General features: G+C 45.4%; 5 protein-coding genes across 12 annotated transcripts in view; 2 read left to right on the plus strand and 3 right to left on the minus strand.

The window, feature by feature from the left end:
* Positions 1 to 2126: 2126 nt before the first annotated feature.
* On the plus strand, positions 2127 to 148599 carry PPP6R3 (protein phosphatase 6 regulatory subunit 3). 8 transcript variants are annotated; one of them, XM_053561213.1, is made up of 26 exons: positions 2176 to 2250; positions 37685 to 37780; positions 58091 to 58240; positions 71212 to 71321; positions 73961 to 74193; positions 78677 to 78863; positions 82401 to 82538; positions 84585 to 84650; positions 87092 to 87204; positions 91843 to 91956; positions 94584 to 94713; positions 97600 to 97752; positions 100162 to 100311; positions 101436 to 101500; positions 104858 to 104973; positions 106901 to 106986; positions 113748 to 113834; positions 118709 to 118806; positions 120434 to 120488; positions 121271 to 121401; positions 129309 to 129430; positions 133105 to 133258; positions 135320 to 135426; positions 137175 to 137325; positions 143471 to 143590; positions 147100 to 148599. In XM_053561213.1, the coding sequence occupies exons 5-26, from the start codon at positions 73967 to 73969 to the stop codon at positions 147149 to 147151; spliced, it is 2622 nt and encodes an 873-aa protein (XP_053417188.1). In that variant the 5' UTR covers positions 2176 to 2250; positions 37685 to 37780; positions 58091 to 58240; positions 71212 to 71321; positions 73961 to 73966; the 3' UTR covers positions 147152 to 148599. The 8 variants fall into 8 exon arrangements, with proteins under 8 accessions (XP_053417185.1, XP_053417191.1, XP_053417192.1 ...); XM_053561212.1 differs by lacking the exon at positions 71212 to 71321; XM_053561210.1 differs by lacking the exons at positions 37685 to 37780; positions 71212 to 71321 and having other exon boundaries at positions 2127 to 2250.
* LOC128565027 (protein S100-A10) lies at positions 95231 to 95841 on the minus strand. Its single transcript, XM_053561220.1, has one exon. The coding sequence runs from the start codon at positions 95775 to 95777 to the stop codon at positions 95484 to 95486; it is 294 nt and encodes a 97-aa protein (XP_053417195.1). The 5' UTR covers positions 95778 to 95841; the 3' UTR covers positions 95231 to 95483.
* Positions 148600 to 199494: 50895 nt separating the features above from the next.
* Positions 199495 to 204900, plus strand: GAL (galanin and GMAP prepropeptide). Its single transcript, XM_053562461.1, has 6 exons — positions 199495 to 199578; positions 199827 to 199907; positions 200698 to 200752; positions 202949 to 203035; positions 203485 to 203562; positions 204644 to 204900. Exons 2-6 carry the CDS (start codon positions 199827 to 199829, stop codon positions 204718 to 204720), a joined length of 378 nt encoding a protein of 125 aa, XP_053418436.1. The 5' UTR covers positions 199495 to 199578; the 3' UTR covers positions 204721 to 204900.
* Positions 204901 to 210281: 5381 nt separating this feature from the next.
* Positions 210282 to 248746, minus strand: TESMIN (testis expressed metallothionein like protein). Its single transcript, XM_053561419.1, has 9 exons — positions 248087 to 248746; positions 246269 to 246427; positions 243452 to 243572; positions 239988 to 240064; positions 235484 to 235575; positions 216793 to 216895; positions 215405 to 215542; positions 212843 to 213018; positions 210282 to 210474 (listed from the first exon to the last, which is right to left on the minus strand). Exons 1-9 carry the CDS (start codon positions 248555 to 248557, stop codon positions 210282 to 210284), a joined length of 1530 nt encoding a protein of 509 aa, XP_053417394.1. The 5' UTR covers positions 248558 to 248746.
* Positions 248747 to 252036: 3290 nt separating this feature from the next.
* CPT1A (carnitine palmitoyltransferase 1A) overlaps positions 252037 to 286921 on the minus strand; it is a 62970-nt gene continuing 28085 nt past the window's right edge. Inside the window, exons 3-19 of the mRNA XM_053561331.1 lie at positions 286221 to 286360; positions 282251 to 282422; positions 280467 to 280568; positions 278909 to 279046; positions 277112 to 277189; positions 274866 to 274973; positions 273899 to 273986; positions 271554 to 271749; positions 268606 to 268794; positions 267901 to 268006; positions 263985 to 264101; positions 262371 to 262535; positions 258855 to 258989; positions 257614 to 257766; positions 256062 to 256175; positions 255377 to 255469; positions 252037 to 254277 (exon numbers count right to left, since the gene is read on the minus strand). Coding sequence (XP_053417306.1) covers positions 254191 to 254277; positions 255377 to 255469; positions 256062 to 256175; positions 257614 to 257766; positions 258855 to 258989; positions 262371 to 262535; positions 263985 to 264101; positions 267901 to 268006; positions 268606 to 268794; positions 271554 to 271749; positions 273899 to 273986; positions 274866 to 274973; positions 277112 to 277189; positions 278909 to 279046; positions 280467 to 280568; positions 282251 to 282422; positions 286221 to 286360 — 2181 coding nt within the window. The 3' untranslated portion in view covers positions 252037 to 254190. The remainder of the gene's footprint in view (positions 254278 to 255376; positions 255470 to 256061; positions 256176 to 257613; positions 257767 to 258854; positions 258990 to 262370; positions 262536 to 263984; positions 264102 to 267900; positions 268007 to 268605; positions 268795 to 271553; positions 271750 to 273898; positions 273987 to 274865; positions 274974 to 277111; positions 277190 to 278908; positions 279047 to 280466; positions 280569 to 282250; positions 282423 to 286220; positions 286361 to 286921) is intronic.

The raw sequence follows: 286921 nt of genomic DNA on the forward strand, positions 1-286921 counted from the left end.
CAGCCAAAAACTGCAAAAAAAAAAAATCTTGAAATCAGAAGGCTGCAGGTTTCTAGCCCCGCATGGCCTGCACCTGACATCTGAATGCTTTCTGGGCCTCAGTTAACTAATCTGTAAAATGGGGATGATAATGCTCTTCTGGAATTACTGACCATGAATTCCTTCTAAAGAAGTGGTCCCAACCTTTTTGGCACCATAGCCCATTTTCATGGAAGACAATTTTTTTGGGGGACGGGGGCTCAAGCAGTATTGGGGAGTGGCTGTAAATACAGATGAAACTTCCCTCCCTCGCTGGTCACCTTCTCCTATGCTGCCTGGTTCCTAAGTTTCATGGAAGACAATTTTTCCACCTCCAAGGGCTGGAGATTGGAGGTGGGTTGGAGTTCTGCAGCGGGTTCCTAATAGCCCTGGGATGACTGGGGTTTGGGGATCACAGTTGTAGTCTCCTCCAGTCTCTGCTCAGGGCAGGGGTAGCTTTACATGCCCTGAGACCCAGCTGCCCAGGCTGTCAGTGAGGTGGGGACAGCTCAGGCCAGCTGTGCAAAAGGTAGTGGGTGTGGGTGCAGAGAGATGCTAAGCATCTGGGAAGCAGCCAGGTGTCCACCTTGGAAGGTGCATTTCACACTCCCACCCCAACGGCCAAGCTATGCCACTTTCCCCAGGAGTCTGGAGAAGCCACATAGTAACCAAGCCCTGCCCTATTGGAGCGGGAGTGCCCATCCCGGAGCAAGCCAGCACCACTGCGGAGAGCCTGAGAGTCCACAGAGCTTCCTTGTAAGGCCCCCCCCCCACCCCTCGCCGAGGACCAAGCACCTGGGACTGGCATGGTGACCCTGTCCCTCAAGGCTCTGCATGACTCAGTCACCTCTGCACCTTCTCTCTCAGCATGCCCCAGCCACACCTGCCTCCTGAGTGCCCCAAAGCCCCATCTTAGGGTCTGGGGCCAGTTCCCCCTCGGATGTCTCAACCCAAGAGCTCACAGCTCCATCTTCTCTGTTCTGGGGGATGAGGAGCGAGTAAAAACGACCGTTCCGTTTACTGTCACTCGATGTTCCCAAATGTGTACGGACGGACCCCCAACAGAACCCTGCAGGCTCACAGCGACGGCTCAGTAAAGGGCGGCGCTGGGTCCGCCGACCGCTCCGGCGCAGCCCCCGCGTGCGATTCTGCAGTAGCCTGGACTCCGGCTTCGTGTCATCGTGTCGCCGCAGGCTTGCCAGGGTTTGTCCTTTTCCTCGCCCACTTCTAACTCTGCGCTGGTGTTGATTTTCATGGGACTCTGAGAAGCGCTTCGATTCCCAAATAAAGCAGGTTATCAGCAGGGAAGCATCCAGTGGGCTATCTCGGCGTCCCGGCCGGCTGGGGCGGGGAGGGAGCCCAGGCGCGCATTACGGAGCTGGTGTGTAAATCCTAAGGGCCTAAGACAAAAGGGATGGCCCTCTCCCTCACCGAAGGGCATTTCTACTCCTTTCTCGAGGTGGGTCACTTAGAGACTTCTCACCTTGACCCTACTTCTGGGGCAGTCACCGAGTTGTTCCGGTAAGCGGACCCCTCCTGTAAAACTCAACCGTGGAGAATTCGGGACTCGATCCTTTTACCACTTACATGCTAAGCGAGCGCCCAACCAGTTAAGCTAATTGCTTAGTCCACTTCGGCTTCCGCCGCCGGCACACATTGTGGCACACGTCATCACCGGTTTCCTGGCGGCCCTTCGCCCTGCCTGGTTGGTCGTCCCGCTACCCCATTGGTTCGCTTGCAGCTCCAGCTCCATGGCCATGATTGGTTTGGCTTTATATAGCCGAAAAAGCATAGGCCGCTCGGATTGGTGATCTGAAGCGCCCGTTAAGTAGAGGCCCTGCTGTTGCTACGGCGTAAGGGGACCCAGCTAGGTTTCTCCCGATATCTGATTTGTTTCTCAGGATCTGGGTCCTAGAGGTTCCGGATCCATCAAGTCCCTGGGAAAAGAACGCGCCCCTTGCACTTGACTGATTAGGCCTGTGAGCCAATCGGAGTGAATGCAAAGGAGCCGCTGGGCGATCCAATAGGTTGCAGGGGGTGGACGAGGGAGGCCAATAAGCGTGGAGCTGGGGGCAGGGGCAGGGTCACGATTGGCTGCGAGGCGGCCCGAGGGAGGGTGGGGGAACTCAAGGCCTGCTTGATACGTCCGCCATTTTGGGCGCTTCGCTGATGGTGTCGGTGAGCGAGTTTCCCGCCTGAGCGCAACTAGCGGCGGGTCGTGGGCACCTCCAGGTAATGGGGGGAGGGCGGCGGGGCGGGCTGCAGCGCGGGGCGCGTGGGGCGCGCGGGCAGGCGGGCGGCGGCCAGGCCGCCCCGCCGGGGCCTCGGCGGCACGGGGAGAGAGCGTTCCGGCCCCTCTCCCCTCCCCCCCGGAATTCGCTGCTCCGCGGGCCCGGGAGGCGCGGCGCCGAGTCCTGCCCAGCCGCTCCCCGCTTGCTCCTGTCAGCCGGGGGCCCCTCCGGACTCGGCGCCGGCGGTGGGACGCGGCCCCGGCGGCGAACTTAGCGCCGCGTTGACGGTCAGGGCCTGGCGCGGCGGCGGGGCGGGCGGGAGAGACGCGCCCCTGCCGGGGCTCCGGCTCCAGCCCTGACGCCCCGCCAGCCCCAGCCCGCAGCGTCTCCCACCGCCCGGGCCCCGCTCCCGCCGGGCCTCCTGGCTGCGGGCTGCGGGCTGCGGGACAACTCCCAGGGGCCTCGGGGAGCGTGTCAAGTTGAGGCAGAAACTCGCCGTAGAGATTCGCAAAGGCCATTGTTGGATTCTTCTCCGGGAAACAAGTTTTGTGGGTTTCTGTTAATTCGCTGCAGAGTCATCGGAGTACACACCAACTAGTTCGGAGTCTTTCAGTAGCCTTCCCAGTCATCTCTTAGCCCCAGTGTTGTGGCTCGGACGTAGGCTCGGTCTCAAATGCCTCCCCGGTGTGTTTGAGCCAGAGAGGTGGTCCTTCTTGTGGCTTAAAGTACCTCCCTCTTAAAGAAGCCTTTTCTCTCTTAACTTGGAGGAGTTTCCTCCCGAGGGCTTCATTGCTTTGATCACACATGCTGTGGACCTGTAGTTGTAGGTGGACGAAATAAGTCTCTCAGCCCTGACTTTCAACCTGAGGTTTCAGCCTCATGACTTAATGTCATTTTCCTGGTACTTAGCATTTTCTTTGTAGGGAGGGATGGAGCTTTGTTTATGTTTTGCTTTTACAGGAGAGGGCACTCAGTAGTTGTTTCCTTTCAGCCTCACAACACTTGTTAATGTTCACGTTGTTCCGCTTTCCTAATGTGAAGTTTACTTTGATTTTTGTCTTCAAGGTCATGTTGCAGATAGGCATCCAGTGGGAAAGGGATTCCAGATTTCCAGCCATTGAAATGTGCCTCAGCAAAATGTGTGAGACCCACACCTTAGTGGTGGTGGTGGAGTTTTCTTTACTTTGGAGTTAAGAGCATGTGGGTTCAAATCTTGGTTTGACCACTTTGTAGTTCTGTGACCTTGGCCAAGTTACTCAGTGTCCCTGCTTTCTCAGGAATATGGGAATGATGATAGTGTCCACCCCATAAGTTTGTGGGGACAGATGAGTTAATACATTAAAATAGCTAGAACCGTGCTTGGCACATAGAATCAGCTCAGTATTGGTGGCTATTATTATTCATTTAAATTTGATTTCTAAGTGTTTACATATTGGGAAGTCAAGTGAGTGTTTAAGCTCTGTGTCTTGGTGATTCTTGAGAAAGCTCTGTGTATGTAAGAGTTAGTTGGGCGGAAAAAGTAAACTGGAGGTTAACTTTTTAGGAGAGGGGTTGTTGAAGATTGATTAAATTACACACATTTGCTAGAGTAGTTAATTAGAGGTGGTACCTCAGCATGTTTTGTTTAAAGAACTGGTTAAATACAGAAAAGCCCATCAGGAGTGTAAGTAGGACTCTGTTTCTTATATACTTTTGGATACTGCTTCTTGGGTTTGATTGGCCCCCCAAATCCATAACTTCAGGGTTTCCTAGTGTACTCCTTGTTATTGAAGATTGAAAGGATACTGTGTATTGCTATATACTTGAGCAAAGATTGTTTGGGAAATAGCTGTTGTCCTGGATGAATGCTTTGGAAGCTCTTCCGCACTTTAGTACGTCTGGTCAGGGAGTTCAGCATACTTAACCAAGTACCAACCTCACTCCTACATAAACTCAGTCTCTTAATGCCTTTCCTGTTGTTCGTTACTTGATATTACTCTATTTGCTTGAGACCTGGCTTGCTTTGTTGCTCTGGGAAGTGTATTTTGGTAGAGTTAAGTACAGATGAGCATCTTGCTGGAGGAACTTACTCAAAGATGGGAAGAGAATTGTTTTGTGTTTAGAGAACTTTAATGTAAAGTATAGCAAACCAAACTAAATAAAGCAAAATCTCGCCAGTTTCAATCTATTTAGAATTTGAGAATTAGACCATATTTAAGCAGAAAAGGAATATTAGTAAAATTAAGGTAGGGTGAGGTTGCCTAGTTTTTTCTTTTTTTTTTTTTTCTTTGAGACAGAGTCTCACTATGTCGACCTTGGTAGAGTGCTGTGGCATCACAGCTCATAGCAACCTCAAGCTCTTGGGCTTAAGCAATTCTCTTGCCTCAGCCTCCCCAAGTAGCTGGGACTACAGGTGTCTGCCACGACACCTGGCTAGTTTTTAATGTAGTTGTCGTTGTTGTTTAGCTGGCCCAGGCCGGGCCGGGTTGGAACCCGCCACCCTCGGTGTGTGTGGCTGGCGCCATAGCCACTGTGCTACAGGCACCAAGCCAGTTGCTTAGGTTTTTAAGGTAAGTTTTTGCATCTGATACAAAGATAATGTACTTATTACAAGTAAACATCTCCTCCTTTAAACAGTGTTTGTCAGGATCAGTATTCAGTTTGTTTCTATGATAAACTTGTATCTTGCAGTTTTATGTTTTTGGTATTTGAGAGGCAACCTGTGTGTCTGTGTATATATATATATTTACAGTATGTTATTATACTTAAGAGTAAATAAATGATAGTGAAAATGAGGCTCTTCTATCTGCACAACTGAAGTTCTGCGTAGAGTTTATTATAAAAAGCAGAAGAGGCTGGTTTGGTCCTTATTAAGTCAAGATCTGAGCCCCTTTGGCTGTGCAGCGTTAGCTGCTTTTCCTCAGGATGTACTGAAAAATAGACCTGGCCTCTTGGCTTTAAGCAGCTTTCATATTTCTCCCCCATCTCCCATTTTTTTATTTTTTGCAGTTTTTGGCCAGGGCTGGGTTTGAACCTGCCACCTCCGGCATATGGGACCAGTGCCCTACTCCTTTGAGCCACAGGCGCTGCCCCATCTCCCGTTGTTTAAGTGATACAGTCTCTGTCACCCATGTAGGAGGGCAGTGGGAATCATAGCTTACTGTAGCCTTGAACTCCTGGGATCAGGTGATCCTCCTGCCTCTCTGCCTTACAAGCAGCTGGGACTACAGCTACAGCATGTGCCACCACACCCTGGCTAGTATTTTTTATTTTTCTAGCGATGTAGTTATGCTATCTTGCCTGGGCTAGTCTCGAACTCCCAAGTCTTAAGCAGTCTACCACCTCAATCTCCAGTATTGCTGAGATTACATGCATGAGCCACCACACTTAGGTTCTTTCCTTCAGAACATTTACGATGATTGGATTTTGATTTATTCTAGATCAGGGATTCTTAGCTGGGGGTGAGCCCTCCACCTCAAACATTTAGCAATGTCTACAGACTTTCTTTTGCTTGTCACATGTTTGGGTATGGGCAGTGTGCTTCTAGAGGGAAGAGGCCAAGGACACTGCTCAACGGCTTACATAGTATAAGAGACCCCCTCTGAAACAACAGAATTCTTCATCCCCAGGTACCAACAGTGTTGAGGTTGAGAAACCCTGCTCTAGATGGATGCTAGACTGGCCTGTGTTAGAATCATTCGGATACTTTAAGACATGAATGTTGGACTCCACTTCTGGAAATTTGTGGTAGAATCGAGAACCTGTTTTTAAAAAGCTTCCTAGACAATACTGAAGTGCAGCTGGGTTTTGGGGCCTCTGTTCTAGACCACAGATTTCAGGGATGGTTTGTGAATTAAGGGAACCTCTGGATGATCTATGAACTGTCTTTGCGGTACCTAAATCCTGCCTTGGAAATTATTTGTAGTGGGGGTGTATTTACATCATTTTTCAGGTGCCTGAAGACTGAAGTTTGTTTTGTTTTTGGCCAGGGCCGGGTTTGAACCCGCCACCTCAGGTATTTGGGGCCGGCGCCCTACTCCTTTGAGCTACAGGCACCGCCCTGAAGACTGAAGTTAAAAAAAAAAAATCAATGAATTGATTTAATTAAGTAATTGAGAAACGTTTTCCCTTTAACTCATGGCAGTGCTACCTTATCGTGCAGTCCCAGCTTAGTTTGCTTTCCATGCTGAATAACCTTAAACTAGTGTGATTTTTGGATTTTATATCTTTTGCCCTCATCTTGTCATTCAACTCAGTTCTGCTTTAGATGCCAGCTTCAACTTTTTTAATTTTTTTAAATGAAGACCTACCTATTTCCAGATACTTAGTTCTGGATCAATTTGCTAATCCTGCCCTTTGGGGGCAGGAGAGGCATATTGTGTGCTAAGCCTTTTACCATGGTGACGCTGGCTGCTAGTAAAGGAGACCCTTTTGTGCGCTGGACACTGGATCCCGATAGAGTGTTCTTACCTTTTGGGGATATGAGGTGCAGTAGTAGAGAGGAGGGCAGAGATTTGTTTCTTGCTCATACTTAAAATGTAGATTACCTACTTTATTGAATGGAACAGTGTTGGCATGAAAACTTACACACAAATTTTCAACAACTAAATGGTAGTGTCTGAACGTATAAAAGTCATTTTCTGGGTGGTGCCTGTGGCTCAAAGGAGTAGGGAGCTGACCCCATATGCTGGAGGTGGCAGGTTCAAACCCAGCCCCCACCAAAAACTGCCAAAAAACAATTGAAAAAAAAAAAAAAGTCATTTTCTGATTCTTTACCCTGAAATTCTGTCTGTGGCTATGTTGAGGAGTACAAGAGACCCCATCTACTTCTAATCTTCATTTATTTGATCAGCAAATACATTAATTGAGTCCTTACTCTGCCAGGAACTGTACTGGATATTAGGGATTCACTGATGAAGAGGCCCTTAAGGACTTGTAGTCCAGAGGGAGAGGCAAGCAATTTCAAAAGAGACCAAATAACAGAGCTTATTAGAATTGTACATGGTATAAAAAGTCTCTTAAGAAGCCACAAAAGCTTCTGTTTGCTGGTCGGTTGGCTTATTTGTTTAAAGTTTGGGTGGTGGAGAGATCAGAAGTTTTGCACATGAATAAATAGTTAGACCTTTGTTAATCATTTGTACTAAATGATTACTTTGACTTGCCTCCTTAGTTTCAGATGTCTTAAAAAGCAGTATAATTCTTGCCATGCTAGTGAAACTGTTGTGTTGTGATAGATAAGATAGATGTTTTATTACTCTGTATCCCTTGCTTGCCCATCATTCAGACTTGAAATACTGCCTCTCAGGTTCCAAACCCCTCACAGGCTTGATGTAGGTTCTTTCTAAGTATCTTGAGGCATCCTTGAAATGGATGGTGCTTTGAGTGGGATTTTTTTTCTTCCCTTCCTTGCTGCAGTGTGGATCTAGGTTGATTGGAGGTTTGTTTTGGTGACCTTTTGACTTTTGACTTTGGATTTAGTTGTCATGAAAGCTCCCTTTCTTTTCTTTCTTTTTTTTGAACACAGAGTCTCACTTTATCATCCTCGGTAGAGTGCTGTGGCGTCACACAACTCACAGCAACCTCCAATTCCTGGGTTTAGGCGGTTCTCTTGCCTCAGCCTCCCAAGTAGCTGGGACTACAGGCGCAAAAATAGTCACAATGCCTGGCTATTTTTTTGTTGCAGTTTGGCTGGGGCCAGGTTTGAACCCACCACCCTTGGTATGTGGGGCCCGCGCCCTACCCACTGAACCACAGGCGCCGCCCGAAAGGCCCCTTTCTATTTCAGCTTTCTTTCTTTCTTTTCTTTTCTTTTTCTTTTTTGGAGCTAGAGTCTTACTCTGTTGCCCAGGCTCTAGCTCACAACAACCTCAAACTCCTGGGCTCAAGTGATCTTCCTGTCTCTTAACCTCCTAGGTAGCTGGGACTACATGCCCCCTGCCCCAACACCGGCTTGATTTTTCTATTTTTACTAGAGATGGGGTCTTGCTCTTGCTCAGGCTAGTCTTGAACTCCTGAGCTACAGTAATCCTCCTGCCTCAGCCTCCCAGAATCTTAGGATTACAGGTGGCCACTGTGCCTACCCACAGCTTTTGGAAGATTACAGATTGACATCTGGATACCAAGTAGATTGCTAGATGGTGAAGAAATGAGTAAAAAGTCATCTGGCAGTATGTGAAAATGCCTCTTAACCTCTGGCTAACTAGGATGTTTTCATGTCACAGACTTGACCAAGAGCTGGCTTTGCCTGTGGTAGAGAATGTTTATTATCTGTCACTTACAGCTGGTTAGTGATGACCTGTTTTAGATGTACTAGTGAAGTCTGTACAGTTGACTAAATTTATGCAATTGACGTTGTATAGGTTCTGAACTTTTTTTTTTTTGTAGAGACAGAGTCTCACTTTATGGCCCTCGGTAGAGTGCTGTGGCCTCACACAGCTCACAGCAACCTCCAACTCCTGGGCTTAAGCGATTCTCTTGCCTCAGCCTCCTGAGTAGCTGGGACTACAGGCGCCCGCCACAACGCCCGGCTAGGTTCTGAACTTTTTTTTTTTTTTTTGAGACAGAGTCTCACTCTGTTGCCCTTGGTAGAGTTCTATGGCGTCACAGCTCACAGCAACCTCCAGCTCTTGGGCTTAGGCGATCCTCTTGCCTCAGCCTCCCGAGTAGCTGGGACTACAGGCGCCCACCACAATGCCCGGCTATTTTTTGTTGCAGTTTGGCTGGGGCCGGGTTTGAACCCACCACCCTCGGTATATGGGGCCGGCGCCCTACTCACTGAGCCACAGGCGCCGCCCCCGGTTCTGAACATTTTTTTACACATAGAAGGAGGCTCTGATTTTGTATTTCTCAGCAACCCTGGAGAAAATTAGGGTATTACTGGTTCCAAAATTTTTTACAGTGGGTATATATATTGACTTGAAAATCATTTCTATGCCCCAGAGGTTGACTGCTGTGAAATCTGATGACCCAAAGGAGAGAGGAATGAGATTGTTTTTGAGAGCAGGACTAAAAAGGCTGTGGAAATAGGGGTATGATCGAAGGTTCAGTCAAACTTGGAGAAGGCTGTGTGGCATTGCTAGTTGGAGCCTCCAGTTCCCTCAACCCAGATGTAAATCTGAAGAAGAATACTGGTGGCAGATACCCGTTGAGAAGGGAAAGAATACTTGCCTGTGAGTAACACATTGCACTCTGAGACTTTAATCGGGGCAGGTCACACTGCCCACTAAGGCATGCTCCATGGTTAGGTGGTGAGGTTGGATAGACTCAGTCCCCAGATAGGGGCTGTGGATGGAGGAAAATTGACCTAGAGTATTGACTTAATTTGCCATTTGAGGCTTCCTTTCATTAGAGTCATAGTTTTGAACTGGAAGAGAACTTAGAGGTCATTGATTCTTAGAGAAAAATTTAGGCCATATGGAAGAATGGACCTGGAAGCAGTGGAGAAATGTCAGTTCCTCCTGATTGTTTAGGATTGTAGTAGCCCCACTAGATCACCATTTTAGTGCTATTTGTTTCAGGAATGACATCACAGCTGGATATGGTGGTAGTATGTGCTAGTTTTTTGTCACTGTGTGGTAGGTAAGGGGACAGTGTCTCTTTTTTTTGTTGTTGATACAGAGATACATGAGTTTCCATTGTTTTGGACAATGGGCAGGTCTCCTCTGCCTCTATTGTCTGTAAATGAGACTTTCCCCAATCTGATTTCAACAACACTCTTTGACCCCTCTTCTCTCCGTTTCAGTGTGCCCGTCTTGGTCTCACTTTATTTGGATTTGACAAACTACGCATTTGGCGCCTGTCATAGGTATAATATTTTGTTGTTAAGGGACTTTCCACAGATTAGTGCCTGTTCTTTACAGGGTGGACATAAAGTTCGTGTGCAATTTAAATTAGTTTACTGTTTATATTTGTATATTGTGGTGGTCTAGAGCGCCTGGGGTCTAAAATAGCTGGGTTCTGACTCAGTTTTGCAGCTATACTATCCTGATCTTAGCTGACATCTCTGTTCCATAGTATCCTTATTTGTAAAGTGAATAGTAAATGTATAGCACAGTGCCCAGCACAGATTGATATTTATACTATTATTGTTATTAATCTTTTCAATAATAATAGAATAAGGACAGCAACAACTCTTAAGGTACATTAGTGAATCCCCTGAAGGAGAGAAATGAAACATGAGATTGTAGAGAAGTTGTGAGGGTCAACCAGCTACTCTGGTGAAGTATATTGTGATAGTGGTTGGGGTGGGGGTGATTATAGAGTTAGTATTCTGTGCAAATTTTTTTTCCTCCAAAGTTGGATTGTGTTAGATATGTCTTAAGTACAAAAATATGGTAATATTCTTATCCACATTTATGTAAATAAAATAGATATAACATAATCCTCTTTGGCTAGAGTAGAGAGCATAAATTTGAGATTTGCAGTTTGCTTTCTAAAACAGTCATCTTTAAAATCTGTTTCTTTCTGGCACCCAGGACATTATAAAGGTAGTTTTGTTTGCTATGGATTCTTGCATGTTTTATAGAACCGTATTTTTCCAACATACTGTGGATAATCACTTACGCCTTGAAGGATCAATATATGTGTAACAGATGATTGGATCTTTTTGATTCTGCACTTAATTTCTTTACAAATTCCACATTATAACCAGACATCTCTATTGATGGTCTGCAAACTTTTTCTGTGAAGGGCTAGTTAGTAAATACTTTGACTCTGTAGGGTAAACATCTGTAACTATTCAACTCTGTCTTTGTAGTGTGAAGACAGCCATAGTACGTAAACAAATGAAAGTGTCTGTCTTCCAATAGAACTTTACTTATAAAAACAATCAGAGCGGCTTGGCGCCTGTAGCTCAAGTGGCTAAGGCACCACTCACATACACCAGCGCTGGCTGGTTCGAATCCAGCCTGGGCCTGCCAAACAACAATGACATCTGCAATCAAAAAATAGCCAGGCGTTGTGGTGGGCGCCTGTAGTCCCAGCTACTTGGGAGGCTGAGGCGAGAGAATCGCTTAAGCCCAGGTGTTGGAGGTTGCTGTGAGCTGTGATGTCACAGCACTCCACCTAGGGCAACAACTTGAGGCTCTGTCTCAAAAAAAAGAAAAAAACAATCAGAAGGCTGAATTTGTCCCTGTAGGCCATAGTTTGCCAGTGCCTACTCTAATCTATTTTTTATTTTAACTTTTAATGTGATTTTACATTGTATTGACGTGTACAGATGCTATCCAACATTAAAACAGACACTTGTGCCCCACTAATCAACTTCAGAAATAGAATGTTGCCATTCCTTTGGCTCCCTGTGTCTCCTCCGCTGATCACTTCCCCCTTTCTGACTGCCCCCACCTATCATTTTCCTTCTTTGTGATATTGCTGTCTGTGAATGTATCATTATATAATGTAACTTCAGTTTTGCCTGTCTTTAAGCTATGTAAATTGAATCAATTTAGTCTGTCTTCTCCCCCCTCCCCCCCAACTCACTTTGTTTTTGAGATCCATTTACTCAAATGTTTGAGTAGTTACTATGACTTAGGCACTGCTCTAGTGCCAGGTATGTTATCAGTGAGCAAAGGGGACAAAAGTCCCTGCCCTTGTGGACTTACATTTTGGTGGGACGAAGACTGTTAACAGATAAGTAAAAGATATAGTAGCCAATGGTAATATAAGCAGAGAAAAAAAGCAAAGCAGAAAGCTGGTGTGGAGAGTGGTAGGAGGGTAGGTTGAGATTTTGTTTTTCTTGGTGCATAGGAAGTCATTTTGTATTTTGAGCAGAGGTGTGGCATGATCTGGTTTCTAAAAGTCCCCCTCAAGCTGCGTTAAGAATAGTTGTCCCGGCTGGGCGCCTGTGGCTCAAGTGGCTAAGGCGCCAGCCACATACACCTGAGCTGGCGGGTTTGAATCCAGCCCGGTCTGCCAAACAACAATGATGGCTGCAACCAAAAAATAGTCAGGCGTTGTGGCAAATGCCTATAGTCCCAGCTACTTGGGAGGCGGAGGAGAATCACTTGAGCCCAGGAGTTGGAGGTTACTATCAGTTGTGATGCCACGGCACTCTGCCCAGGGTGACAGCTTAAGGCTCTGTCTCAAAAAAAAAAAAAGACTAGCTGTCCCTACCTGCTGGAAAGAGGCTGGAGGCCATTGCTGATCAGTGATCCAGCAGAGCACTAATGGCAGCTTGGGTTGAAGTGGAGCAAGGCTGGTAGTGAGAAGTGCTTGGATTCTGGACTCTTCTGGAAAAGGGAGAGCAGACAGGATTTGCTGGCAGGTTGGGTATGGGTGTGAGAGTGGAGTGGAGGGTGAAACCAGGGAGTTTTGCTTGTTGTGGGAATCGCCATCCATGAAGAAAGGGAAGACGAGGGGAGGAGCAGGTTGTAGAAGGAAGAACAGGAGTTGGGTTTTAGACACTCACTCTGTGAAGCTTTCAGAGAGCAGACTGGAGAGACAAGATTGGGACATAGAAATGAGGGAGTCTGCAGTGTTTAGATGGCACTTGGCAGCTTGGGGAGTAAGTCCCCCAGTCAGGAAGTCTGGGAGGAGCAGCTTCTGAGGAGGAGGAAAACCATGTGAGGGTGACATCTCAAACCAAGGGAAAGTTGGTGGAAAGCTGTCTTAGAGGAGAGAGTGGCATCCTCTGCCTTGTACTCCTGTTGTAGTGTCAGATGCGATGAGGGCCAAGACTTGTCCTTTGGTAGCATAGAATTTATTAAAGTCCAGTGTGGTGGTGAAAAAAGCCTGGAAGTGAGCAATAATGAAGGACTAAGAGGAAGGTACATAGAGAAAACTCTGTCCTGGGGATTAATGGAGGGAGATTTGGGATCCTGAGGTTTTGTCGACATGGGAGAAATCGCAGCATTTTTGCAGTGTTGGTGGGAAATGAATCTCTAGTAAATGAACAACTTGAAGACACAGGAGTGATGACCCTTCCTTGCCAGAGCCACACGCTGGGGAAGGCAACAGGGAATGGACTGAGTGTCCACATGGAGAATTGGCATCCATGGGCCCTTTGGTGTGAGGAGTGAGAGCAGAGTAGGGAAATGGGATAGGGGGAGCATGTGGACATTTTCTTCTTCTTGGGGTGTGTGTGTGTGTGTGTGTTTCTCCAACGAAATGGAAGAAATTCTCAGCAGTCAAGGAGAATGAGGGGGAGTTGGGGGCTATGGGGTGTGAGGAGAGAGAAGGAAAGAGGAAATGGTCCATGGAAAAGTACTAATGTGTGTGAATACATTAGCAGCATGGCATGGCCTGCCTGGGGAAGCAGTATGCTCTGTTATTTTCCCTGGAAACAGGGTAGGCAGTACTTCATTTAACTGGAGTTGTGGTTTTTTAAAGCAAAAATGGCAAAGCAGGAGAGGGTTGAGAGAGGGATTTCATGGTGGGAAGTGGAGTTAAAACTGGGAAGGGAGGAAAGTGAGGAACGCACCTGGGGAGGTTTGTCCACACTGATGCATGTAGCTGTAGCTTATTGTTTTTCACTTCTGTGTTATATTTCAGACCGTGTCTCATTTTATTCTTTGTCCTGTCATGGAGAATAGGGTTGTTTGCAGTAAGAAAGAATGCTGTTGTAAACAAGTGCAAAAACATTTCTCCAGGGTATGAACTTTGGAGAGAAGTGCAGGGCATAGTAGTAGGGCATGTCCATCTTCCACTTTAGCAGATAGTGCAAATTATTGCCCCAAACGGTTGTGGCTGTTATCCTCCTACCAGCGGTGTATCCTCACTAATTCTTTGTACTGTCAGACTTTTTTTTTTTTTTTTTTTTTTTGTAGAGACAGAGTCTCACTTTATGGCCCTCAGTAGAGTGCCGTGGCCTCACACAGCTCACAGCAACCTCCAACTCCTGGGCTTAAGCGATTCTCTTGCCTCAGCCTCCCGAGTAGCTGGGACCACAGGTGCCCGCCAAAACACCCAGCTATTTTTTGGTTGCAGTTCAGCCGAGGCCGGGTTTGAACCCGCCACCCTCGGTATATGGGGCTGGCGCCTTACTGACTGAGCCACAGGAGCCGCCTTTTTTTTTTTTTTTTTATAATTTGGCCGGGGCTGGTTTTGAACCCGCCACCTCCGGCATATGGGACCGGCCCCTACCCGCTGAGCCACAGGCGCCACCTTTTTTTTTTTTTTTTAATCAGATTTTGGCCCGAGCTGGGTTTGAACCTGCCACCTCTGGCATATGGGGCCAGAGCACTAGCCCTTTGAGCCACAGGCATGGCCCTATGTCAGACTTTTTTTTTTTTTTTTTATATTTGCCAGTTTGGTGGGTATGAATTTACATCTCAGGATTAATTTTTTTCTTTTTTTAGTTTATGGGACATTTTAGCAAGATTTTTTTTTTAATTTTTATTTTTTTTTTTTTACTTTTCACTTCCCCTTCCTTTTACCTTCCCTTCCTTTTTTTTTTTTAATTTTTGAGACAGTCTCGCTCTGTCAGCAACCTTGAGTGCAGTGACATCATCAGCTCACTGCAGTCTCCAACTCCTGGCCTCAGCCTCCCAAATAGATAGGACTCAGTCATGCATCATCACACCAGGCTAATTTTTTTTTTTTTTTTAATTCTTTTGTAGTGATGGAGTCTGGCCCTTTCTCAGGCTGGTCTTGAAATCTTGGGTTCAAATCCCTTTTTTTTTTGGTAGAGACCGAGTCTCACTATACCGCCCTCGGTAGAGTGCCGTGGCGTCACACAGCTCACAGCAACCTCTAACTCTTGGGCTTAAGTGATTCTCTTGCCTCAGCCTCCCAAGCATCTGGGACTACAGGCGCCCGCCACAACGCCCGGCTATTTTTTGGTTGTAGTTTGGCTGGGGCCGGGCTTGAACCCACCACCCTCGGCACATGGGGCTGGCGTCCCACTCACTGAGCCACAGGTGCCGCCCCTCAAATCCCTTTTAAAGTGCCAGGATAATAGGCGTGAGTCACCTGCCCCCCCACCAAGTTTTTTAAAAATAATGTTATTGAGATATAATTCACTTACCACATAATTCATCCATTAAAAGTGTACAGTTGAATGGATTTTAATATATTCCCAGAATTGTGATCATCATCACTGATCTAACTTTAGAACATTTTCACCACCACCCCCCAAAAAAACCCCTTTTATATGCATTTTCTATTTTGGATATTTCATATAAATAGAATCATACAGTCTGTGGTCTTTTGTGACTATCTTCTTTCACTTAGTGTAGGGTTTTCAAGGCTCATCCACGTTTTAGTTTGTATTAGTATCAGTCCTTCATCCTTTTTAATTGCTGTATGATATTCTATCATAGATGTAGTGCATTTTACTTATCTATTTATCAGTTAATGGATATTTGTGTTGTTTCCTGCGGTATAGTGAAATGCAGGGTGTCTGTAAAGTTTGTGTGCAATTTTAAATTGCACACTTTTTAAAATTGTACAGGAATTTTATGGCTGCCCTATATATATATATTCGGTCTTCTGGTTTCCCGGCATACAACTCCTAAAATTCTTGAAATCTCCAAAATGGTGTCTTTCTGTATGTTTTTTTTGTCTTTTGTATGTTAATGAGTTGACTACCTTGCTAATTAGCCCATGCCTAGATAGTTTAAGATTGAGAACTAGTGGGCAGCGCCTGTGGCTCAATGGGCAGGGCGCTGGCCCCATATACCAAGGGTGGAGGGTGTGAACCCGGCCTGGCCAAACTGCAACAAAAAAAATAGCCTGGTGTTCTTGCGGGCTGAGGCAAGAGAATCGCCTAAGCCCAGGAGTTGGAGGTTGCTGTGAGCTGTGACGCCACGGTACTCTACTGAGGGCAATAAAGTGAGACTTTGTCTCTTAAAAAAAAAAAATTGAGAACTTGTCACTGGGAAGACCTAGCCATGATTGGAAGTTTGAACTGATCACCAGTGACCAGTGATATAATTATCCATTGCCTGAGTAATGCAACTTCCATAAGCCCCCTAAAAGACTAAGTTCTTGGAGTTTCTGAATAGTTGAAAATGTGGAGGTTCCTGGAGGTGGCTCGGAAGCTCAGTCCCCTTTTCCCGCTACCTCTCCCAATGCATCTTTTCATCTGCATTCTTTGTAATATTGTTTATAATAAACTCTGGTGTTGCAGGAAGATGAGGCCCAACGGAGAGAAAGAGCACCCAAACACCATATTTATAAGAGGAAGGGCTTTATTCACTGGCTGGGAGCTTACGGCATAGAAGAATTCCAAATGGCCACACTCCAACTGGCTTGTTCTTTCCCTTTTTTATCAGTCAAAAAGTTCCAACCCATACGGCTCAGCACCTGTGGCTGAAGTGGCTAAGGCGCCAGCCACACCTGAGCTGGCGGGGTCGAATTCAGCCTGAGCCCGCCAAACAATGATGGCTACAACCAAAAAATAGCCGGGCATTGTGGTGGGTGCCTGTAGTTCCAGCTACTTGGGAGGCGGAGGTAGGAGAATCACTGAGCCCAGGACTTGGGGGTTGCTGTGAGCTGTGATGCCACAGCACTCTACCCAGGGTGACAGCTTGAGGCTCTGTCTCAAAAAAAAAAAAAAAAAAGTTCGAACACATAGGTATCCTTCTCATTGGCCAGTTTGAATCAAGAGGGAGATGCTATTCCAGCCCCTACAGAACTATAGGATTTCACTGAACTTGGAAATTTTCAAGTTCCAGGAAGTTAAGTTTACTAAGTTTATAAATTCCCAAGAGCTGAGTTACCATGGGGAGGACCCTACAGGTGTATCCTTGTGGTCTCCTTGAGAAGACCTGTTCTCCTGGACCGTACCCTTCTCAGGTATCCTCTCTCACTGGCAAATGTATTTTCTTAAGTTTTGTGAGTAGCTCTAGCAAATTCATTGATCCAAGGTCCTGGTAACCCTGATTTATAGTCTGTTGGTCAGAAGTGGCGGACATTCTTGTGGGATCTGAAACTTTTTCTGGGTGGATACTGTTGGAATTGGAGTGAAGGACACCCAGCTGGTGACTGTTGCAGAATTGATCACTTGTTAGATATGCATGGCTGTAGAGGTATTGCTGAGTAAGAGAATAGGAAAAGCACTTTGGTTTGTTTTTTTCCTCTGTATTACGTATTTCCACTTTTTGGCTATTATTAAACTTCTGTGAACATTTGGGCATAAGTCTTTGGGTAGATGTGTTTTTATTTCTCTTGATACATTTAGGAGTGGAATTGTTGGGTAATGGGGCAATTCTAAGTTTTACTTTCTGAAGAATTGCCAAATTTTTCCTTTTCCAAAGTGGCCAGATTGTATTGCACTTTCAAAACAACACTATATCAGGGTTCTGCTTTCTCCCTGTCCTCACTGACCCTTACTAGTTTTCATTCTTTGGTTTTTACTTAATTGCCAGGCCAGTGGATGTGAAGTGGTACTTCGTTATGAATAATGCTGCTGATACAGCTGGTTGGCTCTTTGTGTGTCTGTTTTAGTCTTTTGCCCATTTTCATTATTTATTTTTACCTGGTTTAAATGTTCTCTTATTCTAGTCTTTTGGATTTCCACTTTTGTGAAATGCTTGATTAAATCTTTTTTTTCTTATTGGTTGTTTGGTTTATGTTTGTAGGAATTCTTACATATTCTAAGAATCTTTTTTTTAATTGGTTATCTGTGTGATAATATCTTTTCCTAGTTTGTGGCTTGTCCTTTTCTGTGTTTATGAGATTTTAAAGTAGATATTTAATGAAAGCACAGAACATAAGAAAATTTTCAGGTCTTTTGGGGGGCATTGTAGCTGGTTGTATTTAGTATAAGTATGGCTTTTCTCCCTACAAGTCTTGTACATCTTTTGTTAGATTTATTCATTGGGTACTGTCTTAAGTCTGTTTTGGGTTGCTATAAAGGAATATCTGAAGGTGAGTATTTTATAAAGAAGAAAGGTTTATTTGGCTCTCTTGGCCAGGCTGTACAAGAAGCATGGTGCCTGGATCTACTTTTGGTGAGATCCTCAGAAAGTATCTCCTCATGGTGGACAGTGAAGGAGAGCAAGTGTCACATGGAGAGTAAGGAAGGAGGTGCCAGGCTATTTTTAACAAGCAGTTCTCACTGAGAACTAATGGAGTGAAACCTTAACAACTGAGAGGGTGGCATCAGAGTGTTCATGAGGGATCTGCCCCCATAACCCAAACACTTCTTACCAGGCTCCACCCCCAACATTGGGGATCAGATTTCAACACAAGATTTGGAGGGGACAAATACTCAAAACTATATCGCATACATTATAGTTTTGTTACCATTGTAAATATTTTTTAAGTTAAATTTTCTGTTTGCTGATAAATGGAAATGCAGTTGGCTCTATATTCAGTAACTTCTCTAACTTAGTAAACTGGACTCTTCTGGGGATTTTTATGTAGATAATCATCTCATCTTTGAATAATGATAGTTCATCTCTTTCCTGTTCTTTTACCTTTTATATCTTACTCTAGTCTTACATTGCTGATTAGTACAGCTGTGGCAATGAAGAATATAAATGCTCTTACTTTTAAGGGAAACGCCTTTAGTTTTCTTTTTTTTTTGAGACAGAATCTCACTATGGCGCCCTTAGTAGAGTGCCTCATAGCTCACAACAACCTCCAACTCTTGGGCTTAAGTGATTCTCTTGCCTCGGCCTCCTGAGTAGCTGGGACTACAGGCGTCCACAACAACAATGCCCAGCTACTTTCTTGTTATTATTGTCGTTTAGTAGCCCCTGGCCAGGTTGCAACCCTCCAGCCCCAGTGCATGTGGCCAGTGCCCTAACCACTGAACTATGGGCACCAAGCCAGAAATGCCTTTAGTTTTCACCATTAAATGTGTGGTTACTACCCCCCTCCTTTTTTTTTCTTTAACAAGTTGGAGAAGGTAAAAATTGGTAAAATTCTAAGTTTTACTTTCTGAAAAAACTTTCCCCCCTTTTTTCTTTAACAAATTTGGGAAGGTAAAAACTTCAATTCCTGGCTTAACCTTTCTGGGATAAACCTACTTTGATAATTACTCTTTCTATTTTTTTTTAAAAAAAGTACGGTAGCCTGTAATCCTACCACTCTGGGAGGCTGAGTTCTAGACCAGCCAGAGCAAGACCTTGACTGTAAAAATAGCGAGGCATTGTGGTGGGCACCTATAGTCCCAGCTATTTGGGTGACTCAAGAGAATCAATCCCTTGAGGCCAAGAGTTTGAGGTTGTTTTATTGCCAAGAGCAATAAAGTGAGACTCTGTCTCCAAAAAAAAGTACTGTATTTTTTCGTTTTTTGTGGCAGGCACCTGAGTCCCAACTACTTGGGAAGCAGTGGCAAGAGAATTGCCTAAGCCCAAAAGCTGGAGGTTGCTGTGAGCTGTGACGCTACGGCACTCTACCAAGGGCAATAAAGTGAGACTCTATCTCAAAAGAAAAAAAAATTATCTTTGTCAAAATTTTCTAATACATTGGCAGGAAATTGTAACATGTTTTGAATCTTTTTTTTTTTTTTTTTGAGACAGAGTCTCAGTGTCACCCTGGGTAGAGTGTCGTGCATCACAGCTCACAGCAACCTCAAACTCTTGGGCTTAAGCCATTCTCTTGCTTCAGCCTCCCAAATAGCTGGGACTACAGGCTCCCACCACAATGCCCGGCTATTTTTAGAGACAAGATCTTACTCTGGCTCAGGCTGGTCTCAAACCTGTGAGCTCAGGCAATCCACCTGCCTCGGCCTCCCAAGTGCTAGGATTACAGGCATGAACTACTATGCCTGACCACCTTGAATTTTTATCATATATGTAATTAGTCACTAATGCTTAATTTCTTAAAACAGTACTTTAGCCTTTGGTTTTTAGCCTTTTTGTATGCTTACATGTGCATACATGTCTAAATAAAGTAGTAATTTCCTTTTACGTACCACTTCAACTACACTTGGTAAGTTTCGCTATATAGAATTTTCATATTCAGGCTTGGTGCCCATAGGACAGTGGTTACAGCCCTAGCCATATCCACCAACGGTGACAGGTTCGAATCCAGCCTAGGTCAGCTACACAACAACGGCAACTTCAACAAAAAATAGGCATTGTGGCGGGCGCCTGTAGTCCCAGCTACTTGGGAGGCTGAGGCAAGAGAATCGCTTGAGCCAAGAGTTTGAGGTTGCTGTGAGCTGCGATGTCACAGCATTCTGCTGAGGGCAACATAGTTAGACTGTCTCAAAAAAAATTTTTTTTTTCATATTCAGATTTTAATTATTTCTTCTTTGACTGACAAGGTTAGAAGGTATATTGAAAAATCTTGGCATATTGTCTTTTAAAAATCTTTGTTATTGATGGCAGACTTAAATTGTATTAATAAAGTGTGGTCTAATGTGATTTTGATTCTTTGAAGTCTGTTGAGACTTGTAATGGTATCTAGGATGTGCAGATTTTTATCACTGTTCCATGTGTGTTTAAAAAGGATTTATGTTTCCAGTGTTAAGGTGAGGCTTTTCCATGTCTATTAGATGAAATAACATTAATTAAATTCACATACTGGTGTCTTTAGTTTTGTCTGTTTCTGTCAATTACTTATTGGGTGGGGGTGAGAAAGTTAAAATACAATACCTGATGTCCCTGACTTTGGGTAGTTTGACTTGGGATTTTTCCGTTTTATGATGGGTTTATTGGGATATGACCCCATTGTAAATTGAGGAGCAGCTATACTTTAATGGGAGATTTGTCAAATTTCTGTAGTTCTCAGTTTTTGCTTTTTACCTGTAAGTTTAAAATTTTAAAATAGCCTGTGACTTGGGCAGTTTGTCATTCTGTAAATCTTTATCTCTAGGAATGTTTTTTTTTCCATTGAAGTAATTTTGTCAGGTGTTTTATTACTATGCCAAGTGACTTTTGGTTAGTACTTGCTATATTTTTTTCTGCCCATTCACTTTCTTTCCTTTTCTTTATTTTTCTTTGTCTTCTTTTTTAAAAATTTTTTTGAGACAGGGTCTCATTCTTTTGCCTGGGTTAGAGTGCAGTGGCCTCACCATAGCTAGCTGCAACCTCAAATTCCTGGGCTTAAGCCATCCGCCTGCCTCAGCCTCCCAAGTAGCTAGGACTGCAGGTGTGCACCACTGTGTCCAGCTAATTTTTCTGGGTTTTTGTAGAGATAGGAGTCCCACTTTTGACCATTCTGGTCTCAAGCTCTTGACCTCAAGCATCCCTTCTACCTTAGCCTCCCAGAGTGCTAGGATTTCAGATGTGAGCTATCACACCTGGCCATATTTTTTTTTTCTTCTTGTGACAGTCTCTGTATTCTGGGTAGGTGCCATGGCGTCATAGCTGACAGCACCCTCAAACTCTTGGGCTCAAGTGACCCTCTTGCCTGAGACTCCTGACTACCTGGGACTACCTAATTTTTAAGTTTTTTTTTTTTTCTTTTTTTTTTTTTGTAGAGACAGAGTCTCACTTTATGGCCCTCGGTAGAGTGCCGTGGCCTCACACAGCTCACAGCAACCTCTAACTCCTGGGCTTAAGCGATTCTCTTGCCTCAGCCTCCCAAGTAGCTGGGACTACAGGCGCCCGCCACAACGCCCGGCTATTATTTTGTTGCAGTTCAGCCGGGGCTGGGTTTGAACCCGCCACCCTCGGTATATGGGGCCGGCACCCTACCGACTGAGCCACAGGTGCCGCCCAATTTTTAAGTTTTTTTACAAAGACTATCTTGCTGTGTTGCTGAGGCTAGTCTTGAACTCCTTGACCTCAAGTGATTCTCCTACCTCAGCTTCCCAAATTGTGTGCTGAGCTGCCTTTTTATTTTCAAACTTTTTGTGGACTTATGTTTTAGATGTGCCTTTTGAAAGAAGCACACAGCTAGACTGTGGTTTATAATCTGAATCTAAACCGATGCACTACTCCATTTAATTGTGATTGAAATACTTGGTTTGTTTCTGCTCTTTGCACTTTTTTTTTTTTTTTTTTGTGGTTTTTGGCCGGGGCTGGGTTTGAACCCGCCACCTCCGGCATATGGGACCGGCGCCCTACTCCTTGAGCCACAGGCGCCACCCTTCTCTTTGCACTTTCTAACTTGGCCTTTTCCCTATTCTTTTTCTTTTTTTGCTTTATGTATTGTAAGATTTTTTTTCTTCAGTCCTGTCTGCTCCTTGTATGTACCCCTAGTGGTACCGAAATTGTACATTTGTTTGTAATCTTAGAAACTTTATATTTAATTTTGAGCCTAAAGTTTATATATTTATCCTTACAAGAACCTTTGAATATTTCCCTTTTATATCTGTTCTTGATTCATAGTCGTCTAGTTTTTATTTTGTTGCTTTTAAAACTCTACAAATTAGACATTATTTTTTTAGGTTAAATATTCCTTATCCAAAATGCTTGAGACCAGAAGTGTTTTGGAGTTTGGATTTTTGTTCTTAATAGAGTTTGAAATATTTGCATATATTTTATGAGATGGGACCCAAGCCTAAACACAAAATTCACTTATGTTTCATATTGTGATTTTGTGCAATAGTTTTAATAGTTTTGTGCATGAAACAAAATTATTGAGTTATCAGAAAGCAAAGATCTCGGCCATCCGTATGAACAGTCTGTGGTTGCTTGGTGTCACCCTCCTTCCTAACTCTGAATTTATAGGCTACATATGTGTATAAGCAGTCATTTTCTTACACTTATTCACACGTAAGTACTTAACAGTAAAAAATATGGCATACCATTATTACAGTAAAAAATTAATGTGTTCAGGGCAACTGAGGACCACAGCATCACAATACCTCTATCAGATGCTCAACAACAGCAGATGACGTGGGGCTGAGAGAGTCTTCTCCCTGCCGATGCTGATTAAACTGTGTTTTAACTGGTCACCTGGTCACAAGGTCAGGTGTAGAATCTTCTACTTGTGCTATTATGTTAGGCTTAGAAAGTTTCCGTTTTTGAACCATTTTTTATTTTGGATTTTTGTATTAGAGGTGCTCAGTCTGTACTTTCTTATATTGTCATTCTGACAGATAGTTTCGTCTAATATTTAATTTGGGGTGATGGTTATTTTTCCCTTAGCACTTTGACAAGACTTCCCATCTTTTTCCTTTGTTGCTATTGAGATTAAATAGAAGTTAGTTGTTAATCAGTTGTACCTGTGTAGGTTATTTCTAGCTTTTAAAACTTTTTTCTCCTTCTTAAAACGTTTCCCCCCTTATTCTTCAATTTCACTAAGAATTATTTATGTGAAGAGTTCTTATTTCTTTCTTTTTTATTGTTTGGAATTCATTGAGTTCTTATTTCTTACCCTTCCTCTAAGGCAGTGGTTCTCAGCCTTCCTAATGCTGCAGTGTATTTTCATTGTTAAAAAGGGGTCGTGATCCACAGGTTGAGAACCCCTGCTCTAAGGATTGGTATATTCAATTTAAAAATTTCCCAGCCATTATTGCTTTGATTCTGTCTCACCTCCTTTTTTGTTTCTCTCTTTCTGGTACTTTTTAGACTTTTCCTAGACCTTTTTAATCCATCTTCCATGCTCTCTTTAATGTTTTTTCATTATTGTCACCTTTCTGTGTTACCTTCCGGTATTTTCTTCAACTCTCTCTCTCTCTTTTTTTTTTTTTTTTTGAGACAGAGCCTCAAGCTGTCACCCTGGGTAGAGTCCCGTGGCATCACAGGTCACAGCAACCTCCAACTCCTGGGCTCAGCGATACTCCTGCTTCCGCCTCCCAAGTAGCTGGGACTAACGGTACCTACCACAACACCTGGCTATTTTTTGGTTGCAGCCATCATTGTTGTTTGGCAGGCCCCAGCTGGATTCGAACCCGCCAGCTCAGGTGTATGTGGCTGGTGCCTTAGCCACGTGAGCCACAGGTGCCAAGCCTCAACTCCCTCTTTTTTTTTTTTTTTTTTTGTAGAGACAGAGTCTCACTTTATGGCCCTCGGTAGAGTGCCGTGGCATCACACAGCTCACAGCAACCTCCAGCTCCTGGGCTTAAGCACTTCTCTTGCCTCAGCCTCCTGAGTAGCTGGGACTACAGGCGCCCGCCACAACGCCCGGCTATCAACTCCCTCTTTTAACAGTTCTCTCTTTAGTTATGTTCAATCCATATTTTATTCATTGATTGAATTTAATTTCACTCTTTGTATTTTTTCATTTCGATACATTCTACTTAGTTTTTTGCCAAGCCTGCTTGTTTTTTGTTGGTAGTCTTGTGTTCTTTATCCTTTCTCTAATGTGTTGTTTCACCTATATTAACTGTATATTTGTAGGTAATAATAGTGTTTGCATGTGTTTTTTCGATCTGATTGGTTTCTGAAAACTTATTTCCTCTTGTGTTTGTTGTTTTTTATTCTGTGGTGGCAGTCTTTGTCTGCCATGCTCTAGTTGGATGAGAATGGCCAGATGCCCTGACTACATGTATAGTCAATGTTCAACAAATATTTATTGAGCTTCTATGTACTAAACACTGTCTGGGCACGTGATATTTATCAAAGACCAAAACGGATACTATTCTGTACCATGGTAGAGCTTAGCTAGGAGTGAAGCCACCTGAGGTGGGAATGGAGGTGGCTGTGAGAATTTTCTCCTCGTTTTTATCAGCCCAGCTTTGCATTTAAAGAAGGGCTTTGATATCTTAGCCAGGATTTCAGTGCCTATAGTGATCCTGTTGGCCTTTGCAGCAGATGTGTTGGGTTTCTTTTTTTTTTTTTTTTTTTTTTGACACAGAGTGTCACTCTGTCGCCCTGGATAGGGTGCCCTGGCATCATACCTCACAGCAATCTTAGATTCCTGGTCTCAAGTGACCCTCTTGCCTCAGCCTCCCAAGTAGCTGGGACTCCAGGTGCCCACCACAGTGCCAGCTATTTTTAGAGATGGGATCTTGCTCTTGCTTAGGCTGGTCTCCAACTCCTACGCTCAAGCAATCCACCTGTCTCAGCCTCCCAGAGTGCTAGGATTACAGGCATGAGCCACCACACCTGGCCTGTTTGGTCTCTTTTTATTTTTAGGCTGCTAGTATTATCTCCTATTTTGGATTATTCTTTTGGTGTCTTGCTACCTCTGAATGACCAAATAACAGATATATGCTTAATTACAATTTTTAATTTTGTTAAGGGTTAGTATTTTTTTTCCTTTAGTAATGAGTGTTCTTATGTCAGTGAGGAATTTCTTAGAGATTTTGAGCTCTTTCACATTAGTTAGTACTTTTTTTTTTTTTTTTTTTGCAGTTTTGTCTGGGGCCAGGCTCGAACCCGCTACCCCCGGTGTATGGGGCCGGCGCCCTACTCCTTTAGCCACAGGTGCTGTCCAGTACGTTTTTTATATCCAGAAATGGGAAAGATTTCAAGGACAATTGCCGTTTTGAAATGGGATCATTTGATTGCTAGAAAACGTTAACATTGAGTCTAGCCAAGTACCAACACCAAAAACAATCTGGAAAAGGGATTTGGATCAAAATAGATCACAAGCCTAGTCTGTCTTAAGAGAAGGAAAAGAGTGGAGTTCAGCATTCATGATATATTACATATCCTGAGGAAGGGGTGGGACACTTTTATACTTTCTTAATACTAAAATTTTTTTTCTCATTCTGACTAATAAATTAAAAAGAGGCAATCAGAAGCAGAAGAGCCATGGAGAGAAATAATGGCCTGTGGGCTGGTGCTAGTATTAAGGCTTATTTTATGATACATCCTGTCCATTCTGGTATCCGTTCTTGAGGAGGGTTAGGGACTTGGGTGCCAGCAGGAGCAGCACTACTGATTCCAGAAGCACAGAGTTAATACCTACCTTTAATCCTGTCTCAGTAATTTTCCATGAAGCCCAGGAGTTTTAAATATATATGTTACTGGACGAAGAGGATTCAATTTCCTGTCACTATCAGCCAGTATGCAGAGACAGGGATAGGTCCACCAAACTTTGTCATAAGGCTGGCGATTCTGGAGAACAGTCAGAGTAGCCTATTGGACTGTTCTGTTCTGTTCTGCCATTTCCAAAATGACCGTTTTATACATGAAAGTTCAAAGTAAAAGCCATGCTGTTAACCCTTATCTTAAACAACAATCAGCATAATTATTTCCCATAATAAACAATAATCAGCATAACCCAGAACCCAAAACAACATTCCAGTTCAAAAGTTAATCTCCTAAATCAGTTGTCCTAAACTACTCAAGATGCATACTTTTAGATTAAAGCTGAATGAGGTGAAAGTCCTGTAGGGCCTACACCGACCTGACCAGCTGTGTCCTCTTCAGCCTTAGCTGAATGATCCCATCTTATTATTACCTGTGCTTTCACATAGGCCGTGTAACTATTATTTTCATCCAGTTTCTAGAAACAAAGCTTGATAATGTTTCAGGGTGTTGAGAAAGGTTTGTATGAGCTAGAGAACTAGTTTAGCTGAATTGTTGTGAGGATTAAAAATTAATGTTATGGGCATGTTTGTATCTGTCCTCAGAAGAAAAGTAGAAAGCGTCCATTCTTGCTGTTTTGTCAATGCTAAAATTTTCCGATTTGTGGCATCAGTTGTTACTCATGTAGCCCTGTTAGTGAAACCTTCAGCAGCCTACCTGCTTACTACCTACCACACTGGGTAGATGTTTCTTCCAGGTTTGTTTGCAGAGCACCTGCTACGAGTTGTCACTAGTACTTGATTCTTGTGGTACGTCTTTATTCTTTCAAGAGGTGTGTGGGATTTTCATCTGAAAGATGAAGAAGCAGCCTGAGGGCAGGGAGGCAGTGGGCAGTCTAGCCTTAATGGTTAAGAGGCAGGTCATTAAGGTGGTCACAACTGGGTTGGGGTCTTGGTACAACCCTTTACTAGCTTTCTGACTTTAGGGCAGCCTTTCTGAGCTTCACTTTCCTCATATGTAAAATAGGAGTGATAGTAAAACACCCCCTCTTTTTTTTTGAGACAGAGTCTCACTTTGTCGCCCTTGGTAGAGTGCTGTGATGTCATAGCTCACAGCAGCTTCAAACTCTTGGGCTTAAGTGATTCTCTTGCCTAAGCCTCCCACGTAGCTGGGACTACAGGTGCCCGCCACAACGCCCGGCTATTTTTTTCTTGTAGTTGTCATTGTTGTTTAGCTGGCCCAGGCCAGGTTCAAACCCTCCAGTCTGCATGTGGCTGGTGCCCTAACCATTGTGCTCTGTGCGCCAAGCCAATTTTCCCCTTTCTATAGAAAATGACTTTGGGGGCTTGGCGCTCGTAGCTCAGTGAGTAGGGTGCTGGCCACATACACCGAAGCTGGCAGGTTCGAGCCTTGCCCAGACCTGCTAAAACAACAATGACAGCTGCAACCAAAAGATAGCCCGGCGTTGTGGCGGGCGCCTGTAGTCCCAGCTACTTGGGAAGCAGAGACAGGAGAATTGCTTAAGCCCAGGAGTTGGAGGTTGCTGTGAGCTGTGATGCCAAGGGCGACATAGTGAGACTGTCTCAAAAAACAAAACAAAACAAAATGACTTTGGGTAATTTGGATTTGTGTATGTGTGTATTTGTGTTTTTTCAATTTTTCTAAAGTAAAAGTCAAACTTCACAGAATAAGTGGTTAATGCCGAATTGACTGTAGTAATGAATAATAATAGCTTATTTTATGGACTCTTTCTGGCTTTGGGTTTGAAATCTTGACTAGAAACAAGATATTGTGAATTTTTCATTTTTATTCTATTGATCCTTTTTAAGGTTTATTGGCATAGAAAGTCTTAGTTTTTAAGTGATATGTGATTTATATTTATTTTGAAAAAAATTATATGAAAGGCTCAAGTTCCTTCTGATGACATTCTCCAACTCCTTTTTCCTCTTCTGCTTATACCAGTTTTGTGTCTACTTTCTTGATTTTCTTCTATATATTTACATACTTCTATATGAAATGTGCAGGAGATATGTAGAATTGGGTATGTGTGTTGTACAAATAGCCTCATAGGCTGGGCCAAATACTGAGTTATAAGCTAAGTACTTTAGCTTATCTTTGCATGTAAGCATTATACAACTGTTCAAGCAGTGGGAAGAAAACTTGTTGAATGCTCTTCTGTTTATCTCTCTTTGAAGTGAGATACAATGTTGCTTTTAATTAAGGCTCCGCTATAAATGACCAGTTATTTAGCACTTTTTTTAAAAAAAATAAGATGAAGTCTTGCTCTTTCTCCCACGCTGGAGTGCTGTGATGTGATCAGAGCTCACTATAGCTTTGAACTCCAGGCTCAAGAGATGCTCCTACATGAGCCTCCCAAAGGGCTAGGATAACAGAGGTGAGCCACCTTACCCCACCTCTATCCATTTCTTTCTTTCTTTCTTTTTTTTTTTTTTTTTTTTGTAGAGACAGAGTTTCACTTTATCACCCTCAGTAGAGTGCTGTGGCGTCACACAGCTCACAGCAACTTCCAACTCCTGGGTTTAAGTTGAGTCTCTTGCCTCAGCCTCTCAAGTATCTGGGACTACAGGCGCCCGCCACAATGCCCAGCTATTTTTCTGTTGCAGTTCGGCGGAGCCGGGTTTGAACCCCCCACCCTCGGTATATGGGGCCGGCGCCCTACTCACTGAACCATAGGTGCCACCCTCCATTTCTTTCTTTTCTTTTTTTTTTTTGGCTTAGCAGGCCCCCAGCTGGATTCAAACCTGCTGGCCCCAGTGCACAATGCTTTGGGTGCCCAGCCACCTCTATCCATTTTTGACTTTTGTGTTTTGTTGCTTTTGCTTTGTCTCTTGGAGTGTTCACATCTTTATCATTATGTAATACCTCTCTTCACCCCAATATCCTGGCTCTGAAATCTGCTCTGTCTGCAATTGTATAGGTATATATGCTTACTTAAAACATATTTTTTAGGCTCAGTGCCTGTAGCACAGTGGTTACGGTACCAGCCACATATACCCAGGGTGGCGGGTTTGAACCCTCCCTGGGCCACATGAATAATGATAACTGCAACAAAAAAAATAGCCGGCGTTGTAGCGGGCACCTGTAGTCCCAGCTACTTGGGAAGCTAAGGCAAGAGAATTGCTTCAGCCCAAGAGTTGGAGGTTGCTGTGAGCTGTGATGTTATGACACTCTATCGAGGGCAAGATAGTGTGACTCTGTCTCAAAAAAAAAGACATTTTTAAAATTTCCTTATGTTAAAATAATTTTTTGATACAGGGTCTTGTTTTATTGCCCAGGCTGAAGTGCAGAGGTACAATCATAGCTCACTGTAACCTTAAACTCCTGGGCTGAAGTGATCTGCCTTCCTTATTTCCCCAGTCTGCTGGGATAATAGGTGTGTGCTACCAAGCTTGAGTAATTTTTTTCCTTTTTTTTTTTTTTTTTTAAAGAGCTGGAATCTTGCGATGTTGCCCAGGCTGGTCTTAAAATCTTGCCCTCAATCCTCTCAAAATGCTGTTCCTGGAGTGGGTGCCTCTGCTTGGTGGTTAGGGTGCCAGCCACATGCTCTGAGGTTTGAATCCGGCCTGGGCCTGCTAAACAAACAAAAAAATGGCTGGGTGCTGAACTGGGCGTCTATAGTCCCAGCTACCCGGGAGGCTGAGGCAAGACAATTGCTTGAGCCCAGGAGTTTGAGGTTGCTGTGAGGTATGACGCCATAGCACTCTACCAAGGATGACAAAGTGAGATTCTGTCTCAATTAAAAAAAAAAAAAAATGCTGGTCCTGCTTACTTTTGATTAGTGTTAGTAGCATAATATATCTTTTTCCATCCCTTTATTTTTAATCTGCATGTCTTTATATTTAAAGTGGGCTTCTTAGAGACAACATAGAGTTGGTTCTTATTTTTTGATCCGTTCTGAAAATCTGTCTTTCAGTTGGTGTATTTAGCCCTTTAATGTGATGGTTGATACAATTGGATTAAAATTGCTGTATTGGTTCCTGTTCCATTTTGTATCCCTATTCTTTGTTTCTATTTTTGTTCACACTTTTTCTATCTTTTGTGATTTTAATCATTTTATGTTAATTCCATCTTACCTCCTGTTCTTAACACATAACTTGTTTATTCATTGATTTATTTCGGCTTTGGGGGGGGCTGCTGTGGCCTTTGCAGTGCACCTTTAGAGCTAATCCAAGTCTACTTGCAAATAACACTACGTAAGTAGTGGATGTATAAGCATACCTTGTTTCATTGCCTTTCACTTTGTTGTACTTTGCAGGTATTACAGTGGGATTTTGGTTTTTATTTATTTAATTTTTACAAACTGAGAGTTAGTGGCAACCTTGCCTTGAGCAAGTTTATCAGAACCTTTTTTGCAATAATATGCTCACTTCATTAGCATTTTTTGGCAATAAAATATTTTAAATTATGGTATGCTCAGTTTTTTTAGACATAATGCTATTGCACACTTTAAAGACTATAGTGTAAAAATAGCTTTTATATGCACTGTGTAATCAAAAAATTCATGTGCCTCCCTTTATTACAGTATGCATTTTATTACTGTAATCTGGAACCCACAATATCTCCGAAGTATGCCTGTACCTAATAATAAAGATTATTTCTAACTCTCCCTTCCTTAGCATTGCTGTCATTTATCTCACTTTTTCCTAAGCATTATACGTAGAAGCGTACATAATTATGTTGTTGCTATTACTGTTTTGAACAAACTGCTGTGTATTAGAGAATTAAGAATAAGAAAAACGAAAGCTTTTATTTTACCTTCTCTTATTCATTCTCCTGTACTCTTCTTTTGTCTGTGTAGCTCTGAGTTTCCTACCTGTATTATTTTCTTTTTCTCTCAAGTATTTTTTCCTTGCAGGTTTACTGGCAACAAAGTCCTTCAATTTTTGCTTGTCTATGAAAGTCTTTTTCCTCTTTCACTTTTGAAGGATAATTTTGCAAGATACAGAATTATAGGGTTTTTTTTCCCCTTGTACTACTTCACTTCATTCTCTTTATTTTTATTTTACTTATTATTTTCTTTTTAACTCCCCACTCTCTTCTTGCTTGCATTTTTTCTGGGAAGTTGGGTATAATTCTTGGCTTTGCTTTTCCCATCATACGTACATTACACCTTTTGTAGTTGTCCCATAGTTCTTGGATATTTTGTTTTGTTATTTTTCCCCTCTTTGGTCTTTTTTTCTCTTTGCAGTTACTGTTTCTCTTGCCATACCTTCAAGTCCACATTCTTTACTTATCTGTGTTTACTCTTCCAGTGAGTCTGTCAAAGGCACTGTTCATTTCTGGTACAGCTTTTTTCCAATAACATTTCTTTTTTTTTTTTTTTTTTGTAGAGACAGAGTCTCACTGTACCGCCCTCGGGTAGAGTGCTGTGGCGGCACACGGCTCACAGCAACCTCTAACTCTTGGGCTTCCGCGATTCTCTTGCCTCAGCCTCCCGAGCAGCTGGGACTACAGGCGCCCGCCACAACGCCCGGCTATTTTTTTGTTGCAGTTTGGCCGGGGCTGGGTTTGAACCCGCCAACCTCGGCATATGGGGCCGGCGCCCTGCTCACTTAGCCACAGGCGCCGCCCAATAACATTTCTTTTTAATTGTTTCTTACAATTTTCATCTCTCTGCTTACATGCTCCTCCTGTTCTTGCATGTTGTCTACCTTTTTCATTGAAGTCCTTCACATATTAATTATGGTTTTTAAAAAATTCCTGGTCTGACAGTTCTCCCATTCCTGAGCCTGGTTCTATTGCTTATTCATTGTTTTTTTGAGACAGAGTTTCACTATGTCGCCCTTCGTAGAGTGCTGTGGTGTCACAGCTCACAGCAACCTCAAAGTCTTGGGCTTAAGTTATTCTCTTGCCTCAGCCTCCCACGTAGCTGGGACTACAGGCGCCCACCACAATACCCGGCTATTTTTTGGTTGTAGTTGTCATTGTTGTTTGGCAGGCCTGGGCTGGATTCGAACCCACCAGCTCCAGTGTATGTGGCTGGCGCCTTAGCCGCTTGAGCTACAGGCGCTGAGCCAAAGTAGTTTCTCTTGACATCAGGTCTTGGTAAGACGAGAATGCGCTGCCATATTCCAGAATGCTTCCTTTTCTTCTCCCTCTGTCAGAAACAAAAGGGGATTTTTATCCAACATTTACTGTGAGGACCCGCTGGAGCTCCTAGAGGTAAAACTCACAAAAGTATGGGGAGCCTGTTTGCCTCCCAAGTTTTTACCTCTCATAGTTGTCCACACTGAGGATCCAGAAATTTGTCAGTTATAGTCCAGGTTTTCCTACCCTGGCACTGGTTCCCATGGAGGTTGCTCTTCTACCAAGTTCTCATTCCCGGTATCTTCCTTACTGTCCCTCCAATGTGGGGATAGCAGTTTGCCCAGTGACCTTACCTTTCAAGTTCTAAGAAGAGTTGTTGATTTTTTAGTTTTTCATCCAGATTTTGACTTGTTGTCAAGAGAGTGATCATTTCTGAGATCCTTACATGCTGGCTGCAAACCAGAAGTTTTGTTTTAACTATTTCGCAGTACAAAGTTCATTCGTCTTAAGTACATTCACGTTGTTGTGCACCAGCACCACTATCCATCTCTAGAACGGTTTTCATCTTCCCTCACTGAAGCACAATACCTGTTAAACACTAACTCCCCAATAACCTTCCCTCTCAGTCCCTGGCAACCACATTCTACTTTCTTTATAAATTTGACTACTCAAATACCTCAGGTGGAATCATATCGTTCTTGTCCCTGTGTGACTGGCTTCAAGTACAGTGTCTTTGAAGACTCCATGTTGTAGCATGTGTCCGGATCTCCTTTGTTTTTAAGGCTGAATTATATTTCATTTTTGTTTATCCATTAATTGATCAATGGCCACTATTTTGCTTCCACCTTTTGCCTATTGTGAATAATGCTGCCATGAACATGAGTGTATAAATGTCTGCGAAAGTCCTGCTTTCATTTCTTTTGGGTATATACCCAGAAGTAGAATTGTTGGATCATGTCGTAGATCTATTTTTACTTTTTTTTTTTTTTTTTTTGAGACAGAGTCTCGATCTGTCATCCTGAGAAGGGTGCTGTGCCGTCACAACTCACAGCAACCTCAAACTCTTGGACTTAAGCAGTTCTCTTGCCTCAGTCTCCCAAGTAGCTGGGACTACAGGTACCTGCCACAACACCTGGCTATTTTTGGTTTTTGTTGCGGTTGCCATTGTTGTTTTAGCTGGCCCAGGCCCTACCCACCAAGCTACGGGTACTGCCTACTTTTACTTTTTTCCCATAATGAATGTACACCATTTTACATTTCTCCAACAGTGTAGTAGGGTTCCAGTTTGTCCACACCAGCACATCTGTGAGCTATATTGTGGTTTCAAAGTGTGGCTGTGACTCATGGTTCAGGTCATACACACACTTTGGAGACTGAGGTGGGATGATTGCTTGAGCCCAGGAGTTTGAGACCAGTCTGGGCAACGTAGACCCTGCCTTTGCAAGAAAACCAAAAATGAAAACAAAGAACAACGAAGTACTGTTTGGTGTTTAAGTCTTTCTGGCAGCAAAATTCAGGGAAGAGTTTCTTTGTAGAATTTACAAGTTCTGTGATACTGTGTTTTCCTGGTTTTCTTCTTACTGTTCTTGGCTCTCTCTTTGAATTTTATTCCAGGCCACTTTCTCATTTTGTTCTTTATCCTTTCTCATTTTCCACAGTTCCTTGGGTAATCTCTGCTTTCATGGTTGAACTTAATCATGTATGTGCTAATGATGCTCATGGCTACCTTTAGCCCTGATTTTCTACTGAGTCCCAGGGCTTACTGGGCATCTCCCCTCACACTCATTCTGCCCTCGAATCAGTTATGACCCTAGTAACATAGAGGCACAAACTCTAGACCGGAGTCCTAATACTGACATACTAGGTATTTAATCTCATATACAATGGGAGGGGTAACAGTTACTATACAGATTAAATGATAGTTCATATAATGTTTATATTACAGCATGCATAGATTGTAGTTAAGGTTTATGGTCATTATTACTATCTTCTGTACAAATAATTTCTCCCATTTTTTTGAAAAATTTCTTTTGTCATAGGATCACCCAATCAAAAGGTGCTGTCATTTATATTAATCTTATATATCATAATACTGTTTAAAAAGCTGGTTCTGGGCGGCGCCTGTGGCTCAAGGAGTAGGGCGCTGGTCCCATATGCCAGAGGTGGCGGGTTCAAACCTAGCCCCGACCAAAAACCAATAAATAAATAAATAAATAAATAAATAAAAAAGAAATAATTGCAAAAAAATAAAAAGCTGGTTCTTACATAGAGAATATCAGCATTATAGATGAACATACCTGTTTCCCCATATTCCTCTCCCAATATTAAATAGTTTTAATTATTTGTGATTTGTTTGCTGCTTCCCTGGATATAAGGGAATACTTTATGGATTCATTAAGAAAATTAATGAAAATTAATTAGTTAATGAAATTAAATTTCTTTAAGAAAATTTATGAAAAATTTATAAAAGGCCGTGCATTTTTCAGATGTTGGCTTGCATTTTGGTGTCTTGGTGACTGAGTGCTCTGTTAGATCATTTGACCATTGGATTAACTGGTATTTTGAGTTTATTCCTCTCCATATGTTGAAAGGACTTTATCTTTTGTTTTAATTCCTATACTTTATATCATTGCTTCTTTTATTGCCTGTTTTATTCTCTCCCAAACTCTATTACTGAGAACTGTCCTTGTAAGAAGCCCCCCCATTTTATATCATATAAATTTGTTACAGTATATTAAATTACCTTCTTAGAGTTAGTGTCATTAACTATAAATGGAGTTATGAGAAATAAATTAAATTTATTCAGGTATTTGAGTGTTTTCCAAGTGCCAGGGTTGAAAATGTTTAAGAACAGACTGGTGCATTTGAGGTCCTTTGCAAATAATAGCGAGTTGTTGTGATACTTCTGCATGTAGTAGTAGCATGGTGGAAAGAGGGTAGCATTTCACTGGCCACTTCTCAACTGTATGTTACCTGGCTCAGTTACTATCTCTGTAATACAGATTATTTGTAAAAAATATTATGACTTATGTAAGACTGTCATGGGGGGAGCAAATGAAAACATGTGAATGAATACATTGGGCATCGTCTGTGGCTTAGTGAATACGGCGCTGGCCCCAGACACGGAGGGTGGCGGGTTTAAACCTGGCCCCGGCCAAACTTCAAAAACAATAAAAATGCAAATACATTTAGTAAAGCAAAGTACAGATGCAAAAGTCCTTAAAAAATAATTTTTTCAGGCTCGGTGCCTGTGGCTCAAGCGGCTAATGCACCAGCCACATACACCTGAGCTGGAGGGTTCTAATCCAGCCTGGGCCTGACAAACAACAATGATGGATGCAACCAAAAAATAGCCAGGTGTTGTGGCAGGTGCCTGTAGTCCCAGCTACTTGGGAGGAAAGGCAGGAGAATTGTTTGAGCCCAGGATTTGGAGGTTGCTGTGAGCTGTAATGCCACCACACTCTACCCAGGGTGACAGCTTGAGGCTCTGTCTCAAAAAAAATAAATAATAATTTTTTCATAGCACCTTCTTTTGCAAATCTCGATTATATTATTCTTTTATAATAGCTTTCTTGAAATATAATTTAAAGCATACAATTTAGTGTTTTTTAGTAATATCCACAGAGATGTACAACTATCACAGTTGCTTAGAATATTTTGATTACCCCCAAAACAAACCTCCTACCCTTTAGCAGTCACTTTTCATTTCTCTCTCACGTATTTTATGTTTCTATGGATTTGTCTATTCTGGGCATTTCATACAAATGGAATTGTACAATATGTCGTCTTATTGTGGCTAGCTTATTTGTCCTAGCCATGTTTTGAAGATTCATTTGTGTTGTAGCATATGTCCATACTTAATTTCTTTTGCCTACTATCTTTTTTTAAGGAGAATACTACTATTTTCTTCACCAGTTGATAGATATTTGGGTATTTCTAACGTTTGGCTTTTAGGAATTATGCTTCTGTGAACATTTGTGTACAAATTTTTCTGTGGGCATACGTTTTTGTTTTTCCTGGATATACATACCCGCATACAACTATTTTAAATTACACACGAACTTTATGGACACCGTGTGTGTGTGTGTGTGTGTGTAATTGTTGGGTCATATGGTACTCCTGTGTTTATTCTCTTGAGAAACCGCCAGATTGTTCTCTAAAGAGGTCATACCATTTTACATTCCTACCAGTAGTGTGTGAGGACTCTAGTGTTTCCACATCCCTGTGAACACTTGTTTTCATGTGTCTCTTTGATTGTAACCATCCTAGTGGTGTGACGTTGTATCCTATTGTGGTTTTGACATGCATTTCATTGATGGCTAAAGACTGGACTTTTTTTTTCCATGTGCTTGCTGGTCATTTCTCTTCTTTTCTTCAAATTATCCCCTGGGCACTCTATGTTGCCCAGGCTGCACTTGAACCATTAGGTTCAAATGATCCTTCCACCTCGGTCTCTCAAGTAGCTCAGGTACATAACATCACATCTGGCTAATTTTTAAAAATTGTTTTTTTTTTTTTTTTTTTTTTAGGGATGGGGTCTTGCTGTGTCCCTGGTCTGGTCTTGAACTCCTGGGCTCATGCAGTCCTCCCACCTTAGCCTCCCAAAGTGCTGGGATTATAGGCATGAGCCACTGTGCCTGGCTTACTTTTTCTTTTTTGGCTCCTCAAAATTCAGCTTAACTGACGTCATTCTTGTCCCGCTTAATTCTCCTATTTCCTACTTCTCTCTTGTGTTACTAGTATTTAAAAGCTATTGATTTGGTTCAGTGCCTGTAGCTCAGGGCACCAGCCACATACACCTGAACTGACAGGTCGAACCCAGCCCAGGCCTGCCAGTGACAACTGCAACCAAAAAATAGTCCTGCATTGTGGTGGGTGCCTATAGTCCCAGCTACTTGGGAGGCTGAGGCAAGAGAATTGCTTAAGTCCAAGAGTTTGAGGTTGCTGTGAGCTGTGACACCATGGCACTCTACCAAGGGTGATATAGTGAGACTCTGTCTCAAAAAAATAAATAAATAAAAGCTATTGATTTAAAGTAGAGAAATACAGAAAGGTACACATATTCTAAATAATTTTTCACTAGCTGAAATCCACCTAGGTAATCAGTCCCTCATATGTCCTTTTGTGTCCCCTTGGCTTTAACTGCTCCCTAGGGGCAACCATTGTTCTTACACCTAATAGCAACTGATTAGTTTTGCCTTGTTTTGATCTAAATTAAGTAGAATCTTACAGTGTATTCTCAGGTCTGCTTTCTCTTGGCATTATCTGTGAGATTATCCATGTTATTGCATGCACCTGTTGATTATTTGTCATTGTTGCTAGATGAAATTTCATTGTATGAAATTATCTTGGTGGAGATACATGTATTTGGATAGATGCTAGTTTTAGGCTATTCCAAATAGTGCTGTTCTGAACTTTCAAAGTTTACATCTTAGTAAACAACATATGTAGGCACTCCTGGGAAATATACCTGGAGCGAAATTGCTGGGTCATAGGGGTATGCATATAGACAGTATTGGAAAACTGGCAGAATCTACTTTGCTAGCAGTGTTTAAGTTCCATTTACTCTGCCCTCTCCAGTATTTCATATTTTATCTTTTTGTTTTCCTGTTTGTGTTACTTCTCTATTTACGATTGCTCAGTAATTTATCCTCAAACTGTGTGGCTTTAAACAGCAATTAACATTTCTTATCTCCTTGTTTCTAGGGATCAGGAACTTGGGCGTGGCATGGCTGGCTGGTTCTGGCATGGGGGAGATTAACTCTCTGAAGGCTCCGTGGAGCTGGGAGGATCTTTTCTAAGGTGGCTTCATATGCTTGGCAAATCAGTTGTGACTGTTGGTGGGAGAACTCAGGTCCTTTTCATCTGAGCCTTTGCCCAGGGTGTCTGAGTGTCAGTCCTAGCTGTCTAATTTTGCCATGTTCTTTCTGTAAGAAGAGAGTCACTCATGGCTCAGTCTTAAGTTCAATGGGAGGGGAGTTGGGTTCCATTTTCTGAAAGGAGTGTCTGGATTTGTGAACTTTTTTTTTTTTTGGTAGAGACAGAGTCTCACTTTACCACCCTCGGTAGAGTGCCATGCCATTACAGGACTCACAGCAACCTCCAGCTCTTGGGCTTTCGCGATTCTCTTGCCTCAGCCTCCCAAGCAGCTGGGACTACAGGTGCCCACCACAACGCCCGGCTATTTTTTGGTTGCAGTTCAGCCGGGGCTGGGTTTGAACCCGCCCCCCTCGGTATATGGGGCAGAGCCCTACTCACTGAGCCACAGGCACCACCCCCAGGATTTGTGAACTTCTTAAGAAGCTTTATCTTGCTTTGAATTGAAATGTATTTTAAAACAGTACTCAGTAGGCTTCCTTTATTGTAGGTAGAAATCTTCTTTTTTTTTTCTTTCCAGACAGAGTCTCACTTTGTTGCCCTTAGTAGAATGCTCACAGCAACCTCCAACTCCTGGGCTTAAGCAGTTGTCTTGCCTCAGACTCCCAAGCATCTGGGTCTACAGGCGCTCACCACAACGCCCAGCTGTTTGTAGAGACGAGGTCTCACTGTGGCTCAGACTGGTCTCAAATCTGTGGCTCAGGCATTCCACCCGCCTTAGCCTCCCAGAGTACGAGGGTTGCAGGCGTGAGCCACTGCCCGGCCCTGGTAGGGATCTTTCATCAGATACATGTGTTGTGAATATCTTCACCTGTGCTGTGGGTTGTCAGCACGGCTTCTGAGGAAGAAGTTCTGTTAATTGTTTTCCTTTATGGTCAGTCATGCTTATATTATTTTGAAGAAAATCTCCACATAATAATTTTGTGTCCTCTATGAATGTGTTGGTGCAAGGTAAAAATCTGTCAAAGATAAGGACTTTTTGTTGTAATCATTAAAACTTTGTCACAGCTTTCTTTTTTTTTTTTGAGACAGTCTCACTGTGTCACCCTCTGTAGAGTACTGGGGTGTCACAGCTCACAGCAACCTCAGACTCCTGGGCTTAAGCGATTCTCTTGCCTCAGCCTCCCAAGTAGCTGGGACTACAGGTGCCTGCCACAATGCCCGGCTATTTTTTTGGTTGTAGTTGTCATTGTTTGGCAGGCCCAGGCTGGGTTTGAACCATCAGCTCCAAGGTATGTGGCTGGCACCCTAGTTGCTGAGCTACAGGCACCAAGCCAGAACATTATCACATCTTAATAAAAACAATACAACAATTGCTTTATGTTATTCAATGCCTAGTCACAGTTAAAATTTCCAGTTGTTTCAATATCGTAAATTTTTTGTATGGTTTTCTAATTTTGGCAAATCCAAAATAAGGCCTACCTATTTCTAAGTCTGTAGGAGTTAGCTATTTGTGGGAGACCTGGATTTCTAGTTTTGTGGTGTTCCCCACAGTATTCTAATAACCTTATTTCTGTATAGCAGTTGAATCTTGAGGATGTTTCTTTTTTGGAGGGGGGTAAAGTTTGTTGTACTCTCATTTTAAAACTTTTCTTTCAAACTGGTGTTGCTCCTTTGGTTGTGTATGGTCTGTTTCTGGAGGTTGAATGTGGAGCCAAACTGAATTTTTTTTTTTTTTTTAAAGAGAGTCTCATTTTATTGCCCTCGGTAGCGCGTGCTATGGCAGCACAGCTCATAGCAACCTCCAACTCCTGGGCTTAGGCGATTCTCCTGCCTCAGCCTCCAAGTAGCGGAGACTACAGGCGCCCGCCACAACACCTGGTTATTTTCTTGGTTGCAGTTTGGCCAGGGCTGGATTCAAACCTGCCATCCTCAGTATGGCACCTTACTCACTGAGCCATAGGCGCCGCCCAGAGAGAAGTAATTTTAAAGCCCATGGAAATGGCTTCATTTATTCAACAAACCCTGGTTTGAGTCTTGGCTTTGTTTCAGTTGCTGGGGAAACAGCATGAATAACAATTGTGAATTTACTCCTAGTAAATGTGGTCAACAGGAGAATGTAATATAGGAATGTCCACAGCCTGTACTCTGTGGAAACCTCACATTATTAGTCCTTTAGAAAAAGAAGGAGAAGGAGGAACCTTCTAGCTAAGGAGACTGAGAAGTGGCCACTGAGAAAGTAAGGAGAGTAAGATGACAAAGAAGCCAGGCAAGGAGAAAGTTCTAATGAGGTGAGCTGTTTTGAATGCTGCTGAGAGTGAGGTTAAGATGAGGACAGAAAAGTTTCATTTGGATTTAGCCCCATCTGGAGGTGATTGGTGACTTGAAAGAGCAGTTTCGGTTGAGTTGTATAGATAGATACCAGATTGGAATGAGTTGAAGAGGGAATGCTATCAGACAAAGGGCCTATTTTCTTTCTTTTAAGTAACCACTGTAAATCACTAAGAAGACCAGCCCAATAGAAAAATAGACAAAAGGGGCGGCTCCTGTGGTTCAGTGGGTAGGGTGCCGGCCCCGTATACAGATGGTAGTGGGTTCAAACCCGGCCCCTGCCAAACTGCAACAAAAAAATAGCTGGGCATTGTGGCAGGCGCCTGTAGTCCCAGCTACTCGGGAGGCTGAGGCAAGAGAATCGCCTAAGCCCAAGAGCTGGAGGTTGCTGTGAGTTGTGATGCCATAGCGCTCTACCGAGGGCGATGGTAAGACTCTGTCTCTTTAAAAAAAGTAAATAAATAAATAAAAAATAGACAAAGGATATAAATAGACAGTTGGCAGAAAAGTGAAGTACAAATGGCTCTTAAACACATGAATGATGCTCAGCCTTCCTCACAAGAGAAAAGCAAATGTATTATGTACAGGGTGTTGGGGAAGCTGGCATCTATACCTTGCTGGTGGGAATGTGGATAGTCCTGACCTCTGTGGAACCGTTTGACACTGTGCATCTAATTAGAAACACACATTCTTTGGTCCAGCAGTTCCACTTCTGGGAACGCTGGCATTTTTTTATAACAGCAAAATTTGAAAACTAAATAGTCGTCAGTATGGCCTGGTTAAATCAGCTGTAAAAATAAAGGAAAATCTATACCAGCTTAAAGCATTATGTTCTTTAGGAAAGTAGATTTTTCTAGGCACGGTGACTATGCCTATAATCCTAGCACTCTGGGAGGGCGAGGTGCGTGGATTGCTTGAGCTCATGAATTCGAGACCAGCCTGAGCAAAAAAGCGAGACCCCGATCTCTACTAAAAATAGAAAAACAACTGAGGCAAGAGGATCACTTGAGCCCAAGTTGGAGGCTACTGTGAGCTATGACGCCACAGCAATCTACCCAGGGTGATAGCTTGAGACTGTCTGAAAAAAAAGAAAGTAGATTTGTTTTTGTTTTTTTTTTTCTTTCTATCATACAGTAAGTCAGATTCTTTGAGAGTGATTTTTTTTTAACTCTAAAATTGCTAAAGATTGAGAAACAAACAAGTGGCTCTGATAGAGGCCATAGAGGGTATGTATTAATAGAACTGTGCCTTTGAAAAGAGCTTATGTTAAGCTTGTCAAACATACTTTTAACATGTTTAGTGTAAGTCATTACTCTACATTTCTTTTCTTTCTTTCCTTTTTTTTTTTGGAAACAGTCTCACTGTCACGCTGGGTAGAGTGCTGTGGTGTCATTATAGCTCACAGCAACCTCAGACTCCTGGGTTCCAGTGATCCTCTTGCCTCAGCCTCCCAAGTATCTGGGACTACAGGTGCCCACCACAACACCCAGATTTTTTTTTTTTTTTTTTTTTTTGTAGAGACAGAGTCTCACTGGCCCTCCGTAGAGTGCCGTGGCGTCACACAGCTCACAACAACCTCCAACTTCTGGGCTTACGCGATTCTCTTGCCTCAGCCTCCCAAGTAGCTGGGACTACAGGCGCCCGCCACAACGCCTGGCTATTTTTTTTTTGGTTGCAGTTTGGCCGGGGCTGGGTTTGAACCCGCCACCCTCGGTATATGGGGCTGGTGCCTTACCGACTGAGCCACAGGCGCCGCCCAACACCCAGCTATTTTTTAGAGATGGGGGTCTTACTCTTGCTCTGGCTGGTCTCAAACTCCTGAGCTCAAGCAGTCCACTTACCTTGGCCTTCTCAAAGTGTTAGGATTACAGGTGTGAGCCACTGTGCCCAGCCTAGTCTACATTTCTTTCTCCAGATGCCTGATAAGATTCTTCTCAGTGGACTTTGTCATGTTTTCTATATGCACTGAGTTATACACCACAGGAAACGTGGGAATGGCATATCTTACAAGCTTTAGGGATGAATTCACACTCAGTTTACCTACTGGACCTAAAATATAACTATTTCAGTTTTTACTTGGTTTGACTTACTAACAAAACAGGCAAGTATCTAATGCTAGCTGACAATGGTGAATGTAGCAATGAGGTTTATTCTGTGTGGAAGACTTTATCTTGGTCAGCTTTTATAGTGGAGAGAGACAGTTCAAACCTTTGTGAGATGTATGTTGTCATACCAGGTACCTACCTGCACATGGCTATAGTGACCTTTGCAGTTTGACCTTCTTTGGAGAAATGGCAACATGTTTACACATGGACTAAAGCAAAAGTGATTATAAAGTAGGCACACTGAAACAGAAAAATCAGTCTCCCAGCAGAGGATGTGGATATTGTACAAATTTAAATTTGCTGTTACTGGGACTTTGTACTTTAAGATCTTGTTTAAATTTCCTTAATTTCTTTATTGTATTTTACTTTTATTTCAAATTAATATGAGGGTACAGATTTTTAGGTTACATTGTTTTCATGTCTAAGGTAAAGTTCAAGTCCTAAATTTCTTAAAAGTTTGAGACTGGCATTTATCATTTTTTCTCTTCCTTCATCTCTTTGAGTATCTTGGTTTCACTTGTTTTATATTTGTTAACTTTTAGATCTATATGAATTAAGAATTTTAGGATTTGAAGAGTCTTAAATAATCATTTAGTCTAAGCCTCTCATTTTACAAATAAAAGAACAAACTTGTGGCAGGGCACAATGGCTCATGCCATAATCCCAGCACTTTGGGAGGCTAAGGTAGGAGGGTCTTTTGGGGCCAGGAATTCAAGACCAGCCTGGGCAACAGTGAGATCCTGTCTCTGCAAAAAATTTAAAAAGTAGCTGAATGTTACAGCACATATCTGTAGTCCCCGCTACTCCAGAGACTGAGGCAGGAGGATCACTTGAGCCTAGGAATTTGAAGTTATACTGAGCTATGATCATGCCACTGCACTCTAGCCAGGGCAACAGAGTGTGACCTATTTCGAAGTAGAATAAAAATTAAATGTTAAAAAAAATAGAGGCCGGGTGCAGTGTCTCACACCTATAATCCCAGGACTTGGGAGGCTGAGACGGTGGATTGCCTGAGCTCACAGGTTTGAGACCAGCCTGAGCCAGAGTGAGACCCCATCTCTAAAAATAGGTGGGCATTGTGGCGGATGTCTGTAGACCCAGCTCTTGGGAGGCTGAGGCAAGAGAATCACTTAAATCCAGGAGTTTGAGGTTGCTGTGAGCTATGACACCACAGCACTCTTACCAAGGGTGACAAAGTGAGACTCTGTCTCAAAAAAAAAAAAAAATCGAAAAAGTAAAACTAGAAGGAAACTCTGAGACCATTTCTTAACATTAAGACCTTGGGACAGTGTTACAAATAGTTGCATCCTAGGCCTTTTTAAAAACGTTTTATTTATTTATTAGGACAGTAATGAGAACCTGTATGAAGGTGTTTTTTGTCTTAGGTATCTCATTTTGCTAGTTTAAAAAAATCCCATCCTCGATCTTGAGGTTTCAGCGAACACATTCATTCAATTTCATGTGCTCAGCATATTTTTCAATATACTGTTTATAAACCTTTTTTTTTTTTTTTGGAGACAGAATCTCACTTTGTCGCCCTTGGTAGAGTGCTGTGGTGTCATAGCTCACAGCAACCTCAAACTCCTGGGCTTAAGTGATTCTCTTGCCTCATCCTCCTAAGTAGCTGGGACTACAGGTGCCCGCCACAATACCCCCGGGTATTTTTGTTGTTGTTGTTGAAGTTGTCATTGTTTTAGCTGGCCTGTGCTGGGCACCCTACCCACTAAGCTATGGGTTCTGCCTTGAAATTTACCCTTAACATTTTTGAACTATGAAAAACATTATTATTTACAATATTCACCATGCTGTGCCTTGTATCTTAAAAGGGAAAAAAAAACCCTTAATCCTCCTGTTTGGGGCTTTGTACTTTTTGATCATCATCTCCCCATTCTCCTTATCCCACAACAGTCTTGTTTTTTTTTTTTTGAGACAATCTCATTCTGTTGCCCTAGGTAGAGTGCCGTGGCATCATCATAGTTCACAGCAACCTCAAACTCTTGGGTTCGGGCAATCCTCTTGCCTCAGCCTCGCCAGTAGCTGGAACTTACAGACAGGCGCCCGCCCCAATGCCTGGCTAGGTTTTGTATTTTTAGTAGAGATATCTCAGTCTTGCTTAGGCTGGCCTCAAACAGTCCACCCACCTCGGCCTCCTAGAGTGCTAGAATTACGGGTGTGAGCATCTGCCCCCACAACAGTCTTGATATGTTTATCTCAGGTATTATTCATTTGATTTCCAGGATTGCCATACAAAAAATTTGGTGTCTTAATTTTGGAGTATGGATTATGGAAGTTTCAGCTTCTGCATGAAATTAAGCTTGATTGTACTTTGGCTGAACCCGCTAAATATAGCTTGGTCATTGGTTTTTTGCACCATTGCTTTGCATCCTTATCTACTGTCATAACAGGCAGAACTGGTTGTTTTCTTTTTCCTTCCTTTCCCTCTCCCCTCCCCCCCGCCCCCGCTTCTTTTGACCTCCTTTCCTCCTCTCCCCCTGTCCCCTACCAGGTTTCACTCTTATCTCCTAGACTGGGGTGCAGTGGCTTGATCAATAGCTCCCTGTAACCTCCAGCTGCGGGGCTCAGGGGCTCAGACGATCCTCCTGCCTCAGCTGCATTACAGGCATGTGCCACCATGGGTGGCTAATTTTTTAAAAAGTTTTTGTAGGAACAGGTTCTTGCCAGGCTTTACCCAGGCTGGTCTTGAACTCCTGGGCTGAAGTGATCCTCACACTTCACATGGGACCTCCCAAAGTGCTGGGTTGACAAGCGTGAGCCAGGGCACAGGGCCTCCATTTTAATAGCAATTTAGATTTAGTTGGCTTTGGTATGCCTGCAGTGATTTGAGTATCCATTAGGGTGCACAGCCAGACAGTGATGTAATCCTATCTTCCTTTACATACATGTTCTTGCTTTTAGAAAGTGGTAGCATAGATTTACCTTGGGTGTTTCGTACTTTACACAATTGTCTTTTTGCAAAAATCACTGTGGCAATTTTTGATTAATGTTCTAGAAGGCTTGGTATTCTTGCCTTGGCTTATTAAAATAATTAGTACATCTGAAATTTAGCTGATAGAGTTAATAAGATACATAATCGTTGGAAGATGCCTCTGAAAACATAGAAGTCATATTATCTGTAGTGCATATTTCTCCTAATTATAGGTTTTTATGCAATTTTTTGGATAATTTTTGTACTCGTAATTTTATATATTTTTTTTCTTCACGATGTGCTAGGCATTGAAGATAGAATGGGAATAAGCCCTCATAGAGGTATACTATCTTCCCAATGCCTTAGACGTGGGTAGTTTGGAGAACAGGTGAGGACACGCGTGGCAGTGGGACTGAGATCCACATTAAGAGGGCACTCAGATGCTACTGGGAAGTAGGCGTTCCTTTTTAGTGTGTGTCCAGGCTTTGGGCTGTAACCTGTCTATAATTGAAAGTACATTTTCAGTTGCGTACAGTGCATGACATAAGGGGAAAATGATTTCTTGCATGTTATATAATAGTGAATGGTTTCCTTTTGTGAGTTTTATATTAGGGATATTATGGTCTTTATATTAAAAATTTATGTAAGAACATAGGGAACAGATTATTGACAACTGGGCTCAAATGATCCTCTTGCCTTTCTTCCAACATAGCTGGGACTGAAGTATGAGCCACCATTCCTAGCTCATTTTTTTTTTTTTTTTTTTTTCCTGAGACAGCCCCTCAAGCTGTCATCCTGGGTAGAATGCCGTGGCGTCACAGCTCACAGCAACCTCCAACTCCTGGGCTTAAGCAATTCTCTTGCCTCAGCCTCCCAAGTAGCTGGGACTACAGGCGCCCATCACAACACCTGGCTATTTTTTGGTTATAGTTGTCATTGTTGTTTGGTAGGCCCGGGCTGGATTCAAACCCACCAGCTCTGGTGTATGTGGCTGGTGCCTTAGCCCCTTGAGCTACAGGCGCTGAGCCCCTAGCTCATTTTTAAATCTTTTGTATGGAAGGCGTCTCACTGTTGCCCAGGCTGGTCTCTAACTCCTGGCCTCAAGCGATCCTCCTACTTCAGCCTCTCAAAGTGCTAGGATTACAGGCATGAGCTGTTGCACTTGGCCTGCTTTGTTTTGTTTTGTTTTTAAATAAATTTAGTGTTCATATGAGTGATTTATGTAAATGCTTTATTATCCGCAGCTATAAAATAGGGCTAAATAATGACAGAATTAAAAAGCACTTGTATAATGCCAACACAAAAGATTTTTAAGGGTAGATTTTCATTCTTGCTATTGTCACGTTTTACGATTAAGCAAGTACATTTGGATGCTATTTAGCTGATACTTTATTCTATTTTAGGCTAAACCAGTCCTTATTCTTAAATTACAGTTTTATAATTGTGTTGCACTTGTATTGTCTTCGTCAGTATTAAAAAGAAGAGAAGCAGATATACCATTTCTTTTTTTTCCTCTTGTCTTGATTTCTCTTCCTCCTCTCCCTCTCCTTTTCTCTTCAACTCTTTTTCTTTTTTGCGACAGTCTGACTTTGTTGCCCTTGGTAGAGTGCCATGGCGTCCTGTCTCACAGCAACCTCAAACTCTTGGGCTCAAGCAATCCTCCTGCCTCAGCCTCCCAAGTAGTTGGGACTGTAGGCACCTGCCACAATGCCCAGCTATTTTTAGAGACAGGGTCTCACTCTAGCTCAGGCTGGTCTGGAACTCTTGAGCTCAGGCAATCCACTCGCCTTGGCCTAGGATTTTAGGTGTGATCCACCTTGCCCAGCCCTGTCTTGATTTCTTTGGGGGGGGAGGAGGCTCTGAGTCCATTTCCTTGGAGAAAATAATCTAATGAGACCAACTGATTAAACTACATATTACTAATTAGCAAATCCATATTTTTCTTCCTTTAGTTTCCATGACACAACACGATTATTCCCACTGTTTTTGAATAGTCTTAACTCTCCTAAGTATGTCCCTTTCTCATTTTGTCTTTTTTTTTTTTTGAGCCAGAGTCTTACATTGTATCCCTGGGTAGAGTCCTGTGGCCGCATAGCTCACAGCAGCCTTATACTCTTGGGCTCAAGATATCCTCTTGCCTCAGCTTCCTGAGTAGTTGGGACTCCTGGCTAGTTCATTTTGTCTTTCAAGTGTGGTGGAATGTACTGTGGTTTCCTAGAAATTAAGTATTTGGGGTGAGCTCTTCTTTTTTTGGCTTTTTTCAGAAGCTTTCAGGAGTATTTTTTAGTATTTTTTCAGGAGAAGCTTTCATTTCTCATGGGTTCCCTTATGATCTATACATGTTTAATTTTCAAAACAAACATTTCTTTTTCACTTAGTTAGCTTTTCTCAGGGGTCTTATATCATACTTTGTCTGGATACAAACACTTAAATTCTTTCCAGGTTAAGATCCTGTGTCTTCATTTCCTGAACAATGATTGTCTAAGGTCTCCTTTACCATCAATACTTTCTCATTCAAAATTCCTAAAGATCATAATCCCAAATGTCTAAAATCCCCAAAACCACAATCCCTAAAGAGCAAACTCCCAAATGTCGAAATAATTCTGGGTAAGTGATTAGTGATTTTTGATTGTTCACATGATAATTATATCAGTTACATCATCTTAGGTAGAACTATTCCTTCATTATTTATTTATTTGAGACAGAGTCTCACTACGTTGCCCTCAGTAGAGTGCCATGGCTTCACAGCTCACAACAACCTCAAACTCTTGAGCTCAAGTGATTCTCTTGCCTCAGCCTCCCAAGTAGCTGGGACTAAAGGTGCCCACCACAGCACCTGGCAGTTTTTAGAGATGGGGTTTTGCTGTAGTTCAGGCTTATCTTGAAGTCCTGATCTCAGGCAATCCACCGGCCTTGGTCTCCCAGAGTGCTAGGATTACAGACATGAGCCACTGTGCCACCTTTTACCTCATTATTATCTCTATTGGAAATGAAATATAGTTTAAGGAGTTGTATGTGGGTGCAAGCAGAGGTAGGCTTGTGGACTTAATTTTAGGTGTTGGCTGGACTGAGGAATACTTAGAAACCTGGTGAAACAGTGAGGGTGTTTCCAGGGGACCTGAGTGGACTAGCTGGGGAACATCTGCTCTTGACTTCAGTGGGAACTATTCAATCAACCAGGGACCCAGAAAGAACAGATACAGAAGAGGAGTTGGTCTCTTTCTGATAGCTGGGGTAGTTCTGCTCTGCTGCCTAGGACAAGAGAAGTTCAGGCTTAAAGCCTTTGGGCTCCAGATGTACATCAGACATCCCTCCTTCCCTCTGGGTCCTGAGGCTTTTATGGAGTGAGAGTTAGACCTTCTGCCTCCCTGCTTCTGAGACCTTCAGACGTGGACTTAGTCACAGTACTGGCATCCCAGAATTTCCAGCTTGCAGATGGCCTGTCATGGGGCTTCTCGGCCTCCATAATTTTGCAGGCCAATTCCCCTGATAATTCCCTCTCACATACCTATACATATTTTATTGGTTCTGTCTCTCTAGATACAGTTTTATTATTTAGGAAGTCAGATATCATTCCTTCTTACAGTGTTTCTCACTACACAGTGGAAGAGATCTGTGAAATTGTTCCCTTGCAAAAAGGCTGTGGTTAAGTTAATTGCATGAGACTACTTAAGGGTGAAAGATAAAAATTTAAAAGCTAATTATTGGCGCTGTGAAAGCAGAATGTTGCTTAATTATGAGAGTAATAACTAGGCTTTCAAATGAACATCATATACTTACGAAATGTAGACCATAACCACTTTACAGATACAAGTACAGCAAGTGTTTAAAAGACAGAGAAGTGAAAACACAAGTGAAAAATACAGTATTCTTCTGCTAAATTATTCAGTCTCATACAACTTCTACCCTTCATACATAGCGCCAATGCATTATGCTGTATATTTCATCGTTGAATCATTTTCATTATTGGAGGTATAAATAGTGTATAGATTCGTAGAGAGTTCTAATTCATTTAACGCATTTCTTTTCGAATTTGATTCCACAAAAGTTCATTATCACAGTGTTGGCTTTGGGTATAAAATATAAAAATGGATGAATATAAAAATGTTAAAGCTTCCTCAGTAAGTGGAAGAGACGTACTTTTTGTACATGTGCATTTATGAAAAATAACATTTCTTGAGATCAAGGCTCTGCAGGCGAGCCATGCACATCCAGTGGTGACCCACTGTGAAGTTTGATAGATCTCTTCAAAAGACGTGAGTTGTCCATCACAGAATGGAAGACGACTGCAGTTATAAAGCTGGGTACATGTAGTTACCAACAGAATGGTCAATGTGTTTATACATTACACTTTTTGACCTCTTTCTTTGATTGTGGTTCATCTGCTCATAACTGTTATTCTTGTGGGACTGTTGTTAGTGTACCTGAGTATTTATAGTTGCAAAAATATGTATGTTGTTACTGCCTATTTTATTGTACGAAGTTGGTCTATAAAGTGTTCTATTATGTTTTTATAAGTTTCTCAAGTAAATCCCCTTTAAAAATGAAAATAAATATTTTTCAATGAATTTTTAAAGTTATTCTTTCCAGAATTATATTTTTGGGATTTTTGCTTTTCAAGATTTCAAGATTTGGGTCAATGACATTCATGATTGTGTATTTTGGGATTGTGGCCCAAACCCCTTTACACGGCCTTTCCTTGGATGTGTGTACACAAAGAGAGAGCAAGCTCTGTGGTGTTCCCTATAAGGACACTAATCTGTCAAATAAAGGCCTCACCCATATGAACACGTTTTAACTTTGATAACTATTTCCGAATACAGCCACACTGAATGGAGAGGTATCACATTCAGTTCATTACATTTTTCTTCAGAATTCTTTAGGCATTGCCTCATTATCATTTTTTCGTGGTGAGACACGCACAAAATTTATTTATTTATTTATTTATTTATTTTTAAGAGACAGAGTCTCACTTTGTCACCCTCAGTAGAGTGCCATAGCGTCACAGCTTGCAGCAACCTCAAACTCCTGGGCTTAGGCAATTCTCTTGCCTCAACCTCCTGAGTACCTGGGACCACAGGTGCGCCCCCCTCCCGCCCAATGCCCAGCTGTTTTTTGTTGCAGTTTGGCTGGGGCCAGTTTGAACCCGCCACCCTCGGTATATGGGGCTGGTGCCGTACTCACTGAGCCACAGGCACTGCCCCCAAATTTATCATTTTAGTCGTTTTTAAGTGTACGTACAGTTCAGAAGTATTGGGCACATTCACAGTGTTGTATAACCATCACCACTATCTGTCTCCAGAACTCCTTTTATCTTATAAAATGGAAACTCTATACCCATTAAATAATAACTCTCCATTCCCTTCTTCCCCACAGACCCTGGCAACCACTAATGTACTTTGTGTCTCTCTGATTTTTGACTATTTTCATTACGTTAAGTGAGATTACACAGTCTTTGTTTTTATCAAAAGACAATTTTGTCTGGTTTTTGTTTTTTTTTTCTTTTTTTTTTTTTTTTTTTGAGATAGTCTCACTATGTTGCCCTCGGTAGAATGCAGTGTCATCACAGCTCACAGCAACCTCAAACTCTTGGGTTTAAGTGATTCTCTTGCCTCAGCCTCCTGAATAGCTGGGACTACAGGCGCCCACCATAAAGCCTGGCTATTTTTTTGTTGCAGTTGTAATTGTTGTTTTAGCTGGTCCAGGCTGGGATTGAACCTGCCAGCCTCAGCGCCAGCCATAATTTTGTCTGTTTTGTGACTAGCGAGTGACTAGTTTTGTAGCATGTGAATTTTCGTCATTTAAAAACTAAATGCTATTCCATTGTATGTGTATACACATTGAATATTCTCAATTTAAAAATCCAAAATGCTCCAGAATTTGGGAGTTTTTGAGCATTGAGTGACACAAGTGGAAATTCCACACCTAAGCTCATGAGATGGGTTGAAGTTTATTAAACTGAAACACATAATTTATTAAATATATTATATAAAACTATCATCAGGCTATGTGTATAAGGTATACACAAAAATGAAACATAAGTGGATTTCATGTTTAGACTTAAGTCCTATCCTCAAGATATCTGTCATGTTTATGCAAATATTCCAAAAATTGGAAAAAATATGAAATCTGAAACACACTTGGTGCCAAGCATTTGACACTCCTAACCTGTAGCATGTTCACTTACCCATTCATCTGTTGATGGACACTGGATTTAGCTTCAAGAATGTTACTGCTACAAGCACGGGGTACACAGCTATCTTTTTGAGACCCCGCTTTTACTTCTTTTGAGTATAGACCTAGAAGTGGAATTTCTGGGTCACATGGTAATTATTTTTAAGGTTTTTGAGGAACCAGCATTTTGTTTTCCACAGTGGTGGATCATTTTACTAGTTCCTACCACTAGTACACAATGGTTCTAATTTCTCTACATCCTCACTGTCTCTTTATTTTCTGGTGTTTTTGGTAGTACTCGTCCTATTATGTGTGAAGTGGTTGCTTCATCTGTTTTCTGTTTTGCTCTTGAGAAACCTCAAGCTGTTAAGATTATTAATCCTTTATAGAAAATCTGGGCCCTTGTTGGTGCCCAGGGTCATGAAATTTTCATAGTGACATTCCCTAGTGTGGGTCTACTTTCAGGGACTTTGGGGAGAATTTATTCTCTGATTTCCTCCCTTCTGTTTTCTGTTCTCTCTCTCTCAAACCCCTGTTACTTGGTTGTTGAATATTCTATTTTTGAAATTCCAATTTTCTTTTCTCTCATTTTCTGATTCCTGCCCAATCTTTCAGCCTTTTATTCAGTTATTAATTTCTGCTATGAAATTTTTAATTTCTAAGAGTTCTTTTTATTCTTTGTCCCCTTTTAAATAGTATTCTTTTTAGTATAGTGATGTATTAGCTTCTCATCATTTTATATCAATTGTTATTTTACTATTTTTTTAAGAGACAGAGTCTCACTTTATCACCCTTGGTCGAGTGCCATGGTGTTACAACTCACAGCAACCTCCAACTCCTGGGCTTAGGCGATTCTCTTGCCTCAGCCTCCCGAGTAGCTGGGGCGCTCACCACAACGCCCGGCTATTTTTTGTTGCAGTTTGGCTGGGGCCGAGTTCGAACCCGCCACCCTCGGTATATGGGGCCGGCGCTCTACTCACTGAGCCACAGCCGTAGCCAGGCGCTGCCCTCAATTATTACTTTCTATCTTCTTTTTCTTTGTATGGTCTTATTCCTCTAACTTGCATTTTTTTGTTTCTTTTGCTCCTTTTTATGATAGGGGCTTTCTGGAGGTGTCCGGTAATCCTTGTTTTTTTTGTTTTTGTTTTTGGAGGGGCAGAGTCTCACTTTGTCACCCTTGGTAAAGTGCTATAGCATCATAGCTCATAGCAACCTCAAGCTCTTGGGCTGAAGTGATCCTCTTGCCTCAGCCTCCCAAGTAGCTGGGACTACAGGTGCCTGTCTCTAATAATAGCCGGACATTTCTACTTCTGGCAGAGACAGGGTCTCGCCCTGGCTCAGGCTGGTCTCGAACCTGTGAGCTCAGGCAATCCACCTGCCCCCTCCCAGAGTGCTAGGATTACAGGCATGAGCTACTGTGCCTGGTCTGATCCATAATTTTTGTTCACATTTAAAAGTCAGGATACACAATACATACATAAGAGTTGTATCACATGAAACTGAATTCTTTCCCGGCTTTTTCCACTATCAAAGGGTAAAGGGAGTGACATCACAGTGTGTGTGACCATACTTACCTCTCAGATCTTCATTCCTAAAGAACATTCCCTACCAAAAGGAACCAGGCCTTCTTGGAGAAACGGCTGATTTCAGAGGTGGGGCAGAAAAGGTACAAGCTGAATCTGGAACATATTATGGGAGGAAATATGTGCTCAAAAATTATGAAAAGCATAAAAGAATGCTCAAAGGGGTTCGCTCCCACTGGGCAAATCTGGGACAATTTGAACATCAGAATGAATGATGATGTAAATTAATAAAACAAAAATCTGTGAGTCTACACTAATAATTATGGAAGGAAAAGGTGAGTAGGGGAAGGAAGCATCCCTTATTGAAGTTAGAATGCTATCTAGTAAGTGCAGAAGGAATAGTAGAGCTACAAAAACTTTGTTATTTTATAGCTGAGTGTCAGTTGATTCAGGGGAGAATTGCCTGTGAACACTAAAACTATATTGGGTAACTATTTTAAGAACACAGTTTCTCTCTCTCTCTCTTTTTTTTTTTTTTTTTGAGACAGAGCCTCAAGCTGTTGCCCTTGGTAGAGTGCTGTGACATCACCGCTTACAGCAACCTTCAACTCCTGGGCTGAAGCGATTCTCCTCTCTCCGCCTCCCAAGTAGCTGGGACTACAGGCGCCCGCCACAACACCCGGCTGCTTTTTTTGGTTGTTGCAGCTGTCGTCGTTTGGTGGGCCGGGGCTGGATTCGAACCTGCCAGCTCAGGTGTATGTGGCTGGTGCCTTAGCCGCTTGAGCCACAGATGCCAAGCCAAAACATAGTCTCTTGAAGTATCTTTCCACACGTTACTTATTAATTACTAGGGAAAAATGATTATTTTATAGTGAAGAAGCCTAGCACATAATATCTTAACCAAATGATCAAAATTATCGCTTGTGAAGGAACAAATTGACATCATCTTGTCTGTTAATGTAATGCTCTAGTAAAAACAAAGCTTTATTTATCCACAAGTGGCAGGAATAATGTTCTTCAAAGATGTCAGTGAAATGAAACAAAAAATGCTGCAGAACTGTTTCAGATGAAAGGAAATTAAGGAGCCATTGACAGTGGATGTAATATATGATCCTGGATTGAAGGAATGGGGGGTGGCCTATAATGCCCTAAAGGACATTATAGAGCACTTGATGGAGTTGGAGTGTGAACTGTGTATGAGTTCTGACAGTTAAGTTCATGAATTCATCCTAGAAAAGATGCTACGTACCTGCATCGCTGAGTAGCACTATGGTCACCTTTGAAGTCTTCCCTTGGGAAGTTATGCACTGGTGCCAGCACCTAGTCCACCCTTTGCAGCAATTTTGGAACTATTCTGGAATGGCCATCGGAGCTGTCATCATATTACACCTGATGTCCTGAATGTCATCAAAATGTCTTCCTTTCAATATTTCCTTTATCTTTGGGTAAAGAGAAAAGTCATTGGGGGCCAGATCAGGTCATCAGTGAGGTTGTTCCAATATGACTATTTGTTTACTGGCTAAAAACTCCCTCATAGGGCTGTGTGATTGGGTGCAGTGTCCCCTGGTGCAGTGTTGTGATGCAAGAGCCATGAGTTGTTGGCCAAGATTTTCAGGTATGATTTTCCTGTTTCTCTGTTGATGTTTATTTGGTCTGCTATGCTTCTCACAGTGAGCTGATGATTTTGTCGTGCAGTTTGATGAATTTTTGCAATGTTTCTGTCAGTTCTGCTTGTTATAGGCAGCTCTGACCTCTCTCATCAGAGGTCCGATGAGTGCTTTCTCTCTCCCCAGAAAAACATTTACTCCATTTGTACACTGCTGTTTTCTTCATGGCATTATCTCCGTAAAGTTGGACTAACATGTCTCTGATTTCACTTCGACTCTTGCCAAGTTTAATAAGAAATTTAATGTTTGTTCATTGTCCTATTTTAAGCTCCAACATTCTCGAGACAGCGCCCAAAAAAAGCATGCAACAATAATGAATGTCACTCAGCAAGATACTGCCATATGTTAATACAAACACAGATGTGCGACACTAATATGCCAAGGTTGTTTCACACTTGTTGTACAAGTGGTTTGCACGATGCTGCCAACATAAATGCGTGGTGGCATAAACTTAATTGTTAGACCTCTTAGTCTTTATTTGGTAATTATATTAGACTTCTGATTCTGACTTATGTACTGTGCTGCTTTTAGGAAACACTGGAACATTTCAGAGTAGAGGGATGTGATGGTCGCTGTCACTTTCCAATGCATAGGTTGGTGGGATGTGCCTGAGAGGGGGCGACAAAGCAGAAATGCCACAGCAGTGCTGGTTCGTGAACCCAGATAGCTCTTGCACTGCTCTTGCAACAGTTCTGTGAGTTTAAAATGAAGCCTTTTGTTAAAGGTTGGAATGGGTGTGACTGATTGGAAGCTCTGGTCTTTTGTGGGTCTCATTGGCTGTGAAAATTACAGCAGATTGACTAGTTGACCTCCTTTGATTGGGGGCCCTTATTGTATTTTCAGATCTTTTTTCTCAAAATCAGCCAACTCACTGAAAAGACACTTTCATTCTGGAGAGTAAAGGTCTTTCCTGCTGACTGGAAATGAAGGAGTCCAATAGGGAGTGGTCCCCATCCTTTTTGGTACCAGGGACTGGTTTCACAGAAGATAATTTTTCTATGGACAAGAAGGCAGGGTGTGGCGGAGGGTTGTGGGATGATCTAAGCACATTATATTTATTGTGCACTTTATTTCTATTGTTATTACCCAGTCTTTCCCCTGGTTGATTTAAAGTAAAAACCTATGGACACTTAAAACAAAGACCCTTTTCCAGTAAGTAGATTTCATATCTCATTGTACTTACTGTAATTTTGGTAAGCAGCTGGATTTACAATACTGTGTTTTCTTTTGGCATTACTGGATGGAAGTGTGAGGCACAGTGTTGGTGAACTCTACTGGGAGCCTGGGATTGAGCCAGCCTGCAAGTGGGTATGGTGGGTGGGGGTGTGAGAAATGATTGCAGATGGGCTTTGAGGATTCTGGGATTACTCAAATCAAAATGCCTGTTTTGTATGTGTGCGTATTTGGGGGAGTATATAACTCTGTCAGATTTTTAAAAGGATTCCTAAAGGGATCTGGAACTCTAATACAGAGTGACTGTGATGGGTGGAGCTGGAGTTACCTGTGATAGTTTAGTAAAGCGGCTTTACATGACTCAGTTAATAAGTTTGTTATGACTAAGGATTTTAGCAGCATGTACTGGCACAGGATCTGTTCTTATGATTTTAAGCAAAAATTTAGGTGGCCAACTATACTTTTTCAAGTATATGTTCAAAAAGCACTTAGTGTGGCTCAGCGCCTGTAGCTCAGTGAGTAGGGCGCCAACCACATACACCGAGGCTGGCATGTTCGAGCTTAGCCCAGACCTGCTACACAGCAATGACAACTGCAACCAAAAAACAGTCGGGCGTTGTGGCAGGTGCCTGTAGTCCCAGCTATTTGGGAGGCTGAGGCAAGAGAATCGCTTAAGCACAAGAGTTTGAGGTTGCTGTGAGCTGTGACACCACGGCACTCTACCAAGGGCAACATAGTAAGACACTGTCTCCCAAAAAAAAAAAAAAGCAGCGCTTAGTGGTCATGTGCAATCCCAGCTACAGGAGGGTCACTGGAGCCCAGGACTTTGAGGCTGCAGTGAGCCATAATTGCATCACTGCACTCCAGTCCAGTTTTAGTGACATAGTGAGACCATCTTTAGAAAATAAAAATAATTTTTTAAAAGCACTTAACTGGTAAAATGTTTCATTTTAGAAATAAGTATGCTCTTTTTCATTTTAGTTTTATTTATTTATTTTTAAGTATAATTTGCATTTTATTTTTTCCCAAAGGATAGTTTTTCCTTCAGTCCTCAAGGACTTAACTCCTTACATGGGCTTTGGCGGAGGATCATGGGGCAGCAGCACCCACAGGTCTAAGTCAAGGTGGAGGTGTTCGGTTCTTTCAGACTTCCTGAGACTCTTTTTCATTTTCACCTAGGTTTGTCATTGTTGTATTTGTTAATTTTATTTGTATTAACAAATGCTTAGTATTGTTTCTGTTATCTTACTAGGAGGAAAATATTGAGATCACGATGTAGTGTGTTCGAAAGGCAGTAGAGGAACGCCATTTTTTTAGATGTCTTATAGACCACATTCTTAGAGGGTTTCTAATTAGTACAGCATCCACAGTTTGAGTCTTTTTCTGCAGTGTTATGTGTCACGTGCTTTGAAGACAATTTTGTATTCCTTTTACGTGCAGTAGTTAGTTGACTTACATTAGAGACTGAATCTGGCTAGAGCTAGAGCTAGATACTAATGCTCTACTCACAGTTCTTGATAAAAGTTATTGTTAAAGGGGCATTTAAAAGAAGGGACTTTTTGAAATTTTAGTATTTTAAAGTATAGTGCCTTTATAGTCAACTGTATGTTGGAAAAGAACATCGTTGATGTTTTCATAAAGTAAAGGTGAGAATTTGTATTCTTCCGGGGGCGGCACCTGTGGCTCAAGGAGTAGGGCGCCGGTCCCATATGCTGGAGGTGGCGGGTTCAAACCCAGCCCTGGCCAAAAACCACAAAAAAAAAAAGAATTTGTATTCTTCCTGACTCATTCATGATGCTGTTGTGGTGTCTGTGTTTATTTCCGAGTTACTTAGTGTAGGATAAAAACTGAGGTACAGAAATGATGGTGCTTTCTGTGTTCTTACAGAAAAATTTCAATTAACCAGTACTTTAAATCAGTGGTTCTCAACCTTCCTAATGCTGCGACCCTTTAATACAGACCCACAGGTTGAGAAGCGCTGCTTTAAATTCTCTGAGGTAGGGCTGCGCCTGTGGCTCAGTCGGTAGGGTGCCGGCCCCATATACCGAGGGTGGCGGGTTCAAACCCGGCCCCAGCCAAACTGCAACCAAAAAATAGCCGGGCGTTGTGGCGGGCGCCTGTAGTCCCAGCTACTCGGGAGGCTGAGGCAAGAGAATCGCTTAAGCCCAGGAGTTGGAGGTTGCTGTGAGCCATGTGAGGCCAGGGCACTCTACCGAGGGCCATAAAGTGAGACTCTGTCTCTACAAAAAAAAAAAAAAAAAATTCTCTAAGGTATAGTTCAGTGAGAATCTAGTCCCTGAATTGTACCTTTTAATGAGAAGTACAATTAACTGTCATGAAACCAAAAACTAAAAAGAGAATTTATGTGATTTTTCTGCCCTTTTTTTTTTTTATAGGAGAGCTTCTGTTTCATATACACATCCCACTTTATTCCTGCTAATCTGCTAATGCAATAAATTAGAAGAAAATTGTTACCAGGATAACCTGTAATGGGCAAGGAGCCACAAAGAAGACATTTCTTTTAATCTTTAAACTTGGTTTGAAAGGTAAGACCATTGTGATTATCAGGAGTTTCCTTCTGTTGAGTTCCTGTCACAACCCAGATGGAGACCAGTCTCTCAGAGTAGGTGCAGTACATTTCTTTGGTCTGCGTTATTTTAAGTAAGTTAAAGTAACAGCCTCTGTAGTCTGCTTTTGTAGAACTCAAAGGATTCCCAAGTGCCAGGGGGTTATTGAGCCTAGGCATCATGAATAGCCAGGCCTAGCAAGCCAAGGGTAGCCTGGGGAGAAAGACTGCTAAGTGGAGACCTGTGACCCAGGCTGCTGCTCCTAGGTCACCTGGCTCTGGGTCTGTGCGTATCTGATCGGTTGGTGTTTGTTTTATACTGACTGGCGGGAGGTACTTGTCTTCTAGGAGCCACCTCTCTCTTTTTGAGTCCTAATTGCTATCACTTTGGAACTTTTTATTAAAGATCAGAGGCTGACTTTACATATTTGCCTTTTGGCTTGGTTGGCACTTAATAGGAAGTGGCAAAATAGAGCCTTTTTGGGACATGTGGACACAATCCAATTTCATTTGTTCCATTATTCTTCTAGAGCAGTGATTTTCAACCTCTTTATTTCACAGCACACTTGAACCTGTAGTTAAACTTCCCTGGCACATTTAAATTATGGTTGATGAAAAAAAAGTAAAGAATGGAGTGTACTTACTGTGCTTTGAACTTCTTTTGAAAATGATTTAACTAATGATCTTTAAAAAATTTCGTGGCACGGCATACCACTTGAAAATCACTGCTCTACAGGGTGAACAAATACTGTTTACTCATCTGTCTTTATGAACTGGTGCTAGTCCCAGGATTTGAAGTTTTAGTCACTTTTTACTATGTTTTCTTTTTATCCGTATGATCAGTTATTTACCAAGGCCTATTGGTTCTACCCTCAATAGTGACTCTTGGCGCTGTTTTTCTTTCAGTTTCCACTGCTATGAAGCTAGGTCAGGTTTTGTCACCTCTGATTGTTTCATCTGTGGTGGGCCTCTGCTTCTAGTCCCCAGGTGTCTCTTTGCTAGACTTTGTATATGACACCCCCCACAGCCAGCCCCTTAGTAATAATCCTTCCCAACCTTTAGCAGTCAAGTGGTAGTCAGGTTGTATAAGTAGTCAGGTTCTTGTAATCTTCTAAATTCTCCAGCTTTATCTCCGGGTTATTCTCCTACATGAATCCTGTGTAGAGAATTCCCTCCAAGTAGTCATTCACCTCTAGGTGAACAAAATACTTGATAGAGTTTTATTATTGTTCTGTGTATTTGATTTGATTTCACATCTTCTGGGGCTCAACTTTCTTCCTACCTTTTTTTTTTTTTTTTTTTTTTTAAGAGACAGTGTCTCACTTTGTCACCCTCAGTAAGAGTCCTGTGGCATCATAGCTCCCAGCAACCTCCAACTCTTGGACTTAGGCGATTGTCTTGCCTCAGTCTCCTGAGTAGCTGGGACTACAGGCGCCTGCCACGATGCCTGGCTATTTTTTTGTTGCAGTTTGGCTGGGGCCAGGTTTGAACCCGCCACCCTTGGTATATGGGGCTGGCGCCCTACTCAGTGAGCCACAGGCGCCACCCTTCTTTGTACTTTTTTTGGTCATACCATTTTGGATTATTCCAGTTTCTTTGTGGCCACTATTTTATGAACTCTTTAAGTATCTTGTTAAATTGTTTTAGGATTTTTTTCTCTTTAACTAGATTGTAAGTATTTTGTGTGTAAATAGTTTCTTTATATTTTTAGTATTTTTTGCATAACATAAGTATCATTAATCGGTGGTATAGGTTGAAATATCAGACATTTCTCAGGATATTTTTGAGACTTTCTCCCTGTCCTTCTTCTTTTTCTTTGCTGACAAAGGTTCTTAACATTAGCAGCTTATAGAACAATCTCTTAACCTTTAACTATTACTCATCTCTTTTACTCATCTCCGGCTCATCAGCACATTGCCCTACATTAGAACAGATGAACTCTTAAGAAGTTACCTAGGGTGGCGCCTGTGGCTCAATGGAGTAGGGCACTGGTCTCATATATCGGAGGTGGCGGGTTCAAACCCGGTCCCGGTCAAAAACTACAGCAACAACAACAACAAAAAGTTACCTAGTAGTCTCTGGGAATCCTGGTTTAGTCAATGCTGAGTGGTTAAGGCAGGTTCCTGGAGAGGAACAATGCTGTCGGTGGCAGGCACTTTGGACTAGGAATCGTCCAACAGAGCCTTTATTGCAAAGGGCTAGACAGTAAATATTTTACGACAGTTTTATGGGACAAGAGGCAAGAAAGGGTATTATGAAGATGCATAACGAGAAAAAACAGATTTTTACAGACTTATTTATTGGTGAGCTTCAAAACAATAATTGAGTTCAATTTTCTGTAATATGTACTAATGTGAAGATTAGAATTCTTTTTTCTAGGTAGATTACATTTTTTCTTTTTTAATCTTTTAAAAAAGATGATTACATTTTTCTTTTTTTAAAAAGATTACATTTTTCTTTTTTTTTAAAGATTACATTGTAATCTTTTTTCTAGATTACATTTCGTCTAATGTTTAAAATTAGAGTTACTCTTTCACCAATATATTGCAAATGTACATCTAACCTAGGAATATTGATCTGCAAAGAGATTTTATATATCTCATCTTTGAAAATGTCCATCTATATAGATAGGTACTTCCATACTCTGTATTCGCCCCCAGATAGATGAGTTTAGTTGAATATATTTATTACCTGGAAGATGTATAGAGAATTCTCTTAGATTCTTTTCTTGGTAGTTGGCTTTTTAGCATGTCATTCCATAGTAAATTAATGACTTCCAGTGGAGGACAACCTTGTTGTACAACTAAATGGATTTTGAAACGGGGAAAATTCCTTTGTTTTTGTATCAATTTCTGAAAAATACAATTTAATTATAGTTTGAGCTTAGAAAATATATCCACTACAAATTTGTATGGGACTGGGGATCTCGTCTCTTGCTTTATAGGAAGCATGTGAAGCAGCTTGACCCTCCTTATAAACAAAACCAAAAGTTGCTGGAATGATGCTACATGTCAGCACTGTTTGCCTTGTGATTTTAGGTCGATGTGTTAACAAACTTTGGGACTTCTGGCAAAGGGAAGTTTCCATAGTCATCTAATGTTCAGTAATTATGGTTGAGGGCTTTTCTTCTTCAGAAAAATTTCAGGCTCAGTGCCTGTAGCTCAAGCAGCTAAGGCATCAGCCACATACACCAGAACTGGCAGGTTCGAATCCAACCAGGGCCTGCCAAACAACAATGACAACTACAGCCAAAAAATAGCCAAGCATTGTGGTGGGCTCCTGTAGTCCCTGCTACTTGGGAGGCTGAGGCTACAGCCAAAAAATAGCCAAGCATTGTGGTGGGCGCCTGTAGTCCCTGCTACTTGGGGGGCTGAGGCAAGAGAATCGCTTAAGCCCAGGAGTTGGAGGTTGCTGTGAGCTGTGACGTCACACCACTCTACCCAGGGTGACAGCTTGAGACTGTCTCAAAAGAAAGAAAGAAAGAAAGAAAAATTTCTGTCTTGGTCCTAAGTTTAAAAAGTCACAATAAAACTTTACTACATCAAGCTGCCATGTGATAGAGTGAGTCAGGTTGGTTTAATTCACAAAAATAAATGAAGTTTACTATTGGTGCTATTGGTTCAATAACACATGGATGGATTAAAAAAGGTCTATCCAAATATCTGCTTATAATTAATAGAATAACCCTTAAGCACCTTAAATTTTTATGGGTTTTGTAAGTTTGTCCAACTATAAGCCTTTTTCTGCTCTATACATAATTTTTCTAGTCAGTTACAGGACGTCATAGTAGATTCTACCTTAGGTTGTTTTTTCTCAACTTTGAAAAATTTTCTGCCTGTTGTTCTTAATATTTAGCAGGTTCCTGCTTCTACTGCTCATAAATAATCTGTACTTTTCACTTGTTCTCATTTTATCCGTGGGTGCTATATAAGCTAGTTTTTATACTGGGTGTATAAAAGAACATCAGGATTTTGGAAGCTATTTACTTTATCCCCAAAGTCTTTCTGCCACTCTGGTCATCTCTGTAGACGCCTTGTGGATGGCAGACTCTTCATTTTCCCTTGGAACGTGTCATCTGACTGCCTGGCATGATGTCACGTCATCCTCAGGATAAGCTGCAGTGGGATGAGTGTCACTCGAGCATGGACATGATCCATCTGTTATTAATTCTATGTTCTGAGTTGACTTTGCTTATTAGTCATATCATATATATCGAACTTCTCAACTCAAATCTTTGGACTTTTTTGTTTCTTCACTTAGTTTTTTATGCCTTGTTTTCTCCCATTTGTTTTTCAGTATTTATGTGTAAAAGACTATATTCATTCATGTGAAATAATTTCTCTTGGATCATCATGTCAAACAGTGCAAAAGCTTTGTTACTTTTCTCTCCTAGCCTTGTGTTTTCTGTGTGTTTGGACAAGCCTATGACATCCCATAATCAACACTGATGGAGCCATGAGAGCTGCACTCCTCCAGGGCTACCACCAAGATTCTTTAGCTGAGCTGCCCCACCCACCTTGTCTGAAGTGATTCTCCACCCTCAGAAGGCATTTGCTTTCTGAGGGTTGTGTATTTTCCAGGCAGCTCAGAATTCCAAAGGCAAGCTATAAATTTGTATCATGTAATACCTAAGTACAGCCCAGGAATGAAGAAAATGTGAAAATTAGGCTTTGAGGGGGCAGAATTCTGGTTAACCTTGGAAAAGGAGTGGCAGTTTTCTCTGACATCTCTTAGGGGATACCTAGGGTTTCAAAGTAGAGGCTGTGGCAGGGCTCTGCCATCTTCTCTTTCATTAGGCCCATCCGTCTCCAGCCCATCTTCCATGTTACATACACTGTAGATCAGTTCTTGTAGACATTTGTATTTGTCTTAGCACGATGGAAGGTGCCTACAATTAAGGTCAAATTCAAACACTTGGCTATACCTGTCATAGAGCAGTGTTCATTGTCTGCTTTCTTCTCTTCACCTTTGTAGGAATAGCAACTCTGCTGAGCATGTCCTTGCCACAGCCTCAGCACCATCTCCTCCGTGGTGCTTCTCCTATCTACTTCTGTTCACAGTTACTTCTCTATGTTACTTATCTCACCATAGATACTTCAGTGTACATTTCTCTGAAAGCTCACTGGTTCTGTTCTTCTGCAACAAGCTTACACTGTACTGTGCCTCATTTTGAGATCTCTCATTTGAGATCTGACCTTGTGTTGCCAACTTAATCCTACTGCCGTCACAAAGGCTTGCTCTTTTGTGAGCAGAACCTCCTCCCTGCCATGAATTTCCTGAAGCTTCTGGGTCTTCTGTCCCCTCTGCTTTCATGCGGGTGTCTTCTGGACTGGGTACACTTTGCGTCTCTGTCAGCCACTAAATCCTACCTATCTCTGAGGCCTCGTTTGGGCTTTGCGTATAATGAAGTCAGGCTGTCCTCCCATGAGGTCCTTTTCTGTAAAACAAGGTTGGAATTTTTATGCTTGCCTCTCTGTTCTCAGTTGTACTGTGTTTTTTGAGGTGGTAGCGACTATCATTACTCCTGTATTCCTTAGTGCTGTGCATATTAATGGTCTCTAATACCTGTTGATTAATACAGCACATAGTGAATGAACCTGATTCCTTTATTTACTACTCTCAAGTAAAAACTGAAATGTCAAAGAAGTTACAGATAAAAATTGAAAAAGATTCTGGAACACCTGAGTGGTAGAAAGCTGACTGCTTTTGACACCTTTGGAAGAAACAGTTGCAGAACAGATACTGTGAAACTGGCTCTAAGTGTGTGTTGCCCTCTTTTCTAAAGAATTATGTTATTTGTAACTGGCACTCTGATATTTGATTTAATTAAGGTGGAGTGTTCCTTTAGGAAATTGAGGCCTTTATTCAATGTAGCTACTGGGTGAACTTTCTTTTGTAATTTTGTGGGCTTTTTCCTTAGTACATAGTGAGAACTGTGTTCAGAGGCCTCTGTTTTTAATTGTTCCATGTTCCTTGTTTTTGCTGCTACTTGGGAAAATTATGTTTCTCTAGGCATTGAGCTTTGCTGGGGGTTAGGGGAGTTTATCATTAACTTACAACACTGAGAAATAACCTCCCATCAGAGTGACTCTGCATTCTGCTATTTATAGATACTTTCTTCCCTGTCTCCTTCTCAGTGGCAAGCAGCTTTCAGCATGCCTGTAAGCAACCACCAAACCCTCCTTGAGCCTAACAATTCTCTGTTTGGGTCTCGTCGGGCACTGCTCAAGTGAGGTCCATACATACATGTATCTGGGCCTAGTAAGAAGTCCTGAGACTCCATGTATCTGGATCTGCATGAGTAGATGAACCAGTAAGAACGGGCTTGTCGCAGTTGGGTTGGTTGAGTATGTCCTGTTCTGGTCTACCTGTATGCTTAGCCAGAGGTTTGGTGTACATGTGTCAGCTGCTATGGGAAAAATAAGTTGTTTTGGGTCTTAAGGGAGGGTGCAAGGACTTGGTTTTCTTTAGGAAGAACAGGGATATTAGGGGATTTTTTTCCCCACATTAATCAAATATCATTGGTTCTTAACATTTTTGAGTGGCTTAGGTAATTTTTCTTCCTTTTAAAATATTTATTTATTTATTTATTTATAGACACAGTCTCACTTTGCAGCCTTCTAGAGTACCTGGTGTCATAGCTCATAGAAATCTCATACTCTTGGGCTCAAGCGATCCTCTTGCCCCAGCCTTCCAAGTAGCTGGGACTACAGGCACCCACAATGCCCAGCTATTTTTAGAGACAGGGTCTCGATCTAGCTTAGGCTGGTCTGGAACTCCTGAGCTCAGGCAATCCACCTGCCTTGGCCTCCCAGAGTGATAAGATTATAAGTGTGAGCCACCACACCTGGCCCTCTTAAAATATTTTTGAAATAGCTTATAAAATGAAATAAATTCTCAGAGATATGCAACAGTGATGACCTACCTGTCCACCACCTGATTCATGATCTATCTCCTCTCCGTTATTGGAAGGGGAAGAATTTGAAAACTTAATATCATTCTAAATATTCCTAGATATTAGAGGCTAAAAAACTAGAATCACAGTTCTAGTTTTCTTGTGATCTACTACTCTTCTGAGTTAAAGACTGGCCACCTGGTTGTATTTTGAGAATATACATCATTTCTCCAGCACATTTATATTTTAAAAGACTGGGAAAAAATGGCCCATAACCTCTTTTCACCCACTCTACCTTAGCCTTTGTGTGAAAATGTTAATGAGTGACTGGCTGGGGAAGGGAGGGGAGGTGCCATTTTAGTACCAAGAGCAACTTCAGATCAGAGTTGTAGAATCATACCATAGTTGTATGGTCGTCCACTTAGCGCTGGCCACATGACTCCTGAGCACTTACATACAGTGTGGCCAGTCCTAATTGAGAGGTGCTGTAAGCAGGAAATACATGCTGGATTTTGAAGACGGACTTAGTACCAAAAGAAATAATATATCCCTATTGAGTTAAATACACTATTAAATTTAATTATACCAGTTTACTTTTTTGATGTGGCTACTAGAAAAGTTAAACTTATGCGTGGCTCACATAGTATTTCTATTAGACAGGTCCGACTTGGATGATAGCTGGAGCTAGCTAGCATAGTCCTTGATAGTTTTAATAGCACTGAGAGAAGGAGCCTCCTGAAGGGAGACTTGGGGTGAATAGGAATATGAACTCAAGTAGTGTATGCTTGCATGCCTTTGTGTAAGATAATGTTGAGTTGGTATTTCAAATGCTTTCTTGTAGCATAGTTTAAAGAAATAGTATTAAAAGTTTTTGTAACATGCTCTGTTTTCTTGAAGTCTTTGGTGCCATGTTTCCTCTTGGGCAGAAGCAGCCGCCTCTCTTATTTTTGTACTGTTTGTGTTCCATATGTTTAGCTAACTGCAACTATTTAAATTAGAAATATTTTTATGCATGTTTATTGCAAGTCTTGCATGTGATATCAAACATTCACTTCAGGTTTGCCATCTAAAGGTTTTCAATGGGACCAGTTATAAAATGGTGCAGGGGTCCTCAAACTTTTTAAACAGGGGGCCAGTTTACTGTCCCTCAGACCATTGGAGGGCTGGACTATAGTTAAAAAAAAAAAAACTATGAACAAATTCCTATGCACACTGCACATATCTTATTTTGAAGTAAAAAAACAAAACAGGAACAAATACAATCACACCACCGCACGTGGCCTGTGGGCTGCAGTTTGAGGACCCCTGGTGTAGACAGACCTGAATGTGTGACCCGGACAGTCTCACCGGGCTCAGAAACAAACACTCTCTGTTGCGGTCTTGAAATTCATCATCATAACCTTTGAATCTTTATTGGAATCTTTGAACGTTTTGCCCTGGGTCGAGCCAATCCCCGGTACAGGTAGCCCTCAGTTGACAGGAGATTGGGGGCTTTGCAGAGTACAGTTTGTCCTACTTTGATAGGAAATTGCTCAGCTTAAGCAGAGCGAGTTCATATCAATAGGACATTTTGGATTCAAAATTCATTTAAGTTCTTGCCATTCCCAAAGTTTACTGCTCATTTGTGGAGTACTACCACAAATGGTAGGACTACCAGGAGTTTTTTTTTAGAGTTGTAATAGTTTATCTTTTAGTGTGTCATGGTGTCTTTGTTTCTGGGCTTCTATTGAAGAGTAGTATGTTATGTTACGTTCTGCCTCTGTTCTGTTGAAAGAAAACCCATTAATATCAGCTTGTCCATAGGAAATTTCTGAAATAAATAATGCATTCACATGTTTGCACTAGTATACTTTTCCTCTGCTTTTCATGACTGTATAATTATTTCTAATATACTTACTACAATTGGAGAAGACAAAGTAAAATGATCCTCTTTGTTCCTTTGTGAATTACAAGTGGGCAGCTGTGGTTTACAATCAGGGCAGCAGCAGCATTCGGGAACTTGTTAGAGAAGCAGAATCTCAGGTCTGAGCCCTGCTTTACCGAAGCAGAATCTGAAACTTTTAACAAGACTGCTAGGTGATATCTGTGCCCGAGGGAAGCACCGCTTTAAAGCACCAGTTCTGTTGTTGGGCCTGTGGGGCTGTCTCTGTGACTCCCTGCATGAGGCTTAGTTAGGCAGGTAAAGCTTTCCTGAGGCTCAGGGCTAGACAGTAGTGAAGCTGTTTGGAATTGAGGTCTGCAAAGATGCTTCACAGCTTTAAAAAGGTTTGGAGGAATTGTTTCTTTGAGAGCAAGTGGCTGTAGGTGGTTTGTCTAAATCATAATTGGACCCTTTTGGATATACTAAGAGTCTACTAGCAGTGCCTTGGAAAATTCTTTGGATGCACTAGTGTTCTCATCATAACCTCTTGCAAACAACTTAACCACTGTATTAATTCCTTTTTCAAAGATAGGATAGCAGCTTTTCTTCCAGACACTGTCACTGTGTGATTGCTTTGAAATAAAATTACCATACCCCAGATTTCACTCCAGGCAGGGCTTTAGTACTATGAAGGTATTTTAATAATTTCAGAAAGTCTTGAATTAAAGCGATTGATCTTAGATGAAGGGTCCTCTGGTCCTATTTTGTACATTAAGATGGCAGTTTTCACTTGTCTTCAGTTACAGGGAAAGTAAAGAACAGCAGAGATGTCCTCTGGCACCAAGTAACAAGTGACTCCACAGTGACCTTCTCCTTTAATCCTTAGCTTAACTCTTAGAGAAAACTCTATTTTGAAACTACTTAATCATCTAACATATAAGAGAACTCTAGGATTTTGAAGAAAAATGTGGAGGGTAGTTTGGTTTTACCAAATTCTTGGTCTCATTGATTGGTTGACTGGAACAAATTGTATTTCCTTTTCCCCTTAAATCCTCTTTAAGCAGTTACATGTCACATGTATGGTAGTGGTCTCGTAAGACCATGGAGCTAAAAACTTCTATCCCTAGTGACTGACAGGGATGGTTAGTTTGGGGGTTTTCAAGGTGATTTTGCTGCTTTAGCTATACTACATCTTGCTGGTAGCACAGTGCTCACCTTCCTGTGTGTAGACGCACGGATGCTTCCCAGGTGGCACCAGCACATGCTACGTGTGTGTCCAGCTGGGAGCAGGAGGCTGTACCTTACAGCCTCGGTGTGCAGCAGGCTGCCATCTAGGTCCGTGTAAGTGCATTCTATCATGTTCATACAAGGACACATTGCTAAGGATGCCCTTTTTGGACTGTGTGCCCTGTTAATCGAACGTGACTGTGTAGTCTAGGATGTGAATTTTAAAGTATATTTATGTTTACTGAAAACAAGTTGTTGAAAGTTCTGACTCTAGGTTTTCTGAGTAGTAATTGCTTTTTCTAGTAGTTAATGTTTTTTAAAAGGACTGCATTTTATCTGCAGGGTCCTGGGCACTTGAACTTTGTAACTGTTATTTCATACCTAGCTTCTTTCTACTTCAAAGAGCACGAATAGAAGCAAAGGCCAGGCCATGGTAACTGATTCACCAGTGCCATTTGGTTCCAGGCACCTTGCTCTTTGACTAAAAGATAAAATAACATGATTTTTGCCTAAGTAATCTAATGTGCTTATATTTTGGTTTTGAGTTTGTGTATACCTAATACAAGGAACATTCACCGTGGAAATGTATATTTCAAAGTGTTCTGATTTGAAAAATGCTATTCTAACTCAGAATAGTGGAGAACAAATGTAATTAGTCATTTTAGTAACAGATAGTTACTGAAGAATTCCTTTTCTTAGGTTTCAAGTAAGTATAATAAAATACAAAGTCCTGGGCTAGAGGATTAGAGGACCTGGATCAGCAGGTAGGCCACACTGCTGAAAGTCACAGGCCAGGTGCACAGCAGCTCTGCCACCAGGAAGATTTCTTCTGACTCCTTGTAACCACTTAGGCACTACCTGTAGGCAGTTATCTTCCTTGTGGGGTTCTGGGACCAGTGTACCTTCCATTTTTTGCTTCCACCATCCCGTAGGGCCTTTGGGCATTAACATCAGCCAGATAGAGGGTGTGGAGGTTTTATGGTTCATGGCACATTGGAGAAAACTCTTGTCGTGTGGCCGAACCTACCTACTGGGTGCCCAGGAAGAGGAGGAAGAAGACAGCCAGCTGTCTGCACTGTGCCAGGACAGGGTGCAAGGGCTACAGGGTAGATGGCTGGAGACAGCAGAAAGCAAAAGGAGTCTTAGTGGAACCTTTATTTCCTCTGAAGCAAGGGATACTATTCTTGTCTGTAAAGGACCAGATGGTAAACATTTTAGGCTTCGTGGGCCACGGATGGTCTCTGTCACATCTTTTCTTCCCCCTCCCCAAAGAGACACTTTAGAAATGTCAAAACCATTCTTTGCTGGCAAGCTGTGAGCTGGATTGGGTCTGTTTGCTTCTGTTCATACCACATGACAATGAATTACTAGTCTATTAAATAAATCTTATATTTAACGAGTTTCCTTTGTAAGGTTAAGATTTTGGAAGTTGGTTTTTACTTGAAGTGGGGAAAATATATATTGATTCATAATTGAGAAGTTTGGGGGCGGCGCCTGTGGCTCAAGGAGTAGGGCACTGGTCCCATATGCCAGAGGTGGCGGGTTCAAACCCAGCCCCGGCCACAAACCAAAAAAAAAAAAGAGAAGTTTGACTGTAATTTGTAGGTATTTATGGTTTCTCACTTGATTGATGAATGTTTATCCTGTTTATAATTAGCTAAGGACAAAGTGCCAGATTGCTTTTTTTGAGATTTATTTCTTAGTGTTTTTCATTATACTTTGCCTTATGTAAGGAATTACATGAAACAGAGACTTGCTACTTTAAATTAGACTTGTTTTTTTTTTTTTAAAACCTCTTGGTTGGGGAGGCACGGTCTCCTGTATTGCCCAGGCTAGAGTGCCGTGGCATCAGCCTAGCTCATGGGAACCTCAAATTCTTGGGTTCAGGAGATCCTTCTGCCTCAACCTCTCAGGGAACTGGGACTTACAGGCACCTGCCATGGCATCTAGCTGGTTTTTTCCCTATTTTTAATAGAGACGAGGGAAGTCTCGCTCTTACTCAGGATGTTCTTGAACTCCTGAACACCAGTGATCCAACCCCCTTGGCCTCACAGAGTGCTAGGATCATAGGCGTGAGCCACTGTGTCCAGCTTAGAAAGCCTTTAGACTAAATTTTTAATTATGTTCTGGTTTTCTGACCCCCAGTGGAAAAAATATTAGATTATCAGAAATTTGACTTACTAAGTACGTTAGACGTGATCCTGAGAAGGTGTTGGAATGTGCATGATAGATTTTTCAGTCCATTGCTTTGCTGAAGTACTTTAAAAAAGTAAAATAAACTATTATACACATGTGTTTTATTCATCTGTAAATAGAGAAAGGTCAAAATAAGAATGGTCAATTTGGGGGGAACTCTATTTCAGCTAAACTAGAGTCATGGTTCATATCCTTAAAGGAACAGTGCAAGTTAATATGTGTCTGGAGGATAAACAAGCCCAGGACCTGTGTGCTCCTGTATGGGGCACTATGCCAGAGGTTGCTATTTCAGTCATCTTAAGCTTTAATACTGAGTATGGAGAAGAGGGGTACAAATACACTTTAAAAAAAATTAGTAGTTTAAAAAATTCACAGATAAATGAGCTGTATTCCTTCAAGGTAAAAGCATTGTGTGTGGCACTGACTTTGTACTTTATGCCCCCAAACAAGGAGTGACTTCTTTATGGGAATGGAAACCAACTTTTACTTTCTTCTACTGGAATTATCCTTTGGTATCCCTTTGTCCTTTTTTTGCCTTGTCAATTTTATTAGTAGAAAATGACGTAATATAGTTATTTTGTTTGGCATTAACCACAAATCTGACAACCAAAAAAAGCAAAAACAAAAAGCTTTTATATCTGATTTAGTTCCCCTGCCCTTTCCCGAAAGTTCTTCCCCTGACACTTCTATGCCATCTTTGCCCTTATTTCCTTAGTCATTAGAAGTTGGTTTCTCTTATTTCCTTCACTAGCAAATGTATTTTGCTCTCCAGGTAGCTCTGCAGGGTGCCTCTCCTCATTTCTCATCCTGAGTGCAGAGGTCACATGTTTGCTGCAACGTGGTGGCTGCTGTCTGTGCTGGGAGTTGTGCTTCTCTAGCAAGGTCTGTGATGTCATCTATACATAATTACCAGGCTAATCATTGAGAGGAAAGTAACAGCTGTGCCTCATACTGTGGCTACTGCTTTGTGTCATCTCACAGAGCAGCGGTTCTCAACCTGTAGGTCACGACCCATAGGAATGGTATTAAAGGGCCGTGGCATTAGGAAGGTTGAGAACCACTGTGGCAGAGCTTCGTGTTGAGCCACGGTTCTCCACATCATTTCTCCTGTAAGGTGCTGTGAGTCTAGGCAAGGCGTGAACCATCAGCATGGGTGTTGATTTTTAGGTCCTGCTCGTACTAATTGATATGAGAATATTGCCATGTTTTTCTTTTAAAGCCTTGCAAGATTTTATAAATAGATGTGATTTTTATCATACACATAATTTTGTTACCTAAAAATGTATTCCTTAAGGGGCTTTTTAAAGCTTCCTTAAAACTCTGAAATACTATGACCGTATACTTAATAGTCAAGTTCAGTGTTCCACAGCTTGTCGCGTGAAGTGAGATCCTTGAGAACTTGCCATAGAGGGTGGTTTGTTTTATCTTTTATTCCTGGATTGATTGTAAGACTAGCAGTGTTTGTAAATCTTTTCCTCTATGGTCTCCCTCTATATATTTTTTGAGACGGAGTTTCACTTTGTCACTCTGAGTAGAGTGCCCTGGCATCATAACTCACAGTAACTTCTGATTCTTGGCCTAAAGCAATTCTCTTGCCTCAGCTTCCCAAGTAGCTGGGACTATAGGCGCCCACCACAATGCCTGGCTATTTTTAGAGATGGGGTCTCCCTCTAGCTCAGGCTGGTCTCAAACTTGTGAGGTCAAGCAATCCACCCGCCTCTGCCTCCCAAAGTGCTGGGATTACAGGTGAGAGCCACTGTGCCCAGCCTGTGGTCTCTATTTTTAAAAAAATTGTACTGAGGGCTGCTTGTCTGTGGCTCAAGCGGCTAAGGCGCCAGCCACATACACCTGAGCTAGCGGGTTCAAATTCAGCCTGGGCCCACCAAACAACAATGATGGCTGCAACAAAAAATAGCCAAGCGTTGTGGCGGGCACCTGTAGTCCCAGCTACTTGGAAGGCGGAGGCAGGAGAAACACTTGAGCCCAGAAGTTGGAGGTTGCTGTAAGCTGTGATGCTGCAGCACTCTACCCAGGGTGACAACTTGAGGCTCTGTCTCAAAAAAAAGAAAAAGAAAAAAAATTATATTGAGGCAGATGTTCATGAGGGCATCAATTCTGGGTATTTTCTTGCTTGATCTCCTAATTTGGGTAGGCCTAACAAAATATATACTTCTAAAAATGTACACTATGGGTAGGGAAGCTCCAGCTGATATATGGGTTTTGACATAGAGTATGTCTTTACCACACTCTGGTTTAGGAATCCTGCAGTGAGCGTCTTTGACAGATACACTCAGCCTTATACATGTTACTTAAAAGAGCCTAGGTAAAAGGAAAGAGGCTGTAAAGGGCCAGAACTTATAAATAGTGTACATTTTTAGAAGTATATATTTTATTAGACGCACCCCTATTAGGAGATCAGGCCCTACTCAGGACTTTTGTTTGATGTCATCATCTTGTCATCTATCTCTAAAGTAGCCTTTGAAATTGTCTCAGCCTTTAGCTTATATAGTAAACCTTTTGTTTTATGTTTCCTTTTTTTTTTTGAGGAGTCTCACTATGTCGCCCTAGGTAGAGTGCCGTGGTGTCACGGCTCATAGCAACCTCAAACTCTTGGGCTTAAGCAATTCTCTTGCCTCAGCCTCCCAAGTAGCTGGGACCAAAGGTGCCTGCCACAACACCCGGCTGTTTTTGTTGTTGTTGTTTAGTGGGCCGGGCCGGGTTCAAACCCATCAGCCACCATGTATGTGGCCAGCACCCTAATCACACAGAGCCTATTGTATGTTTTCATTTATAACAAATAATTACTTTCTTTAACTCTATAATTTGAGGAAACAAACTTTGTGCTCGAATTATTGAGGAAGGATGGGCATGAAATTGAGGACAATATGTATGTGTATTGTGGAGCGAGTGTTCAAAGTTAGGTTGCCCAGTTTTTCCCAGTAAACTGAGGAGAACTGGTTTCTAATTCCTAAAGAATTCCAGTTTCTTAGTTTATTAAGAATGGCACAGATTTTACCACTTTAATTACTTTAGGCTTTTGGTTATGAAAGTGCTGTCAGCGGCTAAAAGTGCTGCTTACCAGTGATTATTTAATTCTTGAGCAATCTGCAGAGTTCTAGCTACTTAAGCCTCTTTCTCATTTGTTGCCAAAGATATATGCTCTGTGTAGGGATGTATTCACCCTTAAGAAAAAGGTTGTTTTCCCCTCTCCTAAGCATTAAATTTTTAACTAAGCCTGGATTAATTACTTTTGCAGGTTAAAATCATCCCCAGTTTTAGCTTTGAGCATTTTCAAGTCAAAATTTTTAACCAATATAAATAAATATTTTCTTTTCTGAGAAGGAAAAAAATCTTGCCATTGTTATTCATTGGAAAGTATTTTGTAGGTTCAGTAGGAAACTTATTGAACTTAAGTAAGCCAGATTGGCATTTTATGTTGTAAAACTGAACTGAAATTTGAATTATGGAAAATTAATATGTGGAGTTGAAATTTTATGAAATGCTCTCTGCATTTTGTTTAGACCAGCATGTTTTGGAAATTTGATCTTCACTCATCATCCCACATAGACACACTTCTAGAAAGAGAAGATGTAACACTGAAGGAATTAATGGATGAGGAAGATGTTTTACAGGAATGTAAAGCTCAGAACCGCAAACTTATAGAATTTCTGTTAAAAGCAGAATGTCTCGAAGATTTAGTCTCATTCATTATAGAAGAACCACCTCAAGACATGGATGAAAAGATCAGATACAAGTAAGAAAATTCAATTTTCTCTTTAGGGTGGGGCTAAAATGAAGTGGGGGTGTTCTTACTGTCTAGGACTTCTTAGTGCTGCTGCCCCATTTACAGAAGATTGAGCTGGTGAGGAAGGAGGGCTCAGCAGAGCAGATAATCCCTTCTAGGACTACGTCCTGTGAACCATGGGTGTTTGAAATTCAGTCAGAAGGTTTTATGGAAAGGCAATGTGCTTCATTAACAGGGATGACAAATTTCTCAAAGTAATACGATGATTAAAGTGAGTATTTTCTCTGCTTTCACAAATATGAAGATAGAGATTGCTTATGTTACCCAAGATTACACAGCAAATGTAAGTCAGAGCTTGGGTTATGAAGAGCATTGCTGATCGAATAAATTCTGACCTTTTATTAACTGAAAATAAAGGCATTAGTGAATGTTAGCTGTGGTGGATTTATCTCCTCATCACCAGTTTAATCTTTGCACAGACCAATGACAATATAGTGAGGATCCTTTATTAACATCACTATGACACTTTTTATGCACACACCCCCGAGATTCTTTGAGTACTCCATAGGTATTTGAAGTATTGGGGGTTCAACTAATTATGTCTTTATATCCAAATCCATTGAAATATTTTGTGCCCCCCCCAATAGAGCAAATTCAGGAACAAAAATTAATTGATAATATAATTTAAAAACTTAGTAGAAGAACTGTGGCTGTTAGTATAGTCTCCTTTGCCCTTTTTCTGCCAGTCTGACCCTCTTTTCAGACATCTCATTTTTCTTGGGGAGTAACATGCTGTCAGGGAAACCGTATTTGTTAATGCTTTCAGGCTGCTATAGATTAGATCTTCAAGGCATTAAGATTGACACCTAGCATTCAGTGAAAGACTTCACTCAGAGATTAAAAAGGAGAAGGAAAAAAATTGGTGGCAGAATTATTAGTGCTCCCAACCCCCAAAGATAGACATTCTGCTACTTTGGAATCCCTCCGTGGTGAAGTACCACTGTGGACTGGGTGGGTGCTGCTTGGCTTGGGGCTAGTCCTTGTGGGAAGGTGTGTGGCATGGTTCAGCGAGCTCAGGTGTAGCCCTCCTATCTTCTGACCTCCGAGAACTCGGGCAGCTGGTTTACTCTTCTTCGGTCTGTTTCTTTACATAGTGAATGAAGCTGAGATACATATATATGTGTATTTTTATATCTAAAATACATATTTTATATACATGTGTAAGATACAAGGTCTCACTAGCATGAGTGGGTATTGTGTGAGAGTGTGCGGCATATGTATGTATGTAGGTGTGGTGTATGTGTGCTGTAGGTATGTGTGGGGTGTGTACATCTGTGGTATGTGTGTACAGTGCAGTGTGCCACTCTAAGCTCCTGGGCTCAAGCAGTCATCCTGCCTCAGCCTCCTGAGTATCTGGGACTATAGGCACAAGCCAAAGCTAATCATTTTTTCACTGAGGAAGAGTAGACATGCCTTATACTAGGGGCTTACTTGACCAAAAAGAAGTAGAGTCTCCTTCGCCCTTACAGCACGGTTTGGCTGTCATATTGTGTTGCTTTGCCAGTGTTTTCGCCTTCAAGGTTGCAAGAGCAGATCCGCCTCCCCTGGACACATAGCCTTCTGCATGGCACCATTTTGAAGGAGCGCAGCTTGGGTCGGATGGAACAATACTCTGCTGTGCATCCAACTCAGGCAGACCTACAGCTGTGTGTAAGGAGCCTGAGGCTGTGTAAACATCTGGATTAGCATAGAGGGGTTTCTGATGGGCCCTGAAAGTGTTCCAGGGTTATAGTCATTTAAGGGAGTTGAGAGTTTTGTGGTTTGGGGTATGATGGAGTGATTGCTATATTGGGGTAAACTGGACTAAAAGGTGCAGGCAGATGTGGAGTCAGGACAGGTGTGAGGCTTTGGTTTTTCTCCTCCGAGGAAGAAATGCTGCTGAGGAGGAAGCTTGCTGTCCAGGGCATGCCATGCTACAGTGGCAGGAGGGACCGCCCTCAAGAGGACATATGAAGGCTGGTCTCAGAGCAAGGATGGCTCCCGTGGGATTGGGGAGGAAGGGCCCTGCTGTAGGCTGGTGGTGCAGAAGGCTGAGTTGTCTGCTGCTTGCCTCTGTGTTCTAAGTACAAAGGAAGAGAAGCCAGAGCACAGGGTGGGGGAAGAGGGGTCTTGCCAGGGGCTAGAGTGAAGGGCATCTTTGTATGTTTTAAAAGTTTGTTGAAAATTAAGGAGGGAGAGGAGAGTAGCCCCTGCCTGGCTGGAACCAGAACTCTTTAAGTTTCTGTATCAAGTCACATTATATAATGCTGAGGCTCATTATGTGCACTTCCTGAACTCTTCCATACCTCTAACCTGTAGAAAGTGAAAAATTTACAAGCTGCTTATGCCCGTGGAGTCTGAACTTCCTTTATCGGAATTTGGGAATATACTTACACATTTGATTCATAGCCAGAATCAGGTCTTCTGCTTTTTACTAATTCTTTGTCAGCAGTTTCCAAATAGTTGAAAGATTATGTCCCCCCAGCCTCTCTTAGCAGCTGTGGAAGTAGAATACATCAATCATTTATTAAACAGTTATTTATTTCATACTAGGCCCTCTCCCAGCCTTGCGTATTTCTCTCCTCCACAAGCTAAGGACTCTTGTCTTCATACTACCAACTTGGAAACTAAGGCCCAGAGAGGTTAAATAACTTGCCCAAAGTTATATAGCTTGTAAGTGGAGGCAGGGTTTGAACCTAGGTAGTGTAACTCCAGTAGCTGCACCTGTAACCACTCTATCGTCCTATTCCCAGGGTAAGGGTTACTTTATAGGGATTTGTATTATATTATGGCATTGTTGAGCCTATATGTTACATAATCTAAGGGAGCCTTTAGCTGTACACCTCAGACTGCTGTTTGATAGTGTGATCATTTGCCCATACATCTGCCAGGTCTATTTTCTTCCTTTCTTTCTTTTTTTAAGAGACAGAGTCTCACTTTGTTACCCTCGGTAGAGTGAGCTTAGGTGATTTCTCTTGCCTCAGCCTCCCGAGTAGCTGGGACTACAGGCACCGCCACAATGCCTGGCTATTTTTTGTTGCAGTTTGGCTGGGGCTGAGTTCGAACCTGCCACCCTCAGTATATGGGGCCGGCACCCTACTCACCGAGCCACAGGTGCTGCCCTATTTTCTTTCTTTTCTATCTTCTTCCTATTAATAAAGGTTCATTTTGGGGTATTGTCATACCATTAAGTCTTCCAACCTCATGCCAGACCCTCTCAAGCGCTATGGCTTTTGGGTGTGTTGCCGTTTGTCTCTTTGAGGCAGGGTGTCAAAACAGCCATTTGCTTGCCTTGGATGCCTACAGATGTGTCTTACTAGTTCTAGCCAACAGTTCTCACCTATCTTTTGTCATACAGCTGCTTTTGGCTGTTTTGTCACCTCCCTGTCCTGGTCAGCATTTGAACTTGCCACCCCTGACTAGTTGGGAGTTCTGGGTCCCTACTGCCCAGCAAGTAGGAATATAAGGAGCAGAAAAGTGAACTGTGGGTTAGATAAGAGTGTCATCTAGATGGGTAGGTGTCTCCATTGTTACTGTTGAAAACAGATAAGGAAAAAAAAAGTAAGAAATTAAAATATTGTCCTCTGGGGGGGGGGGAAAACAGATAAGAAAGAGATTGTGCTAAGAGAAGTGAGTGGAGAAAATGGGTCTCATGCCTGTTTTTCAGAAAGTGAGTGGTGTAGTTGGCAGAGGCAGGCATACTTTAACGGGTGAAAGTATTTGTAAAGCTGTGGCTACATCCAGAGCAGATGTCCTGTTGCTTTCTGTGGGCCTGTAACCTATAGGAGTGAGACATGGTGAAGACTGACCATGACTTTGTTTTTCTACTCACCTCCAGAAGGCACTGGATGGCTGTCGTGAAAAGCACACTGTTTTTTGAATATAGTTTCTCACCTGGATGACCCAGGCTGATGTCCTGTTCCCCTCTTCAGGATATTCTTAAGATGCAATCTACTGACTGAACGCTTGAGAGAGCCGCAAAACAACTTTATAGTACTATTACAACCCATCTAAAAATAAAGGCTAGTCCTGGTACCTGCAGTGCGCCGTAGGTAATCACAAGGATGGCAAGGTGCTATGTGCGGTGCACTTTCCTGTGTCCCTTACAGTTGTCTCGCGAGCTGTGTTGCTTTCCCTGTCATAGGAGGCTGCTGATGGCAGTGGCCTGCCACACCACAGCATGGCCTCTGTTGGCTCCTGGCACCTAGTGGTACTCTCATTTCTTTGGGAGAAATGTATTCTTATTAAAGCTTGGCTTAAAAACAGTTTAGACAAAGTAGAAAATTCATTTTAATCTAGAGGTTGGATAGAATGGGTTGAAATGATTTTCTAATTCCCCAGATGATTTTGTTATTTTCATGAAATTTTAGAAAGCCTCTCTGATTTGTATTTTACTTTACATAATTAAACTGCTGTTAATACAGATGATGATGTAAGTATCCTGTTCTTCTAGGTATCCAAATATATCTTGTGAGTTGCTCACTTCCGATGTCTCCCAGATGAATGATAGACTGGGAGAAGATGAATCCTTGCTAATGAAATTATATAGCTTCCTACTAAATGATTCCCCTTTGAACCCTCTACTTGCCAGTTTCTTCAGCAAGGTGCTAAGTATTCTTATCAGCAGAAAACCAGAACAGGTAAATATTGTTTTCCAAAAGGTAAGTATTAGGGCTGATCATCTCCCTGAGATGATCCCCCACTGGTATTGTTGCTTTAGTGTTTGCCTTAAGTTCAGGTTCTTCCAGAGAATATATTTTAAACCACAAACATCTTTCTTAAGTGCTCACTAACATACACTGACTGATACAATAATCAGTATTCTTTTCTAAGTTCCTCAAATCTCACTAAATTTGTTAGTGTACTTTGGTCTCTTCTTTTGACAAGGAGTTAGAAGCATGAGAATGTTGGTCCTTCATTTATGCAGATAGGACTGTGGCAGAGTAGTGACTCTTTGGCTGCCAAACAATTGCTTTGTTTTGTTCCCCCCCCCCCCCCCCCCCCGCCCATGATAATCACAGATGAAGCTTAAACCAAAGGCCTTTCCCACAAATGTAGTTAATGATTGGTTTATATAAATGGTGATTCTATTTTAATTCTGTTGAAAATTTAAATGTCTGGCTTGAGACACCTGGGTGCCTAAGTCTGTGCATCCTTGTGTACATTGATAGCTGTGCTGTTCCTATGCATTAGTGTTTGACAAAAATTCCTACCTTCCTGTTATAGCATCATCCTCTCCTCCCCACTTTGTTTTGTTCTTAGTGCAGATGTACTTGGGAAATACATTCTCTAAATATCTCTTACACGTGCAGTGGTTTTCCAGGTGTAATCCCTGGACCAGCAGCATGAGTATCACCTGAGAATTTGTTAGAAATGCTAGTTCTTGAGTCCCACCCCAGACCTACTTATCAGAAACTCGGAGGGTGGGACCCAGTAATCTGTGTTTTTAGGAAGCTTTCCAACTGATGCATGCTCAAATTTGAGAACCATTGCTCTATGGGCCATTGATGTGAAAAAGCATCTACTTATACAGAAATTATAATCCTTTATGGCAATTCACATGCAGGGAACAACTGGAGCTTCAGACACTCAAATACAAGCTATAACTGACTCACCAGCATTGCAGCAATCAAGGGTGTGATGGTGTGGGGTGAAGGTCAACAGTCATGCCTGGCACCTTCATGGTAGAAACCAGGCTCTGGGTGACCCATGCTTGGTATCAGCACTCATGAAAGGATTAGAACTATTTTGGGGAAACAGAAAGAGGGAAGGAAGGAGGGAGGTGGGTGGGGCCTTGGTGTGTGTCACACTTTATGGGGGCAAGACATGATTGCAAGAGGGACTTTACCTAACAATTGCAATCAGTGTAACCTGGCTTATTGTACCCTCAATGAATCCCCAACAATAAAAAAAAAGAAAAAAAAAAAAAAAAAGAACTATTTTGGGCCCAATATGCTCTGTCCTATGCCAAAGCAAAATGGATACATGTTTTATTTTGGAAAGAAATGTCATTTTTTCATGTTCTTAATTGAGTAGGATAATCTCCTTGAGTGTACTGGGAATAAGATTTTTTTTCCTTAGATAATATTTCAAAAGTTATGATAATTCTAATGCAGATTGTTTCTTTTTGTTTCTTTTTACTGCTTTTTAATGAGAAATAAATGTGCTGCTGGCCATCTTAGTGTTTCCAGTCAGTTTGCAGCCATTATCATTACGTTTCCTTGTACTTTTCGTCCTCACTTCTGTGCTGTTCGAACCCAAATTTGCTGCCGTGATTTTTGGTGTACATGTGATTCCATGTGATAGCTACTTAACTTTCTGGAGCTCTGAGTACTTGTACTGGACGGCAGAATCAGACATGCCGTCTGTGCAGAGATGGCGGCACGTGCCAGTTGACACTGAGGCTGGTGCTGGCTGCACCTCTCCGTCTGGGACTGAGTGACAGCTGTAGTGCTCAGCAGCCCATCCTCTTTCAGCTATAGGTAAAGGTTGAACTTGGCACCTCTCTCCTTTCAGAATTGTGCATGTGAATAAAAGTTTTCTGTTAGATGACAATAATCAGGATATATGCAACAACAAATAATGAGAAAAATTCAGACCTCAAGCTGTACGGCCTCCTCTTTGTTGCGTGTAGAACACCTAGGCAGTGGCGTCTGTGGCTCAGGTTCTTGCTGTACTTCTCTTCGCAGGACTAGCTGGGGCTTTTGCTTTGGGGCTGCCAGTCTGGTGTTTTTGTCTAGTACTAAATTGTGGAAATTTTTTGGTCATGTGACTTTTCCCTCCTATCACTTTTACTATCCTTTAAAAATCCACTATGGGACTCAGTTGTAATTCGATTAATTATGTGTCCTTTTTTTGAGAGCTTATACCATTATGTTTAACCTCATTGTCTAGAGAAGCAATGTGTGGTGGTTGATCTTGTATTTATACCTAATTGTGAGAAGCAAATTTTGGTTGTTATCTCTGGCTATTGAACGTCTTCATATGGAATAATGGAAGGATTGTGGCTTTTGTGCCATACAAATACAAGTTTAAACCTTAAGGCAGCCACTTTTTAGCCCTGGAAGATACTTAGCCTGTCTGAGCTTTGGTTTCTTCATCTATAACCTTCTGGGGCTTTGGAGAAACTTCGGTAAGATCCTGCTGCAGGAGCTGCCACACTGGCCCCGCTGTCCATAGCTCTCATGAAGGGTCTAGGAATAGATGACACAGGTACACAGAAGGTGGAAGGCACACAAGGACAGAGGAGTCCCCCTTTCCTTCCAGTACAGAAGACATCCAGGGACAGTCCTGAATTCTGTTGCTGTTTACGTACCCCTCAGTGTAGCTATCAGCTCCTCTCCTACCAGCCACCCTTCTGGTGTTGATCTAATCAGGCGAATCGCTGAAAGTGAATTCAAAGGTGGTGTTTGCATAGCCAGGTGAGTTAGTTACTTTGAAGCAGAATTCTTTTTTTTTTTTTTTTTGGTAGAGACAGAGTCTCACTTTATGGCCCTCGGTAGACTGCCGTGGCCTCACACAGCTCACAGCAACCTCCAACTCCTGGGCTTAAGCGATTCTCTTGCCTCAGCCTCCCGAGTAGCTGGGACTACAGGCGCCCGCCACAACGCCCGGCTATTTTTTGGTTGCAGTTTGGCTGGGGCCGGGTTTGAACCCACCACCCTTGGTATATGGGGCCGGCGCCTTACCAACTGAGCCACAGGCGCTGCCTGAAGCAGAATTCTTTGTTTTGAATGTTATTTTCACTCTTACTTGCTAGAGTATAATTAGGATTTTTGAATATTGCGCATTTAGTCCAAAATCTAGTGGATTTTTTTTATGTCTATAAACTATAAAATGGCTTATCCTTTTGCTCTTTACAGGCAAATTAAAATTTTGATCCCTGTTCTTGGAGAATTAACAATGAAAGTAAATAGAGGTTAAAGGTTCTACTACATTCTGTTTGTATTAGGGGACAGGTGTTGATTGGGGAGTTTTCTCCAGCTGGGGTTTTTGAATACTGTGCCTGTGAGCCAGGCTTTCCAGTGTGACATCTCATTGCTAATGCAGCCTTTGCCATTCCTCACCCTGAAGTAGTGGTGGGATATTGGAGGGAAGAGAGGGGCAGGATTAAAACATCCTGAAGTTTATAATTCCCAAATTGCTTGTATTTCAGTTTTTGATTTGTTCTCCTCTAGATTGTGGATTTCTTAAAGAAGAAACGTGATTTTGTAGACCTTATTATAAAGCATATAGGAACTTCGGCTATCATGGATTTGTTGCTCAGGCTTCTGACATGTATTGAACCTCCACAGCCCAGGCAAGATGTGCTGAATGTGAGTAGAATTCTGATCTGTCACTGACTGGGTTGGGGAGCTGGCCTGTGAGCCCCACACTGCTGTGTGCTGGGAGGGGTTCCCTGGGGTTACTGTTGGTAGTAGAGGGTTGTCTGTGGTGATGGGGAAGAAAGGTTGTTCCAAAATAGGAAGTGATTAAGATTTTACAAGAGTAGGATTTCAGCTGTGAACATCCCCAGTTGTGTGGAATGTTTTGTTGTAAGAGGTTTTTTCCCTCTTTGCTGGTTGTTTTTTTGTAGGTATAGTGAGGCAGAATGAATGTGTTGAGGGTTTGTCTTAAAGCTGAGTCTGGTAGAGCAGAAACAAGAAGGCCAGGAGCTCTCAATCTCACCTGAGTATGCTGGGGAAATTTTTTTTCCTGCAGGGATGGCCACACTCTACAATGCTGACTTTGAAAGTCAGGATGGAGAGGTGTCTGCATTTCCAGGGATTTGGGCTTCAGAAGTACCTCTCTTCTCATGGTGCCTAGGAGCTTGGGATAGGGAGGAGAACGGAGTTTACTCTGAAAAGGACATGCTTTAAATTTTAGATAAAAGGTGATTTTTAGGATATGTGCTTCTTGATGTCTTAGGTGGAATTTGGGTGGGAGGAGAGGAGGGTGTATAACCTGATTCTTGAAAATAAGGTTTCTCCTGTGCTCTCATCTGTGCCCTGTGTTCTTCTCTTCTGTCTCCTTTACCTTCTCTGCCTTCTAGAACCATTCTTCAATCCTTTCTATCTTTAATACTCGCTCTGGAACCTTAGAACTTACTCGTTTCTTTGGCAGTGAGTTTTGTTGAAAATGCTAGCTTTAATTAAAGACCTAAAGGAATATAGGGAGGAGAAGGAGGGCCTGTCAGGTGGTGCCTAGGACAGGATGGGGTCTCCTGAGGTGGGCAGGTGTGCTGGGAGTGCCTTCCTGTGCTGGGGATCTGTCAAAATGACCCAGGCACCACAGTCACTGCGTGTAAACCCGCTGAGTTCACCTTCAGCTGTCCTGGAACTTCCCTGTAGTTAGAGCCCTTAAATTGGGGTGCCCAGTTTTTTCTCAGTATGCTGTGGTGGACATGAATCTTCTCAAAAGAGGTTGAGGTTGGATTATTATAAAGAAGTATGTATTCAGGATGGTTTGCTGGAGTGGATTGATTCATTTGGTCACTTGTGAGCTGAATTTTAGAGCATGTTTCCAAAGGAATAGATGTGTTTCTGGAGAGAGATAGTGATAGGTGGATAATAAAGGCATAGGCTGGGGAAGATTAGTTAGAAACTACAAAGTCTCTTATTTTGCTTTGGGGGGCCATAAATGGGGGAATTAATCCAAGCAAGCTTAGAACACGGGTGCTTAGAATAGGCAGTGGGGGCACAGTAGCTGACTGCACAGTCCACCACACGGGGACTAATGCCCCAGCTGATTTTTTGTTTTTATTCTAATGTCCTTTATATTTTTGTTCACTGCAGCATTTCATACATAGGTTAAAAAGATTGCCATAGTCGTGATAAAGCTCTTTGCCAATACATGACAGGGCAGATAAATATACCACCCCACCCCGTGTTTCTTGCAGTGAGTTTGGTTTTGTAATCTAAAAGTCCCTTTTAGTTCATCCTGTGTTTTTTCTTAACCCAGAGGCTTGCTGCTAAATACTGCTCTTCTCAATCTTTCTGAAGCTCAGAGCGAACATGTTTTTTATAGAAATGATATAAATTCCATCCTTAATCCCCATACTCCCCTTCTTAATATTCCAAGTATAAAACCCTTTAGTACTGAATAGCTGGGAATTACTGCATAGCTAAGGAGCTGATGTTTAGAATTTTAGTATGTGGGTATTGTAATTTGGGGAGTTGTTGGTACTGTCGGCCACTGTTAAAATAATATATTCACTGGCATTTTCCTTGGGCGACTTTTAATTTTCTGTAGTGTTCAAAGTCCAGAGAAACCTGTAACATTCTACTTAAAATGTGATGGATATTTCCAAGTATGTTAATCTTCATTGGGGCTTGAACAAGAGCCACTCATTGCTATGATTACTTCTACAATGTGTTTTACAGTGGTTAAATGAGGAGAAAATTATCCAGAGGCTTGTGGAAATAGTTCATCCATCGCAAGAAGAAGATGTAAGTTCTCTTGTGTGACTGTAAAATAAAACTGTTTATTCGGACACAGAGCTTACTGGTATTAGATGTGAAAATGATCAGAGAAGGCAGCAATAATTTGATATTCTTGAAGTTGCTGGTTTTCCAAACAATATTACATTTTGCTAATACTCAGAAGATTTCCAGAAATGTGCAAAAACAGGCCCTTGTTCTATCACCACCTCCTTTCCAGAGCCGGGACTTCATGATGAACTTGCCTGCCTTTGTTATAAACCTCTTTGTTCAGGCTGCTTTTTTCCTTTATGCCTATCTGTAGCCCAGTTGAGGTGGCCACACCTGTATTCACATTATCTTCTCGGGCTAAAGCTTTGCAGGCAACAGGGTGAGATGTTATTCACCATTGAATAACTTGGTGGTTGTATTGCCCAGCTCTGGCTTTTAAGTTCTGACAGGTTTGGCCTTTGTCCTATGTGCTAATGATTGATTTGGCAATAGGATTGAAACTTAATTTGAAATTTTCAGATAGAGCTGTGTGCTGAGATGACATCTGCCAGTACCTGTGGGTGTGTTTTCCTCTAGGGTAGATCTAAAGTCACCACCACCTAAGAATCAGGCCAAGTTGTGTGAAATTGCCAGTAGTCATCATTTTTATCTATGACATGACTTGACAGTTGCATATGATTCAACCTAGTGTCTGCAAAGGAGTTGGTTTAAGGGGAATTCAGAGTGTGTCAAGGGCCCTGGCGAACCTCTCTTGTAGTCCTCCAGGTTGCAGGTTACATGGGGGAGTTAACACCGTGGGTGGAGTAGTACAAAAGAAGAAGCCTAGAGCCAGGACGGGAATTTTCTCTGGTGGTGGATCTAACCCCTTCTACTCTGGCTCATTCAAAAACTTTTGGTACTTCAACTTTATTAAAGGGGTTGTCATTTCCCCCTCATCCCTCCTTGGAACAGTGAAGCAGGTACACCCTTGCAATATTTGTTACTGTTGCCCGATTTGACTTTCTGAATGTGTCCATTGTACACAGTGGATTGGGTGACAGAGAGTAAAGGAAGGAAAGGAAGGATAAGCCCCCTCCTCCTATTGGTGTGAGAATGCATTTCCTCTGTGGTGAAAGTGCGGGTAGTGTAGGCCGTGGTGCTGTGACAGGAGCGTGACTGGCCCTTTATGTGAATGATGCTTACTTCTCATTATGTTCTTGAGCAGAATTTGTTCTATAGATGAAGAGAAGGATTGCTCAGTGGGACCTGTCTGAAGGACCCGTTGCTAAAGGAGAAGTCCAATTCTGCAGCAAGTGTTTTGAGAAGCAGAAAACAGTGTGGGCATCAGCACCATCTGTACTTGAGTTACAAGAAAGTTAAATTTGCCCTTTTGGACAGTCCTATTGATACTTTTGTTTTGCTATAGTTGTGATAATCAAAATTACACTGACTTTATGTTTATGTTTGTTAAGGAGTTGTTAGGCCCCTGATTCTGATCGGTGTGTATTGCCATCTCTGCTGGAATACTATTGACTGGGAGAACAGTGCTCAGTTCCACAGGACACAGGAATATGACGTGTTTGGTGCTGAGATGTTAGAGCTTTCCTGTAAGGTATCCATTGGTATCTCTCAGAAAGCTGTATTCACTTCCCCCTTTTTTTTTTTTTGGTCTCAAGCTATTGCCCTGGGTAGAGTGTCGTGGCGTCACAGCAACCTCCAACTCCTGGGCTTAAGCGATGCTCTTGCCTCAGCCTCCCGAGTAGCTGGGACTACAGGCGCCCGCCACAATGCCCGGCTATTTTTTGGTGGTAGTTGTCGTTGTTTGGCAGGCCCAGGCTGGCTTCAAACCCACCAGCTCTGGTGTATGTGCCTGGCGCCTTCGCTACTTGAGCTACAGGCGCCACCCTTATTTTATTTTATTAAGCCACAGAAACATGTGCATCTTTCTGTGCTGATGAAAGTATATTTTGGAGATATCAGTTAAATATCCCTTATCTGAAATGTTTGGAACCAGAAGTATTTTAGATTTTACCTGTTTTTGGATTTGGGAATGCTTGTTGTATTTGTACTATACCATTCAGTATCCAGATCAAAAAATCTAAACTGCCCCAGTGATCATTTTCATCGATTGTCCTGTTTCAGATGTTGGTGCATTTTGGATTTCAGATGTTTTGTATTTGGGATGTTTAACCTGTGTGTGTGTGTCTATATATATATTTAAGTATGCAAGGGTAGAAATTTCCTTGTCAGAATTTTGAACACATCTCACAACACTAGTGATTTGTACTATGCAGTTTTGTAAAGCTCCTTAGCCGAACGGGATAAAATACGGTGTTGTTTCTTCCAGACTTTACTTTTTGCTCACTGAAGCTTTTGACCAGCATGAATTTGTTATTTCTTAAGCAATTTTCCTTCCATTTTTTAATACAAATTTAATCTCTAATGCATTTTATAGTTAAAATTGTACTTTTTCCCTTTAGCGACATTCAAATGCATCGCAGTCACTTTGTGAGATTGTTCGCCTGAGCAGAGACCAGATGTTACAAATTCAGAACAGTGCAGAACCAGATCCTTTGCTCGCCACTCTAGAAAAGTATGTTTCAGACTGTTTTTGTTCTTTTTCCATATTGCTGCTATTTGGTGTGTTACCATCGTGAGTGATTGGTAAGTGCTCTGTATTGTGGGATTTATATATCCCTGGAAAATAACCTTGGGTGAGTGAGAAGGTAGGAAAAACTCTCCCTATCTCAATGGAGATCAATAGGTTGAGAAGGTAAATGTTGGAACTTAAGTGTAGACTTTGAACTCTCCAGTTTTCTGTAAACTCCATTGTATAGAGCCACTGTAAGCTGTGATCACTGCTTCCAAAGGTCTTTTGATGAAGAACAGTCTTGTGTATGTACTAAATTGACCCATTTTAGTTACCAGTTTTTATCAGAAGATCTTAGGGTTTACTGTATCTTTGGAGTTAATTGGGGGCAACCTGAACAATTATTTCATGAATAGGTAGAAGACAGCTTGTGGATAAGGTGCTATTTTTTCCTAGATTCATACATTTTCAGGAAGAATGTTTATTGTCAACGTGGGCATGCATTTGATCTGCATTCAAACAGCTGAAAATTATTTTAATAGAGAAAAATCAAGTATTTCCCTACTTTGGCTATGTAATGGAAAGAGTACCCATAGCTGGTAAAACACTGTGTGTAGTGTTTCCTTGGTACGTCTGAGACAGGCAAGGAGCAATTTAGAGACAAGTTAGCTCAGAAACTGTCTTCTGAGAAGTACAGTTGTGTTTTCTCAGTATGTATCATAGAATAGGAAGGAGTTGGTGGGTTCTCTGAAGTAGTAAAACTATAAAAGATTACTGGCTTTTGAATAAAATGGCATTTTACCTGCCTTATTTAGTAATTTTTGGCATCATGTCACATGTACTTTTAAACATACGAGACATCTGACATTCAGATACTAATCGTAGTATTAATTAGATTAAGCTTTGTTAACATTGCCATTTGAGAAGGGTAAAGATGTTGAATGTCAGTGGTTTCATATGGATCATTATAGTGATGTCCACTCGGACTGTAATAAAAGCCATGTGTAACTTTAAATGCTTTTATACAAAGTCTTGGAAATCTATATTTTACACTAGTGCTGGGATTACAGGTATGACCCACAGTGCCCAGTCTGGTTGTGTCTTCAGTCAAATCAGATGAGTTAAATTTTGAGCACCCGGTAGCTGGTGCGGTTAATGGCTCCCTCATTTTAACACAGGATCAGCCTGAATGTCAGCTGCTCATTAGTGACCTCTGAACTCTGTAGTGCCATTATAGCCTTCCACACAACTTTATTTAGACCAAACATGTGACCTCATCATTGGGACTGTGTGTGCACACCCCAGCTTTTTTTTTTTTTTTTTTTCTTTCCCCCTAAAAACAGATAGGTTCTCTTCCTCTGTCAGTCATCTAAGCTGGAGTTCAATGGCTTGGTCATACACTCACTGCAGCCTGCAACTCCTGCCTCAGCCCCTCAGCCTCTTGACTAGCTAGGATTACAGGTGTATGCCACTACATTTGGTTAATTTTTAAATTTTTTTGTTGATATGAGATCTTTGGCTTTAAGCAGTCTTCCTGCCTTGGCCTCCCAAAATTTGGGGATTATAGGCATGAGCCACCACCACACCTCGCCTGTACGAGCTTTTATTTTTCATGTGTCTCTGTCTCTGTCTCTCTCTCTCACACAGGGTTTCAGTCTGTTGCCTGGGCTAGAGTACAGTGGTATCACCATAGCTCACTCACTACAACCTCCTACTCCTGGGCTGACGTGGTCCTCCTACCTCAGCCTCCCAAGTAGCTAAGACTGTAGGCACCTGCCACCACACCTGGATAATTTTTCAATTTTTTTTTTGTGGAGATGGGGTCTTGTGTTGCTCAGGCTTATCTCAAACTCCTAGCCTCAAATAGTCCTTCCACCTTGGCCTCCCAAAGTGCTGGGTTTACAGGTGTGACTCACAGTGCCCAGTCTGGTTGTGTCTTCAGTTAGTCCTGAATCTGGCAGCTAATTTCTAGACTGAAGATAGGTATATGCTCAGTATTTACATGATTAAAGTAATTTTTCCAACTAATAGTTGGAGAAAATTTCTCAAATACATGGATCTGTTGAATCAGTGGCCCTGGGATATCACCAAATAATATCTTTTCCTTCACTTAGCAGGAGAGGCTTACTTTGTAGTAAAGCTTCTTACAGTCCTTTTGAGAATGAGAACCAACCCCTGATATATACAATGACAAAAGATTTCTATGAGTTTAATAACTTGTATTAATCATAATAGCATCTGTATATATTTGATAAATAAGTTAAGCTGATACAGTGGTAATGCATAATAATATATAAATAACTGTAGCTATTTGTAATGCCAAACAACCTACAGGTTGTATACTTTTATACAAACAACACATATATAAATACAAATGTAGGTTAATACTTAAGGAAAAGTTTGAAACAAGCTAAGGATAAAGAAAATGGCACGAAGAATTCTAAGAAAGTAGACTAAAGTGTCAGATAATGAATATCTTAGGAAGAAATTTTGGCCTAAATTGAATGCATTTCATTTAGTGGCTTTAAAAACTTTTTTAAGTTCAAAGACCTTAGAACGAGTGGGATTTGATCCTCTTTGAGCCAGTTAGGTTTATAGAAGTGAGTCTTTTCCTGTGGCTGCCCATATTTAAAAGAAATAAAAGTGAGTCATCTCAAAGGTCCATAAAGAATGTGACTGGCTTCACACATAAAACAACTCATATCATGAACTTCCCTGATGTTTATCCAAAAACTCCTGGGTTTTTAAGTGTGAAAGAATATATTTTCTCTTACATATAAATAAATACCTTTTTATTTAAAGAATGTGAGGCATTCTTTTTTATCCCTTTTGATAAGCTCCTATGTTTTGTTTTATTATTTCTACTGTGGTGACATTTGTATGTGTAAGAATCAGAGTATGGCACAGCTACTGCGTTGTTGCATGTTGACCATCAAGTTTTTGCTGGTTGTTATGTTGTTCTTGTCCATTAGCAGAATTCTTTCATGGATGCAGTACACTTCCAGTTAAATGTAGCCATGAAAAGAGGCTCCAGCCTTTCTCTTCAGGTGTCTGCGTTTATAGAAGTGTGCTATCATTCTTTTTTTTTTTTGCAGTTGTTGTCTGGGGCTGGGTTTGAACCTGCCACCTCCAGCATATGGGGCCGGTGCCCTACTCCTTTGAGCCACGGGCGCCATCCTATGTGCTGTCATTCTTTAATGTGGAAGGGTACTAAGAGTGTACACAGAGAATGTGGACATTCACAGTTGGATGCTCTGTTGGGACCCTCAACTGGGCCCAAGCTACTGTTTGAACAGCATATGTATTTACTGTACATATTTACAGCTGTTTACTATGAAAGGTAGCCTATTCTCCAGAGCTCAGTTCCACATATTTAGTCTGTACACTGCTCTGAGTGACTTTTACAGTACTCCTGGTTCAAGGTCTCCTAAGCAATTAATGCTGTGAGTACTTGAAAACTTCTTCCAAGTTTGAAGAAGGGGACTCTCCGAAGTTGGGTAGATACCAGTTTTACTTCCTTTCCCCCAAAAGTAAGAGACTCCCTCCTACTTTCTACACTAGCTTGGCAAGAGGTGGTTAAGGAGCTGGTGTTCACATGAACATAACTGTGCTTTGGAGTGACTGGCATCTTTGCTGGGTGAGCAACCAGGGATAAGCCAACTGCACGTTGCATTGAGAGAAAGATTGCATTTCTTAACTCACATGGGCTTGGGAAGTTACCGAGATCCTAAGAAACAGGTTTTCCTTGAGATGTGCATATAAATTTAACTAACAGATTACCCTTGTGTTTCATGTTAATTGTAATTTTGCATGTGTATGAGAGATGTATAATAGGAAGAGTGTGCTTTTTGGGCAATAGTGCAGTCAAATCCATTTCATTGCTGCCGTGTTATTTTGGTTTATCAAATTTTAACTGTAGAGTAAAATGATGTTCCCTTTTTCTTATTTTAGATCTTTACTTGCACACTAGTGCCTTTGTAGGAAAATATTTGAGTACTAATTAGCCTTTTGAAAGTTCCCTTCTTTTCTGTGGGAGGTGGTGAGGGGTGCTGAGTCTTATTCCCACCTCCACACATCACCAGCACCACACACCTGGTCTGAGTGGGAGGTGATTTTCAGTCTTGAAATATTTATTGGCTCTGGACAAGTAAGGTCCAAAGAGAAGCGATAACAATCTGTGTGTATGGGAGAGTGAGATTTATAAAAAATAGGATCAATTGCCTACCTTAATAAATTTATAAAAATAAAACCAATATGCCCAAAAGCAGTTGAACACTCATCTTACTTGTGCTGTCATCGTTTTCTTAAAAGTTGTTAATGAAGGGCGGCGCCTGTGGCTCAGTCGGTAAGGCGCCTGCCCCATATACCGAGGGTGATGGGTTCAAACCCGGCCCCGGCAGAACTGCAACCAAAAAATAGCCGGGCGTTGTGGCGGGCGCCTGTAGTCCCAGCTACTTGGAAGGCTGAGGCAAGAGAATCGCTTAAGCCCAGGAGTTGGAGGTTGCTGTGAGCTGTGTGATGCCATGGCACTCTACCCAGGGCCATAAAGTGAGACTCTGTCTCTACAAAAAAAAAAAAGGAAAAGTTGTTAATGAAAAATGATTTCATAATTAGCATTTGACTATTGATTTATTTCCCTAGGCAAGAAATTATAGAGCAGCTTCTATCAAATATTTTTCACAAGGAGAAAAACGAATCAGCCATAGTCAGTGCAATCCAGATCCTGCTGACTTTACTTGAGACACGACGACCAACGTAAGCTTTTCTTTTGTCATAAGAAATCAACCATATTAAGTTAAGTTCTTGGTAGATAAGCTACAATAGCATGCCTTTGACTTTCAGATGCTGAATCTTTTATCTACTATATAATCTATAACCTAGTTTTACATAAATACCATAGATAGTGACTCAGCACCTGTGCTCAATGGTTAGGACTCTGGCCACATACACCAGGGCTGGCGGGTTCAGACCCAGCCGGGGCCTGCTAAACAGCAGTGACAACTACAACAACAAAAAAATAGGCAGGCGTTGTGGCGGGCACCTGTAGTCCCAAGCTACTTGGAAGGCCGAGGCAAGAGAATCGCTTAAGCCAAAGAGTTTGAGGTTGCTGTGAGCTGTGACGCCATGGCACTCTACTGAAGGTGACATAGTAAGACTGTCTCAAACAAAATAAATAAATGAATACTATAGATAGGGATACAGTTGAAAAGTGGTTTGGTGAGCACTGTTGGCAGTATTTAGACTCTACTTATATTTGGGCTTTTGTAGTAGTTTGGAAAAGGCTGCTATTACTATAATGAACTATAACAAATCAAAAAACACATACAATGGCTCAAACCCAGAGAAGCTTATTTCTTGCTCATGAAAACTTAAAATAGGTATTCTAATCAGTGAATAGCTATCCTTGAGATTCAGTAACTCTTCCCCATTTCTTCATTCTTTTTTTATAGATACTTAAACCTTCAGGTTTGTGGGTGTTTTTTTGTTTGTTTGTTTTGTTTGTTTTTGGTTTCACTTTTAAGGATGCTATAGTTCATGAGGCTTTTTGAAAACAGATAGCCAGGTGGCTTGAGCCCTTAAGGAGGATCTTCTTCTCACTGCTTAATAATCAGAAATATAGTTTGCTTTTACCCTGTGTGGTCTTTTGCCCCTGGACCAGCCATTAAATATTTTGTCGTGTTATTCTTTTTTAAGAGACAGGATCTCGTTCTGTCACCCATTGGCTAGAGTACAGTGATGCCATCATACCTCAGTAGAACCTGGGACTCCTGAGCTTAAGCAGTTCTCCCTCCTCAGCCTCCTGCGTAGCTGGGATCGGAGGCGTGTGTCACAACACTCAGTTGATATTTCATGATATTCTGAATAATTTATGTCAATGCTAATTTGCTTATTATTAGGGTTTTCCAACTGATCTTGGAGCATGCAGGTTTAAAGAGGAATGTGTAAATAGGTGTTCCAGAATTGCCTGATTAAGAGGTTGGAATTTTTATTTTCTCCTTCAATATTAGATTCATTCATTAAGCCGGGGAACATGAAGAGGAGGATAGGTAGAGTCTGCTGTCATCATATGAAAACTTGAGCTCTCCATTGTTTTTTAGTTTACATTTAGCAGTGTAATTTTGGTTTCCAGAAAAATAGTGAAGGCAACCTTACCAGCCCCTGCTTCTCAAATTCTTGGTCTCTGTTGATGGTGTGCCGAGGCTTTGGCCAACACTAATGGAGGGCATTGTGGCGGCACTGATTCTAGTGCATTCTAATGTGGGGGATTGTTTGCCTCTACCTGTGTCTTCCCAGGAAAATCATATTTTAAATAATAGAAACAATGAACTATTTGTCAAGCATTACAGCATTCTCTTGCTACTCATGCTACAAGGCCATTGTGCCATCTCTTTGATAATCCTGTGAGGTTTATATAGACTACTCTGAGTTGAGAAATAAATGAAGAAAAAGTATGAATTTTTGCATGTGAAAATGAAAAAAGCACGTGGTTATACAACTTAAATAGCAAACAGAGAAGACAATATAAGAATACAAGAAATAATAGAGGGAACTTGCTGACTACAAGGATATTACCCTCAAACCAGAAAGGTTTACCAAATACTAAGCAAGATTAAATTATTAAGAGTTGGATCCTAGCTGTATCTTGATAAGATTTATGAATCCCAGTGATAAAGAGTAAATTTTGAAAGTATCTGGATAAGAAAAAATGGGCTACTGGGCTATGTGAAGCCAGTGAGATTGCCAGAGATGTTATCTGCAAAGCGTAATAAGAGGTTAGAAGGTATAGAATGAGAATGAATCCCCCCGTTTTTTTTGTGTGTGTGTGTGAGATAGGGTCTTGGTCTGTTGCCCTGCCTAGAGTGCAGTGGGGGTCATCGTAGCTCACTGCAGCCTCAAACTCCTGGGCTCAGGCAATCCTCCTTCCTCAGCCTCCTCAGTAGCTGGGACTACAGGCACACACCATCATCATCATGCTCACCTACCTTTTCTGTCTTTTTTTGTTGTTGTTTTTGTTTTGAAGAGAAAGGGGTCTTGTTATGTTGCCCAGGATGGTCTTAAACTTCTGGTCTCATGTAATCCTTTCACCACAGCCTCCCAAAGTGCTAATATTATATGCATGAGCCACCACACCCAGCCCACTTGTGATTTTTTACTGGTCCCTGTAGCCCTTTAGACTTTGGGCTAACTTCCATCAAGGTTTTATTGCACCCTCTTCTGGTTTATTATACTTTCTTCCTATCCCTTCTCCTTGCAGCTGGAAGTATTGGTATAATGATTATTTTTTAATAGGTATATAATCAAGTATAGACATAACATGGTCAATACCTTGAATTATTTGTTCTGAAATTATAGTAACTAAAATTACCTTACTTTATTTCAAGATTTGAAGGCCATATAGAAATCTGCCCACCAGGCATGAGTCATTCAGCTTGTTCAGTCAACAAGAGTGTTCTGGAAGCCATCAGAGGAAGACTTGGGTCTTTCCATGAACTCCTGCTTGAGCCACCCAAGGTAAGGGTGCTATACTGAGCATGCCTGGCCAGCCAGTAATTTGGTGTAAACAATCAATTGAAAGCATATGGACCTAGGGAGTAACGAAACTGGCTGTGATCTGCACGTACAAAATATTTAAAAGACACACTGCCGTCTGTTTTTACTGTTTTTGAACAGAGAGTGAAGTAGGATTAAAATTATTGAACAAATATTTATCTGCTTAAGAAACTCAACTTTTCATTCTTCTATAAATTCTTGGGTACTTATATGCCAATAAAATAAGAAATTCACTTCTCATGGGCTATTCTTTTCTTCTTATCTTTGGGGTAAAGTTAATCTTTCAGAAGTTGATCTTTGAAACTGTTTTCTTAATAGAGACCAGGTTTCATTCTTGCTCAGGCTGGTCTTGGACTCCTGAGCCCAGGCGATCCACCTAACTCGGCCTCCCAGAGTGCTACGATTACAGAAGTGAGCCACTGGGCCCCTTCCCATGTGTTAATTTTATTTTTTTATTTATTATTTTTTTTTTTTTAAATTTGGAACTAAAAAAAGGATTATGTTTATTGAGGGCAAGCGGATGCAAACAATGTAAAAAACAAAAGCTCATCTGGCATTTAATTAACTTTTTCTTCTCTGCTTGACAAATGGGAGTTGGATTTTATTTGTATACATTCTAAGGATCCTGATCTGCTCATGAAATCCTTATATAGGGAGAAGCTGTGGGGCAGATGTTTGAAGCAATGCTTTGAGAGAACACTTTTCAGGGCAGAGTAATTGCTCGGTGCTGCCTACTTCTTTCCCTTCTGCTTCATGTGTACTACAAAATAGTCGTTGCACGCGATGGTGAGGCCCGCAATTAGGGAAAAGAAGCTCTGGAAGCCCACTTTGCCATCTCGGCACTGGTCCAGGTCCTTCATTATTTTGTCTAAGGCCAGAGGGTCTTTTTGATTTTCCAAAAATCCCGGGAACTCCTTCTCCATGAGCACTCTGAGGTCCTCCTTTGTTAAGTAGCCTTTATCCCCGGCAAATTTGTGAAATGTGAACATCATGGTTTCCATGGCGTGCTCCATCTGAGATGGCATTTTGGTGAGATCTACTGGGCCGAGAGGCGCGGCAGACGCTAGCTGGCTGAGGCGCGGGGCGGCGAACACCCCATGTGTTAATTTTAAAATGACCATTTACTCATCGGAAATCTATAAAAGCTTTGTCAACAGTCTATCAATGGTGTTGTGTTTCACCCATACCCCTTGGATTGGTGCGGTTTAGATTAGGTTAAAAGGCACTTGCTTTTGGAATCCAGACTGGAAGGTTCAGTTCTGTGACAATTCTATTCCTGGCACCAGTTCTTTCGCTTTTTTCTTTCTTTTTTGGCCGGAGCTGGGTTCGAACCCGCCACCTCCGGCATATGGGACCAGCGCCCTACTCCTTGAGCCACAGGCGCCGCTTTCACTTTTTTCTTCTGCCCCAATATTGTGTATTATAGGATCCAGTATCCTATATGGTGTGCATCGCTGACTATCTACTGTGTGAGTTATTGGGAGTTTAGAATACTATTTTCTTGTTTCTGGATTATATATTTCTGTTTATTTAACCATCTGGGGGAGAAGGGACTCTAGTCAGCTTCCAGATCATGTTTTCAGGTGCCTGATGCTATCAGTGAGCAAGGAGTGGGTCTGCCCTGTGCTCAGGGTCCTCGTCCTGCTGGTTCCACTCCAGCCATGTCTTCCACTGTGCATTAGCCTGTTGGGCAGGGTGTGGGCCACAGTGTGGGTGCTTACTCTCAGGAAAGGTGCCTCTGTTGGTGTCCAGCAGTTACAGGCAGTAGCATCCTTCCTGCAAACCTAGAAGAATAGGATAGTAAGAAAAGAAAAAATGATTTAGCAGAAGAGAACATCACAGGTGTATGAGGAAGAGCCCGGCCTGTTTCTTAAAGGCCTATCCATCTTCCTTCTGGGTGGAAAAGCAGGCAGCTTCAGATTCAAAATGCAAGGCAGCGTCTGGTTTTGACTTGTCTTCCGCTCCCAGGACTGAGGGGGTTCAGTTTGTACCTATTTGACTGTGATACCGTGTGTGAATAGGTCCATGAAGCTTTTTAAGTATGTCCATTAGAGCTGCCTTACATGGAGTAAAACTGGGAGCCTCAGGATTCCATAAGGATTTGAAAAGATAGAGCAGGAGAGCAGGAGGCGCTGTGTGGGTAGGATGGGCAGGGAGGGTGACCTAACCAGGAGCATGTGATTTGTCACCCTTTTCCTGCCAGACTTCTAGGGTACTGAAAGTTCTGCTTCTGTCTTTTATGATTTCAAACTTTTTAGATACTCTCTTTGTGGAGAGGAGCAGGTTTAGCTTGATCACATTTCAGTGTTGTGATCTAGAAGCAACTTTTGAATTGGTACTTTGATCACAGATTTGGCAAAGACTGAGGACTACATTTCACAACTAGCTGCTTAGATTTATGATCAGGTTTTGAAATATCCCATTGCATGGTCTTTTGTAGCTTTCTGCTTTCTTCCCTTGGCAACTTGTAATACGAGGTTGGGAGAACGCCTTATTTCTTACAATATTTGTTGTCTGTGGAAATTCGCTTGATTCTCCCCCTCCCTTGATTATTATTATTTTTTATTTTTTTATTTTTTGTGGTTTTTGGCCGGGGCTGGGTTTGAACCCGCCACCTCCGGCATATGGTACCGGCGCCCTACTCCTTGAGCCACAGGAGCCGCCCCCCCCTGATTATTTTATCATATCTTAAAGATGCCAATAGCAGCTTTGGATTTTCTTTCAGGTGTAGAATTTAGGCCAAATTATTTGCAGGGTTAGTTAGCCTAGTGTTATGTTTTAGCACATACACCTTTTGCTCATTTGTTGGTTTAACTGGATTTAATTAGAAGCCTTTTTCTTCCTCAGAAGAGTGTGATGAAGACTACCTGGGGTGTGCTGGATCCTCCTGTGGGGAATACCCGGTTAACTGTGATTAGGTTGATATCCAGCCTGCTTCAAACCAATACCAGCAGTATAAATGGGGACCTCGTGGAGCTGAATAGCATTGGAGTCATATTGGTGAGATTACCCCCTCAGACTTTTAAATTTTCTATGAATATTTAATTAAGTTTACAACCTTATGGATTTATAGGATGTGTCAAAGACTTTGCTTGCTCTGAGCATAAACAGTGTTTAATGTAGTTTTTGTCTCAAGTTTATCATACATGTTGAATGCTTACAATTGTTCAGGAGTCATTTATTGTTACTGTGTGTAAAGGACTATCTATAATACAGGATTTCAAAGATGATTAAGAGACATAGGACTTTCCTTGAGCTCAGTCTCACAAGCACAGCGACTGTTGGGTATAGCATTGTTTTCTGTTCCAAATGAGCAAAAGGGCAATCCTTTATCCTTATTCCAGTGGGGTATATCTGAGGCTATGCAGGCTTTTGATTTGAGTCTGGATTCTTTCTTGAGATTGTCATTAATCTGCTAATCAATGAAAGGGACAATGGAACGCCCCAGGAATTATCTGGGTTTCCTTAGCCCCTGACTTTCCCAATTCCATGGTTTGTGTTTGGAATTCACCAACCCCGCTCTGGACCCTCTGCTGCTCTGTCCGTTCCACCACTCACAGCACAGAAGGCACGAGGGTTAACACTCTGTAGGTTTTACAAGACACCTGGTCACATCATACTTATGGGGGGCAACGGGGATTTGGGATTGTCTTCAGAGGAGGTATTAGCTCAGTACTTAGTGGGCATTATAACATTCACCTCATCTATGCTGCTTGTGTGGTCCTCTGTATAAGATCCTTCTGTTTTTCAGATCATGCCTAGAGAGGGGATATGAATTCACTGTATTTCAAGCCTATGCATGCTGTATCAACCACATCACTGTGCTTCCTAATATCACTGAAATATTTTTAGTTTACCTTTGGGTTAAATGACCTATCAGTATAGAGCATAGAAAGCAGCAACAACTTGGTAAAAGAGAGGAAAATTTAAAGGATTATAGTTTCTTTGGTAGCATAATTATTATCAGAGTTTGCCCTACCCTATGGCTAGGATATTAAGTTCTGGGAATATAATCTGCTCCTGCCTCTGGCATTCTCCTTAAAGTTATTGCTTGCTATTCTTTGATTTTTATCAATAAAAAGAATACAACTATTGTCAATTTATTCCATCGTTAGTATTTTTATTTATTCTTTTGTTTAATTTTATTGTTAGTTTGTCACCTGGGCTGGAGTGCAGTGGCACAATCATAGCTCAACTTCGAACTCCCAGGATCAACTGATCCTCCCACATTAGCCTCCCAGGTAGCTAGGACTACAAGTACACACCACCACATTTGGCTAACTTTTACATTTTTTATAGTGGTAGGTCTTGCATTATTCCCCTGGCTTGTCTTGTATTTCTGGGTCAAGCAATCTTCCTGCCTTGGCCTTCCAAAGCGCTGGGATCACACGCATGACTGCAAGAGGGGTCATTAATCATTAACTTTTTCATTTTATGATTAGATAACCAGACTGAGCTATATCCTGAATACATACTTTATGCATTTTGTGCTTTTGTAAGTTGTCTTTCCTTTTTTAAATGCTTTTACCTTTTCAAGTAAATTGGGAAACACTTGTGCTTGGCAGGAGATTCCTGTTAACACCTCTTGCAGCTCATTTGTCTTTGCTGATAGTTCTAGGAGTCTCTGAGGGCCAGAAAGCTAGTCCTCGGTGTGTTGTGAGCACTTCCTCTGGGTTGTCTGCCTCTCTCCCCCATGCTGCACCTAGCACATTGCCCTGGATAAAAGCCACCAGTAAATATGCATTCATGCAAAATGAAATTCTTTAAAAATTATTGAAAACCTACTAAGTTTTTGTTAGTTGTTTTGAAAACAAAATTTTCAGGAAACTAAATTATTGTCTTCATAGGTTTATTTATTGTTCTACTAGATTTTGTGCAAACTCTGGCTTGTTGAATGAGTAAATACCATGTCATTTAGGCTTCCAAGTGGTATTTTAAACCTTCTTTAAAATACAGTAGTTGCCCCCTTCCCTGAAGGGGATGCCTTCCAAGACCCCCACTGGATCCCTGACACCCCCAGATAGGAAGTCTGTCTATACACTATGTTCTTTCCAATACATACCTATCTGTGATAAAGTTTAACCTATAAATTAGGCATAAGAAGAGGTTAACAATAGCTCACAGTAATAGAACAGCTGTAGCAGCGTACTGTAATAACGTTACATGAATATGGTCTTTTTCTTCCTGTATCTTACTGTACTATGTTCACCTACTTTGAAAACACAGAAAGTAGAACCGGTTCAGCGAGGAGTGCTGTAAATCTGTGTTTGTTTTGATTGCTCCTGTTGCACTGAGAGCACATCATTTTTCCTTAAAACTATTAAATCACTGATCTGCAGGTGTATTAAGGTAGAGGCTTACACACTGAGAAGTAGAACTGAATAAAAGGAAACATTTTCTTTTTTGTAGGACATGTTCTTCAAATACACGTGGAATAATTTTTTGCATACACAAGTGGAAATTTGTATTGCACTGATTCTTGCGAGTCCTTTTGAAAACACAGAAAATGCCACAATTACTGAACAAGACGCCACTGGTGACAATTTGTTATTGAAGCACGTAAGCTATTGTTTGCTCTCATTTTCTTGCCTAGTCTCTTGGTTAAAGCAATTTTCCACTTCAGTATGAAATAAATTGAGGTTTAAGGGCGTGAGGTTAGGTTTCAGAGTCTAAATGTGTAACTGTCACATACTCATTGCACTTTTAACTGAATATTCTATAAATCAAATCTGTTGGCTATTAAATGAACTGTCTTTTAAGAAAATAATTGATGTGGCCTGCTTATTTGGAAAAATTAATAAGTTTGTAGATAATTAAATCTTTGGGAAAGTGAAAAGAACTATGGAAATGAAAATACTGCAGAAAACATTGGAGCAGTTTCTTGGCATACTGAGGTGTCATTTCTGGTGCCTCTGATTAAAAGTTAGGAGAAGTGAGTTTTGTGCATTGTTGAATGGCTCTTTTGGGGGGAGGGTCTCTTTTCTGTCAAATATGAAGTGATTTTACCAAATCAGTCATCAGATTTCTTCTCACTCTGTAGTTCTGTGGTTGTCACCTTTTTTGGCTTGGTTTACTGCCAGACCTGAAAAATTTGTATTGCACTGATACAATAGGAAAAGCTAGCCTGGAAAAGCCGTGTAGACCGGAAGACAGATGACAACTGAATAGAACTGGCTTTGCGTGGTCCAGCCTTGCAGCCCAGATTCGCTGTCACTGTCTTGCAGACTTTGGGCAAGGCACACCTGTGTTTAATGCTAATGCAGTAATGGGAGTGCATCTGGAAGTGAGTGTTGTTAACATTTCCAAAGTATGAGTATTACTTCAGATTTCAAGTTAAAGTTTGCCAAGTAATTCCATTTGAATTGTGGTCAGCCTCTGTATTTCTGAGCAAATTTTCATGGCTAATGAAATTTGCTTTAGGTCACCTGGTACACCTGTAACCCTGTGTTTCCAGTAGATGCGCTGTTGAGGGTGGATCCTCGTTTTAACTCTCTGCAGTGCTTGGAGGGTCTGTAGTAAATGTGCCATCACATGGCGCCTGGTTTAACCAGCGCTTGACAGCCACGTAGCTTACTTAGTTATATGCTTACATTACTCTGTTTGACCTAGAGTTCTAGTTCACTTTAAAATTTTGATGTTTTAACATTTACATAAATGTTAACTGGAATATTCTTTTTATTTAGCTTTTCCAAAAATGTCAATTAATAGAACGAATACTTGAAGCCTGGGAAATGAATGAGAAGAGACAGTAAGTAAATTGTTTATTGAAAGGAATCGGTTTGATTTATAATTTGAAGAAAATGTCTCCTGTTGTTCTAGTCAGAGAAAAATGAACATAATTACTGGTACCAACCATTTTGCAATTTCAACAGTTCTCCCAGGACTTCTGGATCATTTTGTTGTAGCAGATGTTTTTGTAATAATTTACTTACCTCTTCTTGGAGGAAAACCAAGGAGTTGGCAGTACTCTCCACCGTTTGCTGCCTTTGCCATTTCCAGTCCTTGTTGAATGGTTGTTTTTCTGAGATTACTGCAGAGTTGAATGAAAAGAGTTCAGTTAAACTGAAGTCCTCTTCCGTGATGGTTCAACTTCACATGTTTGTCCTGCTCACCTTCCACTCAGAGCAGAACAAGTTGCATGTTCTCATTGTGGAGAGGAACAAGTTGCATGTTCTCATTGTGTAGAAGAGTTGCTTCGTGTCTAGAACTAGAGGGGGGAAATTGCTTAATAATTTTAGAAAATTCTGTTAGCTGATTGGCAAGGTTATATGAAGTATTAGTTCATGTATGTAATGTCACATGGTACTTTTTCACAGGGGTGTTGTCTATAACAAGCATTCCTCTCTGATACCCTGAGAGCTTTTATAACACTCCTAGATTCGGAAGCAGGTGGTGTAGGCTGTTATTTGGAAACCACTCTCAAGGCATGCTTCTTATATTTATTCTAAAGTCAGGTTTATTGAGATGTAACTCTCATATGGCAGAACTCATCCATTTTGGAATATAGTGCTTAGAATTCTTTTTTTTTTTTGTGGTTTTTGGCCGGGGCTGGGTTTGAACCCGCCACCTCCAGCATATGGGACCAGCGCCCTACTCCTTGAGCCATAGGTGCCGCCCAGTGCTTGGAATTCTGACTGCTACAGGAAGTCATATACTCTCACCACCATAATCAAGACAAAATATTTCTGTTGCCCCAGAACGTTTGTCTCGTGGTGAGGATTTTTCCTGTTTCATGCCATTTATTTTGGACAGCGCACCCCCTTGCCACTATTAGTGAATGTACTAACCTTACTTATAGATAAGTGAGAGAAGAATAAGGCCAATGAGTTGAGGCCCACCACACATGCCTTACTTCAGCTTTCCTTCCCGGGCTTGCCCCTGACATCACTCCTCCCTCACCTGAAGCTCTCCGTGCTCTCACACACAGGCTCAGCTTGCTTTCCATCGTGCTGTTGTTAACATCATTTTCTTTACTAGAAACACCTACCTTCCTTTCAGCTCAGTTCAGTCTTTACTTGTTCACATCTTGCTCTTCGAGACCTAGTAGAAAAGCTCTACTTCACACACGGCCTGCCCTAATGCACCCTTACCTCTGGCAGTTGCGTGAGTTCAGTGCTGCGGCGCTGCCAGCAGCGCCTGCCCTGGCCCTGGCATTGAGGCAAGTACACAGCATGCTGGGCTGACTAAGCCTGCCTGGGTGAGGCCTGGGAAGTATTAAAAGATCACACCAATCATTCATTAAAAATACTTATCTGCTTCTAACTTAGGCAAATAATTTTAATGCAACGTTAAATAGGGCATCTTTCTTACTGCTCCCAAGATTTCATCTCCCTGCTGCTGTAGGCCCAGGAGTTTTCTTGCTGTGTGGCTCTGTTCACATTTACTAATGGTCTCCGGGAGAGCTAGATGACTCATGGGCCATGTCAGCTTTACTTTGTGAGGCTTGATATATTTTTAAATTGCTTAATAAGCACTGCTAATGTTTTGATTTGACTCTTGTGTGAGAAATTGGCAAGGGGCTAGTATTGGTGGACCTCAGGTACGTTCTTCCAAGAGGAGCTCCTTTGGGGTGCTGTGTGTGGCCCACTCGGTATGTCTGGTTGTATGTCTGACCCTAGGGCCTTCCCGACTTCCTATTCTATCTCCTCATCTGGCCAGTGCTGAGTTATCCTTTGTACTCTGCTCTCCCTGTGAGGTCCATCTCCTACAGGCTTAGGGAATAATATTCCCCCCATCTGGAGGGGTCTTGAAGGAGCTTTCCTAGTGTTCCCCTGCACCAGCAGCCTAAAGCACTTTGGAAGCCCTGGGCCAACTTTGAAGTGGACCTTTGTTTTTACCTGTGGACTTTAGGGAGCTTGGGAAAGTAATGAAGTTGCGGTATGAACACTTGACTTGGCTCTCTGGATCTTACTTAACTGTGGAACTGAAAGAGGCTCTTACCAACTCAGCTGAGGTAACTCTACACCTTCTGACCTGAGGTATCCCTGGACCTTCTAAGGGTATCTAGCAGATACTTGCAGGCAAGCCCTCAAGCACAGGGTGATTGGGTTTTTGTTTGTTTTCGGTGGCTTTCCCTCTAAATAGAAATCTCTTCAGTTGGTTCCTTGCTATCTGCGATCAAAAACCTTTAGTTTTATATAAAGAATTTCAAGTATTGGCACTTTGTATAGTCAGAGAAATCACATTGACATAAAAACTTTCTCTAAATGTAAAGATTGATCATGGTTGGGAAGATTAGACCTTAGGGAAAAGAATAAGGACTAAGTTTATCTGTCTCTGATAAATGGACAGGCCAGCCATGGTGGCTCACATCTGTAATCCCAGTGCTTTGGAAGGTGGGTGGATCCTTTTGCCAGGAGCATAGGGGAGACCCTGTCTTTATAAACAATCATTGTAAAAATTAGCTGGGCATGGCAGTGTGCACCTATAATCCTAGCTACTCAGGACTCTGAGCAGAAGGATTGCTTAAGCCCAAGAATTCAAATTTACAGTGAGCTATGCTTGCATCACTGCACTCTAGCCTGGGTGATAGAGCCAGTCTCTCTATCTATATGTGTGTGTGTGTGTGTGCTTTTTTTTTTAAAGGTGTATGGGCAAGTACTAGTTGACTGCCTTTCCTGTCATGGCCAAGTCCTTAAATCAGCCAAAATCTTAACTTGAGATAAGCCATTGTTGGATAATTATTTCTGTTAAAATTGGTATGACTAAAATTTGATATCTTTTAAGAAAGTGAACCAGCAGAATTTCTCACCTCAGTTCCTCATAATCTGAAGTTCAAAAAACAATTTTATGAAAAAGGGTATGAAGGGAAGTCATAGTAACATTAGGCATCAAGGAATGTTTGTTTTTTTTAAAAATAATATGCTATTGACCATTAATGATGTTTTATATACATGAATAAATAGTCCTCTTGCGTGAGACTCCCTGTAATCTTGGAGCAGATGATCTCAGACACCCCGGCTGCTCGGTAACACCCTGGCGTTCATGCTCCATTCTTCCTTCTCCTTCCCTTTCTGTCCATCGGAACGATTGTTAAGAATCTGGTGATTTACCAAGTTGCGTCACTCTGGCAGGAATCTGAATGTTGTGCTTTACCTCTCGTCAGGGCTGAGGGAGGAAGACGGCACGGTTACATGGGGCACCTGACAAGGATAGCCAACTGTATCGTACACAGTGCTGATAAGGGCCCCAGCAGCGCAGTGGTGCAGCAGCTTATCAAAGGTAAGCTGACGGAATTTTCATTTTTGTTGAATCAGAAAAAACCTTAAAGAGTGAAGTAGAAATATGTGTAGTGTTTTAAATAACTTAGAGGCGTTTCTTTATATTTTGCAGTTTATTTATTTGAGGTTCTTTAGAGTGTGTTTGAACAGTGTACTTCTTAGATCCACCCCTTCATATTTCCATGGGCCTTTTTGTAAACACTGGGCTTGGCTGACTTCGGCATGCTTGAGTCTCCAATATCCTTTTTGTTGTTGTTGAGACAGAGTCTCACTCTGTCACCCTCGGTAGAGTGCTATGGCGTTACAATTCGCAGCAACCTCAAACTCTCAGGTTTAAGCCAGTCTCTTACCTCAGCCTACCAAGTAGCTGGGACTACAAGCACCCGTCACAACACCCAGCTATTTGTTATTGTTTAGCAGGCCCGGGCTAGGTTCGAACCCACCTGCCCTGATCCGTGTGGCCGGCACCCTAACCACTGACTTACAGGCACCAAGCCTCCAATATTGTTCTTAATGAGCCTTGCTCAGTGAAATGTGCTTTTGTGTATTTTGAGCTCAGAGTACTCATATGCTAGCAATTGAGCCTCTAGAGCTATAATTATTCTTTTTCTTTTGAAGGTCTTTATATAGCCTGTAAATTAAGTTTCTTCAACTACATATTAAGGCATTCATCTGCATTTTTTATTTTTATGTTTTTGGTCATCTCTACCACTAATATGATGGGTTTTGGCTTATAAAGGATTCTTGCGTTACTAGCATTTCAATTTAATCAGCCCAGCGTTACTTCGAAGAAACTATGTGAATACCTTTTACAATGGCGCCTGGGCCCGAGTCCATCTCTTCCAAAGTGAGAGTACCAGGAGCTCTGAGCACTCCCAGTTTTCTGCCAACAGTATTGCTAATCCTGAGCTTTACTCTGCATGTGGAAAACCTTATGTAGCTATGATATAGGATTCATTCAAAGTTAACTTGTTAAATATATTTTACCAGTGTGAGCTGCTGCCTTTCTCTTAAGAATGTTTGTTCAAGAAGCGGTTACCTGTGAATGTGCGTTAAAAGCACACTTGTCACCAAGGACAAGACAGATGGAGTTTGTCCACTGTATTTCATTTTCTTGAGAGAGGTATGGGAGGTAGAGTTTATCTTTGTGTCCAACCAAGGAGAAATGGCTAAGTACTATGATATTTTTGAGTATTTGAGATCAGTATTTACCTACAGACATTACTTCCCAGGTAGAACGTGTGTGTGCCTGAGTATGCACAGATACATGAGGGTTTAAATCAGAACGGTCAGATGACAACCTTAGGCTAATAAGGCCTCTAAAAATATAGCCATGGTTTCATATTCTCGGGAAAGTCATTGTGTATCCTATTCTTTAAAGTATCTGTAAGAGGTATAATTTCTCTTGCATATGTATCATGACATAAGCATCTAGGAAACATCTTACAGCAATTTGAGAAGCCAGTATGAGTTCCGTGGAACATTCTTTTTTGCTAGGTGCCAGTCATAGTAGCCCAAGAAAGTATTTAGGAGCTGTCATCTGGACTTGCCTGACCACAAAAAAAAGATATGCCCCCGTGCTTTCTCGAAAGAGCTTGTTGGAAACATACTTTTTAGGTTAGATTTCTGCCAAAATATTTTTAGAAACTTGAGTTCACAGAGCAGCTTAGGGCTCCTGGCCTAATCAAGCCTACACTGTTGGGCAAAGGAGTTCTGGTTTCTGCAAGTTCATGAGATTTAGGCTGTGGAGGTTTGATGACAGCATTCCTCTTAGAGCACTGGCCTAGCTGTCACCATTTACTCATCTGATTGGGCCTACTCACCAGTGATGAACTAAGTGAGCAGGCCCACTCCTGGATTACCTATTTACTTTATCTGTGTGGAGGTCACTGTGGTGATAATGCTTTTTTTCTTTTCTCACTCTGAAGATCTTCCCGACGAAGTCAGAGAGCGCTGGGAGACGTTCTGTACAAGCTCCTTAGGAGAAACTAACAAGAGGAACACGGTAGATCTAGTAGGTTTTACAAGGTTACATTTGTATTTTTTTTCAGTGCTCTTAGTCTTTGCCCATTTTTTCAGAAAGATGTAAAAGGTCTTCCATTTGTCCCAGTAATTGGGAGCCAACGATAAGTTCATTTCTATTTACCAGGAAGAGAGGTCAGTATTCACAAGATTCTCACTAATTTGTCTCATCAACTCCTAATTACTTGCCTGGGATAATGAAAAAGTACTAAAGAGCTACTGATTGCTACTTCACATCTTATTTAGTTTCCATTTCCCTCAGTGCCCTGCTGCCTGAGCAGCTCAGCAAAGCAACCCCAGCCTTCCTTTAGTTCACCCAGGTTTGTTGCACCATGCCTCAGATAACCTTGGGTGCTTAGGGAACCTAAATGTCCCTTTGAAGATTTTCTGATATTAATGAGTTGGGTTTACTCTCGTTTTAGATCATTCCCAGTGGGGAAATATTTTGCCCATGACTTTGAAACCCCAGCTTTATAATTTTTAACAGAATTGGTACTTTTAGTCAGGGAATAATGGCATTGATAAATTTTTAAAAATTATATTGGACTTTGGAACGTATGTTTTATTTTTTGTGTGTGTATTTAAGTTTTCGGGTAAGTATTGCTTTGCTTTTAAAGATGGGGAACGCATTTCCTTTTGTAAGTATATGTCAGCTGATAAAAAAATAGCTTTTGATTGTCTTGAAAGAAGTAGTGCTGAACTCTACATTGAAGTATTGATATCTGTCATTTAACTCCATATTTGAAATTTAGCAGCTGCAATCTTCAATTTCTTGTATATGTTAACACCTCAACTGTTGGGAATTCAATTAGCTGGGAGCCTCATCTGTTCAGAACATAACTTAGAAACAAGAAGAAAACAGGCTTCCAAAGCTACAGAGCAGTCATGAGAAGGACCAGCCTGTGACATGTTCCCTAAAGGAACGCCTATATATTGTCTACAAAATTTGGTTCCTTTTTTTCAGAATCTTGACAAAGTAGTGAGTTAATGGCTTTTTTAGGAAGTATTAAGAGTTGGAAGAATTATGACATTGAGATAACTATAAAAGGGGAGCTGTATAGGGCCATTTAATTTAAACATCATCTGCTTGTATTACAGCCCAACAGAAAAGTTAGCTGTATAGGGCTATTTAATTTAAACATCATCTGCTTGTATTACAGCCCAACAGAAAAGTTAACATTTGTACTGACAGCCCTGGGTCATCAAAGAAGGGATAAGTCCTTTTAATGAACATGTCACCCACTCTAGATAGTTTTATGCATTTTCCCCAAATTGGTTAAAATAAAAAACTATTTAATTTTAGACATTTGTATATTGATTCCTTTGTAGGCAATGTTGTAACTTTTAAGGAGGTTTTTGTCATTTTTCTTATTTATAAAGGAATATTTAGTAATGTTAATTTATAATTTTGTTGGGGAAACTTCTTTTGAAATTAGCCTTTGACTTCAAATGTAGAAGTCAAAAATGGTCAACTAAACTTGTTATTAGGCTTTAAAAAAGATTTCTGAGGTAACTCCGGCAGATTTCTCTTGTGAGCACATTGTAATTCAGATAAACTTTGTTACTATACATGACACCTGTCAGGAAATCTGCCCTATGATCGTGTATAAATGTTATGTGTGTCTGCGTGGAGGGGTATGGGCCTGCAGTGAAAAGTAAGTGTGGAGCCCCTTGTAGATATTTACACCTGTGTTGGAAAGAACCATTATGGGCTCCATCTGTCCCTCAGATTGGAGCTGAGTTCTCCTTTGCTTGCTGTACTTCATGCCATCATACACAACCTGCACTTCAGCAAAATAATAAGGTGGCTAATATAGCAAAGGTAGTCAGATTTATAGAGCCCTCTGCACATTGCTGATATCTCCTGTTGAGTTAGCTCCACTCCATTATTTTGCTTTCTGTTGAGACTTTTGGTTAATCTTAAGACCTCTTTGATTCTCTGGTCTCAAAACTTTTTGGACATTATTAATAGAGGGACTTCACCCAGCAAACTCCAGCAGTGTAACCAGGCTCATTGTACCCTAAAAAAAAAAAAAAACAAAAAAACCATGGGCGGCGCCTGTGGCTCAAGGAGTAGGGCGCCGGTCCCATATGCCGGAGGTGGCGGGTTCAAACCTAGCCCCGGCCAAAAAACAAACAAACAAAAAAAAACCTTAAACAGTACCTCTGTTCAGTCTTACCCCTTCCAGTGGGGAGTTGTGCCTGTGGTGTTTTGAGAGTGGCATGTGCTCCAGGTGTTGAAGGTGCTTACACAGTGGTCTGGGCCACCAGGGGGATTTGAAGTGCGTCCTCCAGGCCCTTCATTTTCCTGCCCAGATGGTTTTCAAGTTTTATTTCATTGGCGTTAGATACCATGTTCCAGGAAAAATAAACTAGTGTAATTATTATGAACACAGCTTGTAAATACAGTAGGCCTCACCCTTGCAATGACAAAGAGTGCCCTTGTGTGAAATGTGGTGCACTTACCTCCTAACGCATTCACCCCTGGAATTGGCAGTTAAGTAATAGAATGTATTTCCTGCTGCCCTTCCCACATGGATGGGTGAGATACACTGCCTGGACTCAGTTGGTTTTAGGGTGGCTCAGATACCTCTCTGGGAACCATTTCAGGTGTATTCATAGAACAGTCACCCTGTAGCTCAGCACCGCACAGTCGAGTTGGTGCGCTGGTGTTGCCTGGCCTGCTCTCCTTTCTGTCTGTAGTGAGGCACGTCTTTTATACACCCGGGCCCTTGCTGCTCCCCTGGATCTAGGTCTGAGGACTTGCTCATTTATGTTGGATAGGCTGAGCCCAGCCCCGAGCTCCTTTTACTTCTACCACAAAATTAAACTCTCTTGGAGATGTTTAAAGTGCTTTAATCTTTTGACTCCATTATGCCCAAATATGTGCACAGCACTACCTATACTTTTATACTGAGTTTATTATGAATAAAAAGTTGGTGTTTTGATTATATCAAAGACCTCTATGTTCTGACTAAATCCCCAAGCTATAAAAATTGGCAAGGATTTAGATAAATTTATATCCCAGAAGAAATATTTTATATTAACTTGAGGAAATTGAGTTTGTTTCATTTTCTGCCTCCTCTCCAATGAGGAAAATGTGTTTTAAATATGTCAGTACTGCTTTCCCAGCAGTGACAGGGCTATACAGAGAGATGTGAACATGTGCGTGTAGTTGGTGCCCGGAGATTCCAGGGTGAGGTGACCCCTGAGAGCTGATCCTTTCCAGCAGCAAAGAGTAAGAGTCTCCCACTTTTCACTAACCTGGGCCTCAAAGTTTAATAGTCACATCATTCTTCTAATTTTCCATAGCAGCCTAAACAGCAAAGGTGAAAAAACCCACTAATTTCCTTTTTCCTCAAATAATGGCTAATAAAACTCAGATTTTATTATGAAAGAAGGTAATAACTCAGAAGCTTTTTTCAGTGTGACATCAAGAGTAGCTTTATTTAGAATATATCTAGCTTAAGGGAGGGGTGGCATGTGTCCCAGCTACTTGGGAGGCTGAGGTGGGAGGATCACTTGAGCCTAGGAGTTTCAGGCTACTGTGCGCCCTACTCTAGCCTGGGCAACAGAGCAAGATCCTGTCTCAAAAGAAAAAGCAAATACGCACATTTGACTTGGCCAAGACTGTTCCTATATACTTGTTACTTTTTGTTGTATTTGTTTGTTCTTAGTGATTTATTAATTTTCATTAATTCAGTGAATATTTGAGTGCCTGTGATGTGCCAGACATTGAAAATAATAATACTATACTAGATTGGCAAAAATTCCTGAGACACTGGCACACACACAAGCAGTGTGTGTCATGTACAGCCAGGTGCCATACAGAAATTTTGGTCCACAACAGTCTGTGTATACGATTGTGCTCCCATAAGGTTAGAAAACTATTTTTACCATACCTTGTCTATATCTAGATAACGTCTAGATACACAGATACTTACCATTGTGTTACAGCTGCCTGTAGTAGTCTGTAACTTTCTGTCCAGGTGTGTAGCCTAGGAGTAGGTTTGGATAGGTACGTTTGGTGTTCAAGCGGCTGCAAAGTCACCTTCTCAGACCATATCCCCACGATGAAGTGATGCCTGACTTGTTTATGTTTCAGATGATGAGTGCCAAGGAGGAGAAGCACGGGAGAGAGTTAGGGAGCATTTGGGGCAGAAGTACAATTGAAAATTGGGTGGTTGAGGAAAATCTTGATGAAAAGGTAACATTTGTTTTTGTGAAGACTGCGGGGAGGGGGCAAGGAAGGAAGGAAGAGCAGAGGCCCCTGAGTCTGGGTGGTGTCCAGTATGGATGTAACAGACGGGTGCGATGCAGAGCAAGGACGGGATGACTCGAGGCCAGAGCAGCACAGAAAAGCCAGCATTTGCACAGCTTTTTCGTTCACAGTGAGCACTTTGATTTTTGATCATAGTGAGATGAGAAGTCAATTAGATTTTGAACTAAGAAGTGACAGGATTTGATGTACTTTTTTGGAAGATGAAACAGACTGTGATGTGACAAGAGTTCTAAGCTGGGAGACTGGTGAGCCGCCTGGTGAGGGGCTGTGGTGCTCTTGGCACTAGGATAGGAGACTTGCTGAGGGATGATGGGGTTCTAGGTTACACTTTGAAGACAGAGTAGATAGAGAGGGATGGGGGATAATGGAAACAAGATGACCAAGAAGAATTAAGAATTAATTCCAGATGACCATTTACTGAGCTGGAAATGCCCCAAGAGGGGTGTCTCTGCAGGTGTAGATCAGGCTCAGTTGTGTACACATCCAAGTGGTGAACTGGTGGGACTCTGATTAGCAAGTATCCCCACAGGTAAATTAAACAGTCTTTTTAGCTTATTTTATTAATCACCATTTCAGACAGGGATGGCGGGTAGAATCAGAATCACATCTTTCATCAACATAATTGTGAAAGTGTGTATGCATTGTGTATTCATAAATAATAACTTGCTAGACCTAATTTTCTCTTGGAGAAGAATTTTAAATACCTCCCAGGATTGCTTTGAGTATACAGTTTAAGAAGAAAATATAAAGGGGGCCATAATGTCTGGCACATAGTAGCTGTTCAACGAAAGTTAGTTTCCTTCTTATCTTTAATGAGTGGTAAAATCTTAATTACTTAGGAAAAGTAAAATTATGAATGAGGATACGTAATATCCTGTTTGCACTTACAACAGCAAGACTTGCCTAAGAGCAGCCAGCTCTCTTTTTGTCCCCTCGGTTCAGTTCTTGCTCTTTGAATTGTCTTCTCTTTGTGCCCTGCCATTGGCCTGTACCCCTAAAACACACACTGGCTGAGCCAGCCAAGTGGCCTAAAGCTTTTCTAAATCCACCATAGTACAACCACTTGACCCACTCCTGAATATGGTCCTTGCATGAAATGCCAGCTGCCGTGAGCAAGCAGTACTCCACCCTGCCCTCTGCCTGCTTGGTGGCTTTCCTGGAACATCCCCAGTAATTCACTGAAGCACCTGTTGGCTCAAGGCAAGTGCCCTTCATTGATTATAAATTCTGTCTGTGATTTCACTGGGCCAGATCCACAAGTAGAGTTAGGAGTGCTTTGTACCTTAATGAGGATGGAGAGGGAGAGAGTTGAAAACACTGGGTTATTTTAGCTTATTTTCACTTGGGCATAGTTTGGGTTTTTTTGTTTTGTTTTGTTTTTTCTTAAACAAAGATGATCAGACAAAGAGAAAAGATTAATCTTATCCTGGCAGTGGTTTCTTCAGAAGTTTAGAAGGCATGCACTGTATAGACCTATTTGGATTTTACTTGGGGCTTCTTGAACCCATCTTGGAGCAGCTTCACCAAACAGACCGGGCTGCTAGGCATAGCCTCCAGAGACGGCAGGTGGCAGCAGCTCACATCTTCCCCTAAGGACAGTGTTCCTACCCAGAACACTAATATGAAAAATGCAGAACAGGTAACTCAAAGACTACCATATAACTTACCCTCAGAAATATAGTACTTGTTTCTAGAATTTTATAAACCATTCATATTTATCACTTGCTATATAGCAATTGCTATTATTAATGCTGTACTTAATCATTTGTAAACCTCGATTTTTAATTGTTAACTTATTCTCCCAATATTGTGTGGGATTTATGAATTAATAAAAATCACTTGGCTGTTACTTGGTGAGCATTTTGTGTTTTTGCTTAATTTTCTAGAGCTGGTTTTAAGGTGTAGGGACGGGGTGTACATGTTCAGGGGCAGAAGATTTGAGATCTTAGGAGCAGGAAACTATTGACTCAAGTTGTATTTAGTGCTTATGGGCAATGCTTTTCTTAATGGGAGGAAATTCAGGAATTTAAAATGAAGTAGTTATATTTAACCCTGACCTTTCTAGTGACTCCTTAGTAACCCCTAGGGAGTCACTTCTCCTGTAGGCCTGGCCCATATGAACCACATCTGCCCCCTTACTTCCACCTTTCTCACGACACACATTGAACTGGAGATATTTATAAAAATCCCTCAAACAGAGTGACACATCTCTCTTTTTTAAAAATCTTTTTTTCTGGTGATGTTAGTACTGAAGAGTAAGATAACCAGAAGGGGTAGCACAGGCCAGTGGCCAGACCCACGTTCAGTGTGCCTTTGGAGTATTGGGTGGGTTGGATGACTATGACTTACTTTTGTTTTTATGTTACACATTGAGAGAAAAACTAAATGTGATTTTTCCATAACAATGCTGATGATACAAATGTCCAAAACTTTTCTGTGTTAAATAGTTTTTTACGTTTTTATGCATATAGGTTACAACCTGCCATATTCATTCATCCAGTGATGATGAAATTGACTTTAAAGAAACGGGTTTCTCACAGGATTCTTCTTTGCAGCAAGTGAGTCATGCCTAAAGCTTTGCTTTTTGTTTTTATTTTAAATGCTTAGTTTAGTTGCCATTTATGAATCAGCTTGAAAATCAGATTGTGTATTAGAATGTGATTTGGGGGTGCTTATTAGGCCAAAGCATTTAAAATAGGAGAGTTAGGTTTATATTGATTGTTTTCCTGGGAATGTTCCATACCTGATAACAGTGATGAGTTAAGTACATTTTCAGATGTTAATGAACTGCATAGTCAGGAAGTCATCTCCCATATGTTCCTTATGCAGACCTTTACAGTGGTTGGGTTGTTGCTTAAAGGTTTGTGTAGTAGAGATCTGTGGGTAAGAATATTAGAAATAAGACTTTAGAAAATGTAAATGAAAGTAAACTCTTGCCAGTATCCCTGAACCAAATGGTTTGTTAAAATGATCCTTCCCTTGTTAATGGCATGCGTCTAAATCTTTAAAGTTCTATTATAGTTACATTTAAATTAGGTTTTAGTTAAAGCAATTCATTGCTACCTTGACTTTCCTGCCCTCAAATTAATCTCCATTTATTAGCTGATTATAACCTTTGTGGGAGAAAACAGGATATAAATAATAAATGTACTGATTTACCATCTATTGATGGTTCTTGGAGAGATGACAAGTAATTTTCTTTCTCTACTGGGTATCAAGTTTGGGAGATAAAAATAGAAGCCCTTTTGCAGGTGATCAGCTGTTCATAGGGAGAAGTTGTCCTTAGCCAGGACCAGGTCTTGGCATGTAAGTTGCTTTGGTGTGGCAGTAGAATTAACGGGGGCACTTTTCCATGTGGACTGAATGTTGCTTGATTTCCTTTTCTTAGTCTCTAAGCCTCTAAGCCTTGTCTTTTACTGGGGCCAGGATGACACTTCTGATGTGTAAGCTGGTCTTGTCTTTCAGCTTGCAAGCCCCAGGCCATGTGTGGCTTTCATACTAAAGCAGTTTAGGGTTCACCTTTTCCAGGTGGGTCTGAAATAGTATTTTAGTATTTGGTTGGCTTCTCTGTTGATTCTGCCCCTTTAGGGCAGTCCTCAGGTTAGGACTTAGGGAGCAGCCAGTCAACAGGAGGCGATGCTGAGCAGCCGTGCCTTCTCAGCACAACCACCCTGACCGCCTCCTTGCTCTTGGCTGTCCTTGTGCCTGCGAGCAATCTTTCCCTTCAGTGCTCTGATGTGACTCCAGGGAGCACTCGGGCACAACGGTGGCCTCTTTCTCCACTGTCACTCTGTCAGACATAAACCCAAATGCTAGCCATTGGTCCGCCCCTAGAATGAAGCTTGATGATGTCAGATGTAAATTGTAAAGGTGATTTTGAACCTGTTGAAGTACAGTTTCCAGCAGATGCAGGGGGGAGGGGTGGAGGGCAGAAAGGAATATAGCTTTCAGAAAGAGAATGCCCCTAAACTTAGGACTGCAGGCTATTGATTTAATCTAGAACTAGGTAAATATTTCACAACTGGAAAGTAGAGCTCCTTATTTCTCACACAGGCTCTTGTCTTTTCTGGGGAGAGTTTTCTTACATTATTTTATTTGTTTGAATGACTGCTGATATGCATGTGAAGTGATCCCCAGTCATTAAACTAACGTAACTAATCCAGCCCTCACCAAAGTGATTTTTTTTTTTTACTTTTGAGACTGCAAATCTAGGTTGATTAAATAAGAGTTTAATCATAGTCTCCTTTACAAAGTATTGAGTTTTATCAGCTTCAGGTTCTCATTCACATTTGAATATGGGCCTTATATTAAAAAAGTGTGGAGAGTTTAGGATGTGAGGGCGATCTGGCTGCCACATCTGTCACCCCGTTGATCGCCAGGGTTGATTTGGCTGATGTGGCTGGCGAGGCGGTGTCCCCTTCCTCAATCACCGCTCCATGTGCGTCCCTCCGGAAGCTGCGCACTTGGTCGAAGAGGACGACCTTCCCCGATAGAGGAGGGCCATTCTTCGGTCAAGGGTATCCAAGTAGCTGCGCTCCCCTGCTAGAACCTTCAAACAAAAAAGTGTGGAAAGCTTAGAGCCAGTTATTTAACTAGGTAACATAACCCTGTCACCAGTGGGGCCGTATTTGGTATGGAGGATTCCTCACAGCTGCCCATTTTGTTCTGCCTCCAGCCTTTTCTGGCTTTCTAAAGTCTAGTGTTTAGCTCCCATCCCACTAATTCTGCCCAAAAGAGGTGTGGATGGTGAGATGCACTTCCCCCTGCATTGTCTGGAGAATTCCATGTCATTGACATAGATGGGCTCTGAAGTACAATCTGATCACACCACCCCACGTCATATACAGGCCAAATTTAGTTAACTAGTAGTTTCTGTTGGGTGGGTGGCATTGCTGTTAAGAGATTTGCTTAATAAAGTGGTTGGGCCACTTCTCATTGACATGACCTGACCTAGGCCAAGTGACAGTACTGGGAAGTGTGCCTTTTCTAATAATTACACAGCCATGTGGTGCTTTCCGTATTTGGATTTCTCATAGTTCAAAGCACTTTTTATGTACTTCAATAGAATATAGTAATAGTCTTCAGATAGTCTTACAAATATGTGGATTTATAAACTTTGATAGCTTTGTTAGATTTGAAAGGTGAAGTTCTTTGTTAGTTTGTATCTTTCTAGAAGCTGTAATAGACTTAAGAACTTTAGGACTACAGTTTACTATTTTTCTCTGCATTATTGCATGGAAATTACAGGTGTCTGTCAGTTGCTATATATCCGTCTTTAGATGGATGGGTAAATAGAATGAATGCAAGTATGTATGTATGTACATGTCTCCACACATATGTGTATATATTACATCTGTGATATTTTCCATATTTGCATTCTGTTTTTGAAGTATTCAAAATGTAAAAACACTTTGGGGACCATTTCTTCCCAAAAGAATCATAATATGTGATCTCTAGAGGCATGAAAATTTTGAGGGAGCCAGGCACAGTGGTGCATACTTATAGTCACAGTTCTCAGGAGGCTGGGGCAGGAGGGTTGCTTGAGCCCAGGAGTTTAAGTCCAGCCTGTGCAACATAATGAGAGTCTGTTTCTAAAAAACTAAAAATAAAAATTTGAGGTGAGAGGAAAGAATTAAAATAATTGGGAAGGGCCATCTTCCTTGTATGACCAAATTTCTAATCTGTTGGTGAACTCGGAGCCTGGCTCATGCTGCTTGCTCAGCAAAATTACATTGTGGCTGCTTGCCACATCAATGAAGTGCCAGGCATTTAAAGGAGGAAGCTACAGTTCAGAGGAGTTGGTTTCTTTCATTTTGGTTTAATGACTCCGAATGGCACCTGTCATGTTTTGCATTCTTATGTCCAGAATTGAGCCCCGCATCCCAGGGCTTGTCCCTGCTATTCTGCTTTCAGCCAGATTCCCACAATTCAGCCTTGGTTGTATTCCAGGCTTTAACAGACGCAGTCCTGTGAAGCTTCCTGTGAGTGACACCACGAGTAGCCATTCCGTAGCAGGCCCTGTACCCTGGGCTCAAACCCACAGATAATACCATCTCTGTGGATGGAGAGGGCGGCCGGTGTCATTGTCTTTCTGTGGACGTAGAGGGGTGGCGTGGAACCACGGTGAGCAGAGGTGCAGCCATTGTCTAAGAAGAAAGAAAGGGAAAATTGGGGGTTCTCTGTCCTTAGACAAATATAAGCAATAGATACCTTCCAAAGCCAAATATAAGGTTTGTTTTTTAATGATCTGCAATTTGGATTATTTATGCCATAATTCCCTGCTATCAGAATGAGTAATCAGGAGTGAATGACAGATAGTTTTCTGCGGTGTCTGTCTGCAGGGTGAAATCTGCACTCTGTTCAGAGGTGGAACTGAGGAGAAGTTAGTTTATTAACTCAGTCATATCCACCCCCTTCCTAACAAGTAGCCACCAGAGTGATGCCTTCAGTTGACCCTGCCAGCTGCCTCACCTCTCATGGACTTGTCCAGTGAAACAGCCATTCCTTTCCTTGCAGCTCTGGCTGCAGGGCAGCACATACATGGTTATCTCTATATTTAATGTTTAGGTTAAAATGAGGAGGTGTCCTTGCTTGTTCTTAAATACTCGTTACTCCTTATTAATATGTGAGAACACACTTGCTTCCTTGGGCCTGCTTGTTTTAAATTAGAGTACTAATATTTTCCATTATAACATTCCCCCATTTTTCAACTAAGAAAACAGGTGAGCCTAGTACTCTCTGGATATAGTGTAAGGAAACAGAACTGGCTCCTGCATGGGTCTTCTAGTGTATGTACTTTACACAGAGATTTCAGATAAGTGTTTAAGTTTCCTGCCCTCTCTGTGAGGTAGGTAGGATAGAAGTGACTTCTGTTTTACATTCTTCTTAGCCTCTAAGACTTAAATCTTTTTTTGACAAAATGAAATGTCCTAAATGTTTTGTTTCTAGGATCATAGTTGTGTAAATCAGTCATTTTTCCTTTGGTATTATTTTGCTATAGTGGATTGGGGATGGGTGGAGGTGGCAGGGAAGGAGGGTGGGTGGTCCACTTATTGGATCTAAGGATAAAGTTGGTTGTGTCCAGAGGTGACTGACATAATTTCAGACTGTTACATGTCACTTGATCATTTCTTCAAACCAGGCTTACACCAAACCTCTCCCTAAAGATAATTGACAGTGGGGGACAGAGTGGTCACTTGGTGTTTCTAACAGTGACATGCACATTATAAGGATTTGTAGACCAAATTTTAAACTTTTCCTTTTTTGGCAAATTGTGTCTGAAATTATTTGATTTTCTTTTTAGAAAAACACACCAACTTTTAAAGCCCTATGGCTATATAAATAAGATGATTTCTGCAACACAAATGGGCAAATAGTATGTAGAATGTCATTAGAATCATTATATCACTGTCACTGGTCCTGGGGTTGCCAGGCCTTTTCTGATTATCAGATGCAACAAATGACGTCCAATTTTATTGACCAGTTTGGCTTCAACGATGAGAAGTTTGCAGATCAAGATGACATTGGCAAGTAAGTGTATTTCCCTTTCTCTTACCTGTCTCACACACCCCTGCTCTTCTCAGGCATTTTTGTGATCCTGCTTGACCTTTACTTTCATGATTTGGGAGTAACCCACCCTCTGTGGTGGTCTTTTAGTTCCAGCATTTTCAGCCTTAAGGCTGGATAATTAGGATTTAACATATTACTCCAAGGAAAGAAACATTCACCATTAATCTTACCCTCTTTCCCAGGGACCTATTTTTATTAGGCATTCAAGCAGACATTTCTGAATTTTTTGCAAGAGCCAGTTGAACATTTCTGCATTCAGAATGAGAAACCTAGAAATAAGAATTAGCGATACTTTGTGGAGCTGATGAACAGAAAATGTCTAGGTGATTCACAGAAATGAAAACAAGTTGTCTAGCATCCGACCTTGGTAAAGAAGAGATATTTATAAATGTTTTTGAGCTGAGTATTACAGCTCATTTGAGAGTTTAAGAAAAAATGAAGGCAGCTGGTATTTGAATATTGGATGATTGCTGGCAGGAGGCTTCCTGATTATGCCTTGGGACACCTAGTTTCTGCTGTGGTGCCTTAGAATCATTAAATTCTCAATAATTTGTTGAACTGTAGCCAGTGGAGGCTGTTGTTTTCACAAATTGCAGTTTATAGTAAGTGAGAAGCGAAAATATTTTTACGGCACAATCCTAATTGCACCACAAACATGACATATTGGCACTGTGGACTGGAGGCTCCCCTATAAATAGCAGTCGTTGAAGGCTGACAGTTGTCCTTAGAATCAGCTCATTTAAATCCAGCAAGAACAGGAGCTGTCTGCTTGGGATTGGACCTACTTCCCCACACCAGACCCTGCAGGTTCCTACTGAGCAACTCATCATTTACCTGTCTGGACTCTTACTTAATGTTTTATATCTAGGAATCCATAATCTCTTTAAACTTTGTGTTGGATGCTTGCAATATTGATTGAATACAATACATCTTTTAAGAATTATAAGATGTCTCTGCCTTTCCAAAATTATGTTTAGTAGGCTATTCTTTATTCCCTACTTTTTTTTCTAGATTATGCCTTGTTATAGCATAAGATTTCAGGGATATCTATGTATTTTGTTCATGAATTTTGCTATCTTTTGAGAACCTCAGTGTCTGATAGTGTTTGTGTATTTTTTCATGTTTTACCTTGGTTCTTTGTAAATAACCTTTTTCTGGTATTAGTATGGCCTGTGGAACATACTAATGCTAACAAGTATTAGGTTGTTACAAAGCATGTTAAAAATCATGTAGGAAGGAAGGTTTGATGGTCTCTCAGAGGCTTATGTCTCAAAAGGCTTCTATCCCAACCCTCGCATCCTCTGTACAGTAAATTACTTAATACCATGGGAGGTGGCATCATTTAATAAAGTGGTTCTCAACTTTCCTAATGCTGCGACCCTTTAATACAGCTTCTGTGGGTCGCAACCCATAGGTTGAGAACCACTGATTTAATACAAGAAGGATGTTTATATTTGGATTTTACTTATGGAGATTTTTAATGATAGGTGAATATTGAATTTGCAGAATTTCATGAATACTATTTCTAATTACCTATTTCTGTGACTGATAGGTATTAATGATTCTTACACTTATGTTTTGTTCACAGTGTTTCTTTTGATCGAGTGTCAGACATCAATTTTACTCTCAATACAAACGAAAGTGTAAGTATAAATGATTCCTGTCATGAGCAGTGTGGCACATGAGAAGTGGAAAAGTGGGAACCGGGTTCCGTTGGAGTGGATGCCATGTGTGCTGGGACGCCTGTGCTGTACAGGCCCTCACTCTAGATTGCCGCTATATGCTTCACCCAGTCCCATCACCTGCCTGGCACCTGTGAGCATGTAAATTTGCAGTGCTGGCCTAAGATGTGTCAGGGCTAATAAAAACAGGGTCACTATGATTCTGGTAGAGACATTTGGCTTCACAGAGAGGGCTGCAATTTAGATGCCCACCTTCTGCCTTTTACTCTTAACTTCGTGTCCCAGGGGAGAATCTCGGGCTGGTAGGGCCAGCCTCTCACTTCCAGACAGAAACACTAAGTCAGTTGCATCATTTGAATGCACACAGTTTGGGTTTTACGTTGACTAGCATGAGAGACCACTGGTTTATTTGCCAACGCGATAAGGTAGAAACAGCTGACTTGGGCCATTCCAGCTGGACTGTAAAAGCAGACAGGTAGGTTGCTCTTCCTTGTTAGGATGAATCTGATCTTGTGGCTTGGGGGCAGAGGAGGCTCTTGGGATTAGATAAGAGGGATGTGGTCTAGGTTGCTGATTGCTGGTTTTGAACCCGGTCCTTTTAAGGGAACTTCCTGTTAACCTACACAGAAGCTACCACTTCATTCTGGTGCATGAGGCACTATTTTTAATTTACATTGGTTACTTTGGGGGAAAAAGTTAACTTAATTTTAAATTTGTTCTTTTTCTCTCTTGTTTTTATATAGGGAAATATTGCCTTGTTTGAAGCATGTTGTAAGGAAAGAATACAGCAGTTTGATGATGGTGGTTCTGATGAGGAAGATATCTGGGAGGAAAAGCACATTGCATTTACACCAGAATCCCAAAGACGGTCCAGGTGAAAGACAGTTTATTATAGTTGTAATGACAGCCAAGCCATAAAGGAGTTTATTATGGTGTGATGTCATTGTATCATCACCTAATGTACATGTTCCACCCAGAGACCAGTGCTGCTTTGTATGATCAGAAATGGCCTTGATAACTGATAAGAGTTGGTCAAAGTGATTTGCTTGAAAATGCTATGTGTTTAGACATAAGTCATAGCATGAAATATTGGGACCCAGCATCTTCTACATAGGAAATGGTGCTAACAAATGCAGTCACATAGTGCCCTCAACTAAATAAGTGTTCCCTCACCAGGAGTAACAGCAGCAGCCCAGTTAGGTATTATTTCTGATAAAAGTTTCTCAAAGGAGGAAGAAAGGGGCTCGGCGCCTGTAGCTCAGTGGATAGGGTGCCAGCCACATACACTGGAGCTGGCGGGTTTGAACCCAGCCCGGGCCTGCCAAACAACCAAAAAATGGCCAGGCATTGTGGCAGGCACACAAGCAAGAGAATCTCTTAAGCCCAAGAGTTTGAGGTTGCTGTGAGCTGTGACACTGTGGCACTCTACCAAGGGCAACATAATGAGACTCTATCTCAAAAAGAAAACAAACAGAGGAGGAAAGGGAGAAAAGTCATCTTGTGAAAATACATCAGGGTCAGACCAATCTTTTATTTTATTATTTTTTTAACTAGAACCTGAATAAATTATTCTTTATACACAGAGTTCTAGTCTATGGCTATAGGCTGCAGAAGACCCAACAGTGGCTTAAGGAAGTATGGGTATATTTGTTTCATGATCTAGAGCTGATAAGGGAGTTTAACTGGTCCTTAGACCTAGCTTCTTTCCTTTATTCCTACTCCATCATCTTCTGCATGCTGATTTGTCTCCTTAATTAAGACCACAGGACCACAGCTAAAGTTCAAAGGCCAGATGAATAGCAAGAGACAAATAGCTCTGTGGTGGGTTGGGATTTTTTTGTTTGTTTTTTAAGATAAAAAGTCCCAGACTGCCATCAATTGCTGTGAGATTTTGATCCTCTTGATGAGTAGAGTCACCATGGCCATGGCCCACTGCATTACTGCAGCAGTGACACAGCACACCCTCGTGGAGGACTGTGTAGAGAGCATAGTGTTGAGTATTCAGGGATGATAGAAGGAGCATGGGAGGAGGAGAGAAACAATTGTACTGAAGTGTAATTGACTTATAATAAGCTGCATTTAATTAAATGTGCTCCGTGGTTAAGTTTCAGCTTGTGTATACTTTCATGAGACCATCATCTCAAATCTCAGTTTACTTCCATTGCCCTGAATAGTTTTCTCAGGTTCTTCTGTTATACCTGCCCCTTCTAACTTACCCACCAGCTACGTTCTCTTTCCTTTAGGTTACTTTGTGTTTTGTGGAATTTTAAAATGAAATCAATACATGAAACTTTTTTCTTCTTTTTAAATTATTTTATTTTTGAAGCTCAGCCTTTTAATTAGGGTGTCTGGATCATTATCCAATATGGTAATTGAGGATTAATTTTGTCATTCTGCCATTAGGTCTGTCTGTCCCAGCTGTCCTTTGTTCTTTTGGATTATTTTTAGTGATCTGATTTTATCTCCTCTGTTAGTTTATTAATAATAGCTCTTTGTTATTTGAACGATTGCTTTAGGATTTGGCGTGTACATCTTTAACTTATCAGTCTATCTTTAAGTGATATAGCCCAAGAATGTCTACAACAGGAAAATGAATAAGCAAATTGCAGTATGTCCATTTAAGGGGATACTACTTAGCTAAAAAAAGAAGGGATAAACTACTAATACAGTAGACAAAAAGAGACAGACAGACCTAATGGCAGAATGACAAAATTAATCCTCGATTACCATATTGGATAAATGATCCAGACACCCTAATTAAAAGGCTGAGCTTCAAAAATAAAATAATTTAAAAAGAAGAAAAAAAAAAGGGCTGAGCTTATCAGATGGATAAAAAACAAGGCTAACTAGACGCTATAAGAAATAATTTATATGGCTCAGTGCCTGTAGCTCAAGCAGCTAAGGTGCCAGCTACATACACAGAGCTGGCAGGTTCGAATCCAGCCCAGACCTGCCAAACAACAATGACAACTATAACCAAAAAAATAGCCGGGCGTCGTGGTGGGCACCTGTAGTCCCAGCTACTTGGGAGGCTGAGGCAAGAGGATCTCTTAAGCCCAAGAGTTTGAGGTTGCTGTGAGCTGTGACGCCACGGCACTCTACCCAGGTTGACAGCTTGAGACTCTTGTCTCAAAAAAAAAAAAAAGAAAGAATTTATAGGGTGGTGCCTGTAGGTCAGTGAGTAGGGTGCTGGCCCCAACCTAGGTGGTGGGTTCCATCACCTAGGAACCCTGGTCGCCCTGGCCAAACTGCAACAAAAAAATAGCCACGTATTATGGCAGGCGCCTGTAGTCCTAGCTACTCAGGAGACTGAGGCAAGACAATTGCCTAAGCCCGAGAGCTGGAGATTGCTGTGAGCTGTGACACCACGGCACTCTACCCAGGGCGACAAAGTGAGACTCTGTCTCTTAAAAAAAAAAAAAAAAGAAAAGAAATCATTTATAAAGACACAGGTTAAAAGGAAAAAGATACATCATGTCAGAACTCATTTAAAGAACACCTAGAAGGTCTGTATTAATCTCAAAGTAGAATTCAAAAGAAAAAGGAAAGTCATACATTGATGAAGAGTCAAGTTCACTTAGAGGACATAATTCTACAGGTTTACATACCTAATTATAGAACTTTGAGATACACAGAGCTGAAACTGATAGAGCTGCACAGAGAAATAGACACATCTACTATTAGAGTCAATGTCCCAACACTTCCCTCTCAGTAACTGGTACAGTACTAAGCAGAGACCTGGGGGGGTGTAGAGCATTGGAACACGCTGCCCGCTGGCATGTCCTGCTCACACGGCTTACAGACCACTCTGCCAGCAACTGCAGAATGCACGTTCTATTCAAACGTGAAATATTTACCAGAGTGGACCATATTCAAGCCATAAAGCAGTCTTAATTCCAAAGGGCTGAGTCGTTTTCTGACCACATTGCAACACCATTGGAATCAATAACAGATATGCGGGAAGTCTCCAGATAACTTGGAAACTAATAGCACATGGTCAGAGGGGAAACTCCACAATAGTTTGAGCTGTAGAAAGTGAAAACAAAGTGTCTCAGAATTTGAGGGATGCAGCTAAAACAATACTTAAAGAATTATGTTTTGGCTTGAAAGGAGAAAAGGGGAACAAATTAAATCCAAATAAACTGAAATAAAGGATAATAAAGATTAGAAGGGACATATATGAAATGCACAACAGAAAAAAAAACAATAGAAAAAGTGAAACCAAAAGTTGTACTTTGATACAATTGATAAAGCTCTAGCCAGAATGTTCATTAAAAAGTTGTAAATTAGGCTCGGCACCTATAGCTCAAGCAGCTAAGACACCAGCCACATACACCAGTGCTGGCGGTTTTGAATGCAGCCTGGGCCCACCAAACAACAATGACGATTACAACCAAAAAATAGCCAGGCATTATGGCGGGCGCCTGTAGTCCCAACTACTTGGGAGGCTGAGGCAAGAGAATCGCTTGAGCCCAGGAGTTGGAGGCTGCTATGAGCTGTGATGCCACAGCACTCTACCCACAGCCATAGCTTAAGGCTCTGTCTCCAAAAAAAAGTTGTAAATTACTGTATCAGTCATGAGAGGTGATATCATTAGATTCTACAAATACTAGAAAGATAAAAGATAAGGGAATACTGTGAGTACAACTCCATGACAGTAAATCTGACAGCTTAGATGATCTTTGAAAGACAAACTGGCTCGATGCTTGTAGCTCAAGCAGCTAGGGTGCCAGCCACATACACTGAAGGTGGCAGGTTTGAGCCCGGCCTGGGCATGCTATAAACAATGACAACTATAACCAAAAAATAGCCGGGCATTGTGGCTGGTGCCTGTAGTCCCACCTACTTGCGAGAGTAAGACAAGAGAATTGCTTAATCCTTAAAAGTTTGAGGTTGCTGTCAGCTATGACACCACAGCACTCTGCCCAGGGCCAGAGCATAAGATATCTGAAAATTTAAAAAAGGAGGCTCAAGCGGCTACGGTGCCAGCCACATGCACCTGAGCTGGTAGGTTCGAATCCAGTCTAGGCCAGCCAAACAACAATGACACATCTACTACTAGAGTTTGGCTGCAACCCAAAAATAGCCAAGCGTTAGGGCGGGCGCCTGTGGTCCCAGCTACTTGGGAGGCTGAGGCAAGAGAACCGCTTAAGCCCAGGAGTTGGAGGTTGCTGTGGTGAGCTTGTGACGCCAGGGCACCAGCTTGAGGCTCTGTCTCAAAAAAAAAAAAGCAAGACACAAACTACCAATACTCAGGCAAAATATATGACCCAAATAGTCCTATATATTAAGGAAGTTACATTTTTTTATTTTAAGCTTTCACCAAAAATATAAGAGCTCCAGGTCCATGTGGCTTCACTGCTGACTTTTACCAAACATTTCAAGAAGAAATTATACCAGTTCTGTACACAAGTTTCCAGCAAAAAGAAAAGGGAGGACTATTACTACTTACCTAATTCTGTGAGGTTTCCTCTGTATAGCTTGATCTCAAAATGTAACCTCCCAAAAACAAAAAATGGCTAATAATGTTCATGAACATAAATGCTGAAACTCTTTTAAAAGTTTAAACCAAATACAGTGGTAACACATCATGACCAAGTGAGATGTATTTCAGGAATACAGAGTTGCTTGAACATGTGAAAAGCAGTCAGTGAGCATGTGACTAAATACAACATCCATTCCTGACAAAAAACTCAGCAAACCAGGGATAAAAGGGAATTTCATCAGCCTGATTAAAGCATGCATGTAAAAGACCAAAAGCATCCCAAGTTGAGGGACAGGGCAAGTATGTCAGCTTGTACCAGGGAGAGTCCAGCCAGGCAGTGAGTCAAGAAAAAGAAATAGCAGACATCCTAGATTATAAGGGAAGAAGTAAAACATCTTTTATTCACAGGCAACATGACCGCTGATGTAGAAATTTTGCTGAAATTTACAAAAAGATTTCTAATTTAAAATGACTTTGCAAAGTTGCATGAAACAAAATCAATATAATTGTATTTCTACGTACAGCAACACAGTTGGGATTGAAATTACCAATCTAAACAGTCTTATTCATACTAGCATCGAAATTATCAAGCATGTGGGACATGGTGGCTCACACCTGTAATCCCAGCACTTGGGAGGCCGAGGCGGTGGATTGCCTGAGCTCCCAAGTTTGAGACCAACCTCAGCAAGAGCAAGATCCCGTTTCTGAAAAATAGCCAGGTGTTGTGGCAGGTGCCCACGTGTAGTCCCAGCTACTTGGGAGGCTAAAGCTAGAGGATCACTTGAACCCAAGTATTTGAAGTTGCTGTGAGCTAAGCCAACATAGCACTCTACTGAGGGCAGCAAAATGAGGCTCTGTCTCCAAAAAAAAAAGTATCAAGCATATAGGGATGAATCTAACAGAAGATATACGAGACCTGTTATGCTCAAAACTGAAACATACCTAGGGAGAAATTTTTTTTTTTTTTTTTTTTTGTAGAGACAGAGTCTGACTTTACTGCCCTCGGTAAAATGCCGTGGCATCACACGGCTCACAGCAACCTCCAGCTCTTGGGCTTATGTGATTCTCTTGCCTCAGCCTCCCGAGCAGCTGGGACTACATGCGCCCGCCACAACACCCGGCTATTTTTTTTTGTTGTTGCAGTTCGGCCAGGGCTGGGTTTGAACCCACCACCCTCAGTATATGGGGCCGGTGCCCTACTCACTGAGCCACAGGCGCCGCCCAGAAATTTTTTTTTTTTTTTTTTTTTTTTTGCGGTTTTTGGCTGGGGCTGGGCTTGAACCACCACCTCTGGCATATGGGGCTGGCGCCCTACTCCTTTGAGCCACAGGCGCCGTCCAGAAATTTTTTTTTGTTTTTGTTGCTCTCCGTAGAGTGCCATGTTGTCATAGTTCACAGCAATCTCAAACTCCTGGTCTCAAGTGATCCTCTTGCCTCAGCTTCCTGAGTAGCTGGGACTACAGGTGCCTGCCACAACGTCTGACTGTTTTAAGAGATGGGGTCTCGCTATTGCACAGGCTGGTCTCAAACTCCTGAGCTGAGGCGATCCACCTGCTTCAGCCTCCCGGAATGCTGGGATTACAAGCGTGAGCCACCATGCCTGGCCAGCTGAGAGAAACTTAAAACAACTTGATAGATGTTTATAAGTAGGAAGACTCAAAATTGTTAAAGTGATGGTTCTTCCCAGGTTGATACATAGATTCAACACAATATCAAGCAAAATCCTAAGGCTGTTTTGTAACTATTAATAAGCTGATACTTACATTCTTGTGGAAACACAAAGGACTTAGAATAGCCAAAACAACTTTCATAAAAACAACAAAATTGAAAGGCTAATACTACCTGATTTCAGGATTTAGGAAGACAGTGTAATATTAGCCAAAAGACGGGGCATACACAGATCAGTGGAACAGAAATTTTTTTCAACAAATGGTACTGGAAAAATTGGACATCGTGTTCAAAACAAGGAACTTCATACTTCTTGCCTTTTGAGTATGTTGACTCAAATGGATCTTGTAACTAATTATAAAATATGAAAGTATAAAATGTCTACAAGAAAACTTAGAAAATCTTTGTGACTTTGGGTTAGGCAAAGATTTCTTAGATAAAAGCCAAAAGCAGAGTACACAAAAGCAAAATCTTAATATGTTGAACTTGACCAAAATTTAAAACTTCTATCCTTCAAGGCACCATTAAGAGAATTAGGAAAGAACAGACAAAGCACTAAGAGAAAAACATTCACAAATCTTGTGTCTGACAAAAAAGACATTTGGAACGTTAAGAAATCTCTTTACGGCTCAGTGCCTGTGGCTCAAGCAGCTAAGGCACCAGCCACATACACCTGATCTGGTGGGTTAGAATCCAGCCCAGGGCCCGCCAAACAACTATAATGGCTGCAACCAAAAAATAGCCAGGCGTTGGCGGCTGCCTGTAGTCCCAGCTACTTGGAAGGCAGAGGCAGGAGACTTGCTTAAGCCCAGGAGTTGGAGGTTGTGTGAGCTGTGACGCCATGGTACTCTACCCAGGGCAACAGCTTGAGGCTCTGTCTCAAAAAAAAAAAAATTAAAAGAAATCTCTTTACTTGCCTCGGCACCTATGGCTCAAGCGGCTAAGACGCCAGCCACATGCACCTGAGCTGGCGGGTTCCAATCCAGCCTGGGCCCGCCAAACAACAATGACGGCTGCAACCAAAAATTAGCCGGGCGTTGTGGGCACCTATAGTCCCAGCTACTTGGGAGGTGGAGGCAGGAGACTCACTTGAGCTCAGGAGTTGGAGGTTGCTGTGAGCCGTGATGCCATAGCACTCAGCCTAGGGTGAAAGCTTGAGGCTCTGTCTCAAAAAATAATAAATAAATAATAAAAGAAATCGCTTTACTCAATTTACAAAAATCCCAATTTTAAAAATGCACTAAAAATGTAAAAAGATATTTGAAAAAATATACATTGCCCAATAAACATGAAAATATGCTCAATATCCATGACCATTAGGAAAATGCACATTAGCAGGACTGTGAGGCAGCACAGACCTGTCAGAGGCAGTGTGTCGGGTTGTCGTCTTCACCTGGACGCTCAGTGCTATGCAGAGCACTGACCGCTCAGCGTGAGGTGGGCTGGGCAGCATGCGTAAAGCAGAGTCTTCCTGGGAGCTCAGTCGAGGAGCGCTTGGACAGATGGGGTCCAGTGAAAGCACAATGTGATTATTTTGTTGTTGGATGACCATTAGAATTTTCTGGGTCTAGCTGGTTGGTGGCTGATAAGCAGCATTAAATATTTTGGTCCCTTTTCTTTTTTCTTAGCTCGGGGAGCACAGACAGTGAGGAGAGTACAGACTCCGAAGAAGAGGATGGAGCAAAGCAAGACTTGTTTGAATCTAACAGTGGCAGTGCAGAAGATAAGATGGAGGTGGACTTGAACGAGCGTAAGTTATCCTACCTTCCACATAGTTGCTGTGCCTTGGAATTAAAAACTTTGAAAAGTAGGTAAAAGAATCTTCAGCATCTGAGACGATCTCTGAAGCAGTGGTTGCATTTTAGGGTTTATGTTTCAAAGACTGGGCCTCAGGGAAGGAGCAAGTTATTCTTTTGATGATTAGGCATCTGTTCCTGGTACACATATCATCCCCTGTGAGTCTGGGTGGAGGATACAGCACACTGGTTGGTCATCCTCGTGGCTGCAGAGACCTGTGGTATTGCAGGAAGGGAAAGCCCACAGACTGTGGAAAGATGAGGACGTGACTGTAGTTAATAGAATCATGAATGGAATAAACCTGAGGAAAAGCTTTACCTTTAATGATTTTAAAATGTATTTCTTATTCTTCATTTAAGAAACTTACAGCCCTACAACTTATTCCCCTAAGTCAGTGGTTCTCAACCTTCCTAATGCCGCAACCCTTAAATACAGTTCCTGTGGGTCGCAACCCACAGATTGAGAACCACTGCCCTAAGGGCTTATGTTCTCTGCTACTTGCTTAAGAAGACTTGAGTTAGGTGGCCTTTTACAATAAAAATACTGTTAACTTGTAAAAGTTCAGAAAAATGTTCATGTGAAAGAGCCACATGGGCTGATGCTGGGGCTTTCCTATTCTCTAGGGAAGACTTTGTATACCTACCTGTCCTAGGGGATGGAGCTTGTGGGCACCTCAGAGCTGGACAGGACTTAAGCAGCAGATGAGACTGCGAGCCAGAGAGGAAACAAGAGTCACCTTCTATCTGGCGCCTTCCTCACCCTCTCCAGGAGGAGGAATTAAACTTCTCACTGCATAATTCATTTCAAATCACCATGCTTTTATCGAGTTCCTACTGTGTGCCAAGGGCTGGGTGGGTAACTGTGAGCAAGCACAGCCTCTGCCTCCAGGGCCTTGGCATCTGCTAGGGAAGTGGAGAGATCAGTGCAGGAGACTAAAGGCTGTGAAGCTTATGGACAAGGGGAGGAGTCATCAGCTTGAAAGAGAAAACAAGTAATAGGAAGGCACAGCCACAGCTGATTAATATGGGTGAGGATCCAGAATTGTATTCTGCAAGTTGTAGGGAACCCCTGCGGATTTGACTGAGAATAAACAACACTCTGAATCTGTCACGAGACACCATGCCTGACAGCAGTGTAGAGACAGGCTAGAAGGCACACGCTGGAGGCAGGAAGGCCATGAAGGTAGCGTATAGAGGCGTTACTGTGGTCACATAACCATGAGGCTGAGAGGAGAGGGCTCCTGGCTTCAGAACTGGTAGGCTTTTAACTTGTTAAATACATAGTCTAGTAGTGTTAAGTATACTCATAATGTCGTGTAATAGATCTTTAGAACTTTTTCATTTTCCCAAACTGAAACTCTGCACCCAATTGAACAACTCCCCACTTCCCCCTCCCCCATCTTCTAGCAACCCCCATTATACTTTGCTCCAGTGGATTTGACTCCTCTGGGGCCCTCACATAAATGTAATCATGCAGTGTATGTCTTTGTGACCGGTTCATATCACTTAACATACTGTCCCCAAGGGTCGTCCTGTGACGTGTACAAGATCTTCTGTTTAAAGGCTCAATAATATTTCTGCAGTCTGTAATTCTTTGAGGAGGCTGTGTGTGGATAAGTGACTTAGAGGGAAGCCGTGACATTGCCGTGACATAGTGCGTGTGCTCCTCTTACTGCTTCCCTGACTTGAGGGCTGGGTGGAGGATGCAGAGTAGGAGGGTGAGCACCCTAGGTGACATTCACATTTTCCCTGCCTCCTGGACTCAGCACCACAGAGCACCAGCCCTCCTGTTTCTTTGCTTCTTGGGAAAGACCTCTTTTCCTTCATCAGGAGTCACGACATGTTGGCTGGGGAAATTCTCTCCCCGGGCTACAGGGCTACCACCCCTGCAGTCTCCGTGGCTTCTTTTGGGAGGTCTCATGGACTATTCATACCAGTTCCTAATGTCATACTGACTCTGGGAGCTGAGCTGGGAAAGAATACCCCAGAAAGGTCTTTTTCTTTTTTTTTGTAGAGACAGAGTTTCACTTTATTGCCCTCGGTAGAGTGCCGTGGCGTCACACAGCTCACGGCAACCTCCAACTCCTGGGCTTAGTCGATCCTCCTGCCTCAGCCTCCCGAGTAGCTGGGACTGAGGCGCCCTGCCACAACGCCCGGCTATTTTTTTGTTGCAGTTTGGCCAGGGCTGGTTTGAACCCGCCACCCTCGGTATATGGGGCCGGCGCCCTGCTCACTGAGCCACAGGCGCCGCCCCAGAAAGGTCATTTTTGTGTTGCCCGAGCTAGTTACAAAGTAGGACTGATTCAGATGGGATGATTCCAGAGCTTTGTATATGGTGGGCAGGCAAAAATACCTTCAGAGAGATGACTTTTCTAAGGTCTCTGGAGACATTTTCAATCAGGCATTACCCTTCTTGGTACCAGTGGAGTCCTGGCACATTCACACAGATGGGAGGGCAGATGGAGCAAACCCTAATTAAGTGCCTCTTACGTGAAGGCCCTCATTTAATGTTTGCTGAGTAGTAGATAGTCCTTACATGAACTGCATGGATGAGGAAGGGATTTGGAGAAGTTAACTTGTCCAAAGCCATAGTAAAGTCTGTCTTTGAAGCCCTTCTAATGTGCACAGGTGCTTTAGTCATTCCTGTCCAGTATAAACCCCTAAGTAGCTAGCAGGTTCCCTGGTACTTCTTCCTTATAGCCTAGCGGTCCCTAATTGTGATAGAAAGTAATCCCTAATAGAGTGTAGTTGTCCCCAGCAAGGATTGAGGGTTTAGCTCAATCCTTACTGTAAAGCAGTGGTTCTTAACCTTCCTAATGCTGCACCCCTTTAGTACGGTTCCTGTGGGTCAGGACCCCCAGGTTGAGAACCGCTGCTATAAAGGAAAACCATGATGTGCAGACAGCAGAGACCGGATTTCATCTGAAGCCACATATCTCTTAGGACAGCAGTTCTCAACCTGTGGGTCGCAACCCACAGGAACTGTATTAAAGGGTCGTGGCATCAGGAAGGCTGAGAACCACTGTCTTAGGAGGTGACATTTAAACAGAAACCCACAGATTAAATCCAAACTTGCCCAATAGGCAGAATGGTAAGAAAGGGCACCACAGACAGTAAGTAGCTGCCCAAGCAAGTCCTGCCTCTCTGGCCTCTGAGGACAGTCCTGCAGGACTTAGGAAGCCATCCTGGGGTTCTGGTGGGACACACTGGGCTGCAGGGAGGCCAGAGGACATGGGAAGTGCAGCCGGATCTGGACTAGGAAGTGTTAAGGTTGTTTCTAATTCATTGCAGTTGAATAATCAACATAATCTTTTTTTTTAAATAAATTTTATTTTGGAATAATTTAGATTTATAGGAAAATTGTAAAGATAGTACAGTAAGTTCCTATAGATCCTTTACTTTGGTGTTAATACAACCATGATTCATTTGTCAAAACTAAGGAATTAACATGACCTTTTATGTATCCCCATGTAATATTTCTATTTGAAAAACTTGTTAGCAAGTCAGGAAACACTGATTCTGTTTCTGCTCCCATTGTAGATATCAGTGTCCTCTTTTTTGAAAAATATTTTTTGCTGCATTAAACTACTGAAATATTGTTCAAATAAAATGTCTCCCTTATTTTTAGCACCCAACTGGTCAGCCAACTTTGACGTCCCAATGGAGACAACCCACGGTGCCCCTCTGGACTCGGTGGGATCTGACGTCTGGAGCACAGAAGAGCCGATGCCAACTAAGGAGACGGGCTGGGCTTCCTTTGCAGAGTTCCCACCTGCCCTGAGGTGAGCGGATGTGTCTGTCCAGACCTCTGCATGGGAGACCTGGTTAACACACAGCCTTCACCTTAATTTGAGGAGAGTGGGAACAGGTGAAGCCAGGAGCTCCTGACAGGCACCTCTGTATTCAGTATTGCAGGAAAATGCAAAGTGTATGTTGAATTCTATAGATATATGAACGTGTATTTCACTTGCAACTAGTCCAGTGCCACAAATTAAAGCCTGTGACAGGTATGACTGTCAGCCTTGGTATTTGGATTATCTCAGTGACAGAACCCATCATCTCACAATTTTCCTCAGGAGTATAGTCAGCATTTTCGTGTTAAACCATGAATTTCACATCATACTAAGTTTAGTTTGATTTGCTAAATGTTGTTTTGTCTACTGAAAAAAAAAAAAATCAATCTCTACCACCCTATTTTAAAGACTTTATTTCTTTCCCTGTTCTAACAAGAAATGTTGTTTAGGCCAGGGGCAATGGCTCATGGCTCACACCTATAATTCTAGCCCTCTGGGAGACCGAGGTAGGTGGATTGCCTGAGCTCAAGAATTTGAGACCATCCTGAGCAAGAGCAAGCCCCGTCTCTAATAAAAATAGAAAAACTAGGGCGGCGCCTGTGGCTCAAGGAGTAGGGCGCCGGTCCCATATGCCAGAGGTGGCAGGTTCAAACCTAGCCCTGGCCAAAATAAAAAAAAAAAAAAAAATAGAAAAACTAGCTGGACGTTGTGGTGGGCACCTATAGTCCCAGCTACTCAGGAGGCTGAGGCAGCATGATCGTTTGAGACCAAGAGTTGGAAGTTGCTGTGAATTGTGACACCACAATACTACCCAGGTGACAGAGTAAGACTCTGTCTCAACAAAGAAGTGTTTTGTTTTTTTTTTTTAATCGTTAGAAATATAGAAGATAGGAAGACAAACTACTTTGAGTTGATAGTCGCTGTTTTAGACAAACCAAAGAGTAGGCCAGCACTAGTGTTGCTCTATAGTAAGTGTAACAGTAACGTTAAGCTGTTACTCATTCAGAAGTGCAGCTGAGGCTCTATAGTAAGTGTAACAATAAAGTTAAGCTGTTATTCCTTCAGAAGTGCAGCTGAGGCTTGGCGCTCATAGCTCAGCGGCTAGGGCGCCAGCCACATTTACTGGTACTGGTGGGTTTGAACCTGGCCCTACCCGGGCCTGCCAAACAACAATGACAACTACAACAAAAAAACAGCTGGGTGTTGTGGTGGGCACCTGTAGTCCCAGCTACTCAGGAGGCTGAGGCCCCTTAGTTTGAGGTTGCTGTGAGCTGTGATGCCACAGCTCTCTACTGAGGACAACATAATGAAACTCTGTCTTTAAAAAAAAAAAAAAAAGGTACAATTGAGATTTGTGAAAAATGTCTCTAAGTTACTGTGAGTTATTCAGCCCTGCTTCAGTATAGGACAGTCACATTTCCATCTCTTGCTTTTTTGTTTTTATAACTGAGGGCAAAAGTCCCTGGTTTCTTTAGAATGTTGAAGCAGCTGGCTTCTCTCTGCTCTGTGTGCAGGCCTCTGGGTCTGCTGAGGAGTTTTGCCATAGGGGAGTGGGGATAAAAAAGAAAGTAAAGTTTTCTCCCCATCCAGCCTTCCTCCTCCCCACGTCAGTACTTGGTGTTTCTGACTAGGTTTTCCCAGTTCTAACACCAGACCTCACTGAGAGGGCCAGTCCCACCAGTCAGTGTGTCTTGAGGGTAGGTCAGGACTTTGTAAACCCTCAGTCTAGATCAGTTGATACTGTACAGTGTATATCACTATTGTCTCAGCCCTGGGAGCCTGCTGGTTACGGTGGATATGAGAGGGGGAGGCAATTTGAGCCTATCTAGAATTCTCAGTGAAGTCCCTCCTTCCTGACTGGTCAGCACACTGGCCCACCACACTCGTCCGCTACTTGCAGGTACATCTGTGTGTCGTTGCTGTCTGTGAGCGGTTGCTCTCACACAAACGCTAGCAGCACCTGACAGAAACAGGACTGACTTCTGTGAATAAAGGGTAACTGACAGCTTTTTCCTACTTCCAACATCTGAGTTTTCTCTTTTCTGAAAGCACGAAAGATTGTTTAAGGAGTAATTCTCCAGTGGAAATGGAGACGAGCACTGAGCCTGTGGACCCTCTGACCCCCAGCACTCCTGCACTGGCAGCACAGCCCGAAGGTGGGTGCAGGGGCCCAGCTGCCCTGGCGGGGCCTCGTGGCAGCTCCACCAGGAGCCAAGAAAACGAGATGGCGGGTGTGATGTCATAGGGCAGGCTATTAGTCACAGCAGTGTACAGATAAGGGAATTGAGGCCCAGAATGGCAGAAAGCCTGGGCCTGCAGTCCTCAGGGTGAATAAAACCAGAACCAGATGTGTGCATTCCACACCCGAGCTTAGCTTCCCTTGGAGTTTGCTTTGCAAGGCGTGGGTGCATTGGGGCTCACTTTAGACTGTGGGGCTCTTTATTTTCTCCTCACCATTACAAGCAGATGAAATGGTCAGAGGCATCTGTATGAAGCTCTGGTGGTTGTCTTATTATTGCAGATGTTCACATATATTCTTTGCATTGGTCCCAAACTGTTTTCAGCCCGATGAGTAGGGCTTCCCTCGGGCAGGGACTGTAGCAAAGGGGACGTGGTGGGGCATTGGACGTCTGTGGGAAGCGAAGATCATAAGTAGGGAACAAGAAGCAAGTTCTGGAAAGAGAAAGCAGGATGCAGGTGGTGGGGACCCCATTCATTTGTCATTTTTATGAACATTTGATGGGGATCACCTTACCCCTTCATTCTATAAGTGGGGTCGTTTGTCCCCATGTTGTGGGTAAGGAAACTCAGGCACAGAGGAGCTCCTGGCCCAGGAGTTGCTCGGCTAGGAAGTCTGATCTCAGAGAACAAGCTCACCAGCAGTGTACTGTATGGCTTACTGCAATAAAACAAAGATAGTACCTACCAGGACATCACAAGAAGTAACTTTGAAAACCAAAAGGAATAAGATCCAAGCAGGTGGCTCGGAGATTTATGCTACAACGAGATCTAATTTTACTTTTCTCCAAAAGGGATAATCACGGCTCGGTGCCTGTGGCTCAAGCAGCTAAGGCGCCAGCTATATACACCTGAGCTGGCGAGTTCAAATCCATCCCGGGCCCACCAAACAACAATGACGGCTGCAACCAAAAAATAGCCAGGCATTGTGGCGGGCACCTGTAGTTCCAGCTACTTGGGAGGCAGAGGCAGGAGATTCACTTGAGCCCAGAAATTGGAGGTTGCTATGGGCTGTGATGCCACGGCACTCTACCCAGGGTGACAGCTTGAGGCTCTGTCTCAAAAAAAAAAAAAAAAAATCCAAGGAGGTGGCAAAGGAGTGTATAGCTATCTCCTCTGCTGTGCATGGGGGAGAAGGCGGAGTGTGTAGGGACCCTGAGCTGGGAAAGACGGGGGTGGGGGGGCGGACTCATGGGTCCTCTACACAAGAAAATCCATGAAATGTCTCCTTGGTGGACTATTTTAAGAAGCCTGTAGTTCAGCGGCTAGGGTGCCAGCCACATACACCAGAGCTGGCGGGTTCGAACCTAGCCCAGGCCTGCCAAACAACAATGACAATTGCAACCAAAAAATTGCCAGGCATTGTGGCAGGCACCTGTAGTCCCAGCTACTTGGGAGGCTGAGGCAAGAGAATCGCTTAAGTCCAAGAGTTTGAGGTTGCTATGAGCTGTGATGCCACAGCACTCTACCAAGGGCAACATAGTGAGACTCTGTCTCAAAAAAAAAGAAGCCTGTGTCCATCAAGAATCCGACTCAGGCAAGAGCAGGCAAAGCATTTGCTTTGAGGAGTACCTGTGACATTTGGTGGGTTGGTCTGCAGAGAGGAAGAGTAGCAAAGCCCGTTTGGGTTCACCGTGTGTGACCATCAGCTGTGTGCTGTCTTCAGGGCCAGGCAGTGTGGCCATGGAAGCCAGCTCTGATGGAGAGGAGGATACGGAAGGTACAGACAAGGTAACTGAGACAGTGATGAATGGCGGCATGAAGGAGACGCTCAGCCTCACTGTAGATGCCAAGACGGAGACCGCGGTCTTCAAAAGGTAACCAGGGGCCAGCTCCTGCTGGCAGCTTCAGGCTGACGGGAGGATGGTGGGGGAGAAGCCTCAAACACCGAAAGTTATAATGTGATTCAAGTGAGCATTCAGACATTAGCTATTTTCCTGGTTTCTCTATTAAATGCAATAAATCATGAAAAAATGGCATTTATGCCCCTAAGTACCTGTGTATGTGTTTGTGTATGTGTATGTGCTCAGAAGGCTGTGTGGGGCAGATTGACACAATTAGGAGAACTGACACCTGTGTGGTGCTGCAGAGCGTGGCCCCTCAAAAGCAAAGGCTTGTTACCATGCAGATCATTGTTCAATAGCAGAATGATAGCCTTAGAAAACAATTTATATGTGGAAATTATTATAGTAACCTCACTTTTAAACTCACTGGTCAAAAAAGCAATCATAATGGAAATTTTGAACTTAAAAACTTTCTCCCAAAATTTAAGGACTAAAGCTTAGCCAATGCTTTTAGCTTTAGTCCCTATTTATAGAGACCCTTTCAGAGGTGACAAGAAGGAATGTTCCCCCAACTCATTATGAGGTCACTGTAAAGCAAAGGAAGCATAAAAAACTGCTAATTCCATGTATGGGCATACATACTCAAAAATTTCAAGTTAAAAGCTAACAAACCAAATCCAGCAATGTATTTTTAAGTCATGACCAGGGATATGTCACATCAATGCTGACAAGCTATAACACGTCAATGTGTAACATGGTAAAAATTAGTAATTCACAGGTAAAATGAGAAAGGAGATAAAATATTCAAGCTGTTCCTGATTTTTAGTAGCCTAGGAATAATAGAAAGTGGCTTCTTGAAACTGATACCTACAGAAAATCTGCAGCTGAATTTATTGTTAACCATGAAGCATTATAAGTGAGAGGGGGACCTCCAGTTACCTGCTCCTCTCCAACACTCTGATGGTGATCCTAGCAAATACCGCATTAAAAGTTAAATAAAAGGCATAAAGATTTGAAAGAAGTAGAATAGTCTGTGATTTCCTACACAGAAAGTTCCAGTTGAATCTGTTTGACTTCTTCCAGGTAGTGAATCTTCCCCACCCCAAGTTATTAAACCATTTCCCTTGCTAGTCTCTCTGTTCCACTGCATTGGCCCAAGTTGTTCAGCAAGTTCACTGTATGTATATATATACACAATAATTACTTGCATCTCCTAAACCAATCCAAAGTGTTCTAGACATACCTATTTTTAATCAAAATATTAAATCTTATCTATAAGATAACTAGGAATACAATCTTTATGGTAAAATAATTGTAAACTTTACTGAAAGATAAAGACCTAAATATAAATACTGTTATTTGCCATGTTTATTAATGGGAAGAAGATTATCATTACCAGTTCTCAATAAGTTAATCTATAAAATTAATGAAATTCTCATGAAAAAAGGTATTTTCTTGGAAATGGAGAAGTTGATTGTGATACTCGTAAGAAGACCAAAGAGAACCAAGAATAGCCAAGAATATTTTGAAGACATTAAGAGTCTTTGCCATTTTAGGTATCAAGACTTACTGGTAAAGCTGTTGAGATGAAAAAAAAAAAAAAAGCTGTTGAGTGACACGGCCTTAGCAGAGAGACCTCTTCCACTTCATGAACTTGATAGATGTTTCAATGATGTAATTCAGTGTGGAAAGAATGGATTAATAGTGATTATCCCTTTTGGTTGCAGCCATCATTGGTGTTTGGCAGGTCCGGGCTGGATTCGAACCTGCCAGCTCAGGTGTATGTAGCTGGCGCCTTAGCCGCTTGAGCCACAGGCGCGGAGCCCTGATTATCCCTTTTGGAGAAAAGTAAAATTAGATCTCGTTGTAGCATAAATCTGAAAGGCATAACTATACAACTTTAGGAGACAATGTAAGAGAATATCTTTATAATTTGAGAGTAAGGTGTTTTTTAAACATACAAAGCCAAACCATAAAGGAAAGAATTGATAAATTTGACTTCATTTAATTTCTAAGATTCCAAAAGACACATTAAAATGAAAAGACAAGCCACAACCAGCAAAGAATCAGTAGCCAGGACACAAGAAGACCCCGATATTAATGAGGAAGAGATAAACAACATAGTTTTAAAAAATAAGAAAAGAGCTTTCTGTGGAAGAAAACGAACCGTAAACCAGATCCAGGGTCACTCTGCCTCACAAACAAGTGGGGCTTGCCAGCTAGAGGGATGATTAAATGCTGTTTCATTTACACGCTAGTTCTGTCTTATGTCGTTGCAGAAAATAGAAACATGCAAAGCCTGCCTCGATTATTTTATGAAGGCAGTAAAGTCTTAATTCCAAAACCGGATAAGGATAATTATAGAAAACAATCAACTCTTGTCACTTACAAGCAAACTAAATACAGAAACCCTCTATGACTTATTTACTGACTGAATCTAACAGAGTATTAGAAATAATTTATAATGATCAGTTAGGGTTTATCCTGGACTGCAAGGATGTTTAACATTTGAAAAATATGTCTGTATAATCTTCATATATGGTATTAGACTGAAAGTCAAGCATTTGATTTTTTTATGAAGCTTTTGGTAAGGTTCCATACCTATATGTGTGTAAAACTCAGAGCAAATTAGTAATAAGTGAATTTCCTTAACTTGTAAAAATTAAATACTAAAATGCAACATCACAATTTATACTTAGGCCGAGTATGGTGGCTCACACCTGTAATCCTAACACTCTGGGAGGCCGAGGCAAGCAGGAACTCCCCTACACTCAGGAGTTCAAGACCAGCCTGACCAAATTGAGACTCCATCTCTGCTAAAAATAGAAAAAAATAGCACGGCATTGTGGTGGGTGCCTGAAGTCCCAGCTTACTCAGGAGGTTGAGGCCAGAAGGATTGCTTGAGCCGAGAGTTGGAGGTTGCTGTGAGATAGGCTGACACCATGGTACTCTAGCGTAGGCGATAGGGTTAAACTGTCTCAAAAAAAAAAAAAAAGTTGTTACACTTAATAAAGATATTTTAGATGACTTTAAGATGAGGACCAAATAAAGATGTCCATTATCACCGCCACCAAATAGGCAGTCCTGAGAAAAAAAGAAATAGAGGTGTAGGTAAAGATTAGGGGAAGTGACAAAACTGCTCATCTTTACAGATGGTAAAGAATACCACCAAATCAGTAGCAAACTTTTGTAGCTAATAAGAATTCACTAAAGCTATTAGGAGATCAAGATGCTTTTTCTACGTCAATAAATAATAAGTAACCAAAGTGTGTAATAATCTTAACCCGTTTCTCTATAAAGAATATATGTGGAGGCAAATCTGGACACATGGAGATCATGGCACAATTAGTACCACAAAGACATCTGCCACCATCAAGTTAGTCTGTAAGTTTAATGCAGTCCTAGTCAAAATTTTGGCTGAATTTGTTGTTTGTTTGTTTTGAGTCTCACTTTGTGTCACCTCCAGTAGAGTGCTGTAGCGTCATAGCTCACAGCCACCTCCAACTCTTAAGCTCAAGCAATTCTCTTGTCTCAGCCTCCTGAGTAGCTGAGACTACAGGCGCCCTCCCCAACACTGGCTACTTTTTAGAGGCAGGGTCTCACTCTGGCTTAGACATCCACCTACCTCGACCTCCCAGAGTGCTGGGGTGATAGGTGGGACCCATGGCGCCTGGCCTCAGTGGGATTTTTAGAAGGAATTTGGTAAACATACTGTAAAATATAAAAATAACTGAATCTAAATTTATATTAATATAATAAATTATATGTTAAAATTAATATGTTGATTTGAAATTATATTAATAAATATATTAATAAAATTAACATATTTATAATATATAAATCAAAAATTTTAATATAAAAATAGAAGTTATTCAATTGCTTAGAGATAACCACAAGGGAAGATTAAATAAGTGCCTTGCCCTGCCAGATAATGAGGCTGCAAAGTCACCACGATTAAAACAGCTTTTGTTAGCATCCAGTCAGGTGTGGGCCAATGCCGTGGAACAGAGCGACCAGCAGGGGAGATGACTTAGGAACTTGGGGTGGGGAGGACTTCACACCAGGAAGAAGTCAGGCAAGATCCTCCCTAACCACATCCCAGAGCAACTCCAGATGGATTTAAAAGATGCTGTGTGTGTGCCAGGCCCTGCCCTCTCATCGCCCTGTGTGTGTCAGCTCATTTGTTTCTCTTAAGAATCCTGTGAGCCAGGTACCGTGATTATCGTCCCCCCCTTTCCAGACGAGGAAACTGGAACGCTGGAGTTGAGTGATGTGGCCAAAGTCTCGTGTTAGTTGATAGAAGAAAATGGGGAATGTTTTTCTAACCGATGGACAGAAAAGTACTTCCTTTTAAAAAAATAAAACCTTCAAAAGCAGAAACTGTAATGCAAATAACTGAATTGGATTATATCAAAGTTACAGATTTCTGGTTGATAAAGAACCGTAGACAAAATTAAGAAGCCAGTGGCAAATTGAAAAAAGAAATTTGCAGTATGTAAACAAGAGACTAACATTTAATATTCAAAGAATTCATACAAACCAGTAAGAAAAAGAAAACCAAAATCAGAAAATGGGCAAAAGATACCATTTACATACCCAAAAGGATAAAAAGCAAAGAAAGAAAGAGGTGCGCAAAATTCACTCATTCAGAGAAGCGTAAGCGATATACTTCTTAACTAGCAGAGAGCAGAAAAGGGGATGATGCCGAGCATTGGTGGGGCTGTGGGCCTGCAGGAACTCTGTTGGCCTGGTAGTTGGGGCTGCAAGCGGGGCAGTCAGTCTGGATAGTTCTGTGGGGTTCTTTGGAAAGATGGCCCAGAATTTTCCACTCCTGGGTGTGGAGTCCTGAGAAATGCCCAGACAGGTCTCTTCGGGGCAGTGAACAGTGGCATTCCGTGCATTGTGACATGAGGATGTGTCGCTGGCCACGTGCACTGAGCTGGCGGGTTCAAACCTGGCCCTGGCCTGCTACACAACAACAACTGCAACAAAAAAATAGCTGGGCGCTGTGGCGGGCGCCTGTAGTCCCAGCTATTCGGGAGGCTGAGGCAAGAGAATCACTTGAGCCCAAGAGTTTGAGGATACTGTGAGCTGTGACGTCACGGCACTCTACCCAGGGCAACATAGTGAGATGCTTATCTAAAATTAAAAAAAAAAAAGGTAATATACTAGCTAATTCACATGATCACCAAATATTATATTTTAATTCATTTTCCTAGTTAGAAATGCCCTGGAAATCTGTGAAAACCACACAAGAAATCCTTCTAAAATTAAGATTTTCCATAAGCAAATCCAGGACAAAACTGAGCTGTAAGAGTGATGGACCTTTCAGAAGGAAACCTGTAGGTGACCTTAAACTGACATCACTGCCGTTTTGATTGTGTGATTCTCACTGGCAGACCAGGTGGAACAGGCCAAGGTCTGGATTCTTAGCCCACAGAACCGAGGAGCACGTCTGTGACTTCTCTTCTCACCACCAGGGGCTGTCTAAGGGGAAAGAAAGCCAGGGCTTCAGCCCCCAGGCCTCTGTGTCCTCAGGTTCAGTTCTGGGTTTCCTCTTGTCTCTAGCTGTGATAACACTTCTTACACCTTGTTGGTGTAAGAAGGGCAGCTTGACAGGTCATTAAATGTGGTACAGGCAACAGGGTGCCCTCCTCACGTGACTACGGTTTCTGGCCAGAAAGCTGATGGGTGGGCTCGGCCATGAAAACAAAGTGCTTTAACTAAAGACTCATTCCTTTAAACAGGTTCATTTGACACCTTCACCGAATCTGCAGTTTTGCTAATATGCAGTCGTGGACATATTATTCCCCCAAATTCCTCATTTCTAGGAGTATTCTGAAACTCTTGTACATTTCTTTTTCTGTTTTGCCCACTTGGCTTCAGAGTGTTGAAATCCTATCGGTATGTACAGTAATGTGGGCCTGTTCTTTATCAGACACCAGCTGCATCACATTGCCCCTCTTTTGGTTCCCAGTTGTGTGTGATCCCTTCCTTTTGTAATTCCCCAGTCACTGTCTGTAGTCCCTGTGATCATGCCCCCAAGCATGCTCAGCCCCAGGACGCTTTGCCCTTGTGGCAGTCATGACTTCAGAGCCATTTGCATGTGACCTCATCCTTTGGGTACCCAGATCCTGGTACCCAGGATATATGATTTCCCTGTCATCCTCTCCTGCAGTGAGGAAGGAAAACTGTCTACCTCTCAAGATGCTGCTTGTAAAGAAGTGGAGGAGAGCCCTGGCGCAGCGGAGGTGAAGCTGGCAGCTCCCCGGCCCCCTACCAGTAGTCCGGAGCAGAGGTAACTAACTCCCTGCGGCTTCGGATCCTGCCCAGGTCCTGCTTTTTGTCTCTTGGGATTTGGGAGGGGGGATTAGAGGGTCCCTTACAGCTGTGCTCAAGCATGGTGCAGCTTACTTGGCACAAAAACAAATGTCTTGATTCTTAGGGAGATTGGGGTGTGAACTTGGAACAGCAGTTTACCTCCTTATTATCCCGGAAGCAAGAACTATCTGTTTTTTAAGAGACTCTGAGAAATCACTGGCTTTTTCTCAAGTAACTGGGAATGGTAGGGGGTCTCAAGCTGACACCCTCCCCTCTGTTGGTGGGCCCCTGAGCTGAGGGTGAGGTTGGGCCCTCCAGGGAGAATTTGCCTGGAGGCCCTTTCATATATGTAACTAAATATTCTCCACTCTTTTTTTTTTTTTTTTTGTAGAGACAGAGTCTCACTTTATGGCCCTCGGTAGAGTGCCGTGGCATCACACAGCTCACAGCAACCTCCAATTCCTGGGCTTAAGCAATTCTCTTGCCTCAGCCTCTCGAGTAGCTGGGACCACAGGCGCCCGCCACAACGCCCGGCTATTTTTTGGTTGCAGTTTGGCCGGGGCAGGGTTTGAACCCGCCACCCTCGGTATATGGGGACGGCGCCCTACCGACTGAGCCACAGGCGCCACCCATATTCTCCACTCTTAAGCAATTCCTTGTGTAGGGTTTCGTTTTTCAAAATATTTTGTTGTGTCTTGATTAAGTGTGAAAATCTTAAGTACCAGAACGTGGTTTAAAATGTGATACATTTTTTCTGGTTACCTTTTGCTTAGACTGAGCCAATGGTCTGAAGGGATAGGCCAAGCCATGCAGGTGCACCAGCTGGTGGGTAAAGCTGGGCTGGCCTCCATTGCCCTGGAGCACATGTCAGATGTGCCCTGGGCCACAAGGTACTCTCCCTGATGAACATAAGTCTGAGATTCTATAATCCTTTGTAAGGAATAAAGTGACCTTTGAAACAATTTCAGAGAGTTGTTCATCCCCCTTAGCCTGAATCCTGCACCTTCACCTCCTCCCCCAAATCTTCTAGGCTTTCTATGGGAACAAAACCATCAGGAACCAGCAGGGGGCACCTGTCTACTGGTGGAAACTGTACTCCTAGCGTAGCCAACCCTGTTTTTGTTCCCCTCGTGGAAATTATAGACAAATTGAAGACTTTGTTTTTGTATGTGTACAATAAAGCAAATTTTAAGAACTGTTTGGCATGTTGCCTGGTATGAAGGTTTAGGAGGAAGAGGAGGACACTCTAGCATGGTGGGGTTGGGCAAGTCAGAGTGCAGTGGTGTCATCACAGCTCCCTGCGCTATGTTTCCCAGGCTGGTCTCAAACTGGCCTCAAGCAGGCCTCTCCAGGAGTTGTCAGTGTAATTGTTAGCAGTCTTTATAGGTCTAATTCTCAATCAGTAGTGTCAACTCCCTAGTTTCTCCCTATAATTTTTTTTCTTTTTTTTGAGACAGTCTTACTTTTTCTCCCTCCAGAATAAGAGTTTTACTTGGTCGCCCTTAGTAGAGTGCTGTGGCGTCATAGCTCACAGCAACCGCAAACTCTTGCACTCAAGCAATCCTCTTGCCTCAGCTTCCTGAGTAGCTGGGACTATAGGTACCCAGCTAGTTTTTCTGTTTCAGTAGAGACGGGGTCTTGCTTTTGCTGAGGCTGGTCTCAAACTCCTGAGCTCAGGTGATCCACCCACCTTAGCCTCTCAGAGTGCTGGGGTTACAGATGTGAGCCACCGATCTTCTTGATATCGAAGGCTGCCTGGAAGGCAAGATAATCTAGCTCTGTCCCAATTTGGAGCAGTTGTTTCCAGGCTTTATTCTTGGTTTCTCTGACATAAATGATACAGGAGGGCACGGGACTATTTCCTTGGCGCTCCAGAATACAGAATTGTTTGTCTAAGGGGAAGCCACACTTGCTCCTTCTGTAGCTGGAAATACCTGGTGTGAACCACCCTGCCTCTAACCTGCAGGGCTGGGAAAAAGAAAAAAGTGCAGTGAGCCATGGAAGAAGAGGAGCATCACTCACGGCCATGCCTTCAACCACCCCTTCTCCCTCCGTCTGGCGCACACTGAGTGTGATGGCCCCTGGTCTCAGCTGGTGACAAAACAGTAGCACACAGACACCTGGTAATCGAGGGACACGCAGGAAGATGTGTTCCTGGAGAATCCGTGAGGCTAGATGAAGGGATTGGAAGAACAGGAGTCCACATTAGGCGGGCGAGTGGGTAGGCCTCTTTGAGAAGGTGCCGTTGGAGCCCAGGGTGCATTGTCTGATGCGTCATTTAGGTTCTAAAGCAGCGTGTGACATTGTGGAAGAAGGCTGCCCGGAAGGCAAGATAATCTAGATAACCAGACTGAAGATCACCAGTCTTCCCCTGCCAGCCCCCGCCCCATAATTCCTGTCACACCAGATCCTGAGGCGCTTTGAGTAGTCCGATGCACTGTCCTGTCACATTAAAGCACTGCGTTGCGCAGGGTCTCCGCAGCTGCTTACTGACTGTTCTGTCTGCCAGCAGGCTTGCTGAGTGCTGTGCACACACAGTCCCTGTGACGAGGAGAGAACAGAGCTGAGAGCAGCTTCACAATGAGTTTGAGATCACACAGCTTGTAAGGAGTGATCAACACCAGTCAGTCTGATTCCAGAACCGTGGGTTCCCACGTTTCTCAAAGGTCCCCCAGTGCAGGTAGTGCAGGTCATACGTGTGTACGGCTTCTTGGCTCTCTGTTAGAACTAGCAGGGTCAGGCGCTTGAAAGCATTCTAGTTACAGATGTAATTAATTAAAACTGAACACATCTCAGCATCCTTTTCCAAGTCTGCTTTACAGAGTTTTGGCAAAGCTTTCAAGAGTATGTTGTGTGTCTAGGTGTGATTCTGGCAGAAAGGCAACCCTTACCATTTGGTCACCACTTTGCACACTATCCTCTGCCTCTTCCCTCTTGATCTCTGACTTAATGCTTGCTCGTGCGGATATAACGTTCAGATCTACACATCCCATGTCAGTAGTCTGTTTTATTTACAAACTTGTTCTTTCATGTCCCTTTTTCCTCTTTCCCAGTAGCAGAATCCTGGTTTTCAAGTGAAATTCTGTGTGGATCCCCATCTGTGGGACAGATGAAAACTTTTTTGAGGGAAGGGCCAGCAGCAGCTCCTGAAGACTCTGGGGCAGCAGCTGGACACTGAGCCCACCTGCGCCTGTGCTGCCCAGCGGGGAGGGCAGGTGCCTTCCAGCACTTGGGCCTCTGAGGCCCTAGATGAATGCCTGGTTAGCCGATGATGAAGCTTTGATGCTACTCAGATTTTTCTGGAGCTTTAGATAGATTCCTCGTCACAAAGCATCCCATGAAGTAACTGCTGAGGTCTCGGTGTTGTGCCGGGTGTGGGATGAACAATATTAAAATCAATGTCCCTGTCTTCAGGGAGCTAAACAAAATTAATTTCTTCACATCTCTGTTCCAAGTACTCCAGATGTCTGTCTCTTACTCCCGTAGGACTGACCAGCCGACTGTGCCGGGCGATGTGTCCGTTAACGGCCCTGTATGACGAGTGGCGTCCACTGCTGCTGGCTGAGGACTACAGACCCACCATCCAGGGGCTCAGGGGGGTCAGCTGGAGCCCACCAAGCTGTCACTGCTGCACTTGCTCTGCAAGGGATCAGGACCAGCAACCTTTATATTCTAGATTCTAAGACATTGTACAGAGAAACTCAGAAGTGTAAAAATACTGCACATTGACAAATACCAAGAATTTTTGCGTATGTTTATATTGTATTGTTCTAAATAATGGGTAGCCTGTGAAATAAGATCTTGCCACCCATGTAATAATAGTAGTAATTCTATAGTTAAATGGCTGTAAGAATAGTTTTATAAAAGTGAATACACAGATCTATTGTATTTGAAACATAACTATTTGACAATTATTAGTGTGACCAAAGTATTAGGCAGTTTTCATACATTTTTCACCTTGTACAAAATTCTGAATTCATTTTTCCTCCAGGTTGGCAAGGAATTGTAGAATGGAAATGCCCTCTAAGTGTTATTTTGGTTGTTCTAACTTACAAAAGTGATTTTTGAGTAAGAAATATTTGGTGTTCTTTTTATAACCAGTTTTTGGTAATTGTTTTCTGTATTGTTTCAAACGGATCAAAATGTAAGTCTATTGGTAGAGATTAAGTATTTATTGCTACAACTTAGTTGATAAATTGATGTTATTGTAAAGCCATATGTTCTGTTAAAGTCTTGTTTGCTTGAAATGATTATTCCTACAGGTGAAACACTAGAATATTTGGGGGTGTATATGGCTTGTGGTTGGGTTTTTTTGGGTTTTGTTTTTGTTTGTTGTTTTGTTTTGTTTTGGTAGGTCATCTGCCTTTTAACCCATTCACCAAAATTTACCTTGTTAACAAGCATCACCAACAAACATTTCAGAGCAGTCTGTATACTTAACACACTTCAATCATATCAGGCAATTCAGTTGAAAAACGCACGTGCAGCTGATGGAATTAGAGTGCGTGCATTTTACAGGCTAGTATTTTAAAGTGGAAATCAAATCCGGCACCTGAGCATGTTAATTGTTTTACTGTACCTTGTGAGATTTTCACTCATAAATTCTAAACCAGTGTATTTTTTTAGAGCTGGTTTGTGTATATATATAGTGATTATGGATACTAATTCAATGTAATTTATAATTTTCTATGTCAATATAAAAATACATCACAGCCTTCTCAAACAGCTGAAGCAATATATTGTATATTGCCATATTGTCTGGTGAAAGGGTTAAATTACTTCACCTCTTGCACTTTTAGATGCAAATCAGTTTTTCATTTCTGTAATAGAAAATTATTCACGTATTTTTACATCATTTGTTTTTCCTGACCAGTATTTAAAACCAAAAGGATATTCTGAAAAATGGCCAACGATTTTTTTAGAAATAGCATCCCAAGCAGCGTGCCTAAACATTACATTGCATATGGAAATAAAAGAATCAAATGTTTAATGCCTTATTTCTTATTTACATTTTCATCTTAAATGGTATAAAGACTCTTTGTAAGGTTTACTGAGTCACAGCTAGCACTCCGAGGATAGTGGACAATAAGCCCTGGGACAGCTGGCGAGGGGGGCCCTTGCCCTTTGCAGGCCTCCTCAGGAACCCCCTCCTGCCATGCATCCTCCTCTGGAACCGAGCACCCCCAGAACATAGGGCTCCTTCTGCTTGTGTCAGGGCTGCTTGGCTCCTGTGGCGCTGGCCTCAGAGATCACTGACGAAGAGCACACTCTCGTCCCCCCTGGTGGAAAGCTTGGCCAGCCGCAGCCAAGGTCAGCTCCAGTGGGAGCGCACACGGCCACCCGGGCTTGGTGGTTGGCTTCTCCATCTAACCCAAGGTAACACAGTATCTTAAGTTGTCCCACTTCACGGCCAGGGAAAGCACACGGGGTTTTCCTCTGGGGTGGCGCTTTGTCTTGCTTGTCTTTTGCGGCAGGGAGAGAATACAAGGACAGAAGAGCAGCGCTGTGCGGTCAGAGGTGCCGGCTCATTTAGCTTTTCCCTTGATCTCTGTGTATTGGCCATGCAGAATTGTGAGACTAACAGATGTCTACAATACAATACCTGTATTAAAAAGAACAAAAATAAAGCCTCGTTCTTTATTTCTAGAAATCTTCTCTTGTACCTTGCTTGGGCTTTAATTAGGAGACAGGGTGTGAGGCTGGAATGAGAGGAACACCAGGGGTTTGGTGGGTCAGTGTTTCCCACCGTAAACTCTTGTGTGTCCTCTAGGTCCTGTGTGGGAAGGACTGGATTGCGCTGAGTGACCGCGTGGCCTGCACCATAGTCCGGGGCTGTAACACAGATACTCTGGATTCCTGGGGACAAGGGAACTGCCCCCTGCTCCTGTCTCGATCCTCGTGTGCAGTACCCCCACCTGTAGACAGAACTCTTCAGGGGCTGCTGTGTATGTTTCAGCTCATTTTTCACACTCCCTCTACCTGTTTGCTTTCAAATGCTTCCCCCTGTCGTCCTCCCCTAGCAGGTCCTCTGCACACACCTGGACTCTGCCGGCCGCTGGGCAGCAGCCTCGCATGGGCAGGGAAAAGCTGTGGAACCAGGTGGCCGTGAGGCCACGTCAGCTGCTCACAGTGGCGTGCCTTAGTAAGCCTAAGGTCTCTCTGTCCTGGCTTTTCTGTCAGATGGGGAAAATGACACAAGATCATCGACTTAAACTAGCTAGAATAGAGGTTTGTGGGGTTTTTTTAAGAGAAGAGTTGGTTATGTTGCCCAGGCTGTCCTCAAACCCGCGGCCTTCCGAGTGGCTGTTGGCACTGTAGGTGTGCCACTCAGTAATTTCTGAGTTACAGTGTAAGTGTTTAATAGATGTTCTCTGTGGACTCTTCTCAGCACCATAATGTCACCTGCTAGTCTCTAAATCCCTACTTTGAGCTGGTTGTTAAATGAAAATGTTTACCTCCAGAAAAGCCAAGCATCTTCCCTCTAGTCCAGCGGTTCTCAACCTGGGGATCGAACGACCCTTTCACAGGGGTCACCTAAGACCATCGTGCATATCAGATATCTATATTACGATGTATTCATAACAGTAGCAAAGTTACAGTTATGAAGGAACAATGAAAATAATTTTATGGGGTGGCGCCTGTGGCTCAGTGAGTAGGGCACCGACCCCATATGCCGAGGGTGTCTGGTTCAGACCCAGCCCCGACCAAACTGCAACCAAAAAATAGCCGGGTGTTGTGGCGGGCACCTGTAGTCCCAGCTACTCCGGAGACTGAGGCAGGAGAATGGCCTAGGCCCAGGAGTTGGAGGTTGCTGTGAGCTGGGTGACGCCACGGCACTCTACTGAGGGCCATAAAGTGAGACTCTGTCTCTACAAAAAAAAAAGAAAGAATAATTTTATGGTTGGGGGTCCACAACAGGAGGAACTGTATTATAGGGTTGTGTCATCTGAGAACCACTGCTCTAGTCAAATGGGTTTAGTTTGCTTCAGGGGTCAGCTCCAACCTGTGCCAAATCTGGCCTCCACGTGCATTTGTGAATAAAACTGGGTGTTCATATGGGAAAAGAAGGAACTTTCCTTTCTGCTGTACATCACCTACAAAAATTAATCCAAACTAGATAATAAATCTAAACATGGCGCTTAAGCAGTGAAGCACAAATGAGCAACAGCCACAGAAGAAGAAGTGAGGCTTCCATCAGCATGAAGATGTTCTGTTCTTGGGGCAGGCAGGCAAAAGAGAAGGTCTGTGTGTCCCAACAAAGGACTTCACATTTAACAGATGAGCAGATGATAGGAGCACAGGTTTTCACAAAGAAGACGGGTGCCCTCAGGTATGGGTGGGTTTCCCTCCCGTCATAGAGGGAAAAGAAGTTGAGATTACAGAGCATTAGATGTTCCCCTCGTGATGGTGGCTGCACGGAGGCTGCCGCTGCGGCACAGCCCCGCACGAGGGTGGCACAGGCATGCTGCCAGCCCAGGGAAAGATCAGAATTCAAAGTACCCCTTCTTCTGCAGGTCTGTCACTTTTATGCCATCCTAAAGTGGGAAAATTATAAATTGAGTCATTGTAAATTGTGGTTACATGAGTGGCCCTAAGAATATAAAAAGTTATTCAACATCATCGTTCCCTAGTCTGTAGGGAAGGCAAGTTAAAATCACAAAAAGATAACCATTTCACATCTGTCAGAATGGCTAAAATTAAGACCACATTGCCAAATAGTAAAGAGAGTGTGGACCCACTAGAACCCACATGTTGCTGTCTAAAATGATGCATCCAGTTTGGAAAACTGTTGGACAAGTTTGTCGATTAATTAGATTAATTAATAAGCATTAATATGCTTGCCTTATGACTGGGCAATTCTTTTTTGTTGCAGTTTGGCTGGGGCCAGATAGGAACCTGCCACCCTCGCTATAGGGGGCCAGCGCCCCACCCACTGAGCACAGGCACCGTCCGACTCAGCAATTCTTGATGTTTATTTCATCCATGTCTGCAGAAGATTTGTACAGAGATGTTGGTCATTGTTTTATTCATAATAATAAATATGTCAACAGGAAAATAGATACATAGTTTGTGGTATGGTCATAGCATGGAATTCTCTGGAATAAATGGAATTCAACTAGGATGAATGCAACAATATGTAAAATCTCAAAAACATGTTAAGGGAAAGACAAGAGTACATCCTACAGGTGTGTCTACACGAGGCTCCAGGCCCGGCCACGCTCTGCTGTGGTACAAACGGGGACAGTGTTTTCTCCTGATGGGGAAGAGAAAGGGGCACAAGAGAACTTTCTAGGGCCACAGAGAGCTTCCACCTCATTTGTGCTGGGGGCTCTGTGAGTCAGATCTCGTTGAACACTACACTTACACCTATGCATCTTACTCCGTGTGACTGACACCTCCATCTTTTAGGACACAGAAGGAAAAGGAGAAAATAATAAAAGTAAGCAAATAAGAAACAGCAAGGAAGACCACATCCCCCAAGTCAGGTGCTGTGACTACCGTTCCTGTCCAGCCTCTGAGGAGAGGACAAATACCTGGTGGATCTGAGAACGGGAGATGTGCGGAGTGTCTTTTGGAATCCAGCCTGGATTTGCCTGCCACGGACAGGACACATCCTGGATACTCTTCCATTCGGTAGACTTTCTGGCCTCAGGAGGGAGAAGTCCGCATTTGTCCAGTGCTATCTCTGACCCAGTGGGTAAATTTGTCTAATCCAGGCTCAGTGCCCATAGCTCAGTGGTTAGGGCAGCAGCCATATACACCCACGCTGGCAGGTTTGAGCCTGGCCCAGGCCAGCTAAACAATAATGACAACTGCAACAGAAAAATAACCAGGCATTGTGGCGGGCGCCTGTAGTCCCAGCTACTTGGGAGGCTGAGGCAAGAGGATCACTTAAGCTCAAGAGTTTGAGGTTGCTGTGAGCTGTGACACCACGGCACTCTACCAAATGTGACACACTAACACTCTTATATATATATAAAAAAAAAAAGGCACCTGTGGCTCAAAGGAGTAGGGCACTGGCCCCATATGCCAGAGGTGGCGGGTTCAAACCCAGCCCCGGCCAAAAAAAAGACTGTCTAATCCAGGGATAAAGTATTAGGAAACTCAGCCATTTCCTTTAAGCAAGTTTCATTTAAAAGACAAAACAAAAACCTTGTATTTTGAATCCATGTATTTGCTGTGTCTCATTTCCCAGAGGAAAACTTTACAAGAGTTGAGGTGGGTGTTACTTGTTCACTGGAATTCCCACCTCTTGTCGCAGGAAGGGGCATTGAGGAGCAGAGGTCTGTGTGGCAGGAATACGGAGCTGGGAGCAGAGCCAGCCACACTCGTGACTGTGTCTTGATCCCTGAGTCTACTGGGTTGAAAGGACTTGCCATAGAGTCATATTAGGAGTAACTGCTGATCCTGGCGATGTGCCTCTATGGGAACTTTTTTGTTTTAAAGCAAGGCATGCTTGTTATGACTCTGTAACAGACTGATTTGCATTGCTGAAGCTGCTCCCTGGTTCCACTCTGGAGAGTAATCTGGGACATCTTAGTGTTCTTATTTTTTTTTCCTCTGTTTTTGGGGGGAGTGTGTGTGGGGTTTGCTTTTTAGTCTTTTTTTTTGTAGAGACAGAGTTTCACTTTATGGCCCTCGGTAGAGTGCCGTGGCCTCACACAGCTCACAGCAACCTCCAACTCCCGGGCTTAAGCGATTCTCCTGCCTCAGCCTCCCGAGCAGCTGGGACTGCAGGCGCCCGCCACAACTCCCGGCTATTTTTTTTTTTTTGGTTGCAGTTCAGCTGGGGCCGGATTTGAACCCGCCACCCTCGGTATATGGGGCCCGGCGCCTTACCAACTGAGCCACAGGCGCCACCCTAGTCTTGTTTTTTTTAATTCATTAACGAGTGGACAGCCCTAAGGGGAGGAAGATGGATTGATTCCACATTCTACTTTTTAGATCTAGTTTAGAAAACATGTTCCCCATCTGGTGCTCTTAGGAAGGAGCATAGTAAATGCCTCATTTAATAACATTCTCCTTTTTGAAAGATGCCTTTTCTCTCCGCCCTTGAGGAGATCCAGTATTTGATGAAACTCATGAAAGTGGGTGGAACCTGACTCGCCCCTCCTCTTTTCTAGGAGGCACCATCTATGCGACTACGACTTTCAAGGAAATTTGTTTGCCATTTGCTGATATTTTTTGGAAGTTAATTTCTAACTTCTTTCGCTGATAAATGAAGAAAAGTATTGCACCTTTGAAATACACCAAATGGATTGAGTTCATAATTAAAAAAATTTTTTTCCTGTTAGTCCTTGTCTTACATGCTTAGCACAGATTCGCAACTCAGTGGTATATGATACGGTGTTCCTAGACCACAGCTGAAGACCTAGCATGTGGGGGGATACGAGGGGTGGTGCTAGAAGACAGATGTCTATGGAATGATTCACATCCTCTCAAGGTTGTGAGGGTGGAGGCCTGCTTCATGAAGAAGCTGGGGTGGGGTGGGGGTGGGGAGAACACTTAACAACATGGGGACCAGTCAGGGGAATCCCCTTATTTCTGTTTTGCATATGAGGAACCCTAGAGCAGCCAGATAAGTCTCTCTAGTTTAATAAAAATCATGGAAAGAGTCTTATAAAGACTCTTCAGGGTGGCACCTGTAGCTCAGTGAGCAGGGTGCCGGGCCCATATACTGAGGGTGGCGGGTTCAAACCCGGCCCTGGCCAAACTGCAACAAAAAAAAAAATAGCCGGGCGTTGTGGCGGGTGCCTGTAGTCCCAGCTACTGGGGAGGCTGAGGCAAGAGAATCGCTTAAACCCAGGAGTTGGAGGTTGCTGTGAGCTGTGATGTCATAGCTCTCTACCAAGGGTGATAAAGTGAGACTCTGTCTCTTAAAAAAAAAAGACTCTTGGGCGGCGCCTATAGCTCAGTCGGTAGGGCGCCGGCCCCATATACCAAAGGTGGTGGGTTCAAACCCAGCCCCGGCCAAACTGCAACCAAAAAAAAAATAGCCGGGCGTTGTGGTGGGCGCCTGTAGTCCCAGCTACTTGGGAGGCTGAGGCAAGAGAATCGCTTGGGCCCAGGAGTTGGAGGTTGCTGTGAGCTGGGTGAGGCCACAGCACTCTACGGAGGGCCATAAAGTGAGACTCTGTCTCTACAAAAAAAAAAAAAAAAGACTCTTCATAAGTGTTTTTTTGTTTGTTTTTGTTGTTGTTGTTTTTGCCGGGGCTGGGTTTGAACCCACCACCTCCGGAATATGGGGCCGGTGCCCTACTCCTTGAGCCACAGGTGCCGCCCTCTTCATAAGTGTTAATAGGGATTTTATCAACTTATTTTGGTTTCCAATTTTTAAAAATGTCTAGGTAATCTTTTCCACCTTCCCAAATCCTACTTCTTGTAGCTTCATGAGTGTTGAACCAATGCCTTCTCAGGTCTCAATTCTTTGTATATGCGTTCTTTTCAGACGTACTAAACAAACAAAAACCCTTCACAAAAAAGAAAAACAAATGCTCCTTTCTCTCCTGACTCTGCTGCCTTGCAAAGGGCGCGCTGTGCTCTGCTGTCTGTGTACAACCTGAGCGTCCCACTGGACAAGGCCTGCGGTTGTCCAGCTCTGCCACTGGACGGGTGTGTAAGTCAAGAAGTGAGGAAACAGCGAGACACACCTACAGCCAGACTTTGTAATAAGTGGGGCCCCCCATTCGTCTTCCTAGTTCTAACTTGTATCTGTTTCTGAATTTTGGAGTCAGGAGGAGGTAGGTTCCTTTAATTCCTGCTTCCCTAACAAAAATAGGAAATGATATAAATTGTTACACTAAATCTGGATTCTTTTTTTTTTTTTTTGCAGTTTTTGGTTGGGGCTGGGTTTGAACCTGCCACCTCCGGCATATGGGGCCAGCGCCCTACCCCTTTGAACCACAGGCACCACCCATCTGGATTCTGTTTTAAAAGACAAGTGGTCAGACCATGCTTGAAACTAGAACCCGGCAATATGTTGTTCATATGAATGTCATAAAGGTAACAAGAATAGGAAAAAATGGTTTTTGTTTCAATTTTTTGAGATAGGGTCTTATTCTGTCACCCACATTGGAGTATAGTGGCCCGATTGCTCCACCCTCCGGCTTCTGGGCTCATACAGTCCTCATGCCTCCCAAGTAGCCGGCACTGTGGGATGTACCACCATGTCTGGCTTATTTATTTGGGGGGGGGGGTCTTGCTGTGTTGCTCAAGTTGGGCTCAAACTGGCCTGAAGTGATCCTCCCACCTGGGCCTCCCAGGGTGCCGGGGTTGAAGGTGTGAGCCACCATACCTGGGCCCAAAAGGAATGTTGTCATTAGGCAAGGCACAATTTAAAGTTAAAGGTACTGTGCATGGGTAAGAGGCTGTGCACCAATTAAATATAGCAGCTAATGTAACTATCAGAGAAGCAGGGAAAGGACTTCTGTTTCCAGCTGAAAGAGTAACACTGCCAGACAAAATGTTGTCCCAACCCGGTGGTGCCTGTAGCTCAGTGGGTAGGGCCACATACACTCGGGCTGGCAGGTTCAAACCCAGCCTGGACCAGCTAAACAACAACGACAACTGCAACAAAAAAATAGCCAGGCATTGTGGCGGGTGCCTATAGTCCCAGCTTTACTTGGGAGGCTGAGGCAAGAGAATCACTTAAGCCCAAGAGTTTGAGGTTGCTGTGAGCTGTGATGCCACAGCACTCTACTGAGGGTGACATAATGAGATTCTGTCTCAAAAAAAAAAAAAAAATTCTCCCAATAACAAAACAGTTGTCCAACAACAGTCAAAGTTGAACTTTTTAAAAACCACCATTAAGCTTTTCTAAAGAAGCTGCTTTGAGGCACAGGAGGGCAAAAAAGCTTGCAGGTATTCGAGAGGGCTGAGGTCCCGGCAGGAACGGGGCTGCCGTGAAGGAGCCTGCTAGTCGCCGTCACTTCCTCGTGTGCCACTTTCTTTTTCCTGGTTAAGTGATGTGAGCCAAGCAGAACGCACAGGCTCAGCTTCCAGTGATCTTACCGGGAGACAAACACTGGAGTTAGTCCTGTTGGCTGCTAAGACGGGAGAGCTGAGATGGTGGAGAAAAGAGAACCAGAGAGAAAGGAGCCTGCCGCTCGCTGCTTATGTTTTCAGAACCTTTGATGATTCCTCAGCTATGCAAACGGAGAGGGCAGGAAGCCAAGCAGAAAACAGCAACTGGGGGCTAAGAAGAGTTTGTAGACATCTCATTGCTGGGAGGAGATATTGGGGTTTAGGAACTACCGAGGAGGAAGGACTCTGATAAACATTCCAGAGTTTCTGTTGAAACTTCGGAAGGAATACACTGAGAAAGACCAAAGCAGACATGGGGTGTCTCACCCACCGGAAGAAGCAAATCTCCTCTCAGGGGAAGTAGTACCATCCAAACCATTTTTTATATGCAATTTTGGCATTATAAAAAAAAAATTAGATTGCTAATCTAAAACAAAAATTAGATTGGAAACCAAAAGAAAACAGACACAGTTGATCACATACTGGAAATTTCAGACTTCAAAATGTGATTAATTAATCCATTCAAGACAAGAGATGGAGAATTTGTTTTTACACACATGCAAACATCAAATGGATAGTCTAGAACTACAACATACAACAGTTAGATTTTAGAACCCAGCATATTAGTTGAAAAGCATATTGGACAGGACTTGTCAACGTAAGGTAGGCCAGTAGCAAACTTCGGACGGAAGTATGGAGGGGGAAAGGTGTAAAATACAAGAGGAAGCAAAAGATACGCGTGGGACACAGTAAACACCGTGGTCTACAGGTACGTGGAGTCCCAGAGGGAAAGGAGAGAGAGAATGGATAGAAACTACTTCGGCAAAAATGTCCACACTATCTGAAGACGTTAAGCTGCAGATTAAGAAACTGGGACTGCTGAGGAGAATAAATACAAAAAGTACCTCCCTCCTCATCATAGTAAAGCTGCCAGAACCAAGAAGAGAACCTAAACGCAGCTGAGAAAAAGACACATGACTTTTCAATAGAAATGATGAAAGCCAGAAGACAATGGAAGGATATTTTCTATACTAAAATAAATAAATAAATAGGGTGGCGCCTGTGGCTCAAGGAGCAGGGTGCCAGCCCCATACACCAGAAGTGGTGGGTTCAAACCCAGCCCCAGCCAAAAACCGCAAATAAATAAATAAATAAATAAATTCAACCTAGAATTCTAAACTTAGCAAATCACATTTCTAAATTATGGCAAAATGGGCTTGGTACCCGTAGCACAGTGGTTATGGCGCCAGCCACATGTACCAAAGTCGGCAGGTTCAAACCCGGCTCAGGCCTGCTAAAATACAATGACAACAACAATGACAAAAAAATAGCCGGGTGTTGTGGTGGGCGCCTGTAGTCCCAGCTACTTGGGAGGCTGAGGCAAGAGAATCACTTAAGCCCAAGAGTTGGAGGTTTCTGTGAGCTGTGATGCCATAGCACGCTACCAAGAGTGACAAAGTGAGACTCTGTCTCAAAATAAATAAATAAATCTCAAAAAAATCTAAAATTATGGCCAAATGAAGACATTTTCAGAGAATCTGAAACTGAAAGACCGCGGCACTAGCAGACCTGCTCTAAAACGTTCTCCATGTGCAAGGAGATCCTCCTGGGCAGAAGCCTGGCGATACAGCACAAGTTGAGAGCGTCAGAAAGGCGATTATGTGGGGAAAGGAAATGACTATGGACTGAGCAAAATAACACCATGAGGTGAACATACACTTGGATTAAGATAATTAACAATAGCACGAAATGCAGAAAGTGGTAAACAGTTCGTTCACCTTTTCGAGTCCTTGCATCCGCCTGTTGGAAGTATTAATAATCTCGGGTAACCACTGAAAGGATGTGTAAGTAGCAAGGTGACAGAGGGGTGAGACAGAATTATACTTGATTACAGCTGATACAAAAATGCACTGGTCTCAGCTTTGAAGAAAGGACTTGATATCCATTTTCAAGGAATGGGATTAGTTGACAGCCTTTAGCTAATAGCTCTTTCGAGGTCTGCCTCAGCTTTCTCCTCTAATTCGTGTTCCGTTTCAGCCAATACCTGAGCAAGATGGCGGCACAAGGACATAGCGATTTCTGCCAAGTGTGGAGCTGCAGGTGGCAGTCTTAGAGTTCTAGCTGCTCATTGAGCTAACACAGACCTATCAGGCTGGGTGTGGTAGCTCCCGCCTCCAGCACTCTGGGAGGCTAAGGTGGGTGGATTGCCTGAGCTCAGGAGTTTGAGACCGGCCTGAACAAGAGTGAGACCCCATCTCTGCTAAAAATAGAAAAACCGCCAGGTGTTGTGGCGGACGCCTGTCATCCTAGCTACTTGGGGAGACTGGGGCAGGAGAATCGCTTAAGCCCAAGAGTTTGAGGTTGCTGTGAGCTGTGACACCACATCACTCTACCCAGGGCGACAAAGTAAGACTGTCTCAAAAAAAAAAAGACTTATCAGGTCTGCGTCAGTAAATGAAACCTGGGGGCACTGACAAACTGAATGTGACAACCAGTGGTCTTTTTGGCAACTTTCAGACATCTTCACCTCCTGCAGTGGGAGAGCAGCTGAAACTCAAGTTCAGAGTGGCTGACTGCTCGGGGAGGCAGACCTTTCAGACTGAAGTTGGAGCCCAGTTGGGAAGATCTGGGATCCTGACACATGGGTAGGAACATCTTGGTGGACACCTGTGAAGGATTCAACTCCCCCAGATGCTTCGTAATTTGTGAAAGTGGCCCACGCTTCTCATACACGGAGGATGACGTGGAGGCAGAGCCCCTCCTCGGGCACTGCCCCCCCATGTCCCCTCCCAGCTGCCAAGGCTCACACCCAGGCTGAGTTACAGGGCAACTTGTGGACCTGCTGGGCCTGACATAGGAGGTTGACAGGAACCAGGAAAGACCCAGGAGACTGGATTCTGAGGGTCCTGAATCAAGCGGGTCAGAACCTAAGATGGATTAAGGAACATTTCTTGACTGATTTAGGGGCACTCTTTGGGATCTGGAATTTGACATCTTGTCAGATACCCCGGGGATGGCGCAGACTCGCTCCTGGAAGTCTACAAAACACAAGAGCCCTGCTACAAGAGGCTGGAGTGACATGTGGGAGGGAAAGGCTGATGGAAGGGGCAGAGTGGAGTCGGCATGGTGAGTGAGGCGGCCAGGCCACCGGAGCCAGGAAAGCCCTGAGGACACACCGTTCCCCACAGCCTTCGCCTTCAGGAGTGCACTGCTGAGAGGTCACCAGCATCACCACAGAGTTCAGTGATGGCCTCAGCCGCAGGCCAGGAACAACAGCGAGAGTGGCTGCCACTGACCTTGCTTGCCTTGGTGGTACTAGTCTGGGGCAAGGTCCCCAAAGTGCTGGAGGCCAGGTGGCAGAGCACAACCTCCAAAAGCCATCGTATTACAGTCACCATTAACAACTGAAAAGGTCAGGGTGACAGCCAGGGGCCTGATTTCTTGCAAGCTGTGGAAATGCCTAGCAGGGTGGTGGTATCCATAGAGCCAAAACAGATGAACAGCCAACAAGGGTTCGGCTTTCCATGGAATGAAATAAGAGTAAGAACAGGTAAGAAGGAGGCCAAGGGCACCTGTGCCTGCATTTTGAAACTGGGCCTGTCTCTAGACCTGGACCTTGCCTGCTTACTGAGGGAGGCCCAACACAGCAGGCACACACAGGAGTGACTCCCTAGTCCTGAAAGGAACCAACAGCCAAGTGATCACACGGTGGGGAAGGGAGAATCCCAACATTGCTGAGAACTCAGAAATAGCGCCTGTGTAGCATTAGGTATCAAGGCCCCTCAGAGGGAGGACATGTGAGTAATAAATTTTTAGTTAAAGTCCAGCTTATTGTCTTTGTTTGTGCTGCTATAACAAAATACCTAAGCCTGGGTAGTTTTGTGGGGATTTTTTTAGAGATAGGGCCTTGCTCTGTCACCCAGTCTGGAGTGTAGAGGCCTGATCATAGCTCACTGCAGCCTTGAACTCCTGGACTCAAGTGATCCTCCCATCTCGGTTTCCTGAGTAACTGGGACTACAGGTGTGCACCACCACATCCGGCTAATTTTTTAAAATTTTGGTAGACATTAAGTCTCACTATGCTGCCCAGGCTGCTCTTAAACTCATGGCTTCAAGCAATCCGCCTGCCTTGGCCTCACATGCCCAGCCATGGTTAGTTTTTAAAATAAGAGACATTTATTTTCTCATAGTTCTAGAGGCTGGGAAGTTCAAGATCAAGGCATCATTGGTTTCATTGTCTGGTGAGGCTCTCATTTATGCTTCCAAGATTGCCCCACCTAGATCACAACTGAACTGGCAGAATTTGCCTGATGCAAACCATCTTGGACCTCTGGAGCCTATTGAAGACTTGCAAATTCCAGGGGCATCTTGATGGTAAACAGTAGGTAATTCTGGTCAGTTTCAGCACCAGAGCAGCTACCCATCCCCCACCCAGCGGTATGGCAGGCTGCCGTGTGCCTGTTCCTGAACCAGCCTGCAACAGCTTGTGGGAACTGGGGTGGGCTAAAAGGACGTTGCCTTCCAAGTATCAGGAATCTGTACTCTCGTTGCTAATAGCTGTTTCTGATCACAAAGCTACAGACAAAGGCAAGCAGCCATTATTGTCATAAAACTCCTCATCTGGCTAAAGTGATACCTGGGAGATTCAAAGAGCTAGAGCTGGGCAGCACCTGTGTCTCAAGGCGTAGGGTGCCGGTCCCATATGCCGGAGGTGGCGGGTTCAAACCCAGCCCCGGCCAAAAAAAAAAAAAAGAGCTAGAGCCCTTCTGCCTCCCTGCTTCCCTTTTCCCTTTTTTGCGTTTAAAAGGCTGACATTCAAGGGCAGTGCCTGTGGCTCAGTCGGTAAGGCGCCGGCCCCATATACTGAGGGTGGCGGGTTCAAACCCAGCCCGGGCTGAACTGCAACCAAAAAATAGCCGGGCGTTGTGGCGGGCGCCTGTAGTCCCAGCTACTCGGGAGGCTGAGGCAAGAGAATCACTTAAGCCTGGGAGTTGGAGGTTGCTGTGAGCTGTGTGAGGCCACGGCACTCTACCGAGGGCCATAAAGTGAGACTCTTGTCTCTACAAAAAAAATAAATAAAAAATAAAAGGCTGACATTCAAAAGCTACAGGCCGGGTGCAGTGGTTCACTCCTGTAATCCTAGCACTCTAGAAGGCCAAGGTGGGTGGATTGCCTGAGCTCAGGAGTTGGAGACCAGCCTGAGGAAGAGTGAAACCCCATCTCTACTAAAGATAGAAAAACTAGCCTGGTGTTGCAATGGGCGCCTGCAGTCCCAACTGCTCTGGAGGCTGAGGCAGGAGGATCGCTTGAGCCAGGAGCTCAACTACGTAAACAGAGAGAATTAGAAAGTGACCACATGTGCCCAGGAAAAGGCTTAGGCTCAGACAAGACTTGAGAAGACTTTAAATTTACAGTAAAGACTGGTCCTTAGCACAGAGACAACCTACAACAATGTTTTTAAATAAAAAACAGCAAACGCTGGGAAGAGGGAGATCATGGTTTCCAGAGTTACCATATTTTTAGATTTGAATGTCCATTTTTCAAGAAAAAAACCACGAGGTATATTTTCTAGAAAAACATCAAAGAAAGAGGAAAGTATGACCCATTCAAAGGAAAAAAAGAAACCAACAAAATATTCCTGAAAAGGAGCTGATGGCTGTTGTGTTCCTGGATGACTGGTGATGGGGGCTGGAATTTTTCCTCCCAGTGCTAACTTCCTTCCTTCCCTCTTCTTTTTTGAGATAAAGTCTTACTTTGTCACCCAGGTTACAGTGCTGTGGCATCAGCCTAGCTCATAGCAACCTTAAACTCCTGAGCTCAAGTGATCCTCCTGCCTCAGGGTCTCCAGTAGCTGAGACAACAGGTGCCTGCCACAATGCCTGGCTAATTTTTTTTACTTTTTTATTTTTAGTAGAGACCAGCTCAAGGGATCCTCCCGCCTTGGCCTCCCAGAGTGCTAGGATTACAGGTGCAAACCACCGTGCCCAGCCCCAACTTCCCTCTTCTAAATCCACAGAGGGGCCCTGGAGGAGCTGTTATTTACATGTGTGGAAAATGGCTCTGATTGCCATGCAAGGGTGGGCAAGGGCAACACAGGATGGTCAGGGGACAGCCTCCGTCCGGAGCCCAGGGTCACATTGCTTTTATCAGGCATGAGCACCTCCGCCCCGCGGGCAGCTGTTCTGTTGGGCAGACTGCGCTCCTGGCTGGGCTGGGGAGACCATCTCAGCTCCCCACCTGACCCCATCTCCTGCCTCCCTTCTCAGGCTCATTCCCCAGTGACCTGCTCTGAGACACCCCCTCAGTGGCTGCTTCTCAGAGAATTTAAATGGCACATTGAAGAAGGCAGAAAGGGAAAGAAGGGGCAGGTAAAGGACGAAGGAAACAGGATGGTTGATTTAAATCCAAGTGTGTTTCATTAAATTAACTATAAATGGACTAAATGCTCCAGTTAAAAACAAGTATTGTGAGATTGAATTAAAAAATGCTAAATTCGGGTGGCACCTGTGGCTCAGTCGGTGGGGCGCCGGCCCCATGTACTGAGGGTGGCGGGTTCAAACCCGGCCTGCCGAACTGCAACAAAAAAATAGCCGGGTGTTGTGGCGGGCGCCTATAGTCCCAGCTACTCGGGAGGCTGAGGCAGGAGAATCGCTTAAGCCCGGGAATTGGAGGTTGCTGTGAACTGCGTGATGCCATGGCACTCTATCGAGGGCCATAAAGTGAGACTCTGTCTCTACCAAAAAAATCTTTAAAAAAATGCTAAATTCAATCATAAGCTACCCATAAGAGACCTGCGAATAGGAGGTCCCAGAAGGGCCTGCGAAGGATGGAAGAGATTTGCCGTCAAACACCGCGCCGAGACGGCTAGCAGCAACCCCAGACTAAGGCGACGTCAAGGGAGGGAGAATTACCAGAGTTAAATATGACCTTTCAGAGTAATAAAAAGGTCCGTCTGCCAGGAAGATATAACAATTATAAATCTGCACACACCTCATAAACCTGGTTTTACAACCCACAGCAAAACCCTGACAGCTTTAAGAGGAGGAAGAATTAGGACAGGGACATCCTTGGGGAGGGCGGGATTCTGCCTGCAACATATGGGTTAGTTTTATCATATGTAAATCATACAACTTTTGTTTTTTAAAGGATCTAAATCTTCTGGGAAATGTAAAAATATTCCTTGATAATCCTTGCCATAAAAATAAAAGCTACCAACTGTCTGGGAAGTGTTAAGGAGAAACAGCCTTCTTCAGTATGTGGCAGGCAGAGGACAAAGCTCACCTCCACGCCTGCCTTATTCAAGGTTTTTATTATTGGGTCCTCAAACTTTTTAAACAGGGGGCCAATTCGCTGTCTCTCAGACTGTTGGAGGGCCGGACTACAGTTTAAGAAAAAAACTATGAACAAATTCCTATGCATGCTGCACATATCTTATTTTGAAGTAAAAAAACAAAATGGGAATAAATACAATCACACCGCCTCATGTGGCCCGCGGGCCGTAGTTTGAGGACCCCTGATTGGGTCTTTGGCTTAAGAAATTAGATAAAGAACAACATAATATATCCAAAGACACTCAGAAGAAAGAAATAAAGATAAAAAGCTGGGCTCGGTGTCTATAGCTCAGTGGCTAGGGCGCCAGCTACATACACTGGAGCTGGTGGGTTCGAATCCAGCCAGGGCCTGCCAAACAACGACAACTACAACGAAAAAAAAAATAGCTGGGTATTGTGGCAGGTGCCTGTAGCTCCAGCTATTCAGGAGGCTGAGGGAAAAGAAGAGTTTGGGGCGCTCCTGTCGCTCAGTGAGTAGGACACCAGCCCCACATACCAAGGGTGGTGTGTTTGAAACTGGCCTCAGCCAAACTGCAACAACAACAAAAAGTTTAAAAAGAAAAAAAAGCCCAAGAGTTTGAGGTTGCTGTGAGCTGTGACGCCACAGCATGCTACTGAGGGTGACATAGTGAGGCTCTGGCTCAAAAAATAAATAAATAAATAAAAATAAAAAGCTGAAAATGCCAAAAGAATAAAGTGAAAAAATTACAGAATGATTTTAAAACTTGCACCAGTATTTAAGGCTATAATATACTACAGCGCTGTTCATTGTAGTGAAATAAACCACAACACAAAAATGCCCATCACCTGGGAAGCATTTGATGCCATGAAGCTTTATGCAACTTTTTTTTTTTTGAGACAGAGCCTCAAGCTGTCGCCCTGGGTAGAGTGCTGTGGCATCACAGCTCACAGCAACCTCTAACTCCTGGGCTCAAGCAATTCTCCTGCCTCCGCCTCCCAAGTAGCTGGGACTACAGGCACCCGCCACAACGCCCAGCTATTTTTTGGTTGCAGCTGTCATTGTTGTTTGGTGGGTCCGGGCTGGATTCGAACCTGCCACCTCAGGTGTATGTGGCTGGGGCCTTAGCCGCTTGAGCCACGGGTGCTGAGCCTATTCAACTTTTAGAAATAATAATTTGAACATCTCCCCAAGGCGACACTGTGCACTCACATCTTGCCTCATCTCAATAGACACGATCCGCTCAGCATGTTAGCACAGTCCAGAGGAATGGTCCATGGCATGGAAAAAGAGAACATTAAAAAGATATTGCTGAGCTCAAAAAGAAAGAAAACATCTCGCAGGCAAGACGTGGAGTAGTGGAGGACTGGACAGAAAATCTATCTCAGCGGTTCTCAGCCTGTGGGTTGCAACCCACAGGATCTGCATTAAAGGGTTGCCACATTAGGAAGGCTGAGAACCTCTGATCTATCTTCAAGTTGATCAATTCTTTCTCCTATTGTCTCCAACAAGCTGTTGAGCCTATGTATGAAATTTTGTATTTATGTTATTTTACCCTTTAGCTCCAGAATTTCTATTCGGTTCTTGTTTTTTGTAGTTTCTGTTTCTCTTTTGGTAGTCTTTTTCTTTCTTTTTTTGAGAGACAGAGCCTTTGTCACCCTCGGTAGAGTGCTGTGGCATCACAGCTCACAGTAACCTCCAGTTCTTGGGCTTAAGTGAGTCTCTTGCCTCAGCCTCCCGAGTAGCTGGGACTACAGGCGCCCGCCACAACGCCTGGCTATTTTTTTGTTGCAGTTTGGCCGGGGCCGGGCTCGAACCCGCCACCCTCAATAAATGGGGCTGGCACGGCACTCACTGAGCCACAGGTGCCGCCTTCTTTGGGGAGTCTTTTCTGTTTATTAAGACTATTTTACTTGAATTATATTTCTTACAGCAACTTTGAAATCTTTGTCTGTAAATCTAACTTCTGGATCCGTTCAGAGTCAGTTTTTATGGACTGCCTTTTTCCTAAACGTGGATCACAAGTTCTCGTTTGTCTAGTTATTTTTTATTGGTAACTGGACATTGTAGGGAGTATTTTGTAGCAAGTTCAGATTCTGTCTTGTCCTTCTGAAGACTGTTGGTTTCTGTCCTAACAGGTAGTTAGTGAACATGCCTGGTCTGAGACTGCCCAGTCCTCTCCTCCACAGCCTGTAGTGGCTGGTGTCTGCTCAGTTTTTCAGCTTCCAGCTGTAGCCTTTGCAGCCTGCCCTCTGCACCTGCACACTCAACAGCTAAGCCAGGATTTGAGCAGAGTGTATGTTCGGAATTGGCGGCTCACTCTCTCTGTGGTTCCTTTGCTTTGGGATTCACTCTAATTTTCCAGCCACTCTGCCAGCCCCACCCTCTGTCCTCTGATACCTGAAACCAGTAAGAATTTTACTTCCTGCCCCGGCCTGTGGGCGAGTTGCAGAATACTGCCATCAGCAGGGCAGAAAACTCACCACCACGCAGCAGCTCACCTTCCAAAGTACACAGACTCCTCTCGTGTCTGTCTGGTGTTTCCTGGGCTTCCCTGTGTCTCTGACGTGCACTTGCAGCTTGCTGGTCATCCAGACTTTGGGCAGGACTTATATTCAGATTTGGGGCCTCACTCCTACCGCTCTTATTCCGGAACTTCTTCCTTATATTTCTGGCTCCTCTCCAGCTCCGTGCTCCCTGCCACCTTGAGCTTGGAGGACTGTGTCTTTCTGCTGCCACAGCCGTGGGGTTGGGGAGCATTCTGAGCTGGGGCTGGCCTTGTGTGCTACGGTCTTACCTGTGCTTTCCCTTAGCTGAGGACACTGCTCCACACAGGGGCCAGAAGTGAGAGGGTAATAGCAACATTCACAGCAGCAGAAATGTTTGTCAGGCTGGGTCCCCAGACTGGCAATGGAGATTGGGTCAGGGAGCAATGCATCCACCATAGTGGGGAGAAAGGCTCCGTTCCAACTCTGCCTTAGACATAAGTTAGGGCCAATTGCCCTGGAAATTAGGTCCTCCAAAGAACCTGTGCTATGCACCCCACCCCGTCACCCTCTTTTCTGCTTATCTCCTGAATACTTTTTTTTTTTTTTTTTTGAGACAGAGTCTCACTAAGTTATGTTGGTGTTTGAGTGGCCTCAAACGTGTGGGCTCAAGCAAGTCTCTTGTCTCAGCATCCCCAGTAGCTGGGACTACAGGCACCCACTGCAATGCCCGGCTATTCTCTTTTTTTAAGACACAGGGTCTCGGCTTGGCACCCATAGCACAGTGGTTACGGCGCTGGCCACATACACCAAGGCTAGTGGGTTCGAACCCAGCCTGGGCCCGCTAAATAACGCTGGGCGTGGTGGCAGGCCTGTGGTCCCAGCTACTTGAGAAGCTGAGGCAAGAGAATCGCTAAAGCCCAAGAGTTTGAGGTTGCTGTGAGCTGTGACATCACGGCACTCTACTGAGGGCAATATAGTGAGACTCTGTCTCAAAAAAAAAAAAGAAAAAAAAAGACACAGGGTCTCACTCTTGTTCAGACTGGTCTCAAACTCCTGAGCTCAGGCAATCCACCCACCTTGACCTCCCAGAGTGTTAGGATTACAAGCGTGAGCCACCATGCCCAGCCTTGAATATTCTTTCTAAACCTAGAGAGAAGCTCCAGTTTTCTCTCTGAGACCCCTCACCTGTGATTCTGATTCCCTGGGCCTTCATCGTGGAAGGCTTTATTTCAGGGAACCTGACGTCTCAGCCTCATCTAGCCCATAAATTTTTACCAATATCCTTTCTCAGGAATGAAATCAAGCACCAAGTTTGTGTTTCACATAATCCCGCCAGACCCTGTCCCTACCCCCAAGGGCTTTGTCCTCCCTCCCATGGATGCCCAGAGAGAAAACACTCAGGTGGAGTGTTTGACAGAGACTTAAATATTTTATTTGCATAGAGTTTCTGATGCTAATACAAATATATACATTTGATAGTTTTACCTTCTTTTAAAACGTACGTTGGACTGTAGGGTCTTTCTTTTTCTATAGTGATATTTCTTGAGTGGATCCTGTCTGTGAGTTCTGGGCCCTGCTTCATCCACAACATCAGGGCTTGTCTGGTCGATAAATACCAAATCCTGGAATGTGCTGGTGGCGTACGAGCCAATGCTTTTCATCTTAAAAACTAGCCCATGTGAAACACACTAGACCAGCACTCCGCTCTCAACTTTGCAAAGAGAACCTGACTACTGCCGAATGCCAGGAAAAAGTGGATCCTTTTGAGAGAGACGCACAGCCAAAGGTTGAAATCCTGAAAGCAGACAGCAACTGAAAACAGGTGTAAAATTCCCCGCATGTAGAAAATTATAGGCGCCAGCGAAGCTATTAGATGCATATGACTAATCACAGTTAATGCCTGCCATTGTCAATTAGCCTTATTAGCACGAGCAATTTGAGCCAGGATGACATTACTTTAATTACCACAGCAGCTTGTTCATTTGTGGAGAGGGGTGCATTTCTAAAAAGGTTACGCTATTCGGAAATTAGTCATAACCTCCTGCATTGTTAGAAATTTGGGAAACCAGGGGAGGAAAAAACCATAAGCCGGCAGATACAAAAATAAAGGTGATGAAAGTTACACTGTCATTTTTACAATTATTTTTCTACTATTTTATTTTCTCTGCTAAAGTGGACTGGAGTCATTGTAAGCTTTCTTGTCTGAAATCTATGCGTGGGAGGCAAAATTACTTGCATTAGAGTTCAGCCAAGACATTAAACCCATTAAGAGAGGGAATGCAGAGGAGCCTCTAACTCTGAGCTTTTACCCAGCTCAGTCCCGGGGCTCAGGGAGGGGCCGGCGAGGATGGCCCAGCAGGGACAGGCAGGCCGTCAGAGGACAGCCTGGACGAGGATAGCCTGCCCCTGCCGAGGACCTTTCTCAGAGTCTGCTTCCTGCTGGACCCCCATGCAGCTCTGAGCGCCCCCCCCAGCTCTTTACCCCCCACACCTTAGCCCAGGGGTCACTGCAGGGAGCTGGTGGCATTGTTGTGTCCTTCCCAGAGGTTCCACATTCCTGTTCCTCTCAGCCAGACACTCAAAGTCAGTCTACTGTCCTTGTGGTGCTCAAGCGACCAGGGCCTACTAGGGGCCATCTCAGGGCCCTGCTCCGGTGTGTCACGCCCTCCACTTGTGGCAGGTTCCTGCCATCTGAATTCTCCAGTTCCTGCTGGCACCCTCCCCTCCCCTCGCCCATAGGGGTGGGCATGACCGGTGGGCTTCGAGCTTGTGCCCATTCTCTGTTCCCTTGGCTGCTGCTGCAGGCGAGGCCCTGGGGACATGGTGGCTCTAGGGACATCGTGGTCCCTACCTCCATGGATCTGTCTGATGCTCTGGAGGGGCCTGTGGACACTGGAGGCAGAAAAGGCAAAATTGAGACAGAGGGAGCTCTGTCACCAGCCAGGAGCCACACGGACTGGAGAGTTCGCAGCCAGAGTGGTGGCTCACACGGGCAGGTCCAACACTTTGGGAGGTGGGAGGATTGCTTGAGGCCAGGAGTTTGAGACCAGCCTGGGCAACACAGTGAGACCCTGTCTCTACTAAAAATTAAAAAGATTTCGGCATTACTTAGATCCAGCGAAGTTGTGTTTTCTAGGAGCCCCCTCCCGGAATGTCTTGGCCTGTGGAGCCACTCCTGGAACCTTCCCCTCATCCTTCCTGAGCCCAACCAGAGGACACTGTAGCTCGGGCCACTTCCACCCTGCAAAGTGGAGCCAGTGCCCGGGGCTCTGAGGGGGTCTTTGAGGGGCGTTCCCCAGGTGGCAAGTGGCCAGAGCTGCCTTGCCTGCGTTGCTGTGCTGTACCCCCTGAACAAATGACCACGATATCGGATCCATTCTGGCGGTGATGGGTATCTGAGCTGCAGAAACAAAACATTTTCATCTAAATGATATATTTAGATGAGCTGGATGCTCTGGTCCGATGTGACCGGGCCCCGTCACAACTGGCAAGCATGTTCTCGGGGCAGACTGACTCACGTTTATCCTGCAAGCTGCCATTTTAAGACCCAGACATGATTTTTATTGAGCAAGTGTCAACCCGCTAGACAGGAGTTTTGTGGTCTCCTGCCACCGTCCCTACCCAGGACACAGAGTGCCAGAACAACTTGCTGTGTTCTGTCTGCGTTCCCACCCCAGGGAACAGCTGGGGAAGTCTGTTCTGAAAACAAAGCCTGAACACAGTGCCAGGAGGGAGTTCTGGTGACAGTCGAGTGTTCCTGCAGGTGAATGCTCTGCTGCTCTGGGGGCCATGCTGAGAGGACCCTCACTCCAGTCAGGCCCTCCACAGACAGTGCCCTGCCAGCAGGGGCTCCCTAAGAGAGCGGCCCAGGACCCCCTCGGGAGCCCAGGTCACAGAGTTACCTCTGTCCTGACCCGACTAAGTTGTGTCTCCCCCAAAGCGAGGCAGGAGAGACCCAGACCCAGCCCTGAGGGCAGCTGGTCCCTCCCCTCCCCAAGGAAGAAGAAGAGAGGTGACCTGAGGCTTGTCAGTCACTATGAGGGGAAGGAAACATCCCCAGGCCACCTGTCTTCATGCATGGAGGGAGGGGAGGAGGAGGCAACCCACGTCCTGCTCACCTGTTGCCCCGGTGGGACATCCTGATGCTGGGGGCTGAGGCAGGGGCCTGTGGATCTAAGTCATTTGTCCACAGCCTCTTAAAAGACACTGCTCATGGCAGTCTACTGCAGGGCCCTGCCCTGGGTGGTGTCATGTCACACTGGTTCCCACATTCGGCCCGGAGGCCCCGAGGCCAGGTCTCCTGGGATCTCCAGCAAGGCTAGCCTTGGGGGTCCTGAGGCCTGGGCAGAACCTGCAGCCACCGCAGGGTAGAGGCCAGCCAGGGCCCTCCATAGCAGATCACAGTTCAGGGCAGGCACGGAGCAGGCCACCACCTACACAGCCCACAGTGTCCTAGTGAATTCACCCCTCACACAGAGGGCCTAGGAAACCCTCCTGACACCCTTGGCCTGGGTTAAATGCTTCTGCTGACGGTGCCCATCAAAATGGCTGTAAGCACTTAGCACCTCTACCTGCCACCAGCCCACAAGCCTCTTCCTCAAAGACTCCTCTCCTTGGCCCCTTATCCCCACACATCATCTTTCCCATCAGCACATAAACACCTTGATGTCTCCATCCTAATGTCTTAGGATGCCTTTGAATCCAGACTGGCAATGAATTAAAACAGAGACATGAATTAGTACCCTCTGCAGGGAGGCAGGTGGAAGGTGGTGTCGGGCTGGCTCTGCCACCCTCAGTGGCCCAGGTGCTCTCTCTGCTGTCCCCTCAGAATGCTGGCTCTGGTCAGCTGTGTGACCTCCTGGTCTTAAGATGGCTGCACAGCTAATGCCATTACACCAGTGTCACCAGGGAAGAGAACATCTCCTCACCCAGCTTTGTGGGCCACAGGGATACCTCCCCTGGGAAATCATCATAAGGTGCTTAGCTCAAGACCCAGCATGGAGCTGGCATTCAGGAACGTTTGTGGGATGAACCCAGGAGAAGGCGTGTGAAGGCTGTTCCTGTCCTCATCCTGCCATCAGCACACCCTTGTGGTGCATCCTGTGGGCCTCCAATGGGCCTCTCGCATCTTGGAGTAGTGAAACTGGGGATATCGTCCACTGTCAGGTGACCTAGGACACCGGATGTGACAGTGTGGAGGGGCCAGGAGGAGAGGTACCTGCCCTGCTGGGGCAGCCTGAGGCTGACAGGTTTGGCAAAGCTGGTTCCATCCTACCCCATCTGCATGAAGGGCCATTTCCATACTGTCCCTGCTGGACCAAGGGTGTAACTATGGAGAAGAGTGAGCAAGGGTACCCCACAGGACAAAGTGGGGCTCCTCCACCAAGGACAAATCTCCAGTCCCTCCTAGTGACGCCCAGCCCAAGGCCCCAAGGCCTGCCAGCTCAGGAGACACCTGGCCAGGCCTTTGCTTCAGCTAGGTCTGGCCTCTGCCAAAGCCCCAAAGTCACCTGGCTTGGGCCCAAATGTCACTGCAGGTGGTGGCGGAAGCTTCCCAAATGGTACCCTGACAGCTGGCACAGCGGACACCGCCGTCCAGCTGTGTACTCTCTGGTGAGTGTGGGGTGGGGGGCACCTGTCTGTACTTGTCAGCCCTGAAGTTGGGGCATGATACATCTAAGACAGGTCCAGTCTCACCTCTCCTGGGACCTCCTCAGGCCTCAGCCCCCCAGCCCCCCAGCCCCTCTAGCTCCTCTCCCCTCTGCCCACGATGCCACCTGTCCGAGCCCAGGGTGTCTTCCAGGCCAAGCCCAGTTTGTAGGGTCTGAAGCTCATGTAATCTGGGGACCATGAAATAAATCAGAAATAGGAATAGAGATAAATATCATTTAGAATGGGAACTGAAACCACAATAAATCACACATTTTTAAAAGCTGATTGGTGCTGCCAACACCACAAAGTGCAGAAGCCACAGCTCCCCTGGGGCGCCTGCCTCAGCCCCAGCACCTCTGTGTGTGGGTCATACGGCAGGGACTCTGGGAGTCTTTTCTGTGCAGAGACCAGAAAATTGACATAGCTTCTTCTACATGACTAATCAAACTTTATTTTTTTGTTATTGATAGTGTAGGGATATTTCCTGAAGCTTCACAATTCCATATTGGTGTCACTGTGAATGTTTAGGGTTGAAGTCAGGCGGGGAGCCTCTACCAGGTTGCTTTTGTGCTTACAGGAGTGCTTCATTTGTCCGAGGAGCTGCAGGGACAGCTCTGCACACACAGGGACAGTGACTTGTCTGATTCCATTCTTGCCAAGAAGAACACTCCCTCCTCATGGGAGGGAGCCCCCTTGGTGAGAGGTAAATTGCCTGGGTTTGGGGCTCAGCTCATGCTCCCGGCCTGACCTGGAGCCTTTAGTGGAGGCTAAAAGAGGGCCAGAGAAGATGTAGACAGAGGGGAGCCCCGGGGGTGCGGAGGGTGCTGGCCAGGGAGCTGAGCTGGGTTCAGAGACCAGTTGGCAAACAACGGCCCATGGGCCAGACCTGGCCCGCTGCTTTTTCTCACAAAGAAAGTTTTATTGGCACACGGTTACCCTCCCTCATTCAGGTATTGTCCATGGCCACTTTCCTGCCGCAGAGAAAGAATTGAATGGTCCTAATGGACAACGTGTGGCCAGCAAAACCTAAAATATTTACCCTATGGCTCTTTATGGAAACCTTTGCTGAACTTGGATTTAGACAGAGGTGACCATTGTTTCTAGATGGCTCACCCCTCAGTCCTTGTTGGGGAATCAAACACTTTGCCCTTAACTAGATCCAGGCTAGGGCAGGCGCCAGCCAATCGTCCTGCATGGGCTGACCCCAAAAGGCCCCAAGACCCTTAGCATCCTGAGTCCCTGGGTACACGTGTAGAACCATGTCCTGGGCTGGAGAGGGGCTCTCCTGCTGTCCACTGCGAGCTGACCCTCGCTCGGCAGGGTCAATTGAACCTCTACAATGTTCTCAGCTCAAGTTCTTATTTCTGGCAAATAGTCTTGAGATGTGTTTTTAATAGCTTCCAATGAAAGTCAAATCTTGTTAGGTGACGCGAAAGCAAATCTGAACATAAATCTCCATTTGCCTTCTACATTTTCACATATTAAAGTTATCAACAGAGAGGCAAGTATGAAATAAACATGCAAATGCACTGGGGGGACTTGCCCACGGGTGGTGAGCAGCGGGCAGTGACGTTTGTCCCCCCTTGGCCCTGGTCAGCATCTTGCCCCTCACTTGGACTTGGGCCCCTGTCACCAGCTCACCAGGGCTGCCCTTGAGTTTCCAGGTGTGCGTGGGAGAGTTCGGGCTATAGCCAAAGGAAGGAGCTTTAGGTAACACCACCACCAAGGCAGGGCGACACTAAGGAGCTGTGACCGAGGAAAGCAGTCGTTGGCTCAAATTACTAATAATTTCAGCGTAAATTAGGCGATGATGTGCACTCTGCCGGATTCTTTTGCCTGAAGATGAAAAGCAAGTATTGAGTCACATTGTCCTCTCTAGACATAGGGACAAGGCAGGGAGGAGAGAATACCTGCCTACGTCCCCTCACCTTTTTGGAGGGAAGGGGCTGGTGACCCTGGAGCTGGCACTTGCATCCCCCTCCAGGGGGCCTCAGGCAGCGACTCCAGGACGACTTTGGGGATCATTTTTCAGTAGGAGAGAGGCTCTGTGTACAACGTGCAAGATTTATGGAGCTCGTGATAGGCCCTGCCCTTTGTGGGTTCCCTGGGAAGGGGTGACCAACACATAGCTGGACATCCGTGTGACCAGGAGGGGCCTCTGCAGGTGCAGGGTAGGATGAAGCCTGTCACAGGGTATGTGGACCAAATGTGCACCTCAACATTCTTATGTGGAAGCCCTAACCCCTGATGTGATGGTGTCAGGAGGTGGGGGTTTGGGGAGGTGACTGGGGTCAGATGAGCTCCCCCTGGCCACAGGCAGCAGCTGGAGGGACGTCACACAGAGGGAGCAGGACGATCCAAGGCTCGGGGTGGACAGAGGAAAAGCTCCATGTGGGATTTCAGAAGACCTCAAAGGCCAGCATAAATGCTCTGATTTTACTTGGTTCTGTGGGCTGTAGGGAGTTAGGGAACGTCATTTTTAAAAGGACAAACGCAGATTGTGCTTTAAGGAACGGGCTGTAAAGGGGCAGGATTTGTTCTTGTCACTCTCTGTCTCCAGAGCGCTGTTCCCTCCTCTGCTGAGTCAGAATCGGGTGCCTGGAACTGCTTGGCCCCTGGAGCAGATTTCTCCAGTGCAGCCCATTAGTGGGCCCTGGGGTTGATTTTTACTGTGCCTTGCTGGAATGCTCACAGAGCCCCGTCTCTACCCACTACATGCCAGTAGCACTTAGCCCCAAGCGGTGACAACTAACGCTGTCTCTAGACTCAGCTGCATGCCTCGGGATCAGAATAGGTCTTTTCAAAGGGACAGCACCCTAGGGCTTAAGAGGGTGCCCCAGCCCTGCACTGGGATGGCCCACCTCTGAAACTTGTCACGGGGTAAGCACCTCAGAATAAACTCACCCTCCTGATTGGCCTCTGGTGTGGGGTCTGGGGGTGATGGAAGAGTCTTAGCTGTGAGTGTGGCCTCACTGCATCTCAGAGACCATGACATTTACAGGCTGTGCCTTGGACTGTCTCTATGGGGACATGGCACCGGGGGAAGGTGGCAAAGAGGAGGACAAGGCAGCTGGTGTTCACAGAACACCCTCCTGTCCCGACTGTGTCTGAGTTTGACATGAACCAGCTCATCTTCTCTCTTACACCTGGAGGAGTGGGGTGGGGAGCTGCTTGTCCCTATTTATAAGTGTGTAGGTGGTAGCTTGTGTTGGGCGACAGGTGTGAGGGCCACCTCAGAGCCCTGAGGATCCAAAACACCAGAGTGCTGGGAGCAGCTGTCATTCGGGTGCACCCGGGATCCCACCAGGCTGCTTGATGCCTCCAGGGGCTCAGAGTCTCTGTCTCTGTAACTTCTGGGAAACCATCATGACCCTGGGAGGCCGGCACAGTGGTGAGGCCACCTGGTGACTCCTGCTTTGATTGATACCCCCAGCCTGCCCCAGGCGGGGGCAGCACCCCTGTGGCCCACAGCCGGGAGTCTCCCCTCAGTCCATCCTTGCTAGCTGGGTGACCCCCACACCAACCAGCTGCCCAGCCCCTCTGAGGGAGAACTGAGCAGGGAGCAGGAACTCCCTAGAACCCCCAGCACGTCAGCTGAGCAGGTTCCTGCTCTAACCCACCCCAGGCTGTGCCAAGAAAAGTGCCTCCCTACCCCCAGACTCTGCTTGTGATGCGTGAGAGGCAACTTTCCCCCCGAGGAAGGGACTTGGTGGTCAGAGACAGAAGTGGTCGGAAGCCTGTCCCCACTTCATCAGGTTTTCAGGAGATTGGTTCCTTTTGTTTTGCTTTATGAAAAGTTCATTTGTGATATATTATTCAATTAGGAAACTTGCCAAGCATGGTGACGCTTTTTTAAAAGGGCAGAAATAACCTAATAAGTCAAATTCAATTTGGTGAGCTGGAGTCTGTACGTTTCCCACAGTAATTGAACAGCCCATGCGGCTGAGATTGGGAGTGTGGGAGACACAATAGACCTGTGAGTCGTGACCAGGCCTGGGAAGGTTGGGTGGGTGCAGGGCAAAGGGGACACTGGGGTGAAGGTGGCCCCAGAGCCAGGTGGCGCAGGGACCTGGGGAGAAGAAGGAGCCGCTTGGACCCCTGTCCCCCCACAGATCAGTCCCAACTTCCTGTCCCCAGAGCAGACTCCTCCTCAGGACGAGCACCCGGTTTCCTGGCCAGGAGACCAGCAGGGCCCGAGGGTAGGAAGTTTGGTCACACCAGCCACAAGTCAAGAGGATTCTGGACAGGCCCGTGACCCAAGGGCCACACCCAGAGCCGCCGTGTGCACAGGTGCTACACCAGCACACCCCGAGCTCAGACCTGCTCACACCCATATCACTGTACACGCTCCACGTCCCCCAGTGAAGACACGCTGCACCCCTGCACACACTCGCCACTGCCCGACCTTGTTCTGGCTCCAGCTCTGACCACCCTGGACCTTCCCAGGCCCTGAGTGGCCAGTGGAAAAGAGGGAACCCTGCCTGCCACCCTCTGGGCTGAGTGCCCAGAGCCGGCCTTGGGCGGAGGCCCAAAGGCAGGCAGAGGAGGGGGCTTAGCACAGAGTGGAAAGGCCAGTGTGCCCTGGGGCTGGGCCGCTGGGACACCATCCCAAGGAGGGGAGTGGAGCAGAGCTGGCTTTCTCTGGTGGGAAAGGGGACAAAGATTGAGGAGGCTGACAGGGCTGGGGGGGATCTGAGGGTCATTCCTGGGGGCGGTTGGGGGTCATACCTGGCAGGAGTATTTCTCTGGGCTCAGTCTCAAGTGACTTGCGAGCCTGGCCCTGGGGTTCAGAACTGGGGGGTGCTGTTGTGGTTTCAGATGCTCTACGTCCATCACAGCGAGGAGGCCACCCTCCCTGCCCAGCAGGATGTGGGAACTGGTCTTGGAGGGAAAGACCAGGGCTGAGTGCCAGTGTATGGGACCTGGTGTGAGCTCCGTCCTGGACCAGCTGGTTGGGCCAGGCCTCAGTTTCCCCACCTGTAAAGAATTATACAAGCTTCCTCCCAGGACTGCTTTAACCTGAGGAGTGTGGAAGCTGGAGATGACGTGACTCCCATGCTGGGAGCTTCTGCCACTCACACGTGTGATGTATCCGCCGTGGGCTCTGGTAATGTATCCTCCCAGTACCAGCACCATTCCCAGACAGAGCTGACATCTCCAGAGACTCCCGCCTTCCCTGCCGGCTCTTGGGCAACAGCAATGATTCAGGTGAAGGGCCTGGGTACACTGGGTGCTGGAGGCTTGTGAGAGATCCCAAAACCGAGGAGGTGGGAAAAGTGGGGAGGGGGCAGAGAGCAACCCAGGTGTGTCCACTCTCCCCTGCCCTCAAGTGGGGCAATAGAGGTGAGTTTATCACACCCCAGGGCTGCCCACTTTGTGCCAGATGGCACATCTCCAGAGCCCGTGTGACCTGGGTTCAAGTCCTGCTTCTGCCCCCTCTGACTGTCCCCAAGAAACTTATTTTTCTGAGCCCCTATTTCCTCATTATTATTATTATTTTTTTTGATACAGACTCTCACTATGTCGCCCTCACCTCAGTAGAGTGCTGTAGAGTCACAGCTCACAGCAACCTCCAATTCTTGGGCTTAAGCAATCCTCTTGCCTCAGCCTTCCAAGTAGCTGGGACTACAGGTGCCTGCCACAAGATCGGGCTATTTTTTTGGTTATAGTTGTCATTGTTGTTTGGCAGGCCCAGGCTGGATTCGAACCCACCGGCCTTGGTGTATGTGGCTGGCACTGTAACCACTGTGCTACAGGTGCCAAGCCTTCCTCATTATTTTTAGTAATATTATTATTATTATTATTTTAAGAGGCAAGATCTCACTCTGTCAGATAGGCTAGAGTGCAGCCTCAAACTCTTGGGCTCAAGTGATCCTCCTGCCTCAGCCTCCTGAGGAGCTGAGACTACAGGCATGTACCAACACCAGGCTAATTTGTGTTAAATTATTTTTTGGAGAGGTGGGGTCTCACTATGTTGCCCAGGTTGGTCTTGAATTCCTGGGCTTGACTGATTTTCCCATCTCAGCCTCCCAACATGCTAGGATTATAGGCGTGAGCCACCACACCCAGCCCTATTTCCTCATTATTAAAAGAAGTTAATGACTTCAGCTCTGAGTTACTGAGGAACTTTTGATTGATGTAACAAAAATTGACTTGAGGTAACATGCTAAAAAGGAGAATTTATTCAAGGTGTATTTTTGGAGTCTTAAGGACAAGAAGGCAGCCAGGCCTCAGATAGCTCCTGGAACCCAGGACAGAAGAGTCACCTGTACTTGCTCTGCCCCTGGTCTCTTTTCCTGTCCTGTGGCTCCATTTCCCCTCTTTCCTCCTGGTTGCTTGGAGGGCAGGGGGTGACATTGTGACAGGAAGCTTTCATTCTTCAGATGTAGTCCCTCCAAGGGAATGTTCTCAGTCCCAACCCCAATTCTGAGGAGGGCTGTCTGTCTGACCCATTGGAGTCAGGTGCTCAGCCTAGTCCTATGATGGTGGAGTGGATTGGGGATAAAGAACTTCATGGCACAAAAAGGCTGCCAGGCACCAGCCCATGCAGATGAGGAAAGGTGGTTATGGGAGTCACTGTGAGCTGAAGGGTGGTTCACCCGGCTTATACAAGTTAGGACTGAATAACTCTGAAGCTTTTAACTTCTGCCCTAGATTGGGTTCCCTCCAGCAGAGCCTGAGATAGGGGTCCTTGTGTACATGGATTATTGAAGGTGTGCCCTAAGAAGAATCCTGGGAGCAAGTGAGGGAAGCTGGCAGGGCAAGAGGAGAAGGAGGTGAGCCCCCCAGAAGCTCTGGAGGGTTAGTAGCCTCACAGGACTCTCCCATCTTTAGGGAAAAAGTCGAGTTGTTCAGTTTCCCAGGCATGTTGGAGTGCGGCCACTGCCTGGGCTGAAGATACTTTCACAGAAAGGGTGCAGCATGCAGCCGTGAGCACCGCGCCCACAAAGGAGCCCAGGGAGGTACGTCGCAGTCACTGCACTCCCTCTGCTTCCTGGCCTGGGGGCTGCAGCCTGACGGTGAGCGACAGTGCCCAGGTACTGGTTGGGGCCCAGGCTGGCAGCCCAAATGATCAGTCCCCAACCAGAAAGAGGGAGGGAGCTTTGGGGGATGTCTTGGGAACAACCCCCCATGTTGGCATCTGCCTGTGCCCCCCAAATCCTTTAGGAGTGGGATCCTTGGGGAAACGGTACCTATTTCACCCTGTGACAAACCACCGAAGAACATAAAGACCCAAAGCCATGCCATGGCCCTGTCTGAGCCCAGGACAGTCCCATACGCAGAGCTGCTGCCACAGGAAGGGCACAGGGGTCATCCGGGGTCTTTAGATCTAAACTACAGTGCTCATTTGTGAATCCCTCCATCACAATCACCTAGAAAGGAGACTCGAAGAAGTTGGGATAATGCCATCAACAGGGTCACAACGCCCTCATGATTCTCTTGACAGGCACGAATTTATGTAATAATCAAAAAGCATTTTCACCATTAAGTGGCCCAGCAGCCCGGCTACAGCATTACTCACGGCCAAGCTGCTGCTGGCCCAGGCATCTATCTCATCAACGGCTCCAGTTCCGCTGGGAACGCGATGGGATTTGGAAGCTAGGTTTCAAAACGTGTGGAAAACACTTTTTCAAATTACTTTTGCGGGGATTTTTTTTTCACTTTTTAAAAATAGTGGTAAAACATACATGACATAAAATCTACTGTTTTGTGCTTTTTTTGTTTCCCAGGCCCAAGTGCAGTGGTGTCATCACAGCTCACTTCAACCTCAAACTCCTGTGATCAAGCGATCCTCCTGCCTCAGCCTCCCAAGTAGCTGGGACAACAGGTACCTGCCACCACACCGGGCTAATTTTTCTATTTTTGGTAGAACCAGGGACTTGGTATGTTGCTCAGGCTGGTCTTGAACTCCCGGCCTTAAGCAATCTTCCCATCTCAGCCTCCCGAAGTGCTGGGACTACAGGTGTGAGCCACCACACCCTTCCTGTTGTATACATTTTTAAGAGCACCATTTGCTGGCATTAAATACATTCACGGTGTTGTGTGACTATCACCACTATCTGTTTCCAGAACTTTTTCATCATCTCCACACTAACCCCCTCCCCAGGCGCTGGTGACTCCCCCGCATCTGTCTCGGGGTGTTGCTTATTCTGCACACCTGGTGTGAGCAGGGTCCTGGAAGGTATGTCCTTTTGTATCTGGCTTATTTCACCGAGCATAACGTCTTCAAGGCTCCTTCCTGCTGTAGCCTGTGTTAGAATTTCCTTCCTTTTTAAGGCCGAGAATCATTCTGCTGGCGTCTGCACCACAGTTTGTTTATACAGTACTTTCCTTTGGACGTTTGGGTTGTTTCTGCCTTTCAGGAATTGTGACCACGCTGCTGTGCCCCCCAGGCAGGGGGGACCACCTCCAGTCATCTCACATTGCAAGCGCCAGAATGGGGAGTGCCGCAGTCCTCACCTCTGCCCCGCAAGGCCTGACCTCTCGGGGGGCTGAGGCTCAGCAAAGCAGAGGAGGCAGCTTCTGCAAGGAGAACCGGGGACTTCGGTATCTTTCAGGAATCTTCAAAATGTTCATCCTCTTTGATCCGATTCCACTCTCAGAATCCGAGGAAAACAGAGACATGTCCAGAGTGTGCCTCAGGGAACAGATCACAGGTGTGGGTGAGGCTGGGGACATAGTTAATTCTCAAGATAAAGCAACATTTTCTCTGTGCAGCCAGGTTGGGGTGTGAGCCAACTTTGTTGCCCGCTGCACCTCTGATCACACATGTGTACACTGAGTTAGAGCAGATGCGGGCAGAGTCCACCTCCATAAACTGCCTAAGAGAGAGGCGTTAGCTACAAATGACCACTCTAGGGGAGGGGGACCACCTGCCCGGGTGCAGAGGGGCCTGGGAGCCCCTGGAAGCTGAGCTCTGTGGACCTCGCCCAGTGTGTGCCCCTCACCGCCCCCATTTGTGCCCTCAGGGGTCCTCCCTGAAGCAGGATAAGGAGACCCCTCTCTAGACACTGCCCCTCCAGCACCCCACCCCCACCCCATGGTCATTCTTGTCCCCTGCCCTCCACACTTGGACCCATTTTGTCAGCTGAAAAGTTTCTCCAAAGCAACTCCACGTTAGCAACAGGTTTTTGCAAAGAGACAAAACATTTCCCACATCTGAAGTCTGAGTCCACATGCAGGCTCCCTGTGAGATTGGGCAGGCAGCCCCCACATGACAGCCCCCCAGGCTGTGGACCCTCCCTGAACCCTGCCCCCCAGGGCCCACCCTGGCTCCAAGGCCTCCTGGGTGAGGGCCTGGATTCAGAGAGGAAGGACAGATGGAAGTCCCTGTGATGGGCCAGCAGTGCTCCATAGGGAGGTGAAAAAAGGGAAATGAAACCACATGTGACTGAAGGGGCCAAATTATTGCATCTTAAACACATTGCAGAGAAGTCTGCCTTCATGGGACTCCAGCGTGCTGCTCCTGTGGGGTCAGGAACAGGAGGCTGGAGCTCCAGGGCCCCCAGCCAGATCTCTTTACCCAAGTTCACTTCTTCACACAGAGCACTGCGAGAGACTGCAGGATCTCCCTGAATCCTCTAAGTGGATATCTGACATTTCTGCACCTTCTTCTAGAAAGGGCATCCTCCTGTGGTTTGGTCAGGATTGACCCCCTGCCCTCAGATTGGACACCTGATGTGGATCCAGCCAGCCAGCACCTTCCATTCCCTCGGCCACAGTGATGGGTTTAGAGAGGGGTCTGTGACTCAGGGCAATACAATGACAGCGGTTCTGCAGCAGGCTGTGTGCTGGCTGGACCTGCCAGATCGGGAGCTCAGGGCACCCTCCTGTTCCACTAGGGGATTCTACCAACAGTGAAGTCCCTGCAGAAGCAGGCAGAGTGGGGCGAGGGACTGAGGGAGGGGCGTCTGAACTCTGATGTCACTGCTTGAGCCCCAGGTTCAGTCCAACCCAAACGCCTCGTGCACCTGGACTCTCAGTTCCATGTGTGCTCGGTGTGCAGGTGACCTTGTTTCCCACAGGACAAGAAGGGAAACAAGATAAATGCCAAGGGAACAGGCCAAAGTAAACATGGTGTGTCTGCAAGATGAAGTAGGTCACAGCGGAAGGATGAATGAGTTGCTCTGGCTGCATCGACATGGAATCTTCTCCAGGTCTCTGGCTGAGTGGAAGGGGTCAAGTGCAGAGCGGGGCAGGTGCGTGCTCCTTCCGTGTGAGAACCTGAAGAGGGCAAGGGCTCGCTTCTCTCTGCTTGTGTACAGTAAACCCTGGGAAGGAAACATCAGCTCGTGCTGAGTTGCACCCCTGTGGTCTGTCTGGGTGGAAACAGGTTGGGCGGGGGGATGAGAGGGAGACTGACAATTAAGTTTGCAAACTTGCGCTGTGTGCTTGTGTTGGCAGCACTATACAAACAGCTCAGTCAGGCCTCGAGACCCCAGCATATTAGTGTCTCACAGCCGTGTTCACGTCAATGTGCAGTGGTATGTTGCCGAGGGGCTTTCGTTACTGTTATTGTGTTTTCATGTGTTGTTAAGAGAAAGCCTGGGGTTGAATTAGAGCAGCCAACAAACATTAAATTTCTTGTTAAACTTGACAGGAGTGGAAGTGAAATCAGGGAGATATTAGTCCAAGTTGATGGGAGAATGCAGTGAAGAAAAACAGCAGTGTACACGTGGATTTAACATTTTTCTGGGGGGAGAGAAAGCATCACTAAGGAACAGCAGTTGGGGAGGACAGTAACGAGCAGAACTCATTGAAAACATGGCAAACAATTATCAAATTATGTATCAAAATCATCAGCTGATTGTGAGAAGCAGAGCAGACCAAGGAAAGATTTGCTAGAGAAACAGGAAAATCTTAACTGGCAATGTTGGCATGAGAAAGTTGTGGCTCTTGCATCATGACAATGCACCAGCTGATGCGACACCGTCCGTGAGGGAGATTTTAGCCAGCAGACAAATAATCATATTGGAACACTCTCCTTGCTCACCCAATCTGGCCACCAATGAAAAAGAAAAAGAAAATATTGAAATATTGAAAATATTGAATATTGAATGTTGACATATTACCCAAAGAAAAAGAAAATATTGAAAGGAAGACATTTTGATGACATTCGGGACATCAAAGGGGGTAATGCAATGACAACTCTGTTGGCCATTCCAGAGGGAGTTTCAGAATTGCTTTGAAGGGTGGACTGGTGCTGGGGTCTGTGCACAGCTCCCCAAGGGGAGACCTTCGAAGGTGATGGTACTTACATTCAGCAATGAGGTGTGCAGCACTTTTTCCAGGATGAATTCGTGAATTCAATTGTCAGAACTTGTTTATCAGTTTTGGTTTTTGAATATATTATCTCAGTAAGGGGAGGTTGATTTAAAAACAGAGAGATTTGACCCATTTATATCTGAAAATGTTCTACCCTGTTTCTGTTTTCATTACTGAGGGGGAGAAAAGAAAACTAGAGGGGAAAAACCCACCTCAAACACGAGAATTGTGTTTTCTAAATACACACGGAATTTAAAAATGTGGCTGAGGTTGAGGGGGAGGGTGTTTTTAATTGACCTAAAAACAAACTGTTAGTTCTTATAACCCGACACTGGTGCCTTACTGGGTTAAGGAAGTGCAGTGTGTGTGTGTGCGTGTGTGTGTGTGTGTGTGTGTGTGTGTGTGTGTACTATGTTTCCAGAACACGGGAAATGCACCCCTGGCCGCAGTTTGGCTCAGCTATGTGGCCCAAGTGTTTGCAGGGGAGAGGGCCGGCAGCTGGAGGGATGCAAAGGTGGGTGAGGAGGGCCCTTGAAGGCCACAGCAAAACATTTGAACTTGGTCCTCAGAGAATAACAGAACTACCGAGGTTTCTTAGCAAGAAAGAGTTATGCTCAGCTCTGTGTTTTGCAAAGCTTGAAATGGCTGCCACAAAATGGGTCAAGGAAGAGCCCACAACATGGGAAGTGGCGCATCGAAAACAGCCTAGACTCTCAGATCCTGCCCACAGAGGCCGGGTCTGTTTTTCCACTCTCCTGCACCCGGCTGGGCCTGACGGCTTTGACCACTACAACCTGGTACAAATGACGTGCCATCGTTCACTTCCTCAGGCTTATAACTTGGTCACCACACTGTGAGGAAGCCCAAGCAGCTACAAGGAGGTGAAAGAAGGGCCTGGGCCTGGGCTACTGTCTCTGGCTGGGCCTGAGCCTCCAACCAGTACTGTCTTACCCACCACGAGTCAGCTCCCCTGAAAATAGTTCTGTCAGCCCTGATGGTGCACGGGGCAGAGTGAGCCGTCCCTGTCCAGATTGCAAAATTGTAAGCAAACAAATGTTATTTTAAACCACTACATACAGGGGACGATCTGTAATGTGGCAGCAAATACCTGAAATGCTGGTCACAGCAGGCTGGGAAAGAGAACTTTCCTGGGCTCTGCAGATGAACCCTTAATGGTACCTGAGCCGGGGCCAAGGCAGTGGCCGGAGAAGCCTGGTGCGGGTCTGACAGCTGCTCCCATGAGTCGTTTCGGGCTAAAATCACAGCCGCCTGCTCCCTACCCCTGCCCCGCAGCAAACAGTCAGCAGTTTCCCTGGTGATGCAGCCAGGCCTGGGGGGCCAGCTGCTGGGCAGGGGGCTGCCATCTGGAGCAGCTTGCAGGACAGCTGTGCTCCCTCAAAAAGGATGGCCCTGGAGATGGTAATTGGCAATGTCCTTCCTTTGGGACGTCAGCCTGACTCTTCAAATATAATAACAGGGTTTGAGAATTTAATTTTTCCTCCCCGAGTCATGATTTATCCTGTTGTCAACGCACCACAGGGGAAGAAGGCTCAGCCACTAAGGATCTGTCAGCGTGACTGGCTCTTAATCAGTGTTTATGTCCCTTCTCCCACCAGATCTATGTCTCCTTTTACAAAAGCATAGAGCACAACGGCACTTTTCATTTTTCCTCAGAGCACAGCCTGATCCCAAGTACTTTTCGGTGGAAACAGGGAGGCCCATTGCCCACATCACTCTTGAATGACTCATCTTTGTACCGGAGCATCTCAGCTCCAGGGGACAGGGGCTCCCCACCGTCCCTGGGGCTGCACAGTAACACAGGGCACTGGTTTAATCTGAATTTCAGATAAACAACAAAGATCTTCCTTTAGTATAATACAGCCAAACATTACATAAGACATAATTATACTAAAAAATTATTTGATGTTCTGAGGCAAGAGAATCGCTTAAACCCAGGAGTTGGAGGTTGCTGTGAGCTGTGTGAGGCCACGGCTCTCTACCGAGGGCCATAAAGTGAGACTCTGTCTCTAGAAAAAAAAAAAAAAAATTATTTGATGTTTAGGTGAAATTCAAATTTAACGGTGCATTCTGCGTTTTGATTTGCCTGACCACACTGGACCTAGGGGGCCATTTGGTGTGGACCAACTACAAAAGCAGGAAGGACTCAGAGAAAGGTGGGGCTGGTGTGGGCAGGGAGGGTCCCAGGGGTTGCGATCAAAGACCAGGGAGGCCCCTCCTGGGAGCAGGGTCTTGGGCAGAGGCCAGGTCAGCTAAGGCAGATTTTCAAAGAGAGGGAGGGTGCAGCAAAGACGTGGTGGGAATCAGGTGACCAACTGTTTGGTTGCCTGGGACTTCTTGGTTTTCACACTGAACATTCCATGTCCCAGGAAAGCCCTTAGTCCTGGAAAACTGGGATGGCTGGTCACCCTAAAAGGGAAGGACGTCCTAGATAGAAGAAATAACAAGCACAGAAGGACCAAGGGGCCTCCTGGAAACAGCTCTCCAATCCATCCCCTCTCCCTGGCAGCGCCAAAGGCTAGGGCAAGGCAATTGCATTGGGTGCAAAATTAAAAGGGGGCGCCAAAAACTCAGCGATCAAGATAAATCGTTGTCAGTGCAACAGGTCTAAGTCAAAGTAATGTAAATATCCACAATGGGCAAAAGATCAAACATTCAAAGTTCCTCAAAAAGTTAAAACATGGAGGGTGGCGCCTGTGGCTCAAAGGAGTGGGGCACCAGCCCCATAGGCTGGAGGTGGCCGGTTCAAACCCAGCCCTGGCCAAAAACTGCAAACAAAAAAAGGTAAACATGGAATTACTACATCCCCCAGCAACTCAGCTCCCAGGCGTGTAGCCCACAAACTGAAAACTGACGTTCGAACAGAAGCCTGTGCTGAACGCTCAGAGCCGCACCCATAATCACCAAGGGGGTGAGCAGCTCAGGACAATGCAGTTACCCAGCACCGTGTGCCAGTGCATTCTGCAATAAGGATGAACCTCAAAACACGGTAAGTGAAAGGGGCCGGACACGAAGGGCCTCACGTTACATACATAATTTTGTTTATGGGAAAAGTCCAGAAGATGCACGCAATGGAGTCTCCCTCACAGCTCTTGGAAGGAGGCCACCCTGCTGACACCTCCATCTGGGACTTTGTCTTCCTGTTGTCCACGCTCCCCCATCTGTAGCACTTGTCACAGCAGCTCAAGCAGACTGACGCAAAAAGCCTCCCGTGTCAGACCAGCAAAAGTGTCCAAAGTTTGCTGGCCACCAGCTAGGGTCGGGGGCACAGGGAGGGCTGTGATGGGTGCAGCCTTTCCAGGAGGGAATCTGGAAGTTTCTAACAAGGTTGAATGTGCACACCTGGCCCCACACGGAGACGCCATCACCTGTGCCTGGAAGGCCTCTACAGAGGACATTCATTACATCTCAGACACTGGTAACCACGTGAAGGTCCACGGCCCAAGGAAGGTCCACTGGGGTGTGTCACCCACACAACCAAGTAGAGCCCGGCTCCTGGGAACAAACAGCTGTCCTCACCTGCAGAGGCGTCTGAGACACAGAAAATGAAAGAGGCCAGTTGCAGAAAAAGCAGCACACAAAATTCCATTTTGCTTTTTCTTCTAATTTCACATACAATGGAAACTTGGAAATGCCCAGAAAAGGATGCATGTCTGTTGTAGAAGTTCTGCTAGAGGCTCAGATGGCAAAACTCGCATATCGATTTTAAAAACTTTTTAATCGTATGAAACCAAAAAAGAGCCCAAATGGCCAAAGCAATCCTAAGCAAAAAGAACAAATCTGGAAGCATTACATTTCCCCACTTCAAATTATACTACAAGGTGATAGTAACCAAAACAGCATGACGCTGGTATAAACGTAGATACACAGGTCGATAGAAATGAACGGAAACCCAGAAATAAAGCCAAGGACCTACAACCAACTGATCCCCCACAAAGCAGACAAAAACATACACTGGAGAAGGAACACAGTAAATGGCCCTGGGAGAACTGTTAGGTGCAGAAGAATGAGCCTGCATCCCTATCTCTCACCAGACATAAAAATAAACTGAACGCGGACTAATGGCTTAAATGGAAGGCCTGAAACCATGAAAATTCTAGAAGAAAACCTAGAAAAATTCTTCTAGACAGTGGCCTAGGCAAAGAATTCATGACGAAGGCCCCCAAAGCAAATGCAGCAACGAAGAAAACAAATAAATGGAATTTAATTACACTAAAAAGCTTCTGCACAGCAAAAGAAACCATCAGCAGAGTTAACAGACCTACAGAATGGGGGGAAATATTTGCAAACTATACATCTGCCAAAGGACTAATATCCAGTATCTAGATAAAGAACTTTTTTTTTTTAAAAAAACAGTCTCACTTTGTCACACTCGGTAGAGTGCTATAGCGTCACAGCTCACAGCAACCTCAAACTCTTGGGCTCAAGCAATTCTCTTGCCTCAGCCTCCAAAGTAGCTGGGACTACAGATGCCCGCCACAACGCTCAGCACTATGCCTGGCCTCCATATAAAGAACTCAAACCAATCAGAAAGAAAAAAAAAAAACAACCCCATTAGGAAGTGGCAAAAGACACAGACTTTTTTCAAAAGAAGAGATACAGCCGGGTGTGGTGGCTCACACCTGGAATCCTAGCAGTCTGGGAGGCTGAGGTGGGTGAATCACCTGAGCTCACGAGTTTGAGACTAACCTGAGCAAGAGCAAGACCCTGTCTCTAAAAATAGCCAGGCCTCGTGGGCACCTGCAGTCCCAGCTACTTGGGAAGCTGAGGCAAGAGAATTACTTGCACCTGCAGTCCCAGCTACTTGGGAAGCTGAGGCAAGAGAATTGCTTGAGCCCAAGAGTTTGAGGTTGCTGCGAGCTGTGACGCTGTGGCACTCTACCAAGGGTGACAAAGTGAGACTCTGTCTCAAAAAAAAAAAAAAAACAAACATGAAAAAATGCTCAGCATCACTCATCATCAGGGAAATGCCAATTAAAACCATGATGAGATATCCGGAGTGGCCATTAATAAAAAGTAAAATAATAATAATAATAGATGCTGGTACAGATGCAGTGAAAAGAAAAGGCTTATACTGTTGCTGGGAATGTAAATTAGTGCAACCTCTATGGAAAACAGCCTGGAGATTCAGGTACTGGAAGTAGATCCACCATTTGATCCAGCAATCCACCTACTGGGTATCTACCCAAAAGATAGGAAGTCATTCTATCAGAAAGATGCCTGCACTCAAATGTTCGTCACAGCACAATTCACAATAGCAAGGATATGGAATCAATCTAAATGTTCATCAAGCAAGGAGTGGATAAAGAAAATGTGATTATATATATACACACACACACACACACAGAGCTATATACACGATGGAATACTACCCAGCCAGAAAGAGTAAAATAATGTCTTTTGCAGAAACTTGGATGGAAATGGAGTCCACTGTCCTAAGTGAAGTTAATGTAGGAATTGAAAACCAAATACCTCATGTGCGCCCTTGTAAGAGTTTGGGTAGGCAAGGGTATAAGAACGGTACAATGGACTTTGGACACTGAAGGGTGGAGGAAGGGAGGAGGGTGAGGGAAAAAAAATTAAGAACACTAAAAACTCAGACATCACCATTCAACAATTCACCCATGTAACCAAAACCAACTTGTACCCATAAAAAAAATCTACTGATGTTTAAAAAAGAAAAAACTTTAAAAAGTAGGTAGTTTCTACTCTGTTTTACATTTTTCTTATCTTCTACAAATAATGACAAGTTTAACAACAAGCATTTAAAATAAACTAAGTCAATACTGAAGCAACCATTCTACAATTGAAGGCACAGTCAGTGTTCAGGAGATGGGTCCCCAACCTGAAATCCAGACAACTCTAGGTAACTGGTCAGGACCTGCAGTGTCCTGTGCTGGGGGACCTTTGTCCTCTGCCCTGCCTCATTTAATTTCCCCTGTTTCCTTCCTTCCTTTCTTTTCTTTTTCTTTTTTTGAGATGGAGTCTCACTCTGTTGCCTGGGTAGAGTGCTGTAGCATCCTCACAGCTCACAGCAACCTTGAACTCCTGGACTCAGGTGATCCTCTCGCCTCAGCATTCCGAGTAGCTAGGACTACATGCACCTGCCACAACACCTGGCTAATTTTTCTACTTTTATTAGAGACGGGGTCTTGCTCTTACTCAGGCTGGTCTCAAACTCCTGAGTACAAGAGATCCTCTTGCCTCAGCCTCCCAAAGGGCTAGGCTTACAGGCATGAGCCTCCATGTCCAGCCCTCATTTAATTTCTTTAGAGGCCCTGTGAGGTAGGAAGTTTACAGGTGAGGAAGTGGAGGCTGCCCTCAGGTTCAAGGCCACACAGCTGTGAATGCTAAGGCAGATTTGGACCAGGCATCTCCTGACCTCTGTACTGGTTTCCTTGGTGGGCTCTTAGGATAGGGCAAAGGCTAATGGTCATGTCCGAGCCCCGGCTCAACTGGATTATCAACTCATACCCCAAACCACCATCACCCCTAAACCTCCCTGGGATTGAGGCTTCTGGACAGTCGCCCCAGGCAGGGTGACCAGCTGGCTGCCCTAGTGGGACCTGCCCTTCGAGGAGCCATCACCAATGCCATGGTAGCAAGTGGGCTAATCCAGTCATGGATTGGCACTTCCCAGTACCACCTTCCCCCAGTGACATTGACCCACAGTCTTAACTGAGGCACTCTGCACCTCTTAATTGATGTGGATCAACTCCTGTCCACCTGAGCTACGGACAAGCTGGGAATGGGAATGCTGTCACCCTGTGACAGGTGGCTGACTCGAATGTGCCTGGTGCTGGACTGACCATGATATGAACACAGAGGACACTCCCAGGCATCATGGGGAGCAGCCACAGGTGCTCACCAAGAACAGTGCCAGCTGCTTGCCCACAGTTTAAAAGTAGGCAGACTCTCTGGGCACGGTGGCTCATGCCTGTAACCCCAGCACGTAGGAGGCTGAGGCAGGTGGATTGCCTGAGCTCACAGGTTTGAGACAAGCCTGAGTCAGAGCGAGATCCCATCTCTAAAAATAGCTGGGTGTTGTGGCAGGCGCCTGTAGTCCCAGCTACTTGGGAGGCTGAGACAAGAGGATCACTTGAACCCAAGAGTTTGAGGTTGCTGTGAGCTAAGACACCACTAGGTCACCACTTCACCAGGGTGACCAAATAAGACCCTGTCTCCAAAAAAAAGAAAAAAAAGAAAAAAGAAGAGAAGAGAAGAGGGCAGAATGGGCATCTTGCTCTCTGGCTAGCAAGGTGCACGCATACATGTTAGGAGGAGGATGGAAGGTGCCGGGAGGCGATGGTGGGCAGTGGCAGAGGGACAGGAGAGCAAGGCCGAGTGTGCCACACCTTGAATGGCGGCTGGTGACCACAGGTGTGTCACCAATCTACAGCCGGCCCTCCACTTACAAGTACACCTTTCTGTATGGGGGTTATACTTCAACAACAGGTTCTTAAAAATGCTTATAATTTTTGAAACCCTGTAAAGTATTTTGGGTCTCTGAGAAGCAGGTAAGAGCACAAGTGTGGCCCCAAGTGGAAATGCCATCCTTACTCACCCCCAGCTCCCGCATCCCGTTAACCAGACGGGCTCCACACGGCCCTGGGGGCGGCTGGTGGGCCTGACTCTGGGCCAGGAATCAGGTGTAGCTGCGGGGGGGAGAGGGGGCTGCAGCTGAGTCACTGGCTTCCTGCTCTCCACTCCTGCTAGTCCATTAGCGCTCCCCGCCCCCCACCCCGCTGAGCTGCCCAGAAAACACCCGGCTGGGTGAGTCACCCCAAGGCACAGGAGGCTTCCCGCAAGGAGCCTTTGACCCGCCCCCGCCAGGTTAGCGCAACTTCGGGCGGGGAACCCGGTGGAGGGGCGCGGTGGGCGGGGCCAGCGGGGAAGGGGTGGGGCGCCCAGGAGCCGGCAGCAGGTGGCTTGGGGAGGAGGAGCCATCAGGTAGGGCAAGGATGGCTTCAGCCAAAGAGCCCAGGACTTGTGAGCTGATCAAAGCAAGACCACCAAGAACAGTGCCCCCCACTCCACTCACCCTCCATAGGTTGGAGCTGCGTCTGGGATGGAAGGTAGTGAGGGCTTCTTCAGAGATCTCTGTGGCCCCCCAAACACCTGCTAATCCAAAGCTATGTACCTTAAAAGGCGCAACTCTCTGCATTCCCCTAGTAACCCCAGGCTTGTTTCAAGCCCATCTCCCTGGCAAATGACAAATTCCAGAGTTGGGGCGCTGTGCCAGCCACGCTGTAGAGCAAATTCATGTCACCAGCTGAGTGCCAGGGGAGGGGCAGATAGGCAGTGGGTATTCCTCCAGCCATTCCCACACCGCCCGCCAGCAGAGAGCTGGACTGTACCTGTGAGATGAACATACCCATCCCCTCCTCCTCCCCCCAAGTACACCCACCAGGAGCCACATAGACACCACTCTGAGTGGAACTTTGGGCAGTCGAGATGCTAAGAGATGGGCTTTTACAAAAATTTACAACCAGGAAAACCCATGGCCTTGGGTCCTGCCTGAGGGGAGCCTAAGCTCTGCCTAGACCATCATGCATTTCCCCTTTCTCTTCAGCCCCAGAACCCCGACTTTAACCGAGCACCTCACCATCCATAGTAAAAGACCCCGTTTTGTGGCTGGGTGACTGGCCAGCAAGACGCCTGCAGAAGAGGCCTAGGGGTCTTCAAAAAGGCTCAAAGGTCCTCAGCACCTCCCAAACTTTCTCGTCTCCTTTTCTGCTTCTTAGCTTGCACCCCAAACTCCAACTTCTACTACTTTAACCCCTTTGTAAAAGCACCCTATTTCTACCAAGTAAATAAATCTTCACACATATTATAATATGAATCCATTTAACGAAGTTATATTGAATAATTGAATATATGCTCAAAATCGCATTCATAGAATGGTATAATTCTATCAGTTGATATAAAATGATATAACTTTTGCTTTTGCTAGATCCTTTGCAAGTTACTATTTTTTTCTGGGAGCAATTCTGGGCACTTTTCTCATGATTACTATTACTGGAACGCTGCCGGGTGGGAAATCACGGAGGGGAGAATCCAGGGTATAAAGACTCCAGGGTCAAATAAAAGCCAACTGTAGATCATCAAGCCATTTCCTCGTATTTTACAGTAGTAATGAAATCACTGTGGAACTGGTGGGCGGTGTCCATTTGTCATGCTCTCCTCCCGGCCTCTCCCTTCCGTGAGCCCCCCTCGCAGACAGTAGCTCCTCAACGGCACCAGGGGTGGTGTAAGTCCTTTTATTGACTTGTATTCATTAATGCCTTCATTAAACATTTGTTGCCTGTTTTATGTAAGACACTGAAAAGAGTATTTCCAACTGCCTATGAAAGAAAACCTCCAAGTAACATTGGCTTAAATAAGAGAGAAACAAGCCTAGAGGCCGGCAGCCCAAGGCCCAGGCTTCTTCCATCTGGCTGTCCACTGTTTGAAGCCAGTCCAGAATGGCTGTGGGAGTTGTTCGGCTCCAGCCCTCACATCCATATTCCAGGTAACAGGAAGAAAGAAGGGAAAGGGGGCCCTAACGGGGGCCTACCCAGGTGATCCCCACTGCCATCTGGAATGGAATGTGCTGGGCCTCACTCTTCCCCTGGCCAATTCTGCTCACCTGTCAGATCTGGCTCCCTGAATACAGGCACCCCCTTCACATGATAATGAGGGGGTTATTTGTGTAATTGCTATTATCAAGCCTCCCTCTGTATCCATGGGGGATTGGTTCCAGGACCCCTCTACTCCCAGGGTATCAAAATCCAAAGATGCTTAAAATTTGCATAAAACCTATACAGATCCTCCAAATGACAGAGGGCAAGACTGAATACTTCCCTATACTTTAAATCATCTCCAGATGACTTACAACACCTAATACAACAAGTGCCATGCAATAATTGTTACACTGTATTCTTTAGAAAATAATAACAAGAAAAAATGTCTGGGCTGGGGCACAGTTACTCACACCTGCAATCCTAGCACTCTGGGAGGCCGATGCAGGAAGATCACTTGAGCTCAAGTTTGAGACCAGCCTGACCAAGAACGGGACCCCATCTCTACTAAAAATAGAAAAACAAGGGCGGCACCTGTGGCTCAAGGAATAGGGCGCCAGCCCCACATACTGGAGGTGGCGGGTTCAAACCTGGCCCTGGCCAAAAAAAAAAAAAATAGAAAAACTAGTTGGGCATTGTGGTGGGCACCTGTAGGCCGAGCTATCGGGGAGGCTGAAACAAGAGGATCACTTGAGCTCAGGAGTTTGACGCTGCAGTGAGCTAGGCTGACACCACTGCACTCAGGCAACAAAGCAAGACTCTGTTTCAAAAAAAAAAAGGAAAAAGAAAAAAGTCTGTATGTGTTCAGTACCGATACACCAGGGTAGGCTAACGACACTGTACACCATCCGCCAGTCAATTGGTTGACTCTGTGGCTGCTGGCTGTGGTTGTTTCCCCACCAGCCATTAGATTATAATCTGCACAAGGGTGGAGGCCTCTGCTGCTGACCGGACAGCCCCAGCGTCAGGGGAGTGTGTGGATGAGCCCGTGGGCAGGCCCTGGCCCAGGTGTCCTCTTCCGTTTGGGTCATCAGATTCAGGTCAGCTCTCCTCAGTGATGGTGAACGGAGCTTCTAAGGAAGACGGGCTGGCTCGCAGGTACAGTAAATGATGCTTTCAGCCTGATTTCCATTACCATAATGGTGACCCATTTTGTCTGCCACACACTGAGCCGTCTTCAAGATGACAACTTGACAATGACTCCCATTGGGTCATGGCTGAGCAAAGAGCCATTATCATGTGGGCTGTGGTTCCAGCACAGCTTGTGCTGGGAGGCAGGTGTCTGTCGCCCCAGGCGTGCTGTCCTCATTTGTCTGGATGAATCTGCAGAGTAAGGAGACCTCAGCATGCTGCCAGCCACTGCCTTGCTGGGTCTGTGGCCTTCCCGTGCTCACTGCACTTCCCTGCCAGGGTCACCGGCCACATTCCAGGATTTGCACAGAGCCCCACTTGCCCAGGCTAAGGAACAACTAATGACAGTGGGTGTCACCCCAAGGGGCAAAAGGACATGGACGCCTAGAGGGAGCAGGCACGGGCATATTTACTAGTATGTATGTCTAATTATTTGACATCACTTTCTTAAACGGATTCATAATACACGTGAAGATCTGCTTAAATTTTTCCATGGGACATGCTGAAAAAGGTGGCGGGGGGGTGGGGTTTGGTTCTTTTTTTAGTGTTCCTGCTCTCCTGGGATCTATGCTCCATCCACCTTCCCTGTCCCCCATGGCTGCACCTGGGCCCATGGACCAGGATGGGTCATTAGGACTCTGCTTCCCAGGGAGGCTCCTGGGCCAGTATGATAAACAATCTGATGGCTTCCCCAGTCCTCTACTTAACCAAGGCAGGATGTGCATCCAGCTGGTCTGCAGGGGCAACCTTCTCCCAGTTTGAGACCTGAACCAGGGCTCAATGGCCAGGGTGTTCAGACCCTGGCCTGACTGTAACTGAGTTTTCTTTTCTTTTTTTTTTTTTTTTTGAGGCAGAGTCTCACTCTGTTGCCCTGGGTAGAGTGCCACGGTGTCACAGCTCACAGCAACCTCCAGCTCTTGGGCTTAAGCGATTCTCTTGCCTTAGCCTTCCAAGTAGCTGGGATACAGGCGCCTGCCAGAATGCCCAGCTATTTTTTTGTTGCGGTTGTCATTGTTGTTTAGCAGGCCCGGGCCGTATTTGAACCCGCCACCCTCGGTGTATATGGCTGGCGCTGTAACCACTATGCTACAGGGCCGAGCCTCCTTTTTTTTTTTTTGAGACAGAGTCTCACTTTGTCGCCCTCCGTAGAATGCTGTGGCTTCACAGCTCATAGCAACCTCAAACTCTTGGGCTCAAGTGATTCTCTTGCCTCAGCCTCCCAAGTAGCTGGGACTACAGGCACCCACCACAACGCCTGGATATCTTTTTGTTGTTGTCGTTGTTTGGCTGGCCCAGGCCAGGATTGAACCCGCCAGCCCTGGTGTATGTGGCCGGCGCCCTCGCTGCTGAGCTACGGGTGCCAAGCCCCCAAGTTTTCTTTAGGATTTTGGAAAACACATGGGAGACTCACGGATGCTACAGAGAGGTGTGTCTCTCTGTACCTGTAGGTTTTACACATTTGGAAGATAAAAGATAAAGGGCAAAATTTGTTTTTAATAAGGAGGCTTTTAACAGATAAACCACCCCGAATTTTCTTTAAAAGCAAAAAAGGAAACAAAAAGAATACATAGACCTAACTGAGGGCAGTTGAAAGTTTAACAGAACATGCCTCCTTTCCCAGCCCAGGACTGAGGGACAGGCTTTAAGTCTACTCTTGAGTTCATCTCAAGAATTTAGGTTTAGGTGCTGGGAGAACTGGATAGCCACACGTAAAAGACTGAAACTGGACCCGCACCTTTCTCCACTCACTAAAATTGATTCAAAATGGATAAAAGACCTAAATTTAAGGCATGAAATAATAAAAACCCTCAAAGAAAGCATGGGAAAAACTCTTAAAGCTATGGGCCTGGGGACAGACTTTATGAAGAAGACTGCCATGGCAATTGCAACAACAAAAATAAACAAATGATACTTAATTAAACTGAAAAGCTTCTGTACAGCTAAGGAGACAACCAAAGCAAATAGACAGCCTACACGATGGGAAAGGATACAAAAGCTTGCTAACTAGAATCTACAGAGAACTCAATTTAATCAACATAAAAAGAGCCAACAATCCCTTAGATCACTGGGCAAGAGAGATGAATAGAACTTTCTCTAAATAAGACAAATGGCTAACAAACATATGAAAAAATGCTCATTGTCCCTAATCATCAGAGAAATGCAAATCAAAACCACCCTGAGATATCACTTAACCCCAGTGAGAAAGGCCCACATTACAAAACCTCAAAACTGCACTTGCTGGCTTGGTGCCTCTAGCTCAGCGGCTAGGGTGCCAGCCACATACACCAAAGATGGCGGGTTCGAAGCCAGCCCAGGCCTGCCAAACAATGACAACTATAATCAAAAAACAAAAATGGCCAGGCGTGTGGCAGGCGCCTGTTGTCCCAGCTACTTAGGAGGCTGAGGCAAGAGAATTGCTTAAGCCTGAGAGTTTGAGTTTCCTGTGAGCTGTGATGCCACGGTACTCTATCGAGGGCGACAAAGTGGGTGGGTCTCTGTCTCAAAAACAAACAAACAAACAAACAACAACAAGAAAAAAACTGCTGTTGCTGGAGTGGATGCAGAGAGAAAGGAACACTTTTACACTGCTGGTGGGACTGCAAATTAATACGACATTTTTGGAAGGAAGTATGGAGAAACCTCAAAGAATCAAACTAGACCTCCCATAGATCCTGCAATCCCATAAATGGGCATCTACCCAGAAGAAAAAAAATCCTTTTACCATAAGGACACTTGCACTAGACTATTTATGGAAGATGAATTTACAATCGCCAAAATGTAGAAACAGCCTAAATGCCCACCAATCCAGGAATGGATTAACAAGCTATTAAAAAAAGATGGAGACTTAACATCTTTTGTATTAACCTGGATGGAAGTGGATGGAACACATTATTAGTAAAGCATCACAAGAATGGAGAAGCATGAATCCTATGTACTCAATTCTGATATGAGGACAATTAACGATCTAGTATGTGGTGGGTGTTGGGGGAAGGGGAGAGAAGAGGGAGGGGTGGTAGGCCACAGGGAGTGACACATCTTTTGGGGACAGGACACAATTATAATAGGGACTTAACAAATGGAATCAATGTAACCTGGTTCTTTGTACCCTCAATGAATCCCCAACAATTATAAAAAAAAAAAAAAAGAATTTAGGTTTAGAGTTTTGCTCCTTCAAACAGACTAAGAGCCTCGTGATAAAGTAAATTGAGAAAATAAGTGTAATCAAGCTCTGGTAAAATCAGGAAGAAGGGACCTACCATAGAAGAAAGGAGGGGCTGAAACTGACTGAGATGTCCTGTGCACTGGATTCCTCCTCAGGAGGAAAACAAGAGTTCTGGAATGACAGCAGGGCTCATGTGAAGCCACTGGTCACCAGAGGTGATATTTCTCAGATGGCCCCAGGCCCTGCCCACTCCCGACACCAACTGCACATTATACAAGGTCTCAGGGCCTGAGAGGGTGTCCCCTCACTCCTCCGCTGAGTCACAGAAAGCTGCCCTCCGCTCCTCCACATCTCAGCTGTCCCTCGACCTACCACATGCCCTGACTGCCAAGGCGACAACCGTTCTCCCTCCCTTGCCCCTCCCCCTCAGGAACACGCTTCAGGGTTTAGCTTGGGCTTCAGAAATCAGTCTGTGAGTCCTGATCAGGGCCCCCTGCCCCTTACGGTTGCCTCACTCCTGGCTGCGGGAAGTAGGAGTGACCGGCCGTCAAACTGTACCCCTGAGAACACGCCTACCCTTCACCCCTGTTGCACCAGCAGTCTGTTCCTAAGACCCCTCTCCCAGCCAGGTCTCCTGCCAATATCCCTGCTTCCCTCCCATGAGCTACAGTGGGCACAGGCTGGAGCCCCGCACCTTCTAACCAACCAGCGGACCTGGCCAGAGTCCCTGTGGGCCCCAAGTCCTTCCTCACCCATGTGGAGGCAAGTGGCTCCCTGGTGAGGGCAGCCCCCAGCGTCTGCACAAAGGTTCCAAAGACTAAAAAGGAAGAGACCGGCTCAGTGCCCGTAGCACAGTGGTTATACAGCACCAGCCACATACGCCAAGGCTGGTGGGTTTGAACCTGGCTGGGACCAACTGCAACAACAACAAAATACCCGGGCGTTGTGGCGGGCACCTGTAGTCCCCGCTACTGGGAGGCTGAGGCAAGAGAATCACTTAAGCCCAGGAGTTTGAGGTTGCTATGAGCTGTGATGCCATGGCACTCTACCCAGGGTGACACAGTAAGACTGTCTCAAAAAAAAAAAAGGAAAAGATGTGTAAGATGGCACCATCATTATAACCATTTGTCCTGTACCCTGTTGACCCTGGGTCCCAGATCAGATGACGTGGACCAATCTAAAATTCAGCTTGTTCAGGGGGCGGTGGGGGGAGGAGATCGTGTCCCCATGGCCAGTTTCAGACATCCATGGTGTCCAGCCAGGCACCTGCAGCTGCCAGGCTGCTCCCTTTGCAGGCCTGGAGGTGCCACACCTGTGTTGCCCTCGATGTTCATGAACTGGACGAAAGAAGAGCCTGGCTCTCTGTCCTTCACTGTGCCATCCTTGGGCCTGGTATAGCCAGGGAGGTGTCCCCAACAAGCTGAGGGCCTTGCTCCTGTGTGTTCTTTGCCATCTGCCCAGCATAGCCTCTGCCTGCTGCAGTGCTCACCTGCTCATCCCTGGTGCCCTTGGGAGTCTGGGCTGGTCTCAGCTCTGGACAATGCAGGGCCCAAACCCTCAACCACTACCAGAGCCTGCTCAAAACATGCTCTTGTAAGTGGACCTGGGAGCCGGGACCGCGCAGGAACAGGTAGAGCTTAAAAGTGGCAGAAGGGCCACAGCTCCTGTGCTGGGGCAGGCAAGTAGCCCCAGCCCGACAGTGCACCCCCTGACTGAGTGCTTCCGGTGGCAAAACAAGAGGGGGGTCGCTGGACCCAGGGAGGCCTGGAGCCCCTGCCCTCGCAACCGCACCGACGGCCCGGAGACCTGAAGCCTCACTCCAGCCTGGCGCCCCGCGCCCTCCGTCTGGGCCTGGCTTGGAGGGAGGGGTGGTCCCTGCCCCAACCGCCCTCGGGAGCCTGAGGCGCCCGGGCTTTGGAGATGGTGGGGCTGGGATGGCTGCGGGGGAGTCGGCCAGAGGGAGGGTCCGGGTGGGGAGATGCGCTGGCGCCACGGTTTGGGGGTCTTTCCCGCGGATTTAGGGGGGTCTCTCCGCCACCCGCATCAGCCCCCGCCCTGTAATGCAGGATCGCGGCGCGGCCCGGGGACCCGAGTTCCGGTCACCCCCACCCGCGTCGGGCTCGGCAAGGCGGCGGGGAGGGATGGGGGAGGGCGGCGGGCGCTGAGCCCCGTGACGCGGCAGCCGCTGGGTTCTGGACCAGCCGCATAAATAGCGGCGGCGGCGGCGACTCCGGCCGCGGACACGTCGAGGGCGCCGCTCGCTTCCCGCCTCCGCCGCCCGGTCGCGCCATGCGGTGAGCGCCCGGCCAGCAGCGCCCGCCCCGGCCCGCGACCCCGGCCCGCGCCGCCCAGCCCGGGGCAGCCGCCGCTCAAGGTACCCGCGCCCCTCGGAGTCCAGCCCAGGGGGAGGCGGCCGCGGGCCCCCCTTGTCTCCTTTTCCCGGGGGACGATCCCGCGAGCTCCCGCCCCTCCGCCCTCCTCCCTCCTCCAGCCGCCGGGGGCGCCACCGATGGCCGCGTCCCCGCCGCGCCCCCAGGGCCTCTGACCCCGCGCCGCGCCCCGACGTGCGCGCCTGGCTGCCCTGGCCGTCCCCGCCGACCGCCCCCCTCTCTTCCCTTCCAGATGGCCAGAGGCAGCGCCCTCCTGCTCGCCTCCCTCCTCCTCACCGCCGCCCTGTCCGCCACTCTGGCTCTCGGGTCTCCGGTAAGTGCCGGCGGAGGAGCGGCCTGGAGTGGAGGGGAGAGGTAGCTCTGTCCGCCTGGGGCCCGAGCGGCAGAGCTGCCCCCGCTGCCGGCTGGGGTGCCGCGAGAAGGGTCCACGTGGCCAGCAGGGGTGGGGGCGCCGAGGGCTGGGCGCGGCGCGGCGAGGGGCTTCCCTTCGGATGGTCCGTGGGGCTCTTCCCGCTGCCTGTGCTTCCTGCCGGCACCGCGGCGGGTCGTAAGGATCAGTGAGACCCGGAGGGCAACGGGTCTCAGCATCATTTAAAAGAGGGGGCTCGGCGCGCGGAGCTCAGTGATTAGGGCACCAGCCACATACACCCGGGCCGGCGGGTTCAAACCCGGCCTGGGGCTCCTAAACAACAATGACAACTACGAGAAGCAAGGAAATAGCCGGGCCTTGTGGTGGGCACCCCTAGTCTCAGCTACTTGGGAGGTTCAAGCAGGAGAATCACTTGAGCCCAAGAGTTTGAGGTTGCTGTGAGCTGTGACGCCATAGCACTCTCCTGGGTGTGACATAGTGAGACTCTGTCTCAAAAAAAAAAAGCAAGTGGGGTCCACTGCCAGTTTGTGGTCTCTGGCTCTCATTTGGTAAAGCAAGTAGTCCTGTTTTCATGTCAAATATAGTTATTTAGGGGTAAATATGGAATTTCTTGAGGCTTCCAAACACACGTCATTCCAGTTCCTCTGTGGTGCATGGAACTTGGGGGCCTCTCATTTAACATTCTCTGTGGGCACAGTCCTTGCCATCTGATGCCTCCTTTCTCCCATTCAAGGCCAAGGAAAAGAGAGGCTGGACCCTGAACAGCGCCGGCTACCTTCTGGGCCCACGTAAGTGATACTAAGTGCATGGCCTCTGACCCCAGCCTTCTCATGCTGTCGGTAGCTGGTTTTGCTAATCCTGGCCTTTCCGAGATATGTGTGGTCAGACATCATTTTGATACAGTAATGTTCCAGTTTTCATTAATAAACGGAAATGGGGGGGCATTTCCACAAGAGTGAGGCGGGAGGGTTTCCAGGTAGTTTATCCAGCTGCTGATTTCAGTATTTGCAGGTCTGGAGGTGGCACCCTCTCCCATGGCCTGAAGGGAACCCCAGACCCCTGGTAGTCATCCTTCTCCTCTTCCTCCCCCCCTCTGCTTGCCTCACACAGCAGATGAGCTAATTCCCTGGGGGGCTTCTGACCTCATCTGCCCCCCAGCCGTGGGGTTCATTGTTCTCTCTTGAACCCTGACTCTGCCTTTGCCCCACAGCCAGGCAGACCCTCTGGCATCCCCCTGCAGCGCCAGTCTCCACCACTCTGCAAGTTTGATCTGAAGACCCATTCTTTCCAGGAGCTTCTCCTGCCCCTGCCACCCTGCCCACCCTGGGCTTTGCTTAAGCTTTCCTTGGCTTTCCTGACCGAGCCACAGTCCCTAAAGGTTCTGTTCTGGCTCCTCTCCTGGGTCCCCAGGCCTCCCTACACATTCTCATCCATTCCTCGGCTTCCAGAGCCCTGTGAGTCAGCTGCCCTCAACTTCTGTCTCCACTTCCTATTTCTCTAAGCTCAGGGAGGCAGACAACTTAGCGTCCTGCTCCAGTCCACCAGAGCAAACAGGGACAATGGTGCTCTTGTAAAATAACCATGGGGAGAGACCTCAGTTCCCAGTCCCAGACTGTGTGCTCTGCCGGACCGGGGACCTCCAGAGTTAAGCTTTGAGAAACACAGACGGAGGGGGACAGAAACTGCATGGGGTCATGGGCAGGGTCTGTTGATCGTGAACAGTGAGAGCAGGGTCGCTCGTGGTAGTCTCACTGTCAGTGGGGTGGCCTGGCCCAAGGGCACCTGTATTCCCCAGCCCTGCACAGCCCTGGTGTGTTACACAGAAGGGACCTCATTGGGGCTATTATTGGCCCACAAGAAAGGGGGGGATCTTTAGCAAGCCACTTAGCTGTGTTAATTTGGAATATTGAAAATATATTTATCAAGAAGATTGAGCCCTAAACTAGAAAGAAAACAAACTCAGTTTTACTACCTAGTTTCTGTCTCTGTTGAGCTGATCCCCAGAAGCTGGATGTCTAGACTGGGGGCTTGTCAGACACTTCACGACCTAACAGAACTCCTTAACTCTGAGGTCAGCTAGAAACGTGAACCGTGTTTTTGCAACGTCTGCTTTTATGACCGTGCCTGAGGGCTCCTCTGCAAGGCCAGCTTACTTGCAAGTCCTCTACAAATTTAGGACCAAGAATTCTCTCTTCTGGAAAAAAATGAATGTATTTTCCTTCGTATAGCCTCAAAGATGACACAGTCCACCCAGGCTAAGGAGCCAGAACCCCCGAGCTGTTCTCACTCTGGTCCTTCCCTCTTCTCTTCCTGCCCAGCCCAAAGCCAGCCCTTCTTTCTACTCTGCGTCTCTGGGCTCACAGCCCTCACTTTCCTGGACTTTGAGATAGTTTCTTAAGGGATCTCTCTGCTTGCAATCATACGCTCCCCCACCGCCACTTCTCACACCGCCTAACATGCTCGTGCACTTGTGCGCACGCTCCCTTCCTTCTTCCCTCTCCATCCTCCTCTCTCCTCTGCCTGGCTCCAGTCCTTCTCCCACAGCTGCCAGAGTGGTCTTTGAACATAAAAATCTGATTCCATCACAACTTACAATTCAGAGGCATAAGGACCCTTGCCTGTGGCTGCCTGGGAGACACCCCACTCAGATGCAAGCTCCCGGGACGTGGGCGCTCCTGCTGTGCCAGGCATGCGCCCCTGGGCCTGTCCCACTCTGCCAGACCCACGTGTTCCCCATTCTCCTCCTCCTTCACTGGGCAGCCCCTTCCGTGCATCTGTAGCCTGGCACAAGAGCTGTGCAAACCGTCACATTCCAGGTGCCCACGTTCTTAGCTCCAGGTCCACGGGGAATCACTTTCCCTCGGCTGTGGTCCCCACAGTTTGACTTTATTTTTGTGATTGAGTTGTGTGTGCTTTGGTTACAAGCAGCCATGTGTGGAAACTATAGTAACATTCAGATGATTCCTTCTCTGGTCTGCAAACAGATGCCGTTCACAACCACAGGTCATTTAATGACAAGCATGGCCTCTCTGGCAAGCGGGAACTCCAGCCTGAAGAGGAAGTGCAGCCAGGTGGGAGGCCCAGAACCCCAGGGTCCTGGGTGCACTCTGTGGGCGGCAGTGGGTGTTGGGTGCCTGCCAGACGCCTGCCTGCCTGTAGCTGCAACCTGAACTTGACCTGGCCAGGGCTTGACTGGGACTGTGTTCCCTCACCACCCCAACAGCAGCCATAAACAGAACTAGCCAAACCCAGGAGGAAGCTTGGGGGGCAGCCATACAGACAGCAAGGGAGTCCTCCTAGACTGAGGTGCTGCCCAGGCACCGGGACCTCCAGCAGAGCAGGGCCTTGAACCAGATCCCTCCCACATCCTGGGTGAGGTTCGTGGGGAAGCATAGTGATGCCCAAGGCCACTCGGGACCAGTTCCACTGAGCTCACAGCGCCCAGCTCCTCCACAGGGTGGTGATGGCCTGAGACACAAAAGCACGTGAAAGCTGCAAATGTTCGTCTTTTGTTTTCTAGGAAGCTTTGAGAGACCAACGCCTGAGAACAATATTGTGCACACGATAATTGAATTTCTGACTTTCTTGCACCTCAAAGGTATGTGAAATAATTCCACTGGGCATATAAAAGGATTCCATAAATTCCCCTGGGAAGTAGCCAATTATCCCTCTAAATACCTGCCCTGCTGCAGGTTAGGACATAGCAGGTGACACTCGAACTAGCTGCAGGGGGCTGGGATTGTGGCATGGTCATGCTACTGAACCTGGAAGGGTCATCAGACCCACACTGCCGCTCAGAAGAGAAGGGGCCTCAGGGTGCAGCTCACTCACCTGGACTCCTGTTTATTGACATGGTGACCTGGTGACACTGTTAAACCTTTGGGAAGGTGCTGAGAGAGTTAACAACAGGAGGCTCGAGTGAGGACTGGGAGGCAGGGAAGGGGTGTCAGGGCAGGAGGTGGCGGACCTCTTTCTCTCTCCGGTGGGGACGTTTGTCAGGTTTTGCTCATCACAGTTTTGTTGCCCAGTTTGGAAAAGTCAAGGTTAATTCTTGGTTCTTATGGATGTGGCTGTTTTCATTGGCAGCGCTAAGCTCTTGGGCTCCACTGCTTTGTATGAAGGACCTGGTGGGAGGGAAGGAAGGGGTGAAGAGTTGGGTGGGGATTTAAGAGTTGGGTGGGGATTTAAGAGTTGGGTGGGGATTTAAGGCTTATTCTTTAGGCCTGTCCAGGGACTTGGAAATGACAGTGTTCATTAGAAATCTCAAACCAATCTCAGGGGGGTGGCCATTCCTATGAGGGGCAGATCTTCCTTGCTAGGATTTTCTGTTTTTCAGTTTGTTTTTAATTTTTCATTAGGAAGTACCAATTTTGGCTGGGGCGGGGTTCAAACCTGCCACCCTCGGTATATGGGGCTGGCGCCCTACTCACTGAGCCACAGGCATCACCTGGAAATACCAATTTTTATTATTCAAACATGAATTATACTTCTTTAAAGTCTGAATTTGAATATGTGACAGTTTTAAATGCTTACTAAGCACCAGAGTTAAATCATTAAGAGGCGAGAAATACAGGAGGTGATAGCTGAGTCTGGGTTTAAACCCTAAGGATCTGAGAATGACCCCGGGCCTCCTGTGACGCACCGTGCCTGTGTGCTTATGTGTGGCTCTTTCTTTGCAGAGACTGGGGCCCTGGACAGCCTGCCTGATCTCCCCTCGCCGGTTTCCCTTTCCTCAGAAGACCTGGGGCAGTCCTAGACGATGCTGTCCTGCACATGTGCGTCCGTGCCTTGTGATTTACAGTCAGGTGTTAAGACGTTGCCTGCCCTAATGCCAGTTTATGCAGAGTAAGCCTTCCTGTTCTCTGCCTTGGTGTTGTGTTGTTGTAATTTAAGATCCCCTTGTAATCAGTTTATTTTGAGTGGCAAAATAAAAAATAACAACTAGTTGTGACTGTCTTGTTCTTCCCACATCTGCCTCACACCACTGCTACCAGTGTGCTCTCGGAGTAAAGCTTGGTAATAATGAGGACGAGACATCATTTATAAACCCAGATTCTACCGTGGAGCATCTCTGATGCATGTCCAGGGAACATAAGGTTGTTTGATATTAAGGCAAGTCTGTTACTGAGGCAAAAACACAAAACAGAACCCTGTCCTTGTGGAGCTGACAGTTTAGGGAGAAAAGGTGACACCCACTAGGAACGTAAGAGATGAGTGAGCTGGTGCTTGTGAAGGTGGTAAGTGATGAGAGCAGACATCGTGGGCAGGCCAGGAGAGCTGGAATGGAGGCGCAGGGAGATGATGGCCAGGGCAGACAGAGAGGTGAGTATATCCACAGCCCGGGATGCGTGCGCTTGGAGAATGTGTGAAAGGGAGCATGTAGAAACAGCTCCCCTAAAGTGATGGAGACAGGTCTTTTGAGCAGAAAGAAAAAGATCGTACCAGAAGGCCCAAAAAGAGCGCAGGTGGGCAGAGTTGCTGCACACCCCTCTGTGATGTTAAAAGATGGCGTGAAGGCCTGTTGGCCAAAGCAGACTGTGCCGTGGAAGCGGCATCTTTCCACATTTTACCCCCGTTGGTAGTTCGCTAAGACCTGCATCAAGGGACACTTGCTGGTGCCAAACGTGCCTTCCCTCCTTCCAAGGGCCATTCCCGGGCTCTCCCCTGCTCCGGCACACTGCACACTCTGGTATCCTGAGTATCCCAGTCTGCTCCCGTGGCCTTCAGTCTCCTGTGCTTCCGACCCAGGTATCCACTCCCAGCTTGGGGTGCACGGATGCCACCCACCTGTTGGTCTAAACACCTGGGCCCACCCTTCACTCCCTGTCACCTCACCATGTCGTTTATCGTCCCATTCCCTTAACTTTTCTTTCCCTCTGACTTGAGCAGGCATAGGCATCCCTCAGGCCTCACTGGGACACAAGCCTCTGGACTGGGACCCGCCCCAGCATGTCTGGGGCAGGAAGACTGGGTGGGCCCAGCAAGCTCCCTGCAGCTGCTGTGCTGAACTGGGGCCCAGGGCTCAGCCACTTGCCCAGGCCCCCAGCCTGTAGCCCCTTCTATCCTCTCCTCTCCCCGTGGACACCTCTTCCCTCCTCGCCTGTGCCAGCCTCCTGCCCTCACTGCTCCAGGCCACTGTCCAACTGCAGGTGTGGCTGGCTGTGCCCACCTAAGACCTTTGTACGTGTCTCTCCCAATGACTGGGAAACTCCCTGGATCCCGCAGGATTCTGGCCTGAGTTCTGCTTGTCCGGGAAGCCTCCTGTCCCACTGTGCCCAGCATGTGACGTGCCGTCCTGATGGTAATGCTTGTCAGTGCAGTTCTGATGATCTCCTCCCTCAACTGTAGCCCCCTAAGAAAAAAAGCGTCCTCAAGAAGCTCTGGCCGGGCCCCTCCCAGGGCGGCACCTGGCACGCAGGAGTCCTGAGAGTGGCGTCTGTGAGAGGCCGGGCCATCACGCAAATGTGTGGCTCTGGGGTCAGGGGTACACAGCTGTCTTGGGCCCTCCTCTGCCTCCATCACACCCCCTTCTCCAAACCTTTCCTTCCTTTTATGAATAAAGAGAGGGGCAGGTGACGGCAGCTGGAAGGTGATGGAAAGGAAGTGAGGGACAAGGAGCAGCTGCGATGCCATTTTCTGGTCAACTGAGGGGTAAGGGGACAATTCTCAGGAACTACAGAAAGTGACTTCTTCCCAGAGAGAACACAATTGGAGCTGGCTACAGCCATGCTGGAGAAATCAGGAGGTGGCCAAAGCCGACCAACATCAAAGCCTGTCATCTCCTCACTTGCTCCACAACCCAGGGCAGGACAGGGAGCCGGAAGCTGCTGTCTGCGGGCACCCGGCATGGTGCAGCAGGGGAGGGCTGACCTAGGAAGCGCCTCGAGGCAGGAGAAAAAGAGCTGAGAGGAAGGGAGGGCCTGGTGGCTAAGGAAACCCTCCCATGGGGTACTAAAGTCTTAGCAAGATACAAAGGATCAGAGCTAATTCGTTTCTAACATCCAGCCAATAAAACTTTTGCTTTTATTATAATGCAAAAGTGAGATTGTTGTGGTATGTTTTGAAGTCAGGGTCCAGTCAGAAACTAGGAATCCAGTGTTTCTCCTTGTCAGATAACGGTCTGTTGTTCATTCTGCTAAGGAGCATACAATTTAAAAAGCACATTCTAAGTGGCACGACAGCCCTGACAGGGTGGACATGCTTCAGCATTTCTGTGCGACAGAGGAAAACCTCAGATCTTCAAGCAGAAGAACCACCTGGTCCTCCCAGGACGAGGGGCAGGAGCCAAGTGCACTCCAAGCTGCTCCCACCTCTGCGTGGCGGGCAGGGAGAGGGAAGAGAGGCAGGGGCTGTGAGGAACTGCCACTGGGCACTTCTCCTTCTCAGAGGTCCCAGGCTTGTCACTCCGCCCCCCTGTGCCTACTCTAGGGAGAGCTCCACCTGCTTCCCTCCTTCCCCTTCAGTGCCCCTAACCTGCTGTGCTCTGAATTCTCTTAACTTCTCTTTTCTTCTTTATCTTGAAGACTCAACCTTTCAGTTTCCTAAACTGGTATTTTAACTTCATATGATAACTTGTTTATTAGGGTTTTAAATTACACCCCTCCTACCCCCTGCCCTCCCAAAATTAGACACTGTCAGGACTTCAAGTGTCAGGCTGAGGTTTTATAGAGGGATATAGAGCACTGGACCCAGCTTGGCGCTCATAGCTCAGTGGTTAGGGTGCTGGCCACATACACCGGGGCTGATGGGTTCGAATCAGCTTTCACTTCCCCTACTGAACTCTCTACAGCAGTGTTTTTCAGCCTTTTTTAATCTCACCACACACTTGAACCTATAGTTAAACTTTCATGGCACACTTAAATTACGTTGATCAAAAAAAGAGTAGAAGAGGGTAGGGCTCAGTGGCTCCTGCCTGAAATCCTAGCACTCTGAGAGGCTGAGGCCGGTGGACTGCTTGAGCGCAGGTGTTTGAGACCAGCCTGAGCAAGAATGAGACCCTGTCTCTACTAAAAATACAAAAACTAGCTGGGTGTTATGGCAGGACCTGTAGTCCCAGCTACTTGGGAGCCTGAGGCAGGAGGATCACTTGAGCCCAGGAGTTTGAGGTTGCTGTGAGCTATTATGATGCCATGCACTCTATTCAAGGTGACAGAGGTGAGACTCTATCTCCAACAAAAGAAAGTTTAAAAAAGAATATACTTGGGGCGCCTGTGGCTCAAGCGGCTAAGGTGCCAGCCATGTACACTTGAGCTGGCGGGTTCGAATCTAGCCCTGGGCCCACCAAACAACAATGATGGCTGCAACCAAAAATAGCCAAGCATTGTGGTGGGCGCTTGTGGTCACAGCTACTTGGGAGGCAGAGGCAGGAGAATCGCTTGAGCCCAGGAGCTGGAAGTTGCTGTGAGCTGTGATGCCATAGCAGTCTACCCAGGGCAACAACTTGAGGCTCTGTCTCAAAAAAAAAAAAAAAGAATATGCTTACTGTACTTTGAACTTATTAAGAAAATAATGATCTTTAAAAATTTTTGTTGCCTAAGCTTGGAACCTATAACTCAAGTGGCTAAGGCACCAGCCACATACACCAGAGCTGGCTGGTTCTAATCCAGCCCGGGTAAGCCAAACAACAATGACAACTACAACCAAAAAATAGCTGGATGTTATGGCGGGTGCCTGTAGTCCCAGCTACTCGGGAGGCTGAGGCAAGAGAATCGCTTAAGTCCAGGAGTTGGAGGTTGCTGTGAGCTGTGATGCTACAGCACTCTACCCAGGGTGACAGCTTGAGGCTCTTTCTCAAAAACAGAAACAAAAAATGTTTTTTTGTGGCCCATCAAAGGTCTAGTGGCACACTGGTTGAAAATCACTGCCAGGCAAACTGTAGTCACTCCCTAAGTTCTTCTCTGCTGAGGAACCCTGGACGGGTGGTGCCTTCCCACAGTGCAGTCGGGGTGATCCCACAGGAGCCCAGGATCTCGGGCGGTCTCCCATGCGATGGGGGTACATGCCCAGCACCACCTGAGGGCGCCTCCTCCTTTACCTTCCCTCATCCTCAGCCTTGCAGGTGGGCCAAACCTGGCTTCAGGGTCTTGCTAGACAGCTGACCTATCTGCCTCAGAAAGTGCTGGAGGGCACTGCTGCCCTTCCTTCCCTCTCCATGGGCGGCACCAAGGCTCCCGAATTCTGAAAATGCAGCTGGTGTGAAGTGTGATGTGCTGGAATTTAAGATACACACTGAATTTCAAAGATTTGGTACATACAAAAGAATCTGGGTCAAAAGGGGGGTACAAAAGAGGAGAATCAAGTATCCCCCTTTCTTCACCACAGCCACCAGGCTATTCCAAACACAGCTCAGCAGACTGCCACTTACTTCGGGCTCCTGCCTCCTAATATGCCCTGGGGCCGGCCCTACAGCCAGATTTCCTCCTCTGGGGCATTGTACCCCACTTTCCTAAACATTTCCTAAATGGCCAATACAATTAATGAACAAAGAAACACAAGAAAACATTATTTCAACTTATTTCAGGGAGGGTATATATAACTAAGTTAATTATGACAATGGAAGACATTGGAAATTTTTATTCATCTTTACTTTTACAATAGAACCAAAAGAGTCAACTTCACATTTAATCTTACCTGCTGGTTTCTACAAGCTAGTTATTTTTTAACTATATCTTACAAACAATAACAATATTATAACAATAATTATGGAGAAGTTAATTGGATAATGGAGCTTTTCCACAATTTAATTAGGAACATATAATAAACTAGGTAATTGTTAATCCTGTAACTCAAGACACTGCTGCCACTGGCCTGGCCCAACCCCACTCACTGCCTTGTCTCCCGGGCCCTGGGAAAGGATGATAACTTGTTAGCCTGGAGGAGGTGGGGGGGAAATGTCTACACTACAGAAATTCTTTGGATGTTCAGAAATTCCCAGGGAGGTTAAGTTGCATCATAACAGTCCATCCGAAGAAGTTATTTCTAAGTAATTTGAAAAACAAACAAGCAAACAAGGAACATTAGTTTTTGTACAGGGAGCCTCCAGGGGAAAGGTCCCGGAGGATGAGGCCGCCTGCCGCTTGATCCCCCGGCTCCTGCTCGTTCAACTCTGGGCCAAAGGGTGTCACACCTTCCCCAAGACAGGGAGCTTGTTTTCCCATCACATCCTTTAGAGAGCTCTGAATGCACAAGGATGGCTGGTGTTAACCACCTGTGGGGCGGCAGCCCTGGCCTGTGTTCCTGGATGACTTTCCTAACTAGAGCCTTCCTTCAGACAACTGGGAAAAACTGACCTGTGCTCACAGCATGGTACATGGTACTCTACTCAATTTTCAGCCCCTTGGACTTAAATTCAATGTGCAGAATCTGTGATAAGCACCGTCCAAACTCCTCCAGGATCATCTGCTCCGCCAGGCACTGGGAGCAGCGTTCCTTCTCCGCCTCCTCGCCCTGAGCCAGGAGGCAGGCACAGGTGGCCTCCACCACCTCCCAGGAGATGCAGGAGGAAGGTCTCCTGTTAGAAACAGACCAGTGAAAGGCTGCGCTCACCAGCTCGCTGTTTCTGAGTATCTTTAACATGCAACAGAACACTGTTATTTTAAAGAATGTCACAGATAAAACCCAACACTGTCTTCCTAATCCAGCAACTATTAACTGCTTTTAGAAAAATAGAGGACAAGTAAATCTGTTATTTTCTTGACATGCCTCTTAAGACAGTTCTAACTTTTCTCAAAATTAGGTCCACTGACAAACAACCCAGAGGGTCCTGGGCTACCATGTCAAGCCCATGGGATGGGAAGGGACTGCTGAAGTGGGGTCTCAGAGAAGACAAAGCGCCCCTGACACGCTTCGCAGCTTTGGTCTGAGGCCCGTGGGCCATGTCAGCAGTAGGAAAAGCATGATAGCATAGGGACATTTGAAGCTACAAAATGCTGATTGGCTTGGGACTCTCCATGGCACGCCTCAGGGTCACACAGTCAGGACTGCCTTGCCCCTGATGCCCCCTGAACCTCTATACAGGTCTCAAGAGACAAGTCACTCCTGCATTGCATCCGAGCAGGACCTGCCACTTCCCACTGGACTCCAGGGCCAACTATGCTTGAGGCGTCTACCCAAGTAGTGCTCCTACTAAAAAATGTTCAGGAAAACTTCAAAGAAGACTAAAAGTGCTGATTTATGGAAATAGAGCTAAATGTTGCATTTTTTTTTTTTTTAAGAGACAAAATCTCACTTTGTCACCCTCAGTAGAGTGCTGGGCTGTCACAGCTCACAGCAACCTCCAACTCCTGGGCTTAGGCGATTCTCTTGCCTCAGCCTCCTGAGTAGCTGGGACTATAGGCACCCGCCACAATGCCCGGCTATTTTTTTGTTGCAGTTTGGCCAGGGCCAGCGCCCTACTCACTGAGCTACAGGTGCTGCCCAACATTTGTTAACATGGTTCTACAAATACAATACACGATGATTTTTGTTGAGGATGAAAGGACAGGGCTGCCCTCAGGGAACAGGAGCCGTGACTCAGCAAGACCAGACTCCAGTGGGTAGGCTCCAACCACAGTCCATGAGACACACAGCAGCCTGGTGTCAGGTGGCAACACTTCACAGTTTCACAGAAGATGCAGCCATGTTTTGGTAAATATTTACTGCTAAAGACCTCTGCAGGTCACAATGATGAGTATTTCTGATGTCTCTCTAATCAAATAAGCATGAATTTGGCTTTACAAAATGGTATTTGTTAATTAATGACAACTGGTGCTTTATCATGATATGACCCATTACAATGAACTCAAAGAATGTTTTGAAATGGGTGAATGAAATCTAATATATAAAAAATTATTGCTAGGGTGGCGCCTGTGGCTCAGTGAGTAGGGCGTCGGCCCCATATACCGAGGGTGGCGGATTCAAACCCAGCCCCGGCCAAACTGCAATAAAAAAATAGCCGGGCGTTGTGGCAGGCGCCTGTAGTCCCAGCTGCTCGGGAGGCTGAGGCAAGAGAATCACGTAAGCCCAAGAATAGAGGTTGCTGTGAGCGGTGTGACGCCATGGCACTCTACCCGAGGGCGGTACTGTGAGACTCTGCCTCTACAAAAAAAAAAAAAAAATTATTGCTTGGGTGGCGCCTGTGGCTCAGTGAGTAGGGCGCCAGCCTCATATACCAAGGGTGGTGGATTCAAACCCGGCCCCAGCTGAACTGCAGCAAAAAATAGCCAGGTGTTGTGGTGAGCGCCTGTAGTCCCAGCTACTCTGGAGGCTTGAGGCAAGAGAATCCCCTAAGCCCAGGAACAGGAGGTTGCTGTGAGCTGTGTGACACCACGTGGTGATAAAGTGAGACTCTGTCTCTACCAAAAAAGAAAATTTATTGCTCAATCTCTGAGACCCACTAGGATTATAGTATAGCTTCAATATCATTAAATGAGAAAATATCCAACCAATCTGGACCCACAGTCACTGTGGTAAGGGTTGCGATACATGCCGAGCACATCCCTTTGCTGTCACTCCCACAACAAAGAGCAGTTCAGATGTCTGCCATCTGAAGACCACTCTTTACCACATGAAGTGGTTCTGTGTTAATTCAAAGACAGCACGGGAACACTGCCCGCCCTGTCAGTGAGCCTGGTGGCAGGGCCCTTTTGTCTGGTACAAAAGAGGGAAGACTCAGTGAAGACACAAAGGCTGAGCCAAGAGGATGGAAGGACAAGCAGGTTTAAGCAGCCAGTGGGGCCTCCAGGGAAACACGGATTCACCCCAGGAGGGGAAGAATGACTCGCTTCCTCCTACCCCCTCCTACCCCACACTCACCCCTGCAGCCTACAAATTGTCTTTACCTCTCCTCTCAGATTAACCTCTTTTCCCTTTTAGGAGGGTTTAGTTCAGAGAGTACCTACCTATCTTTTCTAAACTTGGGAAGTCCTGAAAATTTAGTTGGTGATAAATGATGGCTGCCTTCAAAACCTCCAGTCTCCATGTAGTTTGGCATGTTTATTAGAGTTTTTCGTTCTGGGCTTTCTTCATAATTTTTGCAGCCAATGCATTTGCAAATAGAAGAACACATAATTTTGGCCTGGTAATGTAAAATCCATTGATATAATTAGTTTGCCTTACAGATCATCGAAAAGTAACAAGTTCTGTTTGGACCCTAAATCATTCTTTGCTTTTATTTGTGTGGGTGTGAGATCTGCAATTTTCATTAAAAAAAAAAAGCAGAAGCCAAGAGGAGTGAGTGACAGTGATGTGACAGAGCAAGGTCATTTCCATGTGATGCTACTGTGGGGACGCAGTGCTGACAACACAGTGTGAACCCAGCAGAGAGGGAGGGGGCGACTCTCCCTTCTTCACGGGGAGCCAGCAAGCTGCTTCACTTGACTCTGTTTTGAATAAAGTTGCTTTGGTTGATGGCTCTCTCTCTCTCTCACTACCCGAGGGTGTCACCCTGGTTCTGCTGGTGCAGAAAAGATACAGGCGGGAAGAACCTGAACCTACCCCCAGAGCAGGCGGGGTCGGGCATCCTCAGGGGAGACTCCTCCTGCTTCCCTGCAGTGGATTCTGTTTCTAGTCTCTCCTGGCAATGCCATGCCCTGGGGGCTGGGGTGTCCCAGCTGCACACAGAGCCCACTTGGGCTTGCGCAGGCCCTGGGGCAGTCCCAAGGGTGCACCAGTGAACTGGTTTTCGGCTTCCTCTCTCCTTCAGTCCTGGCATTTCCCTTAGCTCTTCCCATCTCAGACGTGCATCTCCAAGCACCTCTGGTGTTTCGAAGCAGGTTTTTCAGGGTTTCTAGTCTACCCTAATGACAGAGACAATACCGTCTCTCCTCTCGGCTGGCACATCACGTGGGCCATGCCCAGCACAGGCCTGGCCTGCAGACAGTGGGCCGTGTCACTGCTTTGTGGCAGCCAGGGGGACACCTGACAGAGCAGAGAGGAGGTGCTGTGGGTACATCTAGAAGTGTCCCGTCAGGTGATGCCCTTCACTGCCTGAATTCTTTTTTTTTTTTTTTGTAGAGACAGAGTCTCAATTTATCGCCCTCGGTAGAGCGCCGTGGCATCACACAGCTCACAGCAACCTCCAACTCCTGGGCTGAAGCGATTCTCTTACCTCAGCCTCCCGAGTAGCTGGGACTACAGGCGCCCGCCACAACGCCCAGCCATTTTTTGGTTTGCAGTTCAGCCGGGGCCGGGTTTGAACCCGCCACCCTCGGTATGTGGGGCCGGCGCCCTACTGACTGAGCCACAGGTGGCGCCCTCACTGCCTGAATTCTTTTTTTTTGTAGAGACAGAGTCTCACTTTATGGCCCTCGGTAGAGTGCCGTGGCCTCACACAGCTCACAGCAACCTCCAACTCCTGGGGCTTAAGCGATTCTCTTGCCTCAGCCTCTGAATTCTTATCTCTACAATATTTTTGACCATCTTTTCAAAATCCTAGCTGGGGGATTGCTGAGTCCACCAACTCAGACCTTCCAATGTGTGTCCCCAGAATCATGAAGACTTTTCTGAAGCCTGACTTTCTGTGACAACCTTTCAAAAGTAAAATTCACAGGTATCCCCAGAAGACCTCAAGCAAGCAAAAAGATAGGCTTTCAAGGAAGGTTTTCTCAGGCTTCACTAACAGGGCCTGAGGGTTCCCATCTTTTCCCTTTTTTCCTTTCCCTCAACAAGGAAAAAAAGAGGTAAGAGAGGGGGACAAAGAAGGACTAAAGGGAAGGGGGAAACCAGTCCCTCTACTGTCATTAAGTCCTTGAGAAAAAGAAAGAGCTCTGGTCCCAGATTCATCTGCACCTTGTTCTGTTAGTGTCTGTCAGCTCAGCCAACTGCCCACCCTGGTCTCTGCCGGGCTTGTGAGTCCGGGAGGAGCCACCCCCAGTCAGACTTCCCTAGCGGGCAAGCGCCACGGGACCTGGAGCAGATGGAGACTGAACACACTCCTTGGCCCCACCCAGGGAGTCCTTGCTCTGCTCAGAAAAGCAGAGGCACAGCCCTGGGAGCCTCAGGACTGCAGGCTGCTGTGAGGGCTCCCCAAGTAGATGGGCAGCGCAGAGGGGCAAAGCCACCGCAGGGTCCCCTCTGCGGGCCACTCGGGGGCGGGCTCTGGGGATGCCACATGCTCCAGAAGGGGCCCTCAGTTGACTCACTTGATGCAGAATAATATGAGTACCCTTTTAGAATCCCTGAGTGGAAGAAAATAATTATATTTCTCTTTTGAAGTTATGGTTAAGTTTTTCAACCATGAAAGAAGTTCCTTAGGCCAAAATATTTAAATATTTACCTTCAGTTTTTTGTTGGTGTTGTGGTTTGGGGTTGGGGGGATGTTTTGTTTTGTTGAGATAGGATTTCACTATGTTGTCCAGGCTGGAATCAAACTTCTGGGCTAAAGTGATCCCCCTGCTTCAGCCTCCCGAGTGGGCTAGTTTTCATTTTGTTTTGTTTCTACCACTAGGGGCTTGGTTACTAACCTCATAGCACTCGCAGTAATTCTTAAGACAGCCTGACCTCTTACAGTTACACCCCTTGTTATGTCTAGGCTTCACGTCTCCCAACTTTCCTTTCCCAATTTTTGGCTGGAAAGCTTCTGGATTTCTATCAAGACATGCCTAGGACAGAAAAATGGGAAACTCCATCAAGATGTGCTTCATAACTAAAATATACTTATGTGTCCATATATAACAGTAATAAAGAATAATAACTGAGGGCAGCGCCTATGGCTCAAAGGAGTAGGGCGCCAGCCCCATATGCCAGAGGTGGCGGGTTCAAGCCCTACCCCGGCCAAAAACTGCAAAAAAAGAAAAAAAAAAAGAATAATAACTGACATAATAAGTAACAGTCTCATAATAAATAAATTGGTTTTAAGATAAATACAATGATATTCAACTAAAAAAAAGATGTGCTTTATTATTCAAGGTCCCCATGCTGACTTCAGAACCCAGGGGCTCAACCAACTACTGGCCATGCCTTTCTCACACAATAAACATATTTTTTTTTAGAGACAGTGTGTTATTGGGTCACTCAGGCTGGTGTGCAGGGGCACAGTCATAGCTCAGGGCAATCTCACGCTCTTGGGCTTAAGCAATTCTCCCAGCTAAGTCTCCCAAGTAGCTGGGACTCCAGACATGTGCCACAACACCTGGATAATTTTTTTTTTTTTTTTTTGAGACAGAGTTTTACTTTATCGCCCTTGATAGAGTGCTGTTGAGTCACAGCTCACAGCAACCTCCAACTCCTGCGCTTAGGTGATTCTCTTGCCTCAGCCTTCGGAGTAGCTGGGACTACAGGCGCCCACCACAACACCTGGCTATTTTGTTGTTGTTGTTGTTGCTGTTGCAGTTTGGCCGGGACCTGGTTTGAACTCGCCACCCTTGGTACGTCCAACATCTGGATAATTTTAAAATTTTTGTAGAGGTTTTTCTATGTTGCCCAGGCTGATCTTGAACTCCTGGGCTCAGGCAATCCTCCCTCCTTAGCCTCCCAAAGTGCTGGGACTATAGTGGTGAGTCATCGTGCCCAACCAACACATGCATCTCTTTATCCTGATTGGTTTGTTTTTACTTTTTTTTTTTTTTGAGACAGAGACTCACTATGTCACCCTTGGTTGAGTGCCATTGCCTCACAGCTCACAGCAAGCTCAAACTCTTGGGCTTAAGCGATTCTCTTGCCTCAGCCTCCCAAGTAGCTGAGATGGTAGGTGCCCGCCACAACACATGGCTATTTTTTGGCTGTAGCTGTCATTGTTGTTTGGCAGGCCCAGTCTGGATTTGAACCTGCCAGCTCTGATGTATGTGGCTGGTGCTCTAGCCGCTGAGCCTTAAACACTTTAAAATGCATGTATTTAATGGAAATTTATTACCTTAATGGCTTTAAACCGTTCAATTTCGTGACGTAAATTGTTGCAACAATTATTACAATTGCAGTTGTTGCAAAAGTCCCCGCTGGCAAAGCAATCGCAGTACCTGTGAAGAAAACCAGAGTGAGCGGGTGGCAGGGGCGGCCCCGTCAGGACGCGGAAGAGAGCACACGCGTGCGCGAGGGGGACCAGCCAGCACTCCGCAGTTGGAAGGCTTTTAAAATGATTCTGACACCTTTTTATATGAAAACCAGATCAGCTGGAGTGATGTTCTCTGTGACTGGAGAAACAGTCATGTCACAGAACAGAACACCACAGAAGAAAGAAAAACTAGTTAAAACTGTTGGTTTCATAATATAGGCTTTTGCAAAGCAGAACACTTTCCTGGAAAATGGGGCCATCAATTGCCCACTTGCCCTCTGCCATATCCCCAGGAGCAGGGTCAGTGGGTGGGTAGAAGCATCCAGCAATGGAGAGCCATTTTCCCACTGACTATCCCAATCCACCCAGCTTGCCTACGGTTTACTTCTTTTTTTTTTTCTTTTTGCAGTTTTTGGCCGGGGCTGGGTTTGAACCCACCACCTCCAGCATATGGGGCCAGCGCCCTACCCCTTTGAGCCACAGGCGCCGCCCTGTCTACAGTTTACTTCTTGACCAGACCTTGGCTGTGAATGGAAACTAACGGGACCTGAGGTCAAACGTGGCCGAGGCTCGATCTTACTTCCATTCCACGCATGGAGGAAAAGTGAACAGTAGTAGGAATAAATGTCTGAGGGGGCTGCTGTCACACATTTGCTGCTCACGAATTCGCGCTGAGCCCTGTGATTCTGGGGTCATAAAGGTCAGATGGCAGTGGCAGGTGCCCCGCGCTGATGGGTTTCCCTCACAGTTGCTAGTGTCTGTGGCCATGACATGCTTCACACCTGCTCTCCTGCCATACACCAGAGGCATTTATAGGCCAATGTTTCAGGGGTGCCCAACCTTTTTTCTTCTGACACACATTGGAAGAGTAAGAGTTGTCTTGGGTCACACAGTAAATGCAGAAACACTAATGAACATTGATTTGCAAAAAAAAAAGGAACAAAGGTCCATGCATACCTTTTGTGAAAACTGATACCACATGTAAGCAAAGGAAGTCCTCACAAAATCCACATGCAGTCCAGGGGCAGGGATGGATGCCACTTCCTCAACTCGTGTAAAAATTCAGCATTACAGGCCAGGACTCCCAATACCTAACATGACCTGTACCCCAGAGAGGCTGGGGGAAGCCTGGCAGCCACCTCACAGCTTGTGTGTGACCAGAAGACCCATACGGCCCTCTGAAAGCCTGACTCACTGAAAAGAGCTTCAAACCCAAGCTTTTCACATCTGCCACCACTCCCCACGGCCCCTGAGGTGCGCTGCCCACCGGTGAGCTTCTCACGCTGCCGAGGGAAACCTCCCGGAGCGCTGCACGCACGCTCCCTGGGCTGTGGGCGGGTCTGGCTGTAAAGTGGACCCAAGGTCTGTGGAAACTCCCTGTGATAGAATTCCCAAACATAACTTTTTAAAAATATGATTTTCATATTTTTAAAAAACATTTTTAAAGCATGTCAAGCTAAAAGGAGAGCAAAGAAGATCCTCAGAGCCCAAAAGGGTAAGAGCGAGCCCGGAGAGGTGAGCTCTGCAGCGGCTAATAGTCCTGGGGCTTCTGCCTGTCCGTGGCCAGAGCTTGGGCTCCAGTGAGCCGCATATGCAGGAGACAAGAGAACAAGTCTAAGCCACAAAAGGTGAGAGCTGGCAGAACTGCCATCTTCCGGGAAGTTGCCAAAGGGCCAACACAGGGAAAGAGGGGAGTCTATACCTGCAAATCTGCAAGAAAGGTGATATTGCAGACATCAGGGAATGGGCGCTGTTCAAAACAGAGCGCCCTACAGGTGTCACCATGATGCCTGCTGTTGGCATTGTGAAAAAGAGTCTTGCCTAGAGAATTAATGTGAGTATTAAGCACATTAAGCGCCCCAAGAGCCCAGATACCGTCCAGAAACAAAGAAGGAAATGATTAACAGGGAAGGAAGCCAGAGAAAGATGTGGGTTCACTTGAAGCACCCCTGCCACCCCAGAGAAGCTCACTGTGTGAGAACCAGTGTGGGGCTGGAATGTGCTCCCTATGAATTTGTGGCGTAATAAGTATAAAAAAAGTAAATAAAGGAACTCTGGGCTATAAAAATGTTTCCCTTTGTTAAGTAGAAATGTGGTGTTCCCAGGCATTGTGGCGGGCGCCTATAGTTCCAGCTGCTCGGGAGGCTGAGGCAGGAGAATTGCGGAAGCCCAAGAGTTAGAGGTTGCTGTGAGCCGTGTGTGTCACGGCACTGTACCGAGGGCAGTACAGTGAGACTCTGTCTCTAAAAAAAAAAAAAAAAAAGAAATGTGGTGTTCCTTTCCTTACAGAAATATCTAAAGTAAAAGTAATAATAAAAAAAAATAAAAACCCTGCAAATTAGACTAAAGACCCCATATACACTACAGTTCCCTGAAAGGTGACCTCACCGGTGAGTGAATCAGAAACAAATCCACTTCCAAAAAGGAGAAAGGAGAGACACGTCCTCTCTGGGAGTAAAGGGGAAGTATGCAGGTCTCTCCTGAGCCTTCCTGAGCCTCCAGAGTGGAGAGAAAGGAAAAGGTACCAGGGAAGGTCTGGAGGCTAGAAAGCAGAGGGTGCGAGCTAACTGCGCAGCAGACTCAAAATCCTTAAATTAGCAGAAAACTGCCAGAAAGCAACTTCTGAAGCCTCTGGAATTGGTAGTGTCAGGTCCGTCTGAAGTGGAGTGAAGGTGAGTGAGATAAGACAAGAAGAGATGGACATTGTTTAGGCTTGTTCCCCAGACTCCAGGTGACCGCCCTTCACCACCAGGGAAAAAGACTAGAAATTACTCTCCGGGGTAAATTAAGGCCTAGAGTATTATAGTGAACAAAGAAGAAGAGTGAATGTTGAGACCCCCACGTGTCTTTCCTTGCTTGGCTATTAGAATTCTACTAGGAGATTTTAGACGAGCATTGTGGCGGGCACCTGCAGTCCCAGCTACTCGGGAGGCCGAGACAGGAGGATCACCTAAGCCCAGGAGCTGGAGGTTGCTGTGAGCTGTGACACCACAGCACTCTACTGAGGTGATAAAGGAGACTCTGTCTCTACAAAAAAAAAGAATTCTAGTAGGAGATTTGGAAAAGCCTTCTCTGAGGACGCTGACCAGCCCAAGGGAACATGTCTGCAGAGGATGACATGGAGTCTCTCCAATGACACGACCTAGTAACATCACCCTATGGTGAAGAAGCCACAGTGATGGAGCCCTCCCAGTGCAACACAGTCTCCCAGGCAGCTCGCCCTACTCTTCAATGTGAGCAGAGTGACAGCCAAAGATGAGCAGGTATGTCAAGAAATCTTCCAGTGTGAAGACAGAGGCCCCAAGAGACAGACAGTGTGTGGAAAAGAAAATGGGGGAAGATGGCACCCACATCCTCCGAGAGATCCAGAAAGGTTAGTGACCCACGAAATAAGATACGATGCAAAAAAAAAGGTATTTTAGAAATAAAGAAGTAATCAGACAGATGAAAGACTTAACAGAAAGTAAGAAAATTAGGCTTGGCGCCTGTAGCTCAGTGGCTAGGGCTACGGCCACATCCACTGGGGCTGGCAGGTTTGAACCCGGGCTGGGCCAGCTGAACAACAATGACAACTACAACCAAAAAATAGCGGGGCCTTGGGGCGGGCACCTGTAGTCCCAGCTACTCAGGAGGCTGAGGCAAGAGAATCGCTTAAGCCCAAGAGTTTGAGGTTGCTGTGAGCTGAGACACCACGGCACTTTACCAAGGGTGACACAGTGAGACTGTCTCAAAAAAAAAAAAAAAGTAAGAAAACTAGAACCAAAGAAACGAAAAAAGTAAAAATAGGAAAAAGAAAAAAGAAGAGGATCAGATCAGAAGGCCCAATATTTATGAAAAAAAGTTCCAGAAATACAACATTTTAAGAATGAAGGGTATAAAGTAATTAAAGAACATTTCCCAGAACTAAAGGATATCAGTTTCCAACGTTAGACGGCTGCCAAGTGCTTAGCATGACCGAGACACAGTATCTCCACAGTTGGAGCACTAGGAACAGACAGATGACCTTATAAGGTTCCAAAAGGGTAAAAATAGGTTTAATGCAAGAGATCAAGCAAACGAATAAAGTCAACATTTCAACAGCAACACTGGAAACCAGAAGAAATGCAGCAGAGCCTCCAACGTCTGAGGTTCTATCCTCAGCCTGAATTGCCATCTAAATGTGAGGATAGACCCAGGTATAGTGACACGCGTAAGATCTCAAAAAGTTACCTCCCACATGTTTTTTCTCAGGAAGCTGCTGGAGAACGCGCCCCTGCCCAAATGAGGCCGTGACTCACATTAGGAAGACACTGGATCCAGGAGCCGGAATCGAACAAGAGAAAGACGCAGGTGAGCCCCTCAGCACGGTGCTGCGTGCAGGCCAGGGACCAGCCCTTTCAGAGTGCCACGGGGTGGGCAGCTCTCACAAAGCCTTCGGCAACACAAGACTGGTCATACCTACTGTGTCTGAGCACGCTGAGGACATAGGCCCACAACCTCAAGAGAGTTTAGAGCTAACGTAGTGTTACGTACATAGAAAACTAAGTCATAAGTATGAACCTGGAGGACAAGGCAAAGACGTACAGGAAAGAACATTCAATGCAGGCTCAGCAGGGACCAGAGTGTTCAAAGTCATAAAACATAAATACAGATGGCGCAAGAAAATGCACACACAATTTTAAGAAAGGAAAAAGGCCGTATTAAAATTGTAATACTCAAGTCATGTTCGACTTGTACAATTAATTACAAGATGGACTCAAAGTGACTTGTATTCATTGTTTTCAGTATATATTGAGTATTACAATTTTAGTACAGCTTTTTCCTTTCTTCAAATGTACATACATTTTTTGGCATACTCTGTACTTACTAATTTAACTAAATGCATCTGATATATGGGAATTGTACGTGTTGTGATGGGGTTTATGTCTGATTAGGGAGAAGAAATAGAGCTACAGCCACATCTCCAAAGTACAAAAACAATAGATCGTGCCAAAGCTGAAAAGCCAAGAAGCAGCCGTTCGGTCTTATTCTTTAAATTTACGGGGGCAAAGATTAAAAGTATCAGTTAAGGGCCTGGCGTGGTGGCTCATACCTGTAATCCCAGAACTATGGGAGGCTGAGGCAAGTGGATTGCTTGAACTCAGGAGTTCGAGACCAGCCTGACCAAGAGCCAGACCCCATCTCAACTAAAAATAGAAAAAAACTAGCTGGGCATTGTGGTGGGCAGCTGCAGTCCCAGCTCCTCAGGAGGGTGAGGCAGGAGGATCACTTGAGCCCAAGAGTTTGAGGTAGCTGTGAGCTATGATGATGCCATGGCCCTCTACCCACAAACTGCCTCAAAAAACAAAGAGTTGAAATCTTCCAGGGAACAGAAAATAAAGAATAACTGTCAAGGAACTACTTTTTTTTTTTTTTTAATTTTGCCACAATCCTCGTATATATGTGACCTAGGCTGAGGCCAAGGAACTACATTTTCTTTTTTGGCACAATCCTTTAAATTAACATTTTCTTTTTTTGCACAATCCTTTAAACTATATATGTGGCTGCGCATGGGGTCTCATCTCTCTAATCTCAACACTGTGGGAAGCTGGAGCAGGAGGACTGCTTGAGGCCAGGAGTTCAAAACCAGCCTACGCAAAGTAGTGAGACCTGGTCCATACAACGAATTTAAACATTAGCCAGGCACGTGGTGTACACATGTAGTCCCAGCTAGTGGAAGGGGTCATTTGGGTCCAGGAGTTCAACGTCACAGTAAGCTGTGATTGTGCCACTGTAGCCCAACCTGGGCGACAGAGGAGACCCTGTCTCTAAAAAATAAAGAAAAACTAAACTCTGTGTGTGTATAATTTGGATAAAAATAATAACTAAACTGAAAGAAAAAAAAGGTAAAGAAATTAGTCCAGATGCACAAAAAAGACAAAGAGATTTAAGACACGGAAGAAAGGTTAAGAGAAACAGTCTGGGAAAGTTTACAGCAGGGAGAAGAGAGGAAGGGGAGGAGGCATCTTTAGAGTGAGGATATCCATGAAAAGATGAAGGGAAACCAAATGAATCCTACGAAAGTTAAATAAAAAGAACCAAAACAAAAAGAAAATCTTAAAAACACCAGAGAGAAAAGATAGACTGACAACTTATTTCTTGTTAGAAATAATGAAAAACAGCAGAATATCTTCAAAGCACCAAGAGAAAAACTCAATCCAGAGTTTTATACCCAGTGGAATTATGTTTACTTACCAAGGTCCAGGCTAGGCACATTTCTTTTCTTGTTTTACACAGTTTTATTAACTTCATAATTTTATTAACCTTCACCCTTGTTTTTAACTTATGCTGAAGATTTTTAAGCCCCTTTTCACTAAACCTGCTCCCTCTCGCAGTTCCAGACCCTAAAATCCTCCTTTCCTTTCTTCCCCAGACATCCTGAAAGGGCGGGTTGTCCACATTTGGCCTTATCACTCCTCATCTTCCATTCATTCTTCAACCTACTGCATTTGGAGTCTCTTCCCCCTTTCATGGACTCTCAAAGGCAATCAACCACCTCACTGGAAAACCCAAGGGTCTCTCCCCTGTTTTGAGTGCACAGAAGCTTTGGACACTATTCTGTCTCAGAACCAGCTTCCGATCAGAAACCTCTACCATCAGCTCAGTGTGTCCACCTTTTACTCACGATTGTCACCCACGTCCTTCACCCTGCTCGACAGCTCTTTCCTCCTGGGCTTCCTCTCCTGGTGACACCATCTACTCAGGCACACAGCCCCTGCACCAGTTCTGACAACTATCTTGATCTTTTTCCCTACAGCCAAAAGGTTACCAAATCTACCACTTCTGGCTCAGAAATTACATTTTTCTTTTTGAGACAGAGTCTCACTGTTGCCCAGGCTAGAGTGCCATGACCTCAGCCTAGCTCACAGCAACCTCATACTCGTAGGCTCAAGTGATCTTCCTGCCTCAGCCTCCCAGAGTGCTAGGATTACAGGTGTGAGGTGCCATGCCCAGAAATGACTTTTATTAATTTTGACACAAATAATATTTATTGTAAAAAATTTTAAAAATACAAATAAGCAAAAAGAAACAAATTACAATCATTCAGAATCTCACTCCCTAGAAATGATCATTTGGTAACTATATTTCAGACTTTCTCTGTAATATATTTTTATTTAATATATTTTTCTGTATACTGAAATATGTATATATTACATGGTTTACATGACATGTAAACAAAAATAAGATCATTTTCTATACCTTGTTTCAATGTGCTTTAATTGCTGGTCAATATATTATGAGTGTTTCCTATGTACACAGATTTACACACCATTATAATGGCTACATGTGTCCCATTCTATTACATGATCTTTATTTAATAATTTCCCTTAAACTCAACATTTAGATTGTTCCATATATCTCAGAACTATACACTAGCAGCACTGTTCCTACAATCCTCCACTCTCCCTCTCTTGCCACAGGGCCTTTGCAAATGCCGCTTCCTCTGCCTAGAACACTCTTAGCCATCCACTTTCAATTCACCTCACCTGATTAACTCCTCCTCATCAACACACCTCCTCAGGGAAGCCCTCCCTGACTGCCGTGCCTTGTCAACATGCCCCTCCCCTCAGCCCATTACTGCTCTTTTGCCCTGTTCCACATGTCAACTCCAAACTTTATTCACATGCTATTTCATTCATGTGCCTCCCCCGTAAGACACCGAGTGCTGGGAGGGCAGGGCCACAGCTAGCTTGCTCCTTGCTGCCTTCCTTGTCTTCTGAGGTAACGGGCATTCAGCAATCCTTGTGGAATGGATGAACAATGAGTGACGAATGCCACAATGTCTCTCAGGGCTGTGTCTTCCTCCTTCATTGTCACAATTCCTGCCTTGGTTCAGGTCTTCATCATCTCTTCTCTATGCACTTGTGGCCTCCTAACTAATGTCACTTTCCACTTCCTCCACTTTGTCATTAGTGCCAATTTTCCAAAACCAACATTCATCAGGCAAAAAGAAGCAAAGCAGCAGCAGCAGCGATCAGAAACACAGAACAAGGTGGTGTGTCCATCCCTGGTGGAGTGTAGAATGCTACACCATCGCGGAGGCCTGTGAGCTTCCTTAAGAAGTTACGGTGTGATCCGGCAATTCCATTTCCAGGGACACACTCAAAAGAAGCGAAGTCTGGACTCGAGCAGGCACCTGTACACCAGTGTCCACTGAGCATCGGTCACAACAGTACTCATGAGTATTCACCAAGGATGACAGACAGACAAAACGTGCCGTGTATACACAGCGGGGTCCTCGGCCTGAGGAATGATACCAGCAGGACACGCGTGACACCTTAATAACATCACACTCAGTGACGTCAGCCGGGCACGGAAGAACAAGCCTGTGACTGCACTCACCTAAGGCCCCAGGGTAGGCAAATTCAGAGACAGGAAGGAGAATGGGCTTCCTAGGGTCTGAGGAGGAGTAGGAAGAGTTTTCTAATGGGCACAGAGTTTCCATTTGGGATGATGAAAAAGTTCCAGAAATAGACAGTGGTGGTGGTTGCATAACATTGTGAATATATTTAACGCCACTGAATTGTACACTTAAAAAGAGTTAAAAGAGTAAATTTTATGTTGTACATATTTTACCACAGTTTTAAAAAGCAAGGTGCAGAGCCGAATGTATAGAATGCTGCTACTAAGTGGAAAAAATAGAAGTTAAATAAATACAATTTAAAGCTTCAAAAAAAAGATGGTACAAATAAGTTCACATATATCAATCAATAATCAGACAAAGAATGCAAGTGAATTAAAGAAGCCTATTAAAACACATGAATTATTAGATTTACTTTCTTTAAAATCCAGCTATATTTAGATTACAGAAGACATACCTAAAACAAAATCACCACACATAAAATATAAAAATAAAGGGGAGTTATGGATATGACTTGCTACTAATCACAGAAAACATGACGCAGCAATATTAGAATTTCTGAATTCTAAAAAAGAATGTAAGGGAAAAAGCATCAAGATATAGAGGTACGGTAATTATTAGCTGATGGAAAAATTCACCCAAAAAAGATGTAACAATCATGAATTTGTATGCCCTTTATACTATAGATCCAAAATAAAACAGAATGGAATTATAAGGAAAAAACAGACAACTTCACAATCTTAAGTGAGAGATCTTCACATACTTTTATCAAAAACAGATAAATCACATAGAATTTAATAAGCAATTAGCATATATAAACAACAAAATTAACAAATTCAAGCTAGCGGATAGATCACTATACCCAGTAAATAGAGAATATACATTTTTTCATGTTAATAGAGAATATTTTCAAAATTGATTGCATTAAGTCATAAAGGAAGTCTTCATTCATTTCAAAGAATTAGTATCATATAGACCACATTATTTGACCGCAGTATATTTAAATTTAAAAATTAACAATAAAATTGTCATAAAAAATATATATACATACACATACACATATATGCATACATACACTCAGACTTGGATACTTTGAAATATACATCTAAATAACTCATTAAGTAAAGGGAACATTACAATAAAAATTACAGAGTATTTCAAGTGAATGACAATGAAAAGTCCCCCCTACACGTATCAGCTCCTGGAGGATGCAGAAGGCAGTGCACAGGGGTAATTTATAAATTTAAATGCATTTCTTTAGAAAATAAAAAAGATCAAAAATAAATACAGCAATTGACACAAAAAGCTAGCCAAGCAACAGAGTGAAATAACAAAGGTCGCAGAGAGAAAACACTAGAGAGTAAATTAACGCTCATGGTGAAACAGGGAACGGATGGATGAGCAAGGCGATCCGTGAAGGCAAGGGCAGTGCTCGCGAGAAGAGCGAGAGAACAGACAGCCTCTCGTGGAACTGAGGGAGAAAAGGTGCAAACAAGCAGCAGTAGAAATTAAAATTAAAAAAATCAGAAAACTTGTAGGCTTCTGAGACTTGGGCTATGTAAAAAAAGAAGAAAAATTTAAAAAGGTCTATTAACTATAGATACAGAGGTAATTTGAAAATAATATACAAATATATGAATAGATCAGAAAATTTGGGGAATTCAATAATTTTCAAAAAAATTTTAAAAAATGTCAAAATTGACTCAGGAAGAAATAGATAAAAAGAAACAAATGATGCAAACAAAGTGGAGTGACCTGACTGGACTCGGCCAGCGACTCCACAGCTTCCAGAGGCCACCAGAGCCCAGGGTCAGTTTCTCCCAGAGACCCCCAAGGTAGCGTGCCAGCTGATTTCTGCTCAGTGACACTGATTTCAAATTCATGGGCCCCAAGTGTAAGTGCCTGATGTTTTAAGAGAAGAAGAAAAAGGAAGGAGGAAGAAGGAAGAAGGGAGGAGGAGGGGAGAAAGGGGAGGGGAGGGGAGGGGAGGAGGAAGAAGAAGAAGAAATATAAAACTAAAGAAAACAGCTACTAAAGAAACCGCTCCAACCCCAAAGACACCAGACCCAGAGAGCTCTCCAGGCAAGTTTTACCTAACCTTTAATGAAAATAAATTCTTACCTAAACTTTTTCACAGACTAGAGAAAAAGAAAGCTACTAGCTAATGCATTTTTATTAGGCAACACAACACTGAAACAAAAATAAAAATAAAGAAAATATGAGAAAGGAAAATCATAGGTCTATCTCACTCATAAACAAAGATGCAAAAATCCTAGAAAACTAAATCCTGCAGCACATACAAAAGGCAATATTAGCTTTGGCTTAATTCCTGGCATACAAGGATGAATTAACATTGAAAAGTTTGTCGTAACAGATGATATTACAAGATTAATAGAGGACAATTTGATCATTTTAATAAGTGCAAAAAAAGATTCTACAAAATTCATCACTCCTTTATTATAAAACCAACAATAATAATAATAGCAAATCCCTTAGGAAACTAGGAAACATCATAAAAATAATTTCCAGCTCTTTATGGCTAATGGAACACAAACAACACAAGGTTGAATTGTTTTTAAAAAGTTGTAAGAGTAAGGAACCAAGAGAGGAGCTAGAAAGGGTGCTTTCAGCTCCGTCTGGAGGAGGAGGATGCAGAGTAAAGCCCTCATGCACCACTGCATGGGGTGGAGGCCATCCCCAGAAGGACTGGAAACAGAAGCTGGTGACAGCACAAGCTTCTGGGCGGGGGAGAGAGCCACAGGGAGAGTGAGCAGAGTGACACTGCGGTTCATGGTAAGCCAGACTAGGGAAATCAGATTTTACTTGTGTGCATCACTTTGATTTTTATATCGAGCTGAGGTTAACATTTTTTTTTTGCAGTTTTTGGCCAGGGCTGGGTTTGAACCTGCCACCTCTGGCATATGGGGCCGGCACCCTACCCTTTGAGCCACAGGCGTCGCCCCCATCACTTTGATTTTTAAAAAATACGATAGTTCTTCTTTTTAAAGCCAATTAATACTAATCCCTCTGCCCAGCAGAGATGCCCATTAAAGCAGGACTAATGCAACTAGGGAAATTGTGCCCCACCACCTCACCTACATGACTAATTGGAGAAAGAAAAACAGTGAAGAAAAAGAAAGCTCTGAGTGGTGACTGTGTCCACTGGCCAGTGAAGGAGTAGAGGGACTCCAGGCCTCACGTCCATCCCCTGAGCCAAAGGTTGCTGACAGGAGGACATGAGGTGTGCAGGGAGAGACGCCAGCACAAGGTCACAGGCCTGCCACCAAGACTCCTCGAGGGGTGAGTCTGCTTGGATGAAACTGCCTATTCCTTAGCTCTTCAAAAAACAAAACAAAACAAACAGACAAAAAAAACAAGCTGTATTCGTATTTCCAGAGATAACTGGTTTCTCTGGACCGGACTGGTACCAATCAAATCATGATGCATGATCAGAGTGCCTTGTGCTAATTTATGATGGAAAAAACGTTCCCTTCCAGTGTGCAAAACGCTCCCTTTCTCTACCAGGGCCCCTGGTCTCTCAGTATGCAGCTACTGAAGAAGCTAGATGCTGGCTGGACGGTTGGTCAGTCACATGCTGAGCACAGGACAGGCATCAGGCACACTGAGAGGGCTCCAGTCTCCCGCCTGCTGCACGCTGCACTTCCTGGGGTAGGAGCAGCCGCGCCTCACCCCCCCGTGGGGCTCTGCCCCCTGGCGGCACTGTGCCCTGAGCCTCCTTTCCTCTGTTCCAAAGCTGACCAATCCCATGGGGATGGTAAATTCTTATTTTAGTGTGTTAGTCACTGATTAAATTGGGAAGCTGCATCTGAGCAAGCAGCTATTCTTTGGCCTTCCAGGCTGAGGTAATTCAGTAAGTAAAACTCTTCTTAGTCATTTCCAAGTCCTTAGGGGTCACATCACTTTGTCCCCAATTACAGTCTACACCTTGTCTAAGCTTCATGGTAATGTTATCTGCCCAGTGCCCACCCTCAGCTCAGCAGCCCCTCTCCACAAGAGCCCTCTGCCCTGCATGTCCACTCTGGACACTATGCCTGGTCCTCCTCATGTCAGGAATCTCCATCTGGGCAGGCCACTCTGTCTCGACACCACCACATGGGCCAGGCTCTCTCCCTCTGTCCTCCTCACCCAGAGCTGAGTTAGTTTCCTGATCGGTTGTCTCTTGGCATTTCCAATGTTCAGAGAGGCACGTGGCTTGTACTCACAGACTAAACCAGTGACGGTGCAAATCAGTCAACCCTAGACTTCATTACCTTTTAAAAAATCAATTTGTTTTTTCAGTTTTTTTTTTTTTTTTTATACAGAGCCTCAAGCTGTCCCCCTGGGTAGAGTGCTGTAGCATCACAGCTCACAGCAACCTCAAACTCTTAGGCTTAAGCGATTCTCTTGCCTCAGCCTCCCAAGTAGCTGGGACTACAGGCGCCCGCCACAACGCCCGGCTATTTTTTGGTTGCAGCTGTCATTGTTGTTTGGCGGGCCGGGCTGGATTCAAACCCGCCAGCTCATGTGTATGTGGCTGGTGCCTTAGCCACTTGAGCCACAGGCGCCAAGCCTTTCAGTTTTGTTTTGTGAACCAAGTTTCATGGGCTCCTTGATTTTTACCCACTTGTGCACCCCCTCATCACTGTCCCATCAATGGAGCTCTCAGTGACTTCAGCAGGAGCTCTGCAATGGAAAAATCACGTGGAGACTGTGGTTAGGGTTGTCAGACATGGCTCTAGGACATATTCTCCCCTTTCAACATGCAACTTAGGGTTAAGGCAGATACAAGGGCAGAAAGTGAGCAGGCCACAGCCAGAGCTGAGAGCAAGGCCCACAACGCAAACAACAGGTGCTGAATTTGGCAGGGGGGCAAGGAAGCTGAAGTTCAGAGTGCTGCATTGGCCATTGGGCCCACCTGCTATTTCAGCCATACTGTCTACTTCCCAGCCAAGATTCTGCTTAACAATCTGCCCTGCCTCCCCCTCGACTCTGCTTCCTAGGAGTTGGTACTCCTGGGGGAGAATTTTTCTGAGAAAATTTCAATATAAACAAATTCATCAAACCTTTACAAAATAGGATTTGGAAATGTTACAGTTAATGCGCAATTATAATGACCATGATTAGTACTTGTCTGAAGGGCTAGAGAATGTAAACCAAAATCCAAGAAAAGTACACTCCTTTTTCTTTCTTTTTTCTTTTCTTTTCTTTTTTTTTTTTTGAAACAGCGTCTCACTCTCTTGCCCTGGGTTGAGTGCCATGGAGTCATAGCTCACAGCAACTTCAAACTCTTAGGCTCAAGAGCTCCTCCTGCCTCAGCCTCCCTAGTAGCTGAGACAACAGGTGCCCACCACTATGCCTAGCAAGTTTTTCTATTTTTAGTTGAGATGGGGTTTCACTCTTGCTCAGGCTGGTCTCAAACTCCTAAGCTCAAGGGATCCACCCACCTCAGCCTCCCAGAGTGCTGGGGTTATAGGCGTGAGCCACTACACCGGCCCAAAAAGCACATTCCTTGAAGTGTGGGCAGTGGCACTTACTAAGTTAGTTGGCCAAAATAACACCAAAAAATCTGAACCGGGTCCATGCAAAAGTGGCTTTTTTCTTGCTATTCTGGTTTACAATGAGGGGCAGGACACGGCTGTTGAGAATTAACTGTAACATGTTTATTGAGAATTAACTGTAACATGTTTATTACTGGCCATTAACAGTTTGTCTAGACTGTTCTTCACTTACTGACTGACTTCTAAACAACCTTATTTCATATTTAATAATGAAGGATTTGTGATTACTTACAATTTCAGACACTGGGATTTGGTACAGTTACATGGCTTTTTAGACTTTGTGTCCCATGAACTAAGAGTTACTCTATAAAGATTAAAAAAGAAAATGTATTCAGATGGTTGCCCTTTAAAAAGAGAATTAGCTAAGCAGCTGGTGTTTTTCAATAAATACTGAGAATCTCAACACCAGACAATTACAGGTATTATTTACAGGGGCCTGATCACGAAATGGGAAGCTGACAGTGTGACGGGGCTGCCTTGCCAGACCCAGCCAGCACACCAGGGAGTTAACGGTGGGTGGGGAGCAGGATCCCACTGCTGTTCACACTTCTCAGGAAATCTTCCTGGAGCTTCTTGCCTGACCTGTTTAAACCTCTATTTTGTGTGCCCCTCCCCTTACCAAACAAACCTTTGTTCCCTTTAAGATCTAAACAGTAATGGCAAATGCGAGGGACAGAACGATAGATAACCCATCCTTCACATTTTCCTTAGCACATTGCAGGCTGTCCACACTGTAATGTTACTGACAACATCAAAGCAGGTTTCAAGGATATCGTGTGATCACTGGGACCGTCCTCCTTGGAGGAGGGGATTATTACCACTCCCTCCTAACTGCATCTGAGGATTAGCCCAGAAATCATCTCCAGGGGCATGAGAGGCAGAGAAGCCAGCTCCTTCTCTAATGTGTCTCTGGATGCTGCTAAATGTGAGGATGGCTACAGATTCAACACAGGCGAAGTTCCGGAGCACTTCCCAGAAGTGAGGGGACTAACGGACCTAAGAATATGAGTAATGCAAGAAGGGTACCCGGGAAGGGTGAGGAAGAGGAGCCGTGTGCAGAGACAGCCTGGTGACAAGGTCCGGCCCTGGGCACGGACGTGGGTGTGTCTGTCTCATTCTCAGCATCCTCCTGGAGGTTATGGTGCTGGTCTCATCTCTGCCATGCGCTGGCTATGGCAAGGGCACAACTTGCTCTTGGGTTTCCAACAGAAATGAGAGCAGTACTTGGCACAAGATGGATGCTTACTGACAGTCTTGTGTCACCACAGGGAGCACAGGAGTGACTCCGTGCCTTTTGGGGTGTAGCTACAATGAAGGCAAACATCCTGAAGACAGGTGAGCTCCCTTGTCCTGTCCCCTGTACTCTGTGGCCCATGTGCATACTCGATGCTTAGCTGTCCAGACTGGTGTCAGTCCTGAGCCATCTTAACCTAGCCGCTCCCCTCTCCACCCTGGCATGGATGCCACCTGTCCATGGCCATTGGTCTTCTGCTGCCATTCTCACCATCTGTGCAACTGTTTAGGGACCTGTCTCTACCCCCTAGTGGAAACAGCTCATGGTACCTGGACACATGGACACACTGCTAATTGTTACTTCTTCTGAGGTATCTCCCATTCTATAGACAACATCCCCAAACCATGTCACTGACTGCGGCATTCATTCAGCATTCATCTAGTTTGGGTTTCCCATTATAGACAGGAGAGGTGCAGCTTTCTGTCCCTGTAGGTGTCTGCAGGGGGCAGGTCCAGCTCTCACCCCCTGCCTCTACCTGTGGGCCAGACCCTGGCCTGCTCAGGGGAGGGCCCATAACACCTACCAACTGCTCTTACCCTCGGCCACCTCAGACCTGCCCTGAGCTGGGGTCCAGGGTGGCCTGCCACTCCCTGTCCAGAGGTAACCAGAACTGATAAGTGCTTCAGAACACACCCAAAATAACTTTTACATTTATGCTGCCTGTCCTAGAGGAATCCCCCCAATAACTGAGGACATGAGACATACACAAATGAAAAATCAGAGAATACACAGTGTACAATCAACTGGCACGGTTTCACTGATCGTAAATGACACAGAAATTAAGAGACTGGATAGTTCAATACAGATGAAAGAAGTTAAAACAAAATACTTCTGAAAAAGGCAGAACTTGACAGCAGCTTCTAACGTTGTAAAGTTTCATTATTGGTCAAAGGGATGTTTCAGCTGAAACAACAGCATGAACAGCGAGGCTCCATTAGGAGGGAGCCCAGGAAGTGAGAAGACAGCAGGAGCCAGCCGACTGTAGCGGGATCTAAGTGGGAAAAATACTTCTACAGCTCTAATTATATTTGAGCCTTTCTTGGTGCCACTCTAAAAACTCTTCTAATTCTAAAGAGTTATAAGAGTTAGAAGAGGTCTGGACAACTCTGCCTCAGGCAAGCATTATAAATAAATTATAGCACAGTGAGATATAACCTCATCTTTAAGAAAAAAATTTCCAGAGAAACAGACTCTCAAATATTCTTTATTATGATCTTCATCACGTTACCAAAAACAATAGCATCAACAATGTCAGAATTCACATTTATTAACTGACTGGTAATCAGATTATTAAAGCTATACAGAGAGACAGGGCATGAGTTTTTATTATTATAAAAGGGTTTTTCTTAATATGATAAGCTAGTTAATAAGTTAGCCAGTTCACCACCCAACTCTAAAGCATGACAATTGGGGCAATTCATGCATTTCAGACTCTTGGTCTCAAGGCCCAAGCTGACCTGCTGCGTCATCAGCTAGGGGAGAGATGCTTGAATGCTGGGCTGTCAAGCTTCTTTTCAAGAGCTAAGAGGGGAAGAGTCATGGTTGGGAACTCATACAGAGTGAAACAAGCAGCAAACCTTTCTCTGACTGTCCCCTTACTGCTACACAAACAATACATTTATACCATCCGTCCTGTGGATGTTGAGGTAAAAATTATGGGGACATTTCAGTGGAGCAAAATCAAATCAAGTAATTAACTGTATCAAGAAATAGAAACACAAAGCTCATGTTGTTTCTGGCACATCATTTATAATAGAAAAATCTTTTTTAACCTGCACAATTACTTCAAAATAAAGAAAAATCTGGTATAGCTTGGGAAGGAGGAGCAGGGAAGGAAGGAGGAAGGGGGAAAGGGAAGAAGAGGAGGGGAGGGATGAGGAGGGAGGGGAGGAAGGGGAGGGGACAGAGGAAACATGCTGCACTGAAAACGTCCTTAGCACTGCTCCTGCATGGAAACGTGCCATCAGCTGCACTGCAGCTAAGCCTCAGTGGCTCTGCGCGTCTCAGAGCATGTGCTGGAAATATCAAGAGTCCGTGCATGTCCTGTACATAGTCAAGCACACAGCAATGCACCAATGGTACCAGCAGCCCCCAGATTACACGAAAGATAAAGTGAGTACCTTCAGGATCGTCCCATCTCACACCACCCTAGGTAACTAAAGATGTAATGCTACTAGCAGAATCCGGACGCTCTTTAAGTCATTTTTGTTGATGAGATAACCAATTACAGTGACACTAAGTGCACCCTCACTTGACCCATCATTCCAGGACGGCGAGGCAGGGAGAATGGCTCCTCCTAGTCTTAGTCCACCAGTGTAACGGGAAGTCACCAGCTGACATGGCACAGCATCGCACACGCAGCCAGCTCCAAGAGTCACTGCCAGAACCGAAGGAGCAAGTCACGTGAGCAGCCACCACCTTGTACTGATTGAATGCGGTATCTCCAGAGCCCTACCCAGTAGCTCCCATCACAGCCTCTCATTCTTGCCCCAAATGCTCTCCTCACTCTCACCACAGCCATCGCAAAGCTCCATGCCATGGCAGAACTCTGCAGCAGCCTGGAAACCTCCAGAGGCTGCAGTCCATGTTTCCTGCTATCTTTCAGGCCTCAGGAAGTATGTCTGCCTGAGGTTGCAGACCAAAAACCTGGCGGAGGCAGGAACAGACTGATGTCCATTATCAGCTACAGGGCTTGATGAACAGGGAGAGCCGCCCAGGCCACCAATAGCACACGAATATTAACCTGACACAGCTTCAACTAGCTTAGTTAGTTTATAATTAGGTCCAATTATAAACACAACTTTCAAATCGCAAGACAAAGTCCCAGTGCAGCCCATGTTCACCTGGAGATCGTGACTACGGACTCATGTGTTAGTACCTGCCACACAGTGGGAGCTGACTTGGCATGGAAGGCAGAGGCCCAGAGGGGATTCTACAGACCACCACCAATGCTAAGTAGCTGCCACATCATTGCTTATATCGGTAACAACAAAAAAGAAACAGACAGCATAGTTTGAATCAATGAGAAACCAAGATAGACCTCTAAATGGGACCAAGCCTCTGACACTGACAGGGACATCAGGTCGCAGAATGGAAACAAACGGAGGAGACCAAGGCTCAGCCTTTCCAGCAACAATAAGCCAGGTGAGTACAGCGACATTGTTAGTGACATTGCTTAAGGTAGAAAATAATTTTTCAAAAGTCATGAAGCTATGCAGGTAAAGCTAATTCTATAGCATAGAAGGAAGTCACATTTGTATTCCAAAGCCTCTTAAACTCTCACATTAAAATAAGTAGCAATGTATTGCTTTTAATCCTTACCCAGCCAAAGTTAATTTCGGTGGTCCTGGAAGAGCTGATCCTGAGGGGAAAGAAGAACCGTTGACTACGGATGGTAAGGCTCCGTTATCAAGCTGTACAAAGCCAAAGGCAAGAATATTTTGAATTAGCAGGTGTTTTTTGTTGTTGTTGTTTGTTTTTTTGAGACAGAGTCTCATTATGTCACCCTTGGTAGAGTGCCATGCTGTCACAGCTCACAGCAACCTCAAACTCGTGGGCTTTAGCAATTCTCTTGCCTCAGCCTCCCCAGTAGCTGGGACTACAGGCGCCCACCACAACACCTGGCTATTTTTTGTTGCAGTTGTCATTGTTGTTTAGCTGGCCCAGGCCAGGTGTGCTATGGCCCCGAGGCAAATCAGCAGGTATTTTAAAAGTTCTGCCCATCAGCCCCTAGGTACAGATACAAACAATTCTTTTCTTCTAGAAGTTTATATCACAATCCCTTTACAGCCACACCCAGACCTTATTACAACAATGAACCCACTAACATCTCTAGAGTCGTCTCTCAGACCTGCCTGGCCACAGGGTGGGTGCCCTGGGATGAGAAACCCCCCAGAATCTGTAGGCAAAGTGGGGAGCACATGAGGGACACAGGGCCCCAGCCACACACCCCAGTTCACACAGCTGTCAGCCAGCTGGCCGGGAATATTACATTGGAGCGCTTCTTTTTTTGAGATAGACCCCTCAAGCTGTCGCCCTGGGTAGAGTGCTATGGCATCACAGCTCACAGCAACCTCCAACTCCTGGGCTTAAGAGATTCTCTTGCCTCAGCCTCTCAAGTAGCTGTGACTACAGGTGCCCACCACAACACCCAGCTATTTTTTGGTTGTAGTTGTGATTGTTGTCTGGCAGCCCCAGGCTGGATTCGAACCTGCCAGCTCCGGTGTATGTGGCTGGCACCCTAGCCGCTTGAGCTACGGGCGCCGAGCCAACACTTTCATTCTTATGAACTCTCAATTGTGAAATAAATTCAATTACAAATTTCCATTTGTAATAAACCAAATGTTATTATGTAGCTGGGACTACAGGTGCCTGCTACACCGCCCGGCTATTTTTGGTTGCAGCCGTCATTGTTGTTTGGCGGGCCCGGGCTGGATTCGAACCTGTCAGCTCAGGTGTATGTGGCTGGTGCCCTGGCCGCTTGAGCCACAGGTGCTGAGCCCTATGTTCTTGGTTTTAACATAGAGATCTTGACATTGGCAACTACTGTTTATATATTCAAAAAAAGTATTTTGTAGGGTGGTGCCTGTGGCTCAAGGAGTAGGGCGCCGGCCCCATATACCAGGTGTAGTGGGTTCAAACCCAGCCCTGGCCAAAAAACTGCAAAAAAAAAAAAAAAAAAAAAAGTATTTTGTAGTCAGTTTTGACCGAATTCAGAAGCAATGTCTGTAATACAGTCTCTGCATTAGCCATGCCCTTTGCTCTCTTGTCTCTCTCTTTTTTTTTCCTTTATGTTATTAGCATGGCTCACAAAGGTTATTCACGGGAAAGGAATGGGGAGCAAAACCTGGTATTATCAGAATCTTGAAGAAATTAAAAGTATTGGATAAAATTATGTTTTGAGATTATCTGCATATACCACAGTTAAACATCTTATCCTCGTCCCCTCCACCCTCTAAAACTTTAAAAATAAGCTTTAAGAAGTATAGTCTTAGAAAACACATTTTCTTTATCCTCTTCACTTTTTCTCTTTTGGCCCCTTTTTAAATTGTGTGTAATCCCTTCTTGATAGGGCTGGAAGACATTGAGAGACCCTCTGGGCCCATCTCCCTCCCTAAGCCCCAGGGCTCTCCTGTCACTCTGTCACTCAGCCCAGGGGTGTGTTCATAGGGTGCAGACACAGGTGTCTCTTGCAGTCACCCAGGGACCTGTTAGGCCTGGCAGTCTGATGAGTTCTACATTCTCTTGGAGAAAGGATTTCATAGTTCTCAAGGTTGAAGCAATTATTTACATAAACCCTTTCCCCTTCCTTATTTAGCCCCAAAATATAGCACAGAAAAGAGATGTCCCAAAATACAGGCCATAAACCGAGGGCAGAGTTAGGCTAGAATCCCTGAGTTTTCTTGAGCAACTTTCAGCCACCTAGGAGTAAGGAAAGTCAGCTCAGAGGTGGGGGCACTCTGCCTACACCCTGTGCACAAGTCACCTGGGCATCCTGTTCAAATGCAGATTCCGATCTGGTGGATCTGAATCTTGGGGCTGGGGTGGAACCTGAGATTCTGCTTTCTAACTGGCTTGCTGATACTGCCATGCTGCCCGCCCAGCACATGCTTTGCCTAGTGAGGAAGCAGAGCATTCTGAGCATATAGCAAATACATCCCTGAAAGAATCGGCCCTGACGTCCACACTGGATTGGAAGGTCAGGGAGCCAAAGTGGGGACAGTAATAAACAGTCAAGGCAAGATGGGGAAGAGTTAGAAAGGCAGGAGGCTGTGAGCAAGTGCCCCGTGGGCCCCCCTGGTAGGCAGCTGACTCCGTGAAGGCCGGCCCCTGGTGTGGCAGAGCAACAGCAGAGGTTCCATGCAGTCCCAACAGACTCCCCGTCAGGTGCTAACCACATCACAGCTCAGATTGTTCACCTCCTGCCAACAAGTTATCTGAGAAATACTTACTCATTCAACAAACATTCATTTACACATACTCCCTTAGAGACCTCATCTATTCGCATGACTTTATCTTTACTTTCTTTTTTTTGAGACAGCCTCACTCTGTCACCCTAGGTAGACTGCCAAGGAATCATAACTCACAGCAACCTGAAACTCTTGGGCTCAAGCAATCCTCTTGCTTCAGACTCCCAAGTAGCTGGGACTACAGGCGCCCACCACAACACATGGCTAATTTTTCTATTTTTAGTAGAGACGGGGTCTTGCTCTTACTCAGACTGGTCTTAAACTCCTGAGCTCAAATGACCCACCTGCCTTGGCCGCCCACAGTGCTGGGATTACAGGCGTGAGCCACTGTACCTGGCCCTATTCACGTGACTCTAAATGCCAGCTCTGCAGTTGGGACTCAGCTTCATCTCTCCAGCACAGATCTTCCTTACTCTTCTCCACACATCTTTACCTGGATGTCCAAGACATCTCAGATTTAATGTCCAATGGACTTCCTGGACACCTTCACAAAACTTACACTATCTCACCTCTGTTGATGGAAACTCTTGTCTTTCCTTTTGTACAGGCTGAAAATGCTGGGCAGACCCCCAATTCTTCCCCACATCCAATCCATCAGCAGATCCAATTGGCTCAACCTCCAAAGAATTCTAAGAAGCTGCTCCCTCCACCTGCCCTGCCACTACCTGGTCTGAGATTACTGCAATACAGGCTTGCCTGCTTTTGTCTGGAACCCACCTCCCCACCAGTCCCTTTGCGAGCAGAGTGAATGCCACGATCCAATCCTTCCACTATCTTTGCTTCCTCCCTGCTACCCTCTTCTGGCTCACTCCATCCCAGCCCACTGGCCTCCACACAGCCACCACAGTAGGCATGACCCTACTCGAAGCCTGTGCTCCTCCCTCTACCTAGAATGTTCTTCCATGTGATAATCACCTGGCTCACTCCCTCACGTCGAGATTTTGCTCAAATGTTACCTTCCCAGTGGAGCTGTCACCACTCTGCTTAAATATGCAAACTGCCTTCTTCCCCCACCAACCCCCATTTCCCCTCCTCTGCTCTCCCAACATACAATTGACTTATTAGATTTGCTAATTGTCGGTCTCTTGCACTAAAATGTAGGTTGCAGGAGGGTAGAGTTATGCATTTTGTTTTTAGGAGTTCACTAAGCTCACTGATGTAACCCAAGTGCTCAGAAGAGCACCTGCCCTGCTGAAAGAGGAGTGAGTGTGCTGCATGTGCCCAGCTCCGTGCCAGTTCCCAGCTTACCGAGATGGACAAGACACACTTGGCCTCTGTCCCTGTGGAGCCTGCATTCCCATGGATGGATGCAGACAAACCAACCACCAAGAATCATAAGACAGTGACAGTGCTGTCGGGGAGACAGGTGCTGGGACAATGACACTGGGGAGTTAGGGAAGGCTCTTCTGGGGAGGTAACACTTCACAGCGAGACTTGGGAAAAAGAGCTTATTTGTCTTCTACTTACATGTCATACCATTTTATGGTATAATCATAGAAGCAAACATTTAAAAAGCATTTTCATAATACTCAGGAAGCTGAGGGTTGTTCTGGACCAGGGAGGTGGCATGTGCCAAGGGCAGGGCTGCAAAGGACAAGTTTAGCAAATGATGGGGCAGAATGCTGGACTAGAGGCTATAGAATGGAAAACGGCTTCACACAGTTGGCAAAGAACTGGGTCTGGGACTGACTCCACCCATCCCACAGCATCTATCACGGTGAAAGGATTGATTCTTGGTAAACATTTCATTGTTGATTTTCCAATGGAAGATAAATTATATTTCCTCAGTGATTACAATTAGAATTTCAAGAGACAATAATGCCCAACTGTATTGTTTTATTAAAACAATGACTCACTTGTTGTGTAATGAGATTTAATTTTGCTGGTACTGGCAAAAATCTTCCTACTAAAGTAGTCATTGGTTTTGGGACATCTGTAAGGAAGACAATTAAAAGTAATAGTATGTATTGTATCCATAAATGTATCATGGATTTATCATGGGCAAAGTTTATTTATCTTAATCCTGGCTGTTACAAAACCTTTCAGGTCAGTGTTTTTTTTTTTTTTTTAAATCATAAAGCTACTGAGCTTCCAGGGATAGTCTACTAGGCTAAATAAAAGTATTAGTTCCCAGGTTCCCAAACTGTGGCAAGGTATCCTGGCGTACCACAGCAAATTTGCTCATTTTTTTTTTTTTAGAGATAGGTCAGGTCTTGCTATGTTGCCCAGGCTGGCCTTGAACTCCTGGGCTCAACCCATCCTCCAACTCAGGCTTCTGAGCAGCTGAAGGCTGCACAGGCTTGCACACAGTGTCTGGCTACCTCTACTAGGGGTATCCAACCTGCAGCTTGAGTGCTACATAGATTATGTGAGGCCTGTTTTGCTTATTTGTGGTGCTAGATGTCACAAAAATTACGCACAAACTTTTTTTTTGCTCAGCAGGCTTTTGTTAGTGTTTGTGTACTTAATGTGTGGCCCATGATAACTCTTCTTTCAAGGTTCAACAGGAAAAAGAAAAGGTTGGACACCCCTGTAGGTATTTTATATTTTCAAAGAAAGCCCAATGACATCTGTTGGACACCATATGAACTACTTTCAATTAACAAGTTTTTCTTTTTTCCCAATGGTTACTAAGATATAAATACTTATTAAGGTATTTGGACCAAACTACTTAATGTTGGAACTGACAGGTATTTCTTTGGCCCAAGAACACCATCAGAAACATTCTTTTTTGTTGTTGTTAAGACAGAGTCTCACTATGTCACCCTCAACAGAGTGCCATGGCGTCACAGCTCACAACAACCTCAAACTCTTGGGCTTAAGTGATTCTCTTGCCTCAGCCTTCCAAGTAGCTGGGACTACAGAGGCGCCTGCCACAATGCCTGGCTATTTTTTGTTGCAGTTCTCATTGTTTAGCTGGCCTAGGCTGGGTTTGAACCTGCCAGTCTTGGGGTATGTAGCTGACGCTGTAACCACTGTGCTACAGGTGCCGAGCCTTTTTTTTTTTTGAGACAGAGTTTCACTTTGTCACCCTTGGTAGAGTGCTGTAGCATCCTAGCTCACAGCAACCTCAAACTCTTGGGCTCAAGAGATCCTTCTGATTCAGCCTCCTATGTAGCTGGGACTACAGGCACCTACCACAACACCCAGCTACTTTTACTAATTTTTTTTTTCTTTTGAAACAAGAAGTCTTACTATGTCGCCCTCAGTAGAGTGCTGTGGCATCACAGCTCACAGCAACCTCAAATTCTTGGGCTCAAGCAATTCTCTTGCCTCAGCCTCCCAGGTAGCTGGCACTACAGGCCCCCGCCACAATGCCTGGCTATTTTTTGGTTGTAGTTGTCATTGTTGTTTGGCAGGCCCCGGCTGGGTTCAAACCCACCAGCACCAGTATATGTGGCTGGCGCCCTAGCCGCTAAGCTATAGGTGCTGAGCCAGTTTTCTTAAGTTTAGTAGAGATGGGGTCTGACTCTTGCTTAGGCTGGTCTCAAACTCCTGAGCTCAAGCAATCCACCCACCTTGGCCTTCCAGAGTTCTACGATTACAGGTGTGAGCCACCATGCCCAGCCCATCAAAAGGGTATGCCAGCCCAGTACCCTTCACTAACCTCCATGCTCAGGAGTCTAAACAGAAAGAGAAATGTATTCTATTCTTCTGAAGCATGGACCGGGCTGCACGCGCCAGGCTGCACACACTTCCTTCTCTGGTTTAGGCATCCTTTGAGTAAGGAAACCTAGCCTCGGGCAGCATAATGCATTTTTGTCAGTGGTGTTTACTATGTACACAGCATACAAAGGAGACCAGTGCTATGATTATGTGACAAGGAAACTGAATTAGAAAAGATCCTCTGCAGATCTTAAGGCATTAGGACTCTTGTGTGTGTCAGGAGGAAGCAAAGTAGATCACAGATGCAACACTGACCTACAGGGAACTGAACTAGAAAATATGTGGCTAATCTGTAGCAAAGAGCTTCTTGAGACCAAAGACCCAACTCCAGCTTCTTAATGAAAAAAGTAAATGTAAATGTTAAACTGAAGATGTTTTCTCTGTCCCTGATAAAGACACTGTCAAGATGAAGTGGGAATCACACTTTGTCTTTTTGCTCTGGACTCCAAAGGCCAGTGAAACTACATTTAGATATAATATTGGTTTAAAATTATTGGCAAAGACAGTGAGTCATCTGACAATGTAATATTCTGGCTAACTCAAGATCGAGTGATGTGATCATGTCTAGTCCGGAGATGCCCACTTCAAAATTTAGCATCTAGGCTGGATGAGATGGCTCATGCCTGTAATCCCAGCACTCTGGGAGGCCAAGGCGGGTGGATTGCCTGAGCCAGAGTGAGACACCATCTCTAAAAAAAACATAGCCAGGCGTTGTGGCAGGCGCCTGTAGTGCCAGCTACTTGGGAGGCTGAGGCAAGAGACTCACTTGAGCCCAAGAGTTGGAGGTCGCTGTGAGCTGTGATGCTATGGCACTCTACCAAAGGTGACAAAGTGAGACTCGTCTCAAAAAAAAAAGGTGTTTACATTAAACACAGATCACTGACAGCACACAGTCCACCCACCAAGCCAACCTGAGAAAGGCTAATGTTTCACTCTAGACACAGCTCAGTTCACCCACGTGTGGGATTATTAACAAAGCAGTGTTGGCTCGGGAGGCAAGAGAAGCACCTAAGCCCAGGAGTTGGAGGTTGCTGTGAGCTGTGACGCCACGGCACTCTACCAAGGGTGAAAAAGTGAGACTCTGTCTCTAAAAACAAAACAAACAAAAAAAAACAAAGCAGTGTTGGTGGGAACCACAAAGCTTTCTGTAGCTAGCTCACGTGAAGGCGAGCTATCTAAGAACCTGAGGCAGTCAATACAAGACACACAAATTAGATATTTATAAATTCTGTTCTATTCTTAGCTCACTCATATGAACTAAGAAGTCTGCCAAACTGCCCATTAGATAACCTAACTGGCTACGTTTTTTTTTAAACAGAGTTTCACTATGTCGCCCTTTGTAGAGTGCTATGGTGTCATAGTTCACAGCGACCTCAAACTCTTGGCTTAAGTGATGCTCTTGCCTCAGCCTCCCAAGTAGCTGAGTCACAGGTGCCCGCCACAATGCCTGGCTATTTTTTTTGTTATTGTCGTTGTCTGGCAGGCCCAGACCGGGTTCAAACGCACCAGCCCTGGTGTGGGTAGCTGGTGCCCTAACCACTTAGCTACATGCACTGAGCCTTGGCTACTTCATTTTTATTCTATATACAAAGCCAAACATATTCAGTTACCAAATACTTGTGTGACATGATTTTTAGATTAATTTACTTTGTACCTGACTGTAGATAATTATTTTGGTCTTGATACTGAGGAACCAAATGAAGTGCTTTTAGCTCTCTCGTGCCAGAGTTGTCTATACACAGCATCTGTGTACCCCCTTTCAACTGACATATCACCTAGAACGAAAAACAGTGATTTCATTTTTAAAAAATAACTCCAATAATACGAACCTAAATAAACTTAAATCTGATAAAACAGCTTTAACCCCCAAATAGATCTGTTTTCTATTTCCTACTCTACAATAATGTGCTCTCTGGAGGTACAAAGGGGCAAAAAACTTCCCAGAAGCTCTTCCTGAGACGTATTCAAGGTGAACTTCCTGCACATGTCCTTCTCCACAGGTGTCAGACCACCGAGATTTGGTTTAGGGTCAGCTGACTATGTACCAGCGCTTCCTTTGGCTTGCCCTTACTCCAGTTTAACAGACCTGGTTAACACTCAGAAAGGCCGTGACCCCCACTCCCTCTCTGTAACTGGGCACATACACAGAATGGACTAATTTTACTTTAGTATTCTTTCCTGCCATACACACATTAAGATGTGGGACTTTAAAAATGTACATTTACTTTTGTGTATCCTCAATGAATCCCCAACAATTAAAAAAAATGTATTTTTTTTCTAAGAGATAATCTCACTTTGTTGCCCTCGGTAGAGTGACATGGCGTCACAGCTCACAGCAACCTCCAGCTCCTGGGCTTAGGCGATTCTCTTCCCTCAGCCTCCCAAGTAGCTGGGACTACAGGTGCCCACCTCAACACCCAGCTATTTTTTGTTGCGGTTTGACCCGAGCCGGGTTTGAACCCACCACCCTCAGTATATGGGGTCAGCGCCCTACTCACTGAGCCACAGACGCCACCCTGTACGTGTACTTTATTTGCTGTAAGTCCAGCTTAGAAAGGTTAATCCAAGAATTGTGTTGCCCAGGCTGGAGGGTAGTGTGCGATCATAGTTCACTGTTGCCTCAAACTCATGGCTTTAAAAATCCTTCCACCTCAGCCTTCTGAGTAGCTGAGACTACGAGGTACACACCAGATCTAGCTGATTTTTGAAATTTTCTCTAGAGATGGAGGCTCACTATGGTGCCCAGGCTGCTCTCAAACTCCTGGATTTAAGCAATCGTCCCACCTTAGGCTCTCAAAGTGCTGGGATTTCAGGTGTGACCCACTACACCCAGGCACCGATTTGGATTCTGAGTGTAAGTAAAGCCTCAGTGAGCCAGGTGAGTCCACCAATAAAACCAAAGCACTGATGGGGCTCGCTGTGTGCCTAACTCTGTTCTAGGCTACGTATCATGGATACAAAGGCAAAAGAAGCCATGATTTCTTCCTGCACAACTACCAGTTTCAAAGGCAGAACCACAACTACACAGAAGCTGTGGTTTCTACGCTTACGTTGCTTAATCTAGATAGGAAAAACCAAATTAGAATAAAGGACCAGTGTTGTCTAAATAACACACCAGAACCTACAATGGCAGCGAGGAGAAAATAACCGGATCAAAACTTACATCACCTGATAAGAAGCCAGAATTGTTGCTCAGCTGAAATTGTATTTGAATGTGGAAGACACAGTTATAGCTATACACGCACACACAAAAGGCTCAGAGTGAAAGTCTTTCCAAGCCTCTATCCATTGCACAATCTTGGACCCAACGCACACAGGACCCTCTGTCCCGCCTCCTGGGGAGTGTGCTAACAGCACTCTCTAGGGGGAATCAGACTTCCCATCCTGTTGACCCACTTTGGGGACCCTAGAAAAGCTCTGCTCTCCGAACCCATGACCCCAAATGGGACTAGTGACAGAGGTGAGTAATGGTATATGCCACAGCTAAGCCATAATTTGTGATGAGCTCATTTTCAAGTATTTTCTTGTTAAAGTCTACCAGGGGTCCTCAAACTATGGCCCACGGGCCACATGAGGCGATGTGATTATATTTGTTCCCGTTTTGTTTTTTTATTTCAAAATAAGATGTGTGCAGTGTGCATAGGAATTTGTTCATAGTTTTTTTTTTTAAACTATAGTCTGGCCCTCCAATGGTCTGAGGGACAGTGAACTGGGCCCTTTTTAAAAAGTTTGAGGACCCCTGGCTAGGACCTCATTTCCAAGTATGAAGAACTGCCAGGTGAAGGGCAAGCATCGGTTCTTTGGTCCCTAAGTGCTTTGCTAAGGGAATGTAGGGGTGAGATTCCCTGGCGCCCCATTCCTAGTCCTCACCACAGTGAGACTGTGGAGTCTAGATGCACCACCGGCGAGGACAAAGGTAGACAACATAACTTCTGTTTTCTTATCCATAAAAGGGATAAAAGTAATGCCTACCCTACAGAGTTGTTAGGATTAAATGAAATAACCAAGGTAAGAAAATATTATATAAACCATAGATGTGACTGATGACATCCTGTGTGTTAGTTATTATCGTTAGAAACCAGAAGACGTAAGGCAGTAGCCTCTGCCCTAACACCACTGAGCTGCGGCCCACCCTCCACCGATACACCAAACCCAGGCTCAGCCAGTCCCCACTGCAGTGCCCAGTCCTTAACTCAATAGACTGATGTGACTTGTGTTTACTTTCCTTAAATACAGCAGCATCCTAATCTTTGTTTGGTTTGCTAAGATTGACAGAAACGAGAATCTCAGATGTGAAACGTGAAAGGCTCTAGTTGATGTCCTTTCCTTTGATGGATGAGACAACCAAAAATGCTACTTCAACAAGTAAAGAGAACGAAAAACAAGGACCAAAATAATCTATTAACAGTGATGGTAAGGGTACAATATTTAATATAATGTTAATCATACATATTTTCTTAGGCATAATTACCATTGGGTTCAAGTCTTTCTTGTAAGAACAGCCAGAGGTGTCCTCTGGTTCTTGGGATGATGGGAACTTGCAGCAGGATTCCTGAGCAAGAGGATTCTGAAGAGTTGTCTCCTCTGGATTGTTACTTGTCAGAGTCCCGCCTGCTTCCTTTATTTCAACCTAAGAAAAGCAATCGTCGTTTTAGAGAACACATGGTAGACACTTGCTCTTACAACTGCATAATACAGAAAATTTAAATGTGAGTTCTATGTGAAAGTTACGTTTAAGGGGAGGAGCACCCTTATCCATAACACCTCTCTTCCACACTGGTGCTTCTAAAACTATTACTCTATGAGGCCACAAGAAGGGATGACAAATGGTCTGACCAGACTCCCTGGGGACTGAGGACTCTGAGGACAAAAAACATTTGTCCATGAGGCATGGATAAGTGATTCTGATGTTTGTGCTATTTCTTTTTTTTTTTGTAGAGACAGAGTTTCACTTTATTGCCCTCGGTAGAGTGCCGTGGCGTCACACAGCTCACAGCAACCTCCAACTCCTGGGCTTAGGCGATCCTCCTGCCTCAGCCTCCCGAGTAGCTGTAACTACAGGCACCCACCACAACGCCCGGCTTTTTGTTGCAGTTTGGCCGGGGTGGGTTTGAACCCGCCACCCTCGGTATATGGGGCCGGTGCCCTGCTCACTGAGACACAGGCACGGCCCGTTTGTGCTATTTCTTTTTCTTTCTTTTTTTTTTTGAGACAGTTTCACTTTGTTGCCCTCGGTAGAGTGCAGTGGCGTCACAGCTCACAGCAACCTCCAGCTCTTGGGCTTAGGCGATTCTCTTGCCTCAGCCTCCCGAGTAGCTGGGATTACAGGTGCCCACCACAACACCTGGCTATTTTGTTGTTGCAGTTTAGCCGGGGCCAGGTTTGAACCTGCCACCCTTGGTATATGGGGGCAGCGCCCTACTCACTGAGCCACAGGTGCCGCACAAGTTGGTTTTTTTTTTTGCCGTTTTTTGGCTGGGGCTGGGTTTGAATCCTCCACCTCAGGTATATGGGGCCCTTTGAGCCACAGGTGCTGCCTGTTTGTGCTATTTCAAAAATATGGTCTGTGGGAGGTGCCCATAGCTCAGTGGGTAGGGCCCAGCCACATACACTGAGGCTGGTGGGTTCGAACCCCACCCAGGCCAGCTAAAACAATGACAACTGCAACCAAAAAATAGCCGGGCGTTGTGGCGGGAGCCTGTAGTCCCAGCTACTTTGGAGGCTGAGGCAAGGGAATGGCTTAAGCCCAAGAGCTGGAGGTTGCTGTGAGCTGTTACACCAAGGCACTCTACAAGGGCGACAGCTTGAGATTGTCTCAAAAAAAAAAAAAAAAATTTTTTTTTTTTCAAAAATACGGTCTGCGCAACCGAGAAGAGCCCCCAGTTGGTCAAGCGCCTCTTTTGCTGCTTTTGAGGCCCCTATGATAAGGGGCCTCCCTTAAAATGTCCTGAAACATGCCCCTTCACATGGTTTTCAAGGATATTAAGTTACAGTAAATGTTTGGTGACAAACTTTCTAACTTTTCCCCTCCACTTTGCTGGATGCTGTCTGCAGGGTTAGGTCAGGTTGGAACCACTAGCCCAAGGGCCATTCCCCTGCAGCAAGGGCCTGGCTGGGTGAGGCATCTTGCATTACAAAGGCAATTAATCAGTGACTCCAGGGGTGTGTGTGACCTGTCACCAGGGCTGCTTCTGGCCCGGGAGAGAGGCTTCCAGAGGGAAATCTTGGGAAAGCGCAGCAAGATCGCAGATCTATAGGGAATGGGTGACGGAGTCCACACGGCTCTTACTGGAATCACCCGGACCCCAGGGTGGGCGGCTCCTTCCCGAGCCCAGGCGCCCAGCGGCACCACCGCGGGGCTCCGGTGCGGGGGCAGCAGCGAGGGCAGGAAGTGCACGTTGTAGGCGGGCTGCGGGGCAGCCAGCGCGGCGTCGTCCAGCGGGGTGAGCTCGGGCAGCCCGGGGTACTCCCCCAGGGCCTCCTCCTCGTCGCTGGCGTCCACCAGCAGCTCCACCTTGACCTTGCCCGCGCCGTCCCCGCCCAGCGCCGGGCTGAACGCGTGCAGGAGGGGCTCCTGGGGCTCGGCCGGGCCCAGGTAGGCGTCCTGGAACACGTGGAAATCGTCCTCCTCGTGCTTCACCACGGCCGGCGGCTTCGGGGCCAGGTTTTCCGACACGAACGGACTCTCCGGGCTGAACAGCTCGGTCACCATCTCCTCCTCGGGGCTGGGTACCCCGCCGAGCAGCGAGGCTTCCTCCATGGCCGCAGAGGCGACGGCGCGCCGGGCGTCACCCGCGCCCTACTCCGGCGGGGCCGCGCACCTGCAACGACGCGGCCAGGTGAGGCGGCTCCGCCCGCCCGCACCCGCGAGTTCACCGAGGGCCCACCGGCCCCCTCCCTGCCTGCAGGCCGAGGCCGGCCGGGGAGTGAGAGGAGACCCGACAGGGCGCACCTGGTTAGTCAGGACTACTCCGAGGAACACGCCAGAGCCCGCCGGCTGCAGCGGGCGGATACGAGGGCGGGGCCTCGCGCCAGCAGACGTTGGCGGTTGGGCAAGGGGCGGGGCCTGGGAGCGGGGCGGAGTCCAGATCCGGACCAGAAAGCTGTGTGGGCGGGGCCAAACGGTGGCGGGGTGGGGCCTGAAATCCCAACACGTGAGGAGGCGTGGCCGGGGCCCAACAGGACTGGCGCTCCAGGCGCAGGTGGGGAATCTTTGGGCGAACCTAGGTGGGATTACCTCGTGGGTTTTTTTGTTGTTGTTGTTGCAGTTTTTGGCCGGGGCTGGGTTTGAACCCACCACCTCCGGCATATGGGGCCGGCGCCCTACTCCTTTGAGCCACAGGCGCTGCCTGATTACCTAGTCGTTTTAATTTTTTGGAGGCAGGGTCTCCCCGTGTTACCCCAGCTAGAGTGCAGTGGCATAACCGTAGCTCACAGCAACCTCAACTCCTGAGTTCAAGGGATCCTCCTGCCTCAGGCTCCCAAATAGCACGGACTACAGGTGACCACCACCACCACGCCCTGCTGATTTTCTGTTTTTAGTAGAGATGGAGTCTTGCTCTTGCTCAGGCTGGTCTCCCAACTTCTGACCTCAAGCGATCCTCCCACCTCAACCTCCCAGAGTGCTAGGATTACGGGTGTGAGCCAACCCACTCGGCTTTATTTAATCGTACTTTAAAATAAACTTTTTAGAACAGAAAAGCTGAAAAGGTAGTACAGAGAATTCCTATGTACTCCACACCCTGCTTCCCCTATTAACAACTTATTATATTGGCTCATTGCTTGTGGCTCAAGCGGCTAGGGTGCCAGCCACATACACCTGAGCTGGCAGGTTCGAATCCAGACCAGGCCCGCCAAACAATAATGACCGCTGCAACCAAAAAAAAAAAAAAAAAAAAAATAGCTGGACATTGTGGTGGGTGCCTGTAGTCCCAGCTACAGGGAGCTTCAGGCAGGAGACTCGCTTGAGCCCAGGAGTTGGAAGTTGCTGTGAGCTGTGATGCCATAGCACTCTACCCAGGGTGACAGCTTGAGGCTCTCTCTCCAAAAAAGAAAAAACAACTTCTTACATTAATAGGAATGCTAGGATTAGAGGCGTGAGCCACCACCCAATGAAAGCATATGTGAGAATAGGATGGAGTCAGGCAGGCCAGGGGAGACAGGACACAACTGGTCCTGCCTGACCTTTCACCTCATCTCCCATTCTTACTGTTTTGTAAATTTAGCTCTCACCCTAAAGATGCCTATATTGAATAGTTTAGTTAGATTGATTTAGGAGATTAACTTTTGAATTGGAATGTTGTAATAGGTCACTGAATTATGCTAATTATTATTTGGAATGAGGATTGGTGTGGTCTTTGCTTTGAACTTTAATATCTAAAAACTGTAATTTTGGAAATGGAAGAACACAACGTTCTTGGAGAGGCTCCTCTCCCTGTTGTCCAGAATCCTGGCCTTTTGATAAAGTTTGATGGACCTATCCCCCCTCTCTGCATATTGGCTGACGGTGACAGGTGGTCGAACTCTCTTCATCGGGTAACACATAGTCTTTCAAATCGTTTTTTTGCGCTTGGGCGCTCAGGACCCAGCTGAGGCATTCCCACCCTGGTATGCACTTCTCTTCCTTGAAGATGGGAGCTTGAATGTTAACTGACTACTGTTTGTGAGTGTGTGTGTGTGGGGGGTAACAAATACAACTACACTGTCAAACTTAATGGGCTAAATCCATCTTTCACAGATGCACAAATCAATAGGCATTATCCCTGTCTAATGAAGAAAAGAGGCCACAGCTTATTTTGGAGGATGGCCACAACCTGCCAACCTAACCAGGCAGAGTTCAAAGGGTGCTGGAACAGGTGGAAGGCCAGGAGTGCAGGGGGGACTCACCATGAGTTCTCAGCTGTCTCTGTGTACAAGCATTATTTTAGTAAAATAAAAAATGTAAAACATCTTTCTAATCTCATTTTAAAAATTATGTTTCCAAGTCAAAGAGTACAAACCAAGATACAGCAGCACTACAGGATGTCCCCAAAGTCCCCCCAACATCACCATATATAGGGAAGTGAGAAATTGTAGCTAAATGTACTGTAATTTACAAAATGTTCTCTATGCGTTGACTACAGCTGCACCACTTCCTATGTGCTTATACCATTTCCCCAAGCACAGGGCAAGATTCCAGGAAGCAAATTCTAGAAAAATACATTTCTTTGACATATTTTGGGATGGCTGCCACAGAAATAACGCTGCAAAACTTAGTGGAAGTGCTAGTCCCTATCTAGAGAGTATATGCCAAAAAAAGGTGTGATTAAAAATTTGTCTGTGGTGGCTCACGCCTGTAATCCTAGTACTCTGAGAGGCCAAGGCAGGTAGATCGCTTGAGCTCAGGAGTTAGACCAGCCTGAGCCACAGTGAGACCCCATCTCTACTTAAAAAACCGGAAAACAGGTGGCACCTGTGGTTCAGTGGGTAGGGCACCGGCCCCATATACCGAGGGTGGCGGGTTCGAACCTGCCGCGGCCAAACTGCAACAATAAAATAGCCCTGAGTTGTGGTGGGCGCCTGTAGTCTCAAGCCACTCAGGAGGCTGAGGCAAGAGAATCACCTGAGCCCAGGAGTTGGAGGTTGCTGTGAGCTGTGACACCACTGCACTCTACTGAGGGCGATAAAGTGAGACTCTGTCTCTAAAAAAAAAAAAAAAGGAAAACTAGGTGGGCATTGTGACAAGCACCTGTAGTCCCAGCTACTTGGGAGGCTAAGGCAAGAGGATCTCTTGAGCTCAAGAGTTTGAGGTTGCTGTGAGTTATGATGATGCCCCGGCACTCTAGTCTGGGGCAACAAAGTGAGACTGTCTCCAAAAAAAAAAGAAATCAGCTGAAGAAATGGGAGTTAATCTATGCATTCATTTACTAGCCATTTATTACTACCTAGTATGTGTCAGGCACTGTTTTGAACACTGGGGAAAATGAATGGACTAATAAATATAAAGCAAAAATCAACAGGCTCTCCTTAGAAGCTTTGCTTCCCAGTCAACTTTATGGAGCTCATGCTGCCCACTCTGCAGCTCACGCTGCCCACTCTGCAGCTCACGCTGCCCACTCTGCAGCTCATGCTGCCCACTCTGCCTGCTCCAAGGCCTTTTTTTGCGTAACTGTCTCTCACCTTTGTCCCAAGTGGCAGAGCTTGGTTCCTGATTTACAATTCTCCTTATTAATACAACCAAAGAGACAGCGGGGAATGCCGTAGTAGACTGGGATTAATGTTTTATTATTGATATCCTACATCCATACTGTGCGTTTCTAAGATTTACATCCAAAGAGCATATTGTATTTACATGCAACAAACAGTCCAACATAACAAATTCAAACCATGGTTGCATTAAGACTATGGTTTGTTCCAAATTAAATACATAATACTCTTACCTCCCCCTTTCAACATGTACAATAAAAACTTACTCTTCCTCCTCGTAAGGAATATAAAATTGCATTGATAACGGCACTGATTAGCAACAACTACAGTTGAAACATTTAAAACCTGAGAGATGAAGCCAAATATGCTGAAGCGCTAACACATCTACACGGGCGTCTGCGTGTGGACACTGTGCTAATAGACTGCTCAGTGGCCCACGGTGCCCGGGCCAGGTGGCTCTGACAGAGACTGACGCCAGCTTTGACTGGAAGCTACACTTGCCCGGGGCAGAGGGGCTATTTCCCCACAAACCCTCTGGAGCTGCATACCACAGATGATTGGGGGATCTGATACTATTGGTTTTTTGTTTTTGCCTTTTTTTTGTTTGGTCTTTTCACTTATTCTTGCTTTTAAGTGGAAAAAAAAATCTTTGGCCCATTGAGTGGAAATTTTGCATTACAAAATGTACATAAATAAAACACACGTGCTCTTCAGCAAGCATCTTCTGTCTCCTCCAACAGTTGAGCCCTGGCTTTTGTACCAGTGGAGCACAGAAGTCTGAAGGAGGTAAGCCCAGCCAGAACGAAGTGGTCGGAAAAATAAATACACGATTTAAAAAACAGCCAAGCTTGTCAGGACAGCCCAGAGGCAGTGGGAATTTCATTCCCTGATGCTTCTCTTTTACAGTAAATACTAAAGATGACTCAGTGCATAATTGATGGGTGGTCATCAGACGGTCCGGCAAAGGCACTCCCGTCAGGTCACACTAACCTAGCACCATCACTTGCGACACTCCAGTCACCCACCAACGTGACCCAGCCCTCTCTTTCCATCTACCTCCAACTCCTCTGGAAACGAGAGTGGGGCTCCTCTCAGCACGGCTGTCTGCAGTTGCACCCTGCTGACCGTGGGGGGACCCTTCCCTTCCTCACATGCTGTCCTGCATCAGTGGCCAATGTCCTGCTCTGCTTGCTGTCAGTCTGGGCAGGCTGTGATCCTGAGGCACGTATTCTAAAGTGAATTCTCCAGACACACTGACACTAAACCATCGTGCCCTTGGTTCCCCTCTTCTGAAACACACTTGTTATTTCTTTTGTTGCTTAATGATAACAAGAAGGCAGTCCAATGAGGAAAACCCTGCACAGCTGCCCTCCTGAGGGAACTGGTCCTTCTCAGGGAGGGAGGGACTCACTGCAAACACTTATCCAGGGTTATCCATATCCAGTAAACTGAGAAGGGAAGAACATACCCACAATCCCACCCCAAAACGTCACAAAATAAAACTCTCATTGGTCTCCCTTATGTTTATCTTGGGCCTTTCACACTTTTAAGGCACTGGCTTTTGAAGACATGCAAAACAGTAAAACTAAAGACGTGGTGTCCTGCTTGCTCTGAACTTGGAGAGGCAGATACAGACTCCCAAACCAGATGATAAAAGTTACCCATGGTGACAAAAACCTGCTTCCAAAAGACAGCATTTCATGTTAGTGTGTTACAAGTGTGTTAGCTTTAACTGTTGACACCAAAAACGTGAACAACACGTTTTCCTTTTAACAAAACAATGTTTATACTGCTCTGATGACATTAAATGTCCTTAAGTACCAGGTATTCGGTCACCACTGAGGAAGTGTACATGTCCACTTCCAACGTGTGTGAAGTCACAGCCCTACTAATTCTCTACTTAGTTCAACGATGTTTTAATCCCTTAACAAATACAAGCCGATGCAAAGACTTTAGGGGGGACTTTATCAAATGTCCCCTAAGGGAGGACAAGCCCGGTAGCAGGGTTATGCTTCACATGGTGCAACTATCCTGTTCACATACTGATGTAGGAAAACAAAAACAGCAACATTTTCTGGAAGGAAAACTTCTGAGTTTTTTTAAGAGCAATTTTTCATCCTGAACTATGACACAATCAGGATGAACACCTATTTTCCATTTGGTTTGCCTCAGAAGAGTTCATTTTCCTTCCCAGCACCTCTACAGGAATTACTTTTTGAAGTTGGACTTGAGCCCAAACAAAGCGACGATGTCATTCATGGCTTGTCTCAGGTGCTTCCCAAAACGATGAGAATCCTTTAATTTAAAAATAAAGAACAAAAGCACATTAAAACATGGAAATGTCCTCATTTCAAGCCTTGTCATTTATAATCCAACTCGAAGCTTAACTCAAATTTCTTTTTGCCAGTTTTCTAAGATTAGACCTGCTGGCTTCACGATTAACGTATCCATTCTGGAGAAATGTTGAGAGGAGCTGAGGAGACAGCTGTTTGTGTGTGTGTATATATACATTATTATTATTATTTTTTTTTGCAGTTTTTGGCCAGGGCCAGGTTTGAACCCGCCACCTCTGGTATGTGGGGCCAGCGCCCTACTCCTTGAGCCACAGGCACCTCCTGATGTGTGGGTGTGTTTTTGATCTAAGGATTTCCCTATGACAATGCATTTCATAAAACAAAGTGATCAAATGAATGCCAATTTTCTCTGTTAGTGCATTTGGCATTGCGTATCAGGTTATGCATAATGTGGAAAGGAGAATATAAACAAGAATTAATAAGGCAGGTCGGGAAGGAGGTCACACTGTGGCTCCCCCGCTCCATCATACATGTGTATTTCTGAGCATGTTCACACTACCCTTAGTCCACCTTCCAAGTGTTACAGGAAGTTATCGAAGCCCTCTAACATTATGTTTCAAAAACCATTGCTACCTGCAAAGGTAAACATGTTAAACCAAACAAGAGGCTCGGCACCTGTGACTCAAGCGGCTAAGGTGCCAGCCACATACACCTGAGTTGATGGGTTTGAATCCAGCCCAGGCACGCCAAACAGCAAATACGGCTGCAATCAAAAAATAGCCAAGTGTTGTGGCAGGCGCCTGTCGTCCCAGCTACTTGGGAGGCTGAGGCAAGAGAATCACCTAAGCCCAGGAGTTGGAGGTTGTTGTGAGCTGTGATGCCACGGCACTCTACCGAGGGTGACATAGTGAGACGCTGTCTCGAAATAAATAAATAAATAAAAATAACAAAATAAATAAATAAAAATAGAAAAATGTCTTACCCAAGTAAAACTAGATCATTACATTGAAATTTTTGGTCAAATTAAAGCTGTGTTCCCATAAAAAGAAAAAAGCAAAAGCACCCCATCCTCAGAAAAAGTAACTTCTTTTCACACTTACTGTCTCGGGGCAAGAGAACTTGGAAGAGACATGGAAATTGATGAGGTTCTCTCCCACAAGGATGTAGGACACGCCATAGCCATCGTCAGCAACCTAGAGAACAAAGAAGTTTAAATTCTATCACTGGGAAATGAAACATGAGAAAAAGAGACTTTCTAACATTCAAAATACAAGACAACTGTTGACGCCTGTGCCAATAATCAGCAGGAATTGCTCTACAGTGGCACAGCAGCAAGGTACAAGGAATGCTCAAAACCAAAAGGGGAGGCGGCGCCTGTGGCTCAGTGAGCAGGGCGCCAGCCCCATACACTGAGGGTGGTGGGTTCAAACCCAGCCCCGGCCAAACTGCCAAAAGGGGAGGTGGCGCCTGTGGCTCAGTGAGCAGGGCGCCAGCTCCATACACTGAGGGTGGTGGGTTCAAACCCAGCCCCAGCCACAACTGCCAAAAAAAATTAGCCAGGCACCATGCGGGCACCTGTGGTGCCAGCTACTCGGGAGGCTGAGGCAAGAATCGCCCAAGAGCTGGAGGTTGCTGTGAGCCGTGACGGCACAGCACTCTACCAAGGGCAACAAAATAAGACTCTGTCTCTAAACTAAATAAAAAATAATAATTAAAAAAAATGGGCACGTCACACCCCTCTGCGCACATTGTCCAGCACCATCATCCACCACCCAGTACACTTACTGGTCCGAAGCCGCCACCACTGGACACGTACTCTGGATTTCTCTCCAAGTCAAACAGCTCCACCTGTTGCTGAGGAGTCTGGCTGGTTGATAATCTCCAAGGCTCAGACAAAACCTGTGGCATGAAAGAAGAAAAAGTTCAAATAACACTTTGCCTAATTCTGTCCTCTTCTGTCCTTAAGAGGCCCTGCAGGGAAGAGAAGAAAAAGCTTGCTCCAGACCCAGTGTCCTCAGGGTGCTGGCGAGGCTGGCTGGCTGGGCAGGGTATGTGCAGACAGGATGCAGAGGGCGAGGACACCTGGACCTCAGTGCCAACACCAGCCAACAGCAGGGCTGCTCAGCAGGTGGCAGGCTCAGCAAGTAAGGCTCAAACACTGAGGTGGTGGTACCAGACTTGTAGCAGTTCCGGTGAGCCGACTGCTTAATTTCCAGGGATTTTTCAAGCTGCTATTGTTAAACATAGCTACTATTACAACTTAAATTTTAGGACAGGTGCAGTGGCTCACACCTGTAAATCCCAGTACTGTGGGAGGCTGAGGCAGGTGGATTGCTTGAGCTCAGGAGTTTGAGACCAGCCTGAGCAAGATGAGACCCCATCTTTACTAAAAACACGAAAATTAGCCAGGTGTTGTGGCAGGTGCCTGTAGTCCCAGATGCTTGGGAGGCTGAGGCAAGAGGATCGCTTGAGCCCTGGAGTTTGAGGTTGCTGTGAGCTGTGACACCACAGCACTCCACCCAAGGTAACAGAGTGAGACTCCATCTCAAAAAAAAAAAAAAAAAAAAATTGGGGCAGCACCTGTGGCCCCATATACCAGAGGTGGTAGATTTGAACCTGGTCCTGGCCAACAACTACAAAAAAAAAAAAAAAAACCCACAAACTTTTTTTAGCCAGGCATGCTGGCAGGCACCTGTAATCCCAGCTACTTGGGAGGATTACTTAAGGCAAGGAGCTTAAGACCAGCCTGGGCAACATCACCAGACCTTCACTTCAAAAAATTAAATTTTACAGCTTGGTGCCCATATTTCAAGGAGTAGGGCACTGACCATCTACACTAAGACTGTTGGGTTCAAGCCCGGCCTAGGCCTGCTAAACAACAATGACAACTGCAACAACAACAACAAAATAGCTGGGCATTGTGGCAGGCACCTGTAGTCCCAGCTACTTGGGAGGCGGAGGCAAGAGAATCCCTTAAGCCCAAGAGTTTGAGGTTGCCGTCAGCTGTGACGCCACAGCACTCTACCTGGGGCGACATAGTGAGACCATTTTTCAAAAAAATTAAATTTTATAAATTTACAGTAAAATAAATTATATTAAAAATAAAGGTGATGAACATTCAGAGCTCATCGCTTCCTAATTATCTAAGCTCTTGAGGTCATTTCTGTCAAGTGAGGAGGCTAAATCTGATGGTAAAGTGTTCCAAGTTATGAAGAAATGCAGGAGGAAAACCAGAGCTTTCGTCGTCTCTCATGACAGCTATGCCCGTTCTGGACTGATTCACCAAGTGTTGGCCTAGCCAAGGGAACAGAGGTCCCCGAGGGAAGAGGCAGCTTACTTCCTTAAGGAACGGAGAATCCACACCGAGGTATTTGGACACAACATAAAGGCAGAAGAGGTGGCGGTCGATGCCCGAGCCCGTCATGGCGAGGCGGTACAGGAGCTGGTGCTTCTCGCATGCAGTCTTGAACAGCCTGAGCCTCTGCTCCACCTGTGCGACAGGGTAAGAAGGACAAGCATTGGGTATCTCAAGTCCTGCACGATGGATCTAAGTTTCAGAAGGAAGGGAAATTTCTCTCCGCCAGGCTGCTGTCACCAGATGCCTCTGATGAGGCAGCTCCAAGGCCACAGCAGGGCTGCTGATGGGGAAACACCTCTTTTAGGTCCTCTATGCAACACCCCCACCTGGTGTCATTTCCTGTTTTACGCAAATGAGTTCACTAAGTAGGCAGGAAAGCCTAAACTGCAAACTCTCTTTGTATGGAAACAGCCCCACAGAAGGGTCTGGCCAGCAGCTCTGCTACACCAGCACTTAAGAAGCCTTTAAACCTGACCCAAAAGGGCTGCTTTAGTTCTTCTGGGCTCTATCATATAAACCACAGAATCAGGGCGACGTGCCCACACAAGACCTGGTATTCAAGGCTTCAAATAAAAGATGAGAGCCACCTGTCATGACACCACCTGCTTTCTGTTTAATTGAAAGCCTTTCCACAAGGTAAGTTTTCTACATAAAAGAGAGGCCCAGTCCACGTCTCCTCGGTCAGTAAGCCCCTGCACTGTCAGGTGCACCTGGGCCCAGACCTGACCTCAGCCACTTACTGGTCATGTAGTCCGGCAGTTTGCAGAATTCATCTGAGCCTCTGTTTCTTTATCTGTGAAAACAAACTGATACCACTGCAGAGGGCTGCTGCTCGGACTTTGGAAGGCAATATACAGAAAACTCCTAGGCCCGAGCCTGGCGCACAGTGCCCAGCGTGGTAACAGCTTTACTAACATCGAGTAGGAGGCTCCCACGTGGGAACAGCTTCTCACCGCAAAGCCAGCCACCTGTACTGTCCTGCAGCATCTACCTGCTGTTCCCTCCCTCATGTGTCCTAGTCCAAGTCAAGACTCTAATCTGGAAAAGTATGGTTCGTAACATGAATCTCCTTGTCAATCTCCCTTCCACTGCCTTGTCAGACTTTCCGATCCCTTGGAAGGAATGAAGAAAGAACCTAAATTTGGCATCACTGCACAAGAAATCAGAGAAGCCGGATTGTCAGCCTCCAGATCCGTTTTATGGAAATGGGGGCACCGTACCGTCTGGGTCGGGTCCACCATGGCCAGCACGAAGCTGCAGGACTCGGTGGTGCAGGAGCGCACGGTTTCCGTCCTGCCTTCCCGGAAGAGCCGGGTCATAGAGGCCTCGTACGTGAGGCAAAATTTGCCCATGTCCTGGCAAAGGAGAAGTAGGTTAGTGCACGGGGAGGGGCGTGGTGATGTCTACGACGTAGGAGTGACCGGGTAGGGCTGGCAAGGAGGGGAGGGCTGCCCCAGCCTTGGTCTTCCCCACGTGTCTGGCTGCATGGCGGTAGGCAGGGGCTCCATCAGCTTTGGGAAGTGGGAGGGAGAGGCGGAGAGGGCAATGTCTGGTTAACCCAGGATTCCCTTTCAAGATGCATCTATGCCGTGATGCGCCTTCCCAAATCGCACACACCTCCACCGTGTGCCCTTCATGCTAACCCTTCTGCCTGGGAACAGTTTATGGAAGGAACTCAGGGCACGAAGACATCTGTGTGTGATTGAAATGACTTGAGGACGTCCACATCATGTTTGGATGGCGGCGAGGATAATGCCCCTTCAAGAGAAGGGGTGGGTGCAGGAGAAGCGTCCTACAGCAGGGGCCAGGGTGCCCACTAGACAGAGGGACAGCTGTGTGTGGGCTGGCAGACGAGGATGGCCAGTTTTTTGAGAAAGCCCCTATCTTCTGGGGTAAGCAAAGAAAGGTCACCTGCTAAGCCAGGATGGGGAGGAAGCACAGGTGTGAGGTGGCATCTGGGAGCTTGGGAAAAGAGGTGCCAGGCACAGTGCGTCAGGGCTCATTAAAGTGAGTTGCAGTGTGGGTACTCTCAGGCCACACAGGCTCCTCGAGAACAGGATCAAAGCAGGTGAGACCTGGACTGAACCCTGGGCAGTTCTGCTGGGCTTTCGAGGGTGGGGAGAGCAGGGCTGGGCCCCTCACTAAGGGGCAGTCACAGCAAGAGGAATATACACCTACAAGAGAGAAAAGGGAGGGCGGGGCACACAACCGGGGAGCCAGGGGCACCTGCACCGAGCCCCCAGGGCGATGTCCTGACTGAACAGCACAGGCTGCAGCGGGAGCAGCAGATGGAGAAAGATAGGGCAGAGTCCCAGGGAGCTTGCAGTGACCAGCCACCAGGACCACCAGGCCAGCTCCAAGCAGGGACAGGAGAGTGATGAGCAGCAATCTGTGGGCCCAAGTTATTCCTGACCAGACACATCCCCGGGGGCACCTGGTGTGCTCACACAGGCCCTCGAGCAGGGGTGGGGCACCTGCGGCCTCAAGGCCACATATGGCCCTCGAAACACCCAAGTGAGGGTCCTGGACCAAATCCAAACTTCATTTTTATTAAAAATGAAAATGAAAATCCTTTTATTGAAAGGATTTGTTAAGGATCCTTTATTAAAAGGATTTGTTCTGGCTGGGCGCGGTGGCTCATGCCTGTAATACGAGCACTCTGAGAGGCCAAGGCAGGGGGATTGCTTGAGCTCATGGATTCAAGACCAGCTTGAGCAAAAGCGAGACCCTGTCTCTACTAAAAATAGGAAAACTGAGGCCAAAGGATCATGACAGCTTCAGACTCTGTCTCAAACAATGAATAAATAAATAAATAAAAGGATTTGTTTTATAGAATCTAGATTCAATCAAAAGACCATGTAGCCCCAAGGCTGCGAGCTTCCCGCCCCATTGCACATGCCAGGAACACACCATTTTGACTACGACAATCTTCTGATTTCTAGGGTTTGCATTGCAGGTTTTGAAAGAACAAGTTTTGGCAGTGCCCATAGCTCAGTGCGTAGGGAGCCGGCCACACCCACCGAGGCTGGCAGGTTCGAACCCAGCCTGGGCCTGCTGAACAACAATGACAACTGCAACAAGAAAAAACAGCCAGATGTTGTGGCAGGCGCCTGTAGTCCCAGCTACTTGAAAGGCTGAGGGAAGAGAATCGCTTAAGCCCAAGAGTTTGAAGTTGCTGTAAGCTGTGATGCCCCGGCACTCTACCAAGGGTGACACAGTGAGACACTGTCTCCAAAAAAAAAAAAAAGTAAAGAACAAGTGTCCACCTGCCTCTGCCTGTCTGCACCTTCCTCCTTTTCTTTTCTAGAACGTTACTGGTTATTCTCGTGTCAGCCTTTCCAGACAAACTTCAAGCTCAACTGGTCAATGTGAACCTTTGACTGTGTTCATATTAAAATTGTGAACTCAGAAAGTTCATCCCTCTGTGGTATGGCCAAAATCACGGCCTTTTCTCCCTTTCTTGGGGTGCTTCTTGGCCTTTCTGCACAGAGTCCTGTCTGCTTTATAAACCTATGCCCAGGGGTTCCAAATTTTTATATTTTAGTTTCTCAGTTTCTGAAATACTTGCTGTGTGGCTATCACCGCTATCCCAGGAGGAAATTGGTCTTTGTGTGATTCTGCACCAGGCCTCCTTGCTGAGCACACTGGAATCGTAAAAGCTCTGCACTTGCTCCAGCTTCTGAGTAGGCAAAGGCAAATGTTCCTGCTGCCCAATTATCCTGTCTGCTGCCAAAGGCCTCCTCATCCTTTTTGTTTTAATGGGGTTGCTGTCTACTCTTTCCTTAAGCTATAGCTTTTAGCTACTCAAAATGACACTCTGTATCACATTAAGAGAAAGGACCCTTTGCTAAGCCGTGTGACCAAGACTTATAAGAAATGGAATTTAACTTTAAATGTCTTTTTAGGACTTGTTTAAAATGCTATCTAGTCTCTTCTCTGACCTAGTAATATGAGTTAGTGTTTTTAAATACTTGGCTGGGTGCAGTGGCTCACATGTACAATCCCAACACTCTGGGAGGCTGAGGTGGGAGGATCACTTGAGCTCAGGAGTCCAAGACCAGCCTAAGCAAGAGAAAGAATCTTTAATAAAGATTCTTTACTAAAATAGAAAAACTTCTCTGGGAGGCTGAGGCAGGTGGATTGCCTGAACTCAGGAGTTTGAGATGAGCCTGAGCAAGAGTGAGACTCTGTCTCTAAAAAATAGCCAGACCTTGTGGTGGGCGCCTGTGGTCCCAGCTACCAGGGAGGCTGAGGCAAGAGCATCACTTTAAACCCCAAAGAGTTTGAGGTTGCTGTGAACTATGATGCGATGGCATTCTACCCATAGCTACAGAATGAGACTGTCTCCACAAAAAATAAAAAGGCCAGAGACATTCAGTAACCCACCCCAAGTATTTGTACCTTACCAAATTCTAAGACATGGGGCATATTTTAGGGTTTAACTCTCCCCTCTGCAGAGTGAGAGATCTTACTTACTTCGGCCTCCCTCTTCTCCCTCCCTTATTGTCACCTGTGTCAGATAGGAGCCTGTTCCCACCAGAGAGGGCATCTGTGAGCTCAGCCTGGTGCAGGGTGAACACACTCCCTGCTGCCACAGCCTGGGGGACCCGGGAGAGCTGTGCTTTTGGTGCCTGTAGCTGTATTCTTGAGTGCCAGGTTTTGGCCTTCCCTGCCCACCTGAGCATGTGTGGGGAGCCCCTGAAGTACTTGGGACGCAGCCAGGCTCTGGCGCCTACCTTGTAATGCGCCAGCTGCAGCGCCAGCTGGACAAAGGCGTCTGGGCTTGTGCGGCACTTCTTGATCAGCCCTTTCCCAAAGTTGTTGAATGGGAAAGAATGAAAATCCACGTCATTTGCCAGAAGATTCGCACTGTTCAGGGAGGTCTCTATAACCTCTTGACACTGGAGAGAAAGGAGATAAAGGTTTTGGTCGATAAGGAAGAAGGGGAAAAAAGTCCTGGCAGTGCCACAGGGAAGCACTTATGCAGTGGGACAGCACTCGGCGCACGCAGGGTCGTTTCTCGAAAACACACAGATCATGTTTTCTTATCGCTTCTTTCTGGAAAGGTGGTCCGGAAGCCCTAGCAAGTTAATGGCACTGTGTTGACCCCTTGCTCCCCAGGAGGGATAAGAACATGCCTGGGGACTGGGACTCCTGGTTTTCCATGAGATCCCAAAGGGCATTTTACACAGTCATGGGTTTTGTTTCATGAAGCCCCTTGTTGCTACACAGCAGAAAGTGAGAAATAAATTTTTTAAATAAATTTTTAAAAAATAAGTGGACAACCATACAATGAAATATTATTACTAAAAAGAGATCAGCTATTGGCAGCACCCATAGCTCAGTGGGTAAGGCGCCGACCACATACACCGGGGCTGGGGGGTTTGAACCCAGCCCAGGCCAGCTAAAAGCCAACAATGACAACTACAGCAAGAAAAAAATAGCCGGGTGTGTGGCAGGCGCCTGTGGTCCCAGTTACTTGGGAGGCCAAGACAAGAGAATCACTTAAGCTCAAGAGTCTGAGGTTGCTGTGAGCTGTGACACCATGGCACTCTACCTAGGGCAATATAGTGAGACTATTTAAAAAAAAAAAATTAGTTGTTTAGCCCCAGAAATTCCTGCTTGGATTTGATGAGCTGAGATTTGGTATTTCCAACCTCCAAATTCCTTCCTCAGAGGGCTCCTACTGAGTGGGCTCTATCTGAGAATATTTAAGAAAAATCAATTAAGTTTTGAAAATTACGAATAAGCAAGTCAGAGTATTTTGGTTTTTACTTCTTCATTGTGACCATTTTAATAGACGTCTAGCTAGGTTCAAGCAGGACACCTTACTGGCAATCTTGGTCAAAAGCTTCAAATGGAGGAAGCGATATTTACCAAGGCTTCTGAGGTAACAGGCGCTGCAGCTGCCCATGCCGTAGCGAAATTCCCTAAAAGACAACTTGCAGTCTTTGTGGTCTTCAACTGAGCTTGTGAACAGCCCAGGAAGTACAGTTGGAAACCTTGGTTGGAAGCATTTAAAGCTGTTTCCCAGCTCGGCACCTATAGCTCAAGCGGCTAAGGCGCCAGCCACATATACCTGAGCTGGTGGGTTCGATTCCAGCCCGCGCCCGCTAAACAACAATGACAACTACAACCAAAAAATAACCAGGCATTGTGGCGGGCACCTGTAGTCCCAGCTATTTGGGAGGCTGAGGCAAGAGAATCGCTTAAGCCCAGGAGTTGGAGGTTGCTGTGAGCTGTGATGCCTGGTACTCTACCCAGGGCGACAGCTTGAGGCTCTGGCTAAAAAAAAAAAAAAGCTGTTTCCCACCCTGGGTAAACCACAGCGGTTTGGTGACGAGACTTACTTCCTCCGGGATGTCCCACTGCAGCCTGGTGGGGTACGGAATGCTGGTGTTGGTATCCCCTTTGCAGTGCCCATCCTCTGCATAGCCCAGCTGAAAGCTGTCAGTAGCCATGACGTACTATCAAAAATAGAAGGATGAAGAAGTGGACTCAGACATCACCATAACTCAGTGTCACGTGAAACATGTTTCGTCTCCACAGTGGACACGCACATCCTCACAGATGCATCCTAACCACGGCGCACTCAGAACTCCATGCCCTCTGCCCAGCCCTGAACCAGGTGGGTCTTCTCTCCATTGCAGAGACTCCATCAGTGCCTGGAGCACCTGGGCTCCCTCCCATCTAGCAGTCGCTAGAGTCACAGGCCATTCTGTGGCCAGTCATAGGGAAATGCCACCTTTTCTAACTGGCCACCCTGGTCAAGAGTAAATCCCATTGCCCTCATCTTACCCAGAGTACTTAAAAAAAAAAGCATGGGGCCAGGTGCGGTGGCTCCCATTTGTAATTCCAGCACTCTGAGGGACCAAGGAGGGAAGATCCCTTGAGCTCAGGAGATTAGGAGCAGCCTGAACAATAGCAAGACCCAGCCTCTAATAAAAATAAAAACATTTGGCTCAGCGCCTGTGGCTCAAGCAACTAAGGCTCCAGCCACATACAACTGAGCTGGCGGGTTCAAATCCAGCCTGGGCCTGCCAAGCAACAATCACAGCTGCCACCCCCCAAAAAAAGCCTGGCGTTGTGGCAGGTCCCTTTAGTCCCAGCTACTTGGGAGGCGGAGGCAGGAGAATCGCTTGAGCCCAGGAGTTGGAGGTTGCTGTGAGCTGTGATGCCACAATACTCTACCCAGGGCGACAGCTTGAGGCTGTCTCTAAATAAATAAATAAATAAATAAAAATAAAAACACTAGGGTGGCATCTGTGGCTCAGTGAGTAGGGCGCTGGCCCCATATACCGACGGTGGCATGTTCAAGCCCGGCCCCAGCCAAACTGCAACAAAAAAATAGCTGGGTGTGTGACGAGTGCCTATAGTCCCAGCTATTCAGGAGGCCGAGGCAAAAGAATCGCTTAAGCCCAAGAGTTGGAGGTTGCTGTGAGCTGTGATGCTACGGCACTCTACCAAGGGCAACACTAGGTTGAGAGTGTTGAGACTCTGTCTCAATAGAGACAGAGACTCTCTGTCTCTAAGACAGAGACTCTGTCTCTAAAAAAAAAAATAAAAATAAAAACATTAGCCAGGCAGGGTGGCTCATACCTATAAACCCAGCACTCTGGGAGGGAAAGGTGGGTGGGTTGCCTGAGCTAATGAATTCGAGACCAGCCTCAGCAAGAGTGAAATCCCATCTCTAAAAACAGCTGGGTGTTATGGCAGGCACTGGTAGTCTCAGCTATGTGGGGGGCTGGGACAAAAGAATCACTTGAGCCCAAGAGTTTGAGGTTCCTTTGAGCTGGGACAAAAGAATCACTTGAGCCCAAGAGTTTGAGGTTCCTTTGAGCTGTGACACTATGGCATTCTACCAAGGGCAATAAAGTGAGACTGTCTCAAAATAAATGAAAGAAAGAAAAGAGGAAGGAAGGAAGGAGAGGGAGGGAGGGAGGAAGCGAAAATTAGGCATGGTGGTGGGCACCTGTAGTCCCAGCTACTTGGGAGGCTGAGGAAGGAAGATCACTTGAACACAGGGCTTGGTGCAGTGGCTCACACCTATAATCTCAGCATTTGGGGGCCGAGGCAGGAGGATCACTTGAGGCCAGGAGTTCAAGACTGGTCTGGACAACACAGTGAGACTCCACTTCTACACAAAAGATAAAAAGCAGCCAGGTAGGGTGGTGCATGCCTATAGTCCCAGATACCTGGGAGGCAAGAGCAGGAACTTACTGTCAGTCAGGCCTACATGGCTGCACTCCAGCCTGGGCAACAGAGTGAGACCCTGACTCAAAAAAAAGCCTGACTTTGTGAATATCCAGTAATTTCCCTATTTGATAAGTTTATCCTGTGAAGCCCAGACTGCCCATGATACCCATTCTCTCTCCTTTCCCAAGCCCAGCTCTCATGCACGTATGACTCCGCGAGTCCTTGGAATAGGGTGTAATGGGCCTAGAGGACCACCCTGTGCAAAGAGACTTAAAGTGTGTTTTATTGCTAGGTCCAGAGGCACCAAAGGGTTTTCTGGTTAAAAGGCCTTCTAAGCTCTTGTTGGCATCAGCAAAGAACCCTGGAGCAGTGCAGGGCTGCTGCGCCAGTCAGCTGCTTTGATCATGCATTAACGGCTCAGGACCACACGGTGTGTTAACGCCTGAGCACTTGGTTTTTCCCTTTCATCTTTTTCCCCACATAGAAAACCTCCTGGCTGGAAGGGCAGCTGGTGAGGTTTTGCCAACGTCCCAACCACAGGCGGCAGTTGAGAGAGGAAGGGGACGGTGAGAGATGAGCTCGTAACCTGGTCTTGGGAGAAGAGGCAGTGGGAGAGAGTCATCCCTGGGGAGGAGGGGTCGGCTGACACCCGGGGAGAGGTGAGGCCGGAAGCCCAGGAAACCAGGGGAGGAGTGTGGGGCAGAGGGTAGAGCCCCTGCAAAGGCCCCTGCAAGATAAAGTACAAGCCTCAGATTTGTTCAGTTCTAGAGGAAAAAAATGAAAACTGAAAAAAAAATCTTATAACAAGGAGGAGGTGAGACATTCTGATGTCTTCACGGGTTTGCTGCACCCTCATTTCAGAGGCATGCCCACTCCAGGCCCCCAAAAGGACAGGGAGGTGAGGTGCTTGGTCTACGGCCACGAGCTACATCTCCTGCACACACCAGGACTTCAAGGTTATTCCATGTACAGGACAAGCATGAGAACAAAAAAGACTACAAAATCTTCAATGTGAACCTCAAGGGGGCTTGTGCTTGAAAATAATGACCTCAAATCTCATTGCAACAAGGAACTACAGATTTTTCGGTGCCAAGACCACTGCTGATGACTTCGAGTTTAGCAATTTTTAAAATGAGAATCTGACAGGGAGGTAAGTTAAGGAAAACAAAACCTTCATTCAATTTTTCATGTCAAACATGAAACAGTTTGAATAGTTCAAAGAATAATGAACTTTAAAAACAAGTAGCAGAGACCATGTCATGCGTGCAGTGGAGAGGATGACAGGGGCTTGTAGTTTTTAAATAACCTGGTAATTTTAAGAATTAAGATGTCTTGGGTGGCGCCTGTGGCTCAAGGAGTAGGGTGCTGGTCCCATATGCCAGAGGTGGTGGGTTCAAACCCAGCCCTGGCCAACCCCCCCACCCCCCGCCAAAAAAAAGAAAAAGAATTAAGATGTCTTAAAAAAAAAAAAAAAGAAGAATTAAGATGTCTTAGGTAGAAGGCACAGGGTGAGGCCAGACACTGTGGCTCACGCCTGTAATCTCAGCACTTTGGGAGGCCGAGGTGGGAGGATTGCTTGAGCTCAGGAGTTTGAGACCAGCCTGAGCAAGAGTGAAACCCTGTCTCTACTAAAAATACAAAAGGTAGCCCAGTGTTGTGGTGGGCACCTGTAGTTCCAGCTACTTAGGAGGCTGGGCAGGAGGATTGCTTAAGCCCAGGAATTTGAGGCTGCTGTGAGCTATGACTCCATGACACTACCCAGGGTGACAGAGAGAAAGAAAGAGGGAGGGAGGGCACGTTGTGTATGGTAAGTAAAGACTTTCACATGTGTATTTCTATTTGGCCTAAAATGTGGTTAAGGAGGAAAGCCCAGGAAATCCAGTGAAAAAAGGGATAGTTTATTTCAGAATAAACTGAGCTTTGCTTCTGTATGAGAGCCAACTGCCATTTCATTATGTCAGTTCTACAATTAGACACATTACAAAATTAAATTCAGTCTAGGGTTGAGATTCCCAAAAGCAATTTCCACGTTCACATCCAATTCCACAAGTTAAAAGTGCAAAATCTCACCTCCCATAGATGGCCAATGATGGGCGCGTCGGCCCAGGAGTGCTCAGCATTCATTCCCATCTTCCCGTTTTTGAAGACGATGAATGTGAATGACTTGTCAAACCACCTACGTGAAACAAGTGTGTTTATGGAATTTAAATTTAAGAAAAACAAATTACCAACACTGTACATGTCTGTTTCATCCCACAGACAGACTGGCTTTGCACCTGCCTCCCTCACAATGAGCAGATGTCCCCTAGTCTATGTGGAGGGACAGAGAAGAACAAGCAAGATGCTGAGATGAGCATTTATGTTCTGGAGACTAAGAGGAACAGGACGTGTTGTTCTAACAAGGCAACTGGACAGGCCCCCACCTTACAGATAAAGAAAAGGGGGGCGCCCAGAGGGACTCGGCTTCTTTAACAGTCACCAGCCAACACGGGGTCTAACCCCACAACTGGCCCTATCTCTCCAACACCGGCTCCTGCCTGGTCCGGGAAGCCTTTGACTCACGAGCATCTCCAAATAAACGTGAGCAGAGAAGGAAGAATCTCAAATTCACGGCTCAAGCTCTGTGCACGTGCGGCAGCTTTGGTGGGAGAAGAAAATTAAAGGCAGTGTTTCTAGGCTAGCTTATTCCTTAGCAGTTGAAGGAATTCCTGACACTTGAAGGTGGGTGCTGGCCAAGCCCACAGCAAATGACCTTTCAGAAAGCAAGGACAATACCTGTCAAAGCACCTGCCGTGCAGGAGAGACTTGGCATAGCTGTCCATGGACGTGTCCGGGTCTTCCTTTCTGTACCCCTGTTCGGTCTCATCTAACGTCACGAAGAATGCTGCTTTTTCCACAGCATCAAGAGACTGCTTGTTTTTACCACGTCCGAAGTAGGCCTGGCGACACCTGGCCCAGGGTACCCTGCAGTAAAGATTGGTAGCATTTAAATCCATCCACCCCACAGACTCCAGACAGGGCAAAGTCCCCTTGCATGTGATGTCTGAAATGACACAAGGAAGCCTTTGCAGTCTTTCAGGAATTTCTTGAAGGAAAATCGCCTGTTTACCATTCTCTCCACCTGGGGCTGCCTGCCTGCTGTCCGGCTCCATGTGTTGGAAGGAACCTCATCTCCTCATGGCCTCCAGACCACAGCACAGAGGGTGATTTTTTTTAATTATTTAAAATTTCACGTATTTTCTTTTAGAAATGGTCTCATTCTGTCGCTTAGCCTGGAGTGCAGTGCCCGATCATAGCTCACTGCAGCCTCCTGGGCGCACGATTCTGCCTCGGCTAGGACCGCAGGTGTACACCAGCACACCTGGCTAATTTTTAAATTTTTTGTGGACCCTAACCTAGAACTCCTGGCATCAAGTGATCCTCCCACCTAAGCTTCCCAACATGCTGGGATGACAGGTGTGATCCACCACGCCTGGCAGTGTGTGATTTCTGTTGAAGTACACTCATAAGAGCCCTTCCCTCCTGAACGTTCACCATAGACCAGCGGTTCTCAACCTGTGGGTCGCGACCCCTTTGTAACAATGAAAATACATCCTGCATATCAGATATTTACATTACGATTCATAACAGTAGCAAAATTACAGTTATGAAGTAGCAACAAAAATAACATGAGGAACTGTATTAAAGGGTTGCGGCATTAGGAGGTTGAGAACCACTGTCATAGACTACCTCAGTGATCTTCTCAATTCTCAACATATGTGCCCGTCTTTCAGATGAGGAAACTGAGGCCCACAGAGATAAGGTCATAGCTATTTTGTGACAAGGAGGGATCCAAACCCAGGCTGTCAGCCCCCAAGTCCATGCCGCAAATGACCGCATGACACTGTGACGAGTTCCTGGTGCCCGCCTTGGTAGGGACAGGCAGAGTTGATGCAATGCTCACTTGCTTTTTTTTTGTTGAGACAGAGTCTCCCTCTGTCACCCTGGGTAGAGTGCTGTGGTGACATAACTCACAGCAACCTCAAACTCTTGGGCTCAAGCAATCCTCTTACCTCAGCCTCCATAGTAGCTGGGACTACAGGCACCTGTCACCATGTCCGGCTGCTTTTTCTTTTTTTAAGAGATGGGGTCTCAGGCTCTCAGGCTGGTCTCAAACTCCTGAGCTCAAGCAATCCACCCACCTTGGCCTCCGAGAGGGCTGGGATTACGGTGAGGCCACCCCCCTGGACCCCCCACTTGCTTCTTGACACTCACAGGGCAAGGCTTCCTCTATCGTTCCTGGGTCCCTCTCACTCACTCCCCCAGGCCTCTTTGCCCCTGCCCACCCATCCAGACCGGTTCATCTGGCCTTCTTCCCACCCTCTTCTTTTGCAGAGTGCTTGGCTATGACAATCCGCAGTGCCATCGAGCCCAATGCATATCCCACTTAGGAGGTGACATTGAAGGCTGGTTTGTACTCAGTCCTTTGTGTGAAGAGCTGACACAGGTAAGATGCTGGCGTGGTCCCCATCCAGAGGGAGCACGTGGCACGTGGGGGCGGTGGCACATAGAGAGCGACAGAGGGGGTGAGCCTGGTTCCCCCCACACACCTGCTCCCTCTCAGGTGTTTCCCCTCAGGAGCATGCCAGCGTGAGCTCACCGTGCCCGAGACACACTGCCCTACTGCTGCTCCTTCCGGCTTCATGAGGGCCACCCCGGCTGCGGGACGGTACCGGCTTCCTCAAACGATCCTCCCTAAACACCCCCTCATAAGGCCTTTTCGTAGGACCTCACTGCCTGGGCACCAGGCACCTGCTTTCTGGGGACTGCCCTCCATGCCCATGTCAGCCACCTACTGCTGTGTTTCTCAGCCTGAATTGGTCCCTGTAATGGCAGCTGCTGGCAGAATCCCACCCACATGTGGTCAGGCGCCCACCTAGGGCCCTCCCCAGCTTGGCACTGTGAGGATGCTCTTGCTGTGCTGTACACGCCCCTGCCCTCTGCATGGCACAGCCGGCTGCAGCAGCCCATATAGCCTATGGCTAGGAAGATTGAGAGTTATAATACCTGTATAGCTCAACAATGGAACATCTTGGTGGAAAGGGCATGAAGAGAGGGATTTAGCTCTCCTAACCAGCATGAGAGCTGGTGAGATGGGAGCATTGGCAACAAAAAAATAGCCGGGTACTGTGACGGGCGCCTGTAGTCCCAGCTGCTTGGGAGGCTGAGGCAAGAGAATCACGTAAGCCCAAGAGATAGAGGTTGCTGTGAGCCGTGTGATATCATGGCACTCTACCCGAGGGCAGTACAGTGAGACTCTGTCTCTACAAAAAAAAAAAAAAAAAAAAGCCAGGCACTGTGGTGGGTGCCTATAGTACCAGCTACTTGGGAGGCTGAGGCAAGATAATTGCTTAATGCCCAAGAGTTTGAGGTTGCTGTGAGCTGTGACACCACAGCACTCTACCGGGGGCAAGAAAGTGATAGTCTGTTTCAAACAAACAAACAAAAAATTTTGTTCTATTTCCTAATAAATACACCCTTGGCCCCGGGAAAAGCTTAGCTCTCCACTTTCTGGTGTCATGGGTCCTGGGTCTCTCCACACATACACGCCTGCCTGCCACACACAGAGATGTCCCAGGGACCCCCGGGGCCAGGAGTGGGGCCTGTCACAGACACAGCAGAGCGCAGCACCATGAGGGGCCTCCACCTGCTGAGGAACAGGACAGATGGCAGGGGCTGCACACCTGTCTCCTGCGGTGAGGGCCGCCAGCTTCGCCTCCCCAGGCTGGGGCTCTGATGGGTCGTCTAAAATCTTCTGAATCTGCTGTTCAATCTCCCGGGGCTTCAATAGCCTCCCGTCGTGGTAGAGCCACACCTTGAAGTAGCGGCCTCGGTGGTACACGACGATGTGCCTGCTGTCCTTGAGGTGCTGGATGGTGTCTGAGCCAGGTGTGGGGAGGAGACAAAGACTCCAGAGTCACAAGTTGGGGAAACCTGAGGTGACTACACTTGAAGGCTTTTATTTATTCATTCATTCATTTTAGAGACAAGGTCTCACTTTGTCACCCAGGCTGGACTTCAGCCTCAAGCACCTGGATTCAATCACCCCACCTCAGCTTCCCAAAGCACTGGGGTTTTAGGTACAAGTCACTATGTATATAACCCAAACCTTCATCTGAAGCCTTTACTTTAAAGTCAGAAACAAGGTAAGAAGGCACACTGTGACCACTTAAATTCCCCATTACCTCCAAGATCCTGACCAGGACATAAAATTTTTTAAATAAAGAAAGGAAGAAGGGCGGCGCCTGTGGCTCAGTTGGTAGGGCGCCGGCCCCATATACTGAGGGTGGCGGGTTCAAACCCGGCCCCGGCCAAACTGCAACCAAAAAATAGCCGGGCGTTGTGGCGGGCGCCTGTAGTCCCAGCTACTCGGGAGGCTGAGGCAAGAGAATCACTTAAGCCCAGGAGTTGGAGGTTGCTGTGAGCTGTGTGAGGCCACGGCACTCTACCCAGGGCCATAAAGCGAGATTCTGTCTCTACAAAAAAAATTAAAAAAAGAAAGGAAGAAATAGGGCGGCGCCTGTGGCTCAAGGGAGTAGGGTGCCGGCCCCATATGCCGGAGGTAGCGGGTTCAAACCCAGCCCCGGACAAAAACAAAAAAAAAATGCAAAAAAAGAAAGGAAGAAATAAAACACAAAGGGATTAGAAGAAAATTCTCAAATCTGTCATTGGAAGCTATGATTAGCAACACAGAATATCCATGAAAATCTATTGGCTAGTTAAGATATGAAGATTACAGCTAGGGACTCGGCGCCTGTAGCTCAGCGGCCAGGGCGCCAACCACACACAATGTAGCTGGCGGATTCAAACCCAGCCAACCCTGCCAAACAACGACGACAACTACAACCAAAAAATAGCCGGGCATTGTGGCGGGTGCCTGTAGTCTCAGCTAGGTTTAAGCTTAGTTAATAAAAATAATTTCCATTCTGGGTAGCGTCTGTGGCTCAATGGGTAGGGTGCTGGCCCCATATACTGAGGGTGGCGGGTTCAAACCCGGCCCCGGCCAAACTGCAATAAAAAAATAGCTGGGTTGGGCGGTGCCTGTGGCTCAAAGGAGTAGGACACAGGCCCCATATGCTGGAGGTGGTGGGTTCAAACTCAGCCCTGGCAAAAAAATAAAATAGCTGGGCCTTGTGGCAGGCACCTGTAATCCCAGCTACTCAGGAGGTTGAGGCAAGAGAATTGCCTAAGCCCAAGAGCTGGAGGTTGCTGTGAGCTGTGACACCACACCACTGGGTGACAAAGTGAGATTCTGTCTCTAAAAAAAAAATAATAATAATTTCCATTTCTATACTCCAGCGTATGGGCTAAACTGTGCCACCTTATACATGCTATAACAAAGGACATTAAGCTGGGTACAGTGACCACACCTGTAATCCCAGCACTCTGGGAAGATGAAGTAGGTGGATCCCTTGAGCTCAGGAGTTTGAGACCAGCCTAAGCAGGACAAGACCCCGTCTCTACTAAAAACAGAAAAACTAGTGAGGCACGGTGGCTCACGCCTATAACCCTAGCACTCTGTGAGGCCGAGAAGTGTGGATTGCCTGAGCCCAGGAGCTCAGGACCAACCTGAGCAAGAGCAAGACCCCATCTCTAAAAATAGCTGGGTGTTGTGGTGGATGCCTGTAGTCCCAGCTCCTTGGGAGGCTGAGGCAGGAGGATCACTTGAGCCCAGGATTTGGAGGCTGCAGTGAGCTATAATAATACCACTGTACTCTAACCTGGGTGACAGAGACCCTGCCTCTTAAAAAAAAAAAAAAAAAGGGTGGGAGGAGGGTCAAAAAATAATAATAATAATAGGAATATTTAAGCAGACCTGATAAAAAATAGAAGATAGCCTTCAACAGCAACAAAAAAAGTTAAAATCTGGAAATAAGTCAACTTACCAGGCCTAATAAAGATGGAGTCAACAGAAGGAATGCTTGACAACCTAAAATCTCAGGGAGGGTCAGAGCACATCAATTTGGTCTCTTTGACACTTCCTCTGATGCATCTAACTCATTTCCAAAGGGAGCCCTCTCTCACTCACCTGTCTCCTCGCCTGGGATCCGAGAGGTATTGAACATTCGTTCCCACTGAGCCGAGCAGAGTGGGATCGTGGATCCCAAGAGCCGAATCTGTAATAGAAATATATTTTTACATATATTCCCCAGGGGGGGAAAGCAGCAAATTAAGACCCCACATCTAAATGGTGGATTTGGCTCGGCACCCGTAGGTCAGCGGTTAGGGCACTGGCCACATACACTGGGGCTGGCAGGTTCGAACCCAGCCTGGGCCTGCTAAACAACAATGACAACTACAACAACAACAAACAGCCTGGCATTGTGACGGGCACCTGAAGCCCCAGCTATTTGGGAGGCTGAGGCAAGAGAATTGCTTAAGCCCCAGAGTTCAAGGTTGCTGTGAGCTGTGATGCCATGGCACTCTACTGAGGGTGATATAGTGAGACTGTCTCAAAAAAAAAAAATTCTGGATTTGTTTTCTGTAAATGTTACATGGTTTGAGTTAAATCTTTTCCAGCTGGAACGTTGCCAGTGTGCAACTTTCCACAACTTGTTAAGTCCTAAATAGCACATTCAAATAGATTATTTATAAATTAACAACGTAAACCAAAGAGATATTTAAGGAAGAAACATCTTATTTTGCATATGACCTTCACCAGCAGTATTACTTTCCTTCCAAAACAAATAAAGCTTTCTTTTCAAAGGGTAAATTTATGACTAAAGCACAACAGATGTATCTAAGATACGCAGAACTGATCTCAAAATAATCGCGCTGGGTGAAAGAAACTAGATCTCAAAAGAGGTGCATAACGTATGTTTCTACGTACATAAAGATGTGGAAATCCCGAACTTATCTGGGGTGACAGAGAGCAGACGGGGGGGCAGGGAAGGGACTCAAGGAGTAGGGCGCCGGTCCCATGTGCCGGAGGTAGCGGGTTCAAACCCAGCCCCGGCCAAAAACCACCAAAAAAAAAAAGCAGTCTGACTGCTTACTGGTTTGATTTCCTCCCGGTCCAGCGAGCGTCTGTACAGCAGGATGGCGTGGATGGCGTTGCCCGCTCTTGCTGCCTGAATGTGAGTCGGTAAAACATACAGCAAATCCTGAAAAGACGAGACAGTAGAGGGAATGTTCCTAGGAAGACACGAGCTGGTTACTACATAGCCCCACACTGCTACGCCTATCGACGTGTTCAGCCACATCTGCCATGCCACAAAATAAGTTGGCATTTGTCCTTTTCTATACTCGGTCAGCTTTACCTTGTTAATATTGTATAAGAACTCAACTCCACAAGTATCCTTGCGCTATTAACAAGAACAGCATTTTGCCCTAAATATCCTCCCATAAGACACAGAAAGGAAAGTGAAAATAAAAGTCAGGGAGCTATTAGATAATTAGGAAGGGGCTGAGTGTTGGAGTTTGAGACCAGCCTGAGCAATAGCGAGACCCTGTCTTTACTAAAAACAGAAAAATTAGCTGGACGTTGTAGTGGGTGCCTGTAGTCCCAGCTACTTAGGAAGCTGAGGCAGTAGGGTTGCTTGATCCCAGGAGTTTGAGGTTGCTGTGAGATAAGATGGTGCCATGGCAGTCTCCCCAGGGAGACAGAGTGAGACCACTTCCATTAAAAAAAAAAAAAAGGCCTATGTACTCAATCTTGATATGAGGACAATTAATGACAATTAAGTTTATGGGGGGGGGAAGCAGAAAGAGGGATGGAGGGAAGAGGGTGGGGCCTTGGTGTGTGTCACACTTTATGGGGGCAAGACATGATTGCAAGAGGGACTTTACCTAACAATTGCAATCAGTGTAACTGGCTTATTGTACCCTCAATGAATCCCCAACAATAAAAAAAAAAAAAAAAGGGCGGTGCCTGTGGCTCAGTGGGTAGGGCGCCGGTCCCATATGCCAGAGATGGCGGGTTCAAACCCAGCCCCAGCCAAATTAAATAAATAAATAAATAAATAAAATGTTTAAGAAAAAAAAAAAAAAGAGTTCATTAAAAAAAAAAAAAAAAAGATAATTAGGAGGCCGGTGCAGCGGCTCAAGCCTGTAACCCTAGCACTGTGGGAGGCTGAGGCAGGTAGATTGCCTGAGCTCAAGAGTTCAAGACGAGCCTGAGCCAGAGTGAAACCCCATCTCTAAAAGAAAACGGCCAGGCATTGTGGTGGGCGCCTGTAGTCCCAGCTACGTGGGAGGCTGAGGCAAGCGAATCACTTGAGCCCAAGAGTTTGAGGTTGCTGTGAGCTAGGACGACACAGCACTCTATCAGGGGTGACAAAGTGAGACTCTGTCTCAAAAAAAGAAAGATAATTAGGCAGTATTCTTAATGAGAAGTAAACAAAGATTAAAATAATCATTTACATAGCACTATGTTAGAAATTTTCTAAATTTTGAGACACAGCTCTAAATGTGTGTGTATGCTATGGGACACAGGTCTAAGCTACATTTTGAAAGAGTCTATGTACAAGCGTGTCCCTGATCATACAGGAAAGCACCACAGTTTGTAGGAAATGAACATTAAAGTCTTCAGGAGGGAAGAGATACCGGGTCCAGGAAAGAAAAGGCACTCTGCACGGTGCTGCTGAGTCTGCTTTCAGTCTGAAAAGGTTTTGAATAGGATAAAATATGGTAAGAAAAAAGGAAAATAATGAAGTGGAGAAAAACAGAAAGAAAAAGCAAATGATAAAGAGAAAGAAGAAAAAGAAAGGAAAAATAAACGTGAAGCAGAAGGAGAAATAATGTTACTTGCTGGGGGCTGAGAACCCAGACTGGGGGGCCTGCTTACAGCCCGGGGGTCCTACGGAGAAACGGCGGCGGACACACAAGCCTCTGGCTGCTCCCCGCACAGAAGGTGTGGCAGGCCCGGCAGGGGCAAACTCTAGACTCTGACCTCTGGGGGTTTTTGCAGGCACACAGACCCTTAAGGCTATGGTGGCACAAGGTTCAGTGCCAACTCAGGAGTTAGGAAAACAGCAGTCTGGTACTCATATGGTGGGAATTCCTGTGTGCCAGGACCGCATTTCACAATCCAAACATTTCTGCAGTAGCTCAGTGCCCTTGAGCTTACTCTGCAAAGATAGACGGTTCGCACAAGGGTCTCTGGCCCTGCAGGCAGGACTGAGAGCAGCCAGGTCAAGCCCTCCAAGCTTTCCAAGGTGGCCCAAAGGCCCAGGAAAACACCATTTCTGTGGGGTAGACATGCCACCCACTGCACCCTCAGACGACTCCGGCCAGGACTCACCATGGCATAGTAGTTGCTGTTGACCATCAGCGGCCCCCGTCCTCGCAGGTAGATGTATTCCTCCCACCAGTCACTCACCTAGTGGGCGCAAACACCAGACAACCTTAGCAGGAGCAGAGCAGGATGGAAGTGCGCTGACCGGGTCTAAGGGGGCCTTCCCAAAGTAGGAGACGAAGTCCTAACCAGATAGAACACAGCACGGAGGCAGTGGACTCCAGACCGCCAGGAGGGGCAGGGCGTGGCGGCTCACGCCTGTAATCCAGCACTCTGGGAGGCCAAGGCAAGTGGATCACTTGAGCTCAGGAGTTGCAGGCCAGCCTGAGCAAGAGCAAGACACCATCTCTAGAAATGACCCAGGAGTTGCGGTGGACGCCTATAGTCCCAGCTACTTGGGAGGCTGAGGCAAGAGAATCGCTTAAGCCCAGGAGTTGGAGGTTGCTGTGAGCTACACATGGCACTCTACCGAGGGCAATAAAGTGAGACTCTGTCTCAAAAAAAAAAAGGGCAAATGAAGAGAGATCAAAGATTGATTCCTAACATCTGAATAACCAGTACTACCTCAGCTGCTCCAAATGGCGTTTCTCCTCCTCCCCTTCCTGGGTCTCCCTGAAGAAGCCCCCCACTTTGCTGGCACGGTGGCTCATGCCTGTAATTCCAGCACTCTGGGAGGTCAAGGTGGGTGGATTGCTTGAGCCCAGGTGTTCCAGATCAGCCTGAGCAAGAGCGAGGCCCATCTCTACTAAAAATACCAAAACTGAGATGAGAGGACCACTTGAACCCTGATTTTGAGGTTGCTGTATAAGTAGGATGCCACAGCACTGTATCCAGAGTGAGACAGAGTGAGACTCTAACACAAAAAAAAAAGAAGTTCCCCTCCACCCATCCCAATCCAGTTCCGTGGTTATTGTGACAGAACTACCCTGAGGAACCATGTGCACGGTGACAGTCCCCAGCACCCATGTCTTGATGGCACCCAGGCAGCAGTGGGATCCTGTCAACCATGCACAAATGTGGTCCATGCATGACCTTCAGGACCCAGGGGCCACTTTCTTTAAAGCTTTTTCTTGAAGCACATGGAACCATGTACATGCAAGTTGAGTGCACAGCAAGTTCACGCTTACAAGTCCAGCGCACCTGTACAACCAGCCCCTGACCCGAAAACAGAACAGGACGCCCTGCAGCCCCCTGGAGAGCTCCCTCCAGATGCTGCCCACCCAGCTGCGCTGAGACTCCCAGATCATCTGCTAGTTCTGTCCACATCACTTGTCACACCTTCGCTTCACATGAGTTGTCCTCTCTTGCTTCACCCTCCAGGCACATTCCCTTGCTATCCCTGCACACTGCGCCAGCTGAGACACTACTCTGAGCCAAACCTGACCCCACGGAGGTGACTGCTGCTACCCTGACCAGCAAGCGCAGAAAGGATGGCCTTGCCTCAAAAGGTCCGAAGGGGAGGAGAGGAGCATGTCACCAGGACAGCACGTCACTGCCATGAAAGAGGTGGTGCACAGCAGGGTTCCCTGGGAAGACCAAGAAGGCTCCCCTGTGCAGAAATGGCATCATGCCATGAGGGACGCAAACCCTCCCCCCTGAATGTCCACCCACACTCAGGGGAAACTGTCACTGCAGCTGCACTTCCTCCTAGGGACACGGGTAAAACCATCACTGCAGCTTCTCATTCGTCCTGAGGGTGACGCTGGCCAATCTAAACGGTCACTGCAGCTCTGTCATCCCTCCCAAAATTGGTTTTTCAGACAGAAAAATGTCATCAAGAACAACAGTATGTGGTAGACTCACATAATTTGTGGCCCACCAGGACTTAAGCTTCAAATACCACTGTAACCTTGGTCCAAGACTGCCAGCGAAGTCCTGGGCAAGCACCGTCATCCGTTTGAACTCTTTCTCCTTCATAAGCGGCCTCACCGATTCCAGATACTGGGGTCACAGAAAAAAACACCAAGTTAAAACACATTGACCAGGGCGGCGCCTATGGCTCAGTGAGTAGGGCACCGGCCCCATATACCGAGGGTGGCAGGTTCAAACCCGGCCCCAGCCAAACTGCAACAAAAAAATAGCCGGGCGTTGTGGTGGGCGCCTGTAGTCTCAGCTATTCGGGAGGCTGAGGCAGGAGAATTGCCTAAGCCCAGGAGTTGGAGGTTGCTGTGAGCTGTGTGACGCCACGGCACTCTACCGAGGGCGATAAAGTGAAACTCTGTCTCTACAAAAAAAAAAAAAAAAAACACACTGACCAAAGCCTATGGTTTCCTCACCCATGTCTTAGGAACAATCATAGCATATTTTAAAGATGTTAAAACCATTCCCAAGTTGGTCTCATCAGTGATTAGAGAAGTTAACTCATTCCAATGTTAACTGGCGTTGCAGGTCAATGTTAACTACACAACTAAACTTCCTCATCCCTGTAGGCTTCAAAAGCACCCAAATCCTGAGCCACCAAAATAATTCTGAAGTTGATAAGAAAAGTTAACAGAGGACACAATTATCACCTTTCTCAAATTGTACAAGAGTAATGCATGTAACCAAAATGTTTGCACTCCTAGAACATTCTGAAATAAAAAAAGTAAAATTAGAAAAAAATTGTTTCCAGGCTGGGTGCAATGGCTCATGCCTGTAATTCTAGCACTCTGAGAGGCTGAGGCGGGTGGATTGCTTGAGCTCAAGAGTTCAAAACTAGCCTGAGCAAAAGTGAGACCTCATCTCTACTAAAAATAGAAAAATTGAGGCAAGAGGATGGCTTGAGCCCAACAGTTTAAGGTTACTGTGAACTAAGATGCCAGGACACTCTACCAAAGGTGACCAAGTGAGACTCTGTCTCAAAAAAAAAAAAAAGACAATAAAACTAGCCAGGCGTTGTGCAGGCACCTATAGTCCCAGCTCCTCAGGAGGCTGAGGCAAGAGAATTACTTAAGGCCAAGAGTTTGAGGTTGCTGTGAGCTGTGATGCCACAGCACTCTACCCAGAACAACAGAGTGAGTCTCTTGTCTCAAAACAACAACTAAAAAGGATAACAATGAAATTTCAAGAGTGTCTCTTCTTGGGGTCAAGAGTGGAAGCTGACTCCTGTCAGAAGGATCACCTGAGCCTAGGAGGCTGAGGTTGCAGTGAGCTGTGATGATACCTCTGCACTCCAGCCTGGGCAATAGAGCAAGACCCTGTCTTGGGGAAAAAAAAAAAAATCTAAAATGTAGTGATACATTAGGGAAAAAAAGACTTTCTCTAACAACCTCATGAGGTACACTGCTGAGAGCTATTAATATAGCCAAACCAGTACAGTAATTGCTGGATATAGGTGAGATGCGAGCCCTAATCACAAGACGCAGCCGGTGCTGCAACCCACCCTGCTCACGGTGTCGTTGACGGCTGGCACGGGCAGGCGCGGCAGCGAGGTCTGGAAGCTGTACAGCATGGGTTTTCGGCCTGAAAAGATCTTGACCATACCCTGAAAGAAAAAACATGTTCAAAACTGAGATGACATTAAAGAGCCGCAGACAATTCTCAAATATGCAACTTGCTGACTTTCTGTGGTGCTTTACCTTTCCTCTAAGTCCCCTTTCTGCCCCACACTTGCAGGCCCTAAGAAACACTAAGCCCCTCATGAAAAGGCTTTGCGATACCGCTGCCCCAGTGTCAGTCCAAGGCCAGGCCCCTCGCTGCATCTGTGATGTCACAGCCTCACTGTGCACATGGGGACCTTGGAGCCATGACAAGGGGAAGGGACGCTGTCCCCCCATGCCATCATTATGCCTCTTGGAGAACACCTCCATGGACCCTTGTTTGCGGTCATATGACGGAGACGTGTATGATAATGGCTCACCTCATAGTGACCAAAACTGGGGAATTTCTAGGGCTCTGGTGTGGGGTGGAGGACACAGCGAGTCCTGGTGCTGAATAGGGCTGGGACTGACTTCTGAGGAAGAGAGCATGTTTATCCTGCCCTGGGACTGGGGGGGATCACCCCTGAATCTCTCCTAAGTGCTAAATTATACTTGTCTGGAAATCAGAAATCTCACACCCAAACAATAATAGCAGGAAACTGGATAGGTAGAGTGGAGCCCAGAGGTGTAAGAGTCATGGAGGTGACCTGCACGCTCCTCCCACAAGCAGGCTCTGGAGGTCATGGCCCTGCCACAGCTGGGGCCACTGAGCAGCAACTCAGCAGGAGGCCATGGGGCCAAACTCAGGTGCGACAGGTAACTGAGGCTGACACTCCTTCCACACACACTGACGGATCCCTGGGATAGCCCAGCAGAAGAAAGGTTTTGAAGAGAATGTTCTCACTGTGGGCAGCTCATTAAAATTATCTAGGCCACATCACAAAACTTGTGTGAACAGCCCTCAGACCCTAAGACCCAGGTTGGGATTAAAAGTGCTTACACCACCCAAAGGGGCAGGTGGTACCCTCGGGGGCCTGGGCCCCAAAGATGGAAGCCTCCGAAGTCCAGAGATGATTCCCACCCCGCTTGGATAGTTTCTTTCCAGAAAACCTGAGCTGACGAAAACATTTAAATAGGGCTGGGCCCTGGTGGCTCATGCCCCTATTCCCAACAGTTTAGAAAGCCAAGGCAGAAGGATTGCTTTAGCCCAGAAGTCCGAGACCAGCCCAAGCACGAATGAGACCCTGTCTCTACTAAAAATAGAAAAACTACAGGCTAAGCTCACTGGCTCAAAACTGTAATCCTAGAACTATGGAAGGCCGAGGTGGGTGGATTGCTTGAGCTCAGGAGTTTGAGACCAGCCTGAGCAAGAGACCCTATCTCTGCTAAAAATAGATAAACTAGCTGGGTGTTGCGGCAGGTGCCTATAGTCCCAGCTACTCCAGAGGCTGAGGCAAGAGGACGGCTTGAGCCCAGGAATTTGAGGTTGCTGTGAGCTGTCACAACTCTACGGCCCTCTATCAAAGGCGACAGGTTGTCTCAAAAAAATAAATAAATAAAATAAAATAAAATGCTACAGAACTCACTCACATCATTCAAGAAAAACACTCCCTGCTAACACTTGTATCATGGTGAATCAAACCACTCTAGCAATTAGGGTCACAACCCAAGTCAGAAGCCAAGTGCTAAGAAGACCCTTCTTTGAAAGGCCCTGCACTGTTCACACACGGGGAGCGGAGCTCAGTACCATCCAGATCTTGGTGGCGCGGCTCATCTTGCCATGCTCCGCAAACATCCAGCCGTGGTAGGACAGCAGCACCTTCAGCGAGTAGCGCATAGTGGCGATGAGGGCGACCCAGAGGCCCGTGCTGAACAGGACGCCACTGACGACATTCTTCGTCTGACTGGACATGCAGCCACTGCGGAGACCAACCAAGGAGAGTTCAAACTCATCAGCAGGAAAAGGATGCTCAAAATGGTCTGGGGAGGGCCCTCCAAATAAACCAGGGCAAAATACAAACTCCCTCCAGGGTCTCAGCACAAACGGCAGAGGGGGCCCTGGGGCTGGGCCTGCCCACAGAGCACGCCACGCGGTGTCCACCTGCTGCTCCTCCACCGGCCCACACAGAGATTTTGCTCTATTTTCTTTGGTTCTTTAGGATTTTTTTCACATCAAACGTACTCTTGGATTTTTGCCATTAGTCATAATCTCCAACTATTAGTCACAACTATCATCTCAAGTATTTATATCAAAAGAGCCTGTCTGAGACCTAGACAGGAATATTTATCATGAACAAAGAAACGAATCACAAAGTAACCATTTAAGCAGTAAACTTAAATTCAGAGAATGTTTTCACCTGTGAAGGAAAGTGATATATTTTGTGGTAAAGATGGGACTTTTTTTTTTTTGAGACAAGAGTCTCACTTTGTCACCCTCAGCAGAGTGCCATGGCGTCACAGCTCACAGCAACCTCCAACTCTTGGGCTCAAGTGATTCTCTTGCCTTAGCCTCCCAAGTAGCTGGGACTACAGGCGCCTGCCACAATGCTAGCTATTTTTAGAGACCAGGTCTCACTCTGGCTCAAGCTGATCTCGAACCTGTGAGCTCAGGCAAATCCACCCTCCTCAGCCTCCCAGAGTGCTAGGATTACAGGTGTGAGCCACTACACCCAGCCCTAAAGATGAGGCTTTAAATAAACAAATGCATACCCTGTGTAACCTAATCATTTGTGCCCTCATAATAATCTGAAATTTTTAAAAAAGGATGAGACTTTTAGCTGGGCACCTGTGGCTCAAGTGCCAAAGGCACCAGCCACATACACCTGAGCTGGCAGGTTCAAACCCAGCCCGGCCCACCAAACAACTATGACAGCTGCAACCAAAAAATAGCCGGGCGTTGTGGAGGGCGCCTGTAGTCCCAGCTACTTGGGAGGCAGAGGCAGGAGAATCACTCGAGCCCAGAAGTTGGAGGTTGCTGTGAGCCGTGATGCCACAGCACTCTACCCAGGGTGACAGCTTGAGGCTCTGTCTCAAAAAAAAAACAAAAAAAAAAAACCCTGTATATTCCTATAACCTGTCAGATCCGGCCTTTTAGCTGAAGTCTGTACTTTAAATCCCTATGTCCTTTCCTAATCACCTCATCTGCAAGCAAACTTGAATTTAGGAATTAAGGAGCTATCTTTTGGATAATCCACATTTTTTAGATTTCTTCGGCCTGTATAGCCAGGGAGAAAATACATACATACTTGACTCACAAAAATCAAACAGTATTTTAGCATAAACAAATAAAGGACACAATCAGGACTTTTTAATGTACCTATAGGCACTGCAATTTAAAACATTAGCATAAAGATTTCTTTGAAAGAACATGCTCCTGGCTCTGTTCCTGTGCCTCAAGCTGCTAAGGCGCCTGCCACATCCACCTGAACTGGCAGGTTCGAATCCAGCCTGGGCCCGCCAAACAACAATGACGGCTATAACCAAAAAGATAGCTGGGCATTGTGGTGGGCGCCTTTAGTCCCAGCTACTTGGGGAGCGGAGGCAGGAGAATCACTTGAGCACAGGAGTTGGAGGTTGCTGTGAGCTATGATGCCACAGCACTCTACCCAGGGTGACAGCTTGAGGCTCTGTCTCAAAAAAAAAAAAGAACATCCTCCTCACAAGGCTGCAGGAGACCAGACAGATGCAGAGACAGACAGATTTGAAGGCAGCGCCCTAGTGACACGAGAGGTTCTCTCCAGAAAGGAGGCACCAGAGCACTCTTGAGGCTGGAAAACTCCAGTCCTCAACCTTGTCTTTCTAAATGTGGGCCAGGGATGGCCCAGTTTACCAAAATAGGTTTAAGAGGGGTGAAGAAACAAATCTTATAAAGACCCAGATTAAACAGGGCTCTAAATAGCCAACACTTCTAAATATAACCCAGTTTTAAGAGATTTTTCTGTCCGGGCACGGTGGCTCACACCTATAATCCAAGCACTCTCCGAGACTGAGGCAGATGGATTGCTTGAGCTCACAAGTTTGAGACCAGCAAATGCGAGACCCTGTCTCTACTAAAAATAGGAAAACTGAGACAAGAGGATCGCTTGAACCCAAGAGTTGGTGACTGCTATGAGCTATGTCTCCCTGGCTCTACCCAGGACAATAGCTTAAGACTCTGTCTCAGAAAAAAAAGAATCTTTGCTGACCCTGCAAAGGATAGGTGGAGCTGCACACACCACACAAGAACAGCTGTCCTCCTGCCAGGCACACCTCTTCCACAGGATGCACCGCTTACTCTGTCTCCTGCAGATGCTTATAAAGGTGTGTGCCAGAGTTCTTGAGCCAGCTTGAAGTCATGAGCAACTTGGCTGGCCTCTCCATGACTCCTGAGTATCCAGGGTCATATATGTGTACATATGTATATATGTGTGTGTGTGTGTATTTTTTTTTTTAGAGACAGGGTCTCATGTTATCGCCCTCAGTGGAGTGATGTGGCGTCACAGCTCACAGCAACCTCCAGCTCTTGGTGATTCTCTTGCCTCAGCCTCCCGAGTAGCTGGAACTATAGGCGCCTGCCACAATGCCCAGCTATTTTTTTGTTGTAGTTTGGCTGGGGCCGGGTTTGAATCCACCACCCTCGGTATATGGGGCCGGCACCCTCCTCACTGAGCCACAGGTGCCACCCCCCCTTTTTTTTTTTTTTTTTTTTTACAAAGAGTTTCACACTGTTGCCCAGGGTAGAGTGCTGTGGTGTCATTGTAGCTCATAGAAACCTCAAGCTCCTAACCTCAAGCCAATCCTCCTGCTTCAGTCTTCCCAGTAGCTGGGACTACAGGCGCCTACCATAACACCCAACTAATTTTTCTATTTTTAAAAGAGATGGGGTCTCATTCTCCCTCCAGGCTGCTCTCGAACTCCTGAGGTAAAGCCATCGTCCTGCCTCGGCCTCTCAGAGTGTAAATTATAATTTCTAAATTACATAATATAGTTACTGTGTGTGTGTGTGTGTGTGTGTGTGTGTGTGTGTGTGTAGGGAGAATATCGGAGCTGGAGGGTTCGAACCCAGTCCAGGCCAGCTAACCAACACAGTAATGACAACTGCAACAAAAAAATAGCCGGGCGTTGGGGCAGGCGCCTGTAGTCCCAGCTACTTGGGAGGCTGAGGCAAGAGAATCGCTTGAGCCCAAGAGTTGGAGGTTGCTGTGAGCTGTGATGCCACGAAACTCTACCAAGGGAGACATAGTGAGATTCTATCTCAAAAAAAAAAACAAAAAAAAAACGGCTAGGCGCCTGTGGCTCAAGCAGCTAAGGCTCCAGCCACATACACCTGAGCTGGCGGGTTTGAATCCAGCCCAGGCCCGCCAAACAACAATGATGGCTGCAACCAAAAAATAGCCAGGTGTTGTGGTGGGCACCTGTGGTCCCAGCTACTTGGGAGGCAGAGGCAGGAGAATTGCTTGAGCCCAGGAGTTGGAGGTTGCTGTGAGCTGTGATGCCTCAGCACTCTACCCAGGGACAACAGCTTGAGGCTCTGTCTCAAAAAAAAAAAAAAAAAAACAGCAATAAAATGCCAGTGGCTGAAGGGGAAGGATCAATTGACCTCTGGATGTGGGATTTGAGACAGCAGTGAGCACTGCACTCCAGCCTGGTGACCGAGCTAGACACTGTCTCAAACACAAAAACGAGCAGTTAAGTATTAACAATTTCTTAGACAACTGGAGATTTCAGAGGTTACTTACGTCGTGTCAAGGGTCCGGTTGATTTTTGCAATTATTCCTAAGGAGGGATCAATTTTGGCATACATGGTTGACATCACGCCCACCACCACGATGAGCCAACTGGAGGGGCTGGCCGGGTACACACCAGTGATGATGCCATTCTGAAAACAGACATGCAAGCTGTGAGCCACGTCCTTCCCCAAAACACACTGCGATCACATTGCACAGCACCCACCACGGGCTGCTGAGATGTCAGCAGGTATCTCCAGCACATGGGCAACTCCAGAAACCTTCCCAGAAGTTACAGCCTGTGGCTGTTCCAACTTGTGGCATGTACTTCTGAGCCAAAACCTTCTCTTGAAACATTTCTCCCAAGAGCAACCCCAGGACAATGGACTCACCCAAGGCACTAGTTTAACATACAGATTCCCAGGCTCCACCTGGTCTGGCCTGGATGTCCACTGGTGAAGGGCACCATGAAGTCCTGAAGGCTTCCCCCCAGCCATGCCACACCCAGGACCCCCTAGCACCTGACTCCAAACACCCGGCCCAATCCTCCTGCCTCAGGACACAATTTGACCTTGAAGTACTTTCTTTTTTTTTTTTGGTTTTTTGGCCAGGGCTGGGTTTGAACCTGCCACCTCCGGCATATGGGACCAGCGCCCTACTCCTTGAGCCACAGGCGCTGCCCTGAAGTACTTTCAATGTGGAGACCTTGCTCC

The sequence above is a fragment of the Nycticebus coucang genome, chromosome 14, assembly GCF_027406575.1.
Source record: "Nycticebus coucang isolate mNycCou1 chromosome 14, mNycCou1.pri, whole genome shotgun sequence".
NCBI lineage: Eukaryota > Metazoa > Chordata > Mammalia > Primates > Lorisidae > Nycticebus > Nycticebus coucang.

Excerpts from the sequence above, each read along its gene's own strand:
- PPP6R3 (XM_053561210.1), top strand. The coding sequence starts at position 73,967 with ATGTTTTGGAAATTTGATCTTCACTCATCATCCCACATAGACACACTT. Across the intron at positions 91,957-94,583 it reads CTTGAGACACGACGACCAAC|ATTTGAAGGCCATATAGAAA; the intron begins GTAAGCTTTTCT and ends CTTTATTTCAAG. Across the intron at positions 135,427-137,174 it reads ACTGGCAGCACAGCCCGAAG|GGCCAGGCAGTGTGGCCATG; the intron begins GTGGGTGCAGGG and ends TGCTGTCTTCAG.
- LOC128565027 (XM_053561220.1), bottom strand. The coding sequence starts at position 95,777 with ATGCCATCTCAGATGGAGCACGCCATGGAAACCATGATGTTCACATTT.
- GAL (XM_053562461.1), top strand. The coding sequence starts at position 199,827 with ATGGCCAGAGGCAGCGCCCTCCTGCTCGCCTCCCTCCTCCTCACCGCC. Across the intron at positions 200,753-202,948 it reads CGGCTACCTTCTGGGCCCAC|ATGCCGTTCACAACCACAGG; the intron begins GTAAGTGATACT and ends GTCTGCAAACAG. Across the intron at positions 203,036-203,484 it reads TGAAGAGGAAGTGCAGCCAG|GAAGCTTTGAGAGACCAACG; the intron begins GTGGGAGGCCCA and ends TTTGTTTTCTAG.
- TESMIN (XM_053561419.1), bottom strand. The coding sequence starts at position 248,557 with ATGGAGGAAGCCTCGCTGCTCGGCGGGGTACCCAGCCCCGAGGAGGAG. Across the intron at positions 240,065-243,451 it reads AAATAATTATCTACAGTCAG|ATGTCCCAAAACCAATGACT; the intron begins GTACAAAGTAAA and ends TCTTCCTTACAG. Across the intron at positions 235,576-239,987 it reads TAAATCTCATTACACAACAA|CTTGATAACGGAGCCTTACC; the intron begins GTGAGTCATTGT and ends GGCTTTGTACAG.